The sequence below is a fragment of the Aedes aegypti genome, chromosome 3, assembly GCF_002204515.2.
Source record: "Aedes aegypti strain LVP_AGWG chromosome 3, AaegL5.0 Primary Assembly, whole genome shotgun sequence".
Classification (NCBI taxonomy): domain Eukaryota; kingdom Metazoa; phylum Arthropoda; class Insecta; order Diptera; family Culicidae; genus Aedes; species Aedes aegypti.
In genome coordinates this window covers 263,222,873-263,482,365 of record NC_035109.1, presented here as the reverse complement: position 1 = coordinate 263,482,365, position 259,493 = coordinate 263,222,873, and the positions used below count along the sequence as shown (strand labels likewise).

The 259,493-nt window shown below is 38.7% G+C and overlaps 6 protein-coding genes and 2 long non-coding RNA genes across 30 annotated transcripts; 3 read left to right on the top strand and 5 right to left on the bottom strand.

Annotated features, from left to right (window-relative positions):
• The first annotated feature begins 19,010 nt into the window (after positions 1 to 19,010).
• LOC5571126 (protein transport protein Sec31A) lies at positions 19,011 to 73,134 on the top strand. Of its 4 annotated transcripts, XM_021853575.1 has the most exons (13): positions 19,011 to 19,136; positions 19,591 to 20,474; positions 20,695 to 20,997; positions 21,058 to 21,301; positions 21,361 to 21,491; positions 52,959 to 53,009; positions 53,211 to 53,466; positions 53,531 to 54,918; positions 55,103 to 55,201; positions 71,491 to 71,943; positions 72,007 to 72,078; positions 72,138 to 72,322; positions 72,735 to 73,134. In XM_021853575.1, the coding sequence occupies exons 2-13, from the start codon at positions 19,599 to 19,601 to the stop codon at positions 72,739 to 72,741; spliced, it is 4,065 nt and encodes a 1,354-aa protein (XP_021709267.1). In that variant the 5' UTR covers positions 19,011 to 19,136; positions 19,591 to 19,598; the 3' UTR covers positions 72,742 to 73,134. The 4 variants fall into 4 exon arrangements, with proteins under 4 accessions (XP_021709267.1, XP_021709268.1, XP_021709269.1 ...); XM_021853576.1 differs by lacking the exon at positions 52,959 to 53,009; XM_021853577.1 differs by lacking the exon at positions 55,103 to 55,201 and having other exon boundaries at positions 19,012 to 19,136.
• On the bottom strand, positions 27,516 to 29,273 carry LOC110679273. The gene is made up of 2 exons (XR_002502349.1): positions 27,994 to 29,273; positions 27,516 to 27,936 (listed from the first exon to the last, which is right to left on the bottom strand). It is a non-coding gene; the product is annotated as an uncharacterized LOC110679273 (long non-coding RNA).
• On the bottom strand, positions 37,016 to 38,074 carry LOC110679274. The gene is made up of 2 exons (XR_002502350.1): positions 37,494 to 38,074; positions 37,016 to 37,436 (listed from the first exon to the last, which is right to left on the bottom strand). It is a non-coding gene; the product is annotated as an uncharacterized LOC110679274 (long non-coding RNA).
• Positions 62,636 to 65,137, top strand: LOC110679272. Its single transcript, XM_021853579.1, has 2 exons — positions 62,636 to 63,784; positions 63,849 to 65,137. Exons 1-2 carry the CDS (start codon positions 63,224 to 63,226, stop codon positions 64,701 to 64,703), a joined length of 1,416 nt encoding a protein of 471 aa, XP_021709271.1. The 5' UTR covers positions 62,636 to 63,223; the 3' UTR covers positions 64,704 to 65,137.
• Positions 73,135 to 84,795: 11,661 nt separating the features above from the next.
• Positions 84,796 to 86,775, bottom strand: LOC5571125 (bcl-2-related ovarian killer protein). The gene is made up of 2 exons (XM_001659516.2): positions 86,234 to 86,775; positions 84,796 to 85,816 (listed from the first exon to the last, which is right to left on the bottom strand). Exons 1-2 carry the CDS (start codon positions 86,336 to 86,338, stop codon positions 85,217 to 85,219), a joined length of 705 nt encoding a protein of 234 aa, XP_001659566.1. The 5' UTR covers positions 86,339 to 86,775; the 3' UTR covers positions 84,796 to 85,216.
• Positions 86,776 to 93,768: 6,993 nt separating this feature from the next.
• On the bottom strand, positions 93,769 to 245,725 carry LOC5571124 (bcl-2-related ovarian killer protein). Of its 20 annotated transcripts, none has more exons than XM_021855344.1 (6): positions 245,501 to 245,725; positions 244,598 to 244,874; positions 228,301 to 228,955; positions 94,617 to 95,061; positions 94,243 to 94,551; positions 93,769 to 93,934 (listed from the first exon to the last, which is right to left on the bottom strand). In XM_021855344.1, the coding sequence occupies exons 4-6, from the start codon at positions 95,049 to 95,051 to the stop codon at positions 93,782 to 93,784; spliced, it is 897 nt and encodes a 298-aa protein (XP_021711036.1). In that variant the 5' UTR covers positions 95,052 to 95,061; positions 228,301 to 228,955; positions 244,598 to 244,874; positions 245,501 to 245,725; the 3' UTR covers positions 93,769 to 93,781. The 20 variants fall into 20 exon arrangements, with proteins under 20 accessions (XP_021711036.1, XP_021711037.1, XP_021711038.1 ...); XM_021855345.1 differs by having other exon boundaries at positions 244,598 to 244,861; XM_021855346.1 differs by having other exon boundaries at positions 244,598 to 244,836.
• LOC5571123 (bax inhibitor 1) lies at positions 129,939 to 130,670 on the top strand. Its single transcript, XM_001659514.2, has one exon. It carries the CDS (start codon positions 129,939 to 129,941, stop codon positions 130,668 to 130,670), a length of 732 nt encoding a protein of 243 aa, XP_001659564.2.
• On the bottom strand, positions 154,054 to 164,265 carry LOC110679710. The gene is made up of 3 exons (XM_021855340.1): positions 161,551 to 164,265; positions 161,227 to 161,492; positions 154,054 to 154,679 (listed from the first exon to the last, which is right to left on the bottom strand). The coding sequence occupies exons 1-3, from the start codon at positions 162,725 to 162,727 to the stop codon at positions 154,386 to 154,388; spliced, it is 1,737 nt and encodes a 578-aa protein (XP_021711032.1). The 5' UTR covers positions 162,728 to 164,265; the 3' UTR covers positions 154,054 to 154,385.
• Positions 245,726 to 259,493: the final 13,768 nt, after the last annotated feature.

Genomic DNA, 259,493 nt, shown 5'->3' with positions numbered 1-259,493 from the left:
TTTCAGATAGGCCCTTTTAAATTTGAATAAAATTACCATTAATAATGCATTTTTCATGCCCGTAAGAGTATGTAGGAGTAATTCACGTAAAAAATTATACGAATAATGAATAATCAAGTTTGTTTACATTTTGCAGTTAGGCCCTTTTCAAATGTTACGCTAGAAATCATCGCATTTAACGCACGCCGGGTTGCCAGCGGTCGAGTTGAAATTTTGACAACAACGGTCCCTCGTTTTTCAATCGGTAAAGTAGGGAGCCCATTATGGTGGCCAGGCCTATGGACTTATCCACGGTCTTCTTTTATCCTCGACTTTCTTTTTCTTTTCTGCTCTAAATGCGGGCAATGTTTACATTAAATGACATCCGGACCAACATCCGGACAACGAATGTTCACCGAATGAACACGAAGTGGATGAATGCACAACGAAATCGTTCATTTTTTGTAAACACGGCCCGCAGTAAAGGTTTTCTTCCCGCTGGAAGTTGCAGCGTGACGTCATCGTAGATTAGTTCATCGAATATTTGAAATTTCGAAATTCGAAATTTGAAATTATGTGAATATTTATTTATTTATTTTTTTGTTGTTTACAAGGGGAAAATCTGCAAACAGATCCCCTGAGAAGGTAACTCAGGGAATGCGGGGATGACGCACCAACGACGATCCGCTAAAACCAGCCCATGTACTGTACTTGCTCAAGTGGTGAACAGTGCATCGACATTACCCTGGTATTTCTTCGGGGAGGGGCCAGTGCATATAGCACAACACGTGTAGTAGAAGAACACGGAGAAAAACGAAAATACTAGTTAGTGTACGATATATTATTTTCTCAAAATAATACTTGTTGGCGAATCCTCGCCATCGCGCCTTCACAACCATATTTGGGACACCCTATTGTCGGGCGGACGGGTCAGGAATGACAGTTTTCACTGTCATGCGGTGAGTCAGGGAAAGGTATTGAAGGTTCTTTGTGAGGCAGAAGTAAACAAGCAAGAGAAAGTTCACGTTCTACAAACAGACAGTTAATCCTAACCCGGTCAACCAGTCAGTGATTTTCGATAGCGATCGATATCGATTCGTTTTGAATCGATGGCGATCGCCAACGCAAGACAAAAATCTTTAGAGAAATCGAAAGACTGGTTGATCGGGAAATTCTTAGCCTAATAGCCTAAATCTAAGCAGTAAAATTAAGTGAAATTAAGCCTATTCTAAAAGGTATATTGAATTATGAAAATTGTTGAACTTATGAAACTATATACGCTATTTACATAATTATGCAGAAACCTATAACCTAAAGGGTGTAACCTAGAAGTCCTTATAGTCGCCTACTATTACAACTGAGGTAAATCTAAACAATTTGAGTTACATGCAAATGAATTGACTAACTATAGTACGGCAGGTTTAATAGTACGGACTAATACGACCAAATACTAGGACAGATATTTGTACAACGGTTGAAGACCAAAACGACACGAGACAGACTGAATTGACTACACGGAGGGAAACGAAATACTGAAAACGGGACTAAACGTAAGTTCACAAAAATAATTATAATTATATAAAACACAACAAACAACAAATTGGATTCGACATTGATAAAATTATGTAATCTTCTCAGGGAAATAATAATCTACCGGACTGTAACCAAAACCCATTCTCCGGTTGTTTCATTTCCGGGATTATTATTGCGGAATATTCCGAGAGCGTTGGCAATTTCCAACATTTTATTATTTCCGTTTACTGCAAAAAATCCGGTCATGTCAAGTCGTACTCTACGGTCAAAACGGTCAGATAAACCAAGCCAAGTGGTCGGTGCGAAAGTTAGTGCAAAGGGTGGAGTGCAAGTGGTGGTCACGGAAGATCCAGAGGAATCCCATCCCGGGCGAACATGCCAGGTGTGCCGAGGAATGGACACGGATGAGATGGTGCAATGCGATGACTGCCAGAAATGGCACCACTTCCTGTGTGTTGGAGTAACGCAGCAGATCGAGAATTTTCCCTGGAGTTGTGCCAGATGCGAAGCCGCAAAGGGTGTCCAGGAACCAAGTTCGACTGCAGGTGCTCTCCAAAGAAGCGGTAGTTCATCAAAGCGGCTGCCTGAAGCGAATTCGAATCCGTTGTTAGTTTCACATCAGCAGGCCCATGCTCAGATGCAAACGAGTACAGCTGCACTTTATTCTGCAGCAGAAGAGTCTATTCAGCCGGAAGTCACCGGTCAAGTTCCGTTCGTGTCTTCTTTGCGATGGGTTGTGAATACTAGCAGAGAACCATCCAGAAATGCTTCGAAAGTTTCTTCGGTATCGTCAAGTCGTTCTTCACAAGCCCTTGCCAAGCTCAAACTACAAAAACTGGAGGAGTTGAGGATCATTGAGCGACGTGAAGCAGAACAGCAACGAATAATTGCAGCGGAGAAAGCTAGAAAGGAAAAAGCATTTCTGGAGCAAAAGTACCAGTTATTGGAGCAAGCCATGTCCGAAAGCGGGTCCTCTAAGGACGATAAAGCGAGCCGAACCGAACAGTGGGTAGCAAGCGCAAGCGCACATTGTAGCCTATCGAAACCGCCAAACGCAGTCAATCAATTCGCTTTGACTAAGCGATTAGGTAAGCTGCAAGTTAATCCACTAACTAATGCACGAATCGGGAGTAGCCGTTCATCTCAACCAGAACCAAATCCACCAGATCCATTTCCTGTACCGGAGTCCATGTTAGCTTACTCCGTCGATCCCCCAGCGCCGAATAGAATGCATCATATGGCAATAGGCACGAACAATCAAGAACCACTGTGCGATCGATCTCGGTTAATTTCGACCATGGGAGTCCCGCGCCGGGTTTCAATCGCGCAAATTCCTCAATCCTGTGAATATAGAGAAGGTTTACGCTCCAATCAGCCAGCTGATCCACAACGACCAATGTCACTGTCAGCAATGCCACTCCAAACTCGTGATTCAGCAACTCGATATCCTGGAGCACATCCGGTTCATCAACTATCCCAGAATGTATCGACTCCAGACTATCAACAGTTCACGCCACATCTGAATCGTGCTCCTCATTCTTCTACAATGCGAGCTAGCCGTGCCTACGACCAGGAAGAGGATATGGACCCATGTCCTATTTCTCGAAAGCAACTAGCGGCAAGACAAGCAATATCGAAGGATCTGCCGACATTCTCTGGATGCCCCGAGGAATGGCCGTTGTTCCTTTCTACCTTTAACAGTACGACAGCAATGTGTGGTTTCACCAACGAAGAGAATATAGTCCGTCTGCAGCGAAGCCTGAAGGGTCGTGCGTATGAGGCAGTCAAAAGCAGATTGTTACATCCATCAAATGTCAACGGAGTCATGTCGACGCTCAAGATGTTGTTTGGGCAACCCGAGATAATCGTACATTCGATGATGTCTAAAATAAATTCCCTTCCGCCACTTAAGGAGGACAAATAGACCATTTCCGTCAGATCTTACCCCCTATTTTTATATATCTCTTCGAAAGTCGATTATGTTTAATGATTATTGACGCTTTTAAAACTTATTTATATGAACTCCTTATTTTAATATAATTTTTTGAAAACTTGGATATTCACCACTTTTTTATGTGGAAACTGTCGTGCGGCACAGTTGTTTCAACCCTGTGGGTATACAAAGTGGAGATTTTCCACAAATTCCGATCTCACCCCTGCGTTGCGTATTTGTAGACATAATGAAATGTCAGTTTCAAATCTGACACACGGCTGAAACGGAAAATTCCATGTTCTGGATCAACTCAGGTGACGAAGACCATCTCTTTTATTCTTCCGCTATTCTTATGCTGAGCAAATAGTGACGTCACTATTCGCTCTGCATAAGCACAGCGAAAGAATAGAAGAGAGAAATAAGGCCCAAACGCAATGATAGCGGAACGGCAACGGAATGCGGAACCGGTTCGCCAGTATGAATCACACCATCTCGACTGAGCTGACAACGGATGAAATTGAACCAACACTGAATCGACAAGCTTGTTGTAGTTCACGCTGGCGAACCGGTTCCGCATTCCGTTGCCGTTCCGCTACCATTGCGTTTGGGCCTATAGTGACACGCATCCATTATCTTCGACACCTGAATAAATCCAGAACATTGCGAAGAAATCTGTTGGAAGTTCAGAAGCATTTATGTGGCCAAACGGTCGCCGGAACTATAAAGGCTGGGCCACAATGGTGTGAGCGGCAACGCGGCGCGGCAGGTTTTGACAGAAAATGTATGGGTTAACTGTCAAATCTTGCCGCGCCGCGTTGCCGCTCACATCATTGTAGCTCAGCCTTAAGGCTGCATCCCCGTTAATTTACTGCAACTATGAGCGCTTTCCCATTCAATTGGGTCCTAAAATTTTTAATGAAATCTTGTTTTTATTTAATAACACGAAAAAGCATGTTACTGTAACTACTTTAGCAATTTTTCCCGCTCAAATAATGGCTATATCATGTTCAAACTTTAATTTAAAAATTTAGTTCATAAATGAACCTTGACACTTTTGATCATGTTTGACGTTCGCTTAGTCGACAAAAACACCACAGGGGTTTTAGTTTGACCACTGGGGTTGTTCCTATCTGACATTTCGTAAGGGACACGTAAAACAAAACACACCCAAAATTTGAGTTTAAGCCAAAGGATGTGACAAAATCTAAAAAAAAAATTTTTGGGCTTAAACCAACGGAAAACATTTGAAAATTGAGTAAACATGTGTTTTTGGCCTAAACTTAAGCGTTTGGCACTAAAATTGGGACAGGGCTTTAGGACCCTATTTACTCTTCTTATATTTTATTCTCCCTAAAGAAATGTCATTTTCGCAATTCTACCAATCTTATGGTCCTCCCCGGATAAAAAATACAATACAAAAACAATATAGCGTATTGCAACAGTACCATTCAATATATTGGAAATACAATACAGTATATTGTACAATGACAATACAATTACAGTACAATATATTGTTTTGAACAGTTCACTGTATTGTATATGAGATTTTGGCAATATAATGTATGGGTGGTTAAGTATCGTAACAATACAAATATAGATATTTTCTCATACAAACATTTTGAAAATACAATACGATATATTGTTCATGTATTGTCTTGATTAGCAATTCGTGTATTGTTGTACAATACAAAAACAATTCAACGAACTGTATCATGATTGCATTCGTCGTTACAGCTAATGTCAAGTGACTTCTAAAAAACTACTTATTTTTACTTTTTGAATATTTTTCACCCAACATTTCTTGCTTTCTGAACTTGTTTTGTTTATTTTTTTCAGCAAAGCTACATAGAAAAAAGCAACAGTTGTTTTACTCGAAAATAGGAATTTGACCAAAATTGTAAGGTATAAAACCAATTGAAAACAATACAATGTTCTGTTACAATATATTATATTGTTTTTGAATTGTTTATCCAAACAAGAATAATATTGCTTCGACATTCACTTACAATACGCTGTATTGTATCCAATACGTTATATTGTACATTAATGGTTTATTCCATTCACTGAATGATACGTTTTTATCCGGGTCCGTCACTACGAAATTCTTCACGACAGATTTGAACAACAAAAATCCTCTTCATCTCCCCGCCCGCAGCCGCTGCGGTGCTCCACTATAGTTCGCAAAAATGGTTCTGCTCCCCTCCGGCCCGTGGCCAGCAGCAAAATTGTGGTAGGGACGTGGATTTCTCCACCCGACATTTTGTTCTGGTCACTTGATACCCATAGAAGCTGGGGGAGTCCAAACCAAATGATAGATGTGTCAATCCAGGACCTCTTGCAGTCTTCCGGATTTCCAGTTGGGATAAAACAGCTTCAAAAACAGTACTGCTACGCCGTGGAATTCTTATCGCCATCGACCATACAACCGGAAGAGAGCGGGGCTCCTTTTATAAATATCCAAGGAGCATCACAGCAGCCCCAGGAAGCGAAAAAGATGGTGGTTGCGAAATGTTTCGTCTGCATCCAAAAATATATAAATAAAGTGGTGACTGCACATGAACAGCTTCTCATCTTCTTTCCTCTTGGTGAAGCTGCTGCTTGTGATCAGATGACGACAAAAAAACATATTATGAGCAAATAGAACAGCAATGATAACGGATGAAAACATAAATATAGGTAGATCGTTGCACGCCTGACATAACCTCGAATCTGCATATAAAAAATGTTAACATTTCCCGCAGTGAATGTCAACTCCATATAAACAAATCTAAACATTTCCAGCAGGAACGTCAAGAGCAGGACAGTCAATTAAGGTTAATGGAAGAGGGACAGAGACGGAGAATTTTCCGTGCGTCCTCTTGAGCACTTCTATCTGTCATGATTGATCCGAACCAGCTGATCAAATATTCACCACGATGTGGAGAAAAAATCATAAGGGAAAATGGGGTCGGATAAAAATCGGAGAGAAATAAATTGTAGGGGACCGAGGGGTAAACTAACGTGCCGCCAGTTTTTTGTTGTTTTCCAGTACTTAGAGGCTTCAAAACATATCGGTTCCTTAGGAAAGTTTGTTCAGTAAATTGACAAAAAGCATATAAGCCAATAAAAAAATTTCACGGAAATGGTCTATTGGAAACCCTTGTTGATTTTGCGGTCAGCGTTGAAAATTTCTGCGCGACAGTGGACGCGTGTGGTTTAGAGGAATACCTTTACAATATATCCTTTCTCCATCAACTCGTCAACAAGCTTCCACCGTCGATTAAATTGAACTGGGCTCAATATAGGCAAACCCTTCCGATAGCCAACCTACCTTCCTTCAGCAGCTGGCTGTACTCACTTGCAGAAGCAGCTAGTGCCGTCACCATCCCGAATGTTGCTTTCGAATCTAAGCCCAATCGTAGTGACCCACGGGTGGCAAAAAAGGTCAATTCATTCGTCAATGCTCACTCCGAGGATACCACGTCAGGATATCATGCCGCAGCTCAATTCAACGCAAAGATAGAAGCCGATTGCTGTCCGGTATGCAAGGAGAGTTGCAAATCGATAGCTACGTGTAAACGATTTTTGGAATTTTCACGTGATTCTCGCTGGGCAACCGTGCGGGATCTAGGACTCTGCCGCAGGTGTCTACGTCGACACAAGGGAGGATGTCAGTCGAAACTGTGCGGAAGGAACGGCTGCGAATTGAAACACCACGAGCTACTGCACAATGATCAGAAAGCAGCACCACCGTCGCCTAACACATCTTCAAACTCCCAAAACACTTCTTCGTCGTCTCAGCATCAAGTCTCCATTACATCTCCACCACCAAATTCGTCCGATCATGGGTGTCACACTCATCGGCTTACATCAAGTCAAGTGTTATTCCGCTACTTGCCTATTGTATTGCATGGAAAGCAACGTTCGATTCAAACGTTCGCCTTTCTGGACGACGGATCGGAGCTCACATTGGTCGACGAAGAACTGGTCAACGAATTAGAGCTTGAAGGTGAGCCTATGCCACTGTGCCTGCATTAGACCGGAGGAGCTAAACGCCGAGAAGAAGGATCAAGAAACGTTAAGCTGCAAGTTTCTGCGAAACATAACGAGTCGAAGATTTACACCATGAACGGTGTGCGAACCGTAACAGAACTGCTGCTTCCTTCACAAACGCTTAACTTTCAAGAGTTGTCAACACGGTATTCACACCTTAAAGGCTTACCGGTTGATTCCTACCAGGATGTTCGACTGAGAATTCTAATAGGAATGAAGGATCAACACCTTACCTTAGTCCAAAAAAGTCGCGAAGGAGCTTTGCACCAACCGATCGCCGTTAAAACCCGTCTTGGATGGACAGTTTGTGGAGGAGGGAATCAGGAAAATTCCGCTAATCTCGTTCACTCAGTATTTCATGTCTGCGCATGTGACTCACCGACAGATGACGACCTTCACAGAAGGATGAAGGAGTACTTTACATTAGACAGCTTGGGAATTGCACATCCGGAGAAAATTCTTCGCAATGCAGAAGAGGAACGAGCTTTGTCTCTCCTTGAAGCTCGTACGATGTTCAAAGGAGATCGGTACGAAACAGGACTTCTTTGGCGCCATGACGATCTACGTCTTCCATACAGTCGTCCAATGGCACTCCGGCGTTTGCAATGCCTCAAGAGGCGAATGGACAAAGATCCAGAGCTAGCTGAAGTTCTCAATTCAAAAATATCTGAGTTTGTCACGAAGGGATACGCCAGGAAGCTTAATGACAAGGAACTGGGGCAAATATATCCCCGGGTATGGTACCTGCCAATATTTCCCGTTACCAACATTAACAAACCTGGTAAAATTCGGATGGTGTGGGATGCAGCTGCAACCGCCTACGGCGTATCTCTAAACTCAGTCTTACTTAAAGGACCTGACCAACTATGTGAATTATTCTCCATACTAATCCAATTCCGTGAAGGACGCATTGCCTTATGGCCGGTACGCTGATCATAAGTACTGTGCAAAAGGATAGGACAAGAAACGGTCAAGGAATGATTCCGCTACCGAAATTACTTGAGCTGTACGCTGCTGAGAAGTAGAGCTGATTTCATAACATCGGTAACGCCTGCTGTACAAATCAAATGGAGCTGTCACTTTTCCGTACGGAAAAATGTGCCGCTCAATTATTCCGCAAGTAAAAGTGACATTTCGCTCATATTGGATCAGCTGTCAAAATTACTTCGGTAAAAAGGAGAAATTTTACTTGAGCGCTTTACGTTTCAGGTGCATACTACGCATTAACAGGAGACGTCCGAGAGATGTTTTTGCAAGTACTCATGCGTCCGGTAGACCAGCAATGTCAACGTTTTCTGTGGTATGAAGAGGATGGAACACTCTCTGTTTATATTCTTCAGGTAATGTCTTTCGGAGCTTGCTGTTCCCCCTGCAGCGCCCAGTACGTGAAGAATCTGAACGCTGAACGGTTTAAAAACGACTATCCGACAGCCGTTGAAGTGATTCAGAAACGCCACTATGTCGATGACATGCTTGTAAGCGTAGACACAGAGGATGAGGCGATACAGCTTGCCCAACAAGTAAAGCATGTACATTCCGAAGGAGGATTTGAAATCCGCAATTGGATTAGTAACTCCAAACATGTCGTACAGGCTTTGCAGGAGTGTCAGACAGAAGAGAAAAATCTAGATGTATCATCGGAGATAGCAACGGAGAAAGTACTCGGAATGTGGTGGTGCACCAATACGGACACATTCACCTATGAGGTGGGCTGGAATCGTTATGGCAGAGCGCTACTAGAAGGTCAACATTGTCCAACCAAAAGGGAGATGCTGCGCGTCCTGATGTCAATGTTTGATCCACTAGGATTGATTTCTCAGTTCCTGGTGTACTTAAAAATCCTGCTACAAGAAGTTTGGCGTTCTGGTGTTGACTGGGATGATAAAATCGAGGGCGTTCTGTTCGAAAAGTGGCAAACGTGGCTTAGAGTACTCCCACAAGTCGAAAACTTACAAATTCCTCGTTGTTACTTCTGTCAATTATCTGCTGCCAGCGGGACCGTCCAGCTCCACACGTTTGTCGACGCTAGTGAGAATGGAATGGCCGCCGCTTGCTACTTACGTATCACGCGTGACAATGTCGTAGAATGTAGTTTAGTGGCCGCTAAAACTAGGGTAGCACCGCTGAAATTCCTCTCCATTCCGAGGCTGGAACTGCAAGCAGCAGTGATAGGAACGAGACTAGCCCGATCAGTATCTGAAGCCCTCTCGATCCAGATTTCTCGCCGAATTTTCTGGTCGGATTCACAAGACGTACTATTTTGGATCAAGTCGGACCATCGCCGTTATTCGCAATTCGTGGCTTTTCGAGTTAGCGAGATCCTAGACACAACAGAAATGAACGAATGGATGTACGTCCCTACCGAGCTGAACGTTGCCGATGAAGGAACTAAATGGAAAGGATTACCTGATCTGACTCCTCAATCGAGATGGTATATCGGACCACAATTTCTTTATCATTCTGAAGTGGATTGGCCTCAGTCGTCGAAGAGTAGCAACACTGCAGACCAAGAGCTTCGTTTGAGCGTTATGACACACTACGCCTCGCCAGATGCTGTGATACATGTCGAAGAATACTCCAATTGGAAGCGGATTGTCAAGATTGTTGCCTTACTCTACCGCTTTGCAAGTAACTGCACACGGAAGCTACAAAGGAAGCCTAAAATGGTCGGTCCCGTTTCCAACCTGGAATTCAAAACTGCAGAATCGTATCTCTTTCGCCAAGCTCAACAAGAAGCCTTTGCAGAGGAAATCGCACACCTCAGAAAACCTCAAGAGAATCTTGAGCCACCTGTTCCTGCAATTCCTAAGTCAAGTTCACTTTATCATAAATCACCCTGGATGGATGAGTGCGGAGTGTTAAGAATGCGTGGTAGAATCAGTGCCTGTGAATACGCGACCGAAGACGCAAAACACCCAATAATACTTCCCCGTGACCATCATACCACCAAGTTAATAGTTGCACATTACCACCAAAAATACCACCATCAGAACCATGAGACCGTTGTTAACGAAATCCGTCAAAAATTCAGCATTCCGCATTTGCGCTCGATCTATGCCAAGATAAGAAATAGTTGTCAGCGCTGCAAGAATGACCGAGCAGTTCCACGTGTGCCTATTATGGCCGATCTACCTGCAGCACGCCTAGATGCTTTCACACGCCCATTCACACATGTAGGTGTCGACTTTTTTGGGCCGTACGAGGTAGTCATCGGTCGTCGAGCAGAGAAACGTTGGGGAATGCTCGCCACTTGCCTCACAATCCGAGCGATCCACATTGAAGTTGTACACTCCCTAAGTACAGACTCGTGCATCATGGCTCTACAAAATTTTATTGCACGGAGAGGTAAACCGCGTACATTCTTCAGTGACCGAGGCACCAACTTCATAGGTGCAAGGCGGGTTCTCCAAGAAACAGAGAATGCCATCAGTCAAGAAGAGCTCATGAAGGAATTTATGGACGCCGATACTAACTGGACATTTCTGCCCCCAGCTTCACCGCATATGGGCGGTTGCTGGGAGCGTCTAATCGGCAGCGTCAAAAAGAATTTGATGGCGATTCTGCCAGCTAGGAAACTTACAGATGAAATTCTGCGTAACCTATTAACAGAAATCGAAAGCATTGTCAACTCCCGACCACTTACGCATGTTCCGATCGACGATGATTCAGCCCCCGCCTTGACCCCGAACCACTTCCTGCTTGGATCATCCAGTGGCTTGAAACCTTTGAGCAATGCGGACGGTAGTGGTGTTGTTCTACGTCAAAGCTGGCTCCTATCTCAAGTCCAAGCCAACCAATTTTGGAAGCGATGGGTTACCGATTACCTTCCAGAGATAACCCGCCGCACGAAATGGTTCGTGCATACCAAGCCTATCGAAATCAACGATGTAGTGGTGATTGTCGATGCCAAATCTCCACGAAACTGCTGGCCAAAGGGTCGAATAATCAACATTCAGGTTGGCAGAGACGGTCAACCTAGGTCAGCAACCGTAAGGACTGCGGTCGGGATCTACGAGCGACCAGTGGCCAAGCTAGCCGTTTTAGACATACGGCGCGAAGCTGAGTAAGCTGGCCAGGTGGCCAACGTACCTGGGGGGAGTGTTGGCGAATCCTCGCCATCGCGCCTTCACAACCATATTTGGGACACCCTATTGTCGGGCGGACGGGTCAGGAATGACAGTTTTCACTGTCATGCGGTGAGTCAGGGAAAGGTATTGAAGGTTCTTTGTGTGGCAGAAGTAAACAAGCAAGAGAAAGTACACGTTCTACAAACAGACAGTTAATCCTTAATTCTTAGCCTAATAGCCTAAATCTAAGCAGTAAAATTAAGTGAAATTAAGCCTATTCTAAAAGGTAAATTGAATTATGAAAATTGTTGAACTTATGAAACTATATACGCTATTTACATAATTATGCAGAAACCTATAACCTAAAGGGTGTAACCTAGAAGTCCTTATAGTCGCCTACTATTACAACTGAGGTAAATCTAAACAATTTGAGTTACATGCAAATGAATTGACTAACTATAGTACGGCAGGTTTAATAGTACGGACTAATAAGCCATTTTACGAAGCCTGGTCAAATGACAGAAGACCTGGGATTTTTCAATCATCGTCGTCAGTTTTCGCGATGATGATGGTTCATGACTGTGCGCATCTCTAGCGTAGCTTTTCATCCAGGCGAAAACTTAAATGGAGAAAAATTATTAAAATATTTCTGATCAGAAAAGTGCTTTTTTATGTGCAATATGGGTAACAAAGAGGTAGCTGATACAATAACTAGGTGTAATGTTGCAGTAACGAACATTTTAGGATCTCATTTTTGTCATTTTCTCCATGTCCACGTTTGGTAAGATGAAGCGTTGTTGAAAATCACGCTGGATTTAATCCCAGGTCAATTGACGACGCCGTTTCGGCGATCAGCTGTTCCGAAACGTCTCGTAAAATGGCTCATACGACCAAATACTAGGACAGATATTTGTACAACGGTTGAAGACCAAAACGACACGAGACAGACAGAATTGACTACACGGAGGGAAACGAAATACTGAAAACGGGACTAAACGTAAGTTCACAAAAATAATTATAATTATATAAAACACAACAAACAACAAATTGGATTCGACATTGATAAAATTATGTAATCTTCTCAGGGAAATAATAATCTACCGGACTGTAACCAAAACCCATTCTCCGGTTGTTTCATTTCCGGGATTATTATTGCGGAATATTCCGAGAGCGTTGGCAATTTCCAACAATACTCTTTTAATCTTTGAGAAGCTTATTATTTTATACCTTGTCAAGCTTATCCGTGATTTATTTTTTGTCGTGCTTATGTAGTGAAACACGCTACCCTTGGGACTTTTCAAAATTTAATTTCATTTTGTTCGGTTCGGTATCAGAATCACATCGTCTTCCTTAGCATATCCTTGAATAATACGAGTCCAAGCAAATTACTTTACATCCGAGTGTTGTTCAAAACCAGCATTCTATATGTCCCAAGTGAATCCCATAAAATAAAACCAGAATGTGGAGAAAATAAATGCTCGCAGCAGATCAGTACTCAGCTCTTATCAGAGACGCCATCCCCAAAGGAGATTTGTCTCAGGAAATATGCCGCAGGAAGAGATTGGAAGCTCATAATGGGGTGAAATATGGAATTACGATCATAAAGGTATATTCATTTATCAGAATCGTATCGATGTTTCGTCATCATCCAAAATTTTGCAGATTATTTTGTGAGAGAGCTCCATTCCGGTCGCCGTAATCAAGTCGGAAACAACTGCGATTTTGATCAACGCGGAACAGGTTGGAATAAGCATTAACCATGAGTTGCAGAGACACATTCACCAAGATATATGAAAATAAATGAATGCATGTGAAAATTGTTTTTCTTACATTTTCATTGCCTTTATATTCATTGTGCATGATTTTAGAACTTTAAGCCTGATTTGCTGCTGAACAGGAATCGCTGAAGAAATTTATAGCCGATTCTTTGCAGAAATTTTCTACAGCGACTCCCATTTGAACTGACAAAAAAAGTTGTAGTGACGACTTCCTTCGGAAGGGAAGTAAAGCCATTGGTCCCGAGATGAACTAGTCTAGGGCTAAAAATCTCGTTAAGGTGATTATAGAACGAAGCCACACCTCAAATTTTCAAGAGCACAAGACTTAACAACCAAACAGCGCTTCGCGGTCAAAATCTATCCCATTGGTCACCACCACCATGCAAGCAAGTTGATTGGTTTTCAACCCGAACTGTTGTCAGATACTCTCGTCTTGTGCACTTGAAAATTTCAAGATTGGCTTCGTTTTATAATCACCTTAATAAAGATAGAAAAAAAAAAATCTTGGTCGGCGTGCCATAGGCGCTGCAATTCTTACAGCCAAAGGGGTAACCAGAAGTACGATTTTCTGTTGGTCGTAGGGTGACTACCCGGATAAAAAATACAATACAAAAACAATATAACGTAATGTAACAGTACCATTTAAAACATTGGAAATACAATACAGGATATTGTAAAATAACTATACAATAACAGTACAAAATATTGTTTAGAACAATATTCACTGTATGGTATATAAGGTTTTGACAATATAACGTATGGGTTGTTAAGTATCGTAACAATAAGATATATTGTTTTTGAATAGTACCAAAATTTAGTGGATTACTGTAGAATATATTGTTTTTGTATGGTTTTGAATGGCAATTCATGTATTGTTTTACAACATACAAACAATTCAACCAAACCCGACCAACCAGATTTCCGATTTCTTTATAGATCTTTGTCCAACGATGGCGATCGCCAACGATTCAAAACGAATCGGTATCGATCGCTATCGAAAATCACTGACTGGTTGACCGGGAAAGCATTCAAATTGGAGGCGAAAATAAAAGAATTTGTATTTTTTTATGGATTGTTTCCGACTTACCGGATATTTATGCTAACAGTTACAAAAGAATTTCAACTCCTAAATAGAGATAAAGATCTTCAACATTATTGCATTCATCCTTTGAAAAACCACAGTTTAAATTACTTATTTTTACAAAATTAAACATTAAATGTTTTATGTTATGTTATGTTAAAAAATTTTTATTTTCTAAACATGTTTTACCTAATGTTTGTTGCTTTTTGAACTTCTTTTGTTTACTTCTGTCAATGGTACGTTTTTATCCGGGTAGAAGTTCAAATTAAAAATGAACCCCGATGGTTTGCATGAGGTACCGTTCAAATTAGCGGGGGTACACGGTATTCCGAGAAAAAGTGTAAATCGTGTGCTCTCCTTCCTATGCTGCACACGGTGCGTTCTTAACCAAACCTTTTTTTTGAAGGTTCTTATACTAGCCACCAGATTCCGGAGTGATCGTTAAGCTTTGAAAATATTTGCCCATCGAAGATGGCAACGAGAACCAACTAAGGAACTAACCAAGTGAAATTGAAGCATCTTTTGAATTAATGATTAGTATAGAGAGGAATCAAATTACTCATTGTAGTAATTGACGAGATAATTGATCAATAAATGCTGTGTAATGCAGGAAAACTAGTTCAACGGCAACCATTAGAATGCTCACATAAATTATTATGAAGCAAAGCATTCTCTCGCACAAATTATTGTTGTAAGAAGAAGCTTTTATTGAATCCACATGAACTGCATTGATTGAAATGAAATGACATGTCCGTATTTGTGTTTATTCACAAATTTCATAACGCAAAAAATGGGCGTTTTCGACACCCACCCACCCACTTGTAACGCATTTTGTATGAATATGTTGTAAACTTTATATGAGCTGTAACATCTAAGAGCATCTTTAACGGGGGCGACCATTTGGGTGATTAAAATGATCACCCTCAGAGTTGTCATTTTAGTTTAGTCACTCATTCTCACACCGGTGGCTACCATATTTAGTAACTCGTTTCCGTACCGGTCGTTGCTTTTTGGGTTAACATATGAGTTGTGAAAATAATGGTGATCAATTCAGGTTGGGAATTTTTGTAACTCTGCTGGGATATCTATTATATTCTGGTGCGGAATTATAAGAATTTTATCGGAAATTTTTGAGATTGTTTATGAATTCGATTGGATGCTAATTTGATTGGAACCCTTGCCAATTCTACCGGAATCCTTGTAAATCTTACAAGAAATATTGCAAATTTGACCGTAATTATGGTGAATCCGACTGGAATGCTTGGGATTCCGACTTGAATCCTTGGGATTCCAACTGGAATCCTTGGGATTCCGATTGGAATTCTTGGGATTATTGGAATTCTTGGGATTCCGATTGGAATCCTTGGGATTCCGACTGGAATCCTTGGGATTCCGACGGGAATCCTTGGTTTTTACTGGTTCCGACTGAAATCCTTGGGATTCCGACTGGAATCCTCGGGATTCCGACTGGAATCCTTGGGATTCTGATCAGAATGGGAAAGAGATTTTGATAAGAACACCGACTGGAATCCTTGGGATTCCGACTGGAATTATAAGAATTTTGGAACTGGAAGACCAGTCAGAATCCCGAGGACTCTAGTCTGAATCCCGAGGATTCCAGCCGGAATCCCTAAGATTCCAGCCGAAATCCCGAAGATTCCAGACGATATCCCAAGGATTCCAGTCGGAATTCGGAGGATTCCAGTCGGAATCCCAAGGATTCTAGTCGGAATCCCAAGAATTCCAGTCGTAATCCCAAGGATTCCAGTCGGCATCCCGAGGATTCCAGTCGGTGTTCTTATCAAAATCTCTTTCCAATTCTGGTCAGAATCCCGAGTACTCCAGTCTGAATCCCGAGGATTCCAGCCGAAATCACGAGGATTCCAGTCGGAATTCTAGTCTAGTCAGTCGGAATCCCAAGGATTCCAGTCGGAATCCCAAGGATTCCAGTCGGAATCCCAAGGATTCCAGTCGGAATCCCAAGGATTCCAGTCGGAATCCCAAGGATTCCAGTCGGAATCCCAAGGATTCCAGTCGGAATCCCAAGGATTCCAGTCGGAATCCCAAGGATTCCAGTCGGAATCCCAAGGATTCCAGTCGGAATCCCAAGGATTCCAGTCGGAATCCCAAGGATTCCAGTCGGAATCCCAAGGATTCCAGTCGGAATCCCAAGGATTCCAGTCGGAATCCCAAGGATTCCAGTCGGAATCCCAAGGATTCCAGTCGGAATCCCAAGGATTCCAGTCGGAATCCCAAGGATTCCAGTCGGAATCCCAAGGATTCCAGTCGGAATCCCAAGGATTCCAGTCGGAATCCCAAGGATTCCAGTCGGAATCCCAAGGATTCCAGTCGGAACCCCAAGGATTCCAGTCGGAATCCCAAGGATTCCAGTCGGAATCCCAAGGATTCCAGTCGGAATCCCAAGGATTCCAGTCGGAATCCCAAGGATTCCAGTCGGAATCCCAAGGATTCCAGTCGGAATCCCAAGGATTCCAGTCGGAATCCCAAGGATTCCAGTCGGAATCCCAAGGATTCTAGGCGGAATCCCAAGGATTCTAGGCGGAATCTCAAGGATTCTAGGCGGAATCCCGAGGATTCCAGTCGGAATTCTAAGGATTCCAGTCGGAATCCCAAAATCCCATAATTCTCCGAAATCGATAAATTCTTACGAGGATTTTCGAATATTTCATAAACTTCTATCGGATTTCCAATAATTGCATCAGATTCCTAGTACAGGTCGGACTCGATTATCCGGAGTATCGATTTTTTTTTTCACTCCGGATAATCGAATCACTAAGAAAAAAATTGGAATCTTCGATAAAAGAACTTAAATATTATCTTTTTGTTGTTGTTCTATTTTTATGATGCGGTGGCGTAGCCAGAAATTATTTCTAGGAACAGTAGGAGTCTTTACAAGAAAAACAAAACTTTGACCAGCATACACAAAAAAACACTTTTTCAAACCCCCTTTTTCTTAAATACGTTCAAAACTGAAAAACCATTCATATTGTATATTGCAATACCAAATTATTTCAGATTCATGCATAAAAATTGAAAAACAAGAACATCGAAAAATAAATTCCGGATAATCGAGTCTAAAATTCCGGACAATCGAATCCCGGATAATCGAGTCCCCGGATAATCGAGTCTCCGGATAATCGAGTCCGACCTGTATTCTTATCAAAATCTTGAAGGTTTACCCGAATTCCCAAAATTTTGAAATTTCTACTTCATGCGCATCATGCATCAGATTTCCAAAACTCCAACCAGAATTTAATATCCCACACCGTATGCTTGAATTCAAATCGAATAGCAGCGCAACTATCGCGCTGCTAAATTTGCTCACCCGATGCTTTCCGAAAGCAGCGCTGTCATTTTGCTACCCTGGTTAGCAGCGCCCGGTACGGATCAGCGTAATGATACTGCGCTATGTAATTTAGTTTAGTCGCGCACCGTTACGGTTGCTCTTAGTGCAAAGAACACGTTGAAAAAAATCAACACAGTCAATGTGTAAATCACAGGGTGGGTGTACGGCTGTCAACTACAAACAAAGCTCGCCTAACAATCATCTCTCGGGCGGGCCGTCCCAAACAGCATCATCTCTCACACGGGGCGACCCAAACAGCACAGGTCGTACGCGGGCCATGCCAGACAGCAAATGCTGATGCATTGCAACACTCAAACAGCGGGATGCCTAGCAGCGTTGTGAGCCAAACGAATACACCCACAAAACATGTACGGTAGGCGAACCTCGTTGCGTATACCCCCCCTGGTAAATCATAAACGGTGACATTTTTTTTTTTATTATTTTCTTCATATTTATTGTAATATGCAAAAATAGTATATTAAAATTGTTGAGTAGATTGACTATGTATATTAATTTTTGAGAAAATTAGTATTTTTCAGCGCTATGTAAAAACTTTTAAACCTTGTCATCGCAGTGTTAATTTTCAAGCGTGTATAATAATGAAATGCGTTTAACTATTCACCGAATTGTTAAAATACTTTTTTATATGGTGTATTGTATATGTGTAAATGTGTTGTGTGAAAATAAACCAAAACAGTTTTATAGAAGGTGATTATATGTTGTCACTATTTCTCACCGGTGTCTACGCTATATTGTTGAACAATTTGAGGACACTTCAATAAATTGGCACAATTTGGATTGGATTACTGGAAACGTTTTTAACTGTTGAAAGCTCTAGATTTTATAATGTTCAACATAAATGCAACTGTTTGTGATTCGTTAACATTACCAGTTAGAAGCATCTTATTGTTTGGAACAAACGGTAAACTGTATTTTTCTTTGCGGGACGGAAAATTCTAGAGTTTGGACTGAAAAGCGTTAAAACATGTTTGCAAACTGGCGAGTGGCATTCCCAAGTAACATTATTAGCTGAATAACGGTCTATTCACCTGAAATATGCTTAAAAGTGGTTTGTTAAGCTCAAAATGTTGGTTGGATTCTTCTCAGTCAAAACCTTTTAACTCTTTGCCCTCTCTGAAGAGCGCTAAAATCAAGAATATCCCACTGTGCATCACGATGGCAAAAATGCTGGCCACTCTGGACGCCAAATCTTCTTTATCAGCCACGTTGGAACGGATGACAGAAAATAAGCGAAAAAAAATCCGTCAGTCCGGGGTTTACGAATCGTCGCTGTTGTGTATATTTTGCTGAAAAAAGTGATATTTTGAGGAATTTTCTCAAATTTTAATCACACTTTATAGTGGAGGTAAGACATGTTGATAGAAGTTATCATTTGTGATAGAAAGATGGACAAGAAAAATGATAATTCCCTGTGTTTTTGTGGTACGAATTTTCGTCTATTTTGTTTGCGCATTCAGCCAAGTCATCAACTTTTTTTTCCTGTCTAGTTCAAAACTAATTGACTATTTTTATCATTATTATAGTTGAAAGCGAATATTATGTTGTGTATTTAACAAACATTAATTTAAATTGTTGTAATTCAAAGAATTTCTGAAGCAATGTTTTGTTAAATTCTCCATAAAAGCGAAGGAAGTTTAATGACCCAAAACTAATTTAGACTAATTTAGAAGAACAGGAAGAATATCAATAAGAGAAACTACCGGCTCTTATCGCTGACTTGGACTTGGACATGAGACTAGACGAAAATAAGTTCCATATCAATTTAGGCCACCCTTAACCTTTAACTGATTCGCTTTCAGCATCCAAAATGAAGGTGAAGGAGCTACAGAAAACGGTGAACGTGGCATGGTCACCGGTCCAGCAAAGCCCGATAATGCTGGCGGCCGGAACTGCTGCCCAGCAGCTGGATTCCTCTTTCAGCACTTCGGCCGCCTTGGAGTTGTACTCGATTAACCTGACGGATCCAAGCTACGATATGGAACTGGTGGGAAGCCAGGTCAGTTCGCACCGATTCCACAAGGTGCTGTGGAGTCCTTTTGACTACGGTGCAAATCATCCCAACGGATTGATTGTCGGTGGCTGCGAAAGTGGTATCATCCAGGTTTACAGCGCAGCAAAACTTCTGGCCGGAGAGAATGGACTTGTGGCTCAACAGGACAAACACAATGGTGCTGTGCGAAGTTTGGACTATAATCCCTTTCAGCACAATTTGCTGGCTTCTGGTGCTTCTGAGTCTGAGATATTCATTTGGGATCTCAACAATACCACAGTGCCAATGAGTCCCGGCCAAAAGATGCAACCAGCGGAAGATATCCAAGGCTTGGCGTGGAATCGTCAAGTTCAACACATCCTGGCTTCGGTGTTCTCGTCGCGATGCGTAATTTGGGATTTGCGGAAGAACGAACCCATCATCAAGCTGAACGATACGCAAACACGAGTTCGCTGGCGAGCTGTGCAGTGGCATCCGGAAGTGGCAACCCAGCTGTGGATGGCCAGCGAAGAGGATCAAGCCCCGTCCATTCAGTTGTGGGATTTGCGTTATGCCACCGCTCCGGCCAAGAGCTTCCACATTCACCAGCGGGGAGTACTCGGTCTCACTTGGTGTCAGAAGGACTTTGATCTGGTGGCGTCGTGCGGCAAGGATAACAAAATCTACTGCTGGAATCAGAACTCGGAGGATCCGGTAAGTGTGGATTATTATTCTGATAATTTGTTTACTTTTTGAAGTAGAGCTTTTGAACGTTTTGAAAAAGAGGTTGACAGAATCTGGTCATCTATTATGATAAACAATTTTGTCGTTCTAAAATTTTTTCATAATCAAAATATATTGTTTCTTCCTAATTTTGCAATCTGGCCCAATGTACAATTGCATTGTTCAAGATTAACGATTCTTCCCTTTCTAGAATGGTGAAATTCTGTCCGAGTTGGCGACCACCAATCAGTGGAACTTTGACGTTGCATGGTGTCCTCGGAATCCGGCGTTGATCGCTGGATCCAGTTTCGATGGAAATGTCACGGTTTATTCGATCTTTGGAGGCGTTCACCAGCAGGTGCAGACCAGCAACAAAATCGCCGACTCGTTCCCAGGAATGGAGAACATCGGCCACGAGCCTGCTCCACAATTGGCCGCCCAAACTCAACCGACGTGCAACGATCTGAAGCGGGCCCCGAAATGGTTGAAGCGACCCGCTGGTGCTTGTTTTGGAGTATGTTTACCAAGGTAAAATTAAGGTAAAATCAAGTTCTCAATCCATTCGTACTTGCAGTTTGGAGGTAAATTGGTCACGTTCAATGGAGCCAATCGAACGGTAACTGTGAACCAGGTGATTACCGATCCGGAACTGGTCGACAGGTCGAACCGATTGGAGAAGGTTCTGGCCGAGGGCACATTTGTCGATTACTGCCGCCAGAAGGCAGATCAAACAAACGATCAGCATTCTCGTTTCCTATGGTACTTTTTGAAGGCCAATTTTGAGGAGAATCCAAATGCGGAAATGCTCAATTTACTCGGTGACTAATTACTATATCGGATTACGTTACATGTTACTAATGACTTATTGCCATTTTAGGATACCATTCTGAGGATATGGTTAACAAGTTCAAGAAATATACGGACTGTGGAAAGGACACAACGGCCACACCCCCGGAACAAGCCAATCCCGTAGATGGGTTAGCTGATCAGATGGCTGGATTGAGTCGGGTGAGTTACACTTAACGTTTTGAATGAATGTGTTTTGTTTGGTTTACTTATCTCAAACAGCTTCCAATTGGTTGCAATGATTTTTAGTTGTGATGATTTTGATTTTGAAACTTTCACGATAAATTTGAGGCAAATCCAACCTCTTAAATATGCAACACTCAATCAAGAATACACCCTCTTGTTTCTCAAATTTAATGTAGGTACACATTCAAATTAATTAGGAAACTAGCAAGAAAAAAAGAGTTTACACTATCAATCTACTAGTGACAATATCGCCAAGGGCGAACAGCCACTCAAATAATGGTAAATAATAAGGTAAATTTATCTTAACAAATTCCCTATATGTTTCCAAAATGGCTCATTAAGCCGTTGGCCGTCAACATACAGTCGACTCTCGACTTGGTGTACAAGGTACCATCGACTTATAAAATTATCGAGTTATAGAATATAAAGACAAAAAAAACTAAAATCAAATGCACAATTTTCTGTATTTCCTATTTCCTGTTATGATCACTTCTGTAAGAATAAAATACTATTGTATTGATAGTACATGAAAAATATTATTTCAAAATGTTAGATAAATCATGTTATTTTTACTGACCATCAATATTTTTATTTTCATGTTTTTCAACTTTCATTATTGTTGTTTGCGTTTGACATGCAAACCTTGGCTAACTGGGCTTTTTTAAATTCTTTATTAGTATCATTCCAAAGAATACATTAATTTCTTATATCTAGGTGTTCTGTGTTGTTAGACAATACTATCATCCTAATTTGGTAAAACAAATTCAAGATTTTATTAACATTTTGTTAACAACATATTACATTTCATTTGCGGTAGCAGTTCAGATTTTTTACAGGTGAGTTGATTTCACCTGCTTATAAGAGAAAAAAAACACGCTTTGTATATACTTAACCTAACATATAACGCATTAATCGTAGCAATAGAAGATTGTAACGATTTTTGCTTGAAATTAATCATTATTTTATTTGACATTTGTTCCAATGTTTCAACATTGGATATTCTATGTAACTCATTGGTACTATACCAGGGAGGAAGCTGCAGAATCATTTTCAAAATTTTATTTTGAATTCTCTGCAGAGCTTTCTTCCTGGTATTACAACAGCTAGTCCATATTGGTACAGCATACAACATGGCTGGCCTGAAGATTTGTTTGAATATCAAAAGCTTGTTGTTAAGACAAAGTTTAGATTTTCTATCAATAAGGAGATAGAGACGTTTTACATATTTGTTACATTTGGCTTGAAGGCCCTCAATGTGATTTTTAAAAGTTAAATTCTTATCTAGCATGAGCCCTAGATACTTAACTTCATCTGACCAATTTATTGGAACTTTTCTCATCGTGACAACATGTCTACTTGAAGGTTTCAAATAAAGAGCTTTTGGTTTATGTGGGAATACTATTAGTTGAGTTTTGGAAGCATTAGGAGAAATCTTCCATTTCTGCAAGTATGAAGAAAAAATATCCAAACTTTTTTGCAATCGACTACAGATGACACGCAGACTTCATCCTTTGGCGGAGAGGCCTGTGTCATCCGTAAACAACCATTTTTGACATTCTTGAGGTAACTCAGGTAAGTCAGATGTGAACATATTGTATAAAATTGGTCCCAAAATGCTGCCTTGGGGAACACCAGCTCTTACAGGAAGTCTTTCAGATCTGAGTGATTCCAAGCAACAGCACCAAAATTTGGTAAATTTTTTAATTCATTTTTTTCTATTGAGCTGAAACTTTGCACAGTTTTCCAGTTCCATCTAAATCGTCATTTTCCGATATCAAATCTTCAAGTTGAGTCACGACTAACTTTTCAAAAGGGTGTATGTGAAAATGGTTCAAAAATATTCAAAAAGCTGCACAGCAAAAACGGTTTGTTCGATTGTTAGACAACTAAAGAAACAAAGTTAGACAACTAAATAAAGATTAAAAAAAATACACACAGTAAAAACAAATTTTTTTTTGCATAAAAAAACATAATTTTTGACACAAAAACTCAAATATCTCAAAACCCTATCGGAATACCAACGTAATTTTTTGAGAGAAAACGGTCCATTATATTAGCTATCTACCATAAAAATTTGGTGATGGTAAACCAATAAAAGTTATGACATTTCAAACATGTCACAATTTTCACATTTAGTAGAAGAAAAAAATTTTTTTTTCGGTGTAAATTATTACGGGAACCGCAGTTTGTTGCTGATTTTATTGTTAAGGGCCTTGCGTGAATTAAACAAGTCGTTATCATGTATTCATTAGTATTATGTATATCATATGTATAAATATTATGTATATGTATAAATATTATATGTATATGTATATATGTATAAATTAAAATGAATTAACAGATTACACGAAAATAATTTTTTTTTTACAAGGATATTTTTTTTAGAGTATGATCGATGAGTTTCTAAATGTTATATATAAACTTTAAAAGTTTTGGATTTGGGTATGCGTTATGAGATCATGAAAACATTTTATTAATACTTATTTATTTATTTATTGTTATTCAATTTTTTTACAATATCGAACACTTTTGCATCATTATCAGTACAGTTCGAGTATAGTTTTGCTTTAATTTTATTTTCTGACAATGGAATGAAACAGTGAAATTTTTGGGTTCCTTGGATCGTTTTCGCGTTATTATATTGCTCGCTGAGCTCTGATGCCGTTAATTCGTACTCTTCAGTAGTAGTAAAACAAAATGATAATTTTGTTAAATCTTCTTCTTTTCTGCGATTCGCCCAATCAAATAGTTCTTTTGCAGTTTTAATTGGATGCTCACGTTCTTTGGCTAAACTTGCTCTTGTGGCCATGCGCTTTATGGTTCCTCCAATAGCATCACAAGGACCTTTGCCATGTGACGTAGCAAAGAAATGCCATTCTGCATCAATTCCGTACTTTGATTTAAATTGACATAGGCTCGAAAAATTCTTACGGTTTTTGTACTGCGATGCTGCTCCATCAGACATGAAATATATCTTTCTGATTTCTTTATCCTTATCAACGCGTAAAAAGTTAATCATTTTGGCAATGAACAAATTTACAGATACTGAGTCGTGTCTTAAATATTCGGAAATTACAATAAAACTAAAATGTTCAATTTGCGTACTTCCATTGAAATAAATAACGAATGGATGAATTGTAGCTTGTTGTACGTTCCAGTGATGGGACTGCACTTCATCTTGCAATACAAAGCTATAGTTTTCAGAAAAATCACAAATGACTAAAAATTCACCATCTTGTAATGTATTTTTCGTATTTCTTAAAAAGCGGGATTGCTCTGTTTTAATAAAGTCGTGAGGAATTAAACTTTCTAATTGCAAGCAAAAAAATGACACAAACTCATCTACAGGTTTTACAATAGTTTCTAGGTCACACCTATCCGTGGTCACCCATTGCTCAAATGATAACTGATCAATATAATTTTCTTCAAACTCAGCGAATAAAGTATTTTCCAATGATGAAGAATCTGGACAATCCGAACAAGATCGTAGATAGCAATTTGATGTTGTATTTTCACACAAAAGACTACCAGTTAACATTTTAATATCCTTTGATAAATTGATTCTTTTCAAACTATGTAAGATTAGGTTAATATTTTCGTGTGTTGTGCACACACAAACATTATGTGTTCCTGAATTGGATAGAAGCTTGCATTGCCTTGGACGAAGGCTTGCAAATGAGGAAAAACCTACCGTTAATTTCCTTGAAGCGTGTATACGCTTCTTTCAAAGTAGTCATCATTAATCGTTTTTGGATTGCTTGACGCTTTCCATCTTTTTTTACAGATACATAATCTTTTTGGCCAGGCATAGCTCTACTTACTTCATCGTCTTCAAAATATTGAATTATTTTTTCTTTTGTCTCATCTGTTAATGAAGTACTCGACCTAGCATTTTTGGTTGCAAGACAGTTATTTTTGAATTGTTTTGCCTCTTTTGCTGTATTTCTATTGGTTTTGAACTCATCAATGGCGTCTTGAATAGACCACGAGCTTGGCAGCATCGACAAAATCAATAATTTTTCTTTCCTTGTCGTGGCTAGATTCGAGAACCTTTCCTTCATATTCATAATTACCTCATCGTAGTCTGTATTTTCCACATCCTCAGGTCCTAATTTGAAGAGGTTTCTTCGTACAGCTTCGTGGATTTCACGGTATTTTTTCTCGGGATAATTGACGTAACCCATCTTCGTCCATTTAATCGGAGTCACTTTTATTCCAGCTATCCCTTCGTTGAAGCGTTCGATGTTGACCTTCTGGATGCACTCATCTTCTGATTGATTTGTTGAAACAGATGTCGCTTATGGTACCGTGGCAAGACTATCTGCACTTGGTACTTCTGGTAACTCCTCAGTTGTTGTCGGTGCATCTAGTAATTCCTCAGTTGTTGTTGTTTTCGAACTTCCTGCAACCTGATCCACCGATGATGTACAGATTGCCCGTTTGTCAACGTTTAAACGGCAGGACGTACAAATGCGTAAATTTGTATTCAATGTTGTAGACATTGGAGCATAACCAGCCGCTTTCAGTTTATCTATGGTGCTTTCGGTGAGCTTTCGTAGCTCTTTCGAACACTTTTTTCTGCAAACGGCCTGCAACAGTTGAGAAAGCGACTACTCATGTTGCTCGTTAGATTTTAATAAACAAAATCACTTTTAAGTTTTTACTGACTAGTTTGGTGTCGTTTGCTTGACTGAAGAAAAATTTTACAATTAAATCTTTTATAACCATAGTGGTAGTATATTTCTAGCTTTTTCGTGAGTATGTTCATGGTATGTACCTATCATGTTTTTGATGTTGTTGAAGTTACTCGCTTTCTCCCAAATATGATTAACAAAGTCTATTCTCTACCAAGGCGGGTCTATACCCAGGTGTAATCAGATTTTAACTTTGTGGAGAAAACCAGCGCCGAGAAAACCGACCTGCTTTACGTATACTAGATCACCTGGGTATAGACCCGCCTTGTTCTCTACGAGGTAAACTTTTTGCAGGTAAACTAGTCGTATACCTGTATAGAAAACTTTTTTTGTAGCTTTTGTCTTCAATATTAGATTTCTTATAGGTTTCTTTTATCAAAAGGTTTCAACACTATTGAGAGAATTTTTCTTCAGTTACGTACAATAAAAAATATGACACTATCAAGACTTTAGATCACAACACTGGATCGCGTCTAACTTTCTAATAGATGCTATAATAGTTATGAATAATTAAATAAAATATCATGAAAATAACTTGTTAACCTCATGTGGTACCCTTAACAAAAAATTCAGCAACAAACTGCGGTCCTAAAAAAAATGAACAATGAAAAAAAACAATTTTTTTCACTTAGTGTCAAATATGTGAAATATTTGAAATGTCATAACTTTTTTGTTTATTGGCTTACCATCACCAAATTTTTATGGGAGATAGCTAATATAATGGACCGTTTTCCCTCGTTGGTATTCCGATAGAGTTTTGAGACATTTGAGTTTTTGTGACAAAAATGATGTTTTTTAATGCAAAAAAAAAAATTTTTTTTTACTGTGTGTATATTTTTTGGAATCTTTATTTAGTTGTCAAACTTTGTTTCTTTAGTTGTCTATCGAACGAACCGTTTTTGCTGTGCAGCTTTTTGAATATTTTTGAACCATTTTCACATACACCCTTTTGAAAAGTTAGTCGTGACTCAACTTGAAGATTTGATATCGGAAAATGACGATTTAGATGGAACTGAAAAACTGTGCAAAGTTTCAGATATTTTTGAAATGGTCGATCAGAATCGACTTGCATGCCTCCGTGGAATCCCTCATCTGGAGTTCTGATAATTAACCTGAAGTGTACGATTTGACAGATAAATTTGAATTATTGTAACAATGTTGTTGCGGTTCTGTCGAGGAGGGAATGGGAATCTCGATCAGTCCCGGAAAGCTCAAAGGGGTGGCATGCCAAACAAACTAAACTCCAACACAAATCTGAATAAAGTGTACATACTTTATTCAAAGGACATTTTCTTATCTCCTTCTAAGCCTCATCCTACTCTAGCTTGCCTGCCTTCCTTTTCTCTTTTGAATTTCTACTTATGTGCTAATTTTCCATCTTGTACTCACTATTGGGGCGCCCCTACCGTAATCGCTGTTCTGGCCGCCGCCATCATCATGGATGTCACCCTTCCGCACATGATTCCACACTACCCTGCAGTGCAGCCGTGGCTCGCTCGCTGGTGTACTATGCCTTCACGACGTCTGACCAAGACTTGCGGTTGCAACTCAGTGTCGTATACTGCGGCTGTCGAAGGCGTCTTTCGGTGGACCAGTGGTTCGGCCCTCTCCGGGCTTGACTCAACTCCCGACCGATAGTTCGCAGCCACCTCGCGGTCGCACCTGGTTCGAACAAGTCCGATGCCACTATCCGTGTGTGGATTAGCTGTAAATAGAGAAACAAAGCCCTAAGGCACCGAAGCCATCAGCCTCTGCGGTGTTGACATTTGCGACGAAGCACTTACTTCCGAGGGAAGGCTTTGTTTTTGAACCGAAGGATGGACGTGGAGGTTCTCTGCGAAGTGATCGACTTCTAGGCTGGCTGAATCAAACGACTGTGGAGCAAATGATTTACGTTTAGGGATTGTGCCGAGGACAACTTAATTTTGTCTTACCCGTCGTTCGTATCGCTCTAGCGACGTGTATGCTTTCCGCGAATGGCATGAACTTTGGCGAGAGAAATCCGGTAATGGTTGCTGTGAAATACCAGGTATTTTTTTCAGCGTGAGTACTTATCGTGATCAATGGTTTTCTTACCGGACCCTGCCTGGGTTGCATCCGATGGAATCGTCCTGGACGTCGTAACTGTTTTTTCAGAGGTCACGGGATGGGATGGAATTTACTCGTGGATTCCGTCCGCGTGGAAGGTTGCTCGTCCGATCTTCAAAGATGGCGGATGGATAGCGTCACCACCGCACTCTATTCGCCTTTTATCACTAATGGTTCTTGATCCAATATGGTTGCCTTTTTGAGCGCGGCTAATTTTCACCCTCCTAGCTTAACAGCACTTTACAGTTACGGATTACACGCCCCGGCAAAATCCTTGGGTGACGTGCGGGTTGAAAGTTTTACTTTTTTGCCACAAATCCACTGCGCACTTTCACTAGGTTTGTCGGAACTAATTCGTTGTTTCTTCGACGCAGATTTTCCGTGCGACGTGGACTGCTCACTGTACTACGGTACTCTGATTTTCATCATCGACTGTACTCGTCCACATACCCATCATTTTGCAGCTTGCGATGGTGTTGGTGAAGAAGAGAAAGGAGAGAAAGAGTAGCGTCGGTTTTCTATTCTCGTTTGCCTTGCCACATACCGATGGAGATGTGCGTGCGTCGCGCTGAGATTTTTCTCTGATCTTTGCCCTTTGCTCTCGCGGCGGCTTTCTGCTACCAGCGTCACCGTCATTGAGACTATGGTATTTTGCTGATGCTCTTGATTGCTTCCGTATCTCCCGGTGTGAGTTTATTTCGTGCAATACCAGCAAAGTAGTGGAGAATGCGTGTTACTGATGGCAGCTAACAGTGTTGGCTGATGATCTCTATCAGGGCGGTCGGCTTTTCTGATTAAACACTTTTGCAGGGGTTTTCAAGATGTGGCGTGCGGAGCGATACTTTTTCTTCCATTGGCATGGTTACAATAATTGGCTTAATGCTAATTTTGTTTCAAATGTACACTAAATCAACCAAACATATTTCAAACGTAACACAACTCTACCGTAGCGGAAGAATTTTTCATAAATCGATGATCAAGCGATTTATGAAAAATTCACAAAATCATCAATCATCCTCCTAGGATAATGGTCAGAGACAAGTCGGTCAACTAAACTCTTGAGCAGACCTCAAGCTACTTCTGGTTCTCCCTCCTTATACAGCATGACTAAACTCCTATACGCAAGCCTTGATTGCTTGCCAAATCTGATTTCTACTATCGCCTGAACCACATAATCTTAATCTTAGAATCCATATCGCGCCAGCTGCGCCTGGCAGAATCTATGACCTCTCAAATCGTCTCTGACCAAAGTCCTTGTCCAGTTTCCACAAATCCGAGCAAACTACGGCAAAACATTCAAATCGGATTTTAGCCTATTATATTGACTAAAATAGGCTTAATCGCACACTAAACTTAGAAGCTATATTTACAGACTTTTTACAAGGACTAAGTTGGTTTGTATTGGTTTGTGCATAAAAACTGAGAAAAGAAGCATTTCCGCGACTAAATCGTCATGAGCCCGAGAATGGAGTTTTACCGCGCCCCTGGTCGCGTTACCTTGGGATGAAGATTTCATGACGACCCCCAGATTCTTAACCCTTGGCCACGCGTTTGAATTGACTGGAAACACTTGAGGGTTTGTGTGCACTCATCCAGTCTAGTAGTGTAGTGGGTGGTCGAATCTTGATGGTGGGCTCGATTTATCTCGTTCGGCGAACGGCATGACCACTTGGTGTGTGGTGGTGGTGTGGTGATGTGGGGCTTCCTCTACTTGGTTGGCAGCTCGCTACGGACATAGCTTAATGATGTTGCTTGTGTTTGATTGCGGTCTACGCTGCGCTTCACTCGTTGTCTATTTCTGGTGTCTGGAGTCTCCCTATTGTGGACTTCGGGGTCACAGTCTCCCATGCCTGACGTAGGCTACGTGCTTCTTCGGCTCTATCTGATGGTATTTGGAGCCTCCCTACTCACAATGGTTTTCAGGGTCCCAATCTCCCGTGCCTTCCGTAGGCTGCTTGCTTATCCGCTTCATCATGATGGTGTTTGGAGCCTCCCTACTCACGGCTGTTTTCAGGGTTCCAATTTCCCGTGCCTTCCGTAGGCTGCTTGCTTTTCCGCTTTTTCGTGATGGTCTTTTTAGCCTCCCTACTCACGGCTGTTTTCAGGGTTCCAATCTCCCGTGCCCTTCGTAGGCTGCTTGCTTGTCCGCTTCATCATGATGGTGTTTGGAGCCTCCCTACTCACGGCTGTTTTCAGGGTTCCAATTTCCCGTGCCTTCCGTAGGCTGCTTGCTTGCTGCTGCGCTTTTTCGTGATGGTCTTTGGAGCCTCCCTACTCACGATGGTTTTCAGGGTTCCAATCTCCCGTGCCCTTCATAGGCTCCAGTTACGTCCTCCTCCTCTCAATGCCCTCCAGCTGCTGTCTCACTGCGCCCGATAGTGGCCGTAAGCTTCAACTCCGCGTCGAACCGATTTTTGGTCGTCGATCTCCGGGTCTCCACTCCTCCTATCAGAGAATGCATCTGGTGCATTGCCGAGATCCCTACTCCCCGTTTCCAAAGACGTAGGGTGCGATTTCTCCCGCTTCGCGAACGGCGCACGGTACACCTCCTGGCGCGATGGAAGTGTTTTGGGTACCGCATGTTGGTTTTCTTCCCTGCTTGATGTAGTCGCGAATCCTATACTTTTGGTGAAGATTATGGGCTACAACGAAGGTGACGAGACGTCCTGGTGGAGAGGTAGTCGTTAAGAAGTTGTTGCTCATCACACCTGACTTTTGCCATTTTCCCGTTTGGTACGTGTTTTGGAGTATGATACTAATTGTTGACAGGCTTTGCCTGTGGACATAGCTTTATCGTTGTGGAACCTCGCTCGGATGAACGGAAATCCTTGCCATAGTCTTGATTGGGGTTGCTGAAGTGGAGCGTTGTTGTAGCGGATTCTCACTCTCAGCATTCGTGGTCAAATCTCCCGGTGGTTGGTGTTTTCGGCTGCTACTGATTCTTGTTAACAGGCACCGCCTGTGTACATAGCTTGAACGTTTCGGAACCTCGTTCGTTTGAACGGAAATCCTTACAGCAATCTCCTAATCGGTATAGCTGAGGCGAAGCAGAATTGTGGATACTGTGCTCGCCTCTGCTCGTTGTCACTGCTCTCATTTGGTGTTTTTGTCAGCTTTCGCTTCTTGGTTGACAGGCACTGCCTGCGTACATAGCTTTACACCTTTACGCTTAGTCTGCTTTGATGTCCTTCGCGTGGAATCTTCCCTTCTTGCCGCTTAGAACATCTTCCAACAGATAAAGGTTCGTTCCAAGGATTTCCTTCACAATAGCTGGAACGAATTTCGGCTCTAGTTTGCTGGTGATCTGATCCACTTTTGAGGAGAGAACGAATGTTCGGCGCCACACGAGATCTCCTACCTTGAACGCGACTGATCTTGTGCGAAGATTATATCGCTGCTTCGCCCGCTGGTGACTGTTCTTCATTCGCTCGATTATGAGCTTCTGGATTCGGAGAATTGCTGATAGTCTCAGATCTTGTGCTATTTTTGGGTCGTCTGGAGTGTTGAGTTCTTGCTGCTTGTAGAGGTCCGTGTGTAACAGCAGGTTTCGCCCGAAGTTTGCCTCGTGAGGACTCACTCCCGTTGCTTCGTGTTTCGCTCCGTTTATCGCTGCTGTAATTGCCGGCAGCTTTTCGTCCCACTCACGGTGATCACCATCTAGCAATGCTCGGATACATGTTACTACGACGCGGTTTACGCGCTCGGCGTTGTTGACTTGCGGACAGTAGAATGCTGTTTTCATGTGGCCAATCTTGTGTTTCGCTAGCCAGGATTTAAACACCATCGATTCGAACTGCTTACCGTTGTCGGACAGTATGAGCCTTGGACGAGAGAACTTCAGACAAACTTCTTCCTCCAGAAACTCCACCATCTTCTGGGAATCCGCTGTGCGCATCGGCTTGACGATCACATACTTGCTGACCCAGTCTACTATCACCAACAGCACTGTGTTTCCTCGCTTGGAACGTGTGAGCGGACCGACAAAGTCCACCGATATCATCTCCCACGGAGTCTTCGCTGGCTTGGGGTTTCCCATCTGCGGCATCATCTTCCTTCCTGGCGCTTTGCATGCCTTGCAGATCACACAGCTCCTCACGTAATCGCCAATCTCCTGCTGCATTTGTGGCCAGTAGTAGTGGGCTTGAATTTTGTGCCAAGTCTTGTAGAAGCCAAGGTGCGCTGCTGCAGGTTCGTCGTGGTATCTACGGATGAGCTGCAACCTCTCTTCTTTCGGAACGACTTGCTTCCACTTGTGGTGTACTGCACCGACTTCGTCCTTGCAGCGACAGTTCTTGTAGAGGATATCGTTCGCAATGCGGAAGTCCGGAAACTGATCGCCCTCGCTCTTCACTTTCTCAATCAGCTTTCTATACCACGCATCCTCTACTTGGTCTACCGCGAACACTGCTTCGGCTACCGTTCGTGAGAGTGCGTCCGGAACTACGTTGACCGATCCCTTTCTGTACCGGATCTCGAAATCGAACGCATTCAACCGCAGCAGCCATCGGCTCATCAAAGCGGTCGGATTCTTCATCGATTTTAGGTAGCTGAGCGCCGCATGGTCACAATAGACGATAAATCTAATTCCTTCCACATATCCTCTGAACTTTTCTATCGCTCGGATTACCGCGAGACACTCTCGCTCCGTGACCGAATACTTCCTCTCGGACGCTGACAGCTTTTGCGAGAAATAGCTGATTGGATGTTCTTCGCCGTTGTTGTCCTGTGTTAGCACTGCTCCGATTGCTGTGTCGCTGGCATCGCACGCTATAGCGAATGGTCTGTTATAGTCCGGCATCGCTAGCACTGGTGCCGAGACCAGAGCTGCCTTTAGCTTGAGGAATGCTTCTTCAGCGATGGGATTCCAACGGAACTTGGTCTTGCCAGACGTCAGGTTTGTCAACGGTGCCGCTAGCTGTGAAAATCCGGCGATGAAACGACGGTACCAATTGCAAACGCCAAGGAATCGCTGAACTTCTTTTCGTGTTGTTGGAGTCGGAAACTGTACTATTGCTTGGATCTTCTCTTCATCTACTAGCCAGCCTTGATCGTCGATCACGTAGCCGAGATACTTCATGCTCTTTCGGCAGAACTTGGATTTCTCCGACGATATCGAGAGATTCGCCTGTCGCAGTCGGCGGGCCACTTCTTCCAGCAGAGCGATATGCTCCTCAAAGGTTTCCGAGCAGATGATGATGTCGTCCAGGTAATGGAATACCAACGGCTCCAAATCGGCGAACAAATGAGTCATGAGTCTCGCTAGGGCTTGGCTCGCTGTACACAGTCCAAAAGGCACAACTTTGAACTGGAAGTGGCCTCTGGATGGAACTGTAAACGCTGTCAATGGTCTTGAGGTCTGATGAAGTGGCAACTGCCAGAAAGCGTCCTTGAGATCGATCGACGAGATGTATTTGCTGCTTCGAAGATTGTTTGTGATCGCTGCTATCTGCGGGATTGGATATCCCTCGTTCACCATGATGGAGTTGAGGTGACGAGCATCCAAGCAAACGCGATACTGACCGGTTTTCTTCTTGACAGCAACCAATGGGTTGTTCCATGGAGAGAACTGTGCCTCCTCGATGACGCCGAGGGCGATCATCCGGTCGATCTCCTTGTTCACCTCCTGCAGAACATACGGTGACATTGGGTAATGCCGTTGCTTGCGAGGTGGGGCGTTGCCCACATCGATGCGATGCTCATACAGCTTTGTACGGCCTAGCTTGCCCTCTACCGCTTTTGGGAACTTCCGGATCGCTTGTTCTAGTCGCTTCTTCTGTTCGGACGTCAGTTGCTTCATCTCATGATCCTCGACGACTTCTTCGTCCTGCTTTGCTTCCATAGTGCAGCACACAGCCTTCACTCCGAACTTGTCCCAGAAATTCATCCCTAGAATGATGCAGTCCGGGATTGAAGGTACTAACAGTACTGGAAGGACTTCGTTCCGGTTATTGTACACGATGGGAAGATAAACGAAATTCTTGATTTTGTGTTTCGTGCCGTCTGCCGTTTTTATCCCGCCACAGACGGTTCCTCTCTGTAGTCCGTACTCCTCTGCCAGATTGACCATATTTCCTCCTAGCAGAGAGCAGTTCGCTCCACTGTCTAGCAAGGCTGTTAACTCCTTCCCCAACACAGATATGACGGCGTGCGGTCGATTGTCGCTTCCGGGATTGATGATTAACGAGTTTAGGTTTCGAAATTCTGGAATGTCTGAGGGGTTTCCGATACTTTGCGAAGAGCCGCTCCCCTCTATTGCTGGTTCTCCGCTGGGTAGTTTACCGCACCTGTGCGGCAGGTAAAGCAGCTGCGTAACGAGTAGCCTTTTCGTCCACACCGGTAGCAGAAAAGGATAGCTTGCGGCTTCGGACAATCCATAAACCTATGACCTTCCTCGTCGCAGTTCCAGCAAACCAGTATCGATCGTTGCTGGTTTTCTGCTTCCTGCTGTTCTTCCGACTGGCGTTCTACCAGTCTTGCTGGCTCCTGCTGAAGAAAGTTGCTTCGCCGGTTGTAGTTTTGCGACTCTTCCAGCGAACTTGGCCTCCATAGCCGCGCTGACCAGTTCTGCACCCTTTGTTGCTGTTCTTGTTGCTGCTCTGGCTGCCGTGGCTGATACGGAACGGCTTGCGACCGTTGCTCTTGTATAGGTGGTTTCGTGTCTCTCATCTGCTGTCGCATTACTTGCGGGCTGTTCACCTCGATTTGATTGAACCTGTCCGGAAACCTGGGCTGCCTTTCGTTTCTTGGCGTGAAATTTTGTCGCGTAGTTCTCCGCTCTAGGTTCATTTTCAATGCGTTGACTTGCTCTGCCAACTCATCGATGGTGTGCTGCCAATGGCCTTCGTCCTGATCTTCCACTGTCTCGTAGTCAGGTGCGCTATCCTGAACCTCCACCGCATGAACTCTGCCAAAGCGTTGAGGATGCTGTTGCTGTTGCAAAGGAGTCGGTCTGTTGGTCGCCACAGGCGTAGCAAAGTTTGGTTCCAGCAACGCACTGTGTGGAATCGGGATCCTGCGCTGTCTGTTCAGGAGCATTCTCGTCTCGTCGTATCCGGTGCACACCTCGACCATCTCTTCCAAAGAACGGGGCCTTGCTGCTGTTACGATAGCCGCATAGTTCTCGTTCATATTCTTCTTCACCAGGAAGAACTTCTCATCAGCTGGAATCGGTGGATCCACAAAGCGAAAGAGCGCCGAAATGTCCCGATAGTATTTCGCAAACGATTCCTCTCTTCCTTGAAATCTGAAGCTGGCCTCCAAACGCAGGATTTGCGAGTAGCCGCTAGGCAAGAACTCTCTTCGAATTTCTCTCTTAAAGTCGTCCCAGGTACGTAGTAGTTGCTGAGAAGTTGCTCGTGCGTACCAATCAATGGCGTCCTCTTGCAGCAGGTGCTTGATGGAGCTCAGAAGTGTATCATCACTCATGCCTTCCGACCTTGCAAACGTCTCCACCCGGTCCAGGAAAACGTTGAGAGAGGTTGTGTCCTTCTCGCCTCGGAACTTGAATGGTCAGTTATGCACTGCTTTCTGCATCCTTCGCTCATCTGCTCGTTCCGGTGCTGGTCGTTCTCGCCGGATCAGCCGCTCCAGTTCTTCTCGCATCCTGTAGCATTCTTCTCGCATCCGCTCTTCTCTCTCCTGCATCTGCCTGATTCTCACTTCCAGCGCTTCTTGTGATGGGATTTCTCTTGCCTGTTGATTCCATCCTGCATACTCCCTGGCCAGGTAGGGAGGAGGTGGTGAACTGCTTCGCCGTCTTGAATCCGCTTGTCGTCTGTCTTCATGGTCTGCTTGGAAAGAACTGGAAAACAATAGTCCTCTTCCTTGTCCACACGAAAATGATGACATCAGAGGTGGTTGCGGTGCTGGGGGTGGTGAATTGTCTTGAATAGAGGTGCTTCCAACTGGGATTGTGACTTCCGCTGTTCCTCCAACAGCTCCTTCAGAGTCGTTGTTGTTCCTCCTCACAGCGCCAGTTGATGTTGAGTTTCTCACCGCGTTTTCACCCATTTGTACACCATTCACTACACTTGTACCATTCACTTTGTTTAACAGCACGTTAACATGCATGGACAACATAGCATGTGTTTCCTGCAGCTCGACCGGAGGACGGATCAATTGCAAACGGTCGCGATAATGATTAAGACGTGTCCGGATTTTACTCAAGGATGCACTATCGTTAGTGCGAATAGCCGCTTCCGTGCTGATGTGCAGCTGTTGTATTTGAGTTTCACAGTGCTCAATGTTTGACTGTGAACTCATAACATGGCATGAGCTTGTGGGCTGGTTGTCTCGCAAGGACTCCTCCTGCATGAGTGCCTTGAGACGTAAGACCTTGCCTCTATGGGTGGTAGGTCCCAAATTAACTACATGACGCAGGGCCAACTCATACGTCACCTCTTCGTCCGTCAAATGTGTGTAATCCATGTCTTAACTTATGCGTAAGGGCTAAAAATTTTGTTGATTATCAAGGCCGGATAATCAAAAGCACAAAACCAAATTTGCTAAATCACAAACCAAAAATTCGCTAACGATAGTACAAAATTTTGTGGATTTTCAGTTGGGCGCCAATGTTGCGGTTCTGTCGAGGAGGGAATGGGAATCTCGATCAGTCCCGGAAAGCTCAAAGGGGTGGCATGCCAAACAAACTAAACTCCAACACAAATCTGAATAAAGTGTACATACTTTATTCAAAGGACATTTTCTTATCTCCTTCTAAGCCTCATCCTACTCTAGCTTGCCTGCCTTCCTTTTCTCTTTTGAATTTCTACTTATGTGCTAATTTTCCATCTTGTACTCACTATTGGGGCGCCCCTACCGTAATCGCTGTTCTGGCCGCCGCCATCATCATGGATGTCACCCTTCCGCACATGATTCCACACTACCCTGCAGTGCAGCCGTGGCTCGCTCGCTGGTGTACTATGCCTTCACGACGTCTGACCAAGACTTGCGGTTGCAACTCAGTGTCGTATACTGCGGCTGTCGAAGGCGTCTTTCGGTGGACCAGTGGTTCGGCCCTCTCCGGGCTTGACTCAACTCCCGACCGATAGTTCGCAGCCACCTCGCGGTCGCACCTGGTTCGAACAAGTCCGATGCCACTATCCGTGTGTGGATTAGCTGTAAATAGAGAAACAAAGCCCTAAGGCACCGAAGCCATCAGCCTCTGCGGTGTTGACATTTGCGACGAAGCACTTACTTCCGAGGGAAGGCTTTGTTTTTGAACCGAAGGATGGACGTGGAGGTTCTCTGCGAAGTGATCGACTTCTAGGCTGGCTGAATCAAACGACTGTGGAGCAAATGATTTACGTTTAGGGATTGTGCCGAGGACAACTTAATTTTGTCTTACCCGTCGTTCGTATCGCTCTAGCGACGTGTATGCTTTCCGCGAATGGCATGAACTTTGGCGAGAGAAATCCGGTAATGGTTGCTGTGAAATACCAGGTATTTTTTTCAGCGTGAGTACTTATCGTGATCAATGGTTTTCTTACCGGACCCTGCCTGGGTTGCATCCGATGGAATCGTCCTGGACGTCGTAACTGTTTTTTCAGAGGTCACGGGATGGGATGGAATTTACTCGTGGATTCCGTCCGCGTGGAAGGTTGCTCGTCCGATCTTCAAAGATGGCGGATGGATAGCGTCACCACCGCACTCTATTCGCCTTTTATCACTAATGGTTCTTGATCCAATATGGTTGCCTTTTTGAGCGCGGCTAATTTTCACCCTCCTAGCTTAACAGCACTTTACAGTTACGGATTACACGCCCCGGCAAAATCCTTGGGTGACGTGCGGTTGAAAGTTTTACTTTTTTGCCACAAATCCACTGCGCACTTTCACTAGGTTTGTCGGAACTAATTCGTTGTTTCTTCGACGCAGATTTTCCGTGCGACGTGGACTGCTCACTGTACTACGGTACTCTGATTTTCATCATCGACTGTACTCGTCCACATACCCATCATTTTGCAGCTTGCGATGGTGTTGGTGAAGAAGAGAAAGGAGAGAAAGAGTAGCGTCGGTTTTCTATTCTCGTTTGCCTTGCCACATACCGATGGAGATGTGCGTGCGTCGCGCTGAGATTTTTCTCTGATCTTTGCCCTTTGCTCTCGCGGCGGCTTTCTGCTACCAGCGTCACCGTCATTGAGACTATGGTATTTTGCTGATGCTCTTGATTGCTTCCGTATCTCCCGGTGTGAGTTTATTTCGTGCAATACCAGCAAAGTAGTGGAGAATGCGTGTTACTGATGGCAGCTAACAGTGTTGGCTGATGATCTCTATCAGGGCGGTCGGCTTTTCTGATTAAACACTTTTGCAGGGGTTTTCAAGATGTGGCGTGCGGAGCGATACTTTTTCTTCCATTGGCATGGTTACAATAATTGGCTTAATGCTAATTTTGTTTCAAATGTACACTAAATCAACCAAACATATTTCAAACGTAACAATGTATGTTGGAACATTAAAGTTTTTTAATTTTACAATCAAACCTTCATGCCAAACACGGTCGAATACTTTGTCCATGTCTAGAAGAGCAAGACCAGTAGAATAGCCTTCAGATTTGTTGGAACGGATCAAAATTGTTACACGTTGAAGTTGATGAGTGGTCAAATGTCCATGGCGGAATCCGAACTGTTCATTGGCAAAAAATGAATTTTCGTTGATGTGGACCATCATTCAAAATAACCTTTTCAAAAAGTTTACTGATGGAGGAAAGAAAACTGATTGGACGATAGCTAGAAGCTTATGCAGAATTTTTGTCTGGTTTTAAAATTGGAACAACCTTAGCATTTTTTTCCATTTGTCAGGAAAATATGCTAATTGAAAACATTTATTAAACATATCAACTAAAAATGATTAGCTACTTTCTGGAAGTTTCTTGATGAGGATGTAGAAAATTCCATCATCACCAGGAGCGTTCATATTTTTGAATTTTTTAATAATAGTTCTCACTTCTTCAAAATCAGTCTCCCAGGCATTTTCGAAAACGTTCTCTTGATTGAGAATATTTCCGAAGTCCTGTGTAACTTGATTTTCAATTGGACTAGTAAGTCCTAAATTAAAATTGTGCGCACTTTAAACTGCATAGCAAATTTTTGAGCTTTTTCGCAATTGGTTAGTAATAATTTGTTTTCCTCTTTCAATGCCGGTATTGGCTTCTGAGGTTTTTTTCTAAATTTTAAATAATTCCCAAAAAGGCTTTGAGCCAGGGTCCAATTGAGAAATCTTATTTTCATAATTTTTGTTTCTTAATTGTGCAAAACGTTTCTTGATTTCTTTCTGCAAATCCTGCCATATAATTTTCATAGCAGGATCGCGAGTGCGTTGAAATTGCCTTCTCGTCACGTTTTTAAGGCGGATCAAAAGTTTAAGATCATCGTCTACAATCACGGATTCAAATTTTACTTCACATTTTGGAATTGCAATGCTCCTGGCTTCAAAAATGGAATTTGTTAAAGTTTCAAGAGCATTGTCAATATCAAGTTTTGTTTGTAAAGAAATGTTAACATCAAGATTAGAGTCAATATACGTTTCATATATATTCCAGTCGGCTCGAAAATAATTGAAAGTGGAGCTGATGGGATTAAGATTCGCTTCATGGAATATTTGAAATGTAGATCAGAATCAAAATCAGCATGAGTACCGTGACATGCCCTATTACCGTGAGGTTAAAAAATCTCAAGTTTCAATCAATCATGAAAAAATAATGTATGATTATTTTCAAGTTTTTTAAGTTTCCTACAGTAGACCCTTTTTATATTTTGCACATAAATTATAATTCGTACTATTTTGAAAATTTTAATCATAGTTAGAGTTGATGTTGTTAAACACACCATTATTCCAAATACCGTGCATCTGACCCCGACTGCCGGGTGACACTTTGAAACATCTCTCAGTTGAACGAACGATGCGCACCATAATTAAAAATTTTATATCAAACAACGTCTTCAGGTTTGTATGATTGGTTCAGGAAAATATATATTTTACTCAGTCATTTTGGAATCGTAGCTGAAACACGGTATTTGGAACTCAGAAGCAACCGTGCCCTAATACCGTGTGTTGACACCAGGCGATTGTATTCTAACATTATTTTTGTTTGTTTGTGTGTGCACCTTTAGTTCAATTTTGTCATGGCTTTATAAAGACTTCTTTTTATGGTAACGTTTGTGACAATCATTTAGAAAAATAAATAATAGTATATGCTAAAAATTCACATAATTCCCATATACACGGTATTAGGCAACACACGGAATTAGAGCAGGTCACGGTAATCAGTTGGCTACAAAGATGACTAGAATCGGTTAAGACAAAGTCAAGTAGATGGATTTCTAGAAGAGGAAAAACATGTAGGGCTATCAGGGTATTGAATTGAGAAATATCCTGAAGAGCACTCATCAAATAAAATTCTGCCGTTGGAATTACTTTGAGAATTATTCCATGACCGATGTTTGACATTAAAGTCACCAATAACAAAAAAAATTGACTTATTGCGAGTCAATTTTCGTAAGTCAGTTTGGAGCAAATTAACTTGCTGTCCGGAGCATTGAAGAGGCAAACAGGAAAGTATATTTACCAAGCTGTGTTTCAACAGAAACACCTAAAGTTTCAAAAACTTTAGTTTCAAATGACGAAAACATTTGATGTTTTATACGCCTATGACTGATAATTGCAACTCCCACACATGCCCCATCAAGTCGATCATTACGATACACAAAAAAGTTAGGATCTCTTTTGAGTTTAGATGCAAAAAAATAATAGTATTTTATTTTTTTGCAAAAAGTGAAGTGTTAAAGTTCAATTAGTAGTTTGAAACATACTCTCCTAAATTTAATAAAAAAGTGTAGTTAGATCCAGGTTTCAAATACATTTCAGTAATAACTGCTATATGCACGTTATTAGCTGTACGAAAATTAAACAACTCGTCCTCTTCACCATTCAGAGAACGAGCATTCCAATTTAAAAAAAATATATTTGGATCCATTAGAAAAACGTAATCCAATAACAATTTGATTAGTAAATTTTACACCAACTTGGTGGCTTTGAACATTGCATCAATCATTAGATTCAGTTCAGTTAGAAAATTAAAATCAGAGGCAGACATATCACTTAAAGTGGGTACATTATCTGATGAATTCCCATTAGAATTTTCGGTAGACGAAGAGGCGGAGTAGATGTTACCTGTGGCGGTAGGGTTTTTTCCATTTGATTTGAAACAAGTAGAATGGGTACTCATAGTACGAATAGGGGAGGAGTCCAAATTATATGCTACGATATCAGCAAAGGATTTACCGCGGGTAGATACATTAAATACATACAAGTTAAAAGATTCAAACGGCTACTCGACGGATTCAAATTAGTTTGTAAATGAGCATGATTATGATCTTCCTGATGGGTATGATTCCTAATCAAGCGATCGTTAACTGAAAAATGAGTATGGTTCGATACTCTACCAGGCAAATTCCGGAAACGACCGTTATCGTAACGGATATTATCTTTCATCTGCCTGGCACGAGCCTCAATGACTCTCTTGCGTGGAGGGCAATTCCAAAAATTTGACTTGTGATTGGCCCCGCAATTAGAGCATATAAACTTGGTGGTATCTTCCTTCACTGGACAGACGTCCTTGGCGTGAGAAGAACCTCCGCAAATCATGCATTTAGCATCCATGCGACAATTTTTTGTACCATGACCCCACTTTTGGCACCGACGGCACTGAGTGGGGTTCTGCTAATTTCCTCCAGGTTTCTGGAAATGTTCCCATGTCACACGGACATCGAACATAAGTTTTGCTTTTTCTAAAGCTTTAATATTATTCAGTTAAAATGAACTAAATAATTTTCTTGAGAAAGCCCTTTCCGAACAAGGCCAGATTGGGTTCTCTTTTTCATAATGATTACTTGGACTGGGGAAAATCCAAGTAAATCATTTATTCCATTTTTGATCTCTTCAGGTGACTTATAGTCACTTGAGAAACCTTTCAAGACGACTTTGAACAAACGTTCAGTTTTGTCGTCATAAGTAAAAAAAATGTGCTTCTTCTCTTCAAGATGTTTGAGAAGAAGTTTACGATCTTTAAGAGTTTCCGGCAAAACGCGACAGCCTCCTTTCTTTGCGATTTGGAAGGAAACCTTGATTCCCCTAATGGAGTTCAAGATCTCTTGCCTAAATCCCCCAAATTCGAAACAACTGACCACGATAGGCGGCAATCTTTGCTTCCTCACTTGAATCAAATAGCCTGGGCTAGAGGCTGCTTTGATTTGGTGTTCGGAAAATTTGTTTAGAGTATCGAGCTCATTTCGATACAATTATCAACATTATTCATTTCACCCTTGGAAGAAAGTTCGTATTCCGGAGGAACGGTCTTTCTTCCATTCTTGCCACGTTTAGTGACAGTCTTAAATCCCACTTTTATGGAAGGAAGTTGTTTCCTTTTGATCTTAGTTGCAACCATAACTAATCGACAACAGAAAAAGTGGGACTACCACCGCTAGTGGTGAATAACCGAAAGAAGACGTGACCTCCTAAGAGGTTTTTTTTTCCCAAGACGGTGTCCAAGAAGGATTACCTCCGCTAGCTTTCGCCAACGGGTTCAACGAAAAATCGAAGGCACGGGTCCAAAAAGGATCGTAAAGGGATCAATAGTAGAAAAAATAGTACTGAAAAGTACTGTTTTAGTAGCACTGAAAAGTACCGTTTTTAATTTTAGCACTGAAAAGTATTGTGTTTGTAGCACTGTTATTGCTTTAGGTGGTTTTTAAGCAAACTTCCAAGAGTAGAGAGAACTCGTGTACGCACAGCACGAAGGTACGATGCGTACTGGCTAGCTGGGCTTCAAATGCGGTAACACAAAGCAATCAAGGGATACTTAGCAACCATGATCCATATCACCGCCACCCAAGCAAAGAAAATCAAACTTTGACATCGCCTTCCTTGTGAAAAATCTTGCCGTATTTGGTGTTCCCGCATTTCATACTTGCGTTTCAAACGCACACAGCAATACAACTTGCAAGTATTTATTCATTTTCAAACCAAATTTACTCCAAGTTTCCTCAATCAAGAAATGTTTTCATATAAATATGGAGTTATGAAGAGGAATTTACCTCTCACGTGACATCGACTAGTGGAGATATAGAGCCATTAAAATATCAACTTATGGAGAGCACGTTGTATGGAAATTTGAAGGGACTGAAACGTCCATCGAGTCATAGAATATCGGGTTGTGGATAAAAGTTGGTTTCCATGGCTATCTCGATATCCACTTGGATCGCATTTGCACTGGTTTTGAGTTATATAGCTCGATACCTCCCTACCTCGATGGTCCCTTCAAATTCGAGTTATGGAGAGTTGACTGTATCATTCGTCCAGTCTGGCTAAGGCCCATGGCTGCTTGTCGCCAGCCACGCATTCTGCGGAGAGTCCGCAAATCGTCTTCAATTTGATCGATCCATCTGGCTCGTTGTGCACCACGTCGTCTTGTGCCGGTCGGATTGTTTTCGAGAACCATTTTCACCGGGTTGTTATCCGACATTCTGGTGACATGCCCGACCCACCGCAGTCTCCCAATTTTTGCGAGGTAGACGATGGTTGGTTCTCCCAGCAGCTGGTGCAATTCATGGTTCATCCGCCTTCTCCTCGTTCCGTCTTTCATCTGCACTCCGCAAGATCTTTCGTTCGAAATTGAAGAGATCTGTGGAGTTCAAAGTAGGGACAATTTCCAGCAACGATGCATCTCTAGATTTATTTGCTGGTCTCGTTGTCGGCGGTCATCAGTGAGCCCAACGCCCATTTCTTCGACAACCTCGATTTAATCACCATCAATATGAACTCGAAGTGGGGGGCGTGCCGTGTCTTCTCTTGAGCCCCTCGCTATCATGTACTTCGTCTTCGACACATTGATGTTAAGTCCATTTCGCCTAGCTTCAGCCCTTAGTCGGATGTACGTATTAGCCATCGTCTCAAAGCTGCGTGCTACAATATCAATGTCGTCGGTGAAACCAAGTAGCTGAACGAACTTTCTGAAGATCGTGCCACTCGTGTCAGTGCTTCACCACCATATTTTAGCAGGTCGCTTGGTAGTTGGACTACTCCAGCGGTTTTGTTGTTTTCAGCCGTCTAATCTCCTTTTCAATCTCTTAGATTCCGCGCGTACTACAAAAGTTATTTCAGTGTCACCTTCGCTACTGGCCACTTCACCATTAAGGTGCTCGTCGTAGTGCTGCCGCCACCTTTCGACCACCACACGTTCGTTCGTGAGAAGATTTCCCTCACAGTCTCTGCCAATGTCAATTTGTGACACAAAGCGTTTGCGCAAACGGTTAAGCTTCTCGTAAAACTGATAGATTTGCTTTACTAAGCTTAATTAAACTATAAGTTAGATCAAAGCCCGTGACTGGTTTACAAGTTGAAAGATAGATAACTGTCTCTAGCTAGCACTCGAAAAGTAATGATTTATTTCTCTTTTTCGTTTGACCAACAGACCTCTCGTTGGTCGCTTCTGATTGTTCTTGAAAACATCGCATTTCACATTCGTTTATATCAGAGTATGCGTAAGGCAAAATGGATACACTCAAAATTAAAACACATCAAAAAACTTCCGTGTGTCTTTAACGCGGAACAGCTCTTCCATCGCTTCACGATCTCGTTCTTCTGGCTGGCGCTTCTTTCTCCGGAAGATCGAGTTTGGTATGTTCCGTGCCTGTTTATACCGTGCCTCGTTCGCTATCGTGCGGTGTTGCAGCATTGTTGCCTATGCTGCCTACTTCTTATTCTTCAACTGCTCGTATTCGACGTCGTACCAGTCGTTTGCGAAAATTGATAAAGAAAGTTATCAGTTAATTGTGGAAGTGCCATAACAACAATAAGCTGAAAAGCAAGCTCTGACCCATTGAAGACGTAATGCCCAGAAGTAGCCGAGTAACTCTTGGTGTGATTGATTGTGGAATTCTTGGGAAATTGAGAAACTTACTGAAGAAAATGTTTGAAATACATTTAACTGTGAGAATTTTCAAATGGCTTTTTAAAATAATTCCTGTAGGAATCAGTAAAGGAATTGGTGAAGGCATTTCTGAGCTGGAGGTCTGGTTTTACAAAAGTAGCGTTGGTAAACAATCTTGTTGAGGATAAATGTAATGAAGAAATTTTTAACAATTAAAAAAATAAAACGAATTTTGACAAAAACTTTTCGTGTCTTGGACATCTTTTGACTGACAAAGAACTTCTGCCGTCTGAAGAAAAAGTTTCAACTATTATCCAAGCAATTACCAATGTTAAGGAACTAAGAACTTTTCCTGGGTTGGGTAATTTTTATAACAAATTCGTACCATATATTTCGTTTAAGCTAAGGAGTCTTTATGCTCTGTTGGTCAACAAGCGATCAAATATGCCTCTAAGTATTATGATCCTGAAAAACATCTTGTGGTAGTCATAGATACTAGTTCATATGGATTTGGAGGAGTATTAACTTATGATGTAGATGAATTAAAAAAAAACATATATGCTTTACATCTTTTTGTTTTTAAATTCAGCTCAAAGACGATACCCCATTTTTGTCGTCAGTTATAAAATTCATTAATAATTCCTAAAAATATTAACTTTAAATTAATCGTTTCGGATTTGTTTAACAGCTTTAAAGGCTTGATTTTTTTACGTTGGAATCACACATCAATCTCATTCTATTTTATTGCTCGATCTCTTAAATCTTTAAATGCACGGTCCGCAATACTGTGCTGTGATTCACAGCATTTTGCTTCCATGTGCTTATAGTAGCGCTTTCTGCCCATAAAAGTATAACTGTCCCATATAGATTTTCGAACCAACACCGTTTTTCATCGCAACATTCATGTTTTATATATACTTCACTTTTCACATAAAATTTAATACCTACACTTTGTTTGATAATTTCGTGGAAACATATTAAGTTGGTACAGTCTCATATGGAAAAATAAAGGCATAACAGTCTCAATATGAACTTTCAGCCCAAACAACAACTGCAGGACGTGAATTGTGTGCATGTTTATTTATTTTGCTAATCAATAGAAGCAAAGTAAGTTTACTGGGCGGTAGTGCTGAATGAATATGGCATACAGAAATGTACTAAAAAATAGACATTTGTACGAGAAGACAAATTTTGCTCAATGCCTACCTTTTCCATATGGGACAGTGATGCTTTTATGGGTAGTATTGTACCTTAAAAAATGTTATTTTCAGTAGAGAAATTCTCACTGAAACCAGGCCGCCATAGGCACACATCGTTAGAATTTCAATTTTATGTTCACTCGTACGCTAGCTAGCTGAATAGTTTGCAAAAAAAGCTCATTCTTTATAAATGTTGGGTATTTCTTCACGTGATATGTCTCATATTTCCCTTGGAACACATAGCAAACTTAGTGGCATCGTATAATAGAAGAAGAGTATGCGTAACCTTTTTTAGTGGAAGCCTTAAAATTCAACAAGTGCCAAAAAGATAAAAAAACATTCTACTGCCTAAAATTAAGGTGAAGATGAATCGAAGCCAAACTTCAAATTTTCAAGAGCACGGATCTGGAGAACCAAACATCCGTTCAAGCTGAAAACCTAATCGATTGGTCACTAGCTGCTCGACCAATCGATTAGGTTTTCAGCTCAAACGAACGTTTGGTTCTTCAGATTTGACCCTAAGACGGCGTCAAAATCCAAGAGGGCCGCCATATTTTTTCATTTAAATTAATACTCTTATTCGTAACTCGACTCTTTCTTCTTTCTTTTCTTTCTTTTTCTGGCGTTACGTCCCACTGGGACAGAGCCTGCTTCTCAGCTCTCCACAGTTATTAACTGAGAGCTTACTATGCCAATGACCATTTTTGCATGCGTATATCGTGTGGCAGGTACGAAGATACTCTATGCCCTGGGAAGTCGAGAAAATTTCCAACCCGAAAAGGTTCTCGACCGGTGGGATTCGAAGCCACGACCCTCAGCTTGGTCTTGCTGAATAGCTGTGCGTTTACCGCTACGGCTATCTGGGCCCCTAACTCGACTCTTTGTTGTACAAAAAACGATGTTTTGATTGATTGCACTCGCCGAAATCGTCAAAATCGTAGAACATGATTTAGAAAATCGTTCAATCCTAATAAAATTCAAAATGGCAGTCAAATCCAAAATGGCAGCCATTTTTTTTAGTCTCTATCCATCCTTTATACGATGTCACTAAGATTGCTATGTGATCCAAGGGAAATACGAGACATATCACGTGAAGAAATATCCAAGGTTTATCAAAAGTACGTTCGAGGGGTCGCTCAATTTGAGAAAACCGAAAGGACCACCCTTTAGTTTTAGCATATAGCGATCAGTGACATAAAATTCGAATTCTAACGATGCGTGCCGATGACGGCCTAGTTTTAGCAAGAATTGCTCAGTAGCAAACATTTTTTTATCAATCTGAACAATTGATAAATATTAGAGCTGTTTATGGCCATTCTTAACGAGAAAAGCTCAAAAACTATATACCGTGACATGCTCTATTACCGTGAGGTTAAAAAAACTCAAGTTTCAATCGATCAGATAAAAATAACGTATGATTATTTTCTAATCTTTCATGTTTTATGTAGTAGACCGTTTTATATACTTTGCATAAAAAATATGATTTGAACCATTTTGAACATTTTAACCATAGTTACAGTTGATGTTGTTAAACATACCAGTGTTCCAAATACCGTGCATCTGACCCCGACTGCCGGTCACATTTTGAAACATCTCTCAATTGAACGAACGAAGCACATCAAAAATAAAACTTTGGTATCAAACAACGTATTGAGGTTTGCATGATTGATTCGAGAAATAAAATATATATTTCACTTCGCTATTTTGGAATTATAACTGAAACACGGTATTTGGAACACATAAGCAATCGTGCCCTAATACCGTGTGTTGGCACCAGGCGATTACATTCAAACATTATTTTTGTTTGTTAGTGTGTGCAACTTTAGTTCAAGTTTGTCATGGCTTTCTAAATACTATTTAATTAGCTAACGTTTGTGACAATCATTTAGAAAAATAAATAATATAATATGCTAGAAAACCACATAATTCCCAAATACACGGTATTAGGCAACACACGGAATTAGAGCAGATCACGGTAAAAAGATTTTAATTTGAGTATCGATCAAGGCACATCGAGACAAATTAGAATGAGTTCTATTTTAGGTACAGTGCTGTTCTGAATAATAGTAGCGCATGTTGATTCTCATACTATATGCCAAACTCTGGAATGCTCTAGCTAGTATTATTCCCTTTCTAGAAATCGAGTTGCAATTTTCTCCACAACAAATAAAAACAAATTTTTGAGGGAAAGTCAGGGAATTTCACTAGAGGTCAGGGAAAAACATAATTACTACAACATCAAACAAGTTGATTTTCTCCAATTTAATCCGATGTCTGCATTTAGTACGATTAATGAAAAAATGGTAATCAATCTTTCAAAATAGCAATACATCGTTGTAGAGTGAACTGTACATTACTACTTATACTTTTTCTCAGAATCTATTTCTTTAATGAACAACATCAACAGCATATCAATCTTCGAAGTTGGCGTAGATTGCTCCAAAAATAATAAGTTCTAAAGTTTCCTAAATCAACTCATTCTTTTTGCTCAGAATCTTGAGAGAAAATGGAGCTCAATCCATCAAATCATGTCAATCCCTACGCGTTTACTCAAAATATCTTAGTAAAACGAAAAATAGATAAAAAACAATGAGGGTTCTTATTTTCAAGAGCACACATCTGTAGGACAGGCTATTTCCTGTTTTTTATCAGGTGGTTTCTGGAAACAGTACATATGAATATAATGCCATGCTCTTATACTGATATTTTTCCATTTTGCTATCTATTTCAATTTCGATTTTTCTATTTTAATTTTCCAGAAATTTTTGAAAATCTGATTAGTAGCGTTACTTTAGGATTTTTATCGGGAGCTTACTCACAAATATGTACAGTTTGTTTTTCTAAGATTCTAAGAAGGTTACAAATGAGTATGGCCATTAGGTGACTCAGAATTTTATGAGATTATACTCAACTTTTAACCGCTTTATTCATATGAATCAAGTTTATATAATTTAAATCAAGAATATCAAGTTTAAGAAGTGTGCTCAGTTTTATCATATCATCTTGAATAAACGCTCGATAAAGTTATATGATAGGTGTATTTAAGTAAGTAAAAGCTTTTGTTCAGTTTATTCATACGATCTAAAACATACCCATCGCACATTGCACGTCGTATGTAGAAAAATCATCAGAAACTCGAAGTTGGCCAGTTGGGAGTCTTTCTTAGAAAGCCTGAACGGATCCCAATCTTCTGCTCAACTTTGGGGTAGTATCAACGCCCTCAGTGGTAAGAGGAAAACCACTCAAATGTCCCTTTCAATCAACGGCGCTTATATATCAGATCCACCTGTGGTAGCTGCAGCTCTCGGAGACTATTTCTCGCACCTTTCCTCCAGAAGCAACTATAACGATTCCTTCATGCGACGCGTTCATCCCTGCTCTGCATCGCTGCCCAATTTCCACGTCCCCAACGATCCAAGCAACGATTTGGTTAACACGGCTTTCTCGCTCAACGAGCTAAAATTTGCTCTCAGCTGTTGTTCTGGTAACTCGGCCGGCCCAGATAATGTCAGTTATCCACAATTGAAGAACCTTCCCGCGACAGGTGTTATAAAACTTCTAGAATTAATTAACCAATCATGGCTCTCCGACAAATACCCAGATGAATGGCACGAAAGTTTAGTAATTCCCATCCCTAAAGCCAACTGCTGTTCTAAAGATCCAACTAAATACCGTCCCATTGCCCTTACATGTTGTCTCTCCAAGGTGATGGAAAGAATGGTAAATCGGCGGCTCAAACAGAAGCTTGAATCCGATAGACGGCTTGACCAAAGGCAGCATGCATTCCGATCAGGTTTTGGTACTAACACGTACTTTGCAGCATTGGGCGATGTGCTTCATAAAGCGAATGCTGAAGGGCTACACACGGAAGTGATATCTCTAGATATTTCAAAGGCTTTCAATTGTACCTGGACACCGCTAGTCCTTCAACAACTTGTTGACTGGGGGCTATCAGGGCACATAGTGCACTTTTGCAAAAACTTCCTTGTCAATCGCTTTTTCCGTGTTGCAATCGGAGATACTACCTCGGAGTCTTACCCAGAAGAAACTGGTGTCCCCCAAGGATCTGTTATTGCTGTGACCCTCTTCCTCGTAGCGATGAACAGTGTTTTCTCCGTTATTCCCCGAGGTGTCCATATCTTCGTGTATGCTGACGATATATTGTTAGTCGTATCTGGCAGCACCCGTGGTCGCACCAGGATTCGGGCCCAAGCTGCTGTTAGTTCAGTCGTAAAATGGGTGACATCAGTTGGTTTCAGCCTCTCCGCCAATAAAAGTGTACGCTGCCACGTCTGTAAGTATAGGCATCAATACGACACCAATCCGGGTGGATGGTAACCCTATTCCCTCCAAGAAGACAGTGAAAGTACTCGGGATCATAATTGATCGACACCTGTCTTTTAAGCCGCATTTTACCAACGTTAAGAATAACTGCCAAACAAGATTGAATCTACTTCGGACAATCTCCCGTCCACATCGTTCCAATAATCGTGGGATTCGATTCCGAGTAGCTGAAGCCATTGTTGATAGCCGTCTCCTGTATGGCTTGGAGCTCACCTGCATCGCCTACAACCAGCTGGTAGAAATATTAGCGCCCATATACAACAGCTACATTCGTACTATTTCCGGACTCCTCCCGTCTACGCCAGCCGACTCTGCATGTGTCGAGGCGGGTCGACCACCTTTTCGCCATTTCATAACCAAAGCAATTTGCACTAAGGCTGCAGTCCATGCTGCAAAAACCTCCGGGCGCCGTAAAATGTTTCTTCTTGAAGAAGGAAATAAGATTTTCCGTAGGGTGGCCAATAGAAATCTCCCCCCTGTGGCTAAGTACCACTGGTACGGAGACAATAGTTGGCATAAAGAAACACCAAAAATCGATGACGAAATCAAGCGTCGATTTAGAGCGGGTGACAACTCGCAAACGCTTCGAATGTCAGTGCTTGAATGGTTGCAGACAAAATATTCAGGCTACGAGCACCGTTACACAGATGGCTCCCTCTCCCAGGTAGGAGTAGGTATTGGAATCATCGGACATTCTCTGGAAATCAGCAAAAGTCTTCATCCGTGGTACTCAATCTTCTCGGCGGAAGCTGTGGCGGTTTTTATTGCTGCTACTACTGTCAGCGTGCGACCAATTTTAGTGTTAACGGACTCCGCCAGTGTCATCTCTGCCCTTCAATCTGATACCCCACAGCACCCTTGGATACAAGGAATTATTAAAAATTCACCACACAGCACTGTGTTTGCCTGGATACCCGGCCATTGCGGAATCCCTGGAAACGTTGCAGCGGATCGACTCGCTGGAATCGGTCACGCCGAACGGAGGTATAGCTCCACAGCCCCGCTGGATGATGTCAAAAGACACATCAGGAAAAAATTTAGGGACCACTGGAATGTCGAATGGGCTAGCTCCCACTCATCATATATCCGAAAAATCAAACAAGATACGTCTGCCTGGGATGATCGTAAATCCTTACGTGAACAACGGGTTGTCTCAAGATTGCGTACTGGACACACGCGTCTCTCTCACAACTTCGATGGAGCTGATTTCAACGTTATCTGCTCAACGTGCAACGTGAGAAACACTGTTGAGCACTTCCTATGTGTCTGTCCCCAGTATGAGTTCTCACGTCAAACATATGGACTCTCCAGCAGTATCCGGGAAATTCTAAGTGACGATGCATCCGCTACAACCTCCCTGATCTGTTTCCTCAAAGATGCTGGCCTCTTCTATAGGATCTAACTGTGGGCAGCCCGAGATCATTTTCGTTGTTATAGTGACCTCACCACAAATTAATAGGGCAAATCTTGTGCAAACACTTTGGATTTGGAACATTAGCGCAAATAGGTATACTAGAATAACAAATTATAACACAGTGAAGTAATCCGGGAACGTCAGTAACTTTAGCAGATTAGCTACGAAACCTTTGGCGAGACCCCACGGTTGGGCTCGAAGACGGACCCTTATGGTTCGCCTTACTTTCCCCCGTTACACGAGTGCCCTTCAGGCACCTCATGTGGCAGTGATGAACTAGCCAAACGAGTTAAAAATCACTTTAATAAAGGAAAAAAAAAAAATAAAAATAAAACATACCAAACCAACAAATCAGCATGGTCTGGAAAACAACTGAAAGGTCAGGGAATTTTATTTTCAAAATAGAGTTGACACCCTGTTTTCAAATTTTATTTGCAAAACCATGCTCAAAAGCTTTCATTTGACGTAAACATGCCATCGATGAGTTCATTTTTTGATTTTTAAACATACTTTTTCTTAGTTGATTGACTTTAGGTACATCGAGAATTGAAAAAATATTCAATATCAATATTATTGTTTTTTACTAAATGCATAAGTATGCTAAAAGAAGCCCTTTAAGGCAAAATATATCGATACTTAGGTAGTAAATAGAACATAAGTTTATCACTCTTCGTATTAATTTCATCTTAATTATCATATGCGTACGTAGTTTGACTTTATACCATACATTTGCTAGAACTGAAATTTGCATCATGTGGCATTTTCCATATTTTATGCTAGAATAATTCCACCGAGACGGATCCGAGCACCGACGATAGTACTGATCTCTCGGTAAGACGAGTCTAATCATAAATCCGTAGCGAGTCGTGTATTTATCATTTACCACCCGTAGATACTGCAGTCGAATGAATGCATTTGCCTAAGCTTTCTCCCGTACCAATTGATCTTATATTTTTCTCTCGAACATTTGAGTGTTTAGTTGCATTACCTTGATAGTTCGAAAGGATAATCAATCGTTTCTCGTTCATACAGACAATGGATAACAACGCCGTTTTCGATGCCATTGCTGCCGGCAACAAGCTGCTGAATGACCAGAAACCAACGACAGATGGAGAGCCCAAGGGCGATGAAAATGAAAAGAAGGGCTACGCTCCCTATCGGATTCACACTGGCCAGGACAGCGAGGGTTTGATTTGCGAAGCTTTGTTGACTGGAAATCTGGAAGCTGCTGTTGAACTGTGCATGAACGCTGGCAAAACTACCGAAGCTCTGATTCTGGCGATGAATGGTGAGACATTTGCATGCTTATTGATGTTTAATAATTTTCTTACATTGGGTTTTATCGGTTTTAGGTGGTTCGGATCTGTTGGCTCGCGTGCAGTTACGCTATTTGAAGAATAGTGAGAGTTACTTGGCCAATATCATATCAGCTCTAGTGACGGAAGATTGGAGTGGCGTCGTCACTCAGTGTACCATTGACTCGTGGAAGGAGGCGTTAGTGGCAGCGTTGACTCATTGCAAAAATCAGCTGCCATTGCTGTGCGAGAGGCTCGGAGAACGGTTACAGATAGAAGCTGGCAATGACACCGAGTTGGCTCGGAATGCAATACTCTGTTATATTTGTGCTGGAAGCACTGAAAGACTGGTGGAGGCTTGGAATCTCCAGAAACCCAACAATCCTGTGGGTGATTTTATCAATGGAGATCCTGACAAGAATAATAATAGCAATCGAGATCTGCAGGAACTTGTGGAGGTTGCGATGCTTCTTCAAAAGGCTCTTGAAATGCAAGGCAGGACAACGACTATTTCCGGAAAATTAGCGGACTTACTTTCCCAGTATGCTAGTTTGTTGGCAGCGCAGGGTTCGTTGAACTCTGCTCTGACCTACGTTGGCAATTCTGCTGATCCTGGTATGGAAGATTTGAGAGATCGACTTTATTACGCTCTAGGTCATAAAAGCAATGTGCCAGTACAACAATACAACAACCAGTACAACGCAGGGCAGCGAGGACCTGTAAGCAATCAGCAACCACCAGCTTTCAATCCAATGTTCCCAACGATTGGTCAAGCTGCAAAAATGAAAAATTGGCCACCATTCAACACGCCTCCGGCTCCAGCTCAAGCTCCAGCACCGATCCCCACAATCCCTCAACCAATGAGTCAATCCTCTTGGAATACCACTCCATTCCAAACAGGACTTCCATCTCAACAGCCACCTATGGCTTCTACATTTGCCCCGCCACCTACAATTCCCCCTGTAGCAACAAAACCTCCACTTGGTCCTCCAATGGCTGCAGACCCATCACAACAACCTCGTCCATCATCCGTCAACTCTCAATCAGGAGCTACTCCATTGTCGAGAGCCAAATATGTGCTCGATCCTTCAGTGACCTCTGGTCCATCCTACGGCCAAACGCCTGCTAATATGTACAATCCAAATGCCTACCAGCCATCCGCTGCGCAGCAGTTCAATACGCAACCCATAAGCCAACAGCCACCGGCCTCTCTCTACAATCCATCGCAGCCAGCTCAGAAAACGAACAATTTCAAACCCTTTACTCCGGCTCCCCTGGTACAACCAGGCGTGTCCCCGTATATTCCTGGAGTTTCTCCGTTGGACGTCTCCGCTCCTCCCGCAGCAGCAGTGCCGCCTCCACCTATGGCCAACATCCAAAGGAATCCAACGCCTCCACCTGGCTGGAACGACCCGCCGGCCTTGAAAAGCACTTCTCGTTCACAGGTAAGTCCATCAATCCTTTTTTAAAATCTCCCTTTCCCCTTCTATTATGTACTTGATTCATCTTTCTCTTTTCTTCTCTCTCACTATCTTCCACCGTACCCATCAATATGTGTGTAATCCACTTTGTTACTTTTCGTTGATCACATCACTATTTTTGTAACTCCCTCGCATTCAATACATGTAGCTCAGTGAGCAATACGAAATGTCGGCGGTCCATGCCGGGACTCGTCGTTGGCGAAAAATCATCGATTCGCACGATCACTCGAATCGATCCTCGCCGCAGGTTAGAGCTGATTAACGTCTTTGCATTTGATTCTCGTTTTGTTTTGTGTTATTTTGTTCTTTTTCTCAAATTCTCTTACCATTTATAATATATTGATACAGTTTGTGTTAATTGAGTGATCACTCAATAATTGCTTTTCTCCAAGATTCGGCGCCACTAGGTATGTCACTATTTATCCACCTTGTTGAGACCATGGACTGGATAGATTTGTTCTTAATTGATAGTCAAGCAGTGATCCATTTCGACTAATATCATTTAACCTCTTCCCGACCACGACTTTCTGTTTGGATGGCAAGAAAAGCTTCAAACAAGAAGTGCTAGAACAAAAGTTGTCAACAAGTGCCTAAATTTATCTAATCGTCAAAAATGTTGTGTGTAAAACATGAATTATTTGATTGTTGATAGTCGACACTATTAGATAAGTAGACAATTTGAGTGCTTTGATGAGTCATCAAGATTATCTCAATAATTACTTTATAACATTGAACTGATGTGGTTATGTTGAATTTGTCGAAAAGTGATGGTGCTCTACGACAGGTCGACAGGCACCATGAGCGTTACAGGTTTAATGCCACCAATCTTGGAATAAAAACAAATTATTACTAGAATAGAGGATTGTATGACTACCCTTACTTAGCCGAGTGGTTAGAGTCCGCGGCTACAAAGCAAAGCCATGCTGAAGGTGTCTGGGTTCGATGCCCGGTCGTTCCAGGACCTTTTCGTAATGGAAATTTTTTTGACTTTCCTGGGCAGAGTATAATCGTACCTGCCACACGATATACGTATGCGAAAATAGCACCTTTGGCAAAGAAAGCTCTCAGTTAATAACTGTGGAAGTGCTCATAAGAACACTAAGCTGAGAAGCAGGCTCTGTCGCAGTGAGGATGTTAATGCCAAGAAGAAGAAGAAGAAGAAGAAGAAGAAGAAGAAGAAGAAGGATTGTATGAATCGACCTGTCAATTTTTATCGCTATTCTTGAAGCTATTCTATTCTTGAGAGCTATTCTTGAAGCATAAAATATGGAGGTTTCAGAATAAAGCTAGAAAAAAACGTCACAGGAGATTTGTTTTGTCAGTGCCCAAAGCTGATCATGATACTGGTTATAAACAGTAGTAGGCAAAAAAAGAGTCCACACAAAAAAATATTAAATTTGAAGCCGCCAATGCTCATGATATCCACAAAGCAAATAAATTAATTGGATCTGTTGATAACAGAATTGCATAATATCAGTCATAATAAATTTATGGATGATTTCTAAAGTGTTTCAATGTACCGAGATACAGTCATCTCTCCCTTACTCGATATTGAAGGGACCATCGAGTTAGGGAGGTATCGAGTTACAGAACACAAAAGCAGTGCAACTGCATTCCAAGGGACCATCGAGTTAGCCATGAAAACCAACTTTTACTATGGTTCTCTAACTCGATATCGAGATACGGAATATCGAGTAAGGGAGAGTTAACTGTATCAATATCGTTTCGATATGACCCTGCATCTAGGGTTTCTAGAGGCCCTCCTATAAGAATTTTTCCCGAAACCCCTCCAGGAAGTCCTTTGAAAAGTCCCCCATAAGTGTCGACGCCTATAAAATAACACAACACTTTTTTCCGTGTTAAAACCAAAAATTGCTCTAGAAACTCCTCCAAGGATTATTTCGAGAAATACTCTAGGAATCAAAATTTTACAGCCGATTTTTTCAGTTAGTCCAGAAATTCCTAACTAATTTGGATAACTTTTTCCTGATGTATTATTTTTAGTTCCTATTATATTTTAAAAATATCATAATAGTTGAAAAATTTCAACTTTTAAAAATCCTCAGACAAAATATGGTTAAAATCTTGGAGAAATTCTAAGCAAAAATTCTAGCGAGCATTTTAGCCGTTCAACAATTGGCGAATTACACTATTGGTTGAATTATTGGAGAACATGATTAAGGATTACCATGATATTTTTTTATAAGGAGCCTGTATAATTTTTTGAAGAAATCCTAAATACAAATCTTGTAAGAAATCCTAGAAAATTTCGCGAAAAAATCATTGAAGCCATTCCGGGAAAACTGATGACTTCCTCGAGAAAAGAAATAATATTTGGAAGAATCGTTGGAGTAATTTCTGACGATATCGTTAGAAACCTTTTTGAGTTCTTTAATACCGGTATATTTTTGTTAAATTCCAAATAAATTCCACATATTTGCTTCAGACTAAACTGTTTGGCATAAAGCCATTTCCCAAATAAAATTGGCCTAAAAGTTGTTTATACGGTTAATTTTAGCTGAATAACTTTTTATCCAGCTACTAATGTTACTTGGGTTTGCATAACGCCATCTGGCATACGATCATTTGGTATAAGGTCATTTGGTATAATGGACATTTAGCATAATGTGTTCTATCAAGAACAGTCATCTTTTGAAAGAAGGGATATAATTCTGTTTATGCTTAACCATGTACCAAACGAAAACACAAATTTAACCTCTTCTTAGAAACTTTTCACTTGCCCTACGTGGTTAGAAAGTTGATGGTGTTTCAGTTTAGCTCTTTTGAGGGCCACATCAAATTGATTTCAAAACTTTTTTTATTTTACTTTAAAATTATTAGGAAGAGCAATATAGATGTAGTAAGCCAAATTATTTCCCGCGGCATTTTTTCCACCAAAAATATCAAAATAAGAATTGCACGGTTAATAAGCTTTCGCTTAATTGTGCTATAATGATTGAACAATTTCGTGAATTTCTTGTCTATCGTAATGGCCTCGAAATCATGAACTTGGATCTTGAAACGTACATTTATAGGTATATTTACTAAAATATACAACTTATTTTTACTTACCCCATATACCAACTTGTCCCGCAGACCGCGACGGTACCTTATTTGAATTATGAATTGTTTCCTTCATAGGAATTATCTGGTTTAGAAGACTACCCAAGTAACCACTAGCACGCTGATTCATCTTTTTAGGCTTATAGTGCTATTATACGGTTAATATAGGACATGACAGCAATATTATAGCACTATACTAGCACGTAGGGTGAATTAAAGTGCTACTTGATTACTTTGGTACATATTTTTCCCAAAATAGTCGTAGCGGTAAACGCACAGCTATTCAGCAAGATCATACTGAGGGCTTCTAATTTTGTCGATCAATTATCTATTCGTAAAGGAATTCTTCTCGACTCTCCAGGGCATTGAGTATCCTTGTACTTGCCGCACGATATTCGTATGCAAAAATGGTCAATTGGCTAGGAAAGTAGTATGTCAATAATTCTGTTAAAAGCTGTGAAGCAAACTCTGTTCAAGTTAGGACATAATACCAGCAAGATGAAGACTTGTCTCTAATCGGTATTTCGTGCTGAACTAAACACAGTATTCTGGACATATGATTGACCCAGGCATTGTACCGTAAGGACGCCATTCACCGCTCTTTGAATTATTTTGAAAAATCTGAACAAATTTTCGCAATAAAAGTTATTTGCATATATTAGTATACCAAAATGGATTGTATCAGAATGAAATCCGTAAGATTTTATATCATATTTTATTTATAAAAAATAAACTTATGTCGGAAGTAATGCGACAATTAGTATTCATAGTAGGCTATGATAAACTGTACATAAAAAGTAGAAATAATTTTTTTTCATTCTTGTTCCAACTGCCAACTAAAGTGGTGGGGATTGCTCATCAAACCTTCCGGTCCGCCTCATAGTTACGTACTATTTGGTGCTGGGTGTAGTTCTTGTTTTTCCAGCTGTATCGAAAAGCATGAGCCATAGTCTTTGGCATACAATTGGATCTTTCTTTAGCAGAAAAGAACCGAAATGTCTATCGACGACCGGTGATTGCTAGCAGATATAGTGGAGAGCTTGTCTTGATACGTTCATCGCTTCAAGCTAGTTGAAAAACTGAATACACTGATTGCCTGTCGATCAGAGCCGAACTAGGCATAGATCGTATACATACATCTGAATCTACATGTCTCCGATGTATTACATCGTTCCAGGTGGGAGTTATCTGATATGTGAATATGGTACCATAACAGAATTTTCCATCTGAATGAAGTAATAAATCATAATATTCCGCAAACTGTATCACACATCTACAGAATGTATTGCGTGAAGTTAAGACACAGCAGAGTATTGGGTACACAGGACCAAGTCCCTGCCGGGTAGCGCGAAACTGATGAGCGATAGACAATAGAATCAACAACACTGCCATAAGGGATAGTAAGCATGTGACTATTGTCGAAACTATGATTAGGAGGCAAATCAACATCCCAAGATCAATTTTTTGTTACAACCCAATGTAGATATTATTAAATTAGGCTGTAGAAAATGATAAATATCTGATCACTTAGGAATGTGTTGCAAGGTAATAAATGCTCGTAGTCTGTTTTCTTCGAATACATATGTATAAATTGTTAAAATTGCCGAAGCATACGCGGAATTTATTAAACGGATTATGAAATTAGGACTGAAATCATAATGATGATAGATTATCAACTTTCCTTTCGTCGTGCTATTTGTTACCGTTAGAATCACCAAACTGATTGGTTTCCCACTACATACACCAATACAACAGCACGAAAACTGAAGTATTATAATCGCGCGTTGAAACTTATTCAATATCCATATATTACATTAATAAATTCTTGTATACAGCTGGTATAAATAACAGAATCATCAACAGAAAAACAGGATGCTTGTTTTATTAAACATACTCAATCTGCACCTAAAATCTCGGATCCAAATAGTTTCCTAAATAAAAATTGTGTCTAAATAAAACGTGTAGGCCAACAAAACATAATTGAGTAGGAGTTTACAAGTTACTTAGGGACTTGAAAGCACATGAAAAGCAGTTTAAATTAATCTATTAGTAGATCAACACTAATGCTCACATTTTTATATTCTCATTTCATCATGGTCCTCATTGCTCGAGCGGAGATGAACACCCTGGAGATGGAAAAAATCGACAGCGCTACGATAAGGAAACGTAACAGATGAGAAACTATCGATACATTTATCAATTATAAAACCCCGTTTTAATGTTAACACTTTGTTTCTGTTTTTTTCGTTTCAGCAATCAAACAACCGAACCAACTCTACTATCTTTTCATTTCTTCTTCGTTATACTTATAGTCCCTCTGGCACTGAACCGAGTGGTGCGCCTTCCGCTTTTATTAGCGCTGTCTTTGCTGTACGTTGAGCATGGTGACGGAGGTGGTGTGCTCTGTAGAACATCTGATGTGCTACACGGCACGCCACTTCCGGCATTTTGTTTGGCGTGCGGGATGGGCAGTGCTGGTGATGAGGTGGAGGGCGCTATTCGGTTTAGTGCCAGAGGGACTATATCTATTTAATGTATCTGAAACTCGTGGGACCGCTTTAATTCCGGCGCCTGCTTGTGGAAGAACCCGGTGTGCTAAACGGTATAGGACATGTTAACGGGGGAGGCTTGGTAGGTCCTCACCCAGCCCGTGTCTAGATTGGCGGACAATTGTCTGCCAGGGTGTGGATTGAGCAATTACAATTACAATTGTTCCAACTGCCAACTAAAGTAGTTTGGTCTCTGGCTCTCACCACATTTTACCAAAAGGTTATGGGCTCCAGAGAGTTCAGATAGTTAGAAGAATTTTATTCAAGATTCAAGAAAAGTGCTCAAGTCCTTCAAGATGGCCAACCCGGCGGAAAATTATCAGCGAGGCGAAGGAGACGCAGTCCAGAATCGGATCCATTCCTTCCATGGTTCAGCAAGCCTACCGTCAATCGAACTTCTGCGCGGCCGCGAAAACTGGTCGACGTGGAAATTCGCGGTACAAACGTTCCTGGAACTGGAAGATTTATGGGAAGTCGTGAAGCCAACGCCGAACGCAGACGGGACCCTGGCAGACGATGGCAGACGCATTGAAGGACCGGAGAGCGCGAGCGAAAATCATCCTTTTGCTCGATCCGGTTAACTACGTGCATGTGAGGGAAGCCAAATCAGCACGGGACACGTGGTCGAAGTTGGAAGCAGCGTTCGAGGACTCTGGATTGACCCGGAAAGTCGGCCTGTTGAGAAAACTCATCACAACCTCCTTGGCAACCAGCAACTCCATGGAGACGTTTGTTAACAACATCATAGCAACCGCACACCAACTGCGTGGAATTGGCTTCGAGATCACCGACGAGTGGATAGGAACACTTTTGCTGGCTGGTTTACCTGAAGAATATCGGCCGATGATCATGGCTCTTGAAAACTCCGGAGCAGCGATTACCGGTGACGTCATCAAGACAAAACTGCTGCAGGAGATTAGAGTGCCAACGTCGGGGCCGCATTCGCTAGCAACAAGCATGGCCGGAAACCAATCAAGCAAAGTGAAAAACCGAATCCATCATCAAGCAAAGGTCCGAAATGCAGGCGCTGTCACAAATTCGGCCACATTGCAAGAGAGTGCTCGACAAGAGAGCCGAAGAAAAGCGACGGAAATGCCTGGTGCACGGTGATGTCAGCGGTTGAAGAGGACGATAACGATTGGTATTTCGACTCGGGAGCATCCAATCATTTTACGAAGTCAGCGCAGCATCTGGAGGAGTTTTGCAAGTGCGGCGGCAAGGTTATTGCCGCAAACCGCGGCGCGATGAAGATTATTGCCAAAGGAAGCATGAAATTGAAACCCGCATGCTGCCCGAACGACCCTGCGATTACGGTGGATGAGGTGCAAGTGATTCCCGATTTGTCATCGAATTTGCTTTCGGTGAGCCAAATAGTGCAACGAGGACACACGGTTACATTCAACAAGGATGGCGTCCAAGTCATCAATCCGAGCGGTGAGTTAATTGCGACTGGTAGTAGGAAGCGTGACCTGTTCAAGTTGGACCTGGTGCAGTCTTCAAGAGCACTGGCATGTGCATCGAATGAATCTGCAGCTCTGTGGCACGAGAGACTTGGTCACATCAACTACGACAGCTTACATCGGATGAAACGTGGCTTGGTTGCTGGAATTGAATATGCAGAGCCGCCCAGGAGCAACGACAAGTGCAAGGTTTGTTCTATGGGTAAGCAGACACGTTTACCATTTAGCAAATGCGGTTCACGAGCGTCGGATGTACTGGAGGTGGTCCATTCGGATATCTGCGGGCCGATGGAGGTCCAATCGTTGGGTGGCAGCCGCTACTACTTGACCTTCACAGATGACAAGTTCCGTCGAATCTTCGTATATTTCCTGGAAGAGAAATCCGCGCAGAATGTATATGAAGCTTTTGAAAATTTCCGTTGCATGGCTGAGCGACACTCTGGGAAGAAATTGAAGACGATACGCACCGATAACGGTAAAGAATTCACGAATCGGAAACTGGAGGACCATTTGAAGCGTTTGGGAATCCGTCATCAAACAACGGCGGACTACACTCCTGAGCAGAATGGTCTGGCGGAGCGAGTCAACAGAACCATCGTCGAACGAGCGCGATGTATGCTTTTCGAAGCGAATCTCCCGAAAGTGTTTTGGGCAGAAGCTACAGCGACAGCAGTCTAGGGGGCGTCGGGGTAACTTCGCCAATGGGGTGAAATGGCCAATGGTTTGTTTGTACTGATAACTAGAAAAACAATATAATTCAAAGCCAATACTATTTAATTCTTTCCCTTATAACTCAATTTCAACAATAACCGATAAACAAAATAATTTAGAAAACAAATAATTTAGTGTTTAAAAATGCGTCGCATAAAAAGGCATTTTTTTATATGAAATGAGGCATCATAAATAAGAATTTATTCATTATGTTTTAGTTTATTTGTATTTTGCTATGTACTATGATGATGCTGAACATTTTTTGAATGTTTCAGTATATTCAGTCATTCAGAAATATTTATTTTTACATGAAATACCACAAATTAAAATTATCTGTTACGTCGGGGTAGAATGAGCAGCATTTTGTGGGGTGTCATCGCCATGACAAACTGCACCATAACCTATAATGTTCAGTTTATTTACATTCGTACAAGCAAACGTGGCTCTATATTTTTGGAAGTTTTTCGCGAAAATTAAGTAGAAATAATGGTTCGGTGCTACAAAAGTGTCGGTAAAAAGAAACAGTGGTCGTTAACGAATCTTCGTGCAGCGGTAAACGCAGTTAATCAGCAAGGATTCTCGAAAAATAGAGCCGCTATTGAGTACGGTGTACCTCGCCAAACATTGAATCGATACTTGCGGTGTCCGGAACACGATGTGCGTGAAAATACAATGCCAACCGGCACAGTATTTTCCCGACAGCAAGAAGAGGACCTAATGCAGTACTTACTGGACATGGACAAACGCCTGTATGGCCTCTCTCTTCGAGATTTGAGGAGCGTTGCGTATCAATTGGCCGAGAAGAATCACATTAAGCATCGGTTCAGTCGCAAAACACAGCTTGCAGGATACGATTGGGCTTGCGGATTTCGCAAACGACATCCTCAATTGGCTTTACGATCCCCGGAACCAACGTCTGTTGCTAGAGCACAAGGGTTCAACAAGGTTGCCGTCAATGGATTCTTCGATATTTTGGAAGACATTTTCGACAACACTAGGTTCCCTCCGAGCAGGATATATAACGTTGACGAAACGTCGATTCTAACCGTAAGTTTCTATTGACACCTTAACCTTATAAAACATTTATAAATGATATTTTGTAAACTTCCAGGTTCAAACAAAAACGTCCAAAGTTATCTCCCTAAAAGGAAAGCGTCAGGTTGGATGTATTGCTTCGGCAGATAGAGGAGTCCTATCTACGGCTTGCATATGCATGTCTGCAGCAGGACACTTCATACCACCGATGCTTATTTTTCCTAGAGTACGACTGACGGGCCGATTGAAAAAGGGAGCACCACCGGAAACACTATTCAGCTGTAATACTACGGGCTGGATGACCATTGACGATTTTTCTGCGTGGTTTGATCACTTTTTGGCCCATACAAGACCTACAGCAGAAAGTCCAGTGTTGCTGCTACTGGATGGACATGCATCCCACACAAAGAACTTGGAGTTCCTGGATAAAGCCAAGCGTTCACATGTAACGGTGGTTTCCATGCCTCCCCACTGTAGCCACAGGCTTCAACCACTTGACGTCAGCTTCATGGGACCTCTTAAAACTAATTTGTCTCAAGTAATTGAGAAGTATTTAAAAATGAATCCAGGCAAGGTCATCACACTGAATGAAATTAGTGCACTGTTTGGAAAAGCTTACCTTCGCTCAACATCAGCTTCTGTTGCAGTGAACGGATTCAACAAAACCGGCATCGCACCTTTCAACAGAGCAGTGTTTACGGACGATGACTTCGCACCAGCTGATGTGTCGGATATACCGTTGACATCGAACGGTGGATCTTCGAGTAATGAGACCACTACGGAGGATAAAAACCGACAACAGTTTCAGGGTGTTAATGATGGCCTCGCAACAATTGATCTAACGAAAACACTCCCAAACACTGTTGAAGGTTCCCAGTGTGACGTCCATTCCGACGACGAAGATGCCATTTCTAGGATTCGAAGACGTTGACATGACTACCAAGAAAATTACGGGGATTCCAACAAAGCGTTCGACACAGCTGAGCAAGTCATTTTCCGTAGGACCAACAGCAATTCGTCCATTTCCCAAAATGGCATTGAAGGAACGAAAGAGTGGTAGGAAGAAGGAAAAATCTAAAGAACTGAACACAAACAACACTGAACAAAAAGAAAACCGGATTGTACAAGATGTGCTATGTGAAACTTGCGGTATCTGCTTCAGTTCGTCAGGAAATGGACGTGATTGGGAAAAGTGTAGCAAATGCCACATTTGGTTTCACAAACTTTGCGCAGAGTCCTGTATGACTTGCCGTAAGTGAGTGCTTTGAATTCGCTATTCGTTCTATGCGAGAGCGAAAATGTTGTTTTTTGACGTTAGATAACGTCTTACGGCAACATACTGGGGTACAATTTCGAAAAACGAAAAATCGCTCGCGTCACGAAAAGTGGTTAGATTTTGACTGTTAATAACTTACTAATGCCCGCATAGATTTTAAAGATTTTTACACCAATCGATTGGAAATGTTTCTACGAATCTATTCCAATAATGAAAACTATTGATTTTCATGACTAAACTATTGAAAAATGGGTAAATATCGAGGCATGTCTTATTTTCCATAGAAAAGCACATTTTTCTTGCTGTTATAAGGTTTTGACGTCTTTGTACCCTAATTTCGGGTGAAATTGATCATTTTCCATGGTTTTTCTTGTCTGTTTTCAATAATGTTGAAAATGTCAAACAACTGAATGCAGGAAAACAAGTACGACGGTCAGCCTCTTTGGCTCATGTGCCAAAATTTACTAACAAATGTGTTTTTAGTGCTGGAAATCATCCTTTAAATGAAAAATCGGGGAATCCCATTTCAGGGTATCGTAATCCGGGGTAACATTGATCAGCGGGGTAACATTGATCAGGATGACTCATCTTGTTAAACGTTCAAATAAAGATTTATTGATGAAGCATCTTCGTACCATGAATGGTGCCTCTCTTTCGTATATTCATAAGCTAATGATAATTAAGGTTTTTGCCAAAATTGCGTTTAGTTCATGCGCAAATTTGTCAACTTTTTGAAACAATGATTTCTATCATTTTCACTGACACTACCGAAAATTCATGTCTCACATGAGTTCTGCAGACGATGTGATCAAGGAAAATGCGGGTGTTGCTAAAAATGGCATCGCCGAAAACGATTCCGTTGTCAAATCCTTCATAAGTTTATTCATTTAGGCAACATTAACTAAATACTATTACGAATGTAGAATTTCCTTAGGAAATTGCCTACTTTTAGGCGTATTACGCGGTTCAAGATGTTTTTCATTTTGAAATAACTCAAAAAGTAAATGACTTGTAAGAGTTTGGTCTTCATATTCGGCTTCAGGGGCCCTGATTTTAGTAAGTAACGACATTTCCAATATTAGCGAACGTTGTTTACTTGGGTGATCAATGTTACCCCATATCAGCTGAATAAAAAAATCACTTAAAACATTTATTTAAACATGTTTAAATCTTTCGAAAAACAAAATAAAGTACATAGCTCGGAGCGGTGGGTGCCAGTACTTGTTTTAGAAAAATGAAACTTGTAACATTTGTATTGTGAAATGAAAAATTTAAGAAAAACTATAAAAAATGATCAATGTTACCCCGGATTACGGTAAAATAGATCACTTGTCAATGCGATTATTGTTATATTTTTAAACGAATCTATATAATAAATATGAGCTCCCTGAATCCGAAAATGCTTGCTAAATTCTTAATAATGCAATATAATAATATCATATTATGAAGATAATTTCAAGAATTGCGATGAAAACGCTTAAATTTAGGCAATTTTCTAAGGAATTTACTGATACCGTAATTTCGGGTGAAATTGATCACTTTTCACGGTTTTTCTTGTCTGATTTCTATAATGTTGACAATACCAAGTTACTGAATGCAGGAAAACATGTGTAATTTTCTAACAAATGTAATTTTAGTGCTAAATACTATGTCTAAAACAAAAAATCGGGAGATCTCATTTCGGGGTGATATAGATCACTTGTCAATGCCATTATTGTTAGTTTTCAAAACAACTTTACATAATAAATTTGAGCTCCCTGAATCCGAATATGCTTGCCAAATTCTTAACAATACAATATTTATAGAAACAATGAATGTTTAAATTTCAAGAATAACGCAGAAAACGCCTAAATGTATGCAATTTACTAAGGAATTTCCTGATGTATGGTATCCTCAAACAAACCGTTCAGTTAGGCCACTCGCAGGACGACGCCAGCAGGACCATGACCTCCGAGCTCTAGAATCGCAGATTTGGCTCTACTTTTCCCCGGATACCACGACGAAGCAGAATAAGTTCTTCATGGTGCGGAACTTCTTCGAGTATCAAAAAGAGATCATGCCAATCATCGTGACTAGCAACTTTAACATCGATTTGAGTAAAGAGGAGAACATGGAGCTCGCGGACTTCATGGAGAAGTACCTCAACCTCAAACTGGCTTCGGAACCCACTAAAGCAACTAATCTTAGTGGATCATGCGTGGACCTATCGTTCGACCGAACTATTTGTTTGGGAAGCAAGGGTTACCGCTCATGCTTCTTCTTCCATCGACCGATTCTGTCGGTGTTGAAGTGTTAACCGAACCAACCAAATAATAACACACAATGTCCATAATAGATCAGAATGAAATGCAACAAACAGTAAAAATAAAATATTGGATTTTTATCCGTAGAAACCTTTCATAAGTTCGTGACGGTATCAAGCCAGGAAATAGAAGAAGCTAACGTTATCCAACGTCAACTTGGCGGTTGTATCTCGGAAACAACCTCTTACTTTTTTTTTCATTCAAACGTATGAATTGCTTTACCTTTAAATCCTAAAAGGTTACTTAAATAAAAGGATTTGATCTATTTGTAAACGATGTTTTAATTTTATCATAAAAATGTATAAGAAAATCGCATAAAAAAATAAAAATAAAAACTGCCCATATTACCCCGACAGGGTGCTCATATTACCCCGTCAGCACCTGAACATGCAAGAAAATCTATATTTTTTATAGGTGTAATATATAACTCATTTGAAACTTTATTCGATACTAGTTAACCATAAATGAGCTCTTACATTGTAAATCATTTATTTCATTGAAAAAAACAATGTAATTCATTATCACGTACGTCGTACGACATTATTTTCTTAAGGTGGCCAAACTGCCCCACTTTCCCCTACCTCATAAATAGGTCTCCTACCAAAGGACACTCGGCGACACCAGAGGAAGTTTGGAGCGGTTGGAAACCAAATCTGGCGCACGTTCGTGTTTTCGGTTCGAAGGTAATGGCACACGTTCCGAAGCCGAAGCGCAAAAAATGGGATGCGAAGGCATTCGAATGTATTCTCACTGGATTTGACGAGGATACAAAAGCATATCGTCTGTGGGATCCAAAATCGAAGAAAATCATCAAGAGTCGAGATGTTACCTTCGTGAGTGAAGCAGGAGAGAAATCATCGTCTTCCAACAGCATGCAGGTTGCAGCCCCGGAGCGAAAAGTCGTACGACTAGACCTGGGCGATCCGTTTCCGGTACATGAGGATCCCGAACCGGTACGAACAGAAGCAATCGACGTCGAAGATGGAATAGTGCCTGTGGAAGAACATCAATCAAGCTCTGAAGATGAAGAATTTCTAGATCCAATTCGTGACGTGACAAACTCTGCGCTCCCTCCGCGATCATGTTCAAATCCGCCCGAGTCACAGGCGTTGAGGCGCAGCGGACGGGAGCGCTACCTGCCAGGCAAGTTAAAAGATTTTTTCTTTCCGAGTAGAGGACTCTCTTCCGATCGATTTTCAGACAACCAACCCGAGTCTGATGTCTACGTGGACGCAGGAAGCGCCATCGACCTTCCTAGACCCGTAGCTAGTGACCGTCAACAAGGACTAGCAGACAGGCGTCAACCATCAACCGATGGTGATCCACGTACTCCGTCCGAAGCATTGAGGAGACCTGAAGCGAAACTGTGGAAGCAAGCAATGGACGATGAATATCGAGCTCAGATCGAGAACAACACGTGGGAGCTGGTCGAGCTACCTCCGGGCCGAAAAGCGATCGGCTGCAAGTGGATCTTCAAAACGAAGGAGGACGAAAGAGGAAACATCGTGCGGCACAAAGCAAGACTGGTTGCACAAGGGTTCAACCAGAAATACGGCGTGGACTTCGACGAGGTCTTCGCACCAGTTGCTAAGCAGGTGACCCTCAGGACGCTACTCACGGTGGCAAGCCGTCGTCAGATGTTTGTGAAGCACATGGACGTCAAAACCGCATACCTTCATGGGAAGTTGGATGAAACCATCTACATGAGGCAACCGGAAGGATACTCCATGGGAGGGCCGAACACAGTATGCTTACTGAAGCGAAGCATATACGGGCTCAAGCAATCCGCACGTGTGTGGAATCAGAGCATCGATGCAGTTTTGCGGCAAATGGGATTCAACCCATCATCGGCAGATCCCTGTCTGTACGTGCGGAGGAAAGGAAACAGTTACACGTACGTTCTACTCTATGTCGACGACATGTTAGTCGTTTGCAGGACAGAGGAGGAGTTCAAGGCTATTCACCAGGCGTTAAGGCAACATTTCAACGTGACAGCACTAGGAGATGTTAAACATTTCCTAGGAATCGAAATCGAGAGGGATGGTAACGGATTCCAGCTTAATCAAGAACGGTACATCCTGAAGCTCGCAGAACGGTTCGGTCTAGAAAACGCCAAGCCTTCGAAAATACCCTTGGATCCTGGCTACCTGCAGCAGAAGGAGGAGGAGCATGAACTACGTTTGCCGAACAACACTCAATACCTGAGTCTCATCGGCGGTCTGCTGTATGTAGCAGTTAATACTCGGCCTGACATAGCTGTGAGCGTTTCCATTCTGGCTCAAAAATCAAGCTGCCCGACACAACTGGACTGGCACGAGGCCAAGAGAGTGCTCAGGTACTTGAAATCGACTAGTAATCACAAATTGATTCTAGGATCCACAGCTGACGGGCTCGAGATGTATGCAGATGCCGATTGGGCTGGCAACCATCGCGATAGGAAGTCCAATTCCGGTTTCCTAATACGACTGGGAGGTGGCGTCGTCAGTTGGGCAGCAAGTAAACAAACTTGTGTGGCGCTGTCATCAACGGAGGCGGAGCTCGTTGCCTTAACCGAGGCGTGCCAAGAGCTCAGCTGGCTCAAGAAGCTGATGATCGATCTAGGTGTCAACGTTTCTTCGCCAGTTACCACATTCGAAGACAACCAAAGCTGTATTCGTCTGGTCGAAAACGGCAAGATAGAGAAGAGTTCAAAGCATATAGCCACGAAATACTTCTTTGTTCGTGATCTTCAAGAGCAGCAGCAAATCATTCTGAAGTATTGTCCTACCGAGCAGTGTTGATCAGACTCATTTCCCCGAAATTCGAATTGTGAAGCCATGAACTGTTATAACTGTGCGTTGTATTCCTGAGATGGAGGGGGAGGTGGTTGAGCTTGGGTGTTGCACATGGGATCCGACAGTTTCGATCTCGGTGGGCCGCAATTCAAGTTTCGGTGAAATGATTTGCACTCACTCACTCACTCATTTCATTTCACCGAAACTTGAATTGTGGCGCTCTGGGATCAAAATTGATTGATTTTATGTGCAGTACTCAAGCTTAACCATCTGCTCTTCTATCTTAGGAGGATAGAGCATGGTTGTAGTAGTTCGTGGCTTCGTAGCTCGGAAAATGTTATTTTCGGGGAAATGAGTCTGAACAACACTGCTACCGAGTTCATGTTGGCTGATATACTGACGAAACCGCTGCAGCATCTACGATTGAAGACATTAAGGGATAAGTTAGGAGTATTGAACTATATTGTCGAGGAGGAGTGTCGGAAGTAATGCGACAATTAGTATTCATAGTAGGCTATGATAAACTGTACATAGAAAGTAGAAATACATTTTTTCATTCTTGTTCCAACTGCCAACTAAAGTAGTTTGGTCTCTGGCTCTCACCACATTTTACCAAAAACTTAGGCTGTTTAAGGCGGTTAACATGAGTTTGACAATGATTTTATTATAGCAGATCGGAAAATGCTTCTTAGCTGCCACGGTATAATATGTTGTCGTAATATAGTACAAAGATAACAACCAGCTAAAAAAAGTAAATTATGTCCAACTAGTACTGCATGTTGTACATACATGTCATTCGGTACCATTATACATTTTTCACATTTTATCTTTTTTCCTACAAAAACAAATGTTTTATCTTGCGTCTAGCGCAAAAAGTTTCGAAAAATATCTGATTTCGAATGATTTTTGACCGAATTTAACATGTTAAAATGCTTTTAAATGAGCGGTGAATGGCGTCCTTACGGTACATTACATCATTCGGTTTTTTCTTATATTTCAGTAGGTTTGCTTTACCGTAACCGAATTTGAAAACCGAAACTAGTTTTACCGTACTAAACTATATCGTTCTGAAATACATGAGGTTAGTCATATAACTAAGCTGCTTAATTAGAACATCTAATAGCAACTATTTCGCTGCTTTCGCTGTTTAATTGTCTTTAAGAAAGAAAGTTGGTGAGTTTGTTCATTCTTTATGTTTTGAACTCAGCAAATATGTTATCAGCTCGAATTTCATGTGTTTTACCTTTCGCGTGATTTTATAACTTACAATAAATTTGTTTATTATCTTTTTTCTTTTTCTTTATAAACTAATCAACTTATTTTATCATATTAATCATTCTATACACGCATTTTTTTTTATTTCAGCCAAAACCTGAAGTTACTCCAGTAGCTCCTATCACAGCTCCATTGCCAGGTGGTTTCCCAACACAAACTCAAAACGGCTACCCCGATCCCAACAGTAACTACATGCCGGGTCAGTACTTACCAACCGCCGCCACGCCAGGCATGCCACCGCAGCAGCCGGCTATCTTTAATCCCGCAATGGCCAGCACTCAACCGCCTCAACAGACCACAACGGGGGCCCTAAATTACCAAAACTTCCAACAAAACTTGCCATACCAGCAACAACAACAACAGCTGCAGCAACAACAGCCGGGAGCCAATTTCAATGCTAACTTTCGACAGCAGCCTACTCCTCAACCACCTGCGGCACCAGAGCCCCCTAAGCAAAAGCCACCACTTCCGGAAGAGTATATCTACCTACAGACAGTATTCGAAGAGTTGAAAAAGAGTTGCATCGCAGCTGCTGCTAATCCGGTAAGTTATTTAAACATATTAAGGAAAAACAAAGAAGTGATTGATCTTTCCTTTACTGTATAGCAAACCAAACGGAAACTTGAGGAAGTCTCGAAGAGATTAGAGTCTTTATATGATATGCTACGTGAACGTCGGGTAAGTGACTCTTACGAAGTTCTTTGAGGCCTAAGCTAATTCGAAATCTACTCCCACAGTTATCGCAGAATACGCTAACCTCGCTCGGACAGCTGGTGCAGCTGGTCCAAGCCGGAGATTATGCCAATGGCATTGGCCTGCACACACAAATGGTATCTGGGCCCGATTTTGCCCAGATCGCCAATTTCATGCCGGGTATCAAAATTCTGCTGCAGTCAGCGATGCAGCTGCAAGTGTACCTTCGGTAAGCATTGACTTCGTGCAGGCTAAATGCAATCAGATTCGATAGTAGTATACACACATACGAACGATGTTGAATTAGGTAACGCAGTAGAAAAATGAAACGATAAATACATATAACGAACAAGACAAATGATTGCATTTGAGATAGGATTTTGTCACAATTGTTTGATATTGATAATTATAATTTGTTCACTTTATTTTACCGTGTATGATCGAGCGAGCATGAGAGATGCAATATAGATTTGCTTACAACGTATTCCTGATATTTCATATTATCATAAATATATTTATCTGTATGCCTTATTCTCAGTTAAAAGAATATTCAAATGCATTTTTGAATGTATTAACAATAAATAGTAATCTAAAAAATTAATTAAACTCGAGACTTTATTTTTTTTTTCTTTTTCTTGCAGGAGATAATGTCTGTTAGAGGTAATATCATGAAAATTCCCAACGGAATCCAGTATCTAGTAACCCGAATTGGCAAGGAATTGGTAAGTACGCACATTATAAGATTTCGAAAAAACGATCCCATTTATTTTGCGAAACAATCTAATGTTTGTTACAATGGTAAACAAAAGAAAGGATTATTTGTCCGGTGTTACAAAAATTCCAATGCATGTCATTTAGACCCTAAGTATCTGTATAGTATTACTGTGTAACTCTGACGAAATCTGAAAGGCTGCTCCATCCAGGTCGCTTCTGAACAGTTTATTGTAAATATATATCTAGTATAGATAGGAAGTGTATAACAATATGATTCTAGCAAACCAATTAATAAACGTTATTATGTGATGTGATTCTAGCGTTGAACAAATGTGTTTAGAATAATATGCTGCCGTGAATCGCAAGTCAGTTCCATGTGTTTTTTGTACAAGTGGGAAATCTGCAAACAGATGACCTGAGAAGGTAACTCAGGAAATGCGGGGATGACGCACCAACGACGACCCGCTAAAACCAGCCCATGAACTGTACTTAAGCAATTCTTTTTGAATTGCTCAAGTGGTGTACAGTGCATCGACATGACCCTTGACCTCAGACCCTTATCTCCCAGGAACCACTTTACGGTATTTCTTCGGGGAGGGGCCAGTGTATATATCACAACATATGTAGCAGAAGTAGCCTAGTAACCGCTTCTCCTAGCCGACTTAAACAATGTTACAAGGGACCAGCCTCGGCAGGGCTAATCCTCTGCTGCCAACTCTTGGTCAGCGCGTCATAGGCGCTGCAATTCTAACATAATGTGAGTGACAGCCGTAGTTACTGCATTCAAGCACTCGGCATCGGGGGACGTGTCCCCTCCGCATGTAGCGAGCATGCGATCTCTCACAACAATGCTGCGGAGGCAATCAAACACGACATGATCCGCTGTTTCCTCCACACCAGCACAATTAGGGAACGCAAGACATAAGACATGCCTATAACAACCCCCACTTCCCCATGGTTTCTTCCATACCAATCTAACCCATTTGGTATTAGCCGATGGGTCCATCTACCCTTAGTGGAGTTATCCCATTCCTGCTGCCAACTTCTGAGCGTTTCCTCTTTACACGTGTCGCGGACTCCTCTGGTACCTCTTTGGTTGAAGCATTGAACATCTTCCTTGATGATGAGCCCGATGGGTGTGCTTTCCAACCGCTATCAAGTTTCTGCCAGTTCTAAGCCTTTTGACCAGATTGGTCCTCCATATATTAGTATGGATAGCGTCACGCTTGCCAGGAGCTTGCGTTTGCTGGCAATTACAGCAAAGCTGTTAGACATCATCCTTGAAAGCGCCGCTACAACCTTCTACAGGTATACTCAACGTGGCTAGCGAAGCTGAGCTTGTCATCGATCATTACCCCAAGATGCCTAAGGGATCGCTTGGACTCTATGGTGCAATCACCTACCGAGATAAGCGCCCGTTGCTCGGGCTTGCGGTTGTTGACCACCACCACCTTAGTCTTGTGACAGGCCAGTCGTAGTTTCCTAGACTTCATCTTTTCCTCAACTATGGAGATATGTGCTCTCTACTTCCTTCATCGATTCGTCATAGACCACTAGGGTGATTTCGTCGGCGAAGCCAACAATCTTAACACCCGTCGGAAGGAGCAGCCTCAGTACGTAATCGTACATCGCATTCCATAACATCAGGCGCAGGATTGAACCTTGAGGTACTCACGCGGTAATTCGTATGCTTTTCTGCCCCTCCTTTATGTCACAGAGTAGAATCCTGGCATCAAAATAGCTTTCTAGAAGCTTACACAACTGCACCAGTACGTTGAGGCGGTGAAGTGCGTGGGCAATCGCTTCCCAGCTTGCGCTGTTGAAAGCATTCTTCACATCCAGAGTGACCATCAAGCAGTAACGGATAGGGTTACCATCTGTCCTGATTTTCAACTCTTTAAGGCTAAAGTTTTGCAGAGGCGATGAGTTTTGCAGATTTTTCCTAAAATACGTGAAAGGTCCTGATTTTCTCAACTGATTAGACGGTATCCCTTGTAACGGATGCCGCTCCTTTTATGCTGGATTGCCACCTCAGCTGTCTGAACGACCGAATGGATAGCTTCCGGATTAGATTTACCTTTTCTAAATCCGTTTCTCGTTGTTGGGCAGACCGTCCACACCTTCCGTGTATGGTAGTAGCCTGTTGAGGATCAACCTCTCCAACAACTTGCCCGTCGTATCTAGTAGACAGATAGGTCTAAACGCCGACGGGTCATTTGATGGTTTCCTTGCCTTCGGTAATAGCACCAATTTCTTTCACCAATGCAACGTTGCATCGCGTTTCTGAACTTGTCTGGATCCGCGTTGACTGCCGCCTTTAAGGCAACATACGGGATACCATCGTGTACCTTGTTTGACGCGAATGATTTCACGACTTCTGTCAGCTCTTCGATCGTAACCCTCGCCACTTCTTCTCCTTCATTTATCGCATAAGGCGCTGGAGGCCATGGGCTAGTGCGGGAAGAGTACATCTATTATCGATCGCAACAACTCGGGTGACTTCTCTTGAGGCGCCATGACACCTTTGGTCTTAGCCATTACCACTCTGAAGGCGTCACTTCATTCGAGTAGGCACTCTGGCATAGACTATCAAAGCATGCCCGTTTTCAACTCTTGTTTTCCTTTTTGAGAGCCAGCTTTGCCTCTCTGAATGCTGCACCGCGTTCTTCTCTTTGTGCTTCTGTGCGTGCGCGTTGCATTCTTCGTTTAGCCCGAAGGCTAAACGCTCAATTGCTCGAAGATTTGCAATTGATTCGCACCACCAGTACACCGGCGGCCTGTTCTCTCTGGGAGGCGCTTTTATCTCCATGGAAGCATCACACGCTCGTGATATCACAGCAACTAGCTCTTCACCGTTTAGGTCCAGAGTATTCCGTTTGTGCTTCAGGGCTTCAGTGAATACCTCGCCGTCGAAACAACCTCGGAATGGGGTTGAGTTATACCAGACTACCCTCCGTTTGCCAACCGTCATACTAAAGCAAATCGCTTAATGATCGCCATGAGTATGACCTTCATCAACGTGCCAGATCATGGTACCTATAAGGTTAGGACTACATAACGTCATGTCGATAATCGATTCCGCACCATTTCTGCGGAAGGTTCTCACTGTACCCACATTTGCCAGCTCTACATTTAATGCGGCCAGGGATTCCAACGAAAATTGGCGTCTTTGGTTGATGCAGCGGTTATCCCACTCCTCTGTTAATGCACTAAAGTCACCAGCTATCACTACTGGCTGCCGATTAGCCAGTTCAGTTATCATCCTGACGATCATGTGGGAAAATTCCTCAATCGACCATATTGGGGGCGCGTAACAATAGTAATAGATTTTTCACAAGAAATGCGATGTCAAAGATCGATTTATCTTGCTAGGGCGGTGGTGATTTATTTGATCGTTGCTAGGTGCCCTTTGATTGTTTTGTGTTACCGCATTTGGAGGACGTTTAGTCAAGATTTGCTCTTCAAATGCAAACAGCAATACGATTCAATCGCTCTTCATCTGTGTTACTGCTTAAATATGTTTTCAAGTTTTTCTACAATGACCGCAGCAATTTACAATAGAACTCCTTGCCACGATTCTTGCAGTAGGTCAGAAGTAAATCAGCATTGGAGAACTTGATTTGTAAATCCAAAAAATTGAGTTGAGGGTCAGAAAGGTGTTTTGCTTTCATTATAAAGATTTGAGCTTGAGCTTGAGCTTGATTGGCCGCCCGTGGATGCACTCCAGTATCGCCAGATCAGCTGCACTTACACAAGGAACCAAACGAATGACTGCTTGGGACTAACAGGCATCCTCAGTGTATAAGTGCTGGTGATCTTCTCTATTTTTAGGCAACAATGGCACCTGCCACGTCAGAATGCAGACCAATGAGGGGAAGGGGGAGGAATTGATGATGCATTGAACTGGCTCCCACGTAGACCGTATATTCCACTGCATCCACGCCAGTTCATGCGGGAGTGTATGGATTGGGGGAAAGGCATGGCAGAGAGGTTTGCTTTTGTGGTTAGCAGACTGCCTATGTATCAGGCGTAAGAAAGGCGTGCGCGTGGAAGTAGGAAGCGTTAGGGAAACGGTTTCTTGTCCGTCTCTGGTTCTAGCGTTTGCTATGAACGAATAGTTTGAGTGTGATATATTTAGAATGAAAGATAGAAGCAAGTGATAGATATACAACTACAAAGTTCGAGGAAAGGGACGGGCCTGGGATTGAACCCATGACCTTCTGAATATGAAGCAGAAGCGGTAGCCATCAGACCACCAACCCCGTCCATGCTTTCATTGTAAAGATTTTATGAACAAAAATGTGTAATTTTTCAAAATTTTCAATGCGACCAATTTTGTTTTAGGATGACTCTGTAACCAGACTGAACAACTACTATAGTGGGACGCTTATTCGTCCTATCTAAATGGGACAAGTCGGAATCACATTTTACCAACAATTTCACTAAAAAGACTCAATTTTCATGCATAAAGGATTCCAAATTCAATGTAATTCATTATCAACACCTGCAAAATATCGAAAATGTTCGCTCAATAAGGCAGAGATGCTTCCACCAGATGCTTAATGCATTCTGAGATTTTCAATCTATAAAAACCGAAGAATAACTTCTTCGGGAATTCATATGCTCTGAAAGTCGTAAAATTTGACAAAGGGTTTTTGATGCTTCGGGAACTGCGTCAATTTTCTGTTAAAAAGGTCCCCATATATCTGAATGTTTAACAAACTTCTCACATAAAGCCCTTAGTTTGTTTTCCATAAAAGGCAACAAAATTTCATTAATTTCGCATCTAATTTTGAAATTCTACAGGGGTCAACAAATAAAAAGAAAACACTTTAGGAGAATATAACTTTGAAAACCATTGAATTTCACAATTGTAATTCAAACCAAACTTAATTACTACTTCGTTGTTCTTAGTTGTACGATGTGTAGTGTTGAATTTCAAAAATATATTTGGTAATTATTATATTTTTTCTGGCTCTGGGGGGGATTTAACCCCCAAAACCCCCCTTGGTTGCGCCACTGACTTGATGAGATTCACTTGATTTTGAACTACTGTACTAGGAAGAGCCACGTGATTTTCGCGAAATTCAAGCCTAATAATAGCCTAATAATGGTAATAGTAGTACCATTTCCAGCACTGGGTATATAGCGATTTGCTTACAATCGCTTGCCCTATGGCCTATGGTTCCAGTGGAAGCACTGTCTGGTTCGGGCTATCCCGTGGCTCTTTCTTCTTGTCTTTCTTGGCATTAGCAACCATGCGTCTTTTCGCCAAGTATTATTCCTCGGAAGGCCCTCTATGTCGCATCGCAAATCGAATAACTTGCAGATGTTTTAGTTTCTGTAATTAGCCCTCGGGCGAAAATCTTACAAGGCCATAGCAAAATTGGCTTGATAATACACTTAGGCTAGTTAGGGATCGGAGAAAAAATATAATTGGGTCCTAAAATTTTAAATGAAATCTTGTTTTTATTTAATAACACGAAAAAGCATGTTACTGCAACTACTTTAGCAATTTTTCCCGCTCAAATAATGGCTATATCATGTTTAAACTTTAATTTAAAAATTTGGTCCATAAATGAACCTTGACACTTTTGATCATGTTTGACGTTCGCTCAATCGACAAAAACACCACAGGGGTTTTAGTTCGACCACTGGGGTTGTTCCTATCTGACATTTCGTAAGGGACACGGAAAACAAAATACACCCAAAATTTGAGTTTAAGCCAAAGGATGCGACAAAATCTAAAAAAATGTTTTTTGGGCTTAAACCAACGGAAAACATTAGAAAATTGAGTAAACATGTGTTTTTGGCCTAAACTTACGCGTTTGGCACTAAAATTGGGACAGGGCTTTAGGACCCTATTGTATTTGTATTATGTAGACTTGTGTAAAAATTATGGTAAATTCATAGCTCTTTGTAAAAATTGCAATTTTAAAACAAAACCATAAATCATGTAGGCTTTGTGGCCGAGCGGTTAGTGTCGCCGGACAGTAAGCGCATCGTTTTATGCGATTCCCGCTTTAGTCATTGAAATTTGGCGTCAGAAATGTTTCACGGCTGTACCACTAGAGAATGCTTGTCCGTGTCTAGTGTGTGCGGCTAAATGACTGAAAATGGTGTCCGCTTCTACTTTTAAATATTAAATAGTAGTTTCAGTATCCTGAAAGTAATATCTAGAAAAAGTATGAATTACCGAGGACCTTCCTATTTTCAAGATCATTCCAGAGCATAGAGCACTGTAATGTTGAAAGTATCTTTCTAGAAAGGTGTAACAATTTGCTGCATATTAACAGTAGAAGAATTTTAATGTTTTGATGAAACCTTGATGGTTTACCGAATTTTCATTGAAATTTACTCTAAAATCAAACTAACTCAGAGATCAAACTTTAGTTTATTTTTTTATCATATTATCATCTTTAAAATGTGTTCCTATAGGATTGACACAGATGTTAAGATACAAATTGGTCATGTTATGGTAAATTTGTGGCGTCCTGGGGACCCGAAAATGGTCATTTGTAGGATCAATCAAATGCAGGACACATGGTTATCCAATTTTAAATTCAATCGTTTCTCAAAAAGTTCACTCCTAAATTCTAAATCTGTGACTTGAAATTTACCTACTTACCTCCATGAGCACTGAAGCACAGAAGCAGTGACCTACCGGAATAACTCCGACCACAGAAACATTACCGAGATCCTTTGAACACGAGTATACTGACAAAAAATAATTGAAATGCGTTAAGTATTCACTAAGCGGTAAATGTTTAGTTTTTTTCTTCCACTCAGACCAAGTCAATCGTTGGGCGTGGCCGACGCCGGTAATCGAGGATTTGAAGGAATGATTAGATAACGTTTATTACTAGGAACCGAATAAACCTCTGCATCTCCACAGTTGTCACGAAAAGTATATTGGGATAAGGGAAGGATATAGGAATAAATGTTTGGTGATGCGATGCATGATATAATTACGCCTAATCGGGTTCACGATATTACTCGATTACGCATTTCGTGCAAAACGATTGCGCTTCTCGTCACATCGTTTGCTCCCGTTGGAGCAAGCGCCATAATAATTCTATAACATTCCCCAGAAAACCATTCCCCCGAAACCCATTCCCCAGAATTCCATTCCCCAGAATCTCTTTCCCCAGAATGTACCATTCCCCAGAATTTCACTCCCCAGAATGAACCATTCCCCAGAAAACCAATCACCAGAATGGACCATTCCCCAGAAAATTATATACCTACTTTAAAGTTTTGAAATAATCTATTGAAAAAACTTGAAAATTAAACTCCATACAAAGTTGTTTACAAGTACCATCAGTGCACCAGTATCCGCTCATGTACCAGTAGCCCGCTCACACCGAAAAAAGATAAGTTTAAACAAAATAAATATGGAAACTATAGCCACTAGACGATTTAAATCGACAAATTGAATTATACTGTGGACAATCTTTTGCGTATTTACTCAAATTACCTTACTTTTAAAACTCGTTCCAGTAGCCCGAACATGAGCGGATACTGGTGCACTGATGGTACATGAGAAGATTAGCATTGGTGCTGCTAATTATGAACACTTTACGCATAATTCAAATTTCATTTGCAAATGAACTATCACAGTAGTTTCACTTTTATTGGCACTTATGGAAACTGATAGATCAGTCTATGGGGAAACACAATATCCAATATTTATTTAAAAGAACATACAACTCATCACTACTCCGCACAAAATAGAGCTACACCCTTCTTTCGGTATAGTAGATTCCAAATGTATAATTTCACATGTATGTCCAATTTTTATCAAATGTAGTGATGTATGCAGCTTTTCATCAATGTTTTAAGAAGGTGCATCATCTCTTACTTTTTAGGGCTACACCGATTAGAATAAATACGTTCGTAGTATCATATTATACGTTTCCGATATAATGATTACGTAAACTCGGCAGAATAAAAACTTACTATTCTGCACAATAAAATGATACGCCCTTCTTTGCGTCAAGTCTAAATTACAAATGACTGGTTTAATTTTGCACAAAATAGTGATACACCCTTCTTTCAGTCTTATCCTGTTGACGATATAGACAAAATTTTCCAAAAATGGCAAGAAGGCATTTGGCATGATTGATTAAATGATCAATGACCATTTGGCATGACATGAAGAACATCCTTTTTGAAAAGAAGGAGCATAAGTATGGCTGGATGGCAAATGGCTTTATACCAAATTATTTTATGCCATGTGACCTTTTGCTATATGGGCTCTCCATCGATATATTTTGCCTATATCATTAATGAGATAATACTGAAAGAAGGGTGCATCACTATATATGCAAAAATAAACATATAGTCTGTATATTTTATGGGAATGTATTAAAAGAAGGGTGTATTATAATAATATGCAAAATACTCATGAATAGGGGGATTAGGGGCATATTGGACACATTAGGTAAATGCTTATTTTACATAGAATGGAAATATGTTTCTTTGCTCTAAAATAAATCCACCGCTTCCTCTGCTTTGCTTATAAACTAATTTGAAGCTGAGAAAAAAATATAGTAGAATTTCTGAGGACAAATGAAGCAAAGCGTAAATTTTATACCGTCAAAACGTTCATATACAATACAGATTTCGTACAGTTTATAAAGTTTTGCTGAAATATGCATATTCCCAGAGAGTAAGGGGGTGTCCATTTCGCCCCGTGTGTTCATTATGTTCCTAACCCTCCTACCTACATATTTGCTTTGTCACATCAGACCTTAGCCTGTCACATAAGTGACTCTTCTTCCTCTTTTCTAGCGATACGTCCCTACTGGGACAGAGCCTGCTTCTCAGCTTAGTGTTCTTATGAGCACTTCCACAGTTATTAACTGAGAGCTTACTATGCCAATGACCATTTTTGCATGCGTATATCGTGTGGCAGGTACGAAGATACTCTATGCCCTGGGCAGGCTTGATAGAAACTTCTCTGCGATGCAAAGAGGAGGCGATTTTGCCGTTTTTCTGAGGAGAAAAAAATAAACTCAAAATTTTCAACACAGATCCTCAAGCGATTCGAGTGAGAGTGCAGAAAAATGGCGAGGATTTTTTCAGGCACTCTCTCTCTCGTTGCGATGCTCACCATCACTCACACTTCAAACGAACTCTCGAGTCTGCCGCCCGAACAGACAGTCCTCGGGGAGTTGTGAGAGCACCCTTTTTTGATGGAATTTTAATCGGTTCTTTTTTGTGCTGCATCTTCCTCGCTCATTTTTCGTTGCCTCTCTGCTTAGCATTTTTTCGCTCCCTCGCAAAAGGCAAAGGCAGCACGCTGCTCTAGAGTAAGTCACCGAACTCTGATGATGTTGAGGAGAATTATCAAGCCTGGCCCTGGGAAGTCGAGAAAATTTCCAACCCGAAAAGATCCTCGACCGGTGGGATTCGAACCCATGACCCTCATCTTGGTCTTGCTGAATAGCTGCGCGTTTACCGCTACGGCAATCTGCGCCCCCACATAAGTGACTCACGCAAAGCAATAATTAAAAAAAGAAAAAAAAAATGGATATTCATATAGCTTTCTGGGGAATGGTGCATTCTGGGGAATGGAATTCTGGGGAATGTTACATTCTGGGGAACGATTTTCTGGGGATTGGTTCATTCTGGGGAACGGAATTCTGGGGAATGTTATAGAATCGCCATAATCGATGGATCAAACACTACTGACTCGATCACGCCACTGCTTTTTCGCACTGCGCGAACCGGACACGATTGATCCTCAACTTTTTGCATCGCTCTCCTCCTTAGGAGCGACACAATTGATGGATTGAACACTACTCGCAAGGTGGATGTACCTGGTAAGTTCAAATAAGTTTTTGCAGATAAATTCACTTGCAAATTGATGATTTGGCAAGCTATCTGCGGTTTTGTAAGAAAAACATGACTGGTTCTTAACACTGGAACAACAAAATCGACGAGTGTACAAAGAAAGTGTCTTTAGAACAGAATTTTCACGTTCTTTCAATCGAACAAAGGTCCCGTGAAATTTTGCTGGGACAGACCTGACGTCATAGAATGGAATGGTACGATATATCAATAGCATAACAACATAATAACGATAGATAGCACAATAATGTCGATTTTAGTAAAAAAAAATACCAGTCCACCAAATCGGCGAAACATTTTGAGCAATTATTAAGCCAGGGTGGCCACCGAACCGGGAAAAACGGGAAAAGCGGGAAAAAGACGGGAATTTGAATCCATCGGGAAAAAGACGGGAAAAACCGGGAATTTGAGATGGTCACCGGGAAAACCAGTTTGAACGAACATCTTCAAGCTCTAAATTTACAAACCACCAAATATAAGTTGTAGGAAGTTGATATGGTTTATGATATTTCCATTAAGAATCTGTATTGTTGGAAAAAAAATAAACATTAATTATTCAATTTCTCGTAGAAATAGTCTACTTAGCTACACTAAAGTTCTTAGAAATGTTTCAAATTGGTTGGTAATGTTTCGAAATCGTTTGTTTTTTTCTCTCACTATCAGGGCTTGATTTTTCACTAACGTATGACTCAAAGTTTTGAATCAGAGTTTCAAAACATCTGGCAGAATTAAAGCTTGAACATATTGGCTTCATAACTTTCTTTAGTTACTTTAGTTCAGTGAGGCTTTATTTCATCCTCACCTTAAACTTTATTTGCTCTAGTGAACTTTTCTTTTTTATGAAGAAAGAAAAATCTAAAGATTATAGATTGAAACATTTATAATAGTGTAATAAGATGCGCAAGAGAGACATATCCATATAAATGAAAATGGAACGGTGTTCGTATGTCACGAGTTGGTTTGAGAACGGGACGACCGATTTGAACAATTTTTTCACTTTTGTTGTCCTCAAGAGCTCCGACGTGTTTGAGAGGAATAATATTTTTGAAAATCGTCCAAGAAAGTTGAGAAAACGGGAAATGTAAATTTGACATAATCTTCGGTATTATTTTCAACGCCTCTATGCCCTACTGGGCAATACAACGTTTGCCGGGACTGCTAATTTTTGAAGTGAATCAAAAGTGTCAAGAGAACTCCACTCCATCTTTTAAAAAAGACAATTTACACCGTCTTCAGCCAAAGGCTGCACAGACTGAACAATCACGAACATTAGGCAACGGATAACACAGAACACCCAGTAGCCCAGCGATGAATTTTTTGTTTGACGAAAAGTTTCCACCGACTGGAGCGGGAATCGAACCCACACTTCATGGCACAATACGCCTAAACGACTGACGCCACTAACCGCGAGGCCACGAAGCCCACATTTTATTAGCACAATTGAGGGGATTAGAAGCAAATGGCTATAAGTGACAGAAACCTAGTTTTGAATTTCAAGTTTTTTCAGCAATTTTTCGTACTAATTGTACGGGAACCAAAAAAATTAACCCGAATATTACTATTTTTCTCATTGGACGGAAAAATCACCTAAAAATACAGTTGAAAAGCTTGAAGTAGATTTTTTTAGTATATTCAGTCAAAAAACCGACCAAAATGTCATTCTTTTGCCTCTCAATTAAAAACCGGGAAAATTTTGAAAATCATACCGGGAAAACCGGGAAAAAAGCGGGAATTTCAAAACGGATATTTGGTGGCCACCCTGTAAGCGTAAATCTAAGAAATGGTTCAAAATAACATAAACGTTGGCTGGTTTTGACATTATCTAAAAAAACAGTTTAGGTAGACAAAGGTATGTACAGTGCAAGAATTTATAAGGGGAATTCGGCAAAAAGTTCGAAAACTCAACTGTAAAGTTGAGAAATATTTTATCTTAAAAATATGTTTTCATTTAAATTTAACAAAACAAAATGATGTGCTACAAAATGATGTGCAAAGACTTGTTTTCTTTTTTTTCCTCTTGGAGAAATCACTCATCTTATGCAGTCAAATTCTAAGTGAAATAGCCCTTTGTGTTCTTCCCGAAGCGCACTTGTGTAAATATTCTTCATTGGTCGTGAATGAAAACATTTTTTCTTGAATTTCAACAACTTTATTCAATACAATGATCATCACAAAAGAAAAAAAAGTTCATGTTAGCTATTTGTTGCTTTGAGCATTAGTATCACTCATAATTGCAGTTGGAACGTTTTTTAAAAGACTGGATATTTCGTAAGCAGACTAACGTACATCGGTAAACCATCAACAGTAGACAATATCAAAGAGCACCACTGTATTCTTTTGTTGAAATTACACTTTTCGTTCGTTGATTATAGTCGCCGTTTACCTTTATGTGTGTTTTTTTATTTGCTCTTACACTTAAGCTATATTAAGAAATAACATTCAAATACGTGAATAGAGTGCTTAAAAATTTTCAGCGATTATTTTTATGATCACAAATTGGTTATATTTTTAAACATAAAATAAGCATTGTGGACAATTGCGTGGATGCTTTTCGTTAGATTTTCGACAGATAGCTCGAGCCAAGATATTTAAGTAAAACCGAAATTAAGTAGATCACAAATAGAGTGGATATGGTTATCGCCATCCAACCGAGGAATGTAATTTCGGTCTGCGGTGGATGAACATGATCGTGAAGCCCAAGCCAACCGCCTTTTTCGACTAGCCATAAGCTCAAATCTTCCTCAATGACGTCGGTTGTCCCTTCGATCAGTTGTTGCAGGTAATCGTAGTGCTCCTGGCGGACGCAATCCACGGCTAAGCCACCGGCAATCGCGAATAGTGAGATCACCTTTCCCCAGGTAATGTCCGTTTTGAAGAGATCCTTTGCTACGATGTGTAGGAGATAGCAGACCGAGTCTGGTTCGGTCAACTCACCCCACGGTTCTACTGAAATCTGTCGACTCACATTGGTGTACAAACGAGGATGCATTCGTTCAAGCTCTTCGCCCATGCCGTTCAAAATTGGCGATGTTTCACGAACGACCACACAATTAGGAACTTCCATCGTGCTGCGCAAACGCTGTAAAATTTTACGGTTCAGCAGTCCAGATCGTCTCAGTCGCGCTCGGATGTATTCCCCACAGAGACATTTTCCCTGATCGCAGCCACAGGAGAACACGGTAGGAGAAAGAGAGAGGTATTAGAAAAATACATACGACCTTGAGAATCACTACAGGTAAGGTATGTCGCTATTACATACATAAATGCCGGAAAAAATCTATTCGTTCTGCCTTGTCTGCTTGATAGTCTCTCCCTGATACTGATATGTATATTTACACTCTGCATTCATTTCCAATATTTCGGAGATAGCCTATTTATATATAGGCACAGTTGATATTAGTTTGAAATGATTCGTATTGCTAGACATTTTCAATTATTCTTATCTGATCAGTGAATACTACTCATAGGTTGTGCTGTCCATATAGAGTTTGTAATTGCAATAGCAGTATTTGCACTTGGGTGTAAATTAAATGGCATCGGTATAGTGATTGAATGGTGATCTTTTGCCTACCTGGTTGATCACATCCTGTGTAGTAGTTAAATGATGGATTGGACTGCGTCGATTTGTCCAAACATTTGCAAAATTATTGGCAAGTGTTGGCGATGTCATCTCCATGGTTTGTTGATAACAGGTCCATCGATTTGGAAGCTGCACGATCGATGATCACTCTAATAGGTCGTTCTTACTGGTAACCTATATGCTTAATCTAGTCATTGAAGCTCGCTAGTATCCGATGGCGAGTATTGAAAACCGCTAATTTCTGATAAATTGGTTGGATGACAGTAGTTAGATAACTCAGTCGTTACCAGTCGCTGGCACTACTAAACCTCCAGATCGGACTGATCTTCGCGATTTTGCTTACTCTGGAGATGAAGCTGTGTGAAATGTCAGTTTCGAGACATGTTGATATGTTGAACGCATTCGGTATGCCTGTATGTGTTCTACTTGCTTCAAGTTAGCCCTCGTCATTTTCCGTGATCATTCATAAAAGGCATGATCATTGAGGTCGTTTAGATATCAGTGCTACCAGATTATTGATTTAAGTTTGGGTAAAACCACCGGTTTTGGCCAGCCTAAGAGAAAACGTCAATAATGATTATATGCGAAACCGTATTTATACTACAAACATGTAAAATACAAGCCTTCAATATTATGTATGTAACACATCGAAACTGAACTAGAACCATTTTTTCGCTTTGGAAATCTAGTTGGTCAATATAAGCCACCAGAACCAGTTTCGCCCAGAGGTTTATTTTTTCCTAAATTGGCCAATCACATTGATTTTTTATGTGAGTGGCCAAATTATGAGTACCCTGTCCAAATGAGGTGTATGCGAGTCAAAACTATAAGGAAAATGCATTGTTTTTCTCGTCTTTTGAATCTATTCGGACGAGTAAATGAATATAGATATATCTTGTGAATGTGATCTACTGAACACAAAAGGTTTCATGTTGAATCGCTATTGAAAACGGTGTATAATCTACTATGGCTATTACCTAACCTATTGCTAATACATACTACAGATGATAAATTGTCTAAATTTTACATCTACATTATGTATTCTTTTAGCTTTCTATACTAAACACAAACAAATACTTTTTTTATAATAAAGCCAAGACAGTCTCTCATATGAATATTTTATGTCTTTTATTGAATGTTTTTCAATTTTTCGTTAAGGCCGACTTAAATTCGATTTTTACTCTCTCGAGTCGTATTTATCCAATTCGTCAAGCCTCGTTTGGATAAATGTACGACTCGTGCTGAAACAATCATCATTTGGCGACTTGTTTCTTAAACAACTATTTTGGTGGTTCAGAAAAATATTCTATTTTGCCATATAAGAGAAAGAAGAATTTTGTATGGAGACTGCAAGCATGTTGAATAAAACGATTCAATGTCAATTTTATTTTCCAATTTCAACTAAATTATATCTAAACTCAATTGAAAGTGTAAGTCCTATTTTGCATGCTTTCTGGATTAGATCACAAAATAGTTTGATAAATCATACTTTAAATTTCATGTAAATATCAATGAAACCAGTGTTTATACAACTTTGTCGACCTGTAGCTAAACATTGTGACGTGCTGTAACATTTCTCAGCTTTAGCGACCCCTTGAGACACGCAAAAATGTCATTTTAGTTACGCTGTGTAATGAGCTGAGAAAATAGTTGTAGAGGTTCTTCGTTGCTAAGCAGTTGTGTCAAAACTTGGATTCCTTTGGCGAGCTGTAGCGCCGAGCAGCGTCATGTGACGAGTCTCCCGGGAGCACAGCACCTAACGCGCGCTTTCAAAATTTTCGTGAGACTCCGGCTAGCGCAGCACAGTATAGGATTCCGAAGAGCCGAGAGACGGTTTGGTTGGAGACTCGTTAGCACATTTAGGGGAAGTGGTGCTAAAATGAACATGGGTGGTAAAATGAACACCGTGCTATTTACCGAAAAAAAAATCAATGAATTTGTATTACGCACGGACGATTAAGAGCTTTAATCGAAGTGTTTGTGTTGATACGGAGGTCAATTGAAATAAAAATATCAACAATAACTAAGATTTCAGAAAACCACGTTTCAATATTAGAACTGACGTAACTTTTAGCTTGGAGGTCTTGAGGTTTTTAGTAAGGTGAATATAGTTATGATTTGATGTTAAATCTGATACCTTTAAGATTTTTTTTGAATGGGTTACAATCATATGCATATATTTTCGGAAATGCAATGACAATGTTCGAAAATATTAGTTTGGTCACGTTTTATTGCATGATGTTCATTTTACCACCAACAGCTGTTCATTTTACCCACATAGTGCAGGTCAAATGAACATTTGCATCGTGTTTTCCTAGCGATAAAAATATGTGAAAATTTAGCTATTTTAGTCTGAATAGGGTCCTAAAGCCTTGTCCCAATTTCAGTGCCAAACGCTTAAGTTTAGGCCACAAACACATGTTTACTCAATTTTTTAATGTTTTCTGTTTGTTTGTTTAAAATCCACAAAACATTTTTTATATTTTTTATTAGATTTTGTCACACCCCTTGGCTTAAACTCAAATTTTGGGTGTATTTTGTTTTCCGTGTCCCTTCCGAAATGTCATAAAGGAACAACCCCAGTGAAAAAACTATAACCCCTGTGGTGTTTTTGTCGACTAAGCGAACGTCAAACATAATCAAAAGTGTCAAGGTTCATTTATGGATCTAATTTTTAAATTAAAGTTTAAATATGATATAGCCGTTATTTGAGCGGGAAAACTTGCTAAAGTAGTTACAGTAACATGCTCTTTCGTGTTATTAAATAAAAACAAGATTTCATTCAACATTTTAGGACCCTATTCGGGTCGCTGATATAGATAATATCGCTATTTTTATGTTGTGCCATATACCTATACAAATTCCTTGTTTTTCTATAAGAAACAAGATGATGTATGTACTTCTGATATATATTTTACTCTTCTCACGATTGATACATTGACCAAAGAAATTCTGAAACATAAATCGTTTTAACTCCCCCTCATAGCTATGCATGACCTCAGATGCAGTGGATTTCACGACTGACGTGGTTAGGAAAACGCAACATCTTTCTTCTTTCTTCTCGTTGCCCTGCATTGAATGTATGTTAGTTCCAAACAGTCATCTAATAGGATCCTTGTATAATTACAGCTGATCAGATAATGTTATACCTACGTATTAACATTCAGTTTCGGACAGCTTGATTTGTTATATGATCAGGGTGTGTACTTGTTAACAGAAATGAAATTCCCTGAGATTTTCATGTATTTTCCAGGATTTACAAAATTATTTCTGGTACAAGAAATACTCTTATTTCAAATGTATGAAAACTAATTTGTATTTTTGATATATGTTATATTGTTTGCGAAAACTTTCAAATGTTCAGGGCTGGTAGCGACTGAGTGTTATGAAAATAGAAACTTTTGCCTGAAAAATGAAACAAAATAGAGACCAAACCGGAACCAGATAGACACCAAACAGGAAAAAAAATATAACGAAATAAATACCAAAACGAAACCTAACATAAACCAGGATATAAAAGTTCTATTTCTCATGAAATCAGAGCAGAGATTGTTTTGGGAAATTACGACAAAAAATACTGCTCGTATTACTGTATGCATATTTCTCGCTTTAAATGCCATTGGTAACCTATTGTGTAGCTCATTGTTTTGAAGCAAATAAATGGACAAACTAAAAGCTATCACCACTAGGAAATAGGAATGGATCTTCTCGTCAGCATCGTTAAATAACGTGTAAATTTATTCGTTCACTCAGTTACAACAAGCTACACATTTGGTTACCAATGGCTTTTAGGGCAAGATCAGAAATTATGCGAGATGTCAATGATTTTCTCAAGGAATTTCATCAGCAATTATTTCAGGTTCGAATATTCAGATATTACTCCGTAGATTTCCTCAGGTTAGGATCGATGGATAAATTTCTTTATTTGAGAGATTTGCATACCGAGGCAGCCACATCTCCTAATTTTCTCCAGGAGTTCATTTGGTAATTGTTTCCCAAGAAATGCCTTCAAGATTTTTTTTTAAGAATTAATCAAAGATTTTTGTTTTGTATACTCAAAGAATACCACCTGGTTTTTGCCAAATACAACCACAGAAATTAACTCAGAGATCATCAGGAATTCTATCAAAGATTCTTTCAGATATTGCTTCCAGATTTTTTTCCAAACATTTCTCCATAGAAATGTGAATGATTTTTTTAAGAAAATGTTAAAAAAGATCGTTAGGTGTTTCTAAAGTAAATTTTAAAATCACCTCTGATGAAACTTGTGTAAGTTCTTAAGTCGCTCTCGATATATCTGGGTTATTAGAAGAACTCAAAAACCATTGAGGATATTTTATGAAGAGTTGCTAGTTAAATTGTTAGAATGATTGAGGAAAAATCCAATGAAATCGAAACTTTGGATAATATCCTGCAGGATTTTTTGAATGAACTCCTTGATAAACATCGGACGGAAACCCTAAAGAAAATTTGTAGAAACGATCGGAGGATTTTCTGGAAAAAAGTGCAGTGTTAACTAGTGTGGAACCTTAAATAAACTATCCATGGGATTTTTGAGAAAGAACTGCAGTTCTTATCCTTGGATGAGATATGGACAAATTTAAGATGAACTCAACGAGGAAACACATGGTCGAATTTGAGGAATTCTTTGAAATGTTCGTCAAAGATTTTCTCAACTAAATTTGGAATTACCGTTTCTTGAAAAAAAAAAACCTGTAATATTAAATTGTAATAAAAACCTTGGAATTAACCTTTGCGGGTTTTCTTGGAAAAAAAATCTGTAAAAATATTCGGAAGACCTCCTAGAGTAGCAGCTGTAATCAAGTAGTCCCTAAGCAAATTGCTGGAGATAGTAAGTTTGAAGTGCTCAAGAATTTCTGGAGATGGAGATTCTGGAGAAATTTCTCACGGTATCCTTTGAAAAATCGTTGGAAGAATATCTGGGAGAATCGGTAGAGGAATCTCTTAAAGAATTTCTGGAGAAATCCCTGTAGGCATACCTGAAAGTATTCCGGATAAAATCTCTGGAGAAACCACTAAGATGATGCTTTTCCTCGAGAAATCTGAGATGAAATTCTTAAAGAATCAGTTGAATAGTCTCTGACGGTAACAGGACTACAGAATTATGCCTCAGAATTCACTGCAAGCAAGATAAATGAAAACAGACTTTCGAGACCATTTTAGTTAAAAAAAATAATTTATAGTTTTAATTAAAAATAGTTAGAAATAGTTAGTTAGAAACTTGCATAAAAATAGACACCAAGTCTCTAAGAAGAGACTGATACCAGCCCTGAAATTGACAAATTTATTGTTTTAAATTGAGTTCAAACAAGATTACTTTCCCAAAAACAGTTTTCCAGTTTCTCAAATTCCAAGAAGTATTTGTTGAGAAGTGGCATAGAACCGTTTGACGTAAAGCCGTTTGGCATAATGGTCGTTTGGCACAATGGCCGTTTGGCATAATGAGTGATTTATAATGAATATCGGCATTTTTTTATGCTTTTACCAAACAACACCAACGAGCCCATAGCAAAAAATTTTGGTGTGCTCAACAAGCGAGGTGTTCGTTCAGATATTTGCCAAGTCATGGATGCCATAATAGGGTCCTAAAGCCCTCCCAAGTAACCAAATTGCACTTTAATTCGCCCTGCGTGCTAGTATACTGCTATTATACAGCTGACAAGCCCTATATTAGTCGTATAATAGCCCTATAAGGCCAAAAAGGCGAATTAGCGGGCTAGTGGTTACTTGGGCTGTCCCAATTTTAATGCCAAACGCTTAAGTTTAGGGCAAAACACATGTTTACTCAATTTTTTGATGTTTTTCGTTTGTTTGAGTCCAAAAAAAAAATGTTAATGTTTATGTAGATTTTGTCACAACCCTTGGCTTAAACCCAAATTTTCGGGTGTATTTTGTTTTCCGTGTCCCTTCCGAAATGTCAGATAGGAACAAGCCCAGCGTTAAAACTAAAACCCCTGTGGTGTTTTTGTCGACTAAGCGAACGTCAAAAATGATCTCAAGTGTCAAGGTTCATTTGTGGACCTAATTTTTAAATTAAAGTTTAAATATGATATAGCCGTTATTTCAGCGGGAAAAATTGCTAAAGTAGTTGCAGTAACATGCTCTTTCGTGTTATTGAATAAAAACAAGATTTCATTCAACATTTTAGGACCCTATTGTCGTGATATTAGAGAGCATAACTTAAAAAAAAAAAACTTCTGACGGGTCTGGTGGAAGATCTTTTCGGAACAATTATTTTCTCTACATCCCAGAACATAGCGTATTTTTGAGCTTGTTGTGATATACATGTTTGAAAATAGTAAATTGGCAGTAAATTCGCTGCGGATCCAGCTCTGTCCCAGTTGGGCCGTAACACTTGATGAAAACAACTTGGTAAAAAAGGGGAACATTTATTTGCAAAATATTGAAAGCTCTTATCCAAAGATCTATTATTGCAGCATAATGCCAAAATAGCCTATATACGAGAGCAGATTATTTTTGTTGAAAATGCTTAAGGTTTTGACGCAAAAAAAACTTCTCACAGCATAACTCGAATAAACAACACATCAAGCGTGTGCTAGAATAAGGGCGTAAATCGCATGATCGATTTCTCTTCATCGATTCTCTCTTCTTCGAAAGAAGGAGACAAGAAGCAAGTTTGTCAGCATTTTTTTTCAGCTCAGGACGCAAGATTGTATCGCTGCCAGTATGAAGTTGAAAATACTAAGAAACCCGCATCTTGTAACTTTAATTCACAGAAATTCACGCACTTATTCTAGCACACGCTTGACATATGTGATGAACACACATATTTTTAAAAGAAAATATTTGTAGCAAAATTTTTGAATGATTCAATAGTTTTAATGTTGAAAGATAAAAAATATTGTCTATTATTGAAAGAAGGGAAAATTTGAGATTAAAATAATATTTTCCAGCATATATCGAAATCATCAAGATCATGCGTTTGCTTTTATAATATGTAGAATTGATAAAACAGCGAAATATAAAAATGCTTAACAATTAGCTGTACTAAATTTTTCTTATAACAGTATCAATATGAAGAAAAGCCTATTTTCAAAAGAGAGCAAAATTAGAGATCAAATCAATAAAAGATTGCACGCCAAAAATTATTGCGACATAATAAAACGAAAGGATTGAAAATTGCGTTCAAAATCATCGGAGTAACTGCAGCAATCGATTTATCTTTTTGCTGATAACTTGGGCGTTGAAATTTGTACACGTCGTTGATGATAGTTGTTCAATAATGTTACAATTCCGAATTGAAGAAAATTGGAATTGCAGTGATGTAGCTGAAAAAGTATCAGCATAATTTCTGCATGTAAGCACATATAGTGGTACTTTTCCGTGTTAATATCAACTATTTGGACTGAGTTTTATTACTCTGAAATTGCGAAAAAGTTGTCTGGTACTGGGAGATCGCTTCCTATATGTATCAGTTTAAAAGATTCTTCTTCATGCTTATTACAAACTAAAAAAATACAGTTCAGTGAATAAAAAAAATACACTTAAAATGTTTTGCTATGTAAATATATTTGGAAACATGTATAATCCTAATGCTTTCAACAAAAACACAAAAATAAATAAACAAACTAACAATCCAGCTCCAACAAAACAACGTCCTGCAAAAGTGATCTCCTCCTGTGGAGGACGTACTTTGTTCGCTAACCCAACCTAAAACAAAAGAAATCTAAGTTAGTAACATTTAAAGAAACGTTGTACATGTTCAATGAGACTTGCGCAACATTTCAGCTTGGTTGACGACCTTTGATATCAATTGATATTAAGAATAAAATTACAGTTTAGGTTTTGTGATGGTTTTATAATCGATTAAATTCCAAAGTTAATCTTTAAAACCGTAATATAACAAAAATTGCTACGTATTGTTACTACACTGTTTGAATTCAATCTTTGCAAGAAAGTAGTGGAACCTAAATATCAATTTCATCCTAAAACTAATGCAAACCAGAACTAATTCTCACCCAGCCTCCATTCTCCGAAATCCATGTGACGAGTTCATCTTCAATGACGTCGGCTACCCCTTCGATCAGCTTTGGCAGATAGTCCGGGTGGCCCTGGCGTACGCAATCCACCGAGAGGCCTCCAGCAATGGCAAACAACGAGACCACTTTACCCCACGTGATATCGCTCCGGAACAAGTCCCTCGCTATTGCGCTCAGCAGTACGGGAGCTGTTTCGGGCGTCTTCAGTTCGCCTCGCCCGATCCGACTAAGTTGACGAGCTACCCCGTTGTAAACCCGAGGATACATTCGTTCGAGCTCTTCGCCAACCTGAAAAGAATGAGGTTTGCAGATTAGTCATTTGTTTATAGGTATGATTCAAAGAGATACAATACGCTTAACAACGCTGGAAATACTTCGCGCACTACGTGGATGGTCGGTGTCCCGACAATACTTCTTATTCTTTGCAGTCCAAGTTTCCTATTGAACACACCGGACTTTTTCAGCCGGCAACGTATGTACTGGCCGCAGAGGCATTTTCCTTGTGTTATTATGTCTTGTGATGGCAGCACCGGTTGCTTCCATCCTATTGTGCTAGACAGTTTCCTAGTGACTACGTCGCTTACATTACTCAGTCGTCGCCGTGCAAACGATGCTGTGCTGGATGGTTGCAGAGATCCCGAATTGATGGACCCGGGAGGATCCCCATGTAGAACCGTTGAGTGGAGGTTGGCTGGGAAGCTGAACTTTCGTCGCGCTAAGGCAGGTGCACTCAACCGATCCGGTAGCAGGTGATGGTTATGGCTGACAGGGGCTTCGGCTGACAGCATGATGAGTTGTCTGGAAGCGAGAAAAAGAGAATCCGTGTTAATGTTTGATGCAATTCAGTTAACTTAATATAGGACAGGTTAAGTGTTCCAAAAGCTGAATAATTATTTTCCTTAGATTTTACATAGAATAAAACAATATGTATAGCAGTGATATTTATATGTCGATCGAAAGCTCTTGATTGCTGGTTGTGATAGGCATCCGTTCTGTTTTGGGATAGTTATTATCGCCATTTGTAAGATCAGGTGGTGATCGAAAGGTGCAAGTAGCGCTACTTAGAACATTTGAATGGCGCAGAGGGAGGTTTAAGGCAGTGTTAGAAATGACTACTTCGGAATGTTCGACAATAGTTACCCTTTCAGAAAAAAAGATACCGCTTTCAGGAAGTATTTGGTGTTCTGTACTTGCTACGCACTTCCTCGATTACCAATCGTAAGCTATAAGGTTAACGGTAGAGCTTATCCATCGTAGACAAGACGTCGTCATAGTCGGCGACTTCAATGCATGGGCGATTCAGTAAGGGTTGCAGTCTGTCAAAAACCTTAGGCTCAGCCATGTTACCGGAACAGGGTCCGGAGAGATTTTAGAAGGCTGGTCCTGGAACATGCATCTCGGGTACCGTAAAATCGGGTGTAATGGATCATCGTATTACACGATTTTATTTATTCGTAATGGAGCACAAATATCAATGTAAGCTGCAGTAAATGAACGTTGCTTGTCGTAACTATTGTCGAATTGTGTGTTGTGAAGTTTTTTGCGTTAAAGAATGTTAATTACTATGAAAATAACGTAAAATTTCAAAATCATACACGGTGCAGTATTGACAAACACCTATGAACTTCTATTTATAAGCAATGATTTGATAATGGTATAAACCTGAAAGTTTGTGAGGATGCTTGAGATATATCCCCAAACCAGATTCCATCACCAAAACTCGTACCAATTAGCTCATATGGTTGAAATAATTGAATTTCTGTTAGATATCATTGAGTTCCTTAGAAAATTGCATACATTCAGGCGTTTATCGCGTAATTCTTGAAATTTAACTATTCGTTTTTTATATAAATATTGATTTGTTAAGAATTTTACAAGCATATTCGGATTCAGGGAGCACAAATTTATCATATAGAGATGTTTTGGAAACTAACAATAATGGCATTGACAAGTGATCAATTTCACCCCGAAATGAGATCCTCTGATTTTTTATTTCAGAGGTATTTGTTAACACTAAAATGACATTTGTTAGAAAATTACAGTACATAAGTCGATGAGGCTCACCTTCGTACTTGTTTTCCTGCATTTAGTTGTTTGGCATTGTTACCATTATAGAAAATAGACTAGATAAACCGTGAAAAATGATCAATTTCACCCGAAATTACGGTAACATGTTCAGAACCACCCTGCAGAGCTGTTTTGACGATGGTAGTTTCTTGAAAGTGACGGAAGATGATATTGCTGTGTGTGTTTGAAATGCATATATCAAATGCGGGAACACCAAACGCGGTAAGATTTTTAACAAGGAAGGCGAAGTCAAAGATTGATTTTCTATGTTAGGTCGGCGGTGATGTATCATGGTTGCTAAGTATCCTTTGGTTACTTTGTGTTACCGCATTTGAAGCTCAGTTAGACTGGATTTGCACGTCAAATGCAAACAGCAATACTACTGTTGTGTAGGAAGGAAAAGCAACTGCCATTGCACGGCACACTAGACTGCATAGCATGACATTACCTGAGTACCTCTGTTGAATTCTGAAGAGCTACTTTTAAAATCGGGGTCAGCGTGGTAGCGAAGGTGATACCCATCGGCTTTCTTATCAACTACAACATAAGTGGGATAATGCTGCGAACGGCAGATTTGCCGTCGACTTCAACCAAGTCGAAAAGAGGAGTAAAATAGAAGTAGAGCGACGTAGAAACATGGAAGCCCTCGTTTTCTCAAGCAATACCTTGAGGTAGCCTCAAGGACACCAAGGCTTCCGACCAAAGTCGAATATAAGGTGATTGGATTTTTCTTTGTTTGTTCTTTCACAATGACTCAAACCAACGGAATAGATGAAGAAGACCGGAGATTAAGAACAACATAGCCCAATCCCAATAGGCCCTCAGATAGCCGGTTTTGGTTGAAATTTCTAACTTTTGCACGAAGTGCGAAAAAATAAATCAACCAGTTCTAACTTTGAGAGAAGTTAAGGATACCGTTCGACAGCTGAAGCATTAAAATAAAAGAAATTATGGCTTCTCAGCCTCGACAGAATTGAAGTACAACCACTATTTTGTCGAGACAGAGAAGACCAAGGATGGAAATCTAGTGATCATGATAAAACAAATGATGCATCGCGGTTGTTCTTTGTCATGCGATCCTAGCAACAACGATAAACCCTTAGTCGTCAAGCCATCACAACAAACTCCGTTCCGCGAAAAATGAATCACTCGGCATGTGAGCTGACGATAAATTGTTCGCGAATCAAAGTCATAATTCTTGAGGATTTTTCTGATTGCACTCCACGATTTGTCACCTAGCTTGTCGTTTTTAATCTGAAAGTCAATGACGCATGAAATGTGAGAAAATTTATCCTTGAATTTTAAATTGATTCGCATTAATCGCAACATGTTACAATATCCGACAAACCCTTTGTCCTACGACAAACAGTTCATCGGATGCACGATATATCTATGATTAGCGCGCGTGGTGAGGTGTTGAAATCATGTTGCTGCAAGAGCGACGGCCCTCTTGGACCATTCGAATACCGTGTTGTTTGTCGTTAGAGCTGATTTTTTTCCATCCTTGGAGAAGACATAATTTTTATTATCTAATTAGCAATCGCTAAACCTAACAAGCATAAATAGTATGTATATGTTAATTCTTAATTACACCAAAAAACATAATCACACTAAGTGACAATACTCAGGGCCAGGTCATATTGACAGATTGTACACTAGTAGGAGATAGATGGCATTACTTCTTATCTTTGCCTTGTTTTTAGTGTACTCGAGGATATTCAAATTCTGAGTTCAGATTCTGGCATCACGCATTGAGTAGTACAGGGTGTCGACTCATTTTTGAAAATAAATCGAGTAAAAATCCTTGGTGTTACTCTCGATCGGAATCTTTCCTTTTAGGCCCATTTCAAGAACGTAAAGGTGTCCTGCAGAAACCGTGTCAGTTTAATGAGGAGTACATCAACGAAGCGCACTCGAAGTAATCGAATTACGCTGAAGAACGTGATGGACGCCGTAGTATGTAGTCGGCTGTTATACGGCATTGAAGTAACCTGTAGGAATTTGGATAAGCTAATCAAACACCTAGCGCCGATCTACAATAAGTGCATACGTCACTTGTCAGGACTGCTTCCGTCAACTCTTGCTTTGTCAGCATGTGCTGAATTGGGAGTCCTTCCCTTTCGGCATAAAACTATCCTCGCTCTCTAACCGTACGATAGGGTATCTAGAACATAATAAAAATCAAGGACCGGCTTGCTTCCTAGCAAAGCAAGCAAACCTGACCCTTGCATCGGTGGCCGACGTGCAGCTTCCACCGGTGGCTGGCCTCCACTGAAGGGGTCCGCGAAGCTGGACGGCCAAAGCCCCTAAAACTGATGGAACCATACAAACCAGTTTTCGTAAAAAGGCCACACCTGAGAGAGTGAAAGCACACTTCTACCAGAGGATTTCGGAAGCCTATAAGAACCACGAAATTAGATTCACCGACGGTTCGAAGTTAGGAGGAATCTATGACATTTAGTCGAATGACATTTGGTCGAATGACGTTTGGTCGAATGACATTTAGTCGAAAGTACATTTGGTCGAAGGGACATTTCGTCGAATGGACATTTGGTCGAAAAGCATTTAATTGCTTCAAGAAGCATATGATATTTTATTCAAAGGAAATTTAGTCGAAAATTTGGTATTTGTTGAATGGAAAAACTGGTATTTGTTGAATTAACTTCAATTTATTTTGGGGATTCCAGTTGACCATCCAGACTCCCAACAAAATGGATTGACTCCTGATGTTGTTGACGCAACATGATGTCATTTTTCTCATTCAGGCTTTTTCTGCGAGTCGATAGAAGTCATCAACTCCACTATCAAACCCACAAGTTTGCCCAAGTAATGTAATTTAGCGTTAAGTAACAATCATAACAATAATTCACCATGAGTAGGAAACTATCTTGCAGGCACAATAATGATCGATGGACTTGTCGTGGGTTGAGAACCACTGATCACCGAAACCCACAATCATAAACAAACTCAAAGGCCATCCGCCTGAAACCGACCAATGCACTCGAAAAGTGCAAGATATTGAAATTACAACCATATGCGACAACCGCACCTCAAGTGCCAGAATTATTTCCATTCCTTTTTCCCTCCTCCGCGTGAGCCCTACACGGACGGGCAAACGAAATCGAAAGGTTTCAAATTGCATCGCCCTGGCCGGACCACCGAGATACGAATTGCCGAAATAGCAAGATGCACATTTTTGGGCACGGACCACCAAGGCATACAAAATGCCACATTTGCAAAGATGAATGATTTTTAAGTATGGACTCCAGTTGTCTCATTCTCACCAATAGAAAATAGATTAAGCAGTTAAACATTGTAAGCTTTTGTAACAATATATAAACCCAGAAACGACGAAATAATAAACAGATTCTTACGAACCAGAAACTGGGAAAGGAATCTCGACTTTTATTGAGTCCTTACTGGTGATAGCTCTCGAGCTCACCATAGTTTGGATACTCTACAAAGAAAAGACCTTCTCCAATATTTCTAAATACCGTAGGATGCCACATGGCGACCGTGACAGGTTATCTTTTATCTTTTATAAGACCCTGTAATCCTACGATTCTTCCGCGCGCATCCAATTATCTATGTCGGTTACCCGTCGGTCGCGCGCATCGAAGTTAAATTAACTGTGTGTCTCAAGTGAAAAGTGATATACACCGTGAAAAAATGGGATGGTTCTCTAGTGACGAAATCGTCACAAATAGTGCTGTGTGTCCTCCGCAAGAAAATTATCACCTAACACAGGCAATCGCACTCGCTGTGTTAGCAGGCATTGCCGTTGGGTACATTGTAACGAAAATAGTGGTAAAAGCTCATAAAAATCACACCATAAGAGTAGCGGAAAGAGCAGTTCGCGTTGCTAACGTGTAAAGTGACAATAAAGTTAACAGTGAACACTGGACAAATCCAAAATGAAAGTTTAAGATGGCAGCAAAAGAAAATATTACAATAACATTGAACAGATTTAGAAAATCAATCGCAGCAAAAGTGCCAATAATAGTGAACACAAATTCAAGTTGTTTAAAAGGACTTGTTCAGGCACTAGAACACGAAAAATTAATAACAGTGCTTAAAGTGTACAAAGACTCATGTGTAGTGAAAGTAACAACCGGAATAACCACAATAGAAGTACTACCGCATTTCCAACAAACGAAGAAAAGCCAACTCGCAGTTTGGCGGCAAAAATTTCTACCACGTGGAAAAGGACATTTAATCATCTCAACCAATAAAGGGATGATGTCGGACAGCACTGCAGAACAAAAACAATTAGGAGGTAATTTAGGCGACAAAACAAAAGTGACCCGTTACGAAGAAAAAGAAACAAGAAAAAAAGACGAGTGCATACCGTATTGTTTACAGTTCCGCTCGTTTAAAGCACATGAACGATTCCACAGTGAAATAAACAAAAAATTAGACAAAGAAAAAACAAACAAACAATAAGTGCAGTGTCGAAAGCAGAATAATGAGGCCGATATTACAATTTTTGGCTACGAATGTGTACGAGATCAACGCGTCGACAGGTGACGTATTTCACTACGTCAGTTTGACTTACGATGACTTTGAAGCTGACGAGTTAATGAGATCACTACAGCAAGTGCAGCCCCAACCCCAGCAACAGGACGAACACCCATCAACGCCAAGTGCGCCTTCAATGTAACAGATACCAGATGAGCAGCATTTAGTAAGTAATAGGAAATATATCATCAAAAATAGCCCACAGCCCACATGTCATACCTAGAAAAGGTTATTGAAGAAAAAATTCATGAACTATTGATTTTGAAAACAAACTTCGATAAAAACCCTTATCGAAATTACCGTAGAATAACTCTATTGAACAAATTGGTTCAAGCTAAAACTATTTACAATAAAATAATTGAATTAATTACAACAAACGAATTTAAATTAACCGAAAGCAAACTAAACATAAATATTAAACTAAGTCGAAATTTATATTACGAAATCAATCAACTAATTGCCTCAAAACTAAAAAACATCAAAGACAATTTCAAATTTCGTTCAGTGGTGAAAGGTGTGATATTTTGTCTAAGAATAAAAAATTTAACTATACAAAAACAAGCAATGGCTAGTATAATTGAAATTATAAAAGTGGTAACTTCACTTGTACCTATTTATGATGGAAAAGGTGAAAAGTTGGAAAATATTATAGCAGCTTTAGAGGCATGTAAACCTCTAATAAACGATGCCAATCGACAAGCAGCTATTCAAACAATTTTATCTAGATTAGAAAATAAAGCACGTGCAGCAGTAACTGATAATCCTGCTAGCATTGATATAATCATAAACAAATTGAAGGAAAAGTGCACTGTTAAAGTAGCACCAGACACTATATTAGCTAAAATTAACGCAACAAGGCAAAATGGAAATTTTGACAATTTTGCCACTACCATAGAAAAATTAACCATCGATTTAGAAAAAGCTTATCTAGCATAGCATAGCATAGCATAGACTGACTGTACATGTCAATGGTTGCTACTCCGTGATTGATCGGAACTGGTAATAATTGCACTGCGATCCAAATGAATAAGGGATGGGAGTTTCCGCTTACTCTCGGAGTGCAATTTTAGCAGATCTAATATTATTGATCAATAACGGCGCCGGCCAAGTCCTTACAGTCAGTTGGGATAGGAAAGGAATGTTAGGGTGTAATGATTGTTGCTTCTAGAGACCGAGAATACCTCTGCATCTCCACAATCACCACGGGAAGGGTGTTTATTAGTGAAGAAGGAAAAGATCTGGGAGTCACCTTTGGTCGGTGATGCGATCCATGGATAAGGAGGAAAACGATTTACACTTAAAGTTAGTTTTTAGTTTTGTCTCAAAAAGTTTTTGGTAGAAGATTTAAAATAAACGTCAACATCTATAATGTCGAACCATTCAAAAGAAGTTTTTATTAATAACGAAAAGAGAAAAATATATGCGTATATCTTAAATTATATGGAACAGGAATAATGCCGACACATGTTGTGACGAACCATACATAGTTTGTTTGAAAATTACAGCATTTATGCCTCAAGAAGAAATGTCTTTGGTAGAAGTTTTAAAATAAACGTCGACATTCATAATGTCAAACAATTCAAAAAATATTTTAACAAATGTCAAAAATTTTATGTTTATTAGAATTGTATAAAACAGGCATAATGCCGACACTTATAGTGACGAACCATACAAAGTTTGATCGCATATTACAAAAAAAGTAACGCTTTCATGAAAAAATGTGTTATCATAAGCATGAAACGAGCTCACCAGTTGGTAATCCATCCTCGACTGAACACGAATATCTTTTCGCACTCACACAGCGCGAACAGCAAAACTTCCGGCGTCTCGAAAACGAACCGTCTTGCTTGGGCTTTCCAAAACACTGCCCAGCACAACACGCGAATCGAAAACCAAACTCCCGGCCTCCCGGAAACGAATCGTCAGGCTTGGGCTTTCCAAAACACTGCCCAGCACAACACGCGAACCGAAAACCAAACTCCCGGCCTCCCGGAAACGAAGCGTCTTGTTTGGGCTTTCCAAAACACTGCCCAGCACAACTCACGAACCGAAAACCAAACTCCCGGCCTCCCGGAAACGAATCGTCTTGTTTGGGCTTTCCAAAACACTGTCCAGCACAACACGCAAACCGAAAACCAAACTCCCGGCGTCCCGAAAACGAACCGTCTTGCTTGGGCTTTCCAAAACACTGCCCAGCACAACACGCGAACCGAAAACCAAACTCCCGGCCTCCCGGAAACGAATCGTCTTGTTTGGGCTTTCCAAAACAGTGTCCAGCACAACACGCAAACCGAAAACCAAACTCCCGGCGTCCCGAAAACGAACCGTCTTGCTTGGGCTTTCCAAAACACTGCCCAGCACAACACGCGAACCGAAAACCAAACTCCCGGCCTCCCGGAAACGAATCGTCTAAACTAACCTAACCTAACCTAACCTAAACTAACCTTCCAAGCTCTAAGCGAACAATTAATTATAAATATTAAATCCAAAAACCTGAAAGGAATTATTGCTCAAGGGCAAATATTCCAACAAAAGGGAATGGTTTATATAAATGAATGCATGAACCTACTCAACGAAATGGCCAAAACTACGAACATGGAAAAACTCGCGATCAGTGTAATGGATCCGATTTTTAATTATATTTCCCGGGAACAATTTAAACAATCATGCAATGAGAATTTAAGTGACGTCACGATTATTATATATACACCAGCCATGGTGATACAAGACGAGAATGAAATAAATAAATTGATAAAAGAAAACCACGATACCCCTTCGGGAGGACACGTAGGTATTAACAAACTACTTCTTAAACTTAGACGTAAATATTACTGGAAAAACATGAAAAACAGCATTTCTAAATATGTGAAAAACTGCATTTCGTGTAAACTAAATAAACATTCAATCAAAACGCAAGAAAACTTTGAAAAAACAACAACTCCTACAAAACCCTTTGAATTAGTTTCAATCGATACCGTAGGACCACTTACTAGGTCAATTAAAGGAAATCGTTACGCATTAACCTTACAATGCGATCTAACGAAATATATAGTTACCGTACCAATAGTAGATAAACAAGCAAGTACACTAGCTAAGGCTTTAGTGGAACACTTTATTTTAATTTATGGTTGTCCACGAGCAATCAAATCCGACATGGGTACCGAATATAAAAATGAAGTATTCCAACAAATTTGCAATATTCTCGAAATAAACCAGAAATTTTCCACAGCGTACCATCCAGAAACCATAGGAGCTCTCGAAAGAAGTCATCGTTGTTTAAATGAATATCTCAGGCAATTCATCAATGAACAACATGATGACTGGGACTCTTGGTTACCATATTTTACATTCTTTTATAACACAACACCACACACTGAACATTCTTTCGCACCATTTGAACTTATCTTTGGCACTCAAGTAAATTATCCAACAAAATTTAAAAATAATACCACAATCGATCCAATCTACAATTTTGAAGCCTATTACAAAGAATTACAATTTAAATTACATACAGCAGCGCTAAAGGCAAAACTATTACTAGAAAAATCCAAAGAAATCCAAATCCAAATACAGAATTCAAACCCAATTGAAATTCAAACAGGAAGCAAAGTTTGGCTTAAGAAAGAAAACCGACGAAAACTAGATCCAGTTTATACAGGACCGTTTACTATCATCGAAATAAATCACCCAAATGTTACAATCAAAAATCAAATGTCAAACGAAACTCAAACAGTACATAAAAACAGAATTATTATCTAAACTAAATCTTAAATTTATCCTTAACTCATTTATTTTCATACAAATTAATCCATGTTTATAAAATTGTATATTTTTTTTCAATTTTTTTTTGTTTATAAAAACCATTATTTTTGAAAAAACAATGTTATCTTAAGAAGTGTTTATTTTAAGACACCCGAGCCTAATCTCTAAAAAAAAAAAAAATAAGAAACGAAAAAATAAGTGAAAAAAGAGATAGGTCAAAAGTCTAACCTCGAGTTAGACGTGAGAAATTCGGCATTAAATATTAAATAGATTAATAACCAAAATTTTGTTAAACTTACCTAAAAATTGTAAGAGACTACTGGAGAAAGACATTTACTGAATAATTACACTTCATTTCATTATGTTACATTATTCTCCTAAAGGGGGAAGGTGTCGTGGGTTGAGAACCACTGATCACCGAAACCCACAATCATAAACAAACTCAAAGGCCATCCGCCTGAAACCGACCAATGCACTCGAAAAGTGCAAGATATTGAAATTACAACCATATGCGACAACCGCACCTCAAGTGCCAGAATTATTTCCATTCCTTTTTCCCTCCTCCGCGTGAGCCCTACACGGACGGGCAAACGAAATCGAAAGGTTTCAAATTGCATCGCCCTGGCCGGACCACCGAGATACGAATTGCCGAAATAGCAAGATGCACATTTTTGGGCACGGACCACCAAGGCATACAAAATGCCACATTTGCAAAGATGAATGATTTTTAAGTATGGACTCCAGTTGTCTCATTCTCACCAATAGAAAATAGATTAAGCAGTTAAACATTGTAAGCTTTTGTAACAATATATAAACCCAGAAACGACGAAATAATAAACAGATTCTTACGAACCAGAAACTGGGAAAGGAATCTCGACTTTTATTGAGTCCTTACTGGTGATAGCTCTCGAGCTCACCATAGTTTGGATACTCTACAAAGAAAAGACCTTCTCCAATATTTCTAAATACCGTAGGATGCCACAGACTAAAAACTCGTCTTCTTATTCTACGAATTTAAGTGCATAAATTATTCTACAAATTGAGTCCAAACAATTTAACGTGACCATGCTCAATCGCATTAGGTCTGGTTCCCGCGTTTCAAATTGTTACCGACGGTCGTACACTATAAAACTTGATACGTAATAAAGCTTCCGAGCACTTACACTCGAAGTTGTCATAGGATAAAGATCAACAAATGGTATATAAAGAACGATGACATATTAAAGAATAATAAATTCAACAATGTTTAATATTACAATAACTGAGCAACGAAGATATTAAGGAGAAATGTTTGCAAATAATGATGATATTTTGAAAGAATAATTCAATATGTTTGAGTACCTAGAAACAATTACCTCTAAACTTCTGCAAAATTTTGTAAAAAAATGTCCCGTCTTCCGATCCAAAATTGGATGAAGAATGAGTACATGTACAAGAATAATTAATTCTATATAGGCACAAATACATGCATGCTTACCAAGCTCTAAAGCGTACTTTAAAAATTTAGATAGATTCAGCATTGACTTCTAATGAAAAGTATGTTTGCCCAAAATAAACTTAAGATCATTAATTGTGCAAAGTATATCTGTTGTGCCAAACGATTTTTCGTACAATACAATACACAATATATTTTAAGGTCATTCGACCAAACGTCCATTCGACCAAATGTCCCTTCGACCAAATGTACTTTCGACCAAATGTCATTCGACCAAACGTCATTCGACCCAATGTCTTTCGACCAAATGTCCCAAAGCCGTTAGGAGATCAAGTCGGTTTTGGGGTACTGAGCGACCAAATTGAACTATCCTACAGCTTACCAAATGGCAGCTCAATTTTTTCAGCTGAAGCAGCTGCCATTAATCAGGCAATCATATCCCCAAGTGACAAGCCACTTCTTATTGTAACGGACTCCGCCAGTGTCCTGGCTGCGGCTTTAGGACATTTCGTCGAATGACATTTGGTCGAATGACGTTTGGTCGAATGACATTTGGTCGAAAGTACATTTGGTCGAAAGGACATTTGGTCGAATGGACATTTGGTCGAAAGCTTATTTTGAAATGGTTTATTGAAAGATCATTTGGTAAAATTGATTATTGTTCTGTAAGTTTTGCAAATTTGGTAAGATAACGTATTCTTTTGAATAATCTGAATTGTTACCTGTTGTTGAATGAAAAAACTGGATATTTATTTGTAGTCATATTTCCAATTCCATACATCTATGCATTATTTAGTGAGTTATATCCCGATATCTAGGATTTCGATGATTATACTGATGATCTTTTTTGGAATTAGTTTTTTTGTACATCGACTGCAATATTTAGATCTAGTGAATTTATTATTCTTTTAAAATATCATCATTCTTTGTCAAACTGCTCAACGATGTGAACATGATGATTTGTTAAATTAATTATTCTTTTAAAACGTCATCGTTCTTCGTAATAAACTACTGATAATAAACTACATCTGATGTACCAAATTTCGGGCTTTGCAGTTTACGGACGTGGGTATGATTGTTTGATGCGTAAATCAGACTTTGAACGGCAGAAAAAATTGATTTTAGGAAAATCTTTATGGCGAAAAGAGTGTTATATGTCAGTTACTCGCCTATGACCAATTGGCTTATTGTGACTTCCAGCTTAATAACATTCCTCAAGCAAATATATGACTTTGCTGTTGGTGTTGAACAAATTGGGTGCATTACAGGGTATGTCTTCATTTAAGATCAGCTTATCCCAACTCGCAGATCATGCCTACATGGAAAAGCAGCAGTAAAATGGCTCATACTTGCTCATGTTATTCCAATAACTCTGCATATTAGCGAAAAAATGTTACTCATGACGATAATGAGACTAAACGTAAAAATTTGCTTCTATACTGTTTAGATTCGAACACATGTTCTTTCCCCGAAATATCGGTTCGATCAAATGTCTTATGGTTTCTGTTACAATTAAACCTTTTCGACCAAATGTCCATTCGACGAAATGTCCTTTCGACCAAATGTACTTTCGACCAAACGTCATTCGACTAAATGTCTTTCGACCAAATGTCATAGATTCCTGGCTGCAATTAAATCACCAACTAATAAACATCCAGGTCGCACTGGATCGAACCAAGATAGAAGTAGTTGGGTCCCGGGCCATTCCGGAATCGCTGGGAACGAGAAGGCAAACGCACTGACGGGGACTGGTCGAAATAGACCACGTCTAACAAGTTAAATTCCCGGAGACATCAAGTCATGGACTAAAAACAGGGTTTGGAATGCTTGGTCCCAAGAGTGGCAACAGGAACGAACGCTATTTTGTCGTAAGGTCAAAAATACAATCAACCCATGGAAAGACCTGCCCAACAGAAGAGAGCAGGTTGTTCTATCAAGACTGAGGACCGGGCACAGCAGAATATCTCATGACATGAGTGGACAAACAGCCGATTTCCGTCGACATTGCGAATCGTGCGGAGAACGATGTACCATCGAGCATGTCATAAGCAACTGTCCATCTCTCGTGGATTTAAGAAGGATACACGACATCACCAACGTGGTCAGAGCGCTTCAAAATGATCCGTCATTTGAGAGACAGCTGATAAATTTCCTGAAGGATGCTAGAACTTGGAATTCTACAATAGCAGACTAGCAGTAAATTCCTCAATTCTTCCTACATTGTCCACTTGCGGCCTCCAAAATCGTGACCCTATGAGCAACGGCTAAGTGGCGTTCAGCCAACACATCGATCGAACACACGAATCCTCTGTACTAACAACTCGCCTTTCCTTTAAAAAGCACCGTACAAAACAACAAAATTATTGTAACTATCACACTTATTTTCATAAGATAATTTGATAATTTGTGTTCTTTGTAAAGCCTTTAGTTTCACACTAGTTTTAAAAATAAGTATCTAGACTTAAGGTGAAGATGAATCGAAGCCAAATCTCAAATTTTCAAGAGCACAAATCTGGAGAACCAGTTATCCGTTTAAGCTGAAAACTTTATCGATTGGTCACTAGCTGGGGGTGACCAATCGATAAAGTTTTCAGCTTGAACGGGTGTTCGGTTCTCCAGATTTGTGCTCTTGAAAATTTGAAGTTTGGCTTCGATTCATCTTCACCTTAAGCGATGCTCTGTAATAACAAAAAAAAAAAAAAAAAACCTGTGGAACTCTGTAATCTGGTGGTACACTTAAGGTAGCTCTAGAATTTATTTTTTTTTTCCATATGGAAATGAACCAGCCACGGGCTGAAAATCTCCCTAATAAAGCTAACAATAATAAAACAGTATCATCATACTAGTGATACTTTTTCGACACCATATGAACTATGATGACTGATTTTTAGTACTCTCAAATTGCGAGCTGAAATTCCAAACGAATGACTCAGCTTAACAAAAGCTTTTTTTTGTAATTTCTCATCGTAATAGGCTGTTTTTCATCACGCTAATTAGTCAGGAAACGGCCTACTTTCCTGTAATGAATTCTGCGGTGTTGTGATAGTCATTACGCAACGGAAATCAATCGCGTAATGACTGTTACGCAACGCTTTCCATTACCGGTTTGAGTTACGTAATTATTCATTACGTAATTATTCATTCATTCATTCATTTTCAACAATTTAAAAAAAATGCAAACTAATGATGATTGCATCCCGAAAAGATTTTTGATCCGCTCGAGCAGGGATTAAATCCTGAAGAAATTGAGAGTATCTCTCACTTATCGCTCTATGTATCTATCATGTTCAGCAACACATTATGAGAGCATGTTTATCATATTCTGTTTTTTCATCACTCTCTCTCTTTGGGGCTCTCGTTCGCTGCTATTATTTATCAAGCTTGTTACAACTTGCAAAACATTGCCGATCATGGACCGATACAGATGGGATGTTTTACTTCGCTTGCTTTGATCGTGCTTCTAAATCAAATGAGAATTAATTCTGCTATGACTGCTCTCGAGTGGTCTTCTACGAAATAGCAAAAATGTTGTACGCAACTCGTTACAGAACTCGATTTTTACAGCATACGTGGTTATTTTTTTCTTCAAAGGTATTCATATTTTCCTTTCAATATTTCCAATTATTCATCATGATAATTCATTACAGGTAATAAATACTATTTTTTTATTTTAGGATTTCAATATGAATTTTGTCTAGGTTTTTTCCTTCGAGGAATTTATCTAACATATATACTATTGTCATAAACTTTGCGGTATTATCTTAAAAGTTTTAAATCAAAATTAAAACATTATATCCACATATAATTTCGAAAACATCGTTTCCATACATTTATATTTGATTCATATGCATTTTCATTATCAATTTTTCACTAGTTCTCTTATGGTTTTCATGCTGTAGCCTTAAAAAAAATATAATATGAAGGATGCTAAAGTCACCTTACATATTCAGGAGCACAAATCTAGAGGTCCAAACAGAGCTGAAAATTTGATCGATTGATCATCACCAGCGAGTTAACACAATCGATATTTTTCCATAATGAATGTTCGTTTGGTTCACCAGGTTGATGCTCTTGAAAATTTGAGATACTGTTTTGATTAAACTTTTCCTAAATAGAATTCCATTGTATAGAATTCCCAGTGTTTTTCTCTATATATCATTTTTTTTTAAATTTATTTGTTAGGCTCCTCCGTCCCTGTGGGCACTACTCGAACCGAGCAGACTTACAACTACTCTTTCAACTGTACAGAGTTTAGTATCTATTTTTATTGCTATATCAACTGACTACTTCTACTTTATCGACGTAGAGGCGCTATTTCTGCTGCTGCTGTCTTGTCTCAGTGACCAACGAAGTTCATCCAGAGAGTGTTCCATTGTGAGAAGCGTTGGTCGTTTTGCCGGTTTGGGAGATCGTTTGATGTGTACACATCTGAAGAGGGTCAGGTGTCACAGTCGCTAGCTGACGGCCGAGGCTGACGGGCGTTCCCCAGAGCACCGTTTTCTGCGTCCGTTTTCTAGCAACTTGGCGAAAAGTGTTGAAGAGGGGGCTGGGAATCAAACCCATGATCATCCGATTAAGCATCGAACGTGTAGCCAACTACACCACGGGACCCCCCAGAATATATATAATTTTACCAATTTGATTTTGAGCAAACATGTGAAGTTTGACATTTTTCTCTACATTGTGAAACGGCTTTGTATTCTGAAGATTTTGCGCAACAGATTCAAAAATTTACTAAGCATAAGAGCGTTTTCTCCATGGTTAACTTTTATTTTTAAAGACCAATTAGATAACCCATTTGGTCTAGATATTGTAATCAACGTAAAGATCATCGTTTTAACTATGGAATTGCTGAATTGGTCTAATGAGGAGGAAATTAATCATCAAACAATGACGAGATGGACTAGAGCATAGAGAATCGACGTAGAAAATTAGAATTAAGTGTACCACCCCAACACATGAGGACAATCATATGTAGTGCAATACTAATTCTGTACAAAGAAACAAGTTTCTGTAAGTAGGGATACACATAAAATCCAGACCAGTCATCAAAAGTGTATAGTAGGTCGTCCCTTATTTTTCAAATATGGGAAATGTTAAGTTCGTTATTGTCTAGAGGGTGCGAACTGGATATCAACAAGCTGCCAGGCTGCTGTCAAGCTAAAATTTTCATCAAAATGATCCAAGTATGCCTAGGAATGTGTAGCCATTACTTCGTTACGCTAAAAACTGGTATGCATTTTATGTGACACAAAAACTATCAACTGTTGAAAAAACGTTTACTTGGTCTTATTGATGGGCAAGATTTTCAGAACTTTTGTAATAGTAGTTTACGGAACAAGTTGCAGAATGATGATTTTTACAGCACTAGGCGTAAATTTATCCTACGAGGCTTGCCGAGTAGGATAATTACGACGAGTGCTGTAAAAATCATCATTCTGCAACGAGTTACGTACAACATTTTTTGCAATTTCGTAGAAGACCACTCGAGGGTGTCAGAAATTATATCGGAAAGCATTCACTATTATTTTACAATTTCTGAAAAAAAGTTGTGTAATGATTCATTACGCAACTCACAACAGTTGCGTAATGAGAAAGCTTTGTTACTGAACCATTACAGGACTGGTTTCAGTTGCGTAATGACTATTCCCGCACTGCATACTTCAGTGCAGGAAAGTAGGCCGTTTCATGACAGATTGGCGTGATGAAAAAAAAAGACAATTTACACCGTCTTCAGCCAAAGGCTGCACAGACTGAACGATCACTAACATTAGGCAACGGACAACACATAACACCCAGTAAGCCCAGTGATGAATTTTTCGTTTGACGAAAAGTTTCCACCGACCGGAGTGGGAATCGAACCCACACCCCGTGACACAATACGCCTAAACGACTGACGCCGCTAACCGCACGGCCACGAAGCCCACGAAAAATAGCCTATTACGATGAGAAATTGCAAAAAATATATTTTTAACTCACATACGGTCAGAAACTATCTGATTCTGCTGATTTGTTGGACTTATTACCTGCATCAAATTGCAGGAGCTATGTGTGAAGTATTTTAAGTGTGCATCTTGAAAATGGTTTCCTGCGAGATAACCAAACAAACAAGGGTTAGCACTGGTAGAAAAATTTGTGCTTAACACTTCAGTCGTCGCGCTGTTGTATTCTCTACAACAATAATGAAAAAACCTCACTTATCGTACACAGCATCAGCGTGGTGCTTCTGACGGTGACAAACCGCGCGACGACTGAAGGGTTAAATTGAATGACCAAAATGTTCGAGACCGCACCCCTCAGGTCATTGTAAAGTGCTCGTTTTGGTGAGAAAAAATCAGGTACAAATTTGAAGTCCGTACGTGGACGCTAAATGGTCCCCCAACGACCCTAAAGGTATTAGGTGTAGATGACCCCCGTGCGCCAAATCGAGCTCGCTGCTCTAGTGTACGCAACATTAATACGAAAAGCCACTAGTAACAAATTGATAGTCAGAATAGAATTTTAAGTAAAATAATATTTTATACTGTGGATATCTTCATAACACTGCACGCTGACATAACATTCATAACTACAAAGGGATCGTTCAAATATTACGTAACGCAACAGGGGGAGGGAGGGGGTCTTCAGTAGTGTTACAGTTCATACAAAAATTTTAATTTTTTCATACAAAGGGGCAAAGGGGCATACGTGGGGAGGGAGTTGGTCTAAAATTGGCAATTTTTGCGTTACGTAATATTTCAATCACCTCAAAGAAAACAAAATTTTATGCTGATTATCAACGCGCGCAGGACAATTCGTTACTTTTCGTACTCATGCTGCGTGCACTAGAGCAGCGAGCTCGATTTTGCGCACGGGTTCATCTACGCCTAATATCTTCAGGGCCGTTGGGGGACCACTTAGCGTTCACGTACGGACTTCAAATGTTTACCGGATTTTTTTCTTACTAAAACGAGCACTTTAAAATGATGAACTTATAACATTTCGCATTGTCGAAAAATAAGGGACGGCCTAGTGTATAGGTGTAATGTGTTGTAACTATCTGGAAACAACGTGGTAATAGTAGTTGACGGAACAAGTTGCAGAATGATGATTTTCACAGCACGAGTCGTGAATTACGACAAGTGCTTCAGAAATCGAGTTCTGCAACGAGTTATGTACAACATTTTTTGCAATTTCGTAGAAGACCACATGAAGGTATCAGAAATTATATCGGAATGCATTCACCATTATTTTACAATTTCTGAAATATGGTTGTGAAATGATTCATTACGCAACTCAAAACAGTTGCGTAATGAGAAAGCGTTGCGTAATGGATAATTACAGCACTGGTTTCAGTTGCGTAATGATTATTCCCGCACTGCCTACTTCAGGGCAGGAAAGTAGGCCGTTTCATGACAGATTGGCGTGATGAAAAACAGCCTATTACGATGAGAAATTGCAAAAAGAAACTTATGATAGCTTGTATTGAAAAATTGAATGCCCAACCACCATTGGCTATGAAAAAGATAGGTAACTAGTATATAATCATGTTTCAACAAGTTAAGGATTTATGTGGTCATCTATTTGTAGATAGCGTTCTGTGTACATACATGATTTTATTCAACCTGATGCCTCGATTGGCAAAGTTTCATAGCTTCGGCTGTAATTATAGCATTATTGAGATTTTATCTCCTTTTAATGTACCAGTTTATCTTTTTTAATAATCTTCAGAAATGATAGTGTTTTGCGCGACATTCTAGCCACAGGGTTCAAACTTCGGCTGAGCTCGGGTGGCTCAACGCCGGAAGTGGGGAACCTGGTGCGTGGCCAATCAACCAAACCGCGCCCACTAATGTTTATATTAAAACGATCCCTGTTGTACGCACAAGTGGGTTTTTATTTCATTTTGCCGCTTGTAGGCCGCTACTGAAAAATGGAAAGGGGCTGCTAGCTAGCTCGTGGATGGTAAGTACCAAGTAAATAAAATTGATATCGGTGCTCCGAGGTACTTGGTACAAGTTGTCTGGCTGCAGAGCTACTGTGCTGTGTTTAATCTTATCAGGTGCTTGTTGGCTTGTAGAACTAGTTAATAGTTGTTACTTTACAACCGATTGGTTGTCGATATGAATTGAATCGAACTTTAATTAGATAGGTCTGGTCGGTCGTCATACAAATTATTAAATGGTGGGTTTGATTTCGCGAATGCTTTATCCAGTGTCGTATTTGAGATTTGAAGGACCCTCTAATCTTTAAATTTTTTTTAATTCATTACATTTTTCAAACAATCAAGATAAAGAAAAGGAAATTCAAATTTGGGCAGCATTATTACGCGTTGCAAGAAAAATTATGATTCCTCGAAAATCCTGAGCTATTGATCAGGAAAATTTTCCTCCAAAATCATCATAGTCACCGATTTTTAACTGTCACCGTGGATTCCTCTGTTTTCACATGAACCTTGCCTGAAAAATAATAGGCCATGGAGATCCTGGTAGTTAAAATCCCCTAAGTTTAATGCACCATTACGCCCTTCAGCTAAATTTGCTTAATGTAAGTAAAACGAATGTTTAGCTCTCATTTTCGTCTGTCTTCGATAAACATGTGTGACGCTTATTGATACCACGTAGATGGAAATTATATACAATCTTCATTGTACATAGAGGGGCCATTAGGAAGCGTTCTGATAAAGCAATAGTGACACACTCCTTCATGTTAAGTGCGGTTGCTAACTAGGTACGTTGGTATCGAACGTTTTTATAAATTACGATACGGCATGTACATGGGTAAACCATATACATATCGTATCGTAATTTACAACACTCAAACATGATTCATATCCATCAAAAGTTTTAATTTTGTAGAATCTGTTAGAGAACGCTGTTGAAAAATGTTGGTCTAACAACATTCCACACTTCACATACAATTTGGTGCAAATTGTCAATGATTTGAATTGTGCTCCAAACCGCAAAGCTTACTATGGTTGATTTCCTCTATGCGGGGATTGATCACTGCGCGTTATTTCCGAGAAGCAGTCCAAATTTTTAAATTTCCCCGCAATATTGAAGCGTCTGTTTTCAAAAACTATGCATCCGATTTTGTGAGCCACCTTGATGCCCCTAGAACATGGGTTGGGTAGCAACATTTTATGTGAGGATTCATTTTAAAGTGAATATGATCCAAAGCCACACCTTAAATTTTTAAGAACACTAATCTGGTGAATCAATTCACAAGGTAGCTTAAAGTATATGCAACGATCAGCAAATTAAAGCAAATTTGAAAAACTTCCAGAACAAATGATTTTATTGCGCTATGCATCTTATTGTCGGTTTTCTTCACGCATCGTAAAAAATTTCGAGGGACTTTAAGATTTTAAGACGAACATGCTAAAAAGGCATTATTTCGGATTTTGTTATCTATTGTGATATTTTTTTAATTTGTTTGTGGTAGCACTAGAATGCAATGAAGCCAGCCACGCTTACAATACATATTAAAAATTCCAGCTTTTGGTGCGCTCATCAATTGTATCGTAAAGTACACAGTGATGATTGATATGCCATCGCCTTTCCCCCTCAACTATTCAGATTTGGAAAGGTCATAAATTCCCATCGCATTGTTAATTATAAGCACTGTTCAATAAATCATAAGATTTCCATACATAGCATCGATGTGTTCATTGTTCATTTGCCTACTACCTTTCGAAGCGTAGGACCCAACCACCATAGGCTAAATGTGACGGTATTCATCAGAGTGCTAAAAATGTGTACTCTTTTTTTTTTGTAGCCATCTGTCAGTGACAATACTGGGCTTCGACAAATTATGTTATACGGCGGAGCGATAAACAGGCATTTTTCATGCTTTGATTCGTTTCTGTAATCGGCGTTATGCTCGTGGGCATAGTTTGTACTGGTTCCCATCGACTGTGTCTACCCACCTACTCGATTTATAGGCTTCATTTGCAATTTCGTGCCGAGATATTAATCTATGCTGGGACCATACGCGTAGTCTATATATTTCCGATGACAAACACGCGTTAACGGTTGGGTATTGTTCCAAAGTTCAAAGTTTATTAATAACATTTTTCATCCTCCGCGAGTCTTGATTGTTATCCCAAAAGTGCCACCCCACATGCGTTGCATCTATTGCAGGCTATCGGTTGGTACCGTAAATATGGGGGAAATTGATTATTGTTTCATAACTTCGTAACTCAAAAGGTAAAATTTGTTCCGGTCTTATTTTTATGCAAAAAAAATCCTTTTTTTCAAATGAAACAGTTCATCATCTATGGAGTATTTGATGCTAACTTAAACTTATACATCTTTGGAAAACAATGTTATTTGCCCCAAACCGATCTGACTCTCCCCAGTGATCAATTTGATCCCGTTTGACGGTACCAATATCTACAATCCCATTTATGATTGCGGCGGGACGTTTGTTCAAGCGACAGAGAGAATTCCGCGCTGTCGCTGGCAACGTCACATGACCATAAAATGCCGAAAGCATGGAGGCGGAAACCGTTCATAAAGCGGTAAATTATGAAATTAACAGTAACAAACTCATATCTTGTTCATCGCGGTCCAATATGGTAAGAACAACATGAACTGCAATTTTGACGTGTTCCCCGCAGGTGCATGCTAAAGGTATGCCGCTTGTTGTCTTTGGCTAAGCGTGCCGTACAGTGATGTTACAGTCAGACTGTATTAGGACACAATATATTCATATATATATTATATATATATATATATTATATATATATATATATTATATATATATATATATTATATATATATATATATATATATTATATATATATATATATATATATATATATATATATATATATATATATATATATATATATATATATATATATATATATATATATATATATATATATATATATATATATATATATATATATATATATATATATATATATATATATATATATATTATATATTTATATATATTATATATTTTAACCACTGCACAAAGAGGAGACAGACGCGCGCAAAGTGTACACTGAAACAAGCGTTGCAGTAATGAGAACCATGAACGTGTTTTTAAATTTACTATTCCAACCACGATTGAGCTATCATGAACGCTTTTTATTTGCGTTATGTTCCCTCTCAATCCAACCGCGTCGATAGCCGAGCGGCTAGCGTTCGCGCTTGACAATCGCCAGATCCTCGGTACGATTCTGGTATGCTGCAAGTTTTTAACCATGATATAGTAATTTTTACTACACAAATGGTGCCATGGTAAAATTGAATGCACAAAATATTCTAAATAAATGCGAATTTAGTCTGCACAAATCAAGTGGCGTTGTGTATTTAATTTAACCCTCTGATATAGTATTTTCAACCGCTACGTTGTTCTCAGTGTAACAACACGAACACAATGAGGGCACGCAGTCGGAAAGAGAGTGTAAGCGATTACGCAAAGAGTAATGCTGACGGAGTGTGTTGGCAAAACATGCTCAAAGTGTACACAATTTGGCTCTTTTTACCTTATAACATGGGTATTTTTAAAACGAGACCAACGAATAGATGTCGGATATCGATGTCCGTAGTTGTTTTGAAATTCAAGATGGAGACTTCCGGTTTGTGAAAAGCGTTTCAAACCCATGCAATATGGGTATTTTTGGAACGGGGCCGATGAATACATAATGGAAATCGATGTCCGGTGTCGTTTTGGAATCCAAGATGGCGACTTCCGGTTTGTGAAAATCACTTTGAACCCATGCAATATGGGTATTTTTGGAACGGGGCCGACGAGTAGATGACGGAAATCGATGTCCGACGTCATTTTGGAATCCAAAATGGCGACTTCCGGTTTGTGAAAATCACTTTGATCTCATGCAATATGCACTGAAAACATTCTACAAGCTGGATCAATGTGTTTCACACGTGAATTTTCACTAATTGTAAAACACATCAAACGATGGTGTAAAACCAGTCGCTATCGGTAATCCAAATTCAAATGTAAAACACGTTAATTTACAAATTATCGAAAACTTTGCAGTAGGATGTATTAGCGATTGCTTAATTTTCTGATTTCAGACACCCATTACAGGCACCCGGTTTCTTCAAAAATAACATGTCATTTTACATGTCACGCGAATGTGAGTCCTTGTCATGATAGGCAAACTAGTTCTACTAGTGATGGATATTGCCATTGTCAAACACGTTCAAATCATGTGTAAAAAACTTTGCTATCGAACCAAAGTCAATCCTTCACAGAATCACAAGTTTTACACGTCATTCCACCTTGCATTTCGACACGACAGATCCACGTTGAAAAGAATTAGGATCGAACGTGTGGATTATTTTCAGTGTGGGTATTTTTGGAACGGGGCCGACGAGTAGATGACGGAAATCGATGTCCGGTGTCGTTTTGGAATCCAAGATGGCGACTTCCGGTTTGTGGAAAGCGCTTCAAACCCATGCAATATGGGTATTTTTGGAACGGGGCCGATAAGTAGATGGCGGAAATCGATGTCCGACGCCATTTTGGAATCCAAGATGGCGACTTCCGGTCTGTGAAAAGCGCTTCAAACCCATGCAATATGGGTATTTTGGGAACGGGGCCGACGAGTAGATGACGGAAATCGATGTCTGACGCCATTTTGGAATCCAAGATGGCGACTTCCGGTTTGTGAAAAGCGCTTCAAACCCATGCAATATGGGTATTTTTGGAACGGGGCCGACGAGTAGATGACGGAAATCGATGTCCGTTGTCGTTTTGGAATCCAAGATGACGACTTCCGGTTTGCAAAAATCTCTTCAAACCCATGCAATATGGGTATTTTTGGAACGGGACCGACGAGTAGATGCCGGAAATCGATGTCCGTTGTCGTTTTGGAATCCAAGATGGCGACTTCCAGTTTGTGAAAATCACTTTGAACCCATGCAATATGGGTATTTTTGGAACGGGTCCGATGAGTAGTTGACGGAAATCGATTCCGTCTTCTACTCGTCGGCCCGTTCCAAAAATACCCATATTGCATGGGTTTGAAGAGATTTTTGCAAACCGGAAGTCGCCATCTTGGATTCCAAATTGGTGCCAGACATCGATTTCCGTCATCTACTCGTCGGTCCCGTTCCAAAAATACCCATATTGCATGGTTTTAAAGTGATTTTCACAAACCGGAAGTTGCCATCTTGGATTCCAAAACGACAACGGACATCGATTTCCGGCATCTAGGGTAACGGTCGTATTTTGGACCCCCTAAGGAAGTGATTTTAGTGTTTTGTCCCAATTAATTAATTGCACAACGTAACCAAGTCAAAGCACATGCCGAAATGTAGAGAAGAACTTCCTATACGAGAAAAATATTCCCATACGTTCATGCAGGATCCAAGACCCGTCCAAAATAATTGAATTGTAAAGCACTGTTTTTCATCATTTTGGACACACCAATACATTTTGGACCCTAAGAGTATATATTTTGGACCCCCGGCATTATTTATCGTTTGGCGACAAAGTCCACGACACTGGTTGTATAATATGCTTGCCCATAGTTTAATCAATCGATTGACAATGGAAAACCGAAGAAATTCTACGCTTTTAGTCCAGAAATTTGAAAAAAGTTTTTGTTTACATTTGAAAAATTTCTGACGGCTTCAATTTTTGTGTGTAACGTGATGTAACGGTTGCATGGATGAACCAATTAAGTTAAATTAATTTCAGATAAAATAAACACATTTCCTATGTACGAACGGTTTATGCAAGTGTGGAATAGTTCTATCTTTCCAAATGGCATGCGAATTGAGTTGGCCTTTCGATTTAAACTGGGAAATTTGCAGGAAAATACCCCAGGGGGTCCAAAATACATAGGGGTCCAAATATATATTGGTTACCCTACTCGTCGGCCCCGTTCCAAAAATACCCATATTGCATGGGTTTGAAGGGATTTTTGCAAACCGGAAGTCGCCATCTTGGATTCCAAATTGGTGCCAGACATCGATTTCCGTCATCTACTCGTCGGTCCCGTTCCAAAAATATCCATATTGCAGGGGTTTGAAGGGATTTCTGTAAACCGGAAGTCGCCATCTTGGATTCCAAAATGACATCAGACATCGATTTCCTTTACCTACTCGTCGGTCCCGTTCCAACAATACTCCCATATATTCCAATAGAAGCTCCTATAGAAGCATTCGGTAGGTACTCAATGAGTGTGTGTTCACCATTTTCCATCAACACTTTGTGTCGAAGGGTGCATTGCAGCGAGAGCAGAAACACAAAGAGGCGTCAAAAAGGGAAGAACCAGTGAGGAAGTGTAGCTGTCGCACTGCACTCAAATTCATGATCAACACAAAGTGCGCTAGTAAGCTCTCAGTTAATAAATGTGGAAGTGCTCACAAGAACACTAAGCTGAGAAGCAGGCTCTGTCCCAGTGGGGACGTAACGCCAGAAAGAAGAGAAGAACAAAGTGCGCGCTCTTTGTGTTTTTCTGTTTTCACTGAGGAGATGCCAGCCCTGCTGGCAGCGCACGACTAAGGACAAGTAACGGTATATGTACTGGATAATATGCTTTGAGGCTGACAGCGGCGACATTCTACTCCCTTATTAGGGTCGGGTGACACTGGCCCGAAACCGCGAGTGGGTTAATGGCGCAAGCTGCCCCCGTCCCGTAAAACCGTGGCAGGCCTTAGAGTACGTTCCAAATCCGTCGCCTGGTTGTTCCAACTGGGCGGGAGTAGGCTCAGATGCCATTACCTGACCTGCGCCGATCCGGCTCTGAACATAGTACCCCATAAAGGACTATGTCAACCCTAGCATGGCCTCTCTGCTTGCATAGATAACCATGGGATCATAAAGGCGGCTATTCCAGCGGAGATGGATAGCGGCTGTTGAGGGGACCCATAAGAGATGATCAACCAAAACAAACAACTAACGGTATGTGAAGAAGAGGCTTCTGGACCTATCAGTAACCGGCTAAGGTTCCCGCCAAGGAAGGAGGCGACCAACATCAACTGTAGTGAAAACAGTGTGCCGGCTGAGCATACAACAGCCAGAGTTGCTTGCAGTCACTATCAACGCTTGAAATTTGCTGATTTGTACAGGCCGACTGCGATACATTTCAGTTCTTTCTATATCACATCAACTTCATGCTATCTACACCATCACAAGTGCATTGATGGCGAAAGACTATGGATATCACTGATGTGTTAAGTTTAGCCTCAAATTAAGCAGTTAAAATGGCAACTTATTAGTACGATATTTTTGACAGTGTTGCAAATAAATTGAAACTATTTGTTGGTCACTGAAAAACAGTAATAGCATGGATAATTACCACGTGATCACTCATTCCGCAGTGATTATGATCTAGAGTGCGATGTCGCATCACTGCTGTTGGTTGTCAAATCAAAGTGATATTGATAGCTCGCAAGTGATAGTGATATTTTTCGACCATCAGCCATCAGCTGATATGATTGATTTTAAGCAACTCCGACACCTCCTGAAGTTTGCTTCAAGTGTTTCGGGAAGGGCCATAAGTCGTGGAATTGCAAAGGTCCCGACAGAAGTAAGATGTGCAGAAAATGCGGCACCGAAGGCCATAGGGCAAGCGATTGTAAGCAAATCGCTAAGTGCCTAATATGTGTCGGCAGAGCAGACAACGGACACTTAACGGGCGGACCCAAATGTACGGCAACATGCGGAGTATCAAAGCAGCCAAAACGGAAGAGACACAGTTAAATTTAAACCACTGCACATTGGGGAAATCCAAACTCAAAGGTGGAAAAAATTGATAACTTCCACAATAGAAAGATAAAAAATAAGTTTTATAGCTCATTCGAAAGGAAATTTTCTCAGGAATCGATTGGTGATGGTTTCATGAATGTGGGGCCATTCTGGGATAAGCTATGATGCCCGTTTTGCCCCGATTCCTTGAAAATTTTAGATTTTCATGTTGTTTTGAGTAAAACTGTTTTATTATGGAGATTATTTCCCATGCAATTCATCATTTCTAGTCCATTCTACAATGTTTCACAGAGAACGTTATAAAAAGATGGAAATTTAGGGGATTATGGGGCCAAGTGTACAATGAAATATTTTTGAAGAGGAATTTTTGTTTTAAATATTTTCAGCGTGTTTTTTTATTGAAATAAATTCTAAAATAGTCAAATAATCATGAATATAGCTTGCAGAAATAAGTTGTAGTAAAATTTTTAGAATGTGTATGATAATTATGTATGCTCTATGCAAAATATTGTGAATAACTTACCTTCTTATATCACAAATTCCAAACATTTTTAAACAATGTGCGATAGTTTGGGTAAACGATATTGATCTAAATGATCGATTGCCGTTAGCCTCATTGATAGGAGATAGTGGAAGCATATAGTTTTTTGGCTATGTTTGCCCCAATTCCCCTAAACGCGATTTCTTTCGTAATTAATTCAACTTTTTTTTTCAAATCAAATTTATTGTGTACTGAATTGTTTATTCTGTATCAGATACAATATTTAAATCATAAAACATAGGAGATTTTGGGGATCTTTTACACATAAACAAAAAAAATAACCAAATAAAAAAATCAAAAATGAATCTATCAAGAAATCATCAGCCGTTTTTTTCTGATTGCAACAAATTACTCATGATCAGGTTAATTATTCAATAATTACTGTAGCAATTTCGTGAGAGTCAAATTGCATTTTACAAGAAATTATTCGGGAAATAATTTTGTCTTTTTATGGATATTTGGTATTCAATATTCCATTTGCCATCACACACTACAGAAAAAGTTATCATAAAAGTGATAATGCAGTTGTTAATAATGCTCAATTCTAGATCATTCATTTCATTAGTATAATTTATAGTTACTATGTTTGTTATGTTGCCTCTACATTTGCTGTTAACAGATTGCTTGTTGGTTGACATCAATGTTCCTCATGGTGAACCTTACTTTGTTAATATTGTAATCAGTAATTATGGTTACATATGTTTGACTGAATTTCAAGCATGTTCAAGAGCGTTCTAAAATGCATAACATGAAGAAATTAAAATTAATTAACTCATTATGCGTGGTAAAGATGGACAAATTATGGGTGAAAATATGAAAAAATCCACAAGCTCGGCTGGGATTTGAACCCAGGACTCTTGTATGCTAGACGAGCGCTTTACGGGCTCGATAGCTTAGTTGGCAAAGCGCTCGTCTAGCATACAAGAGTCCTGGGTTCAAATCCTAGCCGAGCACGTGGATTTTTTTCATAATTTCACCCATGATTTGTCCATCTTTACCACGCGTAATGAGTTACTTAATTCAATAACCATTCGGATTGGATTACCGAACAGCTCAATATAAGCGTCAATTTATTTTGAACTAGTGGTCCCGGCAAACTTCGTCTTGCCATCAAGTAGGCTGTTGAAAAATGTCATACAATCTCCCAAACAAAATGGCACATTAGTTTCCTCCCGTTTCTAAGACTATTCCGAAGACTTACCTAAACTTTTTCTACGCACGAACACGTCGGAACCCTTGGCGAATGCAACAGTGAAAGAGTTGTGACAATCCGTTGGACCGTTCTCTACCCATTTCGTGACATACAAACACCATTCCATTTTTATTTATATAGAAGATAGATAGATTAAGCATTATTAACTACTACATCTTCAATCAAAATGTGCCATATTGAAATATATGGAAGACTTTGTTTGTTTATGATCACTTTTTCAGTAGTAGGGTACAGGCAGAGCAACTTGGGCCCTTCCACGCAATTTTATTCTCATGAAATTTCTTCAAAATGCAATTTTATTCTCAAAAAATTTCTTCAGGTATGATTGTGTAACTAATTTAATTCTGAGTGATTTGTTCCAATCAGAAAAAAAAAACTGCAGATGGTTGCTTAATGGATCCATTTTTGAGTGTTTTTGTTTGTTTTTTTTTTTTTATTTATGTGTAAAAGATCCCCATAGTCTCCTATGTTTTAGGATTTAAATACTGTATCAACTAATGAATAAACAATTTAGTACATAATAAATTTAATTCGGAGATATCTGTTCAATTAATTATGAGAGAAATCGTTTTAAGGGGAATTGGGGCAAACATAGCCAAAAAACTATATGCTCCCACTATCTCCTATCAATGAGGCTAACGGCAATCGATCATTTAGATCAATATCGTTTACCCAAACTATCGCACATCGTTTGGAAATGTTTGGAATTTGTGATATAAGAAGGTAAGTTATTCACAATATTTTGCATAGAGCATAAATAATGATCATACATATTCTAAAAATTTTACTACAACTTATTTCTGCAAGCTATATTCATGATTATTAGACTATTTTAAAATTTATTTCAATATAAAATCACGTTGAAAAAATTTAAAACAAAAATTCCTCTTCAAAAATATTGCATTGTAAATTTGGCCCCATAATCCCCTAAATTTCCATCTTTTTATAACGTTCTCTGCGAAACATTTTTGAATAGACTAGAAATGATGGATTTCATGGGAAATAATCTCCACAATAAAACAGTTTTACTAAAAACAACATGAAAATCTAAAATTTTCAAGGAATCGGGGCAAAACGGGCATCATAGCTTATCCCAGAGTGGCCCCACAATCATGAAACCATCACCAATCGATTCCTGAGAAAATTTCCTTTCGAATGAGCTATAAAACTTATTTTTTATCTTTCTATTGTGGAAGTTATCAATTTTTTCCATCAATTTGGGGGGTTTGGATTTCCCCAATGTGCACTGTGATGCAGCCCAGCCGCTGCTTTAGCAGTCAGTCTCGGACAGCAAGACTGACGTGGTGTTATTATCGGACCCATATCGCATACCAGCCAACAACGGGAACTGGGTGGCGGATAGGTCTCAATAGCTAGCAGCTATAGGGACGACAGGACGATACCCAATCCAAGAAGTAGTCTCTTGCTCAAATGACGGTTTTGTGATAGCAAAAATCAACGAGGTATTCTATTACTGCTGCTACACGCCCCCAAAGTGGTCGATTGAGGAATTTTCCCATATGGTCGACAGGATGATAGCCGAACTAGCTAATCGGCAGCCAGTAGTGATAGCTGGCGACCTTAATGCATGGGCAATGGAGTGGGGTAGCCGCTGCACCAATCAAAAAGGCCAGCTATTGTCGGAATCCCTGGCCGCATTAAATGTAGAGCTGGCAAATGTGGGTACAGTGAGTACCTTCCGCAGAAATGGTGCAGAATCGATTATAGACGTGACGTTTTGTAGTCCTAACCTCTTAGGTACCATCAACTGGCGCGTTGATGACGGTTATACTCATAGCGATCATCAATAGATTCGCTATAGTATAATACCAGGCGGGCGGAAGGCAGCGCGATGTAACTCGACCCAAGCCCGAGGATGGAAAACAGCGCTTCACTGAAGCCCTGAGGCGCGAACGGAACACTCTGGACCTAAACGGTGAAGACACGAACGTGTGATGCTTCCATGCCGAGAAAAGCCCCTCCTAGAGAGAACAGGTCGCTGGTGTACTGGTGGTGCGAATCAATTGTAAATCTTCGAGCTAGACGAAGAATGCAACGCGCACGCACAGAAGCATAAAGAGAAGAACGCGGTGCAGCATTCAGAGAGGCAAAGTTGGCTCTCAAAAAGAAAATCAAGAGTCGAAAACAGGCATGTTTTTATAGTCTATGCGAGAGTGCCAATTCTAGTCCATGGGGTCATATAGAGTGGTAATGGCTAAGACCAAAGGTGCTATAGTGCCCCAAGAGAAGTCGCCCGAGTTGCTGCGATCGATAATCGATGTACGCTTCCCTCACCATCCCATAAGCCCATGGCCCCCAGCACCGTATGCGGCAGATGAAGGAGAAGAAGTGGCGAGAGTGACGAATGAAGAGCTGGCAGAAGTCGTGAAATCATTCGCGTCAAGCAAGGCACCGGGACCCGATGGTATCCCGAATGTTGCCTTAAAAGCGGCAGTGAACGTGGATCCAGACATGTTCAGAACCACGATGCAGCGCTGCATTGATCAAGGAATCTTCCCGGATGTGTGGAAGCGACAGAAATTGGTGTTACTACCAAAGGCGGGGAAACCACCAGGTGACCCGTCGGCGTATAGACCTATCTGTCTACTAGATACGACGGGCAAGTCATTTGAGAGGTTGATTCTCAACAGACTAGTACCGTATAGGGAGAGTGTGGACGGCCTGTCCAACAACCAGTTTGGATTCATAAAAGGTAAATCTACTCTGGACGCCATCCAGTCGGTCGTTCAGACAGCTGAGGTGGCAATCGAGCATAAAAGGAGCGGCATCCGATACTGCGCGGTTGTCACTCTGGATGTGAAGAATGCGTTCAACAGCGCAAGCTGGGAAGCAATAGCATACGCGTTTCACCGCCTCAAGGTACCGGTGCAGTTGTGTAAGCTTCTAGAAAGCTATTTTGATGGTAGGATTCTACTGTATGACACAGAGGAGGGGCAGAAAAGCGTTCTAATTACCGCGGGAGTACCTCAACGTTCAATCTTGGGCCCGCTATTATGGAATGCGATGTACGAAGACGTACTGAGGCTGCCCCTTCCGACGGGTGTTAAGATTGTTAGCTTCGCCGACGATATCACCCTAGTGGTCTATGGTGAATCGATGGAGGAAGTAGAGTTGACAGCAGCGCACTCTATTTCCATTGTTGAGGAATGGATGAAGTCTAGGAAACTAGGACTGGCCCGTCACAAGACTGAGGTGGTGGTGGTGGTCAACAACCGCAAGTCCGAGCAACGGGCGTTTATCTCGGTAGGTGATTGCACCATACAGTCCAAGCGATCCCTTAGGCATCTTGGGGTAATGATCGATGACAAGCTCAGCTTCGCTAGCCACGTTGAATATGCCTGTAAAAAGGCATCTACGGCTATAGCGGCGCTTTCGAGGATGATGTCTAACAGCTCTGCTGTAATTGCCAGCAAACGCAAGCTACTGGCAAGCGTGGCGCTATCCATACTAAGGTATGGAGGACCAATCTAGTCAAAAGCGCTTAGAACGAGCAAAAACCTAAAGCGGTTGGAAAGCACGTACAGGATAATGTGCTTAAGAGTAGCATGCGGTATCGAAAGAGGCCGTGTGCATCATGGCCGGGATGACGCTCATCGGGCTCATCATCAAGGAAGATGTTTAATGCTTCAACCAAAGGGGTACCAGAGGAGTCCGCGACACGTGTAAAGAGGAAACGCTCAGAAGCTGGCAGCAGGAATGAGATAACTCCACTAAGGGTAGATGGACCCATCGGCTAATACCAAATGTGTCAGATTGGTATGAAAGAAACCATGGGGAAGTGAACTTCCACCTAACGTAGTTTCTGTCAGGACATGGTTGCTATAGACAGTACCTGCATAGGTTCGGGCACACAGAATCTCCTGCGTGCCCCAATTGTGCTGGTGTGGAGGAAACAGCGGAGCATGTCGTGTTCAATTGCCCCCGTTTCATTGTTGTGAGAGATCGCATGCTCACTACATGCGGGGGGACACGTCTTCCGACAATATAATAGAGAGAATGTGTGCGGATTCCGAGTGCTGGAATGTAGTAACTACGGCTGTCACTCACATTATGTTAGAATTGCGCGCCGACCAAGAGTTTGCCGCAGAGGATCATCCCTGCCGAGGCTGGTCTCTTGTAACATTGCAGTGGTCCAGGAATCAGTTTTACGCGGAAAGATGCATTTTGAGCTTTAGAATGAAACATTAGACAAAAACGGTCTTCTACAAAGTTGTTTGTATTAGTAAGGCCTTTTGTTTGGTGTTATTGAAAATTAGGGTGGACCACATTTTCATAGAAATTGTGTAACTAACTTTCTTATTTGTAGAAATTATATTATTTATGCTTTAGAAAAGTTGTAGACCATTCAATTTCAAGCAACTTTGCCAAAAAAAGTTTTTTTGTATCTCTTAAATTGACCGATTTAGAGCTTTTTTCCTACGGCGACATAGGGTGGTCCGAACAAAACTGCTTTTCTGGCTCTGAAGTTTTCAATTCAAATTTCTCATCAAAGTAGTCTATGAAACACTTTTAGAGCTTTGAAAAATGCGTAATTTGGTGAGTGAAGAAACTCTCTATCTCCTTCCGTTTGGGAGTTATTGTTGTTTTTTACTCAAAAACATGCCTATTTTGATTGAGAATATCTCTGATTGGGGCAAACATAGAAAATATCTTTTGACGGAATTCAAAAGACGAAATAAAACTGTATATTATATCAAAAAATTACAGATGTGTTATTTTTGTAACTCTAATAAAATGCCCTGAAAAACAAAGGATTTTAAGCAGGAAAACTTTAATAACTTTTGAACTAAAATAGATATCATCAATATTTTTGCATACAAATTTGCGTTTTGTTAAGTTCCAAAAGTCGTTCATAGACCGCTGTGACGAGAAATCTGAAATAAGAAAGATAGGGCTCTAAAACAATGTATTTTTTATTATTTTGCATTTTGAGCATGAAAATGAAATTTTAGACAAAAATGATCTACTACAAAATTGTTTCTAAAAATGTAAGCTTCCATACTGTGTCATTTAAAACTAGGGTGGTCCACAATATCACACAAATCATATAATCAACTTTTTTATTTGTAAAAATACTGGTATAAACTCTTACGCAAAACGGTAGAACTTGAAATTTTGATCAACTTTGCCGAAAAAAGTTTTTCTGTAGCTCAAAATTTGACCAATCTAGAGCATTTTTTCCTAATCATCGCAGGGTGGTCCAACAAAAGTAAGTTTTTTATCTCCAGTTTTTTTAATACTAGTTTCTCGTCAAAGTCATCTATGAACGACTTTTGAAACTTAAAAAAACGCAAATTTTCATACAAAAAGATTGTCGATATCTGTTTTAGTTCAAAAGTTATTAAAGTTTTTGTGATAAAAAATATTTCTTTTTCAAGACAATTTATTAGAGTTACAAAAATAACACATCTGTAATTTTTTGATATAATATACAATTTTATTTTATCTTTTGAATGCCGTCAAAAGATATGTTTTATGTTTGCCCCAATCAGAGATATTCTCAATCAAAGTAGGCATGTTTTTGAGAGTAAAACAACAATAACTGCCAAACGGAAGGAGATAGAGAGTTTATTCACTCACCAAATTACGCATTTTTCAAAGCTCTAAAAGTGTTTCATAGACTACTTTCATGAGAAATTTGAATTGAAAACTCTAGAGCCAGAAAACCAGTTTTGTTCGGACCACCCTATGTCACCGTAGGAAAATAGTTTTAACTCGGTCAATTTAAGAGATACAAAAAAACTTTTTTTGGCAAAGTTGCTTGAAATTGAATGGTCTACAACTTGGCTGAAGCATGTATAATATAATTTCTACAAATAAGAAAGTTAGTTACACAATTTCCATGAAAATGTGGTCCACCCTAATTTTCAATAACACCAAACAAAGGGCCTTACTAATACAAACAACTTTGTAGAAGACCGTTTTTGTCTGATGTTTCATTCTAAAGCTCAAAATGCATCTTTCCGCGTAAAACTGATTTCTGGACCATAGTGGATTGTTTAAGTCGGCTAGGAGAAATAGTTTGCCTAGGCTACTTCTGCTACACGTGTTGTGTTATATGCACTGGCCCTCCCCGAAGAAATACCGTAAGGTGGTTCCGGGAGATAAGGGTCTGAGTCCAAGGGTCATGTCGATGCACTGTTCACCACTTGAGCAATTCTAAAAGAATTGCTCAAGCACAGTGCATAGGCTAGTTTTAGCGGGTCGTCGTTGGTGCGTCATCCTCGTATTCCCTGAGTTACCTTCTCAGGGGATCTGTTTGAAGATTTCCCCCTTGTAAAAAACAAAAAAAAAAGCACTCATTAAGCCTTGACAGACATGTCCACAAACATATTGGACACATTGGAAATGGGAAGTAAAACATTTTTATTCCTGTTCATAATTGATTCTTTATCAATCCATCAGTATCACAGCAAGCGTTAGCTAAATTACTGAAAATGTCGGCTCAAACATCGATCCCGTACCGAAATTTCAAAAACATATTATCACAAAATTTGGATCCTGATCTTCGCCGATACCTATTCAAAGTGTACTCCTGTATGGCCCTGACGTGTGCCGCTGCAGCTACCGGATCAATAGTTCATCTGACCCACCTATGGACCGCCGGATTTCTGTCAGTTTTTCTGGAAATTACCTCTGTGGTGACCATGATTCTCATACCACAACGGAAAACGAACCGTAGACTCAGGCTGGCCTTACTGTTGCTGGTTGGTGCTCTTTCCGGACATACCATGGGCTTGATGATCGAACAAGTCATGGTGGTGAACCCTGCATTCGTCATTACCGCCCTCCTGGGAACGATGATAAGTTTTAGCTGGTTGAGTTTGTCGGCTATTTTAGCTCGAAGGGGTAGCCATCTGGTCCTTGGCGGTGTTCTTTCAAGCATAACCTGTGCTCTTATAACGGTTTCGATTGGTAATCTATTCTATCAATCTTGGATTGTTCACAAGCTTAGCCTCTATCTGGCCCTGGCGGTGATGTGCGGATTCGTTCTATTTGATACGCAGCTCATCATCGAAGAATACCGTTTGGGGATTGATGACTACGTCATTCATGCGCTGAGGTTATTCTTCAACATTATAGATATCTTTCGCTTGCTAATGGAGATATTCGTTACCAAATCGGAGACTCGCAATAGACGGAGAAATGCCAGTCAAAATGATGATTGATAATAAAACTAACAAAAATGAATCATTTGTTCTATATTTTGAATTACAAATATTTTCGTAAAGAAACCCATTTTCTGTTATAGTTTACGGGTCAAGAGAAAAAAATGGTTGAATTAAACCCCATACTCTCTTTCTTTCTTTGATCGTGATAAAGGGTGAATATATTTGTTTGATTTCAATCTATCTTGGCATGATCAGCGAACTGTCACCCTTTGCGTCGGACAGTTTTGAACAGCATACCCATCGTTTGCTCGCAGAACTAGTAATGAAGAAATACCCATAAAGAAATAAAAAAAGACCATGCACATGACCATAACACCGACGAACCAGCAAGATTCATCTTGCCATCTTAGGGCGGCTCTTTGAGCTGTCTTTTACGGTATTTAACTACCGGATGACAGGATGGTGTCGCGCAAGCTTAGTAGTAATTTATTGCTTCTTTCGCACGCTTCCGAATTGGGTACCAGCTGTGATGGTCGTGGCGTGTCGGTGGGTACTAGTTAAACAGCATTTCATGAAGTGTAAAGGAAGAAGCAGTTAGGTCAGACTAGTATCATGAAAAGTCTTCAAACACTAGTTTGCGTGCGCGAAAATATAGTTTTAGCTGATTCTTGATTTGTCATTCTTTTTCTTTTTGTATTTAAAGATTTTAATTTTTGTACTTGTTTACGATGTGCCTTTTTTCCTAGACAAATCATGATCACAAGTTACCCTACCCAAGTAACCAATTAGCCCGGTTTAATTGTTTTTTTTCTCCCGGTGGTATCGTTTTTTCTCCTTAAGTAATCGGTAATATCAATAAAGGATCCACAATTGCATATATTTCTTCGTAATATTTAAATAGTTTATCTCCATTTGCGATTGTTGTTCCGAAAACTGCATAATGTCCTTAGGAAAGGCTCATTTTTCTTCCATATAGACGAAAACAGCGTCCAAAAGCCATTAAATTGCCTCACCCAATATAAGTAAGGTAAAAGCACCGGCTTTTGCTAGCCTTAGAGAAAATGTCTTTAAAAATTAGATGGGAAGCCCTATTCATAGAACATTTATAGTTTTTTTTTCCCGTAACGTGGGTAGATCTACCATATTGTACTATTGTTGTATATGTCAATGTTAAGACTAATAAGTTATGGTCGGAAAAGAATAAGAGAGTAACAAGTCACTAAGACCCACCTATAGACCTAATGACTAAATCATCATCTGAGGCTGGTTTCAATTCATAAGACAAGTTTTTTCGGACTTCAAGTGCCTTACTTTGGATATCTAGGAGGTAAACGATTCAGAATCAGAGGAGTAGCAGATCTCCTACATTCTAAAATAAGCTTCTTGTTTCGAGGAATCTAAATGTCTAATGGAATGAAACCTGTGCACAGTTACAATAAACGAATTTGAACCTTATTGTTAGAACCAATGACTTGATACGCTGGAGTACCGATGCATGGTAAAAATCAGTATCACTCAACCAGCTTAGTGGCCGAACCTGAATGAGGGGCGCACTTTTGAGAGTTTAATGATAACAAACTGTTTTCTCCAAAAGGTATAAATAGCGGTATCTTTTTCTAAAGAGGCTCTATGCAAAATGGTAATGAATGATAACTGTACAAAAACGACTAGGTACTTCATTATTTCTCAATAGTAATGGAGTAGAACGACATGCACTAAACAAAGGACATGGGTTTACCACAAAAGATCAATGAAAACTGGTCACAGTGGTTCATCTTGAACAGAAACAGTAGTACAAATGTGTCAAATGCAAGCTTTCAAACTATATTATGTACTTGTGGTCCCGGCAAGCTTTGCCTTGCCATCAAATAGGCTGTTGTATAACGTCATGTAATCTCCCATACAAAATGACAAATTATTCTTCTCCCGTTTTCCCGATTATTCCGGGGAATTTTCCAAAGTTGTTCCTCGCACGATTACGTCGCATCAATAGAAATATAAGTAGTAAAACGCTAGTGGCACTGTTATCACAAAATAGAATAATTTTATTAATACTTACCGGCATATCGGTCCATTTTGCTCGAAGTAAGAGGGAGCATGGAGAAGAAAGCAATGAATACTAGATGGATAGGTACCGTAAGGGAACGGCGAGAGAAATTGGATTAGATGTTGAAGAGGGCATACCATATTAAACAGTATTACTTGAAACGTCACTTCCTTGTGGCTAACGTCCCCTATGGGAACGGCTTGGGTGTGTTTTGAGAATGACACTACCAAGACAGCCAAAAGGAAGGAGGTTTCAAGCGCCCTAATACTGTTTGGCGATCAAGCAGGTTCTATCGATCGATGGCTTATATTATTGGGGAATCATTACACAATCATGGATAGTTTGTCCATATCATGTGTATTTCTCCCCGATAAGCCACACACATGATCATTTATTTATGAACTGCGTTTTTTGTTTTTAGCCGTTTGTTATTTTTACATACAAAGATATCGACCGTGATAATTTTATTGTGAATTTGTTTATCGGCATATCGGTCCATTTTGCTCGAAGTAAGAGGGAGCATGGAGAAGAAAGCAATGAATACTAGATGGATAGGTACCGTAAGGGAACGGCGAGAGAAATTGGATTAGATGTTGAAGAGGGCATACCATATTAAACAGTATTACTTGAAACGTCACTTCCTTGTGGCTAACGTCCCCTATGGGAACGGCTTGGGTGTGTTTTGAGAATGACACTACCAAGACAGCCAAAAGGAAGGAGGTTTCAAGCGCCCTAATACTGTTTGGCGATCAAGCAGGTTCTATCGATCGATGGCTTATATTATTGGGGAATCATTACACAATCATGGATAGTTTGTCCATATCATGTGTATTTCTCCCCGATAAGCCACACACATGATCATTTATTTATGAACTGCGTTTTTTGTTTTTAGCCGTTTGTTATTTTTACATACAAAGATATCGACCGTGATAATTTTATTGTGAATTTGTTTATCGGCATATCGGTCCATTTTGCTCGAAGTAAGAGGGAGCATGGAGAAGAAAGCAATGAATACTAGATGGATAGGTACCGTAAGGGAACGGCGAGAGAAATTGGATTAGATGTTGAAGAGGGCATACCATATTAAACAGTATTACTTGAAACGTCACTTCCTTGTGGCTAACGTCCCCTATGGGAACGGCTTGGGTGTGTTTTGAGAATGACACTACCAAGACAGCCAAAAGGAAGGAGGTATCGCCAAACAGTATTAGGGCGCTTGAAACCAACCCGGGAGCATCATGACAGCTGCAGTACAACGTCAGTGTACCGAAAAATTTTGGTCCGTGGTACTGTCAAACTCAATGAAATCATGGAGTGTGCTCAAAATAGGGCGTAAACTAGAATTATGCTGATGGGCATAAAAAAAGTTTTACAATTTTTGTTTGGCATTTGTAATATCATTATAAACGAGTAATCACCAAATTCCGATTCTCTGAATGGATTTGTACGGCCATCGGGAAGATTTTGTATGGCCCACTAGCGAGTTTTGGATAGTGGTGTGATGTGGTTCGCATGCTGTAAAGTTGCTTATAATAACCGATCCTTTGATAACGAAATTATTTTTTGACCACTTGGCAATTCTAACCAAGACTAGTTTGTTAGGGATCGTTCAAATATTACGTAACACAACAGGAGGAGGGAAGGGGTCTTTTGTAGTGTAACAGTCCCTACAATAAATTGAAATCTTCCATACAGAATCTGTTACTCCAGGGAGGAAGGGGAATTTAAATTGGCAAATTTCTTCGTTACGTAATATTTGAATCATCCCTTAGATATTGATGACGATTATTATTGCGCATTTCTTTCACCACTGGACTATCGAAGAAGTTTTTACAAGTGCGGAAATGCTAATAAAAGTGCGTGATGGCAGCAAATCGAGTCGGTGTCTTCAGCGGTGTTATGCCTCACAGTCCAACGAATAAGTGCTCTGAAGACACCAACATGATTCTATGCAATCCCGCACTTTTATTTGCATATTCGCACTTATGAAGGCGCACTTCGCAGTCCAGTAGTGAAAGAAATACACAATAATTTATGGAAAATTTACTGTAGTTATCCAGCTTTTTACGAGCGCTAATGGCTACCGCCAACAGGCTTGCTTTCTGGTACAGATTGGTCGATTTGACGTTTGGCTTGGGTCCGCTCAATTGGCCTATTCAAATGACGTCTCAAATCAGCTGATCGGGAAGCACTTTGACATTTCTTCTATGAAAATGACAGGCCCGTGTTAGCACCGGTCCTTTACCGATGTAAACAAATGCATAGACGGATCTGTCACATGAAAAGGCCTATATACAACGACTCAAGCCAAACGTCAAATCGACCGATCCCTACTAAAAAGCGAGCCTATTTGCGACAGCCATTAGCGCTTTTAAAAAGCTGGATAAGCTTGAAATCAATCTGAGATCATATCCAACTTTTGACTCGCAGTACATTTTCTTTTGCGGATTTGAACACTTTTTTCCCATTCTCACCCCCAGATATCTAAGTTTCAATCAAATAAGCTTATTGGATGAGCTATCCAGCTTTATACGAGTGCTAATATCACCAAAAATTAGCCCACTTTTATAAAAAAGGGATCCAGTGATCTAACGTTTGACATGGGTCGCTTGGTATGGACTTATCCACCAGTGCACCAAATTTACTCAGTCCGTGAAGTTTGACACTTGACCGAAACACGTGGAGAGCATTGAGCTCTTGCCGAGCGGTGTCACGAACACATGCGCAAATTTGCTGGTGGAAAATACTACTGTTTGATTTTGCTGGGAACAGCTGATCTTTATTTATATTTTCCACCTGCAATTTTTAGGTAGTGTTGGTGACATGCAACCCGGGAGCATCATGACAGCTGCAGTACAACGTCAGTGTACCGAAAAATTTTGGTCCGTGGTACTGTCAAACTCAATGAAATCATGGAGTGTGCTCAAAATAGGGCGTAAACTAGAATTATGCTGATGGGCATAAAAAAAGTTTTACAATTTTTGTTTGGCATTTGTAATATCATTATAAACGAGTAATCACCAAATTCCGATTCTCTGAATGGATTTGTACGGCCATCGGGAAGATTTTGTATGGCCCACTAGCGAGTTTTGGATAGTGGTGTGATGTGGTTCGCATGCTGTAAAGTTGCTTATAATAACCGATCCTTTGATAACGAAATTATTTTTTGACCACTTGGCAATTCTAACCAAGACTAGTTTGTTAGGGATCGTTCAAATATTACGTAACACAACAGGAGGAGGGAAGGGGTCTTTTGTAGTGTAACAGTCCCTACAATAAATTGAAATCTTCCATACAGAATCTGTTACTCCAGGGAGGAAGGGGAATTTAAATTGGCAAATTTCTTCGTTACGTAATATTTGAATCATCCCTTAGATATTGATGACGATTATTATTGCGCATTTCTTTCACCACTGGACTATCGAAGAAGTTTTTACAAGTGCGGAAATGCTAATAAAAGTGCGTGATGGCAGCAAATCGAGTCGGTGTCTTCAGCGGTGTTATGCCTCACAGTCCAACGAATAAGTGCTCTGAAGACACCAACATGATTCTATGCAATCCCGCACTTTTATTTGCATATTCGCACTTATGAAGGCGCACTTCGCAGTCCAGTAGTGAAAGAAATACACAATAATTTATGGAAAATTTACTGTAGTTATCCAGCTTTTTACGAGCGCTAATGGCTACCGCCAACAGGCTTGCTTTCTGGTACAGATTGGTCGATTTGACGTTTGGCTTGGGTCCGCTCAATTGGCCTATTCAAATGACGTCTCAAATCAGCTGATCGGGAAGCACTTTGACATTTCTTCTATGAAAATGACAGGCCCGTGTTAGCACCGGTCCTTTACCGATGTAAACAAATGCATAGACGGATCTGTCACATGAAAAGGCCTATATACAACGACTCAAGCCAAACGTCAAATCGACCGATCCCTACTAAAAAGCGAGCCTATTTGCGACAGCCATTAGCGCTTTGAAAAAGCTGGATAAGCTTGAAATCAATCTGAGATCATATCCAACTTTTGACTCGCAGTACATTTTCTTTTGCGGATTTGAACACTTTTTTCCCATTCTCACCCCCAGATATCTAAGTTTCAATCAAATAAGCTTATTGGATGAGCTATCCAGCTTTATACGAGTGCTAATATCACCAAAAATTAGCCCACTTTTATAAAAAAGGGATCCAGTGATCTAACGTTTGACATGGGTCGCTTGGTATGGACTTATCCACCAGTGCACCAAATTTACTCAGTCCGTGAAGTTTGACACTTGACCGAAACACGTGGAGAGCATTGAGCTCTTGCCGAGCGGTGTCACGAACACATGCGCAAATTTGCTGGTGGAAAATACTACTGTTTGATTTTGCTGGGAACAGCTGATCTTTATTTATATTTTCCACCTGCAATTTTTAGGTAGTGTTGGTGACATGTAACATGTATGTACACGAGCGCAGAAACAACTACATATTGAGAAGCGTGACCCGTGTCAAAATTCTTGGACCGAGTGAATTTATCAACCCGGTGGACAAGTCAATTGACCGAACCCAAACCAAACGTCAATGTGTTGGATCGCTACCAGAAAGTGAGCTATCTTTTGGCGGCCATTACCGCTTTTGAAAAGCTGGAGAGTTCATGCAATGGACTTATCCACGGTCTTCTTTTCTTGTCGTTTTTTTTTATCTAAATATGTTTACATAAAATGACATCCGCACCAACACGAATGTTCACCAGATGAACAATGCGTGGATGAATGTGCAACGAAATCGTTTATTTTTCTGTATACATACATTTTTATACATTTTTCTGTATGCAGTAAAGGTATTCCTCTCGCTGGAAGTTGCAGCGTGACGTCATCGTACATTAGTTCATAGGCTTATTTGATTGAAACTTAGACCTTTGGTGGTGAGTATGGGAAAAAGTGTTCAAAGCCGCATAAAAAAAACTGCAAATAAAAAATTATCAGCTTTGACTTGATTCGATCTCGTTGAAACCCGTTCAAATAAAAAGACAAGGACATCGTCTTCAGCCATTTAGCTGCACAATCTGTAACTTAACACAAGACAACGGACAAGCATGCTCCAGTGGCACAGCCGAGAAACATTCCTGACGAAAAGTTTCAATGGCTGAAGCGGGAATCGAACCCACACCCCATGACACGATGCGCTTAAATGCCTGACGACACTAACCGCACGGTCGCGAGGCCCACAATATTTCTTTTGAGAGCAGAAAAGCGATCCACAAAATCAGTTAGGCTGTATTGTGAGTTATTTCTCAGGTCATTCAATCTTTTCACCAAACGAATTGGTGTGCTCTTAAGTTCATTTGGTGCTTAAACTTGATGATTTCTCGCGGAACATTACTAAAGGACCTATCTAACATTGAGAGGCTCTCTTTGTTTACTTTCTCTTTCATTAATAACTGAGTGACATTAACCTCTTTTGTTGTGTTTTTTGTATGAAACGCTAGTCAAGGAAATTGACTTTCGATCTATAGTGAAAAACTTCCCAATATCTTTAGTATTCCACTATTATAATCGAAAGAGAACGAGAGAGGAGAGAATCTCTCATTTGTACATAGGTCCTTTAGTAATGTTCCGCGAGATTTCATTAAATTTATTTCCATTGGAAGACGAATATATCAGATTCGCCCTTATTTCATTTCAAGCCGTTCGTTGTTTTGCATCCGTCAACAACGAAACAAAATTCCGATCTGCCATAGTGAAAAATCGTGCCGGCAGCGGTGGATGGCCCCATTGTTTACGTTGCAAGTAGGTACGTTAAAATTGCGTTATCTGTCTCTGCGCGGGGGGGTTGCTTGAAACCTCCTTCCTTTTGGCTGTCTTGGTAGTGTCATTCTCAAAACACACCCAAGCCGTTCCCATAGGGGACGTTAGCCACAAGGAAGTGACGTTTCAAGTAATACTGTTTAATATGGTATGCCCTCTTCAACATCTAATCCAATTTCTCTCGCCGTTCCCTTACGGTACCTATCCATCTAGTATTCATTGCTTTCTTCTCCATGCTCCCTCTTACTTCGAGCAAAATGGACCGATATGCCGATAAACAAATTCACAATAAAATTATCACGGTCGATATCTTTGTATGTAAAAATAACAAACGGCTAAAAACAAAAAACGCAGTTCATAAATAAATGATCATGTGTGTGGCTTATCGGGGAGAAATACACATGATATGGACAAACTATCCATGATTGTGTAATGATTCCCCAATAATATAAGCCATCGATCGATAGAACCTGCTTGATCGCCAAACAGTATTAGGGCGCTTGAAACCTCCTTCCTTTTGGCTGTCTTGGTAGTGTCATTCTCAAAACACACCCAAGCCGTTCCCATAGGGGACGTTAGCCACAAGGAAGTGACGTTTCAAGTAATACTGTTTAATATGGTATGCCCTCTTCAACATCTAATCCAATTTCTCTCGCCGTTCCCTTACGGTACCTATCCATCTAGTATTCATTGCTTTCTTCTCCATGCTCCCTCTTACTTCGAGCAAAATGGACCGATATGCCGATAAACAAATTCACAATAAAATTATCACGGTCGATATCTTTGTAGATTAATACTTACTATTGATGTTTTTGATTGTTTGTTTAGTGCCATGTTGTAGAGAATGTTTTATTATGGTTGAAAAATTTGATTTGACACTTATAGACCCGGTACTCAGACTGTCAGAGCGTGGCAAACTAGATGTTGGTCACACGAACAGTCGCGACATTGGCCTTCTACGGCTAATGCTTCTACTGTCGCATCCCTTGTCGAGTGCAACCGTGAAAAACTTAAAAAATCCGTTCTTCCGTTGTTATGTTTGTTATGTTATTTCGTGACACACAAACACCACTCTATTTTTATTTATATAGATAGATAGATGAAACATATCGGAACTGAGCTAAAACCATTTTTTTCGTTTTGAAAATTTCGTTGGTCAATATAGGTCACCAGAACCAGTTTCAACCCGATATTTAGATTCGGTTCCTAAATTGGCCAATCACATTGATTTCTTATGAGAGTGGTCAAATTAGGAGTACTTTGGCCAAATTAGGTGTATGCTGTCCATAACTGCATATTTGTAACATTCGACAAAAGAAGGCATTGAGTAAATGGAATACCAAGTGTGCATTTCATGGCAGTATGGGAGGAAACAAAAATTTCTAAAAATTACCAGGAACTTAAAAGTGCTTATTTGAGGTTGATATTTTGTATAACTCATGTCGCATACTAGGTGAATAGTCAGAAAAAAAATTCTGATAGAAATTTCATTGCTATTAAATTACGAGGCTCATGTATAATCTCAATGTGACTGTTATGCGGTTATAATTACCAATGTGACAAAACAACTTGGTATTTTTTCGAATTTTCTAGAGCAAACTCATAGATTTCAGTAAGGTGATCGAAAGTATTTATCACAAAAGGTTTCATGCTGATGGGCTATGTAAAACGCTGTATAATCCACTATGACTACAACTGGCGTATGGACAACACCGATGCTTCTACCCTATCTCCTGGATTCAACACATGGATTTTTTTTTATCTTCATCACGAGATTTTCAGCTCTGAGCTAGTTCATCTTGGGACCAACGGTTTCACTTCCCTTCTGAAGGATCCTAGATGATTTTATGTAGAGTCGCTGGAGCAACGCATGGAGGAATTCCTCAAACAGTTCAACGCTCACTTGAAAAAGCCAAACAAGATAAATCTTGCAAATGTTTATGATGGAATCGTTGGAAACTTCCTAGAGGGAATTCTGGAGTTTTGTTTTGAAGAATCATTAAAAAAATAAATCGATCTCTTGAAGGATTCTCGATGAAATAAACAGAAAAAAATATTGTAGAAAATTGTAGACATGATAATGAGTTCATGAAGGTATAAAGCAAGAATCTCTGGAATGATTCTGCTACATGGAATGACTCGATGGTTAGATGTTCGCTGGTTGAAAAAAAAATCCAACTCTACGGTGTTCTATAAGTTCAAATACACTTTAACCTTCCAGTCGTCGCACAGTTCGCCACCGCCAAAACCACCGCGCTGCTGTTGTGAGTTTTTTCAGAGGTGTTGTACAAAATACAACAGCGCGACGACTGAAGTGTTAAAAAATGAAAATACAAGATATTCATTTCTAAGTCAATTTCTATTGAAGCAATGTTTATTGAGAACCCTTAGGGCATATTAGCTTGGAACACACTCCCTTTGTACTTTATGACGAGCTCAAAAGAATCGTTTCTCAAAAGAATCGCACGCGGCACGCACCTGGTCCATCGGCATCTTGTCTCAGATCTTGGAAATCAGCTTCTTATATTGGTCCATAGTGCTCACTTGATGTTCGCTCTGCTTGCCCAGCTTCTACAATCATGCATAAAAGACCAGGGTATTAAGGTGCGGGGAGCTGAGAGGCCACAAAGTCTTATCGAGAAAATCAGTCAAATTCTGCCGACACCATGCTTGGACGATTTTTGCCGTGTGCACCGTCCGGTTGAAGGAAGTAATGTTCCTTTCCGTAGAGGTCCCGAAGTGCCGAAGCCACAACCTTCTCCAGAACCTCGGTCTTATAATACGCTGCGTTGGTCTTCATGTTTTTTTTCGATAAACAGCAGTGGGAGCTTCTCATGCCTAGATACGGCCCCCCAAACCATCACCGACGCAGCGCTTTCGAACCGCGAGATATTAACGAGCGACTGGGCGATGCTCGCGAGCGTCGGCGCTCACAGCTGATCATTTTGAGCATTGTGCGGCTGTTGCAAGAAAAAGAGTTTCTCATCAGAAAACACAAACTCCTGAGCTACGTGCCGCGAAAGTATAAGTTTGGCTCTGCCCAGCTTCTTATTCCGTGAACCTTGCCTTTCTTGTACGGCTTGCATCCCAGGTCCTTCTTCATAATGGTATAAGTAAGCAGTCCCGATCGACACATTCAGATCAGTGGCGGTCTTCCGGATCGAGAGGTTCATTTTTCGGTGAATCCGTCCCTGCCAAACGAGGCTGCCCGGATCTTACACGGTCCTTCGACGAGCCCGTCTCCCGATACCGACGGTGGTATGAACAAAACTCCGCTTCACCCCGTGGGATTTCAACCGTCCGAATATGCACTAGGAACGCTATGTCTGAACCAGACGATTATAAAAAACGAATGTACATCGGAATTTTTCTCGCTAGAGATCAGTATTTGATCCATATTTCCATAATCGGAAGGTTTTAAAATATTCTATCGGTGAAATTTTTCCATACATTTTGTATGGGCTGAAATGCGCCGAAAAACGAGGTTTTCATGGGTATTAGCATGAAAAATAGCTGAAAAGTGTAAAAAATCATAATTTCACCGATAGAATATTTTAAAACCTTCCGATTATGAAAATATGGATCGAATACTGATCTCTAGCGAGAATAAATCCGATGTACATTTGATTTTTATAATCGTCTGGTTCAGACATAGCGTGCTGGGTCACTCACCTCTCGCAAACAACTTTACTACGAGGTCGCGGTGCTCTTTCATAGTGCGCGTCAAACAAACAACAAATGACAGCAAGACGACATCATGCGCATCGGTCAGTTTATATACGAGGCTAATTAAAGTTGGCACCAATACCAGTATACAGAATGCACATGGTGCGCACCTACATTTAAGTATATTGACAGCTATAGAAGATATGCTATTCACGACTGTGCATTAGTATTAGTAGATAGTGTGGTGAAGTATACATATCTATTTATCAAATCTATCACATCTATAATGATAATTGCTCTAGAATCTAGATAGAAGTCAGTAATAATGATAATTAAGAAGACAGCACTGATGAATATTACCACGCAATAAACATTATTTGCATATTTGGCCCTATTCAATGTTTACTCTTTAGGCTGCGTTCTGTGATTGAACGAAATGTCCCTTGGAGAGTTATTTGAATTTATGTAGACAGTTGATGTGAAAGAATCCAACTGACAAATTAGAGAGGAAGAGCGAGAGCGAAGAGACAAAAGAAAGAATCGGAAATCCGACCAAGCAGCAATCGTTCACAGAAAGCTGAGATCAGTTTATCGGTTATTGTTGAGAGCAACGGACGTGTTGCGACGAAAAGTTTAGCTTTCCGGATACGACATGGCGCAGTCAGTAGCTGAACCATAGTGCGTATTTCCAGAAAAACGGAAAGAAAATTTACAAATCTAAGTGATTAAAAAAAAAATGAAATTATCTGAGCTTGAAAAAAAAAAATGAACAGAATGAGCAAACGGAGGAAAAGAATATGATGCTGGAAACATAGCGGATAAGAGAAAATTTGAGCCTAAAAAAATATATGAGGCTGTGAAAAAAGCGAGATGGATGGACCCAAAAAATAAAAGGGTAAAATAAAATGAAGTTGGACACAAAGCGTTAAAGAGGAAACTTGGGCCAAAAAAATATATGAGGCTGTGAAATAAAACTAGACGAATGAAGCCAAAAAAATAAAAGAGGCAAAAAAAAATAAATGATAGCGAAATAATGATAAATGGAGACAAAATAAATGGCGCTAACACTGAACAAAATAGTGAAGCCAAAAAAATAAATGAGGCTAAAAAAACAGCGAGACGAAATAGAACTGAATGGAGTAAAATAAATGGGATTCAAGCCATGCGTGTAAAAGTAAATGAATGTGAAAATGGATTGAAAATTAATAAGCAACTCAAGGAATGGTAAAAATTAGTAAGGACAAAAGGATTTGGAATGGGTTTTAATTGGATTTGTATTGAATTGGAATTGGATTCGACTTGGATTGGAATTGAATTGGATTTGGGCTGGATTTAAATTGGATTCGGATGGTATTAGAATATTTGGATATTTGGATTGGTTTCAAATTGGATTTGGATTTAGTTGGATTTAAATTGGCTTTGGATTGGATTCGAATTGGATTTGTATTGGATTAGAAATAAATTCAGTTTGATTGCATTTGGATTGGAATTTGATTGGTTTTAAATTGGATTGGGATTGAATTGGATTTAGATTGGATTAAAATTTGATTCGGTTGGATTAGAATTTGATTGGTTTTAAATTGGATTTGGGTTGGATTGAAATTGAATTGGATTTGGATTGGATTGGAGATAGAATTGAATTGGATCTGGATTGGTTTTGAATTGGATTTAGATTGGATTTTGAATAGATTAGAATTTGTTTGATTTTAATTTGGATTTGGATTGCATTGGATATTGATTTGGATTGGAATTGAATTGGTTTTATTGGAATTGAATTGGATTAAAATTTAATTCGGTTGGATGGGATTTTGATTTGTTTCAAAATGGTTTTGAATTCGATTGGAATTGAATTTGAATTGGATTGCATTGGCTTTCAATTTGGTTTGCATTGTATTAGAATTTTATTTGGTTGAATTGTATTTGGATTGGAATTTGCATTAGGTTTGACTTGGATTGGATTTGATTTGAATTGGATTTGGATTGAATTCGGATTGGATTTTAGATGAAATTTAATTGGATTTGGATTTGATTTGAATTTAGTTTTGTTGGATTGTATTTGGATTGCATTTGAATTGGATGTGGATTGGATTTGGATTGGATCTGGATTTGGATTGAATTTGGATTGGATTTGGATTGTAGATGGATTGGATTTGGATTGGATCTGGATTTGGATTGAATTTGGATTGGATATGGATTGTAGATGGATTGGATTTGGATTGGATCTGTATTGGTTTCGGATTGTGGTAGGATTGGTTTTGGATTGAATTTGAAATGAATTTGAAATGAATTTCGATCGGATTAGATTTTTTTTATTGTATTTGGATTTGATTCGTTTTAAATTAATTTTGGATTGGATTTGAATTGGATTTGGATAAGATTTGGATTGTGTTTGGTTTGGATTTGGATTGGATTTTCTTTCAATTTGGATTTTGATTGGAGTTAGATTGGATTTGGATTGGATTTGAGTTGAATTTGGAATGGGTTCGGATTAGATTGGGATTAGATCAGAATTGGATTTGGATTGGAGCACAGTTTAGTTCGGTTGGATTGTATTTGGATTGGATTTGAAAAAGATTTCGATTGGATTAGATTTTTTTATTGTATTTGGATTTGATTGGTTTTAAATTAATTTTGGATTGGATTTTGATTGGAGTTCGATTGGATTTGGATTAGTTTTGAGTTGAATTTGGAATGGATTTGGATTGGATTGGGATTGGATTAGAATTGGATTTGGATTGGAGTACAGTTTAGTTCGGTCGGATTGTATTTGGATTGCATTTGGATTGGAATTGAATTGGATTTGGATTGGATTGGAGATTGGAATTGAATCGGATTTGGATTAGTTTTGAATTGGATTTAGATTGGATTTGGAATTGATTAGAATTTAATTTGGTTGGATTTAATTTAAATTGGAATTTGTTTGATTTTAAATTGAATTTGGATTGCAATGGATATAGATCGCTTATAATATGGATTTGGATTGAAATTGAATTGTTTTTTTATTGGAATTGAATTGGACTTGGATAGGATTAAAATTTAATTAGGTAGGATTGAAATTTGATTTGTTTTAAATTGGAATTGGATTCGATTGGAATTAAATTTGAATTGGATTTGGATTGGATTTGCATTGGCTTTCAATTTGATTTGGACTGGATTAGAAATTAAATTGGTTGATTTGTAATTGGATTGGATCGATTGGATTAGAGTTTAGTTTGTTTGGATTGTATTTGGATTGCATTTGGATTTGATTGGTTTTAAATTAGTTTGAATTGGATTGGATTTGAATTAGATTTGTATTGGATTTGGATAAGATTCGGATTGTGTTTGGATTTGATTTGGATTTGGTTTGGATTGGATTTGCTTTGGAGTTGGATTGTATATGAATTGGGTTTCTATTAGCATTTATTTTTTTTTATTATATTTCGATTTGATCGGTTTTAAATTAGTTTTGGATTGAATTGAATTTGAATTGGATTAGAGATTGGAATTGAATTGAAATTGGTTTTGAATTGGATTTATATTGAATTTGCAATGGACTAGAATTTAATTTGGTTGGATTGAATTAAGATTGGAACTTGTTTGATTTTAAATTGGATTTGGATTGTATTGGATATGGATCGCTTATAATATGGATTTGGATTGGAAGTGAATTGGCTTTTATTAGAATAGAATTGGATTTAGATAGGATTAAAATGTAATTCGGTTGGTTTGAAATTTGATTTGTTTTTAATTGGATTTGTATTCAAATTGGTTTTAAATTAATTTTGGATAGAATTGGATTTGAATATTGTATTTGGATTGGCTTCGGATTGGATTTGAATTTGATTTGGATTTGGATTGGAGTTGGATTGGATTCGAATTGGATTTCGATTGGATTTGGATTGGATTTGAAATGTATTTGGATTGGATTGGGATTAGATTAGAATTGGATATAGATTGGACTACAGTTTAGTTTGGATGGATTGTATTTAAATTGCATTTGGATTGGATTTGGATTTGGATTTGATTGGTGTTAAATCAGTTTTGGATTGGATTGGATTTGAATTGGATTCGGATTGGATTGGATTTAATTTTATGTGATTTGGATTGGATTTGAATTTTAGACATGTTGCAAAAATGCGAGTGAGAATCAAACGGATAACATTCTGCCTCGTTTATTGATATGTATCAAAAGACGAGGTAAAGACCTATTTTTCATGAAAATAATATTGATGAGAATCGCTCACAAATTATCAAATAATTGTCAGGAAAACTTTCTTAAGAGAGTAGAGGTGAGAGGGATTGTGGTGAAGTATACATATCTATTTATCAAATCTATCACATCTATAATGATAATTGCTCTAGAATCTAGATAGAAGTCAGTAATAATGATAATTAAGAAGACAGCACTGATGAATATTACCACGCAATAAACATTATTTGCATATTTGGCCCTATTCAATGTTTACTCTTTAGGCTGCGTTCTGTGATTGAACGAAATGTCCCTTGGAGAGTTATTTGAATTTATGTAGACAGTTGATGTGAAAGAATCCAACTGACAAATTAGAGAGGAAGAGCGAGAGCGAAGAGACAAAAGAAAGAATCGGAAATCCGACCAAGCAGCAATCGTTCACAGAAAGCTGAGATCAGTTTATCGGTTATTGTTGAGAGCAACGGACGTGTTGCGACGAAAAGTTTAGCTTTCCGGATACGACAGATAGTTATGAACTTTTTCCGGATTTGTATGCCATTTGTTATATTTTAATGTAATTTAAGTAAATTTAGGTATTTAGGATAACAAAATATCGATATTTCAGCAGAATAATTTGTTACGAATCCGATTGGGAGGTCATTTAATGCATTTGTCCTATTTATGAGGAGTATTTTTCATGTTTCTCATCACAACGCATTACCTCTCTCAGAAATAACTAGCCGTGAAAGTTGTTTTTATTTTATATACACGAATATATTTACTATATGTACATAGAAAGGCCTTATTGTACGGAATGTAGGAATTGAATCTGATATAATTTGGGGAATTTGAGCGAATGTCTAGACCACATTAGGGGCCCAAATTACCAAGGAGTGAGAGTGGCATTTAGGACGGTTTTTAGTATAGTATACTGAAAAGCTTCAAACTTTACAACAGTGTTTTCGGAAGATTCTTTCGATATTTTAGATAGGTATAATATAATAAATAACACAAGGTGCATTTGTTTGTTGTTTTTTGTCCAGTGTAATTCAACTTTCGATACTTGCTCAAAACGTACATCAGGATTTTCTTTATTTTCTTCCGCTATGCTCCTGCTATCTGATTCTCGGCTTGGAACATACGAAAAAATTCGTGGTACCGTAAAACGGGGTAACTTTGATAGTTTTTTAGAAGAAAACTTCAATATTTATGCATGCTGTTTCAAAGAATTACAATTTATATTATTAAAACAAGTACTGACATACTAGCTTCCGATTGCACTTGATAGATCGCCAAAAGATTTATTCTGAATGGATATATTATTTTTCATATAATCGAAAGTCAGTATTCTGTTTTGGGGTAACTTTGATAATGGAGTATAAATTGAACAAAATGAATGAATTACGGAACATTTATAGGGCGTTGCATACCTCTAGGCGTTTAAAGCTATATGAAATTTCTGACTTAGATTACAAAAATGGTCCCAGTTTGTAAAAATGGATTTCACTAATAGATTTGCGGCCATATTCATGTTCTACTATAACTAGGCTGTCATGGATGAGAGACGAACTCATTATGACTTTATGATATAGTGATCTTAGAACCTATTGTTTGTAAGCGTTGCAAAAATGCTAAAATCTTGTAAATTTTCAATATTTGCATATAAATCCTAAATTGCACTTGATTCCAAATAGCTTTGACATGAAGTGTCATACTAACTCTCTTAACTTTTGCATTCGTTTTGCTTAACTGATTAACAGAAACTTCGTTATTTAGTTTAATATGTTGTGGGTGTCGCACTATCAAACTTACCCGCATTATCAAAGTTACCCCGTTTTACGGTATTTGTTTTCAAGTTTTAGCTCAAAAATGTTAGCCATCGGTTTCTCTGCACATTGATCGTTGGGAAACTATGGAACGTAACCGGTTCACATAGTTCTGTTTTAGGGTTTCTTCGAATGTAATTTGCTCCGGCTTGTCGGAACATGACACGACATTTTGATGGTGAAATTTAAGCACTTTTCTAGTTCCAAACCGGTGAAACCTGGCACTGAAAAAGTTTTCGTTGCTTGACCGAAAGAGTACATTTTTCTAAGTATAGTATAATTTGATAGCGCTTCAATATCTTAATTTTGTTTATAATATTTAATTGTTATAAATGATTAATGAAGATTTAAATCTGTAGACTCAATGACATTTCAGTTTACATAATGACAGCTCGTGCCGAGCAATGATTCAAAAGCGATTTCCATACTAACTTCAAATCAGTGTTGCGATGGATCTTCTTCGCGAAGGATGATCGACGAATCTTCGCGATCCAATATTCGCCAAAATTCATTTTGCATTTTTGCGTCACGAAGAGCATCGCAAAACGCGAATGGATGTAATACCGAAGATGCAAAATGAACACACCGACAAGTGGCTCGCGAAGCCTTCCCACTCGTAGGATTCATTTGTCCACACGCTGTTCATTCTCGTGATTCATTGCAAGGCTGCTTCTTCTCGCAAAGTCAAGCAAACACTCTGCTGGTTGCATGGTGTACTGAATACATGCAGCCCAACAAAAGCACGCTTGAAGTGCACAGCACGAGCGTGGCTGAGTGCTGCTGGCTATGGCTTGGAGCGCGACCGTTATTGAGCTAATTGCGCAACAATTTCCTGGTAATGTTTAGTTACAATAGCAGCATAAAATCTTTGGCATGTACACGAATCGCAAAATGTACTGATTTTGACATTTATTATTAGTGAGTTGTAAAAGTATAGCATCAAACTATAGAAACAAAAAATACTTTTGTAATTTAGTTGTTGAGTTTTATTGAATTTACCCAAATGTTGTTGAAAAAACATGAGAGGTCTGGAAGATTTCGATTGCAGGTTTTCTACCATTTAAATAAACCAAATTAATAATTCAATAAACGAAACGCATGACAAACACGTCTTTTATGGCGCACCAGCCTGTATGAAGATTTTTTTTTCTTTTTAAGGCACTCCGTGCTCGTGGTCACTACTGTGCCGCAATCAGTTAATCTGTATCTTCCTTACCGATACAGTTCTATTTTTAGCTAATCTATATTTACATCTGCTTTCACTCTCTTCTGCTTTTTTGCTCTCACACCGAGCAGGTAGGAGAGTGCTCTGCTGTTGGTCCAATCGATTTCCATAAGCCATAGTCCATTGCTCTTGCGGTGGTTCGTTTTGCCGTGTTCCTGAGTCGTTTTGAGGCTAGCTGCCATTCTGATACTGACGGAGGACGGATGTGCTCCCCTAAGCACGGTCCTCCGTGCGGCGTCTTCTGGTGACTGGACGGGTTATTTTTTTGGAGGGGCTGGGAATTGAATCCATGACCTTCCGCTTATGAAGCGAAAGCGTAACCTCAAGGCTACGGACCCCCCCCTGCCTGTATGAAGATGATCGAAGTGAATATTTTCCTGCTCTTCGCGAAGAGCAGGCAGCATGGATCGTACCGTTCACATTACCGAGCGATGGAAAGTCACCCGATGATAGCGTCGGGAGAAACAGCGATCCGAAAATGAAACACGAACGAATGAAGCGCCCGAACGGTTGTTCGTGATTATTCGCAGATTCTGTTTTGATGCCTACAAAAATTCATCGTGTCTCGCGTTTCCGATCGCTGTTCAGCAACATTGCTTCAAATGTGTTTTGAAAATAGTTCCAGGGCACGAAAACTTATGAAACTTTGGATTCTGGCTCAGTTTTTAACATAAAATCATGATATGTAAAAAACTTGATACCCCTAAACAAGCCAATTGAATAAATTGAATTCATTTTCCGATTTCAGTACAAATCTGACGGATTTTTATAACTATTTTATTTTTGTGAGTATTTTCGTGTAAGATAAACAAAAATGCAGCGTAACTTTACTGCCGTGAATCGCAAGTCAATCCCATCTGCATTTTTGTCGAAATTGAGTTGAGTTCAGTTTTCAACATATCTTCCAAAGCTCTTTCAGCTGCCCTAATGAGATAATAAGATTTGTTCAGTAGAAAGTAGGAAAACACAGCAAGTCCGATTGTCCCATAATGAAAACTAATCGCATATCAGTCCCACTACAGATTTCCGCACCTTGTAATATAAAAATGAACCGTGTTTTGATCATCTCTATATTTTTCTCAGAAAGATATCGAAGTAAAAAGCAAATTGTGAAAGTTTCATTTAGATTTGAACATGTTCCAATCCTCTAGAATTTTTTGAATATTCGTATGGAAAACAAGTTCAACAACTTTACACCCCATTTTCTCAATGCCTACTTTTCACAGATGGGACTGACTTGCGATTCACGGTAGTTTAGTAGCTGTCAAAATACGTTGCACCCAGAGTGGATTTAAATAAGAGTGGCGTCAATGTCAAAATTGGAACAGCGGCGAACTGTCAATTCCATATAAATCCGCGTTCCAATCGAGCAGGAGACCTGTCAAAGCTGGAACAAGACGTCACTCTTGTTTACAGGCACTCTAGTTGCACCTACATAACGATGAGAAGTTGTATTTGAACTTATGAGCCATTTTACGAAGCTGGTCAAATGACAGGAGACCTGGGACTTTTCAATCATCGTCGTCAGTTTTCGTGATGATGATGGTTGATAACTGTGCGCATCTCTAGCGTAAGTTTTCACACATGCGAAAACTTAAATGGAGAAAATATATTAAAATATTTCTGATCACAAAAATGCCTTTTTATGTGAAATATAGGTGAATAAGAGTTATCTGATACAATAACTAGGTGTAATGTTGCAGTAACGAACATTTTTGGATCTCTTTTTTGTCATTTTCTCCATGTCCTCGTTTGGTAAGATGAGGCGTTGTTAAAAATCACGCTGGATTTAATCCCAGGTCTCCTGTCAATGTATCATTGAAGGTAGTTTTTGTCAGTGCTCACCGCATCAAAACAAAGGCGCCACTGTATATAGGATTTTACATTGTGACAGCATTGCTGTTCTGTCAAACACACAAGGCTACGGTGGCGCTATCTATGATTTCCATAGCGACCATTTGGATTATTTTAATGATCCATTGACGCCGTTGCGGCGATAAGCTGTTCCAAAACGTCTCGTAAAATGGCTTATTGAACACCCTGTAAAAAGCACTCGCATATCAAGAGTAGATGTCAAACTGACTTTGACGTCTGAGCACCGTCGCATCGGAGTCTCCATATATAAAAAAATGTGCATGTGTATGTGCGTTTTGTGACGATTCGTTCTCCAAATGCATGAATCTGGAGCATTTTCACCGGCTGTTAGTCATCCCAACTAATGGGACGGATTCGCTAGATGGAAGGTAGTCGTGTTCTAAACAACGAACCTGTTGTGAAATAATTGATCACTGTTTAAAGTCGAGTGTTCGGAATTTGAAACAAAACGGTACATGATTTTGGACATTTTAATGAACAACCAACTGCTGGTAGATGAAATGCAGTATAAATTAGTGCATAACATTACATCGCTTGCTTTGATCGTGCTTCAAAATCAAATGAGAAAAAAATCTGCAAAAGATCCAAATAACCTACTGATTGCAGTGTTTCATCCGAACAAACGTAAACAAGTATCGAAAATTGTTATTTTATTTTTGCACATCGCTCAAAAGATTGACAATTCCAGGCTTAAGAAAAGAAATGTAAATAAATATTGAAAGGTTTGTTCTTCTTTCCGTGTATATTTTTCTAAAAATGCTTGTCATCTTCTGAAGTTTCATGCCTATAGGCTGTGATTGACCAACCCAAGTAACATTTCAGGTTTTGTCAAGTTGCTTAAGTTGAAGATACAATGAAGCAACATATTGAATTCCAAGAGTACAAATCTAATGAATTAAGGTGGAAATGCGTCAAAGCCAAACCAACCGTAGTACCAAGTAAAGTACCAAAAAACTGATCTTCCTGAAAATTTGAACGATTGGTCACGTGCTAGTGGTGAGCAATCGATCAAATGTTCTGCACGAATGGATGTCCAGTTCTCTAGATTCGTGCTCTTGAAAACTCGAGGTTTGGCTTTAATGCATTATTACCTTAAAAAGGGCTTCGCACTGATGAAAGATTTTATGAATAGAACAGAATCAAAACTTCTTTTTGCAAAAGATGGCGACACCACATTTGTAATAAAATCAATTTTCTAGTATGGAAAAAACGCCAGTTCTCAGCTGTTCCGTCCCACAGCGATATGAAATGAGGGTTGAAAAATTGAAATAATTATGCCCACTTTAATTTTTATTGTTCATCGCATAAAATGAGAATTTAATCGTTAGTTCAGCTGATTTTTACAAATCAACAACACAGCCATTTGTATTAGTTTTGTGTGTCGGTATGCAGTTGTCGCTACCGTATTCCTTGGTGACATCTATGGTGGGGAATTTGAAGTTTTATCATGCAATCAGCAGATGGTGATAAAGACTGTTATTTTTTTTGAGACAGTGTCTCTACCGTCAATCTGGCTACTGCACAGGTGATTTTGTTCTATTGATTGAATAACCAATGGAATCGAGGTGTAATTGTCGATATATATTCACCTTAAAACTACTAATAAGTTTATAAAACCACAATTTGAACCACCGAGTTCTGCAAGGCTTGAATTATCATCAATAGTCACTTGATAATTGGTTTGGTCAACTAGCATTCAATTGCCCCAACATGAAGACTTTCACATCAAACATATAACAACTGACATTTATTTATTCAATCGAATTATTTGCACCCAATGCGACTCATTACACATGGGTAAAAATCAATATACAATTAATTAATCTAATAAATACAACACCAACAAAAAGTGGGATAACCTGTGGTCTCATTTCTCGATACCTATCGCTTTTTCATCATTTCAACGTTCACCAACCAGGCATCGGAGAGCAAAGGCTGACATTATTAACTAGACGGTACGATGATGAGGTAATAGAACTCCCAGCAGATTTCATTAAGCTACCAGTTTTTGTTGCTTCCATGCTCGCTTGCATTTTTCTTTAGCACCATATAATAAATATAATAACTTATTTATCCCATCACGAACTGCACCAACCGCAGCTCGTGAATAAATGCTTTTTTTATTCAAAAGCAACACTGTTTAGTGATTGGGTTGACTATTTTTTTGTATTTTATTACACACATTATGACTCGTCTGCAGAGTCCACACGATCAACCCTCCCCAGAGATTGGATAGGTATCTCCCTACTTGGGGAGCGTCCATACATTACGTGGCATTCTTTATACCCAAGTAACCGAATAGCACTCTAATTTTCCCTGCGTGCTAGTTTAGTACTACTATACTACTGTGTTGGAGGTACGACTGTTATGTTGATGTTTGAGGTTATGGCTTTCAGTCTTAAATAAAACTCAAAAACGGATTTTTGCTTACATCCGACGTTTTGGACACATGTATTGTGCCTTTTTCAAGGATTAGCTGTGTTCCGTTTTATCATTTGCCCACAGCATAGGCAACATTTGTCCAACAGCATAAAACGAATTCCCCGTTCGGGTACTATACGGGAGTAGAAATCCGAAAACGATCTGGGTCGCAGAACTGAAAACGCAGTTGCCTGTTTTGGCGCCACTTTTACTCTTGAGAGTAAAAGTGGCGCCAAAACAGGCAACTGCGTTTTCAGTTCTGCGACCCGGATCGTTTTCGGATTTCTACTCCCGTATAGTACCCGAACGGGGAATTCGTTTTATGCTGTTGGACAAATGTTGCCTATGCTGTGGGCAAACGATAAAACGGAACACAGCTAATCCTTGAAAAAGGCACAATACATGTGTCCGAAACGTCGGATGTAAGCAAAAATCCGTTTTTGAGTTTTATTTAAGACTGAAAGCCATAACCTCAAACATATACTACTGTGAATTGGCGGTTACTTGAATAACCTTCGATACCTTTCTTTTACCGGTTTTGATTTCCTATACCTATCTAATATATAATTCGTGTTAAATTCAGTAACACCCTCCTTCAAAAGGCTACGTCCTATATGAACGCTCCCCATTAAGCGGCATGTGCTAATAGCTACTGCAACGTGCGCCGGCAATAGCCGGCTAGTTAGCTAATCACGTTCGCAATCGTTCGGAACATGGGGAAATAGAGCCGACCCCGCGGTGATGTCTTTCGTTGCACTTAATCCGATCGGTACTCATCGTAGTGCAGCTGTTTGGTTCGGTATAGCTTTATGACGGTAATCAGCACGATTAGCGCTACTAGCATTACCACCGAAATGATCACTGCCACCGAGAGCGTGAGAAACGATCGAGTCGATTCGGCGCCAGGCCGAAGGTCGATGGTGGAATTCGACGGCAGCATGATTCGGAACGAAATCGTTGACACCTCGGAGGGGAGCTCGTCCTGGTCGGATGTATCTTCGGTTGAGTTGTCGGCGGTATCGCGTTTAGAACGCACTGTTGCGCAATTTTCCTGGAAGATCGGAATACGAGAGAGACGAAAAAATAGTTCGATGATTAAATTGGACTGTATAGGGCGCAAACTTTAGACTTGATTATTATTTTGATGCAATTTTCTTAAGAGTCTTTTCTTAATGAAAGGTAAATTCTTTCCCGACGCAGCATGTCGTTTTTTCAAGCCAAAAAAAAATCACAAGTGTTGTATTTGTAAAAATTTATTCATTTCTTGAAGCTTGAAAAATTTGATTTTTACCACGATTATTTTTAGCGACGGGGTAAAACCGCCCACCCACGGTATAAAAGCGTAGCTATATCTTTTTAAATGCTTTAGAACTTTATTTGGTATAAATTAGAGGTAGTAGTGGTCGGTTTTACCCAGCTTCCGCAATTTTCACAATTAGAGCCTTATTTTGAAGTTTGACATTTACAATTGATAATTTGCTTCACTGAACATATTTCATGACGTTTATACTTGTGTAGTGACGATTTTGATGTCTCTTCTGTTATAGGGGAAGAGCACTAATTTTCGACCCATTCATACGATTTTGGTCTACTTTGTATGGAAATCCGAAAATTCGCACATAATTCTTGTAGATCGAAAATAAGTGCTTTTCCCCTATAAATGAATTATGTCCCGACAAACGATATTATACATTAGATTTGGGTAGTTGTTAAACTTCCAATCGGCTGGCCACGATTCATAATTGAAAACAAACATTAGATTTGTTTTTCTTTTTACTTTTTTGAACATGCTTTTAAATCAGCCCTTTCAATAAAACAGTCATCATTTTTCCTCCAACCGTAATATCTTGGCTGTCGTTTTTCGATTCAAATAATTAATAAAAGAACCATTCATTTGAACCAATAATCAAACTTGCTGAATTCTGTCTGATAAAAATGTCTTTGCAGAAAGTATTCGGAGAAATAGTACATTCGGGGAAATGATTTTCGTGAAAACATCCTTCGGAAAAATTTAATTCGGGGAAATGTCGGACAATCATTTATGACATTAAAAAAAGACACGGACACCGTCTTGAGCCATTTAGCCAATGGTTGAAGCGGGAATCGAACCCACACCCCATGGCACGATGCATTTACTGCCTGACGACACTAACATCTCGACTACGAGGCCCACAAAATATATTTCTACATGATATTGAACTTTGGGGATATTTTATGGGTTATAGGTCGTTCGGGGATTTGGAATCTGGTGTAATGAGAAAGAATATTTAGCATGATATCATTGAGAAATTCTGATAGAAGTTTGTGGGCATCTCTAGAAAATTTTAAAAAATGTCTGCAATAATTTGTAAAAAAATCTTTGCAGAAAATCTCGATGATTTTTTTTTCATCTTTATCGATGAGAATGGCTTTACTTCCCTTCCGAAGGAAGTCGTCACTGTAACCTTTTTGTCATAAGTAACTGTCTCGGAGACGGTTTGCGATCCCAGTTCCTCAGCGTGAGAGACGAGTGTTCTAACCACTACACCCGGTCAGTCCCCTATATTTCGGTGTTGATTCCATAGGCTCCAGAGTGTACTCAGGAGGAATTTCTCCGGTGGTTTCTAAAGGGATTCATTCAGGAATAAATATATGCGTTCTGACAGAAAATCTTCTAGAAACCCATCCATTCTTTTGAAATTGCTCCCAGGATTTATTAGGAAATTCTTAGAAGAATACTTCAAGAAATTTCTCCAGGATATTTTATTGCAGTCTAACGCTGATACCTCCACCAAGTTACACTGAAATTGCCCAGGAAATCCCGCTAGGAATTCTCCCAAATTTTTCTCCAGGATTTCTTCGGTAATTCGCCCATTAAACTCTTCACTTGTTACTCAAAAAGATCCTTAAAATATTTCTAAATTTTTCAGTAAAATTCACAAGGATTAATTCCAGGGTTAAAAAAAAACTACAGTTTCCACCAGGAAACAGTAAACCAAGTATTCAGGTTATTATTATAGTTATTTTTATACTAATTCCTCCAGTGAATCTTGCAGTCAGTGTCGTAAAAAATCAACCGAATGATCTCCGATCAGTGCGAAAACAAACAAAAACAAACTCCGCAAGCACGAAGCCAATCTGACTACGAGAGCGAATGCGACGAGAAAGAGAGTGGGTGCAACACACGCACACATTCAGTTTCACCCACTGTTGGTGTCATTTCAATATTCAATTTCACTTAGACTTAGAGGCACGGACATTGAGAATTGAGTATGAAAAAATACAAATGAATTTTATAAGAAAACGACAATGTGATGCTGCCAGTTAATGGATTATGATTGTCTTTTTAGAAAAAGTTCAACTTTAGCAACTTGCGGATGTTTTTGTGGGATATTCTGGTGGAAATGAATTTTTTCACAAGCGAAATTCAATTTGCTGCCACCGAATGTCAGTAGGTGTATGAGAATCAGTGTAGAAAAAGTAATTGAAAAACTGAATGCACATTCTATCAGATTTGTGCATGTATTGTCGAAAACAAATCACACAAAGAAGAAATCAACGATGATGGATCCTACTGAGGGTCAGCGTTGTTGACTGTATTTTGAAAAATGCAGACACTGCCTGCAGTATGTCTATTTAGAGTGAAGGAATCGTTGGAGAAAATCCTGAAGAATTACTTGCAGAAGCAATTTTTGATAGTATCACATTTTGTAGAGGTATTTTCACAGGATACCTTGAAGAAATTACTGGAGGAATCTCTAGAGGAGATCTGACAGGAATGACTTAAGGAATTTCAGTAGGAAGGAGTCTCTGAAAGAATTTCTGTATGAATAATTTCAAGAGCTTTCAGAGGAAACCTAGAATAAACATGAAAGAATATTCTAAAAGATAATGGAAGCAATAAAATTCCTGAAGGAATCCCTGAGAAAACCTAGGAGGAATTCTTGAAGGAATCTCTTGAGGAAAGAAATTACTAGAGGAATTTCTGGAGGAATCCCTGGATGAGTTCCTTGAGGGCCTGCCGGAAAAAATCTTGATAACTACCTGAAAGAACTCCTGGTGAAATCCCTGGAATAACTCCTGGGGGAATTTTCGTAGGGATTTTCGGATGAATTTCTGAAGAAAGCTTTGAAGGAATTCATGGAGAAATGCCCGAAGAAATCCCTGGAAGAATCTCTGAAGGTAAACCCTGGCGGAATACATGGAAAAACCTGGAGGGATCCCTTGAGGATTTTTTTTGGATTTGGAATCAGAACCGATGCCTAGAATCCGTGGTACAATGTTGCTCTTGGTTGACGGTTTTACGTCTTTTCATTCTTATTGGACTAAAATCATGATCTAGGTCATTAGGCCTTATGAGCAAATCGAAGAAATAGTAGCCTACAATAAAAGAAGGGAAACATTCTGCACTCTCAGTTGAGCTCGGCTAATTTTCAATCTTTTATCGAGATCCGCACTGCTCAGCGATCAGCAACAGAATTTTAATTGATGTCAGCAAAAAATCAGGTTTGTTTATAGCAGCACCTTTGGGTGCCGCTGACATCAAACGTCATTTTAGTTGAGATGTCAGCAAACGAAATTTAACCGAGATTTGCACAGCTGCGATCAGCATTCTGATTTAAGTGTGTAAGTTTTGAATGTTCCGGCATAATCACCCGTTCGACCTAATGACATGACACCGGCCAAATCCAATCTTTGGTTCATTATTATCTTGTAAATTGGAAGAAACTCATCAAAGTTGATCCGTCATTCCAAACTCGCGTACACATTTCTGAATAGGCAGTATCCATTTACAGTACTGACCTGATTTTGTCAGCCCCCGATTTTGTCTACCCCCGATTTTAAAAGACAATTTACACCGTCTTCAGCACATAGGCTGCACAGACTGAACGATCACTATAGGCAACGGCCAACACGAAACACCCAGTAGCCCAGCGATGAATTTTTCGTTTGACGAAAAGTTTTCACCGACTGGAGCGGGAATCGAACCCACAACCCGTGGCACAATACGTCTAGACGACTGACGCCGCTAACCGCAAGGCCACGAAGCCCATAAGTCAGCTTTTTGACCCGATTTTGTCAGCCTATTTAAAATTTTTCAAAAAATTGTTATCGTCATGTTTTACCACGTTTACATTACAATTGATGATGATGTTTGATGTCATCCACGCATGGTCGTAGCCAGCGGGGGCAATGGCAACGCCTTTTATTAAGTGTTAAAAATCGATATTACCAATATGAGGGACGGGGGAGCCCCTGATATAAAAAACTGGCTATTACCATGTCCATTGCCCTCTTAAAAGTCCATGTAACCATGTAATACGTCAAAATTTGAAAAACAGGAACAAAATAAAATGACCCGATTTTGTCAGGTTCCCCATTTTGTCAGCCTAAAATTCTTCGAGGGGCTGACAAAATCGGGTCCTTACTGTATTACGTAACGCTAAAATTGGAAATTTTTGACATCCTAATCCTCCGTAATGCTTTTTGTATGGAAATTTTCAAAATTTTGTATGTGTCATAACGCTCAAGACCACCCTCTCCCCCCTTCGAGCGTTACGTAATTTGTGGACGCCGCAATATGGTGTGTATCAGTGATGTCTTCTTTGACAATATCTTGGCGTAATGCCTGGACAAAAAATATGTGGTAAACTCTGAAAGAGTTCTCTAAGAAACGCCTAAAGGAAACTCTGGTGATGTCTCTGGATTAATCTCTGTGGTTATCCTTAGAGAATATTAGGTTGAAATCTCATAGAAATCCATAAGGAAAAGTTTTGAAGCAATTTCAGTGAAGTTCATGATTACTACACTATATGAGTTTAAACACCAATTATTTCCTGGAGAAGATTTCAATGAATTTTTTCTAGAAATTCCTAAATGAATCCGTAGAAAAATCTCTAACAAAATGTCTAGAAATATCATTGTAATTCCCAAGAAAACTTTCTAGAAATCCTTAAATTAGTTCGTGAAAAACTCTCTAAAATAATATCTAGAAAAATAATTGAAAAAGTTACTGGGTGAGTTCATAGAGGAGTATAAAATCAAAATATTCTTGAAAATCTTTGGATGAATTCCTGGAAAAGTTAACCTTCTTAAGAAATTTGTGGAAGATTCTTTGGACGAATTTCAAACGAATTATTGAAAGAATCTATCTTTATTGACGAGATTTTTAGCCTTAGGTTAGTTCATCTCGGGACCAACGGGCTTTACTTCCCTTCCGAGGGAAGCCGTTACTATGGGATTCGATCCCAGGTCCTCGGCGTAAGAGGCGTATGTTCTAACCCCTACACCAGGTCCGCCCGTACTCTACAGGAATCTCGGGAGCTATACCTGATTGGTTAGAAAATCTATTGCTTGAAGGTATGAATAAAAATATTTGGGAAAATCTTGAGAAAATTCATAAAAAAGTCAAAAATGAATGAACTTAAGAAGACATTTCTGGAAGAGTCTTAGGAGGATTTTTTTTATAACTCCCTGGTTAAATCTCTAGTATAATTTGTGGATATATTTCTGGTTTTAGGTTAAAATGCTTTGAAGCCAAACCTTAAATTTCAAAAGCATAAATCTAAAGAACCAGACAACTGTTTGTGCTGAAAATTTAACTCACTCGTCACTCGCTGGTGGTGACCAATCGTACTCTAGATTTGTGCTCTTGAAAATTCGAGGTTTGGCTTCGATGCATTTACTAGGGACGTCCTTGAACAAATTCCTGGATAGATTTGCTAGAGTAATTCTTGGAAGTATCCTAAGAAAAATCCTGGTTTATTTCTTTTAAGTATTGTGAACAAACAATTCGCATGGGCATCTGTGCAAGAATCACTAAACAAATTCCTGATGGAAACCCATTAAAGTTCATCAGACCATTTTTGAGGAAACCCGTCTCGAGAGTACTTGCTTAGTAAAAATTACTGGCTTAGTTCCTAAAAAATCCTAAACAAAAACCTAGGAGGCATTCACCCATGGTAAAATCATTGGAATTTCTGGAAAAAACTCTAAAGAAATGCATCCGGTTTCAATTCCTGGAAGTATTCTAAATTTTAGAACAATATGAGGAGAAATTAATAAAAAATCATTTAAGGTGATTATAGAACGAAGCCACACCTAAAATTTTCAAGAGCACAAGACTTGAGAACCAAACAGCGCTTCGCGTTGAAAATTTATCCCATTGGTCACCACCAGCAAGCAAGTAATTTGATCGATTTTCAATGCTAACTGTTGTCAGATTCTCCAGTATTGTGCACTTGAAAATTCGAAGTTTGGCTTCGTTTTATAATCACCTTAAATGACTTCTTGAGAATATCTTTAATACTTAGCTACAAAAGGTTGTCCTTTTCCATAGTAAATTATATACAAACTTAATTTAGAAAGTTTTGCTCTCCAAAGTTTTAAATGAAGTAATTTGGCTGAGCACACGCCAGTGCTTAGCTAAATTACTTCCTGATCATTTAAAACTTTAGAGAGCAAAACTTTCTAAATTTGTATCAATTTAGTGGACACCTTGAATTATCCAATTTCTGATTCGTACTCTGAGGAACTATTCAGTCAAGTATGTAGAACTATTCCATCCGTATCAGCAAAGTTTTAATAATATACAAAAATGACATAAGAACTCAACGTACCACAGCGCACTCCCTCCGATCAACGCAGCCCACTATTCGTACTCGCATAACCATTTCGTCACCGCTTCGCATTCCCTGGAACATCGCAGCCCGGAAGTTCAACCTATAGCTGAGTGGCGATTCCGCCACAGGTGCCACTGAGCTGATTGCTCTCATCGTAGGATTCAGACAGCCATTCGTCGTCACAACGGTTGCCGAGTTGAGCACACTTCCGGCTGAAGTCTGTCGCTGCATAACGACTTCGGACAGCCGCGTGAAGTTCCAACCTGTAATATGGAGTTCTCTTATTCACCATAACTGATCGGTTCACTTGTATCAACTCACCATCTCCGCTACGGACTTGCGTACGCAGCATCAGTTCCTCTCCTAAAACTACCGAGCCACCTGGTTCGAGTGCTCGGGTGAATCCGTTCCCGTTGTCAGATCTTCGGAAAAGCCCCAGCTGTGTACGAAAGGGCCGCTGGGTTCCTCCGTACGCAAACGTTCCGGATGCGCTTCGTTCCTGCACATCATTGTTCACACCAAGTCGAACGGAATGCGTTTTCGCTACGACACGTTGCTGTATTTTGCACTGTAGGGTGAGAATTGAATCGGCGGCCGTACGCATTCCCGCAATTTGAGGAAATCTTAACCGTAAGCACAATTCCCGGGAATTGACACCGCACTGTTGAACGCCGCATCTTGCGAAATTGTTCGATTCAATGTCCACCAGGAGTCTATTTTGGGCTACCCGAACATCACAACCGTTTAGGTCACTGTCACTAGTAACGTCTACAAGAGGAACACTTTCAATAGCACTTTGTATGGTGAGGGACGATCTGAAGAAACCCCCAATGTTGTCCAGACAGGTCAGATCGTTCAGCTGCAGTCTTATAGGTCGAGAACCGCCCGGAACTTCATCTCGCAATGCTCTTCCGAGTGGCGGGATGTAAGCATTAGCAGGCCGGTCGTAGTTGTACCCGGTATCCGTTGACGGATTGGAGAAACCTTCATCCGCAAATGGAGGTATTGGTGAACTCGGAGGATTGTACTGGTAACCAGACTCGGTTGTAACAATGATGATTTCATCACGTTGCGGAGGTAACTGTGGTGGTGGCAAGTAGTCATTGACTGGTGGATCGGCGAATTGAGTATCATCCGGGGTTCCAGAATCTTCTTCTGGAGGCAGGTATTGGTTATCCACCGATGGGTATTCGTCCGAGAGAGGAGGTCTCTGTGCTGGTGGCTGCGGTTCATCCGCAAAAGGTGGCTCCGGTGGTATATACTCATTAGTTGGTGGATTGTAGAAATATCCTTGGAAGTCTCGCTGTGGAGTTATTGTAGTTCGTGTCGGTTGACGATTTATGATAACTTCTGGCAGAAGTGTGGTAGAGTACCCATTCTTGTACTCGGAATCCTTTCGAGGGGGAACCAATGCTCGAGTGATACTTTTGCTAGTGAAAACGTCACTACGCGTCGATTGTACCGTGAACAGAGCAATAATTAAAACTTTTCCGATCATTGTGCGACAGTAGAGCTCGTTAGCTCATTTCCGACCCGAATCTTTCACAAAACTAAGAGTTCAATTTCAAACGTTCCCACTTTTATAACCATCGCTGACTGGATATTGCATTGCTGGGCATATCGAAAATCTGCATATAACCGACGGCAATGATCACGCAGTGACAATTTCCTAAAGTTATTTCGAAACATATTAATACTGTTGCAGCACTCAGGAGCGAGTACGCGAAAACAACATTTAAATTTTGGAAAGACCTCATGCACGCTCAACCGCCGAGGAGAGCTTCCCTCCGGCCGCCTTCACAAAGAACGCCAGCATTCAACAACTCCGGTGGACAAATTAAGTCACATTACTCACTTTCCGTAACAATGCCAATCGTGATTGGCAGCTTGTTCCAGATATCCCTTGCTACTACTCCTTCCGCTGCAGCACGCTATAACTAAATCAATTTTTGCTTTCTTTGGTTCAAAGCGCGGCGCCAAGCTGCACGACTCTGCCCATCGAACCAGTCGGCCTTCATATTTCCGCGCAGAGTACGTAGACGGGCGCTTCATAGTGAAATGACGAAAGCCATCAACTGTTGAATACAATTTTGCGGTGAAACCTGGTTGCGTGTCGTTTTGGAAGATTCCCCGGACACCTTCCGTAAATTTGGGAGACAGTGAATCACCCTTTGAAGCGAAGTCGTGACATTTAGCGTGAATTTGGTCATGTACACTAAAATCTTGCTGTTGAAAGAGTACGCTTCCAGCAGCTGGGAGAAGCAGTCAATCAACGGTAAGTGTGGTCATTGAGAGGACGCTTTCAGTTTCGTTTATTTTTCATGCGTGCGGAGAGAGTGTGTAGGCTTTACAGCAAGCATCAATGATCAGGCAGCGTAATTAAACCCCAAATTGAAAAATATCTAATATCTATTTTTGGGGATAGTTGTTGGAGATGCTATTTGTTTTTTTTATGTGCCAACAACGTTTGCCCGAGTCATTTGGTGTTGATTGATAAGTTTGATTTTTTTTTTTTCAAATTTTTGTAAGGGTCGTAACGTTTGAGCTTACCCACTCTCCCTCTTCGAACGTTAAGTAAATTGTGGATGCAGCTAAATTTAATGTTTAATTATTGCTTGTCTTCGTTAAAAATGTGTAATTCCTAAAAACTACTATAAGTAAAACATCTACTAGATGGAAACTACGTAGATGATGGGGCCATTGAGAATTGTTTATAAAAAAGTAATAGTCACACATTCTCCTATATTGAGTGCGGTTTCCATCTAAGTTGATCAATAACGTCAATAACCCATGGTTCATCCATATAAATGAAGGATCGTGATTTATATGGTTCGAGAATCTACCAATCATATTTCGTCTCCATTATAAGGTCGTTTTCACGGTTGATCCATATTTTTGGTCCAATTGTATAGGGTCGATGTACCAATAGCCGCATAGCTAAGAACAAAAATTCGCATAAAATCGAAACATAACGCTATCGTCATTATTTTTTCATCACCTGAAAGCTTTTTATCTTGGTTTTGTGGGAAAAATATGAAAACTACGAACACTCAAATGTTTGCATTTATTATCGCGTGTGCTACTATAGGAATACATGTGCCTATAGTAGCACTATTTCTAATTTCTGTTCCTATAGTAGCACTAGCATCTCGGCGTTGGCAAAATACTTATCAAAACCGTATGTTTACAAAACTTTTATATTTTCCTACAAAATGTGGATCAAAAGCTTTCATTTGATGTAAAAAAAGTTCTTAATTCATCAATTATTTTGTAAAATAAAAAATAGTTTCTCTCAGTAGTGCTACTATAGGAACAATAGGTTTACTATAGGCGCAAGGGAGCTCAAATTTTAAGCAAAACTATTTATTTAGATCATTTTTTGAACAAAATCAAGCTGTGTATCAATGGTACTTAGGTAAATAGCTCCTGACCTCCATGTCAAAAAATGTTTTGAAAAGGTTTATAGCAAAACGGCCGTAAAAAGCCACTAGTGCGACTATAGGGGACTGTCCATTAAGGGAACACCGACCCTAACAGTTCTAAAAAAATAGACCATTAAAAATAGATAAAATTTCATCCGTTTCCATCGCAGTTTGATCTTAATTCAATTTCAAACAAATTTGTCATTCATTTAACATCAGCTCTCATGCCTGATGATGGAGCAAATCAAAAGAAAATTTGCAGGAATGTTTTGTTTTCCTACCATATTAACAAAAACTAGAAATAGTATATATAAACCATATCAAAGTAAAAATTTATCCAAGGTACATAATGTCAGGGAATTTCTAAAGAGTCATTATGCTGGCAATAGTTCAGACATTTTTTTTTTCGAAAACTCGTCCAGAGAAAGTAGTTACTCCTTCAATGATTTCTTCCAGAAAATCATCAAGAAATCTGTCAGATATTTTTCAGGAATTCTTCCAATGACACCTCCAGAGAATCCTCTAAAACTCATCAACAGATTGCTCGTGAGATTCTTACGAGAATTCTCATAGGGAATCCAGGATTCCACCAAGGATTCCTTCTTCTATTTCTCCAACAAATACCTCATGTTGTTTACAGAAACTCCTCCAAGGATTTCGTATCGGAAAATTCCACCACGAAATAATTCAGAAATTATTTTCAAAAAGTCTTTTAAGCATTTCAGAAGTTTCTTCAAAGATTTCACCTAGACATAGTTCATACATTTTCCTGAAATTTCTTTAAGGATTCATCCAGAAATTTTTCCAAGGACTCCATCTGGAATTTCTCCGGAGTTCTACCAGGGATACCTCCAGAAATTTGTTATACAAAGAACTCTTTTAATGATTCCTCATGAGAATCCTGTTGAGATTTTTCAAGGAGTTTGTCCATCGATTCCCTCCAGAATTTCTCCAGAAGTTTCTTCAAAGATTTCAGCAAGAAATAATTCATATATTTTACACATATTCCTCCAAGGATACATGCAGAGACTTCTCTATAAATTGATCCACAGATTCAATCAGGATTTTTTTTCCGAGTATTCCCATAGGGATTCCTCCACACGAGTAGAAATCAAAAACAAGATTATGACTCATGATATCATGATTCCAGCGTGTTTTCGTCTTATGAAAATACACCATGATTTGGACTCATGATATCATGAGTCAGATTGCCGTAACGCAACACACGCGTTAGGTTTTTGTAGCTGATTGCTCGGAATCATGATTCAAATGCCAAAAATGCTGAGTCCGTTTATGATCGACAAAATAAAAAAAAAAGTTAAAAATAGCATGCAATGAGATTCGAGCCAAGAACCTTCTGATTGTGAGCCACGTACTCTACAACTCAACCGCTTCGTCATCTTGAATTAAGAGTGATCGATACGAATGTGATGAAGCAAAGTGCGCCGCTTAGTGTTTTCACACTGGATGTTACGCTTATGAGAAATCGTGATTATGACTCCAGGAACCATGATTTGTGATCCTGATATTATGACCTGACCAATTTATGAATTTCATGATTTTTAAATCATGGTGTGGGGATCAGACTTTTATCCGTGCAGGGCTCTAGCAAGGATTCTTAATTCTGCAACTACTCCAGAAATTCCTCTAGAAAATCCTTCAGGGAGTTCCCAAGGTATTTCCCTATATCCCCTATTTCAGTATAAGTATGTGTGCTTCGTAGCCGTGCGATTAGTGTCACCAGGCATTTAGTCGCATCGTGCTAGGGAGTGTGGGTTCGATTCCCGCCTCAGGCCGGTAAACTTTTCGTGAGGACTTTTTTTCCGACTGTGCCACTGGGCGTTGCATGCTACCCAGACAACCAGAAGTCACATAACAGTTAACGAACAAAGTCGTTTAATAGTACAAATTGCATCACACCCGCACTACATGGTGTGCGAAATCGTTTGACCGACGAGTTTCCTCGCATAAAACGCTTTTTTATGGGTTCATATGTACATTACGTTTCGTCCCGCATACACATACAAAGTAAGTCAGATCAATCCGTAGCAGCTGTCAAATCAACTTTATTGTTACAAATTAAGTCGTATAAGAGTACAGATTAGTTCGCAATAAAATTTACACACTCACATTGCATACTACTTTTCATCATATAAAATATGCACGTATATCGCCTCCACTTTTGTACGCATAAAACCTTTTCGCGACATCTTATACGTGAAACTTTGCGCATATAAGAATCGCATAACGCAAAAGGTGATTTCGTTATATGTACATTCTGGTTGTGTGGGTAGTCCGTTGTCTAGTGTGGTGCTTTCTTCAAAGGGCATAAATGCCCACTGGAAGCATTAACGTGTCAGTGTCTTCTTTAAAGTATAAGTTCGGGAACTACAACAGAAATTTTCCCAGCAAATTCTTCATGGATTCCTTCAGAAATTACACCAGCAATTTCTTCCATTGATCGGTATGCCAAAGTTAGAGTTTTAAAGAAAAACAAAGAATCAGTAAAAATACAAGGTATAAGTTGGATGGAATATACTACTTTAAGCATCAAATGGTAAAAGAAAATGAAAAATCGGTTTGTTCATTATAAACTTATGATTTTTTTTGGCAATTACTTAAAGGAAGCCCCTTATTACTGTTTTCCCTAGCTACGGCCGTGTTGAGTACTTTTCTTTTGAAGCTCTACACTAAATATGCCGAATCGTGAAACAAAATCAAAAATTGTTCGTGAAGCGGCACTGAAATATATTTTTTATAGGTTTGGTAAACATTTCAAATAGTAGCCCCCCATTCTTAATTTGCCTTGCTACGACTCTGTTTGATATTTTTCCCTGAAATGTTGGCTTTGAATGTTTCCAAAGGTGAAATAAAATTATAATATTTTTGTCTAATGACTGATATATGAGCTCTGAACCATTGTAACACTCTTTTTTATGATGACATATGTTCACGACCCTCTTAAGACTCTGTTTCCTTGCTCTGATTATGTAGAATATTCCTATTTATCAGTTGAAGAGTTAAGCTTTATGACTGTGAAAGAAAATTTGAAATCGAATGACTAGTTTTAGAGTTATGGCTCTTCAAAAATCTGTGTAACGCTAAGTTTTTGTACCGTTTCCTGACAATTAATCCAATACTATCTTGGAAAGTATTCAAACATAATTCGGGGCATAAATCTCACAGAAAATTGGATACAGTTGAGCAGTACGTTAACACTAACATAATCCTAATCAGGAATAGGATTCCACATCTTGGACAGGATTGTTACAGGATCTTTAACAAGATACATACAGGAAATCTTTGACAAAATATTCACATGATCCGTCCTTGGTGTTATTGTGACAGAAAACTAGAAATATCTCTGAGCCGCATTTCTTTTAAAATCCTGGTTGGCCTTCTCATATAACTTTGCTCACAATTAACAAAAATCTCATTCAAGATTCTCATGGAACCATAGATGATGGAATCACAGAATCCTGGTCCCAAAGAAATTGTCAAAATATTTTCTTAAACTTTCTCAAAACAATGTTCTGCACTGACCGACAACCATTTGACCTTACTGTGATTTTGGAATGAAAATGAAACAAACTCCTTTTCCGTTCACTTTAGAAAATTTTCATGAACCAATTGCTATAATACAATTTTTTTCCCTATAAATCCCATTGATAAATTTACTTGTGGTTTGATTCGATGAATTTTGGCAAATATTTTGAAGTCTCAGCAGTCTCAGAAATATATAAAAAAATTCAACATTGTACCGAAAAAAATCTTTAAGGACAAATAGTATACTATTATATAATAATATCATCCAAACAAGGATTTTCATTTTTTGTCATATTAACATTTCACAAATCTCACAGTAAGTTGCTTGTTAAGTGCTTGGCTTCTAGCACTAGGCACACATTGATTTGTGATAAATTTCACCGGAAAAGTACGCTCGGATCACAAGTGGTGCAACCAACGACAAAAATACTCATAATCTATCGAGAAGTGTTTGGAATCCAAACTCTGGATTATTAGCAGTGTATGAATCCTGAGAAAATTGAGAGAACCCTCACTTACCGCTCTCTGTATCAATCAGTATTATATGCAGCACATTATTAGAGCCTACTACAACTCTGATAAGATCGGGCGGATAGCAGCGCATGATGAAACCCCTCTAAACAAGCTCCAAACCTGGGGGACACTATTGCTATCGGATGTTCAGGGATTGTTTATTGTGCCAGTAAAATAAAACACCTACCGCCAGTGGTAGAAAAGCGAGATATATTTTTTTAAATTTCTTTATTAGTATCATTTCAAGCATTATATTAATTTCTTATATCTAGGTGTTCTGTGTTATTAGACAACAAAGCGAGGTAAATGAATTTTATCATCACACATTCGTCTTCAATTCTCCATACCATCATGTAGAATAAAATTATTCCTGAAGCGTAACCTCTTAGCAAGAGAAATAAGATCATAAAGGTGAAAAATCCGATCCGACACGTAAGGGAAAACTTAGCTTTTGCTGTTCTGGTATTATTATTATGTCACTCTTTTTTTGTTATTACCTAGTTCTATAGGTATGTCATAAAATAAATGAGCTGTAAACAAACTTGTGATTGTTACAAATAAGGCTATAAATTTCTGAGAGGTCAACTTTTTACTTTCAAGTGACTTATTGTTCTGTCCGTCACTGTAAACGGCTGATTGGACAATGCTCGCTCAGTGATTTTTATTGCAACCAGATCGCAGTAGATATATGCGCCCTTATGAAACCTTATTAATCACTGACATGACGTTCTCGCAGATACACAGTGCAAAACTAATCCAATCAAAATTCTTTTCATTTCAATTTTCCCTCGAGGTTTAGCTTCAAACATTCATTGAACTGGTACAGTATGGCAATGAACCAAGCAAGTGAACTCCAGTTATGCTCAATGTTGAGCAACGCTAACTTCTGTCGTAATTGTACTTAATATGACCCTTCAGCAGCAAAAAAAGCTACGAGCTAGCCCTACTTCAGTCACGAGAATGGTGCCACCGTTTAGCAGCGCAAACCGTGAATCAAACGTGTTACCCATCGTAACTAGACCGCTTAATCCGCACTGGTCTTCTGTTTCACAGGCGATTAGGGGCAATTTTCACAAAATGTGTTAATAACTCCATATAACTGCCTGTAATCAAATTAAATAATTATAGTTCGATAGGTTTTATGGCTTTTTAAAGACCGAATTAAAATCTCTATTATAAAGTGCGAAAAAAACTTGAGCACCAGCAGCGTTCCAACTAGCACCCTTCGGTTGATGATTGATCTCGCACCTCGCAGTCAGCAATGGCCATGCCATCAGCCGATAGCAACAACGCGAGGATAGGGTTTCAATGCTAGTAATGGACCCCTTAGTAGCTGAAATTCATTCTATACGCTTTTCCGCAATGATATCTCAGACGCATATACGTTTTGTGGAGTCTAACAACAAATTCAATGTCTTTACTTCATAGTACGTCTATGAAACATACAAAATCATTCGATTTTTCCAGCGAAATATGCATTTGAAAAACTGTTGTCCGAATGCCTATTATGGACCCTCCTGGGGTCCATAATAGGATTGTTTACAAATTTGACGTTGCGTATTATGGACCCTCCATTTGATTCCCATGTAATCCGGCTCGCTGCCGACGAGCCTATTATGGACCCACCTGGAAATGCGTATTATGGACCCTCTTGTGTGGTTTCATTTACAAAACTGTTCAAATATCTGTATTTATGCGTCTCAAACCAAATATTTTGCCTGAAACTGCTGACTAACAATGTAATCGAAGTTCCCCCGGTGGATTTTCATAGGAATAAAGTTGCTTTGAGTGTTAATTTTATGTTTTTCTGTAGGGGGTCCATAATACGCAAAGGGTCCATAACCGGCATCGACTCCCTAGTTTCTGAACCGCCAGAGACAGTTGACGACCGTCCAATCAGCACATCCCGATCAGAAAAGCATAATAAAATTAAAACACAGACGTCTGTTGATATTTATATTAACGTTTGTATTATTCAGATGTGCTTATACAAAACACGTGTATAATTTTTATCTTATTTTCATAGTAAGAATAAAACAAGTTGTACCGTAATTTCGGGTGAAATTGATCATTTTTCACGGTTTTTCTGGTCTGTTTTCTATAATGTTAACAATGCCAAACAAATAAATGCAGGAAAACAAGTACAAAGGTGAACCTCATCGATTCATGTACCGAAATTTTCTAACAAATGTCATTTTAGTGTTAACAAATATATCTAAAATAAAAAATCAGGGAATCTTATTTCGGGGTGAAATTGATCACTTGTCAATGCCATTATTGTTAGTTTTCAAAACAACTCTATATGATAAATTTGAGCTCCCTGAATCCGAATATGCTTGTCAAATTCTTAACAATGCAATATTTATATAAATAATGAATAGTCAAATTTCAAGAATTACACGGAAAACGCCTAAATGTATGCAATTTCCTAAGGAATTTAATGATATCTAACGGAAATTTTATTTTTTTTCTACCATATGAGCTAATTGGTACGAGTTTTGGCGATGAAATCTGGTTTGGGGATATATCTCAAGCATCTTCACAAACTTTCAGGTTTATACCATGTTCAAATCCTTGCTTAGAAAAAGAAGTTCATAGGTGTTTGTCAATACTGCAACGTGCATGATTTTGAAATTTTACATTATTTTCATAGTAATAAACATTCTTTAATGCAAAAAACTTCACAACACACAATGCGACAATAGTTACGACAAACAACGTTCATTTACTGCAGCTTACATTGATATTTGTACTCCATTACGCATAAATAAAATCGTGTGATACAATGATCAATTTCACCCTTCTGATCAATTACACCCGATTTTACGGTAATTGATTTTTGACTAGTGGTCCCGGCAAACTTCGTATTGTATATTTTGTTATAATATTTGCTATTCCAACACCAGGCAGAATTCGTTCTCAAAGCACGATCGAAGCAAGCAAAGAAAAACAATCCATCTACATCGGTTTATGATCGGCAATGTTACGCAAGTTGTAACAAGCTTGATAAATAACAGCAACGAATGAGAGCCCCGAAGAGATAACGATGGTAAGACCCATATTATTGCTTATTTACCATTGGATAGATGTTTTATTCTACTGCTATGATAACACTGTGGAACACGATTTTGTCTCAAGCATCAAAATACCGCTATGAACTTAATTAAGGATTGCTGAATCCATTGTCATTTTCAGAAATATCACAGCACGTCTAGTTTTTGAGATATTAGTTGTTGAAAATGCTAAATTTGACTATTTCAGCCCACTTGCATGCAAGTTTGCCAGCTTGTATGGCAATTTATTTGCTTAATTTGCCTCAGAATTCAAACTTCATGTGTATAACAACATTTATGAAGAAAGTTCATAGCACTTCCGATGCTCAAAAGTTATTTTTTGTCGGTTTAGAAAAGTATTGTATTTTGCCATATAAGAGAAACAAAGAATTTTATATGGAGACTTTAAGCATATTGAAAAAATCGATTTAATCTAAATTTAACCGTACAATTTCAACCAAATAATATCTGAAATGAAAGTTAAAGTCCTATTTTGCATGCTTGGTGGATTAGATCCCAAAAAAGTTTGATAAATCATTGTTTATTTTTTTATGTAAACATCAATGAAACCAGTGTTTTATGCAACTTTGGCGACCTGTATCTAAAAATTGTGACGTGCTGGAACATTTCTGAGAACGGCATCAGATTCAGCAGCCCCAAATCTACTAGAGACACGTAATTTGATCCTTGAGACACGCAAAAATGACATTTTTTTACGCTGTGTAAACAATCTCCGAACTGATAGATATAGTGCCCCCAAAGTTTGGAGTTTGTTTGGATGGATTTTATCATTCACTGATATCTCTCCGATATAATCAGAGCTGTAGCAGAAAATGATAAACAGGCTCTCATGATATGTTGTGCATCGTGATTGTTTTAGAGAGAGATTGGGTGATATGAATAAAAACTTTGAACTTTACTACATGTAGCATCTACTCAAAAACAAAATCCACAAAGTTTACTACACTTTTGGTATGAATAAAAAACTTTTCGAACATGTAGCACTTACTACTTTCGAACCTGAGCAGTGACTGAAGCTGCACGTTAAGAAATTTCCATTCAGAGTGCAGACTGATTCTGCACGTAAAGAACAATCTATTCAGAGTGACGCTTAAAATTAATACAATCATGAATATGAAGGAAATGCATGGAATCTAATCGATTACGCGACAATTTGCACAAAATCATGAAGGTGCTGTAATTTGGCAAGATTTGTAGTGTAATTTTGCGATTAGTCTGGTATTCTCTTTATGTCTATGATTTTATGATGATGGTACATCAAAGAATTTTCTGAGTGGTTTTCGATCTTCGCCAACGCCAGTGATTGATGTTTTTTTATATTAGCTTAACATCTATGAAGAGATCTTGAGGCTACAGCTATCAAATTAGGAATAACATATTTTCTAGCACCAGTACTGAGATTCTGGTGAAATGGCGGTAGAATTTTGATGCTCCCCGTGTGTTTTCTTAACAGCATGTTAAATTCCGCAAGTTCTAAGTGTTTCTGTGATATTCTCGTTATTTTGGTGGGCTTTCTGATAGTATCCTTGGAATTTCTAGAACTTAGAATGTAGAGATTTATATGGGAATTGTAGTGATTCCATTGATAGTCGTTAGAATTCAATGCGGATTTATCCTAAAACACCAGGGTTCCCTTCAAAATTATTAAAATTCTTATCGATTTCACAAAAAATCCCATTGAAATCTATAATATATTTACCGACATACTAAAGCTAAGTATGCTGTTCCGCTCAAGAAAAGTAAAAAATTTTGCGGAAGAAATGGTCCAGAAATTTTCTACAGTGAGCTCCATTTGAAATGACATTTCTTTTCAACTGCGTACTGCGATCAAAGAAAAATGCGTTTCTTGACCATTTTTTGCAAGAAATTTTCCACGCATCGAGATAGGCGATTACTTTTTTGTTGAAGTGCATACTTCGCTTAAAGGTTTATATTAAAGCTTTGCTTTGAAATTCCAACGGAACTAAAGATCAACGGAATCTTAAAGGTTTTTACAATAATTACAAAGATTGATTTTCAGAATTACAAATATTCACACAATAATTCGCAGGAATCCCACCTCAATCTCATAGATTCTTACAGAAATACCGTCTCAAAGATACCCACAGTATTCTAAGAGATTAATATCCGGAATCCCATTCCCACCCCAATTCGAGAGTTTTTACCAAATTTCTATTATTTCCGCAATATTCCTAGAATTATATTTAAACTTACAGAATTAAAAAATACGACATCCCTATCGGAATCCTAAAGTTCCTACAGGAATTCCGGAATTCCAAAAAAATCTGACATGACAGAATTTACACTTAAAATTCAAAATGACATTATAAATATCTGAATTCTTACCGACATCCTAAAATTCCTAGAAAATAACATAATTATCGTAATGCCATAATTCACACGGTTATTACAAATTGCTACTGCCGGTAATCTTACCGGAATCTCAGAATTGGCAGGGCGAATGTTTTCGTAATCTCAGAATTCCTAAGCAAAACTCAAAATACCTTCCGAAATATCAAAGCTCATATCGTTTTCCCATGATGTTTACTCAAAAGTAAATTATTCCATTCAATGTCGCAATCTCAAAGCATGTGTAGCAACCTCTGAAGCTAACTACCAGTAGCTTTGTAGTAAATGCTACCTTTATTCATAGCAATGCGTTGTTTGTAGTATGTTCGAAAGGTGTAGAAAGGAAAATGACACAAACATGTTCCACATATAGCGTTTACTACCGAGAATGTAGTAAACTCAACTTTACTACATTTTATTCATACGGCCCATTGTCTCAGAACTCAAACCCTGTTTAACACACCATCAGATTTTTTTTATAACACATTCTGCTATATATTTTTAAATATGAAGAACACCAGTTGATATAATTTTGTTTTACGCATATGATCGGGATACTCACCATACCTTTTTGTTTGTAGTGTTCGTTCAGCCTACGGCACAGTGGCGTTGTCGATTTCAGTTTGCTTCTAATATCTATGTCCAGCCCGGTTTGCTTAACCGGATGAGGACAGACCGTCTCGTGTATAATTATTGTCTATAGTGGAAAATTGTATGATTACTAAGGACGGGCGTCAATATTACATTGTTACGCGTAATGAGTCTGAGTGTCAGCTTTTAGAGAAATTGTGGTATGAGGGCGTCAGGAGCAGAATAAAACATGTGGCAACAATCGAGATAAAAAGATATTTTTCAGTATTTCTCGGAAACTTATTCATACAGACTCAAGTCAAAAAAGTATACAAACCTACTCTATCGATCCTACTGGTTTCGCAAACGAAATTCTACAAGTTTTGCTCGATTTTTCATGTTCTAAAACGTTTAATTTCAGGATTCACAAAACGACGAAAGTAAGATTTTTAACTTTCGCAACCTAACCACTACTTTCGCCGTTCCACTGTATGGAGAGACAAAGTGACTTAACCACGAATCAAAACAAAACACTACTTGAGTCGATTTTACACTGGTAGAAAAACGTCGAAAGTAACTGAATAAAACGGCTTATAATTTTGTCATAAAATTCTTGTGTTAAATAATAGGAACTCCATAGTTTTTGAACGCGAGCTCATTGTATGCAAAATTTAAACAAAGTACGCGTCGAAAAAATGTTAAAAAGGGTATTTATTTTAAAACAGTTTTAGAAGACAGGTTGTGATTCTTCTGAATTAATTTTCTCAAAATCGTATGGAAGTTACTTACGTCGATTTGAAAAAGTAATCGAGATTTATTCCAATTATTTTTGAAAAACTTCTAAGATAATTCATGGATGAACCATTGAAGACGTCCTAGGAAGAAAGAAGTAGCCGTGACGTAATTCTCAGGTAAGATCTTAGGAATAGATGGAAAAATCCTAGAATGGAGATGTAGGCCGATGAGGCGTAGTGGGCTATACTCATACTTCATAAGCGAAAGGTCATGAGATTGATGTCAAGATAATTGTAAATTCGGGGAAATACCATTCGGGGTGATGGAATTCGGGGTAATGGTACATTCGGGGTAATGGAATTCTGAGTGATGGCATTCGGGGTAATGAGGTAAAATCGTTCATATTATTCTCAGTGTATGAGAAAATCAAAATAGACCCTTTGCAAATCCTCTGATTGCCTGTAGAAAAACATGAGTGTTGCCAAAATAGTTAACCTCAGTGCTGGGAATGGTAATAGTAGTAGGCTTGAATTTCGCGAAAATCACGTGGCTCTTCCTAATACAGTAGATCAAAAACGTGAATCTCATCAAGTAACCTATGTAGAGTGAATGAATTTTCTAAATCGTTAGTGTCATTGAAGGCTCCAAATGCGGAAAATGCAGCGGGAAATAAAACATTTTTCTACAGTAATTTTGGGTTGCCCTTAGCAACGGGTGTTTTGCAATTTTCAAGACTTTTTGCCTACAGCAGCGATGGGCGTGTGTTTCACTGGTTTCGCTGACTGTGATTGGCTTTGTTTGGCTACTGTAGAGTGAATTTCAGATTTTTTCCCAACCCTGGTTAACCTATTAATAGACGTATGTTTTTTTTTGTTTCTCGGTATATTGAAGTATATGCGCTACAATCTTCAGATAAGGAAAGTATTGATAGGCTCTATTATTACCAATGTATACTTTGTTGCCTAATTCCAATAAATTAATTAGTTGTGTTCGAATTTTTCTATTTATTTAAATTGTGAATAGAACATACACCGCAATTAAATATGGTTTTCTAGCAACCTACTCCAGTAATAAAAAGTGGTTGCCGAGGAAAACAATGTGCAATAATTTTACTTTGTGACAGGGGCCCAGATAGCCGTAGCGGTAAACGCGCAGCTATTCAGCATGACCATGCTGAGGGTCGTGGGTTCGAATCCCGCTGGTCGAGGATCTTTTCGGGTTGGAAATTTTCTCGATTCCCAGGGCATAGAGTATCTTCGTACCTGCCACACGATATATACATGCAAAAATGGTCAATCGGCAAAGAACGCTCTCAGTTAATAACTGTGGAAGTGCTCATAAGAAATCTGAGAAGCAGGCTTTGTCCCAGTTGGGACGTAACGCCAAAAAAAAAAAGTGGTGAGTTTTTCTAATGCTATTCTTGTGTTGTTTTATTCAGCAGCTCACGGATGACGATAATTTTGTAAGCATTTATTTCATTTTGTGATTAAACCCATGTTATATAATATTATTGTGAGAGATGAGATTTACATGGAAGATTATAGTTCAAGGAATATATTGAGTACATTGAAGGTAACTCTTGTTCCGTAGATAAATTTTAACAAGGACGATAAGTTAGTGCTGCCGAAAATACCCTCAGGATGCCGCAGCCATCATTTACCCTATATTGAACAATGATAAATTAAATCATCAATACTGTGCGGAAACATTCTTATGATATTTCGCAATTTTTGCGTTGGCGAATTAAAGACATTTTTTTAATCTTTCGTAGTAATTTTTTTAAATTTTTATACTTATCCTGGGTTAAACATTAGAACATTGGAGGTGGCGCGCTTGCCCCTTGTCCCCATAATTCCCGATGCTTTGGGCAAATGCCTCTACAATGGATCATTGAATGTAGTTTTTGCAAGTGCTCACCGCATCAAAACAAAGGCGCCACTGTATATGGGATTTAACATTATGACAGCATTGCTGTTCTTTCAAACACACAAGGCTACGGTGGCGCTACCTATGCTTTCCATAGCGGCCGTTTTGGTTATTTTAATGATCCATTGTCAGAATCAATTATTGGTTAAATTTATTATAATAAACATTATTATAAAGTACTTAGAGCAATCTCCATTTCTTATCAGATATATGTTTTTTTAAATCTTTATAAATACAGTCAACTCTTTCTTGATATAAAGTTAAAAAAAAGTTGATTTTCATAGTTATCTTGACAGTTGTTTGAATCACATTTGCACTGGTTTTGCGTTCTATAACTCGCAACTCTAGGCACTTATTTGCGTGACGAATTCGACGATCACTCGAGTTCATTCGAATCTTTCTGAGGACTTCGTTCCTGTTGTTCAACATTGTGCTAGAAGATTACATGTTAAAAGCTGTGTTTAACAACCGGGGTACAATTTTCAAAAGATCCAGTTAATTTGTTTTCTTTGTTGAAGATTTGCACATTTGAAACGATTGCAGACCGATGACCTGATTGAAGGTGAATGCGTACATATTGGTAGATGGAACCAAACGTGACTCTACATGAAGCAATAGTATGATAGATGGGGTTTCTTTAGAGGTAACCCAAGCAACCAATAGTTCGGATTTTACTTAAACAGTGAACTCAAAAGTTTACATCTAGTAGGTTTTGAGTTCCAATGTAACTATATCGCCGATTAAGAGAACACAACGGATATTATTGATTGAACTTGATTCTCGAGAAACTAACTCATACACTTATCAACAACTAGAAGGTTCAGAACAAGTTCGAATCGAACTTTTTCCCTACTTTATGGTAAATACCATTCTATTTAGAAATTGAAATGAACTTTATGTGAACTGAAGTTCGGTTAATTAATTAAAAAGAGAGCTGCTTAAGCCAAAACGTGCCCTTTTATCGGAACTTTTGGTTGCTTGGGAATGCATGAGTTAATCTTATTTGGATCCTTGTTGACGACTGAAAACAATGTTGGTCGTAATTAGCATTGGGCGATTTTGAATCGATGTTCTGAAAATCGATGTTTGTTTTCCGATTAATCGGTTTTTTGAATCGATGTTTAGAGCACCTAAAATCGGGTGAATTGATTCTCTGCATTCGATTTTTTGATTCGATTCATTTTGTTGTAATCGTTAAATCACACACAAACAGACGTCACACTCTCATCATTGTGCATCGACCACCATTTTAACGGTCGATTCATAAATATGGTAGGTGGCCAATCCGCCACCTGCAGCGCTCGCATCGTTTTCGTTCGCGTTTGACGTTTACACACTACCGCCATCTATTGGCCTGTCGGCCAAACAAACCGATTTTAGCATTGGGCGTACATGTCCTCGTGACTATGATTTTGATCGAGATTTGTTCTAAGTGTTACGTCTGTTTATCTGTGGTATAATGTTTCTTAAAGAATTTGTGGAAAATCGAATGAAAATGCAATTTGGTCTCATTTCAAGCTTCATAAATGTCAATTCTCAACCGATTCGAATCGATTTGAAAACATCGATTTAAAGGATTCGATTAAATCGGTGAATCGATTCGACAGTACAAATGTGAATCGATTCAGTAACATCGATGTTCTGGACCTGGGAGGGAGAAACCAATACGAAGTTTATGTACGTCAAGATGAGCCGAGATTCTGCTGTCACGAACTGTCACTGTGAGCCCAGATCTAAAACAATGGACAAACATGATAAAAGCGCGTAATTGATTAAAACGTATTTTAGTATTTTATCAAATGTGACAAAAAAATCGATTGAAAAGCTATTCATGCTTATTTAAAAGTAATGTCACAATAGCACCTTTTATCCTGATTGAATATAAAGTGTTCAAATGCGTATTATTTAACTTTAACCAATAAACACGAAAAATAAATGCACAGAAAACTTTGGCCCATTTTCCATGTTTGTCCAGAACAATCGAAGGAACACAACAAAAGAAAACTAGCGATTTTCATCAAGTCTGCCTTGATTGTCGTTGGCAAGCTGAAGTTTTCTTGCAAATCGAAATAACTTTGTGTCATATTTTGTGTGTAATATCGGTGCCTCCCTCCCAGTTCTGGACAAATTTGCCCAACGCTAGTCATAATATACGAAAAAGCATTATTTGAAGAAAGACAGACTTTGCGAATTATTCCATGCTCGATGTTTGGCATAAAAGTCACCAGTGACAAAAAAAAACTTTTGCTTTTGATTTCCACAAGTCATTTTGAAGCAAATTAAATTGCTGCTCAGTGCAATGAAAAGGTAAATAGGCAGCTATGAAATTATATTTACTAAGTTGTGTTTCAACAGAAACATCCAAAGTTTTAAAACCTTTGATTTCAAATGACGAAAAAAAATACGTTTTATGCGCCTTTGAGTGATTATAGCAACTCCACCACGTGCTCCATTCAGTCGATCATTACGATAAACAAAAAAGCTTCGATACCTTTTGAGTTGGATCCGGGTTAATATAAGTTTCAGTAATAACTGCTATATGTTTGTTATTAGCTGTTGGAAACAGCTCGTCCTCTATACCATTCAAAAAACGAGCATTCCATTTCAAAATATTTTGATTCAAAAGAGAAACATAATCTTATAACAATTTGGTGCTAAAAAAATGGTAATTTTGGTAAAGAAAGCACTCAGTTGATAACTGAGGAAGTGTTCTTAGAAGTAAGGCCGCTAACACCAAGAAAAAGAAGAAAAAAATAGAATAAAAATAAGAAGAAAAGTAAAAGGAAAGAGGAAGTAGAATACGAAGAAGTAAAAGACACAATGTGTAGCGAAAAAATATAATGGAAAGATTGAAGGATGGAGTGGAAAAGGATGAACTACAATCTTGCTCAACTCTACGACGAATCCGTTATTCAAAAGGTGGCGAAAGCTGGAAGGATACGCTAGGCAGGGTATGTTGCTAGAATCTCGAACAGCAACCCAGCAACGATTCAGTATTAACCGTTCAGAAGTTAACCAACTAAATGAACATGTAGAACTACAAATGCTTGTTATATACCTTGTTTTCAATAAAAAAAATAAATTAATGTTGCATAATCGGATAAGTGAATAGTTGATGCAATTAATTCATTGTTCCTATGCACTTCTTCGGCGCGAACGATGCAGTCGGCTGGATTGCAGCCCCAGTTGGACAAACGACCCCAGGGGGGAAAGTTGCGTGATTATTTTTTCTGGTTTTATTTACTCGCTAGACCCTCAATAAAGATATGAAAAACGTTAACCGCCTCATCGTGTTAGACAAGCTCCGGCGTTTAAAAAAAGTCCTTCCCGAGTTTGGTTCTGCGCCATGAATTAAACATGAAAAAGTCACATAAATTAAGCACTTTGCGCGATACTCTCGACGATGATGACGATTTTAGCGGCGTGGAAATCAGAAAAAAGTCTTTTCGGTAAATCTTGGCTACCGAACCACGCACACGCAGCAATGCGTTGTTGTTGGTTTTCAAGCATAACGCGGGAGGCGTGTAATTGCATTTAATGGTACTCCTTTAGTTGACAACTTTGTCGGTGAAATGCCCGCTGGCAACCAGTCTCGGATTGAACTGTTTGATTTATGTCGATTCTGTAGCTGGTGTGCCCAGACATGGCCGGTGGACTATAATTTAAAACGGTAGTCGGTCTCAAAGTATTAATGTTCGATCGGAACATGCTGATTGGGGCCACAGCGGGCATTGAGTGCAAAATCAGCAGTCGGCGAAGACTACGAAGAGTCGGATCGGTTGCAGCCGGAGTAGGTTAATATCCTTTCATAATGGTCGTTAATGAAATAATAATCACCAACAAATCATTATCGCATATACGGAGAATGCTTTGCAGAACGAGGTTGATTTATCAATTAACAGCGTTTTCGATTCTGTTTGCGGGTGCGGATGAATGACAGAAGCCGCCGTTTGTTTTGACACGTTCGCTGAGCAACATATGTTTTTGAACGCCTAGCGAATTGAGGTTTGGTTTTTATTCATTTTCAATATTTTTTATTTTTTTCAACAGAATGGACAACTGACAACTGACAACTGGTTCTGATCCTCCAGAACCGATTTGGAATGATGTTTACCACATTCCAGAGAACAGGTGGGCCCAGATAGCCGTAGCGGTAAACGCGCAGCTATTCAGCTGAGGATTGTGGGTACGAATCCCGCTGGTCGAGGATTTTTTTGTATAGCAAATTTTCTCGATTTCCTTGGGCAAAGAGTATTTTTGTACCAGCCACATATGCAAAAATTTCCATTTGGCAAAGGAAGCTCTTAGTTAATAACTGTGGAAGTGTTCATAAGAACACTAATCTGAGAAACAGGTTCTGTACCTGAAAAGAGAAGAAGTGTGTGTCGTCGAAAATTTGCCCACATCACAATCGTAAGCAAGGTATATGTACCCAATAGTGGAGGTACTAAGCACTATTGAAGTTCATTTAACCGCCTAAATTCAAGAAGCGCAATTAATGTGCATGTTAATGTTGTAATGGGAAGTAACGACCATTGACTTAATGAGAAAATTGATTTCATCGCAGTAATCCACGGCATGTCAGTGAATAATAATACCTCCACTATTGGTACACTGTTCCTTTAGGTGCGGTATATTTTTAATTTGTGTTCCTATAGTTGCGGTATACGTGGTTTTTTTTATGGGATCCTCCACTATAGGAACACTTTACCGCAACTATTGGTACAAGCAAGAACAGTTTTTGCAATGTTAGTGATATTTCATCAGTTTTAAAGCAATTTGAACGCTCTTTTCAACTATTCCGTGTATCAACTAGCCAAGACGTCGATTGGAAGTGTCGGTTCTGTGGCTAATGTAATAAAATCAGTGAAAACGGCACTACCGCAACTATAGGATCACCCACAACTAAGGCACCACTAATTTATTGTCGCGCTTATTTTAAATTCTCATCCAACTACGGAGGAAACGCGCCGCTCAAGATCGCGCAAGGCTGTGGAACGATGAAACGTCATTTTCTGTTGTTTTTCGAGAGCCTTTTTTGTTTGTTTTTTCATCGCCAAACAAATCAATATGCAAGTGATATATCAAGGGGTTCTTTCCTCAGATTTTGAATAATAAAGAATATGAATTTTTCAGTATTAGCCTAGTGCCTAGCAAAGGAACCAACCGAATGACTGCTTGGGACTAACAGGCATCCTCAGTGTATAAGTGCTGGTGATCTTCTATTTTCAGGCGACAATGGTGCCTGCCACGTCAGAATGCAGACCAATGTGGGGAAGGGGAAGGAAATGATATTGCACTTATACTGGCCCACTGTAAACCGTGGAGTCCGACTGCATCTACGCCAGTTCACACTGAAATGAATTTTATTGTAGAAAATACAGAATCCATGGTAAAATTAAGAACTGCTCCAACGATTTCCAACCGACTACATTATTCCTCAATAGCAGTCCTCAATAGCTAACGAATACCAAAATGAAGTATTTTTAACATTTTTTTCAAATACCATTATAATACCAAAATATGGTATGCATAAGTTATTGCGAGTTATTCTTTCCTCCTCGGGAAGCATGCGCGTGGAAGAATGGAAGCGTTAGGGAAACGGTTTCTTGTCCGTCTCTGGTTCTAGCGTTTGCTATGAACGAATAGGGGGTCGTTCAAATATTACGTAACGCAATAGGGGGAGGGAGGGTTACGATCCATACAAACATTTAAAATTTCTCATACAAAAGCTGTTACGTGGGGGAGGGAGGGGGTCGAAAATTGACAAATTTTGTTTTACGTAATATTTGAACCATCCCTAGTTTGAGTGTGATAGATTAAAAATGGAAAATAGAAGCAAGTGAGAGGTATACAACTACAAAGTACGAGGAAATTGACGGGCCTGCGATTGTACCCATGACTTTCTGCTTATGAAGCAGAAGCGGTAGCCATCAGAACACTAACCCCGTCTTTTTTCTTTGTTTGACTTATAAAGTTGGGTTATAAAATGTTGATTCAGCCTCAAAACATTCATATGACAAGATTGAAAAAAAAATCTAAGGAATTTTAGACTTTCTGTAGTGCAATGAAACATATGTTTTAATGCTGTAAATAATTATGTCAACATTATATTCATGTCTTAATAAATTAATTTGTAAATAAATAAATTAAAAGATAAATATATTATTTAAAAATCAATGCTTTAACTAATTGGAAAACTTTGTTTTAGTTTTTTTTCAATCAACTCATCGATTTGTTTTGATATATCAATGCTTTTGACAGAATAGCCTTATTACAACTTGGTGGAAAAGCCTGGCCAACAGTTTCGAGTGTTATCGAAATTGTTCTATCATTCAATTTTCTTAATAACTCGGTATTTTTTTTTAACTTTTTATTGTCTTTATTGTAAATGAAGATTTCAATACTCTTAAAAATGAGTGCGCTCACTTCTAGCAACATAGTTGCTCCATCAACAACGTTTCTTTAAGATACAAAATTAAATCATGACGAAAATTATACGCACGGTGAATGGTGCACTAGTGTGCACGGTAAATGGTGCACTAGTGTGCACGGTAAATGGTGACATAGAACGGTACGGGGTGACATTTTCAAACATAATTTTTGAGTATTTTTTTGTTATGCATCACTAGTTTTAGATTTTTCCCTGAATTATTATATAATTGCACGCTACGTAGTGGTATTCTAGTACGCTTCAAATTATTTAGAAAATTGTGAATGGTAGCTTGACGGTAACAGAATTTTATCTTCAAAAAAGCTTCTTCAAAGTTTATATAACTGCATCAGAACTCTGAGGCGGTGAAATGCATGAGCTATCGCTCCCAAATGTGCAATTTTCGCTGAGACCGGTCCGCTTTCCACACTTGATCTTTAAAAATGTTTAAAATTCTGCTCATTCGAAACCTCCTGTCGAGTAAGTAAAGAAACTGTATTCGGTTGGACAAATTGATGGATCCCTCGGTAGTTATAATCAAAACAGTTTTTGAGCACTCTCGATTTTAGACAATCCTTGCCTCACTCCAAATGTCGTAACTAGAAAATTTCTCGAGCAATCCCTTCACAATAACAGAGAGAAAACATAGGAGCTTCATTTGAAAAAATAAAAATATTTGGTGGCCATATTGGCCGCACATAAATTTTAATTATAACAAAATCGGTGGCTGCGAACACCATGAATTCAGTTTTTCGATAAAATTCAATATGGCGGCCAAATTCAATATTGTCGCCTAATATTTTATTTTTGCAAATTAAGTTCCCATGTTTTCTTTTTCCAAACCCATCCTAGTGTGAAGAGGTTGTTAAAGTATTTTCGAGTAGTGCGCATCGTACCTTCGTGCTGTGCGTACACGAATTCTCTCTGCTCTTGGAAGTTTTCTTAAAAACTACCTAAAGCAATAAAACAGTACTTTTCAGTGCTACAAAAACAGTACTTTTCAGTGCTAAAATTAAAAACGGTACTTTTCAGTGCTACTAAAACAGTACTTTTCAGTACTATTTTTTCTACTATTGATCCCTTTACGATCCTTGTTTGGACCCGTGCCTTCGATTTTACGTAGGACCCGTTGGCGAAAGCTAGCGGTGGTAATCCTTCTTGGACACCGTCTTGGGAAAAAAAACCTCTCGAAGGTCACGTCTTCTTTCGTTTATTAACTAAACATGGTATCAACAACAAACAAAAGGAAGGGTGAATCTCTGAATTCACTACTTCCTTCCAAAAAAGTGGGTTTTAAAACTGTCACTACACGTGGCAAGAATGGAAGAAAGGACGTTTCCCCGGAATGCGAAGTTCCTTCCAAGGGTGAAATGAATAATTGTATCGAAATGAGCAATCATGTCGATGCTCTAGACAAATTTTCCGAACACGAAATCGAAGCAGCCTCTAGCCCAGGCTCTTTGATTCAAGTGAGGAAGCAAAGAGTGCCGCCTATCGTGGTCAGTTGTTCCGAATTTGGGGGATTTAGGCAGGAGATCTTGAACTCCATTAGGGGAATCAAGGTTTCGTTCCAAATCGCAAAGAAAGGAGTCGCGTTTTGCCGGAAACTATTAAAGATCGTGAACTTCTTCTCAGACATCTTGAAGAGAAGAAGCACAAGTTTTTTACTTATGACGACAAAACTGAACGTTTGTTCAAAGTTGTCTTGAAAGGTCTCTCAAGTGACTATAAATCACCTGAAGAGATCAAATATGGAATAAATGATATACTTGGATTTTCCCCAGTCCAAGTCATCATTATGAAAAAGAGAACCCAATCTGGCATTGTTCAGAAAGGGCTTTCTCAAGAATATTATTTAGTTCACTTTAACAAAAAAGAACTAAATAATATTAAAGCTTTAGAAAAAGCAAAACTTTTGTTTGATGTCCGTGTGACATGGAAACATTTCCAGAAACCTGGAGGAAATTACCAGAACCCCACTCAGTGCCGTCGGTGCCAAAAATGGGGTCTTGGTACAAAAAATTGTCGCATGGATGCTAAATGCATGATTTGCGGAGGTTCTTCTCACGCCAAAGACGTCTGTCCAGTGAAGGAAGATACCACCAAATTCATATGCTGTAATTGCGGGGCTAACCATAAGTCCAATTTTTGGAATTGTCCTTCACGCAAAAGGGTCATTGAAGCTCGTGCCAGGCAGATGAAAGATAATATCCGTTACGATAACGGTCGTTTCCGGAATTTGCCTGGTAGAGTATCGAACAATGCTCATTTTTCAGTTAACGATCGCTTGATCATGAATCATACCCATCGGGAAGATCATAATCATGCTCATTCACTAACTAATTTTAATCCGTCGGGTAGCCGTTCGAATCTTTCAATTTCGAATGTATCTACCCACGGTAAATCCTTTGCCGATATCGTAGCAGGAAATTCGAACTCCTCCTCTGTTCGATCCATGGGTACTCATTCTACTTGTTTCAAATCAAATGGAAAAAACTCTACCGTCACAGGTAACTCCGCTTCTTCGTCTACCGGAAATTCCAATGGGAAATCACATGACATGTCTGCCTCTGATTTTAATTTTCTAACTGAACAATTGAATCTAATGATTGATGCAATGTTCAAAGCCACCACTATGACTGAAGCAGTCCAAGTAGGTGTAAAATTTACAAATCAAATTGTTATTGGATTACGTTTTTCTACTGGATCCAAATAATAACTTAAATATTTTTGGAATGCTCGATCTCTGAATGTTAAAGAGGACGAGCTGTTTAATTTTCTTACGGTTAATAACGTGCATATAGCAGTTATTACCGAAACGTATTTAAAACCTGGATCTAAACTCAAAAGAGATCCTAACTTTTTTTGTTTATCGTAATGATCGACTTGATGGGGCATGTGGGGGAGTTGCAATCATCATTCATAGGCGTATAAAACATCAACTGTTTTCATCATTTGAAACTAAAGTTTTTGAAACTTTAGGTGTTTCTGTTGAAACACAGTTTGGTAAATATACTTTCATAGCTGCCTATTTGCCTTTTCAATGCTCTGGGCAGCAAGTTAATTTGCTCCAAACTGACTTGCGTAAATTGACTCGCATTAAGTCAAAATTTTTTGTCATTGGTGACATTAATGCCAAACATCGGTCATGGAATAATTCTCAAAGTAATTCCAACGGCAGAATTTTATTTGATGAGTGCTCTTCAGGATATTTCTCAATTCAATACCCTGATAGCCCCACATGTTTTTCCTCTTCTAGAAATCAGTCTACGATTGATTTGGTCTTAACCGACTCTAGTCATCTTTGTAGCCAACTGATTACTCATGCTGATTTTGATTCTGATCATGTCCCTGTAACATTTCAAATATCCCAAGAAGCGATTCTCAATCCTATCAGTTCCACTTTCAATTATTTACGAGCCGACTGGAATATATATAAAACGTATGTTGACTCTAATCTTGATGTTAACATTTCTTTAGAAACTAAACTTGATATTGACAATGCTCTTGAAACTTTAACAAATTCCATTGTTGAACTCCGGGCTTCAATTGCAATTCCAAAATGTGAAGTAAAATTTGAATCCGTGATTATAGACGATGATCTTAAACTCTTGATCCGTCTTAAAAACGTGAGGAGAAGGCAATTTCAACGCACTTGCGATCCTGCTATGAAAATTATATGGCAGGATTTGCAGAAAGAAATCAAGAAACGTTTTGCTCAATTAAGAAACAAAAATTTTGAAAATAAAATTTCTCAATTGGACCCTGGCTTTAAGCCCTTTTGGAAATTATCTAAAATCTTGAAAAAACCCAAGCCAAGAAGCCAATACCGGCATTGAAAGAGGAAAACAAATTATTACTAACTTATTGCGAAAAAGCTCAAAAACTTGCTATGCAGTTTGAAAGTGCGCACAATTTTAATTTAGGACTTACTAGTCCAATTGAAAATGAAGTTACTCAGGAGTTCGAAAATATTCTCAATCAAGAGAACGTTTTCGAAAATGCCTGGGAGACTGATCTGGAAGAAGTGAGAACTATTATTAAAAAATTCAAAAACATGAAAGCTCTGGCGATGATGGAATTTTCTACATCCTCATCAAGAAACTTCCAGAAAGTAGCTTATCATTTTTAGTTGATATATTTAACAAATGTTTTCAATTAGCATATTTTCCTGACAAATGGAAAAATGCTAAGGTTGTTCCAATTTTAAAACCAGTCAAAAATCCTGCAGAAGCTTCTAGCTATCGTCCAATCAGTTTGCTTTCCTCCATCAGTAAACTTTTTGAAAAGGTTATTTTGAACAGAATGATGGCCCACATCAACGAAAATTCAATTTTTGCCAATGAACAGCTCCGATTTCGACTTGGACATTCGACCATTCATCAACTTTTACGTGTAACAAATTTGATCCGTTCCAACAAATCTGAAGGCTATTCTACTGGTCTTGCTCTTCTAGACATAGAAAAAGCATTCGACAGTGCTTGGCATGAAGGTTCGATTGTAAAATTAAAAAACTTTAATTTTCCAACATACATTGTTAGCATAATTCAAAGTTATCTGTCAAATCGTACACTTCAGGTTAATTATCAGAACTCCAGATCTGAAAGACTTCCTGTAAGAGCTGGTGTTCCTCAAGGTAGCATTTTGGGACCAATATTATACAATATTTTCACATCTGACTTACCTGAGCTACCTCAGGGATGTCAAAAATCTTTGTTTGCGGATGACACAGGCTTCTCCGCCAAAGGACGAAGCCTGCGTGTCATCTGTAGTCGATTGCAAAAAAGTTTGGATATTTTTTCTTCATACTTGCAAAAATGGAAGATTTCTCCTAATGCTTCCAAAACTCAACTAATAATATTCCCACATAAACCAAAAGCTCTTTATTTGAAACCTTCAAGTAGACATGTTGTCACGATGAGAGGGGTTCCAATAAATTGGTCAGATGAAGTTAAGTATCTAGGGCTCATGCTAGATAAGAATTTAACTTTCAAAAATCACATCGAGGGCATTCAAGCCAAATGTGATAAATATGTAAAATGTCTCTATCCCCTTATTAATAGAAAATCAAAACTTTGTCTTAAGAACAAGCTTTTGATATTCAAACAAATTTTCAGGCCAGCCATGTTGTATGCTGTACCAATATGGACTAGCTGTTGTAATACCAGGAAGAAAGCTCTGCAGAGAATTCAAAATAAAATTTTGAAAATGATTCTGCGGCTTCCTCCCTGGTATAGTACCAATAAGTTACATAGAATATCTAATGTTGAAGCATTGGAACAAATGTCAAATACAATCATTAATAATTTCAGGCAAAAATCGTTACAATCTTCTATTGCCACGATTAATGCGTTATATGTTTAGGTTAAGTATATTAAAAACTTTTTTTTTTCTCTTACAAGCAGGTGAAATCAACTCACCTGTAAAAAAACTGAACTGCTACGGCAAATGAAATGTAATATGTTGTTAACAAAATGTTAATTAAATCTTAAATTTGTTTTACCAAATTAGGATGATAGTGTTGTCTAATAACACAGAACACCTAGATATAAGAAATGAATGTAATGTTTGGAATGATACTGATAAAAGAAATAAAAAAAAAAGTATTTTCGAGTTATGGCAGTTAGAATGAGGCAAGAATTGTCGAAAATCGAATGGTCTTAAACACAGTTTTAATTATAACTTCCGAGGGGTCCATCAGTTTGACCAACCGAATGCATTTTCTTTACTTACTCGACAGCAGCTGTCGAATGAGCATAAATTTAAACGTTGTGAAAGACCAACTGTAAATAGGGGGCTGGTCTCAGCGAGAACTACTCAACTCTCCTTTAACCCGTATAGGCCTGAGTGAAAGAAAAATTACAAAAACTCTCACCGCTCAGCGAGTACTTAACGGATTTAAATTATTTTTTGTCAGTATACTGGCACACATACCTAGTTTCTAAAAGTGGTCAAAGAATTTCGGGAATGTTCATGTGTCCGGAGTTATTCAGGTGGGTTACTGGGTGCTGTACTTTTTTGCCCCTGGAGGTAGGCAAATTTCAAGTTACATATAATTTCCTGAATCGGCTATAATGTGGCCACTATATCAAGGAATTTCAAGAAAAACCCATCAGCGTAAACATTTTGAGAAACGATTGAGTTGGATAACCTTGTGTCCTTAATTTGTTTGACCCTTGAAATAACCATTTTGGGTCTCCATGATGCCTCAAATTTACAACAAAGTGGTCAATTTGTGTCTAATTATATGTGTCAAGCCCATGGGAACGTATTTCAGTAAATTATTATGTTTAATCTCTACTGTTATAGAATTGAAACGGTTTAGTATCCAACAAATCTATAGCCGATTCTTTAGGGCATTAAGCCAGAGTGACCACAACTAGTACATTCTAAACGGTGCTTACCTCTTCATTTATAATGTTGAATATCAGATCTTAATGATTTATGCAAATTAAAATGATTGCCATTGCAAACAAATAATAACAACTTGGTGTGTCCCAAAAAATAGCCCTTTTTTACCCGACCTGACCCAGGGACCCACCAAAATATCTCCGACCACAGGAACATTCCCGAGATCCTTTGGCTACATTTAGGAACTAGATATGTGGGCCAGTATACTGACAAAAAATTATTTGAATCCGTTAAGTGTTCGCTGAGCGGTGAGGGTTTTAGTATTTTTGCTTTCACTCAGGCCTATACGGGTTAAGCACCGTCAAAATTACAACAAATTATTTTAGATTATAACGTTAATTAACCTACATGCCCGGTAATCACATTTTCCCTGGAGATTTATGTGTATAAATCATCACCATAATGACACCCTCATAATGAGCTTGTGTGGATAATTTATCGATTTGGTGATGACGACACTTTATTAATGGGACGAAAATGGTCGGCCGACATGTCTCTAACCCAATGGGTTGTATATTCGAAACGGTAGTGGCTATAATAGTTATCCAGTCAATTATCGACGTGCTGCAGCAGTTATAACTGCATTGCGACATCATCGGCTTGTTGTCTACTCGGGCAGAGGCGCGGCAACGGAAATTCCTCTAGGAATTTAAGAACGGTGACAAGCTCACTCGCTATTCGGACAGGAAGCCTTAAAGCACTTTTGTCCAGCCGGTGACTTTCGGTGTGCCAGTGCCACAAATCGCCGGATCGTGCCCCCAGTCTGGGGAGAGAGTACCCTTCTGTCGGGCCCGGACTGATTACTGACAGTCGAGAAATTAATTTTAATGAATACATTTTTCATGATAATTTATTATAATTTAATTACATGCAAATACCTATAATTATGTATGCAAATCTTCTTTCACAGCAGACCAAATAGCTAGTGGCTATGGAATTCTGCGAGAACAGTGCTCGGTGACCCTTTACGGAGTGGTCTTTGGCGGGAGCGATTGTTGCGTGTGAGAACGAATTTGCAAATCAGACCGCGGATGCACTCGCACATGCATATGCGTACCAATCTACAATGTTGTGCCGCGGCGTACACTGTTAAGAGAAATGTGCAAAAAAGGGACAATGGTCGAACGAGTCGCAGCAGTAACTATGAAATAGAAAACGACAACCCGTCTATCTGCTCTGATCAATTAAGGTCAATCAGTCTAAGCCACACCTTAAAGTTTCATTAGCATTGTTTTCAATATTAGGGTAATTCACGGCTTCGGCACTAAACCAAAAAAAAAACAATTTCGCCAGAGATGTCATCAATTTGAATAAATACGCCTCAAAATGAGGCTCATTTGGCGTTGCTGAACAGATTTGCCAGAAGTTCTTATGGGAAAGGCTGCCAAAAAAACAAGGCTGCTCACAATAGTCACATTGATATGAATTGTGTGAGGCATTGTAAAAAAACAATTCCAGTAAGTTTTTAACAAGTCTGTCGGTGTGATTCTATAGAGGATTGAGCAGCACATGATTGTAAACAGACAAACACGTCTTTTGTCTGCTTATGTCCGAGAAATTACAAAAGTAGCACTGCATCGGCTTAGACTGCCGAGAATAAGTAAATTCGACCACCTCGAACGTATTCTAGGCTATCGTAACATTGGTTCCTTGACGAGCCCTTTCCCGCTCGGCTCCCTACTAGCCTACTAGCATGTTTTGGACGCATTTACCACCAGTTCAACTTTTGCTGCCTCGCGTTTCATACGGGGGTAGACCACCTTTTCAAATGTTCGACCGACCATGTACGTTTATCCGCGAAGCAAACAAATTGACTGGATCTCGTGAAAGTCGAACCTCGGCTGTTAAGCCCGGCTCTCCGTATAAAACCTTCTAGCGCGATATTGAACAACAGGCACGAAAGTCTATCCCTTCGTCGTAGTCGTACTGATGAAGGCATTTCCTCCATTGTCTCGACTATCATTGCATGCGCTCTCAGCGCCATTCAGGCGTTCGTAGAAGGGCTGCTTCCACCTTTAGATCACCACACGTTCGTCCGTCAAGATGTTCCCATCCTAATCCCTGCACATCTCGGCACGCGGCACGAAGCCTTTGCGGGATGCGTTGAGCTTCTGATAGAACTTCCGTGTTTCTTGAAACTGTTCTATCTCTTCGCACTTTGTCTCCTCCAGGCGGCGTCTTTGCCTCAAGTACCCAACGTTGCCATCAGCTGCATCGTCCTGCAGCAGTCCTCCAGAGGGGCTTCATCCAGCTCACCTTCTTCGGGTAATGCAGCCTCGAGATGCTGCGCGTATGCAGTTGCGACATCAGGTTGCTTTATCCGCGCTAGGTCACACCGGGGCGGCCGTCGGTACCGTACGTTGTTAACGACGGAGAGTTTTGGGCGCAGGTTAACCATCACCAGATAGTGGTCAGAGTCGATGTTCGCGGCACGATAGGTCCTGACGTCGATAATGTAGGAGAAGTACCGTCTATTAACCCCTCTACCGGCAGCTTAATTTTTTACCGCAATAAAAATATACAAACCTTGATAACTTTTTTGTTTCTCGATATTAGGCTGATACAAATATTAATTTTCTTTTATGTCCGAGACCACTTGGAAGGTACGAGGGGGGGGGGATAAAAATAAATAAGGAACAAAAAAATAAAAACAAAAAAAAAGTTATTTGTTCGGAATTTTATTTTTAACGATAGTTGTTAAACTTTTTCCAATCGTCATCTGGATCATTATTTTGCCTGGTTTTTACACTAAAAATTAAAAAACCTAACTGATGTCAAAAAAATGATGAATCTTTTTTTTTTCTCCCCTTCAAAATTTTCGGATATTTGAAGGGGGGGGTGACATAAAAGAAAATTAATATTTGTATCAGCCTTATTGCACCATTTTTCACAAGTTCTCAAAAAACTCTTCTAGTTTAAAAGTCCATGACAATATCTATCATTGGTGATCTGGTTTGAAAGATATTCCGATGTTCTTTTGGGGACCGACATTCTCCATATAAAATGTCTATGGCGGTCATTTTGTTTTACCTGAATTTATCAAAAAATAAAATAAAATGCGGGCTACACAAAGCTAGGTACACACTTGAAAAAATTACGGATTACGGTGAAATTTCACCGTAATCTCAACAGCTGAAGGTTCGGCGAAAAATCACCGAACAATCTGTAAAATCGTTGAACAAAATCATAAAGAAAAACAAGAAAGTTGGACTGATTTGGTAAAGAAATAGTTGACGATTTCTAGTGTTTTTTTTTTATCAAACACCTTCAAAATAATCGTTGATTTCCTGGGGAGTTGTTGGGTATTTTTTCATAACAATTCTTACCCATTTCTTGTGATATGTTTTGTAGACTTTCGGTGGCATTGAATAAACTCAAAGGAAATTTTACGGAACATCAATAAGATCGTTTAAACATCTCAGGAATGTACCCCATAGGGATTCCTGTCAAGATTCTTGGCGAGTTGCTTGATAGATTTCCATTTGGATTCATGGCACATTATTAATGAAGAATCCTAAAGGGAATCGAGTCGATATTTGATTAATTTCTTCGAGAGAAAGCTGATTGTTGAAGATTGATATAGGGTAATAAGGTATCTAGTGGATTCTAAAAAATACCATTGGCTGCTTTTTTTAACTTCGTATTAGATTTGTGGAGGTTTGCAAAAATCTGAGTCAAAGAAATATTCGGCAAAATTCTTGGGAGTTTCTACTCTGGAAAAAATCATTAATAATTCCGTTTGACATGATTTCTGGAATTGCTGTTGATACTGATTCATGGTGAAGCCATTGGATTACTAGTTTGACTTATCATAGAACTATGACAAAGTTTTCATGGGGTCCCTGATAAGATTTTTATGGATTTCTGCAGATTTACAGTAAATTCTTACAATCATTTCCAACACATTTCTTGTATAATCATTCGTGTTGTCATGGCAAAATCTTTGATGGATAATTAAATTGTGAGGTCTTTTAGGTATTCTTGGGAATACTTTTGTTAAATTCTTGACAAAAATCTCGAATTCGTTTCTTTTAAAAAGATCTCTCCTTACTCACAACATGAGTTTTAACCAGATCTAAAATGTTTCCAGAAATCAGCCATGGGCCATGTCTAACGCATAATAGCGAAGGCCTTCTCAGAAGTTAATGAATTAGCTATTGAATTTAGCGCTTTTATGAAAATATAATCTAAATTTTGCTATAGATATACAAAGAAGATATTTGTTTATCTAATTTCAAAACCTCTCTAAACTTCCTATCAATTCTAGGTGCTGAACGATCTTTAAAATATAAATCTATCTTCTATAAAAATTAGAATAGAATTGTGTTTGTATGACACAAAATGGCATAAGAACGGACCAATGGGCTCACATGATTCTTTAAGTGTTGCAACGTGTTTGTGAAAGGAAAAGTTTTGGAAAGATCTCCGGAATAGCTGAAAAATCAACTCAAAACTAATCAGTCATTTGTATCCACTATGGGCAGTTTCCATATAGACTAGCGGCTAAAAATGTTTTTGCCATCTCATGTCATATTTATGAGTTTTGTGTTCGTTATGAAGTGTGGATTCGATTCCCGCCACAGTTCCAGAAAACTTTTCGTCGAACGAAAAATTCTTCACTGTTCCACTGGTTGTTCCGTGTGTCCATTGTCTATCTAATGTAAGTTATGTTCAGTCTGTGCAGCCTTTGACTGAAGACGGTGTAAATTTTCTTTTTGAAGCTCGATTTTTTATTTCATTTTATTTTTTTAAGATAGTTAACTGATGGTTTCGAACAATGTATAAAAATCTGTATAATATATTAAATCATATGCAGTATATTTCATTCAACGTATACTTTGTGTTTGCACTGCATTTTTTTTAATCTAACTTTTACATGCTACATATGAATGAAACTACAAAACATCTTGCTTTGAATTTAATCATTTTGTATCTAAATAAGAAAATTTTAAGTCGTAGGAACCATCTCATCCCCATTTCATCTGATTTATTATTTTTTTTTGGCATCCGGGAAAAATCCGGGAGTTGGAAAACTGGTTTTGAATGGACACCCTGAACAGTATCAATAGTGGGGGTATTATTTTTCACTGACATGCCGTGGATTACTGCGATGAAATATTTTTTCTCAATAAGTCAATGATCGTTACTTCTCGTTACTGCATTAACATGTACATTAATTGCGTTTTTTGAATTTAGGTGGTTAAATGAAGTTTAATAGTACCTCCACTATTGGTACATCTGCCCTGTTCCGAAAACTGTCAGCTATTTGGTGACGTCATTCCTATCCACCTAGAATAAATTTGCGAAAAAAATTATCTAGTGGTCCGTAAGGTATATGGTACGACAGGAGTGACGTCATATGTTTACAATAAAACTTGATATTTACATCAGTAAAGAGCCTGCCTTGTTAATTTTTATGCCGTGACCGTGCCTAAGGACGGTCGTCCGTACTGTAAATTGTTACTAAATTTCCACTTGCAGACAACAGAAAATATCGTTATAGGCAATCGATTCATTTTCCCGTCTGACAGAAGGTGATAATTCAAACTGTTGCGATCCCACATTAAACGAGCAGCTAATAAAAACGCTAAAAGTGTAAAATCGCCGGCCGAACGAACACCCGAGCTGTATACAGTAGGTCTTTTCAGTAAAATCTACAAACATGATCGGTACCTGGAAAGAGATGCATGTAGCGGCAATTAATGCAGCAGGAAGAGAAAATATCAGCTTTTTTGTTTCAGGCTCCCTCTATATTTACATGTACTTTAATTTATCGATTTTTCCTCAGGGGACAAGTACGAATGATCCACACCACCATCACGCATCGCCATGTGTGTCGCCGCACAAAGGGCCAGTTTTCTAGAAGAGCTGGCGAAAATCCAATTTCCAAACATGTTATAAGTTGAAAAACAAAATGAAACCATTTATCTAAAATATCAGAAAGAAAATCTTAATTTTTCCATTGAAACTGAAATTATGTTTTCTGCGTTAGTTTTCTGGTCGATAACTCATAAGAGTTAGCATTCTAAGTTTAAACATTTACGAATTCTAATTTATTTCCATGCGTCGCTAACTATATTAAATTAACAACTGCAGTCAACTCTCCCTGACTCGATATTTCGATATTTATGTTACAATTTTGTTCCTTGAAAACCAAAAAAAATGTGACTATGCCCAAAATAGGATCTGCAACTCTAAAACTTGTTCCTCAACAGTTATATCTTCAAACCTTGTAATATAACAAGCATGCACAATTTTTACCATGAATTTTCAAATCAGGACCACCGTGCGCCGACTGGTTGCTGGTGGGTAAACCAGACCCATATGGATTTTTATGGTAAACCGTCGAAGATCGCCTCTGTCATGCATATGTAAGTTTTCCTCACCTTGGGTAGTATTTGGTAACCGAAGAATGAGCTTGAACGAATAAAAAAACGACATTGTCACTTAATTACAGCTCCTTATACGAACTGCGACTGACCTGCTCGGTCAGTCGGTCGGTCGATCGTGGGTCAATTAAATTTGTTTCTTTTGAGAGATATGCTTTTTTCGTGAGGAATGCTTCCTTGCGATGGCGATCCGTTACCAATGAAGCAATAAAGCAGATCGAACATTAAATTAATTTCGCTTGATCATCGTTTACCGAGTGCTATTTTTCGCCTGTGTAGGCTCTAATTTGTGGGACATTAGTGTAAGAGGTCAATTATAGTTGGAAATATTGTTGTGTCCAAATGAAGACATTTTATTCGACTGGAAACAAGTAGTTTAACAGCACTATACTTAGTTGCCGGTAAGCTCGATAATAGAAGAGTGAAACGATTACGAAGTTTGCAATGCAACATTAAAGAGAGTTAAACATATGACTGTTATTAAAGTTGGAAATTTCGGTATAATATCAATATCAACCTTAGAGTAAGGTGGGGTAAAAGTTCGACCTTAGTGGTATAATCAAAGTTTCCAGAAAAACAATAGCAGTAGAATCAAAATAAATACCATACAGTGAACCTTCAACATATTGGCTATAATTTTGCTGAACAAACTTTTTTTCAAAATGCTTACCCGTTTTTGTTATAACAGTTTCAAAATTGATTGTCTTAAACGAACTTTTGCCCCACCGGTGACACCTTCATGACAGGCAGTTTGAATTTTTTTCCGTGAGTTTATACATGGGTCGAACTTTTGCCCCGCTGATTCGATCTTTTGCCCCACTATGGGCAAACATTTTTTTCCAAGCATTTATGCAAAAACTAATACACCTTAAAGCATCCTCATGATAAGCCTAGAAACGCCCTTACATAAAATATTGAAAAAGATTTTATCTTTATTTGATTCCATGCAACGAATGTTTGACCAAAAATTACAATATTCACGTCGAAAAACAACAAATAGCCATAACTTTTCCAAATCTCAATTGATTGTTATGATATTTGGAGTGAAAGTCTCTTACTTGAATAGCATTCGAACCATCATGATATTTATAAGTTTTGTTTTGAATCGAGCTAGAAATCTTGAAAAGGCACTCTTGCCCCACTCGAACTTTTGCCCCACTTTACTCTATGGTAAATTTCGCGTTGGTTAATGATGGACACGGCGTTGGTAGTTCGCGTACAAGAAGGGACAAAAAAGAAGCAGTGCGCATCGTATATTCGTGCTGTGCGAACACGAATTCTCTCTGTTCTTGGAAGTTTTTTAAAACTGCCTAAAGCAATAAAACAGTACTTCTCAGTGCTATAATAAAAAAAACGGTTTTCAGTGCTACTAAAACAGTACTTTTCAGTACTACTTTTTTCTATTATTGATCACTTTACGATCCTTGTTTGAACCCGTGTCGTAGATTTTTCGTTGGACCCGTTAGTGAAAGGTAGCGGTGGTAATTCATCTTGGACACCGTCTTGGGAAAAAAACCTCTTAGAAGGTCACGTCTTCTTTCATTTATTCACTAAACATGGTCGCAACTACAAACAAAAGTGAGAGTGAATCTCTGAATTCACAACTTCCTTCCAAAAAAGTGGGACTTAAAACTGTCACTAGACGTGGCAAGAACGGAAGAGAGGACGTTTCTCCAGAATGCGAACTTTCTTCCAAGGGCGGCATCCACAAATTACGTACCGCTCTAGGGAGAGGGGGGGAGTAGGCTCGAGCGTTACGACTCATACAAAAATTTGAAAATTTTCATACAAAAAGCGTTACGGAGGGGGGGGGGAGGGGGTCGAAAATTTCTAATTTTAGCGTTACGTAATAAATGGACGCCGCCAATTGCATCGAAATAAGCAATCAGTTCGATGCTCTACACAAATTTTCTGAACACCAAATCAAAGCAGTTTCTAGCCCAGGCTCTTTGATTCAAGTGAGAAAGCAAAGAGTGCCGCCTATCGTGGTCAGTTGTTCCGAATTTGGAGGATTTAGGCAAGAGATCTTGAGCTCCATTGAGAGAATCTAGGTCTCCTTCCAAATCGCAAAGAAAGGAGACTGTCGCGTTTTGCCGAAAACTCTTAAAGATCGTGAACTTCTTCTCAGACATCTTGAAGAGAAGAAGTTACAATTTTTTTACTTATGACGACAAAACTGAATGTTTGTTCAAAGTTGTCTTGAAAGGGCTCTCAAGTGACTATAAGTCACCTGAAGTGATCAAAAATGGAATTAATGATTTACTTGGGTTTTCCCCAGTCCAAGTCATCATTTTGAAAAAGAGAACCCAATCTGGCATTGTTCGGAAAGGGCTTTCTCAAGAATATTATTCAGTTCACTTTAACAAAAAAGAACTAAATAATATTAAAGCTTTAGAAAAAGCAAAACTTGTGTTCGATGTCCGTGTAACATGGGAACATTTCCAGAAACCTGGCGGAAATTACCAGAACCCCACTCAGTTTTTGGTCATTTCAAACTGAAGTTTTTGAAACTTTAGGTGTTTCTGTGGTGGGCAATGAAAGCTCTCAGTTGATAACTGTGGAAGTGCTCATAAGAACACTACGCTGAGAAGGAGGCTCTGTCCCGGTGGGGACGTTAATGCCAAGAAGAAGAAGAAGGTGTTTCTGTTGAAACACAGCTTGGTAAATTTACTTTCATAGCTGCCTATTTGCCTTTTTAATGCTCTGGACAGCAAGTTAATATGCTCCAAACTGACTTGCGAAAATTGACTTGCAATAAATCAAAAATTTTTGTCATTGCTGACTTTAATGCCAAACATCGGTCATGGAATAATTCTCAAAGTAATTCCAACGGCAGAATTTGATTTGATGAGTGCTCTTCAGGATATTTCTCAATTCAATACTCTGATAGCCCCACATGTTTTTCCTCTTCTAGAAATCCATCTACGATTGACTTGGTCTTAACCGACTCTAGTCATCTTTGTAGCCAATTAGTTACTCATGCTGATTTTGATTCTGATCATGTCCCTGTAACATTTCAAATATCCCAAGAAGCGATTCTCAATCCTATCAGCTCCACTTTCAAATATTTTCGAGCCGACTGGAACATATATGAAACATATATTGACTCTTATCTTGATGTTAACATTTCTTTACAGACAAAACTTGATATCGACAATGCTTTTGGAACTTTCAAAAATTTCATTGTTGAAGCCAGGAGCTTTGCAATTCTAAAATGAGAAGCAGTGTTGATAGACTCACACTCATATCTCAATTAATACGCTCTCCCGAGAGCAAATTCATTACAGATCTGCTTTGCAAATCTCACGCTTGAGATTTTGATGCAAAATCACTCAATCAACTCAAACCGTAAAAAATGATTCAGTCGCAAATCCTTTCCAAAAACTCGTGAAACCTGAATGTTGTTGTTTACGTTAAAAAGGATTACTATAATTTTACCAGACTAACAAAAAATTATTGCCGTGGTTGAGTAAACTGGGGAAATATGAGACCATGAGTCAAAAAGGCGAGCCAACTCAGCCATGATTTTTTGACTACTGAGTTGCATGAATGACAACTCACGCATGAAAAATATCAAGCCTGAGTTATGAGAAATTGAGTTTTTCACAACCATGATGAGAAGTAATATTTGAATCCGTGATCATAGACGATGATCTTGAACTGTTGATCCGCCTTAAAAACGCACTCGCGATCCTGTTATGAAAAATTACATGGCAGGATTTGCAGAAAGAAATCAAGAAACGTTTTGCACAATTGAGAAACAAAAATTTTGAAAATGAGATTTCTCAATTGGACCCTGGCTCTAAGCCCTTTCGGAGATTATCTTAAATTTTGAAAAAACATCAGAAGCCAATACCGGCATTGAAAGAGGAAAACAAATTATTACTAACTAATTGCACAATTTTAATTTAGGACTTACTAGTCCAATTGAAAATCAATTTACTCAGGACTTCGAAAATATTCTCAATCAAGAGAAGGTTTTCGGAAATGCCTGGCAGACTGATTTGGAATAAGTGAGAACTATTATTTAAAAAATTCAAAAATATGAAAGCTCCTGGCGATGATGGAATTTTCTACATTCTCATCAAGAAACTTCCAGAAAGTAGCTTATCATTTTTAGTTGATATATTTAACAAATGTTTTCAATTAGCATATTTCCCTGACAAATGGAAAAATGCTAAGGTTGTCTTAAAAACCAGACAAAAATCCCGCAGAAGCTTCTAGCTATGGTCCAATCATTTTGGTTTCCTCCATCAGTAAAGTTTTTGAAAAGGTTATTTTGAACAGAATGATGGTCCACATCAAAGAAAATTCATTTTTTGCCAATGAACAGTTCGGATTCCGCCATGGACATTCGACCACTCATCAACTTTTACGTGTAACAAATTTGATCCGTTCCAACAAATCTGCAGGCTATTCTACTGGTCTTACTCTTCTAGACATAGAAAAAGCATTTGACAGTGTTTGGCATGAAGGTTATCTGTCAAATCGTACATTTCAGGTTAATTATCAGAACTCCAGGTCTGAAAGACTTCCTGTAAAAGCTGGTGTTTCTCAAGGCAGCATTTTGTGACCAATATTATACAATATTTTTACATCTGACTTACCAGAGTTACCTCAGGGATGTCAAAAATCCTTGTTTGCGGATGACACAGGCCTCTCCACCAAAGAACGAAGTCTCCGTGTCATCTGTAGTCAGTTACAAAAAACTTTGAATATTTTTTCTTCATACTTGTATTTCTCGTAATGCTTCCAAAACTCAACTAATAATATTCCCACATAAACCAAAAGCTCTTTATTTGAAACCTTCAAGTAGACATGTTGTCACGATGAGAGGGGTTCCAATAAATTGGTCAGATGAAGTTAAGTATCTAGGGCTCATGCTAGATAAGAATTTACCTTTCAAAAATCACATTGAGGGCATTCAAGCCAAATGTAATAAATATGTAAATTGTTTCTATCCCCTTATCAATAGAAAATCAAATCTTTGTCTTAAGAACAAGCTTTTGATATTCAAACAAATTTTCAGGCAAGCCATGTTGTATGCTGTACCAATATGGACTAGCTGTTGTATTACCATAAAGAAAGCTCTACAGAGAATTCAAAATAAAATTTTGAAAATGATTCTGAGGCTTCCTCCCTGGTATAGTACCAATGAGTAACATAGAATATCTAATGTTGAAACATTGGAACAAATGTCAAATAAAATAATTAATAATTTCAGGCAAACATCGTTGCAATCGTCTATTGCCACGATTAATGCGTTATATGTTTAGGTTGAGTTAGGTTAAGTAAATTGAAAACGTTTTTTTTCTCTTATAAGCAGGTGAAATCAACTCACCTGTAAAAAATCTGAACTGCTACGGCAAATTAAATGTAATATGTTGTTAACAAAATGTTAATAAAATCTTAAATTTGTTATACTAAATTAGGATGATAGTGTTGTCTAATAACACAGAACACCTAGATATAAGAAATGAATGTAATGTTTGGAATGATACTAATAAAAAAATAAATGAAAGAGGAATAAAACCACCTTCGAATCATGCACGTATCGTTGCGACTGAAATGCGTTCATAACCGATGCCATTGCTCGTTTTGCGCTGATTGATAATGGGCTTCTGGTGTAAGCTATAACCACACTTAGCGATATTGACACCTATTGGCGTGTACGTTGATTAGCGGCTATGTGCAAAGTGAAGTTGCTACTGATTTGTACCTCTTTTCCATCCCATACTTCGTTACCGCCCCTCTCAAATCCTGAACCACAGCTTGTTGTGCCACTCACTTTTTGCCCAGTGAGGAATCAGTCTGCTACTCCCAATGAGCTACATTGGGACCATGGGTGGCGCGGTACAAACATATGTTTCAACTCCAAAGTGGGCGGTAATAAGATTCGATAGGCACATTGAAGAGCACTTTCGTATTTTCTTCTCGTCTGTCACACCACGCCGCATCCACTGCAACACTACCTACCTTCTCAAGGCTGTGCGTTGCGGTAATTCCTATTCATTTATTCAAATTGCTTCTGACAAAGCAACGATCTAATATGACATGCGACTGGCAATCAATCAATTTCTTCGTTTGAAACGTACAAATCTGTGCGGAAAAATGATACCTTCCGTGGGTTAGGATTGCACTTGAGTTACGTTATGCAAACCAATGAAATTGTGGGTACTCAGCTTTTCTGATCTGCTACGCGTCGACTGATGCTTGATTTGTCAGCCTAAAAGGTGTACAGTTTGCGTACTGCATCATGGCAATCAGTTCTGTTTTTCTGGGTAATTTTCGAAACACTTCTGCTTTTTTAAGAATAGTGAGCAAATTGTTAGTCACCCTCCGTTGTAACAATGTAGTAACCGCATTTTGACGTCTGTGTTTATAAGATTTGTTTTCATGTGGCTGATGTGTCACAATGAGATTCTCATTCGCGTTGAGTGGTGCATTCCGTATATCACTTGTGGTTTGGCCTTCAATGGAAGGTGTTTGTTATCAATGATTGAATTGACAGTGTGCATTGCAGGTACTCTCTTGCTGTGCGTAGGTATATATTTTTTTTCCTACAGGCGAAAGATTTGCTCTACGCAAAGCATTTTTTAATTCCTTTATTAGCATTTTTTCAAACACTACATTCATTTCTTATATCTGGGTGTTCTGTGATAGAAAACGCTCTCATTCTAATTTGGTTAAAATGAATTAAGCTTTTTTAAACATTTTGTCAACAAAATATTACATTTCATTTGCCGTAGCAGTTCAGAATTTTTAATGGGAGTTGATTTCACCTGATTAGAAGAGAGAACAAAAACACTTTCAATTTACTTACCCCAATTCAACCTTAATATATAACGCATTAGTCGTGTTAATAGAAGATTGAAACAATTTAAGTCTTATTAATAATTTTTATTGACATCTGTTCCAATGTTTCAACAATGGATATTGTATGTAATTCATTAGTACTATATCAAGGAAGACACTTCAGAATTATTTTGAATCTTCTGCAGAGCTTTCTTCTTGGTATGCAACAGCTAGTCCATATTAGTACAGTATACAAAATGGCTGGCCTAGAAATTTGTTTGAAGATCGAAAGTTTGTTTTTAAGACAAAGTTTTGATTTTATGTTAATAAGTGCATAAAGACATTTTATATATTTGTTACATTTGGCTTGAATGCCCTCAATGTGATTTTTGAAATTTTTATCTGGCATGTGCCCTAGATACATAATTTCATCGGACCAATTTATTGGAACCCCTCGCATCATGACAACATGTCTACTTGTAGGTTTCAAATAAAGAGCTTTTGGATTATGTGGGCATATTATTAGTTGAGTTTTGGAAGCATTAGGAGAAATCTTCCATTTTTTGCAAGTATGAAGAAAAACTAGCCAAACTCTTTTGCAATGTACTACAGATGACACGCAGGCTTTGTCTTTTGGCGGTGAGGTAACTCAGGTAAGTTAGATGTGAGAATATTGTATAATATTGACCCCAAACTGCTGCCTTGGGGAACACCAGCTCTTACAAGAAGACTCTCAGATTTAGCGTTCTAATAATTAACCAGAAGTGTACGTTTGACAGATAACTTTGGATTGTTCTAACAATGTATGTTGGAAAATTAAAGATTATTAATTCTACGATCAAGCCTTCATGCCAAGCACTGTCGAATGCTTTTTCTACGTCTAGAAGAGCAAGATCAATAGAATAGCCTTCAGATTTGTTGGAACGAATCAAATTTGTTACACGTAAAAGTTGATGAGTAGTCGAATGTCCATGTCGGAATCCGAACAGTTCATTGAAAAAAAAAAGAATTTTCATTGATATGGACCATTATTCTGTTCAAAATGACCTTTACTGAGTTACTTAAGTTTACTGATGAAGGTAAGCAAACTGATTTAACGATGGCTAGAAGCTTCTGCAGGATTTTTATCTGGTTTAAAAATTGGTACAACCTTAGAATTTTTCCATTTGTGAGGAAAATATGCCTACTGAAAACATTTGTTAAATATATCAATTAAGAATGATAAGCTACTAGGAAGTTTCTTGATGAGAATGTAGAAAATTTCATCATAGCCAGAAGCTTCCATATTTTTGAATTTTTGAATAATAGTTCACACTTATGTCAAATTCCAAAGTCTCTCAGGAATTTTCGATATCGTTCTTTTGATTGAGAATGTTTTCGAAGTCCTGAGTAACTTGATTTTCTATTGGACCACAGAACTGATCCGATTTTGTCAGCTTTTTGACCCGATTTTGTCAGCGTAACTGTTTTCGTTTTCATTAAAATTGATGATGATGTTTGATGTCATGCACGCATGGACGTAGCCAGAGGAGGCAATGGCAATGCATTTTATAACGTAAATTAGGTTGAATTCTTCAAAGATAATGCTCCTTGGCTTTGCGGACGATATAGACCTAATTGTAATCGATCGCAAGTAAGTGGAAGAGGCCTTCGTGCCTCTAAAGAGGGAGACAGCGAGGATAGGCCTGACCATAAATGCTACCACAACGAAGTACATGGTTGCAGGTAGGGACAGAGTCAGGCATGGTGGTGTAGGTGCTGATGTAGTGTTTGATGGAGATGTGTTTGAAGTTGTTGAAGAATTTGTTTACCTTGGAACACTTGTGACATGTGACAACGGCGTTTCCCGCGAACTGAAAAGACGTGTTGCGGCTGCGAATAGGGCCTTTTACGGACTACGTAACCAGCTTAGGTCCCGCAGCTTGCAAACGGAAACAAAATTCGCCCAGTATAAAACATTGATTCTTCCGGTGGTTCTCTACGGGCACGAAGCGTGGATGTTGAAAGAGTCAGACCGGAAAGCTCTCGGTGTTTTCGAGCGTAAAGTGCTGCGGACAATATTCGGTGGAAAACTCGAAAATGGTGTGTGGCGCAGACGCATGAATCACGAGTTGTATCAAGTATACAAAGATGCGAATATTATCAATCGTGTAAAATACGGCAGACTTCAGTCGACTGGTCACTTAGTGCGAATGTCGGAAGAAAGAATTGCGAAAATAATATTCAGCAGGGAACCAGGTAGAGGTCGGCGGCTTCGGGGATGACCACGAATACGCTGGCTGTACGCAGTGGAAGAGGACCTGGCGACCCTAAACGTTCGGGGCAACTGAAGAAGTTTTGCCCAAGACCGACGAAGATGGAGCTCTACAATACGCCCGGCAATGGCGTGACGCTACGCTGTAGCCATCAAGGTATCAAGGTATCTTCAAAGATTGTTTCCTGCGCTCATATTTATACAAAAATAACGTCATGATAGTTTGGAAAAATTATGGACTCCACCAATCTTTTAAATGATCTTATTCACTGATCATGCAAAATAGGACTTCAAGTTTCATTTTAGATATAATTTGGTCCAAATTTCACGATTAAATTGAGATTAAATCGATTGTTTTAACATGCTTGAAGTTTCCGTACCAAATTATTCGTTTCTCTTATATGGAAAAATGCAATACTTTTCTAAATCATCAAAAACAACTTTAGAGCATCGAAAGTATTATGAACTTTGTTAAGAAGTGTTCTTTAACATATGAAGTTTAAATTCGGTGGCAAATTAAGCAAATACATTGCCGTACAAATTCTGCATTTTCAACAGTAGATGTCTCAAAAACTGGACGTGCTATGATATTTTTGAAGACGGCGATGGATTCAGCAACCCCATATTAATTTAATTGTGGCATTTTGGTGCTTGAGACAAAAAAGTGTTCCGCAGTGTAATTTCAAAAAGGGCTTAGAGCTTGGGTCTAATTAAGAAATTTTATTTTCAAAATTTTTGTTTCCTAATTGAGAAAATATTTTTTCAATTCCTTTTTGCAGATCCTGCTTATAATTTTTATAGTAGGATCGCAAGTGCGTTTAATAGCCTTCTCCTCACGTTTTTAAGACGGATCAAGAGTTTAAGATCATTGTCTATAATCAAAGATTCGAATTTTACTTCACAGTTTGATATTGCAATGTCCTTGACTTTAACAATGGATTTTTTTAAAGTTTCAAGAGCATTGTCAATATCAAGTTTTGTTTGTTAAGAAATGTTAACGTCAAGATAACTATCGATATATGTTTCATGTGTGTTCCAGTCGGGTCGAAAATAATTGAAAATGGAGCTGATACGATTGATCGCTTCATGGGATATTTGAAATGTAACAGGGACGTGATCAGAATTAAAATCAGCATGAGTACCAGTAGACTACAAAAATGACTAGAGTCGGTTAAGACCCAAACAATTGTAGAAGGGTTTCTAGAAGAGGAAAAACATGTAGGGCTATCAGTGTATTGAATTAAGAAATATCCTGAAGAGCACTCATCAAATAAAATTCTGCCGTTGAAATTACTTTGTGAATTATTCCATGAGCGATGTTTGGCATTACAGTCACCAATGACAAAAAATTAGACTTATTGCGAGTCAATTTTCGCAAGTCAGTTTGGAAAGCTCAAAAATTTGACTTATGATCCCCTCCGCAATTTGCGCATACAGTCACCCCACGCAGTTGAATCACCCACAATTTATGAATCAGCTGACTTCAAAAGACACAATTATTATCAAACTTGTCGCAAAACATCACAGAATTATTTTTACTGATAAGAAACTATGTGTAAAAATAATTCTGTGATGTTTTGTGACAAGTTTGATAATAAGTTTGTCTTTTGAAATCCGCTGATTCATAAATTGTGGGTGATTCAACTGCGTGGGGTCACTGTATAAACTTTTCGGTATCTTCCTTCACTGGAGAGACGTTCTTAGCGTGAGAAGAACCTCCGCAAATCATGCATTTAGCATCCATGCGGCAATGTTTTGTACCATGACCCCACTTTTGGCACTGACGGCACTGAGTGGGGTTCTGGTAATTTTCTCCCATATCACACGGACATCGAACAAAAGTCTAGCTTTTTCTAAAGCTTTAATATTATTTAGATCTTTTTTGTTAAAGTGAACTAAATAATATTCTTGAGAAAGCCCTTTCTGAACAATGCCAGATTGGGTTCTCTTTTTCATAATGATTACTTGGACTGGGGAAAATACAAGTAAATCATTAATTCCATTTTTGATCTCTTCAGGTAAATTATAGTCACTTGAGAGACCTTTCAAGACAACTTTGAACAAACGTTCACTTTTGTCGTCATAAGTAAAAAAAAATGTGCTTCTTCTCTTCAAGATTTTTAAGAAGAAGTTCGCGACAGTCTCCGTTCTTTGAGATTTGGAAGGAAACCTTGATTTCCCTAATGGAGTTCAAGATCTCTTGCCTAAATCCTCCAAATTGGAAACAACTGCCTACGATTAGCAGCACTTTTTGTTTCTTCACTTGAATCAAAAAGCCTGAGCTAGAAGCTGTTTCGATTTTATGTTCGGAAAATTGGTCTAAAGCATAGATATCATTGCTAATTTCGATTCAATTATCAACATTAACCATTTCACCATCGGAAGAAAGTTTGCATTTCGGAGAAACGTCCTTTCTTCCATTTAACCACGTTTAGTGACAGTTTCAAAACCCATTTACAGGGATTCATCCTTCCTTTGGTTCGTAGCTGCTACTATATTCAGTGATTAAACGAAAAAATAAGAGACATTCCAAGAGTTTTGTTTCCCAAGACGGTGTCCAAGAATGATTACCACCGCTAGCTTTCGCTAGTACCACCAACGGAAAATCTAAGGCACGTAAATAGGTAGAGTAAACATCACTTAGAAGTACTGTTTTGTGTGCGCAGAGCAAGGTACGATGCGCACTCATTAATTTCTTGATAATTCATCTGTTCCAAACTATGGACTTAGATGCTTTCTCAAACAAATGATCCACTCACTGCATATTCAACTACCATACCGTGTCATGTAATCCTACTCCACATCCTTATCCACAGTTCCAGTTCCAATTTACGGTTTGCAAAATATGTAGAAGCGCGTTCACGCATCCAGTCAGTGGCAACACGGGGACCCGGCCTACAGCTTCTTTACCCGCAGCTCTCTAAACGTAATTTAATTGCCATGATGGAAACGTAAACCGTGCGTACCAATGAGTTCGCATCTCCCTTGATCCCCCATGGTCGTTCGGGGCTAGATTCGCATCTGGCAACCAAACAGTCGGTACCGAAACCGTTCAATGAGCAGCAGGGTGCGGCTTATTTTTCGAATGTTCTCAGGATTAAAAGTTCGTGTGCCTTTCTGTCTTCCAAGAGAAACCTGAAAGTTTGAGCCAAAAATATTAAGATTTAGAAATGGCGCAAGCGACTTTAAGTTATAAAATTTGATCTTCAGTAAAAGTTAATATTTCAAATATTTTATCACAATTATTTTTCAAAATTAAATTTGAAAAAACTTTGTGGACCATAAATTTTGCTTAAGATTTTATCTAGTATCGGTTATGATTAATTTTCTACATTTTTTCTCAATTGTAAAATAAATTCATAAATACTCAACCGATTTCAAATCATTTAAACCATTTTACATTATTATGAATTTTTGTTTTCTTTTTGTTTTAAAACACTGTGAATTGACTGAAAGTCGACTTAGTTATTCGAAAAAAAAATTGCTTTAAACATGAATTTTTAACGAAAAATTCCATAGTTATTAAACTTTTGTAAGTTAAACGTTTATACATATCAAGAGAAAAGAAGGTTATTCAACTTTGTTAAATCGTTTAACAGATCTTAACAATGCTTTTTAGTTTATTAAAAAAAAACACAAAAAATAAACAAATATATAAGCCCTATTGACTATAAAAATTGAGTTTTTTTTTGCGTTACTTGGATTAAAAATTTTTGGTTTTGAGAACTTTCGAAGATTAAGCCGCACCCTGATGAGGAGACCTCTTCTCTAATGCCGTGAACCTCCCACCCATCTACGTAGCTAGAAGAGCATTCCATGGCAATGCCTATTTAGTTACACACAGTGCAGTCAATTGTTGACTGTTGGTGATTAAATAAGTGAAGTCTGTCGAACGCAAATGATGAAACTGAATTTAGACAATACGCCTGGGTACAGGATCGTGCCGTTCGGTACGTGCTTCATTTGCAGGCTGTGCTCAGAAGGCCGGCTCCAAAGGCACGTTCCCCACCAGTTGGGAGATTTGTTCCTGGACGGTATGGTACCAGCGCTTATGAATGTTTATGGTGCTGCTACTGATTTTAAAGGCAGTTTAGTTTAATACTAGTTGGTTGAAACAATTTGTATTGGAAAAAATTCATTTGCATCGATCTCATTCAACTTGCATGAAAGTTTACTGGCTTGTTTGGTGATTTATGTGTTTAATTTGCTACAGAAAACAGGGTTTAGGTGCTAAATTATACAAATCGAAGAGGTTTGTAATAATTTTGTTTTTATTTTTAAAAGGTGCTTTTTGATGGTTTGGAAAAGTATTGTACTTGGTTATATAAAAGGAAACGACGAATTTTATATGGAGGATGAAAGAACGCTCAAAAATTCGATTTTATTGATATTAAATATTACAGCTTTTTAGCAATACCAAACTGAGCGTCGTGGATTTAAATCCCGCCAGTCGATGATCGTTTCGTAATGGGAGTTTTCTAGACTTCCCTATTCCCGGACGACCAATAACCCCGAATGACATTGCATCCCATGGTATGATCTCGTCAAATCCACCAAACGAGCAGAGCACCCACGAAACTGGCAAAATAACCCAATATAATGCAGGCTCGACCTAATACAGTGAAATTGCATTGGCGCTACACGAACCACGTCGTTTTTAAATAGGTTAATTGAAATGTGCTAAATGTGCCACCGGAGACCAACAAAGGGCCTATGGCGGACCGTATTCGTGTATCCATGACGTCGAATTTGGAAACGGTGCATCTATGGGCACTACCCACCCATCAGATTGTTCGAGCAGTCTACATGGACTAATTAGAACGCCATATGAGCTTAAGGTGAAATAGTATGGAGTCTTCTAAGATTACACTAAAACTTCAAAGGCACTAATCTTGCAAAAGATGCATCCAACAACAGTGCATTTTTTTTATTTTCGCTTTGTGCACTAGCAGAAACCTTAAAATAAGAAGATCAGGAATGTTTGTTTATCATTTCTCTAGTTTAGTGCCTTTGAAACACGATTAAGATCACTAGACGGCCATCTTTGGATTCTGAGATGTTTCACTTTAATCATGATTAACATGAGTGGAGTCGGAACCTAAATAATCCTAAATAAATAACTACTATCTAACAGTAGACGTTTGAATTGGCCCATTCAAAGCAGTCAAGTGATATTTTCTCTATCTTCTTTGCGTAACATTTTTACTTGACCTTCAATTCTTTGGGCTTGATATCAGTCTTTTGGAAACTTGTAATCAGAAGGAACAGTGAGGCATGGTACACACATTACGTAACGCTAAAAATCGAACTAGAACCCGGCGAAGGACACAGCCTACTCTGACTCGACGTTGGTCGGCCAAGTGTCAGAGTCGGTTCTGCAATTCCGGTCGGAGGATGATTTCCGGTTTGCAGGCGACCCAACTACTTATTACCGATACTACGCTACGCCCGCTCTACTCGATCCAATCCCCAAGGGAGAATCTAGCCTACTCCGATCGCGGCCTGGAGCTCTCTGGTCTTCCTTTGCAGCGACGACTTAATCTGCGTTATCCCTCTGTTCACTGCATTCCAAGTGGTTTCATGCTGGCACATGTTCTGTACGATGTTGTCCGAATTTAGGACGCTTGCAGTTTCTGACATCATCTCGTTTCATATATGCCTGAATCGAGGGCAGTCGAATATGACATGCTTCGGTGTCTTCTCAATATTTGGACAGGCCGAACAATGTGGAGACTTTGCATTCCGAATCTATGCAGATATTTCCGGAAGCATCCATGACCTGTCAAAAATTGGGTCAGGAAGCAGGTCGTCCACATCGACACGTTAGGAATGAGACTGTGGATCCAGGTGAAAGAAAGGTTCCTTTCTCCTAGTTAAAGGGCGAACACGAAATTATTGATACACATTCAACAGGGCATAACTTTTCTACCATTGTGTAAACATTAACCAAATTTTGCACACTTTCTCATTGATGTGTATTGTTTACATGCTGTCAAACTCGAAGTCGTGTTTTTCGATTCAACGGTGAACCAACGCGAGTCGAGAGAACAAATTCTTTCCAAACACCTGGAATTTCCTGACCTGTCACACCGGCAGTTGGGAAAAATGTTGAACATTCACCATTCAACCGTCTCCAGAGTGTTGAAGCGGTTCCAGGAGTGGTTGACGTTGGACCACGGCAAAGGAGCTGGAAGAAAACCCGGACCGGAGAACAAAAAGACGGAAGGAAAGGCGAAGCGGATGATTAAAGCAAATCCCAACGTCTCAAGCCGTGATTTGACTAAAAAGATCGGCATGTCGCAGAGCTACGTCCAGAATGCAAAGAAGAGAGCTGGACTACATACATCCAAGGTACAGAACTTCCCAAACCGCGATGAGCATTGAAGTCTCACCCGATGATTACCGGTGTTCGACCGATCAGCTTGTCAGTTAGGGCATCCAATATCTGGGTGTATTGTTCCAGTGTCTATTATGGAGGAAGAGGGGTTGGGGTGTCACAGCTACACACGAAGATTCCGTTAATTTTGGCGATCACGAAACCCTCGTATGAGCGTTCGACTGCTTCCTGGATGGGGAATCGACCCATTATTTGGATTGCCGTCATCTATGCTCGGTCTGCTACCCAGTTGCCGATATCGAAAGGAACCCGATACGGTTCTGCAATGATTGCAACGTCGCACTTTGTTCCCGTTGTCGACTGCCACAACAGTTGTTGTGCGGCGTCACAATGATTGAGATTCACCTGCGTCATCTTCATCATCATTACTGCCCTGTCTTCGTCTATTGATATTTGTGCCATTCGAAGGCAACCGTTGTATGGACGTTACCATCCTCCGCTATACACAGCATGCACCTGGGTTTCTTCGGACAGTCTCTACCAACATGATCTTTTCAACTACATTTCCTGCATTGTTCGTACATGTCCGGGCCTTTGCAGTTTAATGTCCGGTGGCCGAAATCCATGCATATGAAGCATTCTTCTTCTTTCTGGCGTTACGTCCCCACTGGGACAGAGCCTGCTTCTCAGCTTAGTGTTCTTATGAGCCCTTCCACAGTTATTAACTGAGAGCTTACTATGCCAATGACCATTTTGCATGTGTATATCGTGTGACAGGTACGAAGATACTCTTTGCCCTGGGAAGTCGAGAAAATTTCCAACCCGAAAAGATCCTCAACCGGTGGGATTCGAACCCACGACCCTCAGCTTGGTCTTGCTGAATAGTTGCGCGTTTACCGCTACGGCTATCTGGGCCCCTCCACCGAATTTGTCTCCTGAGAGATCAGCGGGCAGACTAACCATCCCACCTTGACCTTATCAGCCTTGACGAGTTTGGCTTCTGCGCCTGGTATCGGATCGTCGCTATTTGCATACCCCCACACACTTTCCTTAGATGAATGGACATTGCATTGCATTGAGACAACAGTGCACTTCTCACGTTGTTTTCTGTTGTGATCTCGTCCAGTTCTCTACATTCGATCACTGCCTCATGGCATAAGGTCTCTCACTTGCCTCGTTGCCAACGACTTTGCGACGAGCTTCCGACAGGCCAAACTCTTGATCGACAGATCTTTTTTGAGTTCAAAGAGCATATTTCCTTTCTGGGTGCAGGTTCTCACTACGTTTTCACCCAGCCTCTTCAGCTCCGGAGCCTCCCTCACTCTCCTGAGAATCGCCGCGCAGGTTGTCTTGTCGACAAGAGCATCGCCCTTGAACCTCTCACGAGGTGACCGTCGCTTTTCTTTCTTTTCCTCTCGTTACGTGCTATTTTCTTCTACTTTGGCCTTTCACGGTGTACCATTAACTGCCGTCATTCTGCTCGCTGACGTACTCATTGTCGCTTCTCTGCTTTTTAGGATCTTCCTGTTTTCCTGGTGTATCCCTCGTTCTCTTCACCAAGCGGGTGGTCGGATTACTTCTAGGCGTCCAGACACCTTAAGCATGGCTTTGCATTGTAGTCGCGGACTTTAACCACTCGGATAAGGACGGTCGCACTAATGAATACGACCCTCATCTTGGTCTTTATGAATAGCTGCGCGTTTACCGCTAAGACTATCTGGGCTCCGTACAACAATAAATTGATATTAGATCAGATCCATGGTTGTAATTCCGTGATTGATTGGAACTGGTAACAATTGCACTTTGATCCAAAAGAATAAGGAATGGGACTTTCCACTTACTTTCGAAGTGCACATTTAGGCAGATTTCATACTATTGATCAAAACCTTACAGCCAGTTGGGATGGGGAAGGAATATTATTGTGTATGGATTGTTGCTTATAGCAACCGATAATACCTCTGCATCTCCACAACCACCACAAGAAGGGTGTTGATTATTGAGGGAGGGAGTCACCTTTGATCGGTAATGCGATCCATGGATAAGAAGGGAAAAATGCGACTTTTACTTAAAACTAGTTTTGCATTTTGTCTCGTGGTGAAAATATATTGGTAGATATTGGTAAATGTTTGAAAAAGCACGATGACATTGATGATGATGAACTGTTCAAAGATTATTTTTAGTGATGACGGAACACAATTTTTCCGTCAAGGAAGGAGAAGGAGGGACCAACACAGCTCTGGTCCTCACAAGTACCTACTTCACGCTTCCATGGGTCAAATGATGACAATAACCGCCAGGTAAGGGTTGCGTAGTGGCTAAGATCTGGAAAACGTGAATTCATAGCGGTGGACCCCGTCGCTAACACTGCATGCAAATATAACCTCTACCACAGCGGTGGCGATAAAGCTGAACACGGAGTCGGTTTCATAGTGGTCGGGAAGCAGATGAAGCATGTTATTAGGTGGAAGCCGATCAACGAGCGGATCTGCGGGCAAGTTCCTCAACTAGAGCCTGATCTACGTCTATGCTCCGACAAACTTCAAACCCGATGACGTGAAGGATGCGTTTTACGAATATCTCGACAAGTCCTATGGAGAATGCCCAAAACATGACGTGAAAATTGTCTTCGGCAAGGCTAATGCGCAGGTTGGAAAAGAGGGCTTCTTCCGCCTTATCATTGGTACGGAGAGCCTTCACTCCGTTACAAATGACTACGGCCTATGCTTAGAGTACTTTGCTGCCACCAGGTTGATGACCATCAGTAGCACCTACTTTGCACGCGACACCCAAATGGCGAACTACGCGACCAGATCGATCATGTTCTGAAAGACGGGTATTTTTGGATGTCATCAATGTTAGGACTTTCAAGGGTCCTAATATCGACTCAGACCACTATCTCGTTGTAAGCAAAATTCGAGCACGATTATCAGCGTCCATCAAAAGCTCGACGAACGAATTAGTGAAATTAACGAGAGTTTATCTCAGCGATCTGTCAGTGCACGGAGTGGTGAGCACAGTAGCGCGAGAAGTGGTAGGTACTGCTCAACGAAGACCAAGGAACGGCTGGTTCGACGAGGAGTGCCAGAGAATGACGAACGAGAAGAACTTGGCTAGAAGCCGGATGCTGGTGTCTGGTGCCCGTCAGAGCAGAGAGCGGTACAAGGAAGCAAGGGCAGCCGAAAACGGATTCATCGCAGAAAGAAAAAGGAGCAAGGCCGTAATTGCTCAGGCGCAATAAGCTCTGGAACAGAACGACATGCGATGGTTCTACGAATCTGTGCGGAGAAAAAAACAGCGCCGTCTCCCGCCATGTGCAACGACCGCGAAGGAAACTTGCTGACGGTTAAAGTAGTGGTGGCCACCAGGTGAAAAGAGTACTTCGAGTCATTGTTGCACGGAGATAACGGAAGTGGATCTAGTAGCAGAATCCAAATCGATGACGATGGGCAGGCTGTGGAACTTCCAACGCTAGATGAGGTAAAGAAAGCTATTAATGGGCTGAAGGACAACAAGGCTGCTGGGAAGCACGAACTCCCGACCGAACTAGAATTTCGAGGATATCGGAGGAAAAACAAATGTCTACTAGTTGGTTGGAAGGTCTCATTTGCCCTTTTTACAAGAAAAGGCATCGACTGGAGTGTGCTAATTGCCGAGGGATAACACTCCTTAATTCGGCGTTCAAAATCAAGTCTGGAATTCTCTTCAAGAGATTGAGACCGTATGGGAAGTCCTTTGTCGGCGATTTCCAAGCTGGTATTCGAGAGGACTGATCAACAAAGGATCAAATGTTTACCCTGCGTCAAATCCTAGATAAATTCTGGGAGTACTACTTGCAGACTAATCATCTGTTTGTAGATTTTAAAGCAGCGTACGATTCATGAAGAGAAACGAGTTGTGGCAAATTATGTCCAAACATGGCTTTCTGGTGAAGCTGATTAGAATGATTCGTGCAACGCTTGATGGATCGAAATCATGTGTGCTGGTGGTGGGCGAGATTTCGTCATCGTTCGTTACCTTAGATGGATTGAAACAGGGTAACGGGTTGTTTAACATAGAGCTCGAGAATTCTATTAGGAGAGCCGGAGTGCAGAGTAGTGGTACCAATATCACATGTTCTCATATGCTATTTGGCTTTGCGGACGATATCGACATTATCGGGATTGACCGTCGGGCAGTGGAAGAGGCGTTCGTGCCTTCCAAGAGAGAGACAGCGAGGATCGGACTCACGATCAACACCACAAAAACAAAGTACATGATAGCTGGTGGTCAACGTGGGTCCGGACGTGTTAGTGGTAGCGAAATGGTGCTAGGTGGTGAAAAGTTTGGAGTGGTGGACGCATTTATGTATCTTGCAACACTAGTGTTACCTTTAATCTCTAATATGTTGCTTATCTTGACAGACATTTACAGGCCTCTTCAGTGTCAGATGCCACGATGAAATTGTATTATTCGCATGAAACGAGCTCACCAGTTGACAAACCATCCTCGACTGTACACGAATATCTTTTCGCACTCGCACAACGCGAACCGGACATGATTGATCTTGGTTCCGTTGCCCATCCTAGAGGAGCATGCAATAGAATGAATTTTTAAAAGGAATCGATCACGCAAATGCACACCTAATCTTGGCAAAGTTAGAATTTGTGGAGTCTTGCACCGGAGTCAATCAGCACACAACAAAGAAATCCGATTTATATTGAATCAATCCGAAATTATAAACATATTAATCGTCATCGTTTAATTTCTGTGGGATGTGGCTTCCCGTGGCAAATCTGCGGACGACACGTCAATATCGTTACGCGGTTAAACGTGCGACCTGCTGTACATTTGAACTCGGTCGGCGGTTGGCAGGTATATGCTCCCGATTAAATGTCACTATTTGGTATACCGAAATCGAATACTGTGCGTGTACATACATTTTAAATGTACACAAAACTGTGTGTGGCTGCCAGTTCACCGAGAGAGAGAACTTTGTGCGGTGTATTATTTATCGGATAGTGTTGGATTGATGCAATCGCAGTCATAAATCCACAAGATCAGAAAAGCAGTAGCAGTGCTGATCCGGCGGTAAACTCAATTAGTGTTTGCGGATTTCGCTATCAAACATATGAAATCGGATTTCGTTAATTGAAATGTTCTATGAAAAAATTGTTCTATGAAAAAATTGTAGTGAACCGTTTGGACTATGAGAAAAAAATATACACTGAAAAAATAATTTATTTATTTTCATAAAAAAATCAAAAATAAAACTTAAATTTAAAATTGCACAAAAACCCCATTTTTAATATTTTTTAAATTTTCACCATATAATCTTGATAGTAAATAGATGTTTGGGATAAAGTTTCATTATGGAGAAATTTTTAATAAAAAAGTCTTTCTAAGAACAAGATTTTCAAAATTTTGAATTTTTGTCATAATAAATACGTTCTGATGATACAGTAAGCACCTTTAAATGATTCTAAGCCATAATGATTATATGAATAATTTCTCTACAAGAAGCCATTTTCAAATTATATCAAGTTTAATGCAAAAAATATTGTTTACATATTAAAATAGGCCATTTTCATAAGTTATTCGCATTTCTCCATTGATAATAATACGTTTTCGAGAGCAAAGACCATATTTCTTTCCACTTACATATTTTCCTTGATGTAAAAACGCGAATAACTAATGAAAATGGCCTATTTTTATATTTAAATAATATTTTTTGCATTAAACTCGATATAATTCGAAAATGACTGCTTGTAGAGAAATTATTCATATAATCATTATGGCTTAGAATCATTTAAAGATGCTTACTGTATCATCAGAACGTATTCATTTTGACAAAAATTAAAAATTTTGAAAATCGACCAAAAGTTGTTCTTAGAAAAACTTTTTTATTAAACATTTCTCCATAATGAAACTTTGTCCCAAACATCTATTTACTATCAAGATTCTATGGTGAAAATCTAAAAAAAATTAAAAATGGGGTTTTTGTGTAATTTTAAATATGTGCAAAATTTAATCCAAATCGAAGACTATCGAGTCTCACCTGCACCTCAATACATTCATTATTTTCAACTATTATTGGCTACAGTCTTCCAACGAACAGAATCGATGATACACTTTTATTCAAACCTCGCAACTTGTGTTGAACCGGCTTGTCTCTATACCAGTTTTTTTTAGTTTTTCATTAGTATGATTCCAAACATTACATTCATTTCTTATATCTAGGTGTTCTGTGTTAGACAACACTATCATCCTAATTTAGTATCACAAAATAAAGCTTTTATTAACATTTTGTTTACAACATATTACATATCATTAGTCGTAGCAGTTACAAATGTTCACAGGTGGGTTGATTTCACCTGCTTTTAAGAGATAAAACCGCTTTCAATTTATTTAATCTAACTTAACCTAAATATATAACGCATTAATCGTGACAATACAAGATTGCAAAGATTTTTGCCTAAAATTATTAATTGTTTTATTTGACATTGGATATTCTATGTAACTCATTGGTACTCTACCAGAGAGAAAGCTTCAGAATCATTTTCAAAATTTTATTTTGAATCTTCTGCAGAGCTTTCTTCCTGGTATTACAACAGCTAGTCCATATTGGTACAGCAGACAACATGGCTGGCCTGAAATTTTTTTTGAATATCAAGAGCTTGTTCTTAAGACAAAGTTTTGATTTTCTTTTAATTAGAGGATAAAGACATTTTACATATTTGTTACATTTGGTTTGAATGCCCTAAATGTGATTGAAAGTTTAATTTCTATCTAGCAGGAGCCCTAGATACTGAATTTCATCTGACCAATTTATTGGAACCCCTCTCATCGTGACAACATGTCTACTTGAAGCTTTCAAATAAAGAGCTTTTGGTTTATGTGAGAATATTATTAGTTGAGTTTCCATTTTTGCAAGTATGAAGAAAAAATATTCAAACTTTTTTGCAATCGACTACAGATGACAAGCAGACTTCGTCCATTGGCGGAGAGGCCTGTGTCATCAGTAAACAAGGATTTTTGACATCCTTGAGGTAATTCAGGTAAGTCAGATGTGAAAGTATTGTATAATATTGGTCCCAAAAAGCTGCCTTAAGGAACACCAGCTCATACAGGAAGTCTTTCAGATCTGGAGTTCTGATAATTAACCTGAAGTGTACGATTTGCCAGATAACTTTGAATTATTCTAACAAAATATAGAAACTAAAAGTTTTTTTTTTTAATTTTACGATCAAGCCTTCATGCCAAACACTGTTGAATGCTTTTTCTATGTCTAGAAGAGCAAGACTAGTAGAATAGCCTTCAGATTTTTTGGCTTCAGGCTGAATCCGAACTGTTCATTGGCAAAAATTGAATTTTCATTGATGTGGACCACCATTCTGTTCAAACGGCCTCATCAAAAAGTTTACTGATGGAGGAAAGCAATCTGATTGGACGATGGCTAGAAGCTTCTGTGGGATTTTTGTTTGATTTTAAAATTGGAACAACCTACCATTTTTCCATTTGTGCCAATTGAAAACATTTCTTAAATATATTAACTAAGAATGATAAGCTACTTTCTGCAAGTTTCTTGATGAGGATGTAGAAAATTCCATAATCTCCAGGAATGAAAGCTCTGGCGATGATTTTTTTTAATAATAGTTCTCATTTCTTCCAAGTCAATCTTCCAGAAGTTTTCGAAAACGTTGCGTTCTCTTCATTGATAATGTTGTTGAAGTCCTGAGTAACTCGATTTTCTATCAATCGTAGAAGATTTTCTAGAAGAGGAGAAACAAGTAGGGCTATCAGGGTATTGAATCGAGAAATATCTTGAAGAGCACTCATCAAATAATATTCTGCCGTTGTAATTACTTTGCGAATTATTCCGTGACCAATGACAAAAAAGTTTGACTTATTGTTGGTCAATATTCGCAAGTCAGTTTGGATCAAATTTACTTTCCTGTCCAGAGCATTAAAAAGGCAAATAGGCAGCTATTAAAGTATATTTCTCTGTATCAGTGTTTTACGCCAAACTCGCGACATAGGTATTTCAAACTTTGGTGCAAATAATGGCACAAATCAGAAAGACAGAGAACGGTCGAAATCCACGCGGATAAATTTCTACGATCATATATGGAACATCTTGGTACAAATTGCTAGATCCTTGAGGCTTGAATAAATGTTTTATCTAAGCAGATCAACCAAGATCGATATTTTAGGTAACATTTAGCGGTAACTCTATGAAAAAATAAAGGATTTTACTATATCTTACAACAAGACACGATAAGTAGAAATTGATAAGCGTAGATTTCAATTGTTATTTGTTTTTATTTATTTACTAGTGGTCCCGGCAAACTTCGTCTTGCCATCAAGTAGGCTGTTGAAAAATGCTATGGATCGTCCCACACAAAATGACAGTTCCGTTCACGCTTGTTTTTCCGACTTTCCCGGTGAATATCCTGGAATTTATATACACACGAACACGTCGGAACACTTGACGAACAAAACGGAAAAATAATCATTCAAATCGGTTGACCCGTTCGGAAGCCATTTCGTGACATACAAACACCACTCCATTTTTATTTATATTGATTTATTTATTTGTCTGCCTGTTTTGTACCATTGCTCTCAACCTCGGATGCCATCAACAAAATTTTCCCAAAATTAGAACCGTGGTCGAAATCAGGAATTTGTGACGATATGTGACGAGGGGTCACCCCGTCCCTTGAATTTGGTAAAAATTCGGAAAAGGAAAACAAATGAAATGTCACATTTTCAGATTATTTGTTATGAATTTCTGTATTTTGGATAGGGTAGATGTACCAATAGTGGAGGTACTAAGCACGATTGAACTTCATTTAACCGCCAAAATTCAAGAATCGTAATTAATGTACATGTTAATGTTGTAACGGGAAGTAAGGACCATTTACTTAATGAGAAAAAGATTTCATCGCAGTAACCCACGGCATGTCAGTGAAAAATAATACCTCCACTATTGGTACACTGTTCCTTTAGTTGTGGTATATTTTTAATTTGTGTTCATATAGTTGCGGTGTCCGTTGTTTTCTTATAGGATCCTCCACTATAGGAACACTTTACCGCAACTATTGGTACAAGTAAGTCAATTTTTAGCAATTTTAGTGTTATTTCGTCAGTTTTAAGACAATTTGAACGCTCTTTTCGACTATTTCGTGTATTAACAAGCCAAGACGTCGATTGGCAGTGTCGGTTCTGTGGCTAGTGAAATAAAATCAGTGAAAATGGCACTACCGCAACTATAGGAGCACCCACAACTAATGGATCACTTACCCTAGTCTGTGTTATTATTGTTCTTGTTTTATTTTAGTTATTTTTTTTTGTCAAGCAATACTCAGTAAACGTCACATCGCAAACAAGCTGTGATTCAAAATGTTTGTACAGTATTTGTTGTTTGTGAAACATGTTGATTCTATTTTTATTTTATAAACATGAAAATCTGTTTGTCAGATATGAACTAAAATTACATTTTGAGGTGCCATCATATCTATGACATTTCACGAAGAAAATTAACTACAATTCCGTTTAGTTAACTTGTTTTTTTCTCTAACGAAGCATGTAATACACAAATTAAGCTTTTATTTTTATTATCATCAGTTTTGTTCATATAGAAAGGGTTTAAACAACGCAACAATCATTGGTAAAAATTTGAGAGCAGTAAAAAATTATGGGTGCAAATTGTCTGACATTAAACCTCAATTTTTTTAGGATTTTTCCCTTCAATAGACTCACATTTTAAAAAATGTCACGCCATGTTTGCTACCTATTGAATAGCATCGTAGCCAACGAAACCAACATGTAACACATATGTAACGCACACTGTTGGTTTGTGAATTGAATGGAAGATGCGTGTTTCTACTAAACTGCCATATAAATTGTCGTGCGAATATCTATTTCTCGACAAAACGAACAATACAATTTTAAAAGACCGATCTCCATTATGGGTTGACATTTTTTTTATATGCTCAGTTTACTTGACAAAAATGTGATTTTTTGCATTTAAGAATTAATCAAATTAGAATATATACCTAAATGTCCATTTGATTATTTTTTGCTCACACATTCTGATGGAAAGTGACAGAAGAGATTTGTTCCGCCTTAATGAGGACATACAATTTTAGTGTTATTATAGTTAAAGTGCAATTTTCTAAATCACTCACGAAATTTTTGGGAAAAGGCATTTTTATTATTTTATTGTTTCATTATGAATTGTGCAAGAATATTTCATTATGGGAAACGATCATGAAAATTCGTTTATATATAAGTAAAGATGAAAAATGTGAAGATAAATTCTATATTAAGATTTATTGTTGATCATATTCACTGAAATTTGTTTCTTAACAACGAACAATTTAAACATAATATGCAACTTATACAAAGAAATTTCTGTTCAATATATTATGTACGTAATATTTTGTACTGTAAAAATGGGATAACTTTGATAGTTTTAATTAGAGGAAAATGTTAATATTTCTGCATTCTGTTTCAAACATGTTTATTTTATATTTTTAAAGTAAGTAATGGTATATCAGATATCGAGTTGAAAGATTGCATAACAATTCATTATGAATGGACCTGTTATTTTTCATGTAATCGAATGTCTGTAAACACATGAAAATCTATAACCAAACTACTGTTTGGGATTATCGCAGTTGGAACTTGATTGGAGATTGTTAATAGAGATCGTGGATTAGATTTTGTTCATAAAATTACAGAATTTATAGAAAAAATCACCTACGAAAGTGTTTTAGTTCAAACATGCATGACAAACATAATTATAAGTCTATGTGAAGGGGTATAACACAATATTTCTGAAAAGATATAGAATGACTTTTCACTTTTCGACATTGAAATCAGCATAAATCAAACGTTTTCGGGATATAAAAAAATATATTTCGAACAAAACCGAATATGCTACTTAGAGCAAACAGGACGTTGCGTGTCTCTAGGAGTTTTACATTATTTGGAAATTTCTGACTTCGATTACAAAATTTTGTAAAAATGATTATCGCTAAGAGATTTAGGTTCTGCTATAACTGGGCTGTCAGAGATAAGCGACGAACTCATCAAAATTTCATCAAAAATAATCACAGAACAGATTGTTTGTAAGGGTTTCAAAAATGCTAAAATTTCATCGGTTATTAGTATTCGAATATAAAGCTTCAAACGTTATCGCTCCCAATGAAAATAGTTCTGACAATAATTGTTATTCTAATACTCATTACTTTTGCATTCGTTTTGCTTGACAGATTAATAGAATAATGTTATTTCGTTTAGTATGCTATCAAAGTTACTCTATTTTACGGTACCCTTACTGTTAGCTTCATCAATTCAAACAAAGATTTTTTATTTACTTTTTTCTTCATTTCAACTGTAAACGAACTAAATTTAGCGTGAATTGAATTAGCAACTCATTGTACAACATTGACTTTGACCAATTTGTGTAAAATTTGGTGACACTATTCCAAACTAACGCTCTAACCAGTGGCGCAACCAAGGGAGGAATTTGGGGGTCAACCCCCCCCCCCCCAGAGCAAATTTTTTTTGATAACAATTATCAAATATATGTTTGATGTTCAACACTTGAATTCAAAAACACCGGAGCTGTAACTTGTATTAACAATTATGTTGTTCGATGTTATGCCTTTCAAATTTAAAGACCTTTGAGGAGTTAAAAAAACTGGTTTTCTCACTTTTCTGATAAATAAGCCACAGGTTTTAGAAGAGAAGTGTGCCAAACAAACATGCAGCTATGTATGCATATCGATACCGTTTTTAAAGCTGTTCGATGAAAAATTCGTTGTTTTGGAGAAAAAAAATTAGAAAATGGCTCAGCATTTAGCCAATTTTAAGACCTTCAGAGATCACGTGAATTTTCGGAGATGCAAATCCTTAGATTTTTTATGATTACAAATAAAAATCCATTGAAAGATTTAGGAAGATGGTGATTCCGTTGCTAAGCATACATTTTCGACTAGAATATGAAAATGCTTCAATATCTACAATGCTGATTTGTATTTGATAAACTTAAAATGATAGTCACAATGCTTCTTACTGTGATTTACGCTGAAAGCTTGAGAAACCTGAAAACGTATGTATGGAACACAAAAGTCGAAGAGTAATTGAACGCTATCACGCTTATGTAAGTACGTGGATCCAAAAGTAGCTTGGATAAACTTTCGAACAAAATATGAAATGTTTGAATGGAGATTCAAACGATCAGAATATTGAATTCCCGTTTAATCATTCATATTTAAAACGTTCAATCTATAACAATGTTTTGAACAGAATGAAATGTTTTTTGGAACCCGAAGATAATTTTTTATAAAAAATTTAACCAGAGTGAACGAAAAAAGCTTAAATTTGCATATGGTGTTATGATTTTCCTTTAATGTTAATCCAGCAACATTTTTAAATTTTGCTTCTCGAAAATTATTACATCTATCCAAGGTTCACAAAATTCACAAACAAGCCCCCCCCCCCTAGAGTCAAATCCTGGTTGCGCTATTGGCTCTAACTAACTAACTATAGCGAAAATACCAGCCTGTCATTTGATTAAATTTGAATGCTCACCAGCGCTTCTTAGTGGCAAAATATGGAACCAACTGAACAAGTGATTTCCAGCCTGTGAAATCGATCAAATTGTTTGTTTGCTGATGGTGACCTATCGAATAAATTTTCAACGCTGAACGCAGTTTGGTTCTCAAGACTTGTGCTCTTGAAAATTCGAAGTGTAGCTACCCCAGACAACCAGAAATTGCATGAAAGTTCATGTTACAACTCGTTTATTCATACTAATTACATCAAACTCGCAAAACACCGTTGATAAACTCGTCAGATTGATGAGCTTCCTCGCATAAAACACTTCTTTTCTGAGTTCATTTGTACATTTTGTTTCGTCCCGTACACTCGTACAAAGTAAGTCGAATCAATCCGTAGCAGCTGTCAAATCGACATTTGTTAGTAAAGTCGCATAAGATCACAGGTTAGTTCGGTGGAATATTTATACACTCGCATTGTATGTTATCATTCATCACATAATATATGCACGCATATCGCCTCCACTTTTGTACGTAGAAGGCCTTTTCGCGACATCTTATAAGTGAAATGTTGCACATACAAAGCCTCCAGGTGATTTCGTTATACGTACATTTTGGTTGTCTGGGACGTTCTCTAATCATCTTAAGAAGATTTACTTAACTCAAACTTGATGAGTTTCAAACATTTGAAGCCCACTAAAGCCTCCTAATGGAAGTTTGTTGAGTAGATCAGACTTGCAGCGTATAGCCCTTGATTGCTAAATTTCTGTTTCTTCCTAACTTTAAGAATCTTGAGATGTAGAAAATCATAGCCAGTGCTGTAAACAATCACGGTAGTCGACACGTTTTCGCTGATATTCGGCAGCGCTTCCCTTAAGCATTCACAACACAAGCGATCAAACGAATGTCGAAAAGAATAATATCAATTGAATACCTCTGACCACGATGGCTTCACTAGGAAACGTTACGGTTTTGTTTGTTTCTGTCATTTGTGCAAATCTCACCTAAATGGGCTTCAAATGCGGTAACACAACATAATCAAAGGACTCTTAGCAACCATAAACCATGTCACCGCCAACCTAACGCACACATCAATAATAGGCGTGGCTACCACTGTAGAGTAAAGTGGGGCAAAAGTTCGAGTGGGGTAAGAGTTTCTTTTTAAGATTTTTAGCTCAATTCAAAACATATCTTATAAATGTCATTGTGGTTCGAATGCTATTCAAGTAAGAGACTTTTACTCCAAATATCATAAAAATCGATTGAGATTTGGAAAAGTTATGGCTATTTGTTGTTTTTCGACGTGAATATTGTAATTTTTGGTCAAACTTTCGTTGCATGGAACCAATTGAAGATAAAATCTTTTTCAATATTTTATGTAAGGGCGTTTCTAGGCCTATCATAAGGTTGCTTTGACGTGTATTAGATTTTGCATAAATGCTTGAAAACAATTTTTGGCTCATAGTGGGGCAAAAGTTCAAATCAGCGGGGCAAAAGTTCGACCCATGTATAAAATCACAGAAAAAATTTCAAATTGCCTAAAATCCACATATTATCTTTAAATTTAGTTAAATTTGTGTGACCGTGTGAAAACTGTCACCAAAATTTTACATTTCCACTTAGTTTTGCGAAAAATTGCTATTTTTGAGTATATTACAATCAACCCTGTTTTGGGCAATTTTTTGATGAACATTTAGTGTGTATTTTTCGGCAAACTTAAGTTTACGACTGGTATAAAGTATGTCTGCCATACAAGTATCGATATTTTGTGCTTTAGCCAGCGAACTTTTGCCCCACACTAGATTAGAACTCTTGCCCCACCGGTGGGGCAAAAGTTCGAATAAGACAATAAATTTTGAAACTGTTATAACTAAAAATGGGTAAATATTTGGACACAACTTTGTTCAGCAAAATTATAGCCAATATGTTGAAGGTTCACTGTATGGTATTTGTTTTGTTTTGACTGCTATCGTTTTCTTGGAAACTTTGATTATACCACTAAGGTCGAACTTTTGCCCCACCTTACTCTATGTGTTTTCGATTCGACACTACAAGCAAGATCAAACCTGAGACGAGACTCACGAAGACGGTCTTCTTTTTCTGTGATTGCTGAGTTTTTTTTCTTATTCCACTTTGTGTTTATACCAATTATGCGCATGCTGTTCAAATCCTCACATGAACCTCTCAGCAAAAAATGATTGAGTTTGCATCACATCGAATCCTGAATAGGCGTTTGAGTGAAATTTCATGCCAGCAAACGTAGCAGACATTAGAAATAATCAATCTTCTGTTTTTAATAACAGTTTACTTTGAACACAATACTTTTCACTTTTTCAGCCATAAAAAGGGTGGGCTGCATTTGACGTTTCGTGAGAGGGGAATCTGGGCTGCATATGACGTTGATATTTTTCCTCTTCGCGAGTCTCTCTCAGGATCAAACTATTAAACTATTTATGATCTGATATGTCTGAATTCTATGCAAAACTTATTATTTGAGCAAATGTCATCGTGTCAGACGGCATTAAATTGACAGTTTTTTTTTGTATTTTTCGATGTTCATTCTGCTCGCTCTGTGTGAGGAGAGGTGACGGTAGCGGATGAATGCAGAAAAATAAAATGACTGCTGACCATGGCAACAAAACGAACGTAACGGACAGTGTCGAATGTTTACAGCACTGGGGGCTCCATACAGTAACATTCTCTGTATCATACGATGATATTCTAAACTAATCAATGTGTAAGAAGAAAGTATATTTTTATATAAAATTGCTTCTGAGAAAAAAACGCCCAAAATTTCAAAATATCGCTATTTTTGATCCCTTTTCCATAGTAAAACCTTAAAAAAATAAAAAATAAAATAAATCGTCTCCTTCTTTTTTTTTTAGTAAAACTCCATGAACTTTTCCTTCCAAAACTGAAGAAAAATCGAAAATCCGTTCAGTATTCGCAAAGTTATCGCGATTTGATAACGTTATATTTTTAAGAAAATTAGTCTGTAATTTTTTTTTTTCAATACGCCATTTTTCGACGATGCCTGCTATTATGTGCTGTCCGGAACTGGTACTGTGCGGTATGTCTGAAAGTACCGTAATCTCAAATTTTTATTGTTGTTTAAAATCGGTAAAAAGAAGAGGCCTAAAAAAAATCATTTGGTTTTTTGAGTTTTCAATTTTTGGTGTTAAACTTCTCTATTTTTTCTGTTTTTTTAGGCCTCTTCTTTTCTCAAAACTAAATTATTGCCCAAAACGTGTTTAGGTCGAAAAATAACACTTAGATCAAAAATAAGAATGAAGTAACTTGAAACGATTTTTTTGATGTAAAATTGTGACATCCTAATAGGTGTAGTCATACTTAGTGATTAAAAGATGTCATACTGGCTCAAGCATTCAGCAAAACGTTATTGAAGGAAAAATAATTCACTTGCAGCTGTACCCATCTGTACCCGTTAAAAAACGAAAGGGACGAAAGTTTTATTGATGTTTCTAACGCTCTCCGCGATGCTCCTCTCGCCGGCTGCGGAACTATCCAAACTGCAGGAAAGTTAAATCGATTTCAAGAAGAACTTCTTTCAAAAAGACACGTTGCATTAAGCAGATAAGGATGGCATTCCAACAAGGCGCGTATTTTTCACTACTGCAAACAAGTTAGCGTTCTTGTGGACTCGAAGACTTAGTGTTCCCTTTTTCTCTGTCCTCACTGATCTTTTGATGAATTTCGATGTAAGAAGTGGGGCTGAGAAAGTTTCTTTGAATGGAATCTTTTATGAACTTACTGCGTTTTTCTTTAGTCCCGCGTTGTCCTTTCGGGGCTTGCCGGCAGCTGCACTTTAACTCCCGACTATCAGATGAACTGTCAAGATCCTTCAGATCAAAACTTTGCCCGTGTCGTTCATTCGCGATTTCTTCCACCAGCTTTCCCTGATGGACGACTACCTTACTCCCACTTGACGAAGAACTTTATCATTTTTCAATTAATCACGCTGCATTTCATCTCCTCTTTCATCGCTTGCCACTATATCTATCTGCGTACTCGTTTGCCGTCACTTCAACTGCACCTTTTTTTTTCTTCGCTTATGTTTGGTTGAACTGGCGATTTTTTCTTCGCTTAACTTTTATGCACTTTTATGTCACGTTTTTGATATTTATTCACCTCCACTCTCTCACTTTTCGCTGATTGGGCACCTTTTCTAACGATTCGAGAATTAGCGAGCTCACGTAGGGACGGCCTGTCACGAGCCGCGCTTCTAGTGTTAATAAAAATTATGCATGACTTTCAAGCCGGTGATGACGATTTATTGCCTCAGACGGGACAGAAATACTGAACACTTTTTTTTTTCTCTTTATTTAACGATGGGATGCTGTCGCTCGATCACAGGTGTATTTTTCATGTATTGCTTTTGCTCTTACAATTGTCGTCGGCTGTGAAAACTTGTAAACAAATTCTAAACAGTTGTCTCTTACTTGTTTCGTCGCATTATAAAGCGGAATTTTATTCATCGTACTTTACATACTGTAAAAGCATTAACCTACACTGCCCATAACTGCATAACAGTCACATTCGACATTTTTCACAAATTGGAGTTAATACCATGGAGAGTCATCAAATGATAAATACTTTCGATCAACTTACTGAAAGCTTTGAGATTGTTCTAGAAAAATCGAAAAAAAATACCAAGTTGTTTTGTCACATTGGTAATTATAACCGCATAACAGTCACACTGAGATTATAAATAAGCCTCGTAATGTGATAGCAACTAAATTTCTATCAGAATTATTTTCTGACTATTCACCTAGTATGCGATATGCGTTGTACAAAATATCAGCTTTAAATAAGCACTTTGGAGTTCCTGATAATTTTTAGAAATTTTAGTTTCTTCCCGTACTGCCATAAAATGCACACTTGGTATTGTATTTACTCAATGCCCACTTGTCGAATGTTACAAATATGCAGTTATGGGCAGTACAGTCATAATAAAATCGTGGATAACTTATGCATCATGTAGTTAACATGATTGAAAAAGGAATGTTGGCCACATTCAATTATGATCTTCATTTCGAGAACTACTTTACAAATACAGCGAATCACTTTTTAGTGACTTGATCAGTTTTTTTTAATCCAGTCATCTTAAAGTATCCTTTTTGAAGGCATTTCGACTGGTCGCCGTTATGTCAGAGTGGGCCAAACGACATTTTTCGAATTTTGAGAATAATGGGATTAAAATTAATTTTTTTATTTGTGAAACTTTTGGATCAATATTCCGACACATCTTGGTGTTACTTTCAAACCATATAATGTCAAAAAAAAAAAAATAATAATAATAATAAAAATGCAAAAATCAATCAGTTTATTGTTTTTGACACTTAGTCCACTCTGTCTGGACAGAAATTTTTGAAATTTCTAACCACCCATCCAAATAAGGTAAATTGCCAGAAATCAAAATCAGATACATTAAAATATGTAATATTTATAAATTTATATTGATGGTTGAGAAGAATAATCATTTTATGACGATAAATTTGACAAATCACTTGGAGTGTTATGCATTTTCTCGAATTTCTCAGCGCACTAATCGTTTTCGTTGGTAATGAGGTATGGTAAAAAGCACTTGGTCCAATCTGACTGCATACTTTTATCGATTTTTATTGATCATCCAAAGTAAATTTGTTCCATATCCATCCAAGTTTACGACATTCATCAAATTTGAATTAAAGTAAAGTAATTTGGCATCTAATGTCAGAATAATCCAATTTTCTTAAGTTTTGTACCTAGTTCACTCTGACTTTACGCCGACCAAGTAATGTCATTGTCTTCAACTATTTTTCACTATTTTAAGCAGAAATTCCGAGCAAAATCTTAAGCTAGGTCACCCCGCAACACTTTCATAGCAGTATCAAAACATTTGTTCATGTTAATCCCTAGCAAAGTTCCCCGAAATTCCGATACTTTCGTTGTTGTAAAGCTAAAGATTGAAATCTTTAATGTCCAAATTGAACAAGAATTACAAGTTGGACATTAAAGATTTCAACATTTAGCTTTACAACAACGGAATTATCGGAATTTTTGATAGCAATTTAGATATCTCTTGATGGTTTATAGGATACGTATCTTCTATATTCGAATAAAACTATCTAATCAATGCCTATCAAATCTAATCAATCCTTCATCTATTAGATAAGTTTATTATCAAATGATCCTCTGTTCAAAACATTACCAAATTGGGAATTTAATATGGGCTTGAACATAAAATCTCAAACTTGGAATAACAAACTTATTCAAGTCATTGAGTTGTATGAATTTTTTGAATGATTCAATGATTATATTTCTTAGGAAACTCATTTTTAAACCTCCAATCTTCAAAACAGGCAGCATATGGACCTGCAACATACGCTGCCCGCCATAAGTATGGAATCGCATTACCGAGTATTGAAACACCCGTTATCAATATTGACGCATTTCGCGCCAACTCAAACAGATGATGACAGATTTCAATGAAACTTTCTGGATGTTTAGACCTTGACTTAGTAAGCCACTGTGCATACTTAGTTTTTCCAAATTTATTTTGAAATGGTCTATTTTTTCTACCAGATTTTTCTTTCAAAATAATGTATTCAAAAAAAAAATGGATAATTTGTATGGATAACTTGTAGGTAATTGTCTAATATTGATTGAAAATTAAAATAAATTGACCATTTATTATTTTAATAAAATTTAGTCTCAAGAAAAGTAATTATGTTCACTCCCAACCGTCCATACAATGTGGAATGTGCGCTTTCAGCGAAAAAAAAGTTTTTCTAACAAAAATTTTTCTTGTCTATTTTTTTAGCGTGGTATTTTTAAACAAATCTAAAGAAGTAAAAGTAACAAATATCTTAGAATTTAATTATTAATAAGCCAGTCAATTTGGTCTAATTACTTTTCTCTAAATTATTGATAATTCCTCATAAATATTTTCCCATATGTGGCTCACACTGAAAAAAAAATCAAAATTTAAAGCCGATTTAAAAAATGGCTATTTTATATTTCAATTAAATTTTGTCTTAAGATAGGTACATAATTATGTTTACTACCAACCATCCATACATCGCGAGATGGGCATTTCTAACAAAAACTTTTTCATTTTGAAAACAAAACTAAATAAGTGAAATTTTACAATCATCCCAGAATTCAGATGTGCTCAATAAGCGAGTCAATTATTCCTAATCAGGTTACTTTGAATTATCAAGAATAAAAATATTATAAACCCAAGTAACCAACTAGCACTTTAATTCGCCCTCCGTGCTAATATAGGGCTATTAGAGAGCTGACATGCCCCATATTAGCTGTATACCAGCCCTATAAGCCCAAAAAGGCGAATTAACGGGCCAGTGGTTACTTGGGAATATAAAAAGGGATCATGGCGCGTTTATCACCACCAAGCATTGGAAAATTCACTCACCCGAACGCCACTGATAAAAATTAGCAAAAAAAGCGATAATAGGAAAGAACTCGAAGAGAAGTGAATACCAATACACTTGTATCTGCGAGGCACGAGTGAACGCATTTAGCATCAATTCGCCGAATGCATTAAACTGACTGAGTGGATTCTCACTCACTGAATGGATGTGGATTGCCAGTCAGTGAACGCTCATCAGCACTCAAACCCGAATGCCACTTGAACGGAATCAGAATGTCGGCAATCATTCGGTATTGCATTCGACTGTTTTCGGCTTTCAGAATCGGTAGCGACTCAATCAATAGCCGTTTTTTGTTTCGCTTAGTGCTCGCCGAAGAAGCAGAATGGGCACTGGAAATTGAAACGTTCGGCTTGGTTATAGAAACGGCATTCTCGCTCCCGACTGTGCGTGGAATCGAGTGAGAGAAACGCAATAATTGAGTGAGTGTTTACCATGCTTGCACACCACATTATATTTGGAGTTGGGAGCACTCTCTTAGAATACAATTTTCCTTAAAAGTGCTCATCTCGCAATGTATGGACGGTTGGTAGTAAACACAATTATCTATCTTGAGAAAAACTTTCATCCAAATAGAAAATGGGCATATTTGTTTAAATTGGCTTTCAATTTTGAAAATAATTAATTTTTATTGTAGATCATATATGAGATAATTTTTATTTAGAATTTTCGATAATTTAAGGTAAATTGATAAAAATAAATCGACTCGCTTATTAGGCTTCATTGAATTAGATAATCATGACTTTCACCTGTAAAATTTCGTTTGAAAATGGAACGGTATTTTTTTTTTATTTAGGACAAGAAAATGATTTTTTTTTACAAAAACTTGTTTTTCTTAAAAGTTTCAATCTTGCACGCTAGGTAGTCAACATAATTACCTATCTTGATACAAAATTTAATTTAAATAAAAAAATAACCATTTTTATTAAATCGCCTTTAAATTTTGAAACCATAGTGTAGGCCAAAATGTGTTTTTTTTCAGTATTATTTCAGTGTACAGTACTATTCAGTGTCAACTATTTGTTATGCTTTAATCGGAGTTGACAATACGCGTCTAGAAAGTAATGTTTTTATGGTATCTATGACATTTGGTCGAATGACATTTAGTCGAATGACGTTTGGTCGAATGACGTTTAGTCGAAAGTACATTTAGTTGAATGGATATTTCGTCGAATGGACATTTGGTCGAAAAGAATTTGATTGCTTTAAGACATATAGTTCTTAAAGCAATCAAATTCTTTTCGACCATTTGGAGGAAAGGACAATTAGTAGGAAATTTAGTAAAATGGGGATTTTTTTATTATTTTACAGAGTGACATTTTGATGTTAATACACAGTGATTGGGAAATTGAAAAAGGGGAAAGCAAGTATGGTAAGTGCTATTTCTGGAGGTTTCATATGCTAGAAGAACATGAGAAAGTGCAAAAAAAAAAAAACTATGTTGGTGTATTGGTGAATCGCTACGCCTAAGTCGACTCGTCTTACCTAAAGCGCCACACAGGATAATCACAATTCTATTGTTTGATTATTTTCGATAGAAGTAATTATCAATCGAAGGCGTTGATTCCGTCATCAAAGCCACATGTTCGCCCAAGAGATGTAATTAACGTGGAAGACACAATCACAATAATAAATCCCCAAAACATATCCTACAGGCGGAATTATTATGCACTTCGTCAACATTGTTTCCCACGGTACTCAGACTAGAAGTTGTCATTGGATAAAGATCAGCAGTTATATATGAAGAACGATGGTATTTTAAAAGAAGAGTTATGTTTAATATTCCAATAACTAAGCAACGAAAATATTTAGGAGGATTTTTACAAAGAATGATGATATTGTGGAAGAATAATAAACTCAACAGACTCCTAAAAAACTGGGTAAATCAAACGTCCCGTCTTCCAATTCAAAATGGCTGAAGAATAAGAACATTTACAAGAATAATTTACCTTATATAGGCACTAGTACATTTACTAACCGCTTTTTAAAGCGTAGGTAATAATTATCATGAAGATAGATTTGTTATTGGCTTCTAATGCAGAGTATGTTTGCCAAAAATAAACTTAAATCCATGCTACAAAAAATCTTGCTCAGATTTATATTTGTTGAACCAAACGTTTTCTCGATCAACTATTATCAAATAATCCTTCGTCGACAGGTTCTATAGTCTTTCGACCAAACGTCCATTCGACCAAATGTCCGTTCGACCTAATGAACTTTCGACCAACAATCTCTGAACATATCTTGGAAGAACCTCTACAAGAAAATTATGGATTTTCTCGATGAATCCTTTAAAGAATTCGTAAGATGGTATTCTGGGAAATTTTTTGAAAAAAAATCTTGGTCTAACATATTTTTTTTAATTCTTAGAAGTATTCATAAAGGAATACATTTTTGCATGTGTATCTCATGTGCCAAGTACGACGATATTCTTTACTCGGTAAGTCGATAAAATTTTCAAATAGAAAAGATCCTTGACCAGCGGGAATCGAACCAACGACCCTTAGCTTAGCCTGCGTGTTTACCGCTACAGTTATTTGGGCCCTATGTACCTTAAACGAGTTTGAAATTCGTTTTCGGCTCGATCGAACATGCATAATTTTCAACGCAAATCACCCCAACATAAGTCCAGTTTCTTTCCTGTCGTAAATGGTGCTGATTATGGTCACATTTCATCCCACCGAGAGCCGGCTGCATCATTTAGTTAGCAATCATAACAATTTAAAAGCTCACTCTCGCCGGGCGACACTTGTTCAAAGCAAACACAACAAGCACCGTAAACAAACTTCGCCGAAACGGACGACATCAGAGGCTTCTTCCCTCGCAGACCGTATCATCATCATCATCATCGTCGCCAGAACACTTGTTGATATCTGAGAGTTGATATGTATTCAAAAAACGCAGTTACGCTTCGAGTCCGCGGTCCGGTTCGTGTTGTGGTCGTGAATTTATAATTGAATTTCGTCGAAGTCTCTTTTGTCGATTGGCTGGCCGCTTTGTTGGTCGCACGCGCGTTAATTATAGATTCACTTATTTCCTCCCGATATGCTGGCGGTGACTTGATGATGGTGCTGAAGGCACGGAATGTCTGAAGGCTTTATTAATGACAAAAAATGGCCAAATGACGATGTATTCGAAATACTCGAAAGATATAGTATCCTAGCATCCTATTGTTTTTATCGAGAGAGACAAAAGTAATAGTGATTTGAAGATTTTTTACCCTGAAAATGCTAATACCACACAGTTCGAACGAAACGTGTAAATTTCTGAGACATATAATGCACATAATTCAAGCGTGGAGTATCATGGATATTTACATGATATGTCATGTAAACTTCAACTATATGTGATGTAATCCAGCAGGATCCTCTGTGGTTATATGACATATAACACATTTTTACATTATTTCAGACTTAAACTTACATGACGTCATGTTTACATCGCATAAATGAAGTTTACATGACGTGTAATCTTCATAATTTTTAACTGTGCAATACTCTATGCCCTGGGAAGTCGAGAAAATTTTCAATCAGAAAAGATCCTCGACTGATGGAATCCGAACCCACGACCCTCTTCTTGGTCTTGCTGAATTGCTACGCGTTAACCGCTACGGCTATCTGGGCTCTGTTATAATTTTATGTGATTTATTTCAGGACTCATTTACGCGAACATGTTGAGTCAAAAGTTCTTTCATAAAAAATATCAAATGTCTATAAAATGTCTTATGGAAGCAATAATACATTCAAAATAACATATAGGTAATGGTTTGGCAGTATTTGAGTACTTTCGTCAAAAATTTGACAATATATTCTTGACGGAAAGCAAATCTGTCTCTAAGCACAGTTTATTCAAGATTCGAAATCGATGTTTAAAGTTAACAACTAAAAGTCAAAACATATGTGGTTCAATTTAATGTTTGGAACTTTTAGATCCAACTATTTTCGGCTATACATACATATAATCGTTTGAAAATGCGTTGATTTTTCCTTAGTCTTTGACGTTACGAGTTAGTCGGTGAAGGGGCTTTCTGTTAATTACGTACGGGTGAAGGAGTGGTTAAGAGATTTCTCACGCGTCATTCAAATTATTTTTAATTTTCATACAAAAAAATCATACCATGAGAGGAGAGGAGGTCGAAAAACTGTCAAAATTGTCTAACGTAATTAATAGACCGCCCCTGATTTATTAACATAAAATTGTAGCATTTTCAGACACGCAGCACTGCCCCAAGTAGGAGTTAATAATCAATTCAAAACATAGCATTAGCTGATTATTACACTAGCAACTTCTCAACAGTGACAAATAACACACGGAAGTTTATAATTAAAGCAATGGAAATTACATCGTTAATTATTGGACAAAACATTTGCAACTTTTTCAATTTACCATACAAACTTATGCTAAGCTAGATCTCAGTTATTTATGGACCGATTCGAATGAAACTTTCACAGAACATCAGACATAATTTGAATTTTAACATATATTTTTGAGTACTTTTCCAATCACGAATTTAACAGAAGTAACGGATTGACCAAAGGGATTTTTTGAAGATTTTTTTTGATAACTAAACACATTGAAGCTTCATGATATCTTCAGCAATGTTGTAGACGAGATGAACAAGATTGCTAAAGACAGTTTTGGTATTGGGCTATCCGATTTTAAGATAAATAGTTTTAAATTTTTCGTCGAAAATATTACTTAAGTTATATCGTTGTTACGTTTAAACTTGTGATTACAAAACTTATTTAAAAATATATGTTGAAATTCAAGTAATATCTGATGTTCTGTGAAAACTCAATAAGAACCGGTTCATAAATAACTGAGATCTAACTTATCAAAGTTGGTCATTTTGTATGGAAAATCGAGAAAATTGCAAATGTTTTGTCCAGTACTATATTTTTCGATGTACTCGTCATTTTATTTTATACATATTTCCATATTCACTGCAAAGAGGTCTGAAATTATTTTTCCAAGGTCCGGACTCCAATATGTTAAGATTTTCCAATGTATGTAAAAATATACACTAGTTCTCCACGCGATTTCACTTCAACTTATTTACTTTAGGGAATATCATCGAGTGCTGTAGATGATAGTATTTAATGGTTTAGGCATCAAATATTTAAATAAAAACGTTTCAAGAAATTGAGATAGCTCCATTGAACTGAAATCTTTTGAACAGGATCAACATTTCAAATTGAATCGGTTTGGCTTTCCAATGATAAAAAATTGTCAAATTTCCAAAGAAGGTACTCGAATGCATTTCTTTTTTGAATATATCTAGAGCCAATCTTGTGGGCATTTGTATTTGTAGATAGAATCCTTTGAATTCAAATGTACATATACCTATGGTTGGCCAGTCAAAGTGAACCAAGACCAACATTTGGGGAAAATACTTTATTATGGTATAAGATGCAGATTTCCCTTAACTCCACTTCAATTTTATCAAATAATTTGTTTGTTTCGAACTGCGAGAAATATGTGACAAATTTACTTTGCATGATCAATAATAATCGATCTACGTATGCAGTCAGAGTGGACCAAGTGCTTTCAATCATAACAACGAAAACGATCTGCGTACTGTGGACTGCAAGGAAATGTTTGACATTCCACATAATTTGTCAGATTTTTGGACGTTGGATTACTTTTTCTTCATCTATCAAAGGATTTTCTTAAATTTTGCATATTGCAAAAAAATTGGCATAATAATGAAAAAAAAAAAAAAATGTAACAATTTCTGTGCAGACAGAGCTGAAAAGTGCCAAGAAGCTTTAATTGATAGATTACTGTTTTTTTAGCTCGATTCCAGAGTCCGCTGGACGTTTTTGTTAGTTATATCGTATCTGTATGGAATATCCTAGAATCCACTAATTGGACCTATACATTTTGGCAGGTTCTCTAGATTTAATCCTTAAAAACCTTGAATTTTTGAACGACCGCAATTCGGAGATCAGCATTTTGAAATAAAGTTTGAAGTAATTGCGATTAGTCTTACAATCCTTGGGTGAGATATCCCCCTGACCCCTCCCCGTTTTCTGGGTAACGGAAAAGTGTCCAAAATTAGTCTCAAACGGATATTTCAACATCCAAATGAGCTAGAAACTTTGTGTCTCCGGAAATGATAATAAATCTAACGACTTTCTAATACATTGCTATGTGATTCCTTAGGAATCCCAAAACAATACGTATAATGCAACTGACAGCATGTGGCAGTGACATCTGTTTAGAAAAAGAGGAATTGCGAAATTTGCGTGACGGAATCTATGGTCCACCCAATCTCTCTCCCACCGTCCAGATACAGGTAGTGAAACGAAGTGTAGAGTATGAGTGCATGCGGAGTGAGATGGCTCACGCCCCCAGCAATAGGGATCGCGGCGCATACCATTGGAGGAAATGTGAAAGAGTATCTTCGGATCGGGCTGCGCGGCAGATTTTGGCTGAGATATATCTGCATTGCAGATTGAGAGAGAGATTTGAGATTTGAACATCTAGTATAAGAACCGATTTAAGCAAATAATATAGATTGCTTGAATTTCCCTAAAAGTTGCGCGATAAAATTGTGAACTGTGTAAGCAAGAAGCATAAAAAACATAGGTAAGAATAATTGTGATCCAAAACACCAAATTATATTCTAATTTCGTTGTGGGATAGCTTTCCTATCACAAAGGGTTTTTCTTCTTCTTTTTTCTGGCATTACGTCCCAACTGGGACAAAGCCTGTTTCTCAGATTAGTGTTCTTATGAGCACTTCCACAGTTATTAACTAAGAGCTTTCTTTGCCGATTGACCATTTTTGGATGTGTATATCGTGTGGCAGGCAGGTACGAAGATACTCTATGCCTTGGGAATCGAGAAAATTTCCTTCACGAAAAGATGCTCGACCAGCGGGATTCGAACCCACGACCCTCAGCATGGTCATGCTGAATAGCTGCGCGTTTACCGCTACGGCTATCTGGGCCTTTATTTTGGGTATTTAGAATCCCTAAGCTTATCGGCGCATCGGGTTTTCCCAGCGCATTGCCACTCTCACGCGAATCAGCGCCAGCCTACGCACAACGGTGCTCATTCTCTTCCGGTGAAATCGTTGAGAGGAAAATCCTGCGCGCTACAGGAGAACGGTGCGACTCTCCCAGTGCCGCTTCGCCAACAAGCGACGCTCAAGCCCATCGCCTTCCGTTCATCGATGATTGATTCGAGTTCCTCAACCAGGAGCACTCAGTGGATCCCAATTAGCCGAGACTGCAGAGAAGCCACGAAGGCCGTCGCTCTTTCTCTCTGTCAATCCGCATCGCGCTGAGAGGTCAGCCATACGATCTGGCGCTCTATAGGCCTATTCACTAGACGTTTCAAATCAGCTGATCGGAAAGCTCTTTGACAGTTCTTCTATGGAGATGACAGTCCCGTATTAGCACCGGTCCTCCACCGATGCAAACAAATCTCGCGGAACATTACTAAAGGACCAATCTAACATTGAGAGGCTCTCTTTGTTTACTTTCTCTTTCATTAATAACTTAGTCACATTAATCTCTTCTGTTGCGTTTTTTGTATGAAACGCTAGTCAAGGAAATTGTCTTTCGATCTATAGTGAAAAACTTCCCAAAATCTTTAGTGTTCCACTGTTATAATCGAAAGAGAACGAGAGAGGAGATAATCTCTCATTTGTACATAGGTCCTTTAGTAATGTTCCGCGAGAAATGCATATGCGGACCTGTCACATGAAAAGGCCTATTGAGCGAGCGTGATACACCAACTTGTCGCCCGCCAACCGACCACCACACCTCGTTAGCCACTCCATCAGATCTCACGAGCTACAGCCTGCAGGCCACGCAACATCATTGCAGCAACACGACGATCGGGCTCCAACGTCAGAACAGAATTTGTACTATAAACTGTAAGTTTTTCACCTCTTTCAGGTCAAAGTAGGACTAGTTTGTAAGCGCTTATTTTAACATTGTGAACCCACAACTGTACCTCAAATATATCGCTTTCTTCGCTTGGTTAAGACTTCCCTAAATTAGATGTGAAATTTTATTCGGTAATTTTTTTCCATTTCTTAATTCGTTAGAGCTTCTAGTTGGGTTGGTCGGAGAAAACTGCGTGTTTGAGCCTCTAGAAATTCTAGCCCGGGTGAAGAGTCTCTTAGCCGGAAATTTGAAAAGCGTCAGCACGAGAGTGGCGCTAAAGCTGCTGTACGTTGTGTGTTAAGCAAGCGTTACAACTGTTTTGAGGAATAAAAGAATAAAAACCGAATTTAGTATGTATACCATTTAATTCCACTAGAGTTTGTATCCTTTGACAGATACGCGTATTTCGACCTCAACTGTAAACTCGTCTTCAGAGTCGAGTCTAGTACACGACACTGTAGACGGCCTTACAGTTGAGGTCGAAATACGCGTATCTGACTATGCAGGCTTTGGAAAATAATAACGATCATTGATACACAAGCCATAATTTCATCCGACTTATCCGCCTGCATTCACACAACACGCATGACATTTATCGTTCGTGGAAGGTACCGAGTCACGAAAGAAAAAAAAAGAGAGACACACACCACCCACTGTTTGGCGCCGATCACTGTGTGCAAATACTTGTTAGGGGGACTGGGGGTAGTTTGCCCACGTTAAGGAGAACAGCGATTTTAGATGTGAAAAACATTATTTTATGCACTTTTTTTTATTTTTTCTACCAAATAGTAGAAACAGCTATCCATTTTAACTTTTCTGGGGTTTATAAATTAATTTAAAAAAAAAAAATGATTGCTTAACTGCATATGTACCGTTTTGATTCATATTACGGACACTTAAGGCCTTAGTGAAGTATAACTTAGCATAGAGCATACAAAATAAATTATTATGTATGATTCCTCAGCGTTATCGAGCGTAGGGAACCCTTAACTTTCGAATGGTTGGTAGAGAATAAGCTTCCGCAACTTGAATAATTTCAAATAAATCGAAATGTGTGGCCTTTTCATGATTCTTATTCCGGACGCTTCTTAACTTTAGCCTCATAATCCGGACACTTTGATTCGAATTCCGGACAGCGCATGGATATCATCAATAGAAAAGTCAAATCATCAATTGAAGTCGTCAAGCCACTAAAGAGCCGTCTAAGGTAGTTGGACATTATAAATTTGCATAGATATTTATGGAAAAAGCTTATTGAAACGAGTGTCAAAAGTACTAACTTTTGAACGGCAAATATTGAAACATTTCGTGTGAAATGTTTCCCATACAAAGTAGAGTGTCCGGAATTTGAAGCTGTCCGTAATATGATTCAAAACGGTATTGTTTTGCGGGGTAAAACGCCCCGCTTGAGTTCGGCGTTAGCCATGCTGTAAACGAACGCACACAATCATGCTTGTATATGTGCTCCATACATCCGGGCGTTTGTTCAGATGTTATTGTTCTATAATAGTATACATGATGATGCGAAAAATGTACATTTGTAAGGCTCCATTTCTTGCGTTACTTCAACGTGGCATTACGTTTGGTAGAATTTGAATTCAAACGGCTGTTTTGGTGTTATGCAATAGGGGTGGGCGTTTTGCCCCCAGAGTTGATTAAAGTTTAGGTCCTTCAGTGAGCTTTTCGAGGGCAAATTTAACATATGTTTTGGGCGTAATACAAACTACGACAGTGCACAAGTTGGCTCTCAGCAATAGTTTCAGAAATTTGGTTATTTATCGACCTAGAAAATGACATTGAAAATCGCACAAAATTGCAACGAAAACAGCGAAAAACGTTTTTATACGATTTTATCGATTTGGTTGCGAAAAACATATTAGAAAAAGCATTTTTATCCATTTTCTATGATCTAGGGTGAAAAAAAGCATTCTAAAATACATCGTTCGTCCAAATCGATGGTGGCGCCATTTGCCCCCTATGGGCATATTACCCCCAGTTCCCCTACATTCGCTGATACATTCTCATTCTGATCAAGAAACAGAGGCCAATATTTTCGTTTTTCTTTGCTATGATTGCAACCAAAGGGGTGTCCGATGACCCAATAATTCATTATTAAGTTGTTTAAGGTTGCATTACCAGAAAATATGAAAGTTATTAACAATTTCATGCTAAACATAAATCACCCGAACAGCTCGATATCGTTGTAGTCTGTCTGTAAGAGTTGCTGCTCTTGACCGCTCTCTCACAACGTACCAAACGAGGCAACATTCATAGGGCTCTCCGATTGCGATGTGCCACGGTACGCATAACCCGTGCAAAAACAGATTCTGGTGTACTGGTCTTCGAATTATGGCCATTTAGGAATTCAAGGTTTGTCCCGGGATTTTAAGGGTTAATTCGGTCCACTCTAACTGAATGCATATGTCACCAATGCTCTGAGCCAACAAAACGTTGTTTTTCAGACTGTAGTATACAGCTAAAAATGTTTTGTAAATTTAAGTTTATTTTCATGCACATATGTATTTACAGCATCAAAATAAATGTAAATTTCAACGACTAGTCTCTTATTTTTCGATCGATTTCACTCTTAATTTACACGGTCATGTAAAATTCAACCAGTTTTAGTCAAAAACTGAATGTTTATTTATTTAAGTTTACATGATGCTGTAAACATACATAAACTTTGTCTATTTTAACAGTAGTCTTCAGGTTAAACTACATTGAAATTTAAATATTTTTTCTGTGTAGTTACACTCGTTTTAGAACTGAAGATGTTATTAGAACTTGTTATTAGACACCACAAAAGACATATCTGTCTGAGATATCATTGCGGAAAAGTGTCGAGAATGAATTTCAGCTACCGTAATCCGGAGTATCATTGATCAGCGGGGTAACATTGATCGAAATGACTCATCTCATAATAAGTTGGTATCATCATTTATTGATGAAACATTTCCAAAGCATGAATGTTGCTTCTCTTTCTTATATTTATAAGCTATTGAAAATTAAGATTTTTGCAAAAATTGCGTTAGCTTTGTACGTAAATTTGTCAAGTTTGCGAAACAATGATTTCAATGGTTAAGGATGACACTACCGAAGATTCATGTCTCACATAAGTTCTGCAAGCGATATGAGCAAGGAAAATGCGGTTCTCACTAAAAATGGCATCGCCAAAAACGATTCCGCTATCAAATTTTTTATAACTATGTTCAATTAGGCAAAATTATCGAATTACTGTTAAGAATGTATAATTCCCTTAGGAAATTGCCTACCTTTAGGCGTATTCCGCTGTTCGAGGTGTTTTTAATTTAAAAATAACTCAAAAAGTAAATGAGATGTAGGCGTTTGGACATCATATTCAGCTTCAGGAGCCATGATTTAAGTATGTAACGACATTTTCAATATTACCGAATGTTGTTTACATGGATGATCAATGTTACCCCATATCAGCTAAATGAAAAAATCACATAAAACATTTTTGTAAACATGCTTAAATCTTTCAAAAACCAAAATACAGTATATAGTCACGAGCTATGGGTGGCAGTACTTGTTTTAAAAATATTAAACTCAGAGCATTTGCATTTTTGAATTAAATATTTAAGAAATATCCAAAAAACTGATCAATGTTACCCCGGATTACGGTACTCAGGGTTCCATTACTAGCATTGAAACCCTAAGCCCTGAAATAAACATATAGGGATAGTGTACCAGTTATGGCCATAGTGGTTCCCTATTTGGCCATATGTGACATTTTAATAACATTCACATTTTAAATCTTTTTGAATGCTTGAACACCATGATTTATCTTAGATCTAACTACTACAACACACAAAAAATTTCAAAATTTAAAGACGTACAAGTAATCACGTATGGCGCAATAGGAAACCACTAAGTCCATAACTGGTACACTTACTCTAAATATTATTTTAAATACTCAAACCACTTGATCTCATGATTCCATCAAAGAAGTCTTTTCTTCTTCTTCTTCTAGGCGTTACGTTCGCACTGCCAACGCGTTTTTAAATTAGTTGCAGGGCTAAAAAAATTTGGTTGTTAAGTTTTGTGGTGACCCTCAAAGACCAAGAACAAAATAAATAAAGATAAAATAATTGTGCCAAGATTTGAATTCGTTTCAAAAAAAAAGTTTACAATACAGAAAAATGTACATTTCTTAGATAACCTGAAGTTTCTCGCAACGCAATTGCATTTTTTTAAATATCTAAATCTTTCATTTAAAAAGGCTTTTTTTTAGCTCACTCTTCTCATTCTCTCGACTTATTTTCAACTCATTTTCGATTCATACCCTTTGAGACACCATTCGTAAAATAATCCATATAAACATTGTTTTAAATGCTCAACCCACTGTAACTCGTGGTTACCCCAACAAAATGTTTTCAAATTTACAGAAAGGATGCTCTGATATCACATCTTTTGAATGTTGAATATAAACCTGGTGATTATTTGACGTATGTCATCAAAGGTAAATGATGCACCCTACGGGTATTTCTTTAAACTTCAAAAATATCCTTTAGAAATTGTTTAAAATCTTCTAATCACTATCACTTTTGTTTCCCTTGATGAAACATGTTGAAATCCATTATGCTAGGATACCATGGTCATTTTTTCATTTGTTAATAACGGTTTCCGACACACCGCGGGCGGCTTCGGTGGCTTCGGGAGCGGCTTGTTTCAACAATAATGGCACTTTGCGCGCTTACTGTACTTCTCTTTTCGGTGTCAACCCTAATTAGTCACCTTCCCTCGGCTCGTAAACGGTTCTGCCTGCTTCTATTGAAGCGTGTTTTATAGTTGACACGAATTGGTATAGCGTATCGTGTCGCGTTATCACTCGCTAGTTCTTCGCATTATTGCACGAAACGCGGCAGTCCCGGAACGTCACATGGAATAAAACTGAACTGGAAGAGCCTTCCCCGTTTTTTTTTCAATAAGTGTGTCACTTTAAAATACATAAATGATAGCGCCTACGCCAAACAACTATTAACGAGCGTTATCAGACGCGACGACGGGTTGCCTAATTTAAACTCTCTAAAATTCTCTTCTTCTTCTTTCTGGCGTTACGTCCCCACTGGGACAAAGCCTGCTACTCAGATTAGTGTTCTGATGAGCACTTCCACAGTTGTTAACTGAGAGCTTTCTTTGCCGATTGACCATTTTTGCATGTGTATATCGTGTGGCAGGTACGAAGATACTCTATGCCCTGGGAATCGAGAAAATTTCCTTTACGAAAAGATCCTCGATCAGCGGGATTCGAACCCACGACCCTCAGCATGGTCATGCTGAATAGCTGCGCGTTTACCGCTACGGCTATCTGGGCCCCTAAACTCTCTAAAATAAAGTTACACAAAATCGGGCACTTCTGTACAAACACACCATGTGTGTACTCTCACACATCTTGAAAAAATGATTTTGGGCTGATTTCGGCTCAATTTTCTCAAACTTAACGACGATCTCTATGCTTAATATTTCGGAGCTCCTTCATGTCTCATATACTTTGAAGAAATCATCTCAGGAGCAGGTGTTTTAGCAATTTATACACATGTTGGTCCAGAAGGGCTCAATTTTGAGAAACTTTATTTAAGCGTGAAGCTAGCGAGACATACACTATCACTACGCAAAAAGGTGCATCCGAATTCTAGGAGCCAACAACGGAAACAAACAGAGTTTCAAGAACGAATGTCGCACAGAGACGCCCAGAGAAGAGGATATCTCGCGCCCGGTCACGTTGCCGACGATGCGTTTTTTCCTTGCGTGCGGTTGTTTACGCTGCGAGTGAGACGCGCGCGCGAATCGACGCGCGCTGTTGCTGTAACCTGCAAACAGATCGACCGGCGATCGAATACTAATCATACACATGGTTAGTAAGCAAGAAGCCTTCCTCGGGTCAATGTGTAGCCAGTGCTGCCGGATTTGTTAGTTCGAAGTGACCGGAGTTTTACATTTAAGTGTTGTTTTGATGGAATGTTAACGTATAAATGCTTCGAGTTTTTACAAATGAGAAATAGTAGATTAGATAATGAACTTAACTAAGGTGAAGATGCATCGAAGCCAAACCACGAATTTTCAAGAGCACAAATCTAGAAAACCTGACAACCGTTCGCGCTGGAAATTTGATCGATTGGTCACCACCAGCAAGTGACTCTTTACACAAAAAGAACACATTTTTTATGAACATTCCATGGTGGCATTTTATTTTTTCGTACTGTTTTAGTACAAAACTCTTAAAAAATGCATTTTGCACATGTTTTGGTAATTAAATACTAAAATTTAGTAATTCTGTAATTATCCGTGTTTGTGAGTGTACCATACTTTGATTTTTCTGTATGTCGATACTTCTCGAACTCGATGCAATCTTTTCCAATTTTCTATGCAAGTTTACCTCTCTAACTCGATATTGTCATGAAAACTTTCATATATCCTCAAAATGTTAATTAACGCCATGAACTTAAATATTGTGATTGAACTCATAGTAAAATGAAGATTTACAACCCTTATCAGGTTTATAAGTTTTTTAATTTTTGCGGCCTGTTCTAAAAATGTAACGTACGTAAACGTGTTAAAATTTTACTAATTTTAGCGTTAAAATTACTACAGTTAAACTTCCATGACTCGATATCGACTCATGGAACCATATTAAAAGCGAAATTTCATGGTTACTATGATGATCCCTCGAAACAGCTATCCAAAGCATTCCTATTCTATGACTCGATATTTCCATGAGTCGATGGTCCCTTCAATATCGACTCATGGAGGTTTGACTGTATTACGAATGTATTTTTTCGAATTAATGATAGGTGTACACTGAAAATGTCTCTTTGTATTTTATCCAAAATCTATTTCGTAAAACAATACTTCGTACATATTACGCTATTTTCATTCACCGTACGAAATATTTGTATTTGACAGAATGTCGCGATTTAGTTAGTTTATGAAATATTCGTAAGATGCACGAATCTCAATAGAGCGCTGCATATGACGAGCCTAACCTCACTTATTTGACAGCTGCTGGTCCTGTTGTTTACGTTTCGGACTTAGTCGTTTTTTCCATAATTTTTCATCTTCGCATTTCTATCACCAGATGGTGACGATTTTCCACGGTAGGAAGATAGAATAATACGATCCGTGGGTATCTGCAGTAGATTTGACCTCTCCTCGCAGCAAACTTTTACTAAGTCAAAACTGTAAACAACAGGACCAGTACCTGTCAAAATTGATGCGTGACGTCACAGTGCAGTGGAGTATTCGTAGATATGCGTTTTCGTTATTTTTGCTTTTGTTTTTCATTTACGCTACTCGCACTGGATGAAAATTCTTGAATACATATTCAAACAGCCGTAAGCCGAAAGAGTAAAAAAAATAGATTCCACTCTGAACCAACTTGATTATCACTTTTATTCCATTTTAGTTTTGGAATTACGACGGAACCACAAATAAAAAAACAATACCAGAGTCAATCTCACATTGCACAGTGGCCCAGAAAACAGATTTACGCTGAAGGATGCATTTAGAGCTTTGGAATACCAAGTTATTTGTATTGGTTAAGCCCTTTGTTTGATGTAATGCAAAATAAGTTTGGTCCACATTATCACAGAATTGAAATAGCCTACTTTCATATTTGTAGGAATTATGGTATATATGCTTCATCAAAGTAATCAACCATCTAATTTTAAGAAAATTTACAAAAAAAAGTTATTTTGCAGCTCTCAAATTCACCGATTTCTAGCTTTTTTCTATGTTCACATAGGATGGTCCATAGATAACTGGTTCTCTAGCTCCAGTGTTTTCAATTCTAGTATCTCATCAAAGTAGTTTATGAAATACTTTTAGAAATTTTGAACTTCGTATCTCTTCTTTCAAGTGTTGTAGTTCTTTTCCTCGCAAAATCACATCTACTCTGATTGGGGCAAATAAACAAAATATAAGTTGACGGCATTCAAAAACGAAATGATTTTCTTTATTTTATTAAAACAGATGTGTTATTTCTCTATTTTCAATAACTTTTATCATAAAATATTCAATGACTTTCAAACTAAAGTAGATACCAACCATTTTTTGCATGAACATTTGTTTACTTCGATGAGAAATGTGTTATAAAAACGATGCTCAAAATTTTACTGATTTGGATAATTTTTCCCTCAGTGATCATAGGGTGGTCCAAGAAAACTACGTTTTAAATTGTAGTTTTTCTAATATCACCTTTTCTTCATATTTTCATACAAGATAATTGTTGATGTCTATTTTAGTTCATTATTAAAGTTATTCACATTCAAAGTGGACGTGTTTTCGGTAACTCTTAAACGTAAAAATTGGAGCAGAGTTTTTGTTGATAGAATGGTCTACAACTTTGCTGAAGCATGTTTACCTTAATAGCAAATAAGAACGTTGACTATTTCAATTCTTTGAAAATGTGGACCATTCTAATTTTGAATAACATCAAACAAACTTGTAGAAAACAAGATGTAAAACAACATTGTAGAAAATAGTGTTCGTCTAATGTTTCCTTCCATATGAATATATACAAATCAAATCAGTTTGCCAACATACAATTATGTTTAAGTCACAGACAAACAGACGTAACGCTTAGAACAAATCTCGATCAAAATCATAGTCACGAGGACATGTACGCCCAATGCTAAAATCAGCGTGTTTGGCCGACGGGCCAACAGATGGCAGTAGTGTGTAAACGTCAAACACGAACACAAACGAAGCAAGCGCTGCGGGTGGCGAATTGGCCACCTAACATATCTTTGAATCGACCGTTTAAAAGGTGGTCGATGGACAATGATGAGAGTGTGACGTCTGTTTGTCTGTGTTTAAGTATTCAATTTTTCAAAATGTGAAATTATCGAAAAATACCTAGAAATTTTACCTACGTTTTACTGAATTTTGACGGATTTTCACGCTCTGCCCGTTACATTTTCACTCTCCCTATCTCGATATCCTCCTTATCTTGATATCTCCCTATCTCGATGTGATTTCATTTCCGATTTTCTCTCCGTATGTCGATATTCCCATTATCAAAGGTTACTAGACAAGATTTTAGGGATTCAAAACAATATGTGAAGTTGAAATGAAGTCTGTTTGTTTTTGATTTTCCTGGTAACGGACCTACCTCAAAGGGACCATTTTGATATAACATCTCGATAGTCGACTATTATTTAAAATAAATTAAAAAAAAAACACCTTCAATCATTTGTTTTTTTCTCCAAACCGTGGGAAAGTAACCTATGTCGATTTGAAAAAGTAATCAAGAATTGTTTAGTATTACGAAACTTTTCGTTTGCTTTACGAAATCATTCGTTGTTTTCTGCTACGGAATGGTTTCGTAGACACATTTCGTAGAATGAACTAATTTTTGATGCCGTCACACTGCAACTTCCAGCGGGAAGAAAACTTTTACTGCGGTCCGTGTTTACAAATCTAAAGCCGGGAATGATCGACCACCACCTGAAAGAGTTCTCGCAACGCCCAGGGAAGCTTGGAAGACCCGGTATCGGTGGCACCCACAGATCCCCTTTCATTGCTCTGAAGTAGAATGGCCTGTTGTTTCGGTTTATTCTTATGTTTCAGGTAGCTAATTAGATCAAAGTGCAAGTGAAAAAGCAATGCACAGTGCCTCAAACTCATTTTTGTACAGGGAACTGTATTGATATCAAGTTGGTAGAAGGCTATCAACAAATATTATTGACTTCGAAATACTTCATCAACAATAAACCTTCATTATTTAGAAAGTATTTTAAATTCGATATATCATTTGATCAGTATTTACCAACTTGATGTGCAAACAGTGCCCTGTATGCATACTAATCTGAAACACTGTATTTATCCCAGCAAATCGTACACTGAAACAAGCATTGAAGTAATGAGAACTATGAACATGTTTTTAAATTTACCATTACAATCACGATTGAGCTATCAAGAACGCTTTTTATTTGCGTTTTGTTCCCTCTTCATCCAACCGCATCGATAGCCGAGCGGTAAGCGTTCGCGCTTGACAATCGCAAGATCCTCGGTTTGATTCTGGCCTGCTGCAAGTTTTTAACCATGATATAGTAATTTTTACTGTCGAAATGGTGCCATGGTAAAATTGAATGCACAAAATATTTGAAATAAATGCAAATTTAGTCTGCACAAATCAAGTGGCGTTGTGTATTTAATGTAACCCTCTAATATAGTAATTTCAACTGCAACGCTGTTTTCAGCGTATGTTTAGTGAGATGCACGAAACCATTTCGTCGAATGCACGAAAACTCTAGCACTTTTACGAATGATTCGTACATTGCGTATTAATATTCGTTCCTAACACCAAATGAACAAATTTCGATTACAAAATGTTTAGTACAATATAATTTAAAACGAATAATTTCGAAACTTAAACGAACAATTTCGTTATATAAAACAATATATATTTTCAGTGTACAGATTAAAAATATGTCTTCTGTATCTCGATACCTTATACCGCATTTATGGTTATACATTACGCATTAGAACGAATAGGCTCCTAAAGCCCTGTCCCCATTTTAGTACCAAACGCTTAAGTTTGGACCAAAAACATGCTTATTTAATTTTCAATGTTTTTCGCTTGTTTAAGTCCAAAAACATTTTTATGTATTTTTAGATTTTGTCACACTCTTCGGCTTTAACTCAAATTTTGAGTGTATTTTGTTTTCCGTGTCCCTTCCGAAATGCCACTTTATTAAAACAAAAACTCCTATGATGTTTTTGTCGACTAACCGAACGTCAAACATGATCAAAAGTGTTAAGGTTAATTTATGAACCCAATTTTGAAATTAAAGTTTAAACATGATATAGCCGTTATTTAAGCGGGAAAAATTACTCAAGTAGTTGCTGTAACATGCTCTTTCGTGTTATTAAATAAAAACAAGATTTAATTAAACTTTTTAGGACCCTATTGCCTTTGTTCTCTCTGATCAATATTTTATTTTTCATTTCATCATTGGTCAGCTGGCATCAAAAATGAGATGCTTGAGAATTGGCCAGATTGTTCCATTCTGTTCTCCCGCAGGTATCGAAGAAGCCAAGGTTAGGAGGTTGGACTGAAGTGGACTTAAGTCGAGATTTCATTAGGGTAATGTGTCAACTTATGCCCAAACACTACTTTCTAGGATCTGATTTCTATCGATTAGGGCTCACAGATCAACTCCAGCTGCAGTGCAGGTTACCAAGATATCAACCACGTAGTTTGGCCTTGAATACGGTATTGCCAGATCTGATTTTTGTACATCCCTCAGGGCCTAAGGGAAACAAGAAGAGAAAGATATTAGAGCTAGTGGGCAAAATTGACCTTGTGCTCATGAAGCTAATGTACGATTTTTTTAAACAAACTAACATCATTGTTTGACTCCTCCTTCTCGTCGGTCAACTTGTCCACCTTGTGTCCCCTTGAAACCCGTCTTTTTGTATCGTTACAGGTTATCATTGTCCACTCAAGGTTCTACCGGGAGCAAAACTAACACGTCATAACTGCTGAATGTTAACGGAATGATCCCATTAGCCTACCCTTTCCTTAATTTGGAAGCATACATTTATTACGTAACGCTAAATTTGGAAATTTTACACCCCTCCTCCCCGTCCGTAACGCTTTTTGCATGAAAAATTTCAAATTTTTGTGTGAACCGTTACGCTTGAGCCTACCCCTCTCCCCCTAGAGCGTTACGTAATTTGTGGATGGCGCCTTTTATTCTTAACTTCGTCCAAACCGCGAGTTTTATAGTTCCCCAAACTAACGTAGAAAATGTGTTAAAACAATCAACATAACCCAAGTCCATAATGTCGAAAGGCACATGATCCTATTGAATAAATTATGAAGTAAGAGAAAGATATCTTATACCGATACTGAAGGTTCCAGTGGTAAAATTAATTGATAATTGGGTTTTGTGGTGATGTTTAATGAAGGAAATAGAGCAGAGCAGTTTTGAGGTATGTTTTTGAGGAAGTTGAAAATGCATTATTGCGTATTGCATGCACGTTTGCCAGGATATATGCTGACTTTTGTGCTTTATTTCCTACAGAAATCAGTTTTCAGGTGCTAGGAAATACGAATCAACTAAGTTCGTAATATCTGGTATCTGGTCATTGAAATGAAACGGTGAATTTTGTATGGAGGCTGCAAGCATGTTAGAAGTTTTGATTTAATCTATATTAAATCATACAAAAGTTTAAGTTTCTATTTTGCATGATCAGTGAATTGAACTATAATTTTTCAAAATCATAATTTAAATTTCATTTAAACGTCAACGAAACATGAATTTTGGGCATCTTTGGAGACCTGCAGCATACCATTGTGACGTGCTGGAACATTTTTGAAGGTGGTAACGGGTTCAGCAACTACAGAATACTTGCGATGGTCGGGATTCAGTTTCCTCCGTATTCCGTGGATGTGGATCGTTTTGTGTGCTTTAGTAGTTAGATATGAAATAGAGTACATTAATCAATGAGATTTACAGTTCTACTTGTTTTCTTTCATTGATGTTGTTGGCATAGGTAATATCACAGAAAACATACATGGAAAATAGAATCCGAAATTACTCTTTCCCGATCTACACAACCCTGTTTGTTCTTTTAAATGGTTTAAATGATAAGGCAATCTCAAAACTATCACGGAACGACAAAACCTTCAAAATCATAGAGTTTGAATTGTCGCATGATATTATACATATTTTTCAATCATTTACCATAGAACAGGTTTCTAAAAAAACAAAAACATCAATCGCAATCCGAAAAACAATATTTTACATTAAATTTAGTAAAAATAGAATAGTTCAATGTTTAAACCCAGGCGTAATGCAGTATTCTAAAAGCTATGGATAGATAGAACGTAAATTTGTTCCAATTGATAATTTACATAAAAACATCAACGATCTAACATCATTTTATTCATACAGCTGCTACACATTTCCATTAATGCACACATCTTGCAACACTGCACTGGCTCCTACACGTTCCATCAACAATGTACTCCTCCTAAGCTAACCGCGGTGTTTTACGTGCGCAACCTGTGGCGTGTGTGGTTCAGGCAACCTTCCAGCAAGCGTTGCTTTCTTATGGTAGGCAGGTGCTAGTCCGTTTGAACTGCGATTTTTTTACATTTTTCCGCTTGGTATTGATGCTGATAGCAAGTGTTAACAGTATGGATTGAGCCAAAATAATTATCACCAGCATGAAATCATGCTGGGCGTAGGTGTAAATATTTGTTGAAGATTATGCTTATGGCAAGAATCTATCTTTACTCTTTTTTTTTTTTACTAAGTTACTGTTTATTTATCGGGGTGCATCGAGCGGTAATTGACTTTGCTGTATCAATATTTACAATTTAATCAGCTGATTTATATCTTAAAAAAGCAGTATTTTCGGTTTAAATAGGTATTTTTTTACATTAGTTACCTATTCATAAAAAAGCATATTGTTTTTCAGTTGTCCATGATGCTGTAATCAACTTAACTATGTCGTTACCTGGGAGGGAGAAACCGATACGAAATTTATGTACCGTAAAACGGGGTAACTTTGATAATGCGGGTAACTTTGATAGTGAGTAACCCACCGCATACTAAATGAAATATCATAATTTCTGTTAATCAGTTAAGCAAAACGAATGCAAAACTAAAGAATATTAGTATGACACTTCATGTAAGAGTGATTTTCATCTTAATCAAGAACATTTTAGGCTTTTTATATGAATTTAAAAAAATAACACAATTTTAGCATTTTCAAAACGCTTACAAACAATCTGTTCTACGATCACTATTTGATGTAGTTTTGAATAGTTGGCCACTTATCTTTGATAGCCTAGTTATCATAGAACTTGAATACGGTCTCAAATATCTTAGCGAAAAGCATATTCACAAACTGGGACCATTTTTGTAATCTAAGTCAGAAATTTCCATACAACGTTAAACGCCTAGAGGTATGCAATGCCCTACAAATGTTCGTTATTCATTCAATTTTGTTCGAATCATACTCCATTATCAAAGTTACCCCAAAACAGAAAATCAACTTTCGATTATATGAAAAATTATATATCCATTCAAAATGAATCTTTTGCCAATTTATCGACTGTAATCGATAGCTAGGATGCCAGTACTTGTTTTAAAAATATAAATTGTAAATCATTGAAACAGCATGCAAAAATATTCAAGTTTTCTTCGAAAAAACTATCAAAGTTACCCCGTTTTACGGTACGTCATAGTGAGCCGAGATTCTGCTGTCACGAACTGTCACTGTGAGCCCAGATTGTAAGCAATGGACAAACATGATAAAAGCGCGTAATTGATGAAAACTTGTTTTTGCATTTTATCAAATGTGACAAAAAAAAAAAAACGGTTGAAAAGCTATTCAAGCTTATTCAAGAGTAAGTCACGATAGCACCTTTTGTTCTGATTGAACATAATGTATTCAAATACGCATAATTACACTTTTTCCTATATAAACGAAAATAAAGTGCATAGAAAGCTTTGGCCCTTTTTCCATGATTGTCCAGAACGATCAAAGGTACACAACAAAAGAAAACTAGCGATTTTCATCAAGTCTGCCTTGATTGTCTTTGGTATGCTGGAGTTTTCTTGGAGTTTGAAATATTTTTGTGTCATATTTCGTGTGTAGTGTCGGTGCCTCCCTCCTAGGTCGTTACTACTTTTCCAATTTTGCCTAATAACTTTTTAGTCAAAATATACCATTTAAGGTACCCCGGGGCAAGTGGGACATAAAAAACGATAGTTCAAACAAATTGTTCAATAACATGTTCGAATGTCAATATTTCTCAAATAATACAACACAATCACATTTTGACACAGACTACCCAAAAAATAAGTTCTTTTTACTCAAATTTGGCTAAACTGCATTTAGTTTTTACTCACGGTTGGGGTGTTTTGCCTCTCTCGCAACAGCAATGTTGTCAAAAACAGAGAGAGACGCACCGACCCAGCGTCGAAGTTCAATGGAATAAGCCAAATTTGGGTTCTTAAGAGTTCACCTAACGTTAAGTCCATCACGGAGACTTCGAAAGTAGATTTTTTTGCACTGAGTTGTTTGTTTTGCCGCTGTCAAATGGAAACAACCTAGTGATAGGAATATATCAGTTAACCCAAATTTGGGTTATCCTACGGAAGAGTCAAATTGCGTCAAAAGAAGTCAAAGTTGGGTTGATTTGCGGCTTTGTGTACGCACGGTATTTCATTACCAAGGGGATCAGTGAATACAAGAAATACGTGCACCAAAGTCACCAACGGTAGGGTACAGAGCTACTTCGGCACTTCCGTGATTCACTCTGGCATGCGGGGTTTTTCTCGGCCGAATTGTCTGAACCTTTGCAACTAGAAGCACTTCAATACGACGTAGGTATATTGTGGCCAAATATGTCGCATAACCTGTGATCTCGCCCTAAAAGCCATTGGTAACCGGGTGTGTAGCTTGTAGCTACCGAGAAAACGAATGGATTTACACGTTATTCAACAATGCTATGATGAAGAGAAGGTCCTCCTCTATCTCTTAGTGGTGGTAGTTTTCATCCTAGTCCATTCATTTGCTTAGAAACAAGGATCTACACACTCGGTTACCAATGGCTTTTAGGGCGAGATCACAAGTTATGCGAGATATGAGCTCAGTAGCTTTCGAAAATAACAAATTGCCGAAGTGAATCAAAAGTGCCAAGAATAGAATCCGGCTCCCTATTTGACGTTACACACTGTTGTCACGGTCTAACTTGGTGTAATCAGTAAAAACATGATTTTAGACGATTTATGATATCTGACATTAGTTGCACGCAATAAAACGGAGTCATTGGTTCATGTTGTATGCAAGCATCTTACTCTCAAGATCTAGATCATTCTGTCGCAGTTGTATGTGAAAAGTTGTAATATTTGCCTATACAAAGGCGCGAACAAATGTTTTGTCAGTACAGAGAGTGTGGATTCTTATTTTTAGTTGCTGAAATTTTGGAGTTATTTTGGATTTTTGTCCCGAATAATTCAGGTGTTCGAAACTTCGTTTATTCAATAACTTGTTTTCATGGACGCAGCCAACGGAGAGCATGGGGGAGGTCGTATATCAACTGGTTTACTGCAAAGGTTAATATATTGTTTGAAGTTTTAAGAGATAGCCTCCTGCGTTCATGATTATTAGAGACAATGGAAATTCGCAGCAAAATTCTAGAAATTTCGCGGGCAACCAAGGCGATAAAATAAATATTTCGTGGCTTTGTCGCGGTCCCGTAATTTTGACCATATTTTACATGAAAATGCATGTTTGCAGTAAAAATTACCTTCATATGCGTATTTTTTTGGAACTATATAATAAAACATATTTTACAGACTGAGATGATAAGTTTAATATCCTAATTCAAAAATCAACATTTTCTTTCACACGACTTTGATGGAGTATTTCTTTACAAAAAAAAAAATGTTTGTATATGAATTATTTGAACAATCAATGTTGTTAAGGAGCTTTTAACTTAATTTTAACTGTTTTTTTCAGATTTCTGTAGCAATGTCTCATCATATTTTTTTTTTGAAAGTGATCCTTATAACTATCTCGGGGTTTTGCCTTCCATAACTCCGTAAAGCCTTTCAAAAATATTTTTTTGTGTTGCTTTTCACATTGCCACAATTTTTTTAAATTTATGCTGGGATTATTGGAATATGTTGTAATAAAAAAAACTACTAATTGAACTTTAACACTTCACTTCACTTTTGCAAATGAAAAATATAAAATATTAAAAATAAATAGTAAGGCGAAAAATACTTTTAAACTAAAATATGTTGCTTATCTTGACAGATAGGCCTATTTCGTCTGTGACTAAAAGATTTCTTCAGTTTCGAGCGATCTTTTTTCTTATCTCACATCTTTACGAATAAATCCTGTGACTTCCCCAGAATATAGAATGTTTTAATATTGAAACAGGAATTCCTAGAGTGATACCGAGTGTAATTCCTGAAGAAATTTAAGAGGAAATATTCGAAGGAATCTGTTGAGAAATTCCATGTAGGAATCCAAAAAGAAATTATTTTAGAAATCTTTGGAGTTGTGTTTTAAAGTTTTAGATTTGATTCATAGCCGAAGAAAAAAACTAAAATCAAATCCTTGAGAAACCACTGGAATTCCGAGACATTTTCTGGGGGAATTTCTAAAAGTCTTTTATAGTGTCACTCACCTCCCCCACCCTGACGGAAATCCTGGCAATGCACATTTTACGAAGATTTTAAAAGTTGAAGGAAAAAGCTTAAAAAGAGTTACAGTATTCAGACAAATGTAATATTGTTTTGTTGTTACTGAGAAAACAAATGGCTTGATACCTTATTTAACAACGCTACGATGAAGAGAAGATCCTCTATCTCCCAGTGATGATAGTTTGTATCTCGGTCTTACATTGTCTTTCTTTTAGAGTGCTTTAAGATATACAGTGGCCCAATTTCATATTCGTACAGGATACTGATTCCACATCAAGTTAGTAAAAAACTATTAAATGAAGTGTTGAGCTACAAATACTTTATCTACATTGGAGGTAATAGGTGTCATCTATTGTTTTCCAATCACAAAATGTTTCCATTTACATTCATCTTCGGATTAATAGAAAAGTATTGAATTGATGTCTAAAATTCACCCAATTCCATATTCGTACACCAGTTACGGAGGACATCAACCCACACAAATTCGCAACGGTCATCAAGTTCGATAATCAACCAAAGGTATCATCCGGTCACATCGCATAAGTCCACATCACCACCAAAGTCCAACCCCAGGCGGAGCCACGGCAAGTGCACCAAACGACGACGTAGCAAATCGACCTAGCAACAGACGGACCCCGGACGACGGAAGTATGCAGAGTATGCAAACTGGACTATAAACGTAGGTCAGCAGAGTAGGGCAAGTGTAGGTTTCATTATAGCATTAATTAGACAATAAATTCATTCTTTGTTCAATCGTGGAAGTGATAAGTTTAATTCTTTTTTAAAAACTGATCTCCGATAGCCCAATACTTAACTGGCGCAGTCGTGCGGATCGTTTTTTTTAGTAGTGAATAAAAGAGTTAACAGTGCGGAGATCTCACCGGAGGATTACCGAGGAGGACCCTGCAAGGACACCGAAACGAATAAAGGATCCCCGAAAGGACATCGGGAATAAATCGAAACCATGGGATCAACTACACTTGTGATGATTGGGATTCTATGTGTAGTCAGTACACAAACGCATACAATTTACATACAGGACCTATCAACGAACCCAGGACTATTGACGATCACATCTGGACGTTGTTTCATTATCAAAGGACAAGATAGACTGTATCATGAGATCGACCTCGACCAATACCAAAAACTACTGGATAACGTTGACACAATCATACAAGGACTCAGACATTTTGATGCTTTTCATGATCTCACCGTTTTACTTTCCAACAAATATAACAGTATCTTGAAACTTTTCAATAATCTTTTGCCCCATAGTAGAAACAAACGAGGAGCATTTAATCTCCTAGGCTCAAGTATTAAATTAATAACTGGAAATCTAGATTATAATGATCTTTTGCAAATTAACCACGAAATCTCAAATTTGAAAGTAAAAAGCAACAGTCTAATAGAACAAAACAATCTTCAGATTAGAATAAATAAAAAAATTGAAAATCAAGTTAATAAACTGACAAAAACATTTAACGATCAACAAACTTTGATAACTAGAGAGCTGATTAAAATCAAACAGGGGCTAAATAATAGAACAGGAATCAATAACATATCTTTTCTTATCCAGACTTTCAAAACAACCTACCAGCTAGATCAGATAGAAAAAGAATTAGAATCAATTTTCGAAACAACACACTTAGCAAACCTTAATGTAATTTCCAGAAATATCCTAGATAGATCAGAATTGTACCTTATTAGAGAAAAATTAGAACGATTTAACGTTTCCTTTCAAAACCTTGATCAAACATATGAGTTATTAGGGATTAGGTCAGTCTTCAAGGACCAAAAATTATATTTCATCATCTTCATTCCACAGTTAGAGTCCACAAACTTCAATCGCATCTTGATGGAGCCCATACCCGTCGACAGACGAATCATCACACTGCCATTTGCAACCGCACTTGTTGGAAATAACAAGACATTTCTAGTCAAAGAGGAATGTCACTCTATTGGACCAAATACGATGTGCATCATGGACAAATTATTAGACATCTCCAAGGACAGATGTTTTTCCAAACTACTCAGGGGCTTACCAGGTAATTGCTCATTCACCAAATACAACAGAGATAACGGAAACATCAAAAGGCTCACTGAAAACTACATCGTGATAAAAAACGTACCACAAGTCAAAATGACTAACACCTGCAACCTCTCCAACAGAACCTTGAAAGGTACCCTTTTGATCTATTTCGCAAACTGCTCAGTGACTCTCGACAATGTCACATACAGCAATACTGTTTATTACACCAAACCACAACAGACCATTATACCACTAGATGGAGTGAAAATAGATCAACACATTTTAGAGCCAAACATAACAATGGAGATGCTACAAGAATTACATCTCCACAACCGAAAACAGATATCAAGCCTCGAGCTAAAGAACATAACCCACACCTACACTAGT

What these genes read in the sequence shown, in the direction of transcription:
- LOC5571124 (XM_021855344.1), bottom strand. Translation starts at nt 95,051, where the DNA reads ATGCTGTCAGCCGAAGCCCCTGTCAGCCATAACCATCACCTGCTACCG. An exon ending in TATTTCCAGCGTTGTTAAGC is followed by an intron (nt 94,552 to 94,616) that starts GTATTGTATCTC and finishes CATTCTTTTCAG; the next exon opens with GTTGGCGAAGAGCTCGAACG. An exon ending in TTTCGGAGAATGGAGGCTGG is followed by an intron (nt 93,935 to 94,242) that starts GTGAGAATTAGT and finishes CTTTTGTTTTAG; the next exon opens with GTTGGGTTAGCGAACAAAGT.
- LOC5571126 (XM_021853575.1), top strand. Translation starts at nt 19,599, where the DNA reads ATGAAGGTGAAGGAGCTACAGAAAACGGTGAACGTGGCATGGTCACCG. An exon ending in GGAAATGCTCAATTTACTCG is followed by an intron (nt 21,302 to 21,360) that starts GTGACTAATTAC and finishes TTGCCATTTTAG; the next exon opens with GATACCATTCTGAGGATATG. An exon ending in ACGATAGTACTGATCTCTCG is followed by an intron (nt 53,010 to 53,210) that starts GTAAGACGAGTC and finishes TCGTTCATACAG; the next exon opens with ACAATGGATAACAACGCCGT.
- LOC5571125 (XM_001659516.2), bottom strand. Translation starts at nt 86,338, where the DNA reads ATGGAGATGACATCGCCAACACTTGCCAATAATTTTGCAAATGTTTGG. An exon ending in CACAGGATGTGATCAACCAG is followed by an intron (nt 85,817 to 86,233) that starts GTAGGCAAAAGA and finishes GGCTGCGATCAG; the next exon opens with GGAAAATGTCTCTGTGGGGA.
- LOC5571123 (XM_001659514.2), top strand. Translation starts at nt 129,939, where the DNA reads ATGTCGGCTCAAACATCGATCCCGTACCGAAATTTCAAAAACATATTA.
- LOC110679272 (XM_021853579.1), top strand. Translation starts at nt 63,224, where the DNA reads ATGGTTCGGTGCTACAAAAGTGTCGGTAAAAAGAAACAGTGGTCGTTA. An exon ending in ACGAAACGTCGATTCTAACC is followed by an intron (nt 63,785 to 63,848) that starts GTAAGTTTCTAT and finishes GTAAACTTCCAG; the next exon opens with GTTCAAACAAAAACGTCCAA.
- LOC110679710 (XM_021855340.1), bottom strand. Translation starts at nt 162,727, where the DNA reads ATGATCGGAAAAGTTTTAATTATTGCTCTGTTCACGGTACAATCGACG. An exon ending in GCAAGTCCGTAGCGGAGATG is followed by an intron (nt 161,493 to 161,550) that starts GTGAGTTGATAC and finishes TCCATATTACAG; the next exon opens with GTTGGAACTTCACGCGGCTG. An exon ending in ATCGGAGGGAGTGCGCTGTG is followed by an intron (nt 154,680 to 161,226) that starts GTACGTTGAGTT and finishes CCGATCTTCCAG; the next exon opens with GAAAATTGCGCAACAGTGCG.